Source organism: Pseudorca crassidens, chromosome X (assembly GCF_039906515.1).
Source record: "Pseudorca crassidens isolate mPseCra1 chromosome X, mPseCra1.hap1, whole genome shotgun sequence".
NCBI lineage: Eukaryota > Metazoa > Chordata > Mammalia > Artiodactyla > Delphinidae > Pseudorca > Pseudorca crassidens.
The window spans coordinates 64,481,965-64,770,322 of NC_090317.1; the positions used below are offsets into that span (position 1 = coordinate 64,481,965).

The following is a 288,358-nucleotide window of genomic DNA, read 5'->3' on the forward strand; positions in this document are numbered from 1 at the left end:
TACATACAAGCAAAAGCTGAGAGAGTTCAGCACCACCAAACCAGTTTTACAACAAATGCTAAAGGAAATTCTCTAGGCAAGAAACTCAAGAGAAGGAAAATACCTACAATAATGAACCCAAAACAATTAATAAAATGGGAATAGTAACATACAAATTGATGATTACCTTAAATGTAAATGGATTAAATGCTCCAACCAAAAGACACAAACTGGCTGAATGGATACAAAAACAAAACCCATACATATGCTGTCTACAAGAGACACACTTCAGACCTAGGGACAATTACAGACTGAAAGTGAGGAGATAGAACAAGATATTCCATGCAAATGGAAACCAAAAGAAAGCTGGAGTAGCAATTCTCATATCAGACAAAATAGACTTTAAAATAAAGACTATTGGAAGAGACAAAAAAGGACACTACATAATGATCAAGGGATCGATCCAAGAAGAAGATATAACAATTGTAAATATGTATGCACCCAACATAGGAGCACCTCAAAACATAAGGCAAATACTGACAGCCATATAAGGAGAAATCAACAGTAACACAATCATACTAGGGGACTTTAGCACCCAATTTTCACCAATGAACAGATCATCCAAAATGAAACTAAATAAGGAAACACAAGCTTTAAATGATACATCAAAAAAGATGGACTTAATTGATACTTATAGGACATTCCATTCAAAAACAACAAAATACACATTTTTCTAAAGTGCTCATGGAATATTCTCCAGGATAGATCATATCTTGGGTCACAAATGAAGCCTTGGTAAATTTAAGAAAATTGAAATCATCTCAACTGTCTTTTCTGACCACCACACTATGAGACTAGATATCAATTACAGGAAAACATTTGTAAAAAATACAAACACATGGAGGCTACACAATACACTTCTTAATAACCAAAAGATTACTGAAGAAATCAAAGAGGAAATTAAAAATACCTAGTAAAAAATGACAACTAAAATATGATGAACCAAAACAGAGGATGCAGGAAAAGCAGTTCTAACAGGGAAGTTTATAGCAATACAATCCTATGTTAAGAAACATGAAACATCTCAAATAAAAAACCTAATGTTGCCCTAAAGCAATTAGAGAAATAAGAACAACAAAAAAAAAAAAACCCAAAGTTAACAGAAGGAAAGAAATCATAAAAAATCAGATCAGAAATAAATGAAAAAGAAATGAAGGAAATGATAGCAAAGATCAGTAAAATTAAATGCTGGTTCTTTGAGAAGATAAACAAAATTGATAAATCATTAGCCAGACTCATCAAGAAAGTAAGGGAGAAGACTCAAATCAATAGAATTAGAAATGAAAAAGGAGAAGTAACAATTGACACTGAAGAAATACAAAGGATCCTGACAGATTACTACAAGCAACTCGATGTCAATAAAATTGACAACCAGGAAGAATTGGACAAATTCTTAGAAATATACAGCCTGTCGAAACTGAACTAGGAATAAATAGAAAATATGAACAGACCAATCACAAGCACTGATTTTGAAACTGTGATTAACAATCTTCCAACAAACAAAAGCCCAAGATCAGATGGCTTCACAGGCGAATTCTATCAAACATTTAGAGAAGAGCTAACACCTATCCTCAAACTCTTCCAAAATATAGCAGAGGGAGAACACTCCCAGACTCATTCTACGAGGCCGACTTCACACTGATACCAAAACCAGACAAAGATGTCACAGAGAAAGAAAACTACACTACAATATCACTGATGAACATACATGCAGAAATCCTCAAAAAAATACTAGGAAACAGAATCCAACAGCACATTGAAAGGATCATACACCATGATCAAGTGGGGTTTATTCCAGGAATAAAAGAATTCTTCAATATAGGCAAAACAATCAATATGATACTCCATATTAACAAACTGAAGTAGAAAAAACATGATCATCTCAACAGATGCAGAGAATGCTTTTGGCAAAATTCAACACCCATTTATGATAAAAATCCGGCAGAAAGTAGGCAGAGAGGGAACTTTCCTCAACATAATAAATGCCATATATGACAAACCCACAGCCAACATCGTCCTCAATGGTGAAAAACTGAAATCATTTCCACTAAAACCAGGAACAAGACAAGGTTGCCCACTCTCACCACTATTATTCAACACAGTTTTGGAAGTTTTAGCCACAGTAATCAGAGAAGAAAAAGAAATAAAAGGAATCTAAATCAGAAAACAAGAAGTAAAGCTTTCACTCTTTGCAGATGACATGATACTATACATCGAGAAGCCCAAAGATGCTACCAGAAAACTACTAGAACAATTCAATGAATTTGTTAAAGTAGCAGAATACCAAATTAATGCACAGAAATATCTGGCATTCCTATACACTAATGATGAAAAATCTGAAAGTGAAATTAAGAAAACACTCCCATTTACCATTGCAAAAAATAAATCTAGGAATAAACCTACCTCAGGAGACAAACGACCTGTATGCAGAAAATTATAAGACACTGATGAAAGAAATTAAAGATGATACAAATAGATGGAGAGATATACCAAATTCTTGGATTGGAAGAATCAACATTGTGAAAATGACTCTACTATCCAGAGCAATCTACAGATTCAATGCAATCTCTATCAAACTATCACTGGTATTTTTCACAGAACTAGAACAAAAAATTTCACAGTTTGTGTGGAAACACAAAAGACCCTGAATAGCCAAAGCAATCTTGAGAACGAAAAATGGAGCTGGAGGAATGAGGCTTCCTGACTTCAGACTATACTACAAAGCTACCATAATCAAGACAGTATGGTACTGGTACAAAAACAGAAATATAGATCAATGGAACAGGACAGAAAACCCAGAGATAAACCGACACACATATGGTCACATTATCTTTGATAAAGGAGGCAAGAATATACAGTGGAGAAAATAGAGCCTCTTCAATAAGTGGTGCTGGGAAAACTGGACAGGTACATGTAAAAGTATGAAATTAGAACACTTCCTAACACCATACACAAAAATAAACTCAAAATGGATTAAAGACCTAAATACAAGGTCAGAACCTATCAAACTCTTAGAGGAAAACATAGGCAGGACACTCTATGATATAAATCACAGAAGGATCCTTTTTGACCCACCTCCTAGAGAAATGGAAATACAAACAAAAAGAAACAAATGGGACTTAATGAAACTTCAAACCTTTTGCACAGCAAAGGAAACCATAAAGAAGACGAAAAGACAACCCTCATAATGGGAGAAAATATTTGCAAATGAAGCAACTGACAAAGGATTAATCTACAAAATTGACAAGCAGCCCCTGCAGCTCAATGACAAAAAAGCAAAAAACCCAATCCAAAAATGGGCAGAAGACCTAAATAGACATTTCTCCAAAGAAGATATACAGATTGCCAACAAACACATGAAAGAATGCTCAACATCTTTAATCATTAGAGAAATGCAGATCCAAATTACAATGAGATATCATCTCACACCGGTCAAAATGGCCATCATCAAAAAAGCTAGAAACAATAAATGCTGGAGTGGGTGTGGAGAAAAGGGAACACACTTGCACTGTTGTTGGGAATGTAAATTGATACTGCCACTATGGAGAACAGTATGGAGGTTCCTTAAAAAACTAAAAATAGAATTGCCATATGGCCCAGCAATCCCACTACTGGGCATATACCCTGAGAAAACCAAAATTCAAAAAAAATCATGTACCAAAATGTTCCTTGCAGTTCTATTTACAATAGCCAAGACACTGAAGCAACCTAAGTGTCCATCAACAGATGAATGGATAAAGAAGATGTGGCACATATATACAATGGAATATTACTCAGCCATAAAAAGAAACGAAATTGACTTATTTGTAGTGAGGTGGATGGACCTAGAGTCTGTCATACAGAATGAAGTAAGTCAGAAAGAGAAAATCAAATACCATATGCTAACACATATATATGGAATGTAAGAAAAAAAAAGTTCATGAAGAACCTAGGGGTAAGATGGGAGTAAAGACATAGACCTACTAGAGAATGGACTTGAGGATATGGGGAGGGGGAACGGTATGCTGTGACAAAGTGTGAGAGTGGCATTGACATATATACACTACCAAATATAAAATAGATAGCTAGTGGGAAGCAGCCACATAGCACAGGGAGATCAGCTTGGTGGTTTGTGACCACCTAGAGGGTTGGGATTGGGAGCATCGGAGGGAAGGAGACGCAAGAGGGAAGAGATATGGGGACATATCTATATGTAACACTGGTTCACTTTGTTATAAAGCAGAAATTAATACACCATTTTAAAGCAATTATACTCCAATAAAATGTTTTAAAAAATGATATAGAGACAAAGAAAACATTAGCAAAAATCAGTGAGACTAAAAGCTGGTTCTTTGAGAAGACAAAATTGATAAACCTTTAGCCAGACTCATCAAGAAAAAAGGGAGTGGTCTGAAATCAATAAAATGAAAAGAGAGAAGTTACAACAGACACTACAGAAATACAGAGAATTGTAAGACACTACACAAGCAACTATATGCTAACAAAATGGACAATCTAGAAAAAATGGACAAATTCTTAGAAAGGCACTAGCTTTCAAGACTGAGTCAGGAAGATCGAAAGTATGAACAGACCAATCACAGGTACTGAAATTGATACTGTGATTAAAAATCCTCCAACAAACAAATGTGCAGGAACAGATTGCTTCACAGGCATATTCTATCAAACATTTAGGGAAGAGTTAACACCTACCCTTCTGAAGCTCTTCCCCAAAATTGCAGAACACTCTCAAGCTTATTCTACAGGGCAACCATCACTCTGATACCAAGACCAGACAAAGATATCACAAAAAAAGTAAATTACAGGCCAACATCACTGAAAAATATAGATGCAAAACTCCTCAACAAAATACTAGCATACCGAATCCAACAACACATTAAAAGGATCAGGGACTTCCTTGGTGGTCCAGCGTTTAAGACTCTGTGCTCCCAATGCAGGGGCCCCATGGTTTTATCCCTGGTCAGGGAACTAGATCCCGCATGCTGCAACTAAAGATCCTGCATGCTGTGATCCTGTGTGCTGCGACTAAGACCTGGCACAGCCAAATAACTCAATAAATAAATATTAAAAGAAAAGGATCATATAGCATTATCAAGTGGGATTTATCCCAGGGTTGTAAGGATTTTTCAATATCCACAAATTAATCAGTGCAATACACCACATTAACTAACTGAAGAATAAAAAAATATATGATCCTCTCAATAGATGCAAAAAAAGATTTTGACCAAATTCAACACACATTTATGATAAAATCTCTCCAGAAAGTGGGCATAGAGGGAACCTACCTCAATATAATAAAGGCTATATATGATAACCCCACAGCAAACATCATTCTCAATGATGAAAAGCTGAAATAATTTCCTTTAAGATCGGGAACAAGACAAGGGTGTCCACTCTCATCAATTTTATTCAACATAGATTTGGAAGTCCTAGCCATGGCAATCAGAGAAAAAAAAGAAATAAAGGAATCCAAATTGGAAAAAAAGTAAAACTATCACTGTTTGCAGATGATGTGATACGACACATAGAAAACTTTAAAGATGCTACCAAAAAACTTCTAGAGCTCATCAATGAATTTGGTAAAGTTGCAGTATACAAAAGTAATACACAAAAATCACTTGCATTTCTATACATTAACAATGAAAGATGAGAAAGAGAAATCAAAGAAACATCCCACTCAACATTGCATCAAAAATAATAAAATACCTAGGAATAAACCTACCTAAGGAGGCAAAAGACCAGTACTCAGAAAACTATAAGATACTGATGAAAGAAATCAAAGATGGCACAAACGGACAGAGAGATATACCATGTTCCTGGATTTGAAAAATCAATATTGTGAAAATGACTATACTACCTAAAGCAATCTACAGAGTCATTGCAATCCCTATCAAACTACCAATGACATTTTTCACAGAATTAGAAAAAAAAACTTACAATTTGTATGGAAACACAAAAGACAACAGAGAGCCAAAGCAATCTTAGGAAAGAAAATGGAGTTGGAGGAAACAGGCTCCCTGACTTTACACTATACTACAAAGCTACAGTCATCAAAACAATATGGTACTGGCAAAGAAACAGAAATACAGATCAATGGAACAGGATAGAATTCCAGAGATAAACCCACACACCTATGGTCACCTAATCTATGACAAAGGAGGCAAGAATATACAATGGAGAAAAGACAGTCTCTTTAATAAGTGGTGCTGCAAAAATTGTACAGCTACATGTAAGAGAATAAAATTAGTACATTCCCTAACACCATACACAAAAATAAACTCAAAATGAATTAATGACTAAAATGTAGGGACTTCTCTGGCAGTCCATTGGTTAAGATTCTGCGCTTCCACTGCAGGGGGCATGGGTCAATCCCTGGTCAGGAAACTAAGAACCCACATGCCAGGTGGCATGGCCAAAAACAAAGGAGGGGGACACACGGTTTCTGGGGCAGTAGACCACTGTGTCCCCCTTTGCGTGGCAAAGTAAGAAAGCTAGTCTATTCTACTCAAAAAAAGACCTAAATGTAAAGCTGGATTCTATAAAACTCTTAGAGGAAAACATAGGCAGAACACACTCGGACATAAATCACAGCAAGATCTTTTTCAATGCACCTCCTTGAACAACAAAAATAAAAGCAAAAATAAATGAATGGGACCCAATTAAACCTAAAAGCTTTTGCACAGCAAAGAACACCATATACAAAACGAAAAGACAGCAATCAGAATGGGAGAAAATATTTGCAAATGAAGCGACCAACAGAGGATTAACCTCTAAAATATACAAATAGCTTATGCAGCTCAATATCAAAAAAGCAGACAACTCAATCAAAACATGGGCAGAAGATCTAAATAGAGATTTCTCCAAAGAAGACATATAGATGGCCAAAAAGCACATAAAAATGCTCAACATCACAATTATTAGAGAAATGCAAATTAAAACTACAGTGTGGTATCACCTCACACCAGTCAGAATGGCCATCATCAAAAAGTCTACAAACAGTAAATGCTGGAGAGGGTGTGGAGAAAAGGGAACCCTCCTACAATGTTGGTGAGAATGTAAATTGGTACAGTCACTATGGAGAACAATATGGAGGTTCCTTAAAAAACTGAAAATAGAGCTACCATATGATCCAGCAGTCCCACTCCTGGGCATATATCCAAAGAAAACCATAATTTGAAAACATACGTGCACCCCAGTGTTCATTGCAGCACTATTCCCAATACCCAGGAAATGGAAGCAACTTAAATGTCCATCTATACAGAAATGGATAAAGAAGTGGTGGCACATATATACAATGGAATATTACTCATCCATAAAAAAAGAATGAAATAATGCCATGTGCAGCAACATGGATGGACCTAGAGATTGTCATACTGAGGGAAGTAAGTCAGACAGAGGTAGACAAATATCATATGATATAGCTTATATGTGGAATCTAAAAAAAAAAAGGTACAAGTGAACTTATCTGCAAAACAGAGAGTTACATATGTAGAAAACAAACTTACGGTTACCAGGGTGTTAGGGGTTTAGGGATGAATCGGGAGATTGGGATTGACATGTACATGCTACTATATATAAAATAGACAACTAATAAGGACCTACTGTATAGCACAGGGAACTCTACTCAATACTCTGTAATGGCTTATATGGGAAAAGAATCTAAAAAAGTGTTGAGACGTATATGTGTAACTGACTCACTTTGCTGTACACCTGAAACTAACACAACATTGTAAATCAATTAAAATAAATGTTTAAAAAAAGTTACCTTTTTCCACTTGTGTTTAAAAACACATGTATCTGAAGGAAAATGTTTATGAAGATAGCATCTCAGTGTGTCGGATAATGGAGATTCAAAATTCATAGTATGAAATTTCAGATCTCAGATTCTGATACTCGGGCTTTTCAATGTCACGAATTAAATGCTTACTATATAGGAAAAAGAACAAAGGGGAAATTGCATTGCAGTGATAGAATATATTCTTGTTTACTCTAATCAAGTAACTGGTAGGCTCAATTAAATAGAGGGTGCCTACTTTACTATTTACATAAAAATAAAGATAACCAGTAAACAATATCATACCAGAACTATACGTTTCAGAATAATTCATTTTCCAAGTGATGCCATTTGGTTCCATAGAGAGAAAACTTCCAAATTTCTGTACTCTGTAATGATGTTGGGTGTTCACATATTCATTCTAAAGCACTAGAATAACCTCAGTCATGTTTATTAAGGTGTTTTAGTGTTGTGTTTTATTCTATTTAATTCTTGAAAATTTACATCAAACTCCACTCCAAAATTCTTGGCAACCAAAACAAGGAAAAAGGACAAAGAGAACGCTAATTTAATACTTTATTTTAATTTTACTTAACTTTATTGTTTTCTCTGAACATAGTTCTTTAAAAGCATTCCATTTAATTATATAACCCCTATAATAACTGCAATATAGTACTCTTTTGCCATTGCTACTTTATTGATAAGAATGCTAAGATGTTGAGATGTTTAGAGTTTCAGCAGCATGCCCAATGTCATACACGTAGTGTGTGGCAAAAATATCCACTATGTTATATGTTCACAAAGAATAAAAAATGAAGAAAAAGAATTTAAGAACCAGGTTTCTAATAATGTCATAAATTATTAGTTGTTCAGGCTCACACATTTTGTTGTCATAAACAGCCTTGTGTGAGTTTCCTTCTCAAAAAATCCTTCTAGTAAGTCAGAAAGAGAAAAACAAATACTATATGCTAACACATATATACGTGATCTAAAATAAAAATGGTTCTGAAGAGCTTAGGGGCAGGACAGGAATAAAGACGCAGATGTAGAGAATGGACTTGAGGACATGGGGAGGGGGAAGGGTAAATTGGGAGGAAGTGACAGAGTGGCATTGACATATATACACTACCAAATGTAAAAGAGATAGTTAGTGGGAAGCAGCCGCATAGCACAGGGAGATCAGCTCAGTGTTTTGTGACCACCTAGAGGGGTAGGATAGGGAGGGTGGAAGGGAGACGCAAGAGGGAGGGGATATAGGGATATATGTATACGTATAGCTGATTCACTTTCTTATACAGCAGAAACTAACACAATATTGTAAGGTAATTATACTCCAATAAAAGTGTTAAAAAGTACCAAAATAAATAAATTAATTAAAAAAACATTTATTATGTATTGATTTAATAGTGAATTATTGAGTGGAGACAACGTATTTCATGCTTTCCCTGCTCATAGACTAATGCATTTTTAAATTTGAAATATGGCTCTTGAGGAAACTCAGATAATCTTTTAACATATTGCCAAGAAAGCACAAGACACATGTAAATAATAGAAGCTCTAAACGTGGGACAAATAAAAATTAGGCGTAATATTGAAGGTCTGTTACTCAATGTGGAGTTGATGAGAATTCTCTAGAGTCTTACATTACAAAATAAGCCCAACTCATTTACATCTGAAGTACATAGAATCACTTTAAGTCAGTTTGTCCTTATACAAGTTTTCTAGCTGTGTGCAAAAGGGGAGGAGGGAAGGTGTTTAATTTTTTTATTGTGTGGTTGCCAAATAAAATGAGATCAACGTGTCACAAGTGAAAAAAAGCCTTTCTATTTAATTTTGAAGTTTATCTTTTTACTGTTCTAATCAGAAGTTGGTCCCAGTATATGAAGTCGTTGTTCTTAACTTTTAAATTTTTAAATAATTATAGATTCACAAGGAGTTACAAAATTAATACAGAGACATCCAATGCACCCTTCAACCAGTTTCCCCCAGGGTAACTACAGTACAGTCAAAACCAGGAAATTGACATTGGTGCAATTCACAAATCTTAATTAGATTCCACCAATTTTATATGTACTTATTTGTGTATGTGTGTGTGTGTACAATTTTATCATGTGTAGATGTATAAAGCCATCACCAGAATCAAGATACAGAACTATTCTTTCACTGCAAAGATATTTCATGCTATCCATTTATAGTCATACTAACCCCACTTTCTTCCTCCCCTCATCCCTAATCTTTGACAACCACTAATCTGTTCTTCACTTCTATAATTCTTCCAGTAGTTTTCTACTGCATACTCTTTTCCTTTCTTTCTGGGACCCCAATGCTACTAACAGTATATCTTTTGTGTTTGTCCCACAGGTCTCTAAGGCTCTTGTCATTTATTTTTTGTCATTTTCTCTCTGTTGTTCAGAATGGGTAAATTCTATTGTTCTACCTTCAAGTTGACTGATTACTTCCTCTGTCATATTCATTCTGTTATTGAAACCATTCAGTTTTTTTAGTTCAGTTATTGTATTTTCAGTTCTAAAATTTTCATTTGGTTCTTCTTTTTATTTTCTATTTCTTTGGTGAGACTTTCAATTTTTTATGTGTTTCAAGTGTGTTTGTAATTGATCACTGAAATATTTTTCAATAGCTTTAAAATCCTTGTCAGATAATTCCATGTGTGATCTTAGTGTCAGTGTCTGTTGATTGTCTTTTCTTACTCACGTATAGTTGTCTTGATTCTTCATTTTGAGATTATGTTGTGAGACTCTGGATTCTATTTATCTTATGGTTACCAGGGCATCGGGGTGTAGGGATAAATTGGAAGATTGGGATTGACATATATACACTAATGTAAATAAAATAGTTAACTAATAAGAACCTGCTGTATAGCACAGAGCACTCTACTCAATACTTTGTAATGACCTATATAGGAAAAGAATCTACAAAAAAAAAATAAGATATATGCATATGTATAAGTGATTCACTTTGCTATACACCTGAAACTAACACAACATTGTACATCAACTATATTCCATTAAAAATTTAAAAAAAGAAATTAATTACACTATATTTAAAATTCTCTAACAATCAATGAACACAAAATTAAAACATTCAACTTTGGAGTTCTCTCTGGGAAGGCGGAAGATGGCGGAAGAGTAAGACGCGGAGATCACCTTCCTCCCCACAGATACACCAGAAATACATCTACACGTGGAACAACTCCTACAGAACACCTACTGAAGGCTGGCAGAAGACCTCAGACCTCCCAAAAGGCAAGAAACTCCCCACGTACCTGGGTAGAGCAAAAGAAAAAAGAATAAATAGAGACAAAAGGATAGGGATGGGACCTGCACCAGTGGGAGGGAGCTGTGAAGGAGGAAAGGTTTCCACACACTAAGAAGCCCCTTCGCAGGTGGAGACTGCGGGTGGCGGAAGGGGAAAGCTTCGGAGCCGCGGAGGAGTGCGCAGCAACAAGGGTGCGGGAGCAAAGTGGAGAGATTCCAGCACAGAGGATTGGTGCGGAACAGCACTCACCAGCCCGAGAGGTTTGCCTGCTCACCCGCCAGGTTGGGCACGGTCTGGGAGCTGAGGCTCGGGCTTCAGTCGGAGCACAGAGAGAGGACTGGGGTTGGCGGCGTGAACACAGCCTGCAAGGGGTTAGTGCACCACGGCTAGCTGGGAGGGAGTCCGGGGAAAAGTCTGCACCTGACAAAGTGCCAAGAGACTTTTTCTTCCCCCTTTGTTTCCTGGTGCGCGAGGAGAAGGGATTAAGAGCACTGCTTAAAGGAACTCCAGAGACGGGTGCGAGCTGCGGCTAAAAGCACAGACGCCAGAGACGGGCATGAGACGCTAAGGCTGCTGCTACCGCCACCAAAAAGCCTGTGTACGAGCACAGGTCACTATCCACACACCCCTTCCAGGGAGCCTCTGCAGCCCGCCATTGCCAGGGTCCCGGAATACAGAGACAACTCCTCGGGGAGAACGCACGGTGTGCCTCAGGCTGTGCAAAGTAACGCCGGCCTCTGCCGCCACAGGCTCGCCCTGCATTCCGTACCCCTCCCTCCCCCCTGGCCAGAGTGAGCCAGAGTCCCCGAAGCAGCTGCTCCTTTAACCCCGTCCTGTCTGAGCAAAGAACAGACGCCCTCCTGCGACCTACTTGCAGAGGCAGGGCCAAATCCAAAGCTGAGCCCCTGGGAGCTGTGAGAACAAAGAAGAGAAAGGGAAATCCCTCCCAGCAGCATCAGATGCAGTGGATTAAATCTCCACAATCAACTTGATATACCCTGCATCTGTGGAATACATGAATACACAACGAATCATCCCAAATTGAGGAGGTGGACTTTGAGAGCAAGATTTATGATTTTTTCCCCTTTTCCTCTTTTTGTGAGTGTGTATGTGTATGCTTCTGTGTGAGATTTTGTCTGTATAGCTTTGCTTTCACCATTTGTCCTAGGGTTCTATCTGTCCGTTTTTTGTCTTTGTTTTAAAAAAGAATTTTTTCTTAATAATTATTTTTTTATTTTAATAACTTTATTTTATTTTATTTTATTTTATCTTCTTTCTTTCTTTCCTTCTTTCCTTCCTTCTTTCCTTCCTTCCTCCCTCCCTCCCTCCCTCCCTCTTTTCTTTCTTTCTTTCCTGCTTTCTTTCTTTCTACTTTTTCTCCCTTTTATTCTGAGCCATGTGGATGAAAGGCTCTTAGTGCTGCAGCCAGGAGTCAGTGCTGTGCCTCTGAGGTGGGAGAGCCAACTTCAGGACACTGGTCCACAAGAGAACTCCCAGCTCCACATAATATCAAATGGCAAAAATCTCCCAGAGATCTCCATCTCAACAAAAGCACCCAGCTTCACTCAACGAACAGCAAGCTACAGTGCTAGACACCCTATGCCAAACAACTAGCAAGATGGGAACACAAACCCACCCAATAGTAGAGAGGCTGCCTTAAATCATATTAAGTCCACAGACACCCCAAAACACACCACCAGACGTGGAGCTGCCCACCAGAAAGACAAGATCCAGCCTCATCCACAAGAACACAGGCACTAGTCCCCTCCACCACACAACCCACCGAACCAAGTTTAGCCACTGGGGATAGACACCAAAAATAACGGGAACTAAGAACCTACAGCCTGCAAAATAGGAGACACCAAACACAGTAAGATAAGCAAAATAAGAAGACAGAAATAACACAGCAGATGAAGGAGCAAGATAAAAACCCACCACACCTAACAAATGAAGAGGAAATAGGCAGTCTACCTGAAAAAGAATTCAGAACAATGATAGTAAAGATGATGGAAAATCTTGGAAATAGAATAGAGAAATGCAAGCAACATTTAACAAGGACCTAGAAGAACTGAAGATGAAACAAGCAACGATGAGCAACACAAGAAATGAAATTAAAAATACTCTAGATGGGATCAATAGCAGAATAACTGAGGCAGAAGAACGGATAAGTGACCTGGAAGATAAAAGAGTGGAAAAAAACTACTGCAGAGCAAAATAAAGAAAAAAGAATGTAAAGAACTGAGGACAGTCTCAGAGACCTCTGGGACAACATTAAATGCACCAACACTCGAATTATAGGGGTTCCAGAAGAAGAAGAGAAAAAGAAAGGGACTGAGAAAATATTTGAAGAGATTATAGTTGAAAACTTCCCTAATATGGGAAAGGAAATAGTTAATCAAGACCAGGAAGCACAGGGAGTCCCATACAGGATAAATCCAAGGAGAAAAAGACAGATATTAATTGAACTGTCAAAAATTAAATACAAAGAAAACATATTAAAAGCAGCAAGGGAAAAACAACAAATAACACTCAAGGGAATCCCCATAAGGTTAACAGCTGATCTTTCAGGAGAAACTCTGCAAGCCAGAAGGGACTGGTAGGACATATTTAAAGTAATGAAGGAGGAAAACCTGCAACCAAGATTACTCTACCCAGCAAGGAACTCATTCAGATTTGATGGAGAAATAAAAACAGTTACAGACAAGCAAAAGCTGAGAGAGTCAGCACCACCAAACCAGCTTTACAACTGCTAAAGGAACTTCTCTAGGCAAGAAACACAAGAGAAGGAAAAGACCTACAATAACGACCCAAAACAATTTAGAAAATGGGAATAAGAACATAGATATCGGTAATTACCTTAAATGTAAATGGACTAAATGCTGCCACCAAAAGACACAGATTGGCTGAATGGATACAAAAACAAGACCCATATATATGCTGTCTACAAGAGACCCACTTCAGACCAAGAGACACATACAGACTGAAAGTAACGGGATGGAAATAGATATTACATGCAAATGGAAATCAAAAGAAAGCTGGAGTAGCAATTCTCATATCAGACAAAATACACTTTAAAATAAAGTCTATTACAAGAGACAAAGAAGGACACTACATAGCGATAAAGAGATCGATCCAAGAAGAGGATATAACAATTGTAAATATTTGTGCACCCAACATAGGAGCCCCTCAATACATAAGGCAAATACTAACAGCCATAACAGGGGATATCGACAGTAACACATTCATAGTAGGGGACTTTAACACCCCACTTTCACCAATGGACAGATCATCCAAAATGAAACTAAATGAGGAAACACAAGCTTTGAATGATACATTAAACAAGATGGACTTAATTGATATTTATAGTACATTTCATCCAAAAAAAACAGAATACATATTCTTCTAAAGTGCTCATGGGACATTCTCCAGGATAGATCATACCTTGAGTCACAAATCAAGCCTTGGTAAATTTAAGAAAATGGAAACTGTATCAAGTATCTTTTCTGACCACAACGCTATGAGACTAGATATCAATTACAGGAAAAAATCTGTAAAAAATACAAACACATGGAGGCTAAACAATACACTACTTAATAACGAAGTGATCACTGAAGAAATCAAAGAGGAAATCAAAAAATACCTAGAAACAAATGACAATGGAGACACAATGACCCAAAAGCTATGGAATGCAGCAAAAGCAGTTCTAAGAGGGAAGCTTATAGCAATAAAATCCTACGTTAAGAAACAGGAAACATTTCGAATAAACAACCTAACCTTGCACCTAAATCAATTAGAGAAAGAAGAACAAAAAACTAAAGTTAGCAGAAGGAAAGAAATCATAAAAATCAGATCAGAAATAAATGAAAAAGAAATGAAGGAAACAATAGCAAAGATCAATAAAACTAAAAGCTGGTCCTTTCAGAAGATAAACAAAATTGATCAAACACTAGCTATACTCATCAAGAAAAAGAGGGAGAAGATTCAAATGAATAGAATTAGAAATGAAAAAGGAGAAGTAACAAATGACACTGCAGAAATACAAAAGATCATGAGAGATTACTACAAGCAACTCTAGGCCAAAAAAACGGACAACCTAGAAGAAATAGACAAACACTTCAAAATGCTCAACCTGCCAAGACTGAATCAGGAAGAAATAGAAAATATGAACAGACAAATCACAAGCACTGAAATTGAAACTGTGATTAAAAATCTTCCAACAAACAAAAGCTCAGAACCAGATGGCTTCACAGGCGAATTCTATCAAACATTTAGAGAAGAACTAACACCTATCCTGCTCAAACTCTTCCAAAATATAGCAGAGGGAGGAACACTCCCAAGCTCATTCTACGAAGCCACCATCACCTTTATACCAAAACCAGAAAAGGATGTAGCAAAGAAAGAAAACTACAGGCCAGTATCACTGATGAACATAGATGCAAATTTCCTCAACAAACTACTAGCAAACAGAATCCAACAGCACATTGAAAGGATCATACACCATGATCAAGTGGGGTTTATTCCAGGAATGCAAGGTTTCTTTGATATATGCAAATCAATCAACGTGATACACCATATTAACAAATTGAAGGAGAAAAACCATATGATCAACTCAATAGATGCAGAGAAAGCTTTTGACAAAATTCAACACCCATTTATGATAAAAACCCTGCAGAAAGTAGGCATAGAGGGAACTTTCCTCAACAAAATAAAGGCCATATATGACAAACCCACAGCCAACATCGTCCTCAATGGTGAAAACTGAAAGCATTTCCGCTAAGATAAGGAACAAGACAAGATTGCCCACTCTCACCACTCTTATTCAACATAGTTTTGGAAGTTTTAGCCATAGCAATCAGGGAAGAGAAGGAAATAAAAGGATTCCAAATTGGAAAAGAAGAAGTAAAGGTGTCACTGTTTGCAGATGACATGATACTATACATAGAGAATCCTAAAGATGCTACCAGAACACTACTAGAGCTAATCAATGAATTTGGTAAAGTAACAGGATACAAAATTAATGCACAGAAATCTATGGCATTCTTATACACCAATGATGAAAAATCTGAAAGTGAAATCAAGAAAACACCCCCACTTACCATTGCAAGAAAAACAATAAAATATCTAGGAATAAACCTACCTAAGGAGACAAAAGACCTGTATGCAGAAAATTATAAGACACTGATGAAAGAAATTAAAGATGATACAAATAGATGGAGAGATATACCATGTTCTTGGATTGGAAGAATCAACATTGTGAAAATGACTCTACTACCCAGAGCCATCTACAGATTCAATGCAATTCCTATCAAACTACCACTGGCATTTTTCACAGAACTAGAACAAAAAATGTCACAATTTGTATGGAAACACAAAAGACCTCGAATAGCCAAAGCAATCTTGAGAACAAAAATTGGAGCTGGAGGAATCAGGCTCCCTGACTTCAGACTATACTACAAAGCTACAGTAATGAAGACAGTATGGTACTGGCACAAAAACAGAAATATAGATCAATGGAACAGGATAGAAAGCCCAGAGATAAACCCACGCACATATGGTCACCTTATCTTTGATAAAGGAGGCAGGAATGTACAGTGGAGAAAGGACAACCTCTTCAATAAGTGGTGCTAGGTAAACTGGACAGGTACATATAAAAGTATGAGATTAGATCACTCCTTAACACCATACACAAAAATAAACTCAAAATGGATTAAAGCCCTAAATGTAAGGCCAGAAACTATGAAACCCATAGAGGAAAACATAGACAGAACACTCTATGGAATAAATCACAGCAAAATCCTTTTTGGCCCACGTCCTAGTGAAATGGAAATAAAAACTAAAATAAACAAATGGGACCTAATGAAACTTCAAAGCTTTTGCCCAGCAAAGGAAACCATAAACAAGACCAAAAGACAACCCTCAGTATGGGAGAAGATATTTGCTAATGAAGCAACTGACAAAGGATTAACCTCCAAAATTTATAAGCAGCTTTTGAAGCTTAATAACCTAAAAGCAAACAATCCAATCCAAAAATGGGCAGAAGACCTAAATAGACATTTCTCCAAAGAAGATATACAGACTGCCAACAAACACATGAAAGAAGGCTCAACATCATTAATCATTAGAGAAATGCAAATCAAAACTACAATGAGATATCATCTCACATCAGTCAGAATGGCCATCATCAAAAAATCTAGAAACAATAAATGCTGGAGAGGGTGTGGACAAAAGGAACACTCTTGCACTGCTGGTGGGAATATAAGTTCATACAGCCACTATGGAGAACAGTATGGAGGTTCCTTAAAAAACTACAAATAGAACTACCATATGACCCAGCAATCCCACTACTGAGCATATACCCTGAGAAAACCATATTTCAATAAGAGTCATGTACCAAAATGTTCATTGCTGCTCTATTTACAATAGGCTGGAGATGGAAACAACCTAAGTGCCCATCATTGGATGAATGGATAAAGATGTGGCACATATGTACAATGGAATATTACTCAGCCATTAAAGAAATGAAATTGAGCTATCTGTAATGAGGTGGATGGACCTAGAGTCTGTCATACGGAGTGAAGTAAGTCAGAAAGAGAAAGACAAATACCATATGCTAACACATATATATGGAATTTAAGAAAAAAAATGTCATGAAGAAACTAGGGATAAGACAGCAATAAAGACATAGGCCTACTACAGAATGGACTTGTGGAAACGGCGAGGGGGAAGGGTAAGCTGTGACAAAGCGAGAGAGTGGCATGGACATATACACACTACCATACGTAAAACTGATTGCTAGTGGGAAGAAGCCGCGTAGCACAGGGAGATCAGCTCCGTGGTTTTTTGGTTTTTTTTTTTTTGCGGTACGCGGGCCTCTCACTGTTGTGGCCTCTCCCGTTGCAGAGCACAGGCTCCGAACGCGCAGGCTCAGCGGCCATGGCTCACGGGCCCAGCCGCTCCGCGGCATGTGGGATCTTCCCGGACCGGGGCACGAATCCGTGTCCCCTGCATGGGCAGGCGGACTCTCAACCACTGCGCCACCAGGGAAGCCCAGCTCCGTGGTTTTTGACCACCTAGAGGGGTGGGATAGGGAGTGTTGTAGGGAGGGAGACGCAAGAGGGAAGAGATATGGGAACATATGTATATGTATAATTCACTTTGTTATAAAGCAGAGACTAACACACAATTGTAAAGCAATTATACTCCAATAAAAACGTAAAAAAAAAATTATTAACTGTAACAGTGAATGAAAATAAGAGACTATTAGCTAGTAAGAAGTAAAACCTTAAAAGAATGTAAGAATAGCAGAAACAAGGAATAGCTACCACTCCTAGGGCCGTGATAGAGCACCCAAAGTAAATCATCCCCACCCCACCCCCTGCCCAGGGCTGAGATCCAGACCTTATTGGAGTGGGCACTACCATGACAGAGAAGTCACTGTGGTGTTATGATTGTAGAACTTGCCGGAAATTTGCCTTCCAAGATTTACCAGAATCCACCCTCTGGAGTTCCTACGACTGCTGATCATGTGGAGGTATCAGCTAGAAAAATGCCCAAGGGGGAAGTGCTCAAGGGAAGCTATGGGAACTGAGCAATAGAGAAGCCATCTCTGCTGAAGGAGCTAAGTACTTGGGAGGCTACACATGCTACAGGAGCCAAACACTGGAGAAACTGCCCTTATGCTGCAGAAGCTGGGCACTGGCGAAGCCACATGCATTGGAGTTTGCAGGTGAAATCTCCAGTGAGGAAAACTGGAGAAGTTGATGTCCTCTTGTAAGAATGAGATTTTGTTAGGCTGACATAGAGGTTTTAGAAAAAAGTGGAATTTTCCTACAAGCGTCAGTGTCTCCACAAAGCACCCTAGAAGAGAGAAAAGGAAAAATGCAGGAGAATTGAGAGCACTATTGAGTAGGGTAGGGATATATTGGATGAGTATTTGTTATCTTAAAGGATGTAACAGAAATAAGAGACTTGCATCTTCACTGGATGGATATTGAAAACTGAAATGGCTAAATTAATGGAGTAGAAGTAAACATTATAGTCACAGGATTTTAGAGCTAGGAGGAATATGTTCATTATATAGTTTTTTTTAAAGTCTAAATAAGTTATATGATTTGCCTAAGTTCACAGAGTTAATGATGGAGCCAGAATTAGAATAACGTTTTTCTGACACTCACTCCATTCATTATTTGTGCTGCATCATGCTGGAAAGAGCTATTTTCAGAAAAATAAAACTACTAGCAAATTCATAAGAATTTCAAAGGACAAAGTGTACTTTGATGTTGTTAGCTCAGGTAGAAAGCAAGTTTACTCAGAATAAGAAATTCACATCAGCCACTTTTGTAGGGAGTTTTTGTTTGTGATGCACTTTTAAGAAAGAGGTGATATTTGGGGACTAGGTAATTTGACTTCAGCTATACTATTTAAAAATGTGAAACAATAAACTGAATGAGCAATATGGACTTTAATGTATATAAAATTAATCACAGTGAATTTTCATTTTAATCAGAGAGCTGGGGGAATTAGGAATTATGGCTTATAATGCCTGATTAATCAGAATTCCCCAAAACTTAAGGTGTAATTTTGTCTTACATTAGTAAATAAGAATGCTGAAATCAACAATATTTCTCTGAAGACTAAAAATTCTGTAGTAGGCTCTTAGATTATCACTATGTTTTGTGGGATGCCATTCTACAGATTCATTGCATATACAGAGATTGAACTATATATGTCCTACCCCTCAGATATTCCCTAAAATGTAAAACAAAATTACTTCTTTAAATTTTTTGCTGAAAGTAGAAAATTATATACTTTTTTTTTATAATGAAGGTTCTCAGTCAGATATGAATGCAACTTTAGTATGACTTGTTCTGTTCATATTTGTTGTTAACGTCTGACAGTTAAATAAGTGGACAATTTTTAAGGGAGAAATCCTTAAATTGTGACTATTAACCTTTTTTTTTTTTTTTTTTTTTTTTTTTTTTGCGGTATGTGGGCCTCTCACTGCCATGGCCTCTCCCGGAGCACAGGCTCCGGACGCGCAGGCTCAGCGGCCATGGCTCACGGGCCCAGCCGCTCCGCGGCATGTGAGATCTTCCCCGACTGGGGCACAAACCTGCGTCCCCTGCATTGGCAGGTGGACTTTCAACCACTGCGCCACCAGGGAAGCCCGACTACTAACTTTTTGAATGATGCTTTATAATTTGTCCCCAACTAAAGAAAAGAACTAGTCAAAATTCAAAAAATAAATCCTCTACAGTAAGTTCCCTACATATGAATGAGTTTCATTCCAACAGCGCATTTGTAAGTCCAATTTGTTCGTAAGTTCAACAAAGTTAGCCTAGGTATCTAACTAACACAATTGGCTATATAGTACTTATAGGTTTATAATACTTTTCACACAAATAATATATAAAAAATAAACACAAAATACAAAGAAAACATTTCTAATCTTACACTACAGTACCTTGAAAAGTACAGTAGTACAATACAACAGCTGGAATACAGGGGCTGGTATCAAGTGAATAAGCAAGAAGAGTTACTGACTGGAGGAGGGAGAGGAGGTGCGAGATGGAAGAGCAGAAGGATCATCAGCAATAGGAGACAGAGGGCAAGCTACAATTTCACTCACGCCTGAAGTTGATGGCACAGGTTCTGGTTCCTTGTTGGATTCAATTCCATCTACCCTCTTGAAAAAATGATCCAGTGATGTCTGGGTAGTAGCTCTTTCCTGGGCTTGAAATAAAGATACAGTACTACTGTACTCTATGCAGTAATGTATAGTAAAGTATACAAAAGCACAACCACTTGTAGAGGATGCACACACGTGACAATGTACGCCAGACACATGAACTAACTTACATGATTGGACATGCTAACGCACATTTGTATCTTTGAAAGTTCGCAACTTGAAGTTTCATATGCAGGGGACTTACTGTAGTTTAAGAGGAATGGATTAAAAAAAAAAAAGAGGAATGGAGACCATGGGCATTTGGATCACTTCTCCATGTCACTTACTTGTGCCTCCAAAGCCCGCTTCAGCCCAATCCTGTATATACCACTTCCACTTGATAATGGTGTATTGCTGTGCATGCCCAACTTTATGGCTTGGTGTGTCAGACAACACTCAGTTCATGATTGAAAGCTTAGGGCACATGGTAACTTGGTGGCCCACGGTGAAGCATTTAGTCTCTGTTAAGGCCCAGTAGCAGGCCAAAAACTCTCAAAAGGAAAGTAGCTATCTACAGATGATGGCAGGATCTTGTTCCAAAATCCTAAAGGTTTGTATTATAATTCACCCAGACAGGCCTCCCAAAGACTTTAAAGAGTATCCCTACCAGCTTTAAGCACCATTGAATATGCAGAATTATATGGTCCAAATGGCAGAGCAGTTTGCACAGCAGCCAGGACCTGTTGCAGAGACTTCTCTTGTTCTGGGCCCCACGAAAAGGTAACAGCTTCTTGGGTCACTCGGTAGATAGGCCAGAGAAATACACCCAAATAGGAATATGTTATCTCTATAATACAAAGAAGCCCACTAGGTGTTGTGACTCTTTCTTGGTTGTAGGAGGGACCAGATGCAACAACTTATCCTTCATCCTAGAAAGGAATTCTCAACATGCCCCACATCACAAGACCCCTAGAAATTTCACTGAGGTAGAAGTCACCTGAACTGTAATCAGATTTATTGTCCATTCTCTGAGATGCAACTCTCTTACCAACAAGCCAGAGTAGTTGCTACCTCTTGCTTGCTAGGTCCAATCAACATAATGTCATCAGTGTAATGGAATAGTGTAATATCTTGTGGAAGGGAAAGTTGATCAAGGTCACTGAGAACTAAATTATGACACATGGCTAGAGAGTCCATATACCTCTGAGGTAAGACAGTGAAAGTGTATTGTTGGCCTTCTCAGATGAAAGCAAAATGCTTCTGGTGGATTTTTATGTACAAGGATATAGAAAAAGGCATTTGATAGATCAATAGCTTCATATCAGGTACCAGGGGATATTTTAATTTGCTCAAGCAATGAAACTATGTTTGGCATAGCAGCTACAATTGGAGTCACCACCTGATTAAGTTTATCATAATCCATTGTCATTCTCCAAAATCCATCTGTCTTCTGCACAAGCCAAATAGGAGAGTTGAACAGGGATGGGGTGGAATTACCACCGCTATGTCTTTCAATTCCTTGATGGTGGCACAAATCTCTGCAATCCTTCCAGGAATGTGGTATTGCTTTAGATATACTGCTTTTCTAGGTAGAAGCAGTTTTAAGGGCTTCCATGTGGTCTTTCACATCATAATAACCCTCACTCCACAGATTAGATAACCAAAGTGGGGATTCTACCACTTGCTAAGTATGTCTATTCCAATTATACATTCTGGAACTGGGGAAATAACCACAAGATGTGTTTGGGGACCCATTGTGAGATAGATCTGAGCTAAAACTCTGTTGATCACCTGACCTCCATAAGTTCCTGATCTGACTAGAGGGCCACAGTGACATTTTGGTTCTCCTGGAATCAATGTCAGTTCGGAGCCAGAATCCAGTAGTCCCCAAAAGGTCTGATTATTTCCTTTTCCCCAGTATACAGTTACTTTGGTAAAAGGCCATAGGTCCTTTTGGGTAAAGCTGAGAGAAAGATTAACAGTATAATTTTCAGGAGTGTACCAGGTCCTTCCTTGAAGGAAGGTGCCCTCCCCTTTATTCAAGGGTTTCTGGATCTGTAAACTCTCTCATCTGGGAATTCAGTGATTGTGACTCTCTGTTTCTATGACTTAGCTTCGACTTTGACTTACTTGACTAAGAACTTTTCTGCTCATATAGATCACCTAAGGTTTTAGTAGGCTTCCTATCTCTTACACTTCTAAGAACACTATGATCAATTAACCAATGCTCTAGGTCTGGTCAAGTCATACTTTTGTAATTGCAGCTTTAACTTTGCTGTCCATTACAACAATCATGCCCACATTGACTTTAATGGTTGAGTGCAACCAATTGGCCTCTGTCACCTGGGGATCCAATTATTCCCACTGCACTTAGGTTTCCCAATTCAGTAACTGTAGTTCCCACTGTGAGGTCTGGCTTATAAAGAAGAGCGATCACAGAGCTCCTCAAGGATGCTGTGGCTCTCCTCACAAATATATGCCTCCCAGCATTGGTGAAATGTATGTCTTTTGGACCCTCCCAATTTGGGTGGGTTGGTCTTAAGTGCCAAATCCACTCCACCATTCCAGTCTCCCTAAGCCCTAAGCCTTTGTAGCCCCTCCTCTGTTAAACCAAGGCATTTCCAGCATTTTTAATTCACTCATGCTCGTTACATTTTAGCCCTACCAAAAAACAAAACAGAGTCTTTTCTAACTCCCCTGGCTGCAACATTAAACCCATAATTTCTGTTTAATGAGCCCATATCAATAAATTTGACCTGATTCATTATGTTCCTTCCACCATTAACCACACCCTTCATATCCATTCCCACACATGTTCCCAGGACTTCTGTTTGTATAAATTAGAAAACTCAAGTAGCTCTTTTGGAATACATACCTCCTCATGGGTCACACATTATACCTCATCTTTAGGAGCCTGCAGGGACTTGAGTCTAGTTATAGGTCTAGAAGCAGAGTGGTGGTGGTGGTGGGCCCTGAGGAGAATCACCATTGTCTTACATGGCAACTGCCTTAGGGAGGTCTTTAGAGTTTCCTTGGGCAATACATGGTTAATCCACTTAGGTGGAGGAAGAAAGCCTGATACTGTTATTGGTGGAAAAGCTGATACCAATCAAGGTAGAGATGCCCCGGGCACCTCGCTGCTTCTGCTGGAGGTGAAAGGCTGCTTCTGATGGGGGTTGGGAGGCCAATTCTGCTGGGATCGAGGAAGACACTTTCCATTGGTGGTGGGGAGCTCTCTTCGACTGGTAAATAAGATTAATCAGAATTTAGGGGCCCAATCTCCTCAGCCTCATCAGGATCTTCCCACAATTTATGGGATCTCATTCTTTCTCAATCCATGTCCTCACTTTAACAGTAGACACCCTGCAAGTCTGGGAGTTCAACTTGCATTGTAACTCAACCAGTCACAGGATGAGGTTCTACATTTGAATTTTAGCAATTTCATCTCTGCAGCTACAAGCGGTAAGTTCTCCTTCATGACACACATAGAAGTTCTTAGGTCATTTTTGTGCCTCTTGAATTTGTGAATTTGAATCCCTGATTTCCTTTTCTTTCACCATTAGTGACATTAGGAGCAATCAACCAACATCATTATACTTACTAGTTTTTCAAAAATAGTGGAAATTATCATATACAGAGTTACCTAGCTCCTTGCTCATTAGTATCTTTGAATCTAATCGGATTAGGGAGTAAATTCCTTGAACCACTTTAGAAAACACACCCATAAAATTCTGTTCCTCTAGGAATTGGCTCACATGATTATGAAGTCTTGAGAAGCCCAAGTTGTCTCCAGCTTGGAGACAGTGATGTAATTCACTCTAAGTCTGAAGCCCTGAGAATAAGGGGAGCCAATGGTGCCAATCCTAGTTAGAGGGCAGGAGAAGATGAGATGAGATGAGATGTCCCATCTCAAAGAGAGAAATGGGAAAAAAAGGGGCAATTTTCTCCTTCCCCTGACTTTTGTTCTTTTAAAGTCCTGAATGGATTGGATGATGCCTACCCACATTGGGAAGGGCAATCTACTTTACAGAGTCCACCAATTCGAATGTTAATCTCATCCAGAAACACCTTCAAAGACACACCCAGTAGTGTTTAATATGGACACCCATGACTAGTCAAGTTGACACATTAAATTAACTATGGCAATATTCATAGGAGATATTGTCTATAGTTTTCTTGTGATGTGTTTGTTTGCTTTTGACAGGGTAATACTTCATAGAATGATTTACAAAGTATTATTTTCTCTTCTATATTTTGGAGGAATTTGTGAAGAATTGCCATTAATTTTTTAAATGTTTGCTAGAATTCAGGAGTAAAGTTGACTGAGTCTGGGCTTTATTTGTTGGAAGTTGGAAGTTGATTACTTGTTGTTTCTGTGAGCTTGGCAATAATGTCTCATCTTTCATTCTTGATTTTAGTAATATGAGCCTATTTTGGTCATTTTTTCCTTGGTTAGCCTATCTAGTTTTCTCAGTTTTGTTGGTTTTTCACATTAACAACTTTTGCTTTCATTGATTTTTCTCTACCATTTTTCCATTCTCTATTTCATTAATTTTTTCTTTAATTTTCATTATTTCCTTTTGTGCAGTTTGCATTTCATTTGCTTTTCTTTTTCCAGTGTATTGATATTATGGTGGAAGTTTAGCTTATTGACGTTGGATCCTTCTTCTTTTGTAATATAAGCATTTACAACTTTAAATTTCCCTCTAAGCACTGCTTTAGCTGATTTCATAAGTTTTTGCTTCATTGCATTAATCTAAAATAATTTTTAATGCAATTGAAGAAGCCACAGGACTATGGCTATGCACTTACTCTGGTGAAACTGCCACTAGGACACATTCTAAATGTTTTTATAATGCTTTCCAAGCTTATGTTAAATAGTTTTGGACAGTCTCAGTGATAAGTGATACATTATCTTTTGAGGGTGAAACCACATTTGGAGATATTTCAAAAGTAATTCAGAACTAAGTCTAGTGAACAATGCGGGGGGTAACACTATTTTTGTTTGAAAATTATTTCATATAGAGTACACTGTGAAACAGAGTAATATAATTCTAAAGTCAATCAGTGGTTTAAGGTATATTTCTGTACTTCACAGATACCCTTAGAGGTCTACAAAATGAATTTGAATGAAAAGTTTTAAGAAATTCTGTACAAATATTACTACTGAAGTCAATGAAAAGAATCAATACTTTCTCTTCTTGTTCATCTAGTTAGCAATCATTTACTGAGACTATAACCACATGCAAGAAAATCTGAAGGTTCTACTGAAGGTTTTGCTGTTTTTGAAGTCGTACTATAAACATCTTATTTTATCATTAGGTACTGATTTCCTCAAAGACTAATTTCCTTAAAAGATCAGAATATCAGGCATTTCATGTATATACCTCTTGAAACATGGACCAGGACTGTCCTTAAAATTTGATTCATAATAAAAGAGAAATGTAGCTCATATTCCAATTTCTTTTTAAAAGAAATCCAATTTATTTAAATGTAACAATCATCAGATAAATACTCCTTTGGACAAATAAAATTTCAATGCTTTCATCAAAAATGTGAATAAATAAATTTAAAATTTCCTTTTGGGTTTCTTTTTTGGTAATTTAGGAGTATGCTGTTTAATTTCCACATATTTGTAACTTTTCCAATTTTCTTTGTTATTGACTTCTAATTTCATTCTATTTGGTCAGAGAACACAATTTGTATTACAGATCTTCCTTGACTTATGGTGGAGTTATGTCCTGATAAACCCATCATAAGTTGAAAATACTGTAAGTCAAAAATGCATTTAATATATCTAACATACTGAACATCATAGCTTAACCTAGCCTCCCTTAAACATGCTCAGAACACTTGCCTACTCTTGGACAAAATTATTTAACATGAAGCCTATTTTATAATAAAGTGTTGAGTATCTCATGTAATTTCTTGAATACTGTACTGGAGGTGAACAACAGAATGGTTTTGTGGGTACAGAACCATATGATGTTTACCCTTGTGATTGCATTGCTGACTGGGAGCTGTGGCTGATTGGGAGACGCAGCTCACTGCTGTTGCCCAGCATCACAAGACAGTATTATATTATATATATTCCTAGCCCAGGAAAAGATAAAAATTCAGAATTCAAAGTATGGTTTCTACTGAATGCATATTGCTTTTGCACCATCAGAAATTTGAAAAATCATAAGTAGTGCCATCTAAGTTGAGGACTGCCTGCATTTCTATCTTTTAAAAATTATTAAGGTCAGTCTTATGGCCTAGAATACATCTCTTCCTGATATATTGAAACTTCTATCATTAGAAAATGTTCCTCTTTATCTCTAGTAACATTTTTTGTTTTTAATTTTATTTCTTCTGATATTAGTATACCACTCCAGCTTTCTTGTGGTTGCTGTGTGCATGATATATATTTTTTCATCCATTTCATTTTAATCTATTAGTATCTTTGAATTAAAGTGTTTCACCTATAGACTACATACAGTTGGATAATTTTTTTAACATCTTTATTGTAGTATAATTGCTTTACAGTGGTGTGTTAGTTTCTGCTTTATAACAAACTGAATCAGTTATACATATACATATATCCCCATATCTCCTCCCTCTTGTGTCTCCCTCCCACCCTCCCTATCCCACCCCTCTAGGTGGACATAAAGCACTGAGCTGATCTCCCTTTGCTATGCAGCTGCTTCCCAGTAGCTATCTATTTTATTTTATTATTTTTAAAATTTTATTTATTAATTATTTTTGCTTTGTTGCTGCACGCGGTCTTTCTCTAGTTGCAGCGAGTAGGGGCTACTCTTCACTGCAGTGCGTGGGCTTCTCATTGTGGTGGCTTCTCTTTTTGAGGAGCATGGGCTCTAGGCACGTGGGCTTCAGTAGTTGTGGCTTGCGGGCTCTAGAGCACAGGCTCAGTAGTTGTGGCATTCGGGCTTAGTTGCTCTGCGGCATGTGGGATCTTCCCAGATGAGGGCTCGATCCGGTGTCCCCTGCATTGGCAGGTGGATTCTTAACCACTGCACCACAAGGGAAGTCCCTAGCTATCTATCTTACATATGGTAGTGTATATATGTCCATGCCACTCTCTCACTTCATCCCAGATTACCTTTCCCCCTCCCCATGTCCTCAAGTCCATTCTCTACGTCTGCGTCTTTATTCCTGTCCTGCCCCTAAGTTCTTCAGAACCATTTTTTTTAGATTCATATATATGTGTTAGCATATGGTATTTGTTTTTCTCTTTCCAACTTACTTCACTCTGTATGTCAGTCTCTAGGATAATGTTTTTAATCCAGTATGACAAAGTGCCTCTTTATTGGATTTTTTTAACACCTTTATTGGAGTATAATTGCTTTACAATGTTGTGTTAGTTTCTGCTTTATAACAAAGTGAATCAGTTATACATATACATATGTTCCCATATCTCTTCCCTCTTGCATCTCCCTCCCTCCCACCCTCCCTATCCCACCCCTCTAGGTGGTCACAAAGCACCGAGCTGATCTCCCTGTGCTATGTGGCTGCTTCCCACTAGCTATCTATTTTACGTCTGGTAGTGTATAATCCATTCATATTTAATGGCATTATTGATATATTTGGATTTATGTATCATTTTACTTTTTCCCAACTTTATTGAGATATAATTGACATATAACATTGGGTAACTTTAAGATGTACAAGGTGATGATTTGATATAAATTGTGAAATGATTATCATATAAGGTTAGTTAACACATCCTTCACTATTTTTGTTGTTGTTATGATAAGAACATTTCAGATTGACTCTGTTAGCAACTTTCAAGTATACAAAACAGTATTGTTAACTATAATCACCATGTTGTACATTAATGTTGAGAGTTTAGCTAAACTACTCCACAACATTGCTTCCTTGGTATCCATTTTGCATGACCAAGTGGCCTGAAGGACCCTTGAATTGACACTAGCTCCTCCTGGGAACACCTGACTTAGAAACAACCTGCAGAGTCACAAGCAAATATAAGTTCCTGATACGACTGTCCCAAAGGCCCTTGTGATAAACAGTCCCCACCATCTTCCAGAGCCTTCCCCTCGTGCACCCCTTAGATAAAACCCTTGCAAAACTTACCAAACACCTGCTCTTTTTGGTTTGAATTGATCAATCTGGCTTTAGCCTGGGAATGCCAAAGTGCTCCACCCTCAGACTCTGTTAAAGGCATGGATCTTATGTCCTGCTGCTCTCTCTCAGACTGCACTCTGCTTTGACCTCCCACATTGCCCCTTGAGGCATGCTGTGTACTTCTTCTAGGACCTGGAGTAATAAACTTCACTATTTTTGTTTTTATTTATTTACTTACTTATTTTTGGCCAAGCCTCATGGCTTGCGGGGATCTTAGTTCCTGACTTGGGATCGAACCCGTGCCCCCTGCAGTGGAAGGGTGCAGTCTTAACAACTCTACTGCCAGAGAACTTCCAAAAACTTCTCTGTTTTAATTCCTTTCGGTCTTTTGTTGAACTGAGGCTCACCATCCGACATCCTGGGGCTCTACTTAAAAGTAAATTAACACAAAAATTAGATTCCCAGAACTTCTTTATCTTATAACTAAAAGTTTGTACCATTTGACCAATATCTCCTTATTTCCCCTGCTCCTGGCAAACACCATTCCACTCTATGTTTTTATGTTTGGCTTTTTTAGATTCACATATAAATGAGATCATACAGTATTTGTCTTTCTCTGCCTGACTTCTTTCACTTAGCCAAATGCCCTCAAGTTTCATCCATGTTGTTGCAAATGGCAGGATTTATTTTCTTATGGATGAATAATGTTATATTGCATATATATACCAGATTTTCTTCATTCCTGTTTTTTTTTTGTTGTTGTTGTTGTTTGTTTGTTTTTAGTTCCCTGACCAGGGATCAAACCTGGGCCACCTGCAGTGGAAGCACAGAGTCCTAACCACTGGACCACCAGAAAATTCCCTATCCATTCATCTGTTGATTGCCACTTAGGATGTTTCCATGTCTTGGCTATTGAGGATAATGCTACGAACATGAGAGTGCAGGTATTTGTACAAGACAGTGATTTCATTTCCTTCAGATATATACCTAGAAGTGGGATTGCTGTATCATATGGTAGTTTTATTTTTAATTTTTTGAGGAAACATACTGTTTTCAATGCTGACTGCACTGATTTACTTTCCCACCAACAGTCGTATCATTTTACTTTTTGTTCCTTTTTGTTCCTCTATTCCTTCTTTACTGCTTTCTTTTCCATTAAAGTGAATATTTTCTGATGCTGCATTTAAATTTCTTTAATAACATTTTCACTATATTTCTGGGAGTTATTTCCATTGTGTTTGTTCTGGAGCTTACTATGTACATCATAACTCATCAGAATCATCTTAAAATTAATACTAACTTAATTCTGCTTAGATATAGAAATGTTACTTCTATATGACTCTACTCCATTTTCCCCCATTTTGTGGTGTTAAACATATTACATTTATAAATTTTCAATCCAAACAATATATTGTTATAATCATTACTTTATATAATTTAATATATTTTAAAGAAGCTAAGAGAAGAAAGAAGAGCTAGTATATATTTATAGCTTTTGTTATATTAGCCTGATTATTTGTCATTTCTTACACTCTGCATTTATTCCTACAGATTTGACGTACCACATGGTATCATGTTCTTAACCCAATACAGCTTTCTTCTCACTCACCTTCTTTTTGCTGTTATTGGCAAATATATTACATTTCTATATGTGATATGCCAAACTAGATTATCTACACATTATTTTATTTTATATAATTAAAAAATAATTTAAGAATGTAGGAGAAATATGTATTTTTACTGTCTTTTATAATTATATAGTAATCTTTACAATTGAACTTTGTTTTCCATGTGGATTTGAATAATTTGAGTTTTTGTCTGGATTCAGTTGCTTTCAGCCTGAATAACTTCCCTTTACAGTTCTTGTAATAAGGGTCTGCTAGCAACAAATTCTCACACTTTTTTTTTTTTTTTTTTTTTTTTTTTTGCAGTATGCGGGCCTCTCACTGTTGTGGCCTCTCCCGTTGCGGAGCACAGACGCGCAGGCTCAGCGTTCATGGCTCACGGGCCTAGCCGCTCCATGGCATGTGGGATCTTCCTGGACCGGGACATGAACCCGTGTCCCCTGCATTGGCAGGCGGACTCTCAACCACTGTGCCACCAGGGAAGCCTGTAATGTTGTTATTGATATAGTTGGATTTATGTCCACCATTTTAATTTTTGTTCTATATATCTCATGTCTTTTTGTCCTATTCTTCCTTTTTTACCCTTTCTTTTGAGTTAAGTAAATATTCCTTAGTGGAACTTTAACATTTTTTTGTTTCATTTTTTTAACTTTTTAAATTACTTTTTCACTCTTTTTAAAGTTATTTTCTTAGTGGCTCATCTAGGGTTGATTGTATACCTCTTAACAGAATGTAGTTTGCTTTTATACTAAATCAGTTCTTTTGAGATATACAGATGTTACTCCTATATAGTTCTATTCCCTCTTCCTTCTTTTTTCTCCTATTTTTGTTATGCATATCACACCTATACAATGTATTAAAATATGTTAACATATTATAATGTATGTGATATGTTTTTAATTCAAGAATACATTATTTTAATAATTACATTATATAATTTTGTTATTTTAAGAAACTGAGACAGGAAAAGAGAGCAACTATTTATTTACAGAGTTTGGTATATTAATCTTTTTTTTTAAACTGTTTTTTTGGCTTTTGGCCACTCTGAGTGGCTTGCAGGATCTTAGTTCCCTTGTGGGACTGAACCCGGGCCCATGGCAGTGAAAGCATGGAGTCCTAGCCAGGGAAGTCCCTTAATCTTCTTATTTACTACTTCTGTCCCCCCATCTCAGAATTTCCTATTTTCTTTCTTTTCTGGCCATCCTGGGGAGAACTGTTAAATTTTCAACTTTGATCTTCCCTTAAAATGTGATTTTTAAAGAGTCAGAATGAAATAAATGATTTAGTGGGTTTAGTTATATATCTTCCAAAAGATATGTCCATGCCTTAACCCCTAGTACCTGTACCTGTGAACATGATCTTATTTGAAAATAGAGTCATTGTAGATGTAACTAAGTTAAGGTTCTCAAGACGAGATCATTCTGGATTTGGGATGGGGCCAAAATCCAATGACTGTTGTCCTTGTAAGAAAAAGGAGAGGGAGATTTAACACAGGGACACACACGGAAGAAGGCCATGTTAAGCTGGAGGTAGAGATTTGAGTTAGGCTACCATAATTTCCAGGAATGCCAGGAGCCATCAAAAGCTGGGAGAAGAGTTCTCCACCAGAGATTTTGAAGGAATTCTGGCCTGGCGACAGTTTGATTTCAGACTTCTGGCCTCCAGAACTGTGACAAAAAAATTTCCCTTATTTTAAGCCACCCAGTTTGTGGTAATTTGTTATGGCAGTCCTAGGAAACTAATGCCTATCAGGTAAACATTCCTGATTTTTTCTATGTAAATCAATATTTGCTTTAGCTTATAAAAATTTCCTTCCCCTCCCAATTAAGCCTTTGGCCACAGGGTTAAGACTGGTGATTTTAATTGCAACAAAATAATTCAAAGCATTCGGCTTATCCTAAAGAACAAATGAACACTTTTATGTTAACACACACATTTTAATAACTTTCCTTTTATCAACCTAGTCCTTATAGTAAAGAAAACAGTAGGGAATTTGTGCCAGTTTATTGATTTGTTGCTCATCATCTCCAAACTCTCCATTATTGACTGCTCTATGAAAATGGATCTGGGCTATCTAAATATTTTTCCTTTGGTCAGCAAGAACTGAAGCTTTGTCAGTAGAGCAAACTGGAAATACAGTATAAGAAGAAAAGGTTTTGTGTCCCGCTTCTGGAGTGCTTATGGAGTAGGATGCTCCTGCAGCTTGTGCAGCTTTCTCTAGTGCCTAGCTCCTGTGGTGCATGCTTTTGGTAGCACCCAGCAGCCTCCCCTGGCACCTTGCCTCTAGTGGTTTTGTAGTAACGTGCCTCTGGTGAGACATTTCCCTGTGAACATTATTTCCCAGGTACCCTAGAGGGTTGATTCCAGAAGGTAGGCTTCTAGAAAGTTCCAGAAGTTGGAGTTTCAGCAAGGTACCACAGCATCTTTCCTGCCATTGAATGAGCCTTGGTTGGCTGTGTCCTCTCCAACAAGGTCTGGATCTTAGCCCTGGGTGGGCAATAGGGATTGAGAGTACTCTCAGCTCTAGGGTTAGTGGCTATTACTATCTGCTATTATATTATATACTATGTCTTCTATTCCTATATTCTTTAGAGTTCTCTTTACACCTTACTAGGTAATTCTTCATTACTCCAATCTCCTGTTATTGTTAATAATTCTGTACCTTAAACTTTCTCTATTCAAATTACTGTGTGCCTTTTCTCTCCTGATTGCACCCGACTGAAATTGAAGCGATCACTGAAATAACAATGCCCTATACAGTTTGAAATATGACACAAACATATTCACATGACTTTTACAGCAATTACTGTGAAGTGGGCATGGCAAGTACTATTACATTTTATAGATGAGGAATAAGGTTCACAGAATTTCAGTGAGTTGTCCAAAGTCATATAGACATTTTTATAACTTGTAAAATGTGGATAACAATAGAAACTACCTCCTAGGGTCATTATAAAGATTAAATGAGGTAAAATATGTAAAGTGCTTAGTACATTGTAATAGCTTAATGGTAACTGTTGTATATATTATACTTGATCTGTAAAATATATTTAGTCTGGTGTTTTGCTAAGCTACTTGCAATGAGTTATCTAGGGCTTATAGGTCTTTTCAATATCTAATATTTTTCAGTTAATGGCATTTGTCTTATCAAGTACTACAGCATAATGACCAAAGATAGACCTATTATATCACATTTTGTGTGGTTCTTTCTTTCTGAGGGGAAAATAATGACCAGAGTGAGAACTAACCAACCTAGGCTAAGTTTATGCCAGCATAATGCAATTCTAGGCACACTGTGGTCAATGGCTGAACTCTGAGTGAGGAAATCAAATTCCTAAGAATCCAGCCCTAACCTTAAAAGGTGAACCTTCAAATCTGAATATTTCAATGTAAACAGTACATGCAGTTTAAACAGCATTTCTGGTTTCATCAGGTTCAGCTTCTATTAATTACTTTTTGGTCAGGGCTTGAGGTGGGAATATATTACGCGAGGGAAAGTAGGGAAGTAGACTGTTCACTATATGTGTGTCAATTACTACTCTACAAATCCTTTGATCACTTAAGATTTCAGTAACCAACTACTGAAAGTCGGTACTGTACTAAGAGTTAGGGGTTATATATTAAATAACGAAAGTTGCCCCAAACCTGTAGAAAACTACCTTGCATACAGATATGCAATAATACATAAAAATCCATGGTTAACATAAAATATTTTGACAGTATTTGAAGACACAATTGAAAATTATCCTATAGGAATGGGACAGATATGGCATGTGTTACACATTCAGAAGGGGAAAAAATAAAATGCTTCATGTCTGACAGCAAATTCTTCCTGAAAATTTATCAGAATCAGGGGACGTTTAGAGAGCTGCTCTTTCTCTATAACAATATGAGCCCTGCCCTCCGGACTTCTAAGTTAACAGCATTTTCATCTGGTACAAAAATCATTTTAAAGAGAAACAAGTGACAACGAAGTAGGGACTCCTTTTCTTTCTCAGTCACGAGATCCTTTAGCGGCTAGCCTCCTTTCGGTGGAAGAGAGACAAAAAAATCAAAGCCTCCTCGGTGCCGGGAGGGAATCGAAGAAAGCAGCTGAATCAAGTCGGCTCCTCACATGTTCCTCACGACCACGCCAGAGGGAAAGGTCCTCAATAGGAAAGGGCCCGACTGTCCTCACAGGAAGGGTAACCACTCTGGAACTCGCTGAAGGGAGCGTCACCACTGAGTTCTACGGTAGCTGCCAGAGAGTCTGCCATCAGTTAGCACCTCCCCTTCCTTCCGGGAGCGGTAGCTAGGTAACTGTCGGCTGTATTGGAGAGCTGAGGACTGGAGGATGCGTTAGTGCCTCTGGCGGTGAACAACGAGCGCTGCAGGTCCCTCTCACAGTTTTTACCCTCCCCTCTCCCCACCCCCTTTGCCCCCGCCCACCCCTCCGCCACTTCGGCTCCTCCCTCCTCTTCTCTCTCTCCCTCTCCTTCCTCCTCCGCCTCCTCAGCTCTTGGGCTAGAATATCTATGGGTCGAAACGTGATGCGATGAATCCGAGAGAGACCGAAACTGGGACGAGGAGTGCGGCGGAAGCGGCGGGACTCCTGGGCATGGGGGCTTCACCACAATAGAGGCAGCATCCCCACCCGCCCCCGCCAGCCCCTCTGGAGCAAATCCCCCAAACCCCCTCGGGAAAAGGATGGCGGCGGCACCTACCCAGATCGAAGCCGGTGGGTAGCTGTGTCCTGGGGCTAAGAGGATGGGAGCTTAGCGCGACGGCTGTCAGTTTCTTTTGAAAAAGCTTCTGTTTTTTCTTCTTTGCCTCCCTCTCAACCTCTTTCCCCCCCTCTTCCTCAGAGCTGTATTACCTGATCGCTAGATTCTTGCAGTCCGGACCCTGCAACAAATCCGCTCAGGTGAGAAGGGGAAGGAGATCTGGGAGTCTTGGGGAATGGTCCCAGTGGGGAAACCGAGGCAGCTGGGTGTGCGGTTCCGCTGTGGGTGAGGAAAAGGCCGGCCTTGAGTAGCGCTGCCGTCAGCGGCTGGGTTCAGTTTGGGGAGGGAGGAATGGGTTGGTGGCCCGAGCTGCCCTCATATCCGTGTTTCCCTTTTGCTCAGGTGCTAGTGCAGGAGCTCGAGGAGCATCAGGTACGCAGCCCCTTCGGGAAGAGGTGGGGACGGTTGGGGTGAGACTGGAGGAAGGGCAAGTAAGGGGCGGAGGGCTAGGACCGGGAGGAAGGCTTGGAACTGGGCACTCATAGCTGTTGTCACAGTGGTGAACCGGCTTCTTCCCTCAAAAGGGGCGGATATCGCTGGGGTCTTAACTCGCCCCCTCTTTATGCCTGTGGGAGGTGTTTTTTCAGGATTTCCTCCTCCTCGGCCTCCTTTCCCCCACACTCGTCTAGCTCTGAGACAACAGCTATCAGGCCAACAGCAATAAAGACGCCAAAGGGTCGAGGACCCGGACCCAAACTGGGTCGGGTTGATGCGGAGCAGAGGCTTGGCCTTTATCGTTGCCCCCTCCCCCCTTTCTTTTCGCCGGCCCCCAGCTTATTCCGCGCCGCTTAGACTGGGAGGGGAGAGAGCACCGAAGAAGCTTCGAGGATCTGGTGAGTAAAGTTTTCATTTCAACTTAACCCAACTCTTTCTCCACTCCCTCCCCACCTTGTTCCCCCAACCCGCCCCCGACCCTTCAACCTACGCGGCTCTGGAGCTCAGTGCTGAGCCGAAGAACTGTCCCTTCCCCCCTCCCGGCGAGTCGGAGAAAGGGTACCTTGCCCTCCCCTTGGCCTCGTTTGTTTCCACCCGAAAACTTTGAAGAATGTGAACTGGTTATCAGAGATGCCGTACTGTAGATTATGAATATGTTACAAACATCGGGAAAGGCCCATTGTAGGGGTAAAAGGGAGAGAAACCAGGGGGTTATCTTGGGGCACGTACCAAGGACTGACGCTGGCCAATGACAGCGTTGGTAACAGCCTGGAGTTCCGGATTAGTGGAAGAAAACTGCTTTCTGGTTGGTCCTGGCTTGAAATACGGGAACTGAGACCAGGCTGTTTTTTTTTTTTTTTTGGTCTGGGGGCGGCGGGTCGCACGGCAGAGGGGGTTCAGGAGGGGAGTTGACGGACCAGGGACTAAGGAAAAACGACACAATTAAAAATAATAGCATCAAGCTAATTTCAAAATTTGTCGGGGGTTAGATAATCGACTACGGAATAAAAGCATAATCGTTGTATATCTCAGATTGTAGAAAATAGCTCATCAAATCATTATTAAATCGCATTTATGCAGTTAACAATTTCACTAAATAAGAACTGTGGATTATGAGCTTTTTGAGAATTGACGAAACACGATTTTGGATTTACAAGGAAACAACAATGGTCATATTTTAAAATAGAATATACTTTAGTAAAGGACCAAAAGCATTGGATTGACTGTTGTTTGTTCAGCAAATATAATTCATAGTGTAAATGCACCTTCTGTTCGGCATTGACACACACAAAAAGGTGATCCTTTTTATTTTTGGGAGGATGTTCCCTTGTGTTAGCCACTGGCACAGTCAATTGGAAGGAAATGAAAGGAGAAAGGGGTGATGTTACTAAAATCTAAGTTCAGCTATCTTTCCTTCCAGTAAGATCCAAACAGAGGAAAATTAGACAAAGTTAAAGAAAGTTGGAGGGGTATGGTAGACTCTAAATATAAATAGAATGATTTAAAATTTGCTTTCAACAGGACAATATTTAAATTACTTTGGTGTTCATTTGATAATTTTCTTTGTATTAAATTACAAGAATGAGGCCATGCTAATTATCACCAAATCTACTGACTAATTTTTTTTAGTTTTGCAAAGCACAGAAAATGATATAATAATTGTGATAAGGATAAACTCCACCATCTGTAATATTAATGGTAAAAAATTCTCCGATGGATAAAAAATATTTTTGAAAAACTGCATGTATTACCAATTTAATTTGTAGTCAGACTTTTTGTTGGACTGAAGTTCTTTCAAAAAAAGGGCAAAAACAACAGTGCTTACCAATATGTTTTAATACTTTATGACTAATGTGGTTTTGTATACTGAGGTGTATTGACAATATTTTTGTTTATTTGTTTCTAAGTAGACCATTTTAAGCAAGTAACATTTTTTAAAAGGAAAAAGCTTTTTAAAAATTAACTTGACAGTTCCAAAAAGTAAATGAGCACCAAAATGATTAAAAATAGTCTCCTAACCACACACACACACACACACACACACAGAAAAACAAAAAAAACAAAGTCCAGTTTACTAGACTTCCTTTCCTTATATTGTAAAGGCATATTTTCATGTAATTGTAATCAATGTCCACTTTATGCTTTATATTTTCTTATGTAACACTTTTACGTATACTTATCTATATTTGAGTAGTCATTGTTATTTTAATGGCAAGGAAAGATTCGGTTGTTTTTAAGTTGCTGTGATTAGAACTCAATTGCCAGTTGAACATTTGGGTTACTTCCAGTTTTTCACTAATATCTGCATAGTTAAGTAGTCTTTCTGCTTTTTTCCTTTTTTTTTCTTTTCTTTTCTTTTTCAGTTGTTTTTCTGGGCTATATTTCTGAAGTGGAGTTATCAGGTCAAGGGACTCATCCATTTTATAGCTTTTGTTATATATTATAAAATTGCTCTCCAGAAGATTGTCCTAATTTATAATGTAACCATCTAGATACTTAGAATGAATTTTTAAAATATTTAAAAATCTTTTGGTGGTTTTAATAGGTGAAAATAGTCCTCAATTGACTTAATTGGTTCTTTTCCCCATTATTAGTGAGGCTTAAACTTTAACAAATTATTTTTTAATTGTCATTAATCCATTTGTATATCCCTACATACACTTGATTTTCACCTTTATCTTTTTAATTTATTGTTTTTGTAATTACTTATACATTTTTAATTTTTATATACACAGAATTTCTTCTATTGTTTGACTGTTATCTATGGTTTAGTGTTACCTTTTTTGTTTTTAATTTACTTTTTGTATTGTACACATAGGTTTTTATTTTTCCACACCAGGGTCCAATTTTTGTAGGGATATTACATTTTGATAATATGGTCTTATTTTTAGTCATATGTCTGTTCTCTACCTATAGATTTCTTTGTAAGGGAAGATGAGGCAGGGCTGAGAATTGAACAGAAGGAAAAGAAGTGGCTGAGAACTGAGTGTGCAGTGTTTGATTGCTAGATTCATCAGTCGTACTGTTGATAAAAATTATTTCAAATCTGGCTTGAGATTTTGAGTGGCTTCATTGTAGGAGAGATGTAGGTTCATTTTGTTTTGTTTTGTTGTGTTGGCCACACCAAGGGACATGCAGGGTCTTAGTTCCCCACCAGGGATTGAACCTGTGCCCCTGCAGTGGAAGCACAGAGTCCTAACCACTGGACCACCAGGGAAGTCCCGGGGTAGTATTTTTTAAAGTGCTGTTAGAACAATGGATTTATACAGTGTGATCTTTGATTTAGCTACATGTTTTGGATTTAAATTTAGGGCAAAGTATTAATTAGTATAATTTTATAGCAGCACTTCAAACTGAAGATGTACTGGGATATAAAAAGGAAAGAAGACAAATGCATAATGAAGAGGTGAAGGACTATAAACAAGGATATCAAAATACTGAATTGAAGTTGCATAGTCATGTATACTACATACTTGAAACAAAAATCCTGCCTTTCTGTCCATATGTATATTTTCATTTGAATTGTCTATACTGCTTAACTTGATTTATCCAGAAGAATATTAAGATAATAAGTTAGATTTCTTCAACACTTCATTACTACTGTTACTATTGCATAGCCTAGGAATCCCTATTTTTTCTTTCTTAAATCTGATTTAGTGTTTTACTTATAATTTGGAACACATGGGAAGGTGCTTTTTTGTTAAAGCTGCTTGCAGTCAAGTATTGACATGTCAAGATCTGAAATGCCTTTAAAAAATGAGTCTGAACATGAAATGTTTGTCAGTTTATGTTGAACTGTAACGTTTTTGATTATGACATTCAAAAAAAATCTAAATTAATTTTCAGAATTTTGTAATGATACAGGGAGAGAATTGAAGTCAGGGTGATTGTTTTTGAAGTTTGATCTGAGTATTTTTCTTTATTTCTGCTTGACTGTTATTTACAGCATAATAGAATTAGATTTGCTTCTTACATCTTAAGGTAGATAATATAAATAAATACAGATGTCCTTTCATTTGTGGTGACCCTGTTGAATTGTTGACTATTTTATTGCTTCCTCCTTGGAGCTTTATTGGGGATGACAGAGCAGTGAGGGGCGTGTGTGTGTGTGTGTGTGTGTAAACAAATGAACAGTTTTTGTAAATATACAAATTTTATATATTGGAATGGTGAGTTGGAAACATTTTTTAAAGGCATGCTTTAAGATTTTTGAATCACTGTATGGGTACTCCTATCATAAGACTGAATCAAAGACATAATTATCTTTAGGTGTGGTATATATTTTTACATTTATTCAGCATTTTTCATCTGTAGAATTGAAAGTACCAATTAGTGCTTACATTTGGAGTGACATAGATTTTATTACCTTCATTTTATATTCAAAAGACTTGAAGTAGTTTTCTGCTATTTAAAAAACTTTTATCAAGATCGTATGTTCACTGCTGTCTTTAGAAATAGTACATCTATGGTGATATATGTCATTATAAGAATTTACATCTGCATTTAACATATTTGAGTTTAAAAATGTTTTCACATTATCTCATTTGATCCTCACCAACTGCTTTAAAACACTGTATTTGAATTCCAGACATACCTGCATTTTTTTCTTACCTTACCCAGCTCTTGTTCTCTAGTTACTAGTAATAGCTTAAATTGTCTATTAGAACTGTAGAATGATTTTGAGTGCTGGTAGCATGGTATTGCATCTCTAAGTGTGGAAGCAATTTAAGCATGTGTGATTTATTAACTGTTATGTGGACACACAGCCATAGTTAGGAGGAACGGAATGCATCATGGGAAACCAAAAAGCATGTGCTGCTTGACTCCCGTGTGGATATAATGCTAACTGATAGGTATTATGGCAGGCAGCAGTCAATGTCTGTAAACTGGTATTCCTCACTACTGATTGGCTTGAGCCACATGTACGCTCTTGCTTTCTATAACATGTTTGTTTTACCTATTCATCTGGATTGATCACTGGCTTTTTTTTTCCACACTTGGGCTCTAGAAACATACTTTCAATGATTAAAATCCTTTTGGAGATATAGCATCAGTCCTAGGAAAACTGGTATCTCAGTACAAATAAGATGGTATTAAGGAAACGAAGAGAGCTGCTGTTAAAGAGTAAGAATTTGGATTGGGTGAATGTTTCTTATAAAATTTTGTCCAGAAAGCACCTTTATGACATTTGAATATTAGTTTAGTTTGTGTGTTTCTGTTGAAGTTCTACTGATGTTGGTTATTGACTGATTAATAATTTTTTTATAGGGAGCAAAATAGTAATTTAAAGTCAACTTAGTGTTTGTGTCATATTTTAGAGATGCCTTTGTTTGACATTTCTCAAATAGGATTTTGTGGGTAGTAGAAAAGGCCATAAGATTTAGTCCAGGAGATAGTCATTACTCGTTGAACTACCCTGGGCAAGTTACTTAACCTCTCAGAGATTCAGTTTCCTCATTTATAAAATAAAAACCCCTACCTGTTTTGCAAGGTTGTTGTGTGGACCAAATGAGTTAAATATGAAAGAATGCAAATGAGTGCAAATGAGTTGGTTACTACATTTTAAATATAGGACAGAGAGTTTGAATGGTTAGCATTAAAATCTGAAGAACTATGACCCCAGAATTTATGTTTTCTTGGGTAATTGGCTAATTATCACCGCCCAATTTTCCTAATATTTTTTATAAGGTAAGGGACATATAAAATAGTACCATTAAAGCATTTAAGGCTTCCCTGGTGGCACAGTGGTTGAGAGTCCGCCTGCCGATGCAGGGGATCCAGGTTCGTGCCCCGGTCCAGGAAGATCCCACATGCCGTGGAGCAGCTAGGCCCGTGAGCCATGGCCGCTGAGCCTGCATGTCTGGAGCCTGTGCTCCGCAGCGGGAGAGGCCACAACAGTGAGAGGCCCGCGTACCACAAAAAAAAAAAAAAAAAGAAAGAAAGAAAAAAAAAGCACTTAAAAAATGTCAGAATTGAGCCCAAAATGAGTGTCTTTGAAGTGCATCTGTGTTAAGCAAGGAATGATCACTAGGTGAAAAGATATTTAGTGTTATTTGCATTTTTATGTATTACAGAAAAGTAATTCAATATGATACTGGTATAGTATTAACTCATTTTTAAGAAGTGGGAGGTATGTTTTTCCCATGTCTTGTTGCAGGGATCCTCAACCCTTCTGACTGATCTCTTCTTATCCTAATCTTATTTTCTATACATTATTGACAATTTATTTCTTGTATTTTAAATTACCTTGTTGAAGATGTTTTCTTATGCCTTTTAGTATCTACCATGGTGCTTTATAATTAACTGGTTCTTAGTTATTACTTGTTCAATTTTCTTAACTTTTTTAGAAGTGTTTTCTTTTTTTCTTTTTTTTTTATAAGTCATGGTTGTTTGTAGCTTTTTAAAATTAATTAATTAATTATTTTTTTGGCTGTGTTGGGTCTTTGTTTCTGTGCGAGGGCTTTCTATAGTTGCGGTAAGTGGGGGCCACTCTTCATCGCCGTACACGGGTCTCTTACTATCGTAGCCTCTCTTGTTGCGGAGCCCACGCTCCAGACGTGCAGGCTCAGTAGTTGTGGCTCCCGGGCCTACTTGCCCCGCGGCATGTGGGATCTTCCCAGACCAGGTCTGGAACCCGTGTCCCCTGCATTGGCAGGCAGATTCTCAACCACTGTGCTACCAGGGAAGCCCTTAGAAGTGTTTTCATGATATATATTTTTTAGGCTTACTAATCTGCTAGCTAGTATGGAGTTCTTTTTATTGGGCCTTTCTCTACTGAGAAACTTCTAGACTGTGGGTGGGTCCCTTGTTCTTGTCTTGATATCATCTGACCTCAGGGTTATAGTACTTTTAGTGCTTTCTTGAGGCAGTATTAACCAGAGAATACTTGAGCCCTAGGTGGATTGCTCTGCCTGTCTCATTCCTGAGGAAATCTTAAAACTAATAAAAATAAAAATAAATGCTATGAACAATGATTAATTTTTTCAAAAGAAAATGATAGGAAGTCTTAACACTTTGTGGTCCACCCTGTTAACCAGTGGTATTACTACAATGGAAAGGCCTGTTTTCTTTCCTTTGCTTCCCAGTTTTTCATTTCTCCTCCTTCAAATTCAGCAAACATTAAAACTCAAATTTTAAATTATAAAGATAATATTGGATTATTGCAGGCATTTATATTTTACTGAACAGTATCAAGCAGAAAATAAACTATTAGATTTTTATGTTTTCTTTCATCTTTTTTGTACAAGTATGGGCATTTTTTTCTTTCAAAATCAGATACTCTGGATAGAGTTTTTTATTTTTATTTTTTTTAACTTAATGTTGTGTAGGAGCATCTTAAACATTGAGGAGATATATGTACTAGTCACTGTGCAAAGTGTGTTTACTGGATGGGGGTTCCTTTCTCTTTGCCTGGAATGCCTTCCCTTCCTTTTGTCTGCCTTGTTAACTTTCACTTAGAATTCAGGTGTGAAATTGGACAAGAACCCCTACCCCCAGGCTAAATTAGGTACTATACTTTGCTTCATTAGCTCTCTGTACTAAACCTCTGGGCGCTTGTAGATTTGATTTGTTTCTAGCTACTAGTTTGTTTCCCCCACTGGGATTATGGATTTTTTTAGGGCAGCAGTTTAATCTTTCCATTATATCCCTATACTTCAAATGTCTGAATGAATGAATGCATGAGTGAATGATTTTGTTTTTGTTTTACAAATAATATGAGGTGGTTATCATTACTCCCTGTTTTGCAGTTGAGGAAGCTCAGGCTCAGAGAGACTGAATAACTTTGCAGGTCATATAAGTAGGATCCTGGGGATGCTGGAAAAATTCAAATCTAAGTCTTTTCTACAGTATCATACTGCCAGAAGGAGTAACAGCTAGTAAATTTTAGAGCCTGAGTAATCCAGGCTCTTAGACTTCAAAGTACTGTGCTTATCTCTACTATACTTATATTGATATATTTAAAGCTTGCTGTATTTTTCAAAATCTGTTTTGTTTCCTGTCCCTAAATATCAAAAAGTCATGTGACTAACTTTATGGATGTTCATTTTCTATCCCCCCCAAAAAAACCCATTTCAAATCTCAGAGAAAATGTTGCATTTTACTTCTTCAGCATATGGTCTCAGTTTCATTCTTCATTTTACCTGTGTAGTGATTTTAGTTATAAAACAAAACACACGATTCTATTTTCTTTGTTTTTTAGTTACTTGTCTGATCTTATTATTTCGAAAAGCCAAAGTAAGAATGCTATCATGGCTATCTGAAAATAGTATTTCAAATGTAGCTCTTGGTACAGGTCTGGCCCCCTGAGATTAGGTACCTTTTGTATGTTATTCAGTGCCCAGCTGGATTCCTTCTGGTCTTCTCAGTTGTCATAATGATTCTCAAGTGTGGTGATTTCAGTTGTTAGATTTGCTCTTTAGGTCAGCCAGTGTTCCTATCAAGAAGGTTTATAATCTAGGCTTCATTTAATTTCTTTCAGTTTATCAAATTTATAGTTTTAATTTTTTCCAGTCTTTGTGTTACTTTCATGATTTTTCAGCTGCCTTAATGGGACAGTAATAGAAATAACAGTGGGCACAGAGACCCAGATTCTGGTCCATTCATTGTGACCATTGAACTTCACTCCTCTGGATCTGTTTTTCCTACTGTAAGATGTGGAATTAAGTTGATTGTATATAAGGATCCTTCCAGTTCAAAGGTTCTATAATTTAACTCCTTGGAGCTATTTTACAGAATAATACAAAAGTTTGTATTATGCTCTTGAACTTTGTTTTTAGAGAGTGCCTTTCTTCTTCAGATCTCAAAGTGCTTGTTGTGTTACTTCTTGGCCATTATATTCCAGAAAGAAATTTGGCTAAATAACTGCAATTAGAATATTTTGAGTTTTAATCAAAAAGAGTGGCTTTTAATAAGCCACAAATTTCATAGAATATTTTAATACATATCTTCAATATTACATTTTATGATATATTACATTATATTCACATGTAATTCTAATACAGAATTTTTTTAAAACTTAGAAATGTAATTACTGAGAGTGGATAAGAGTTCTTATGCCTAAAAAGATCACCTTTAAGAAATTCCAGCTTTGGGGACTTCCCTGGTGGTCCAGTGGCTAAGACTCTGCACTCCCAATGCAAGGGGCCCGGTTTGATCCCCAGTCAGGGAAGTAGATCCCACATGCCCCAACTAAGAGTTCGAATGCCACAACTAAAGATCCCACATGCCACAACTAAGACCAGGCACAGCCAAATAAATAAATAAATAAATACCTATTTTTAAAAAAAATTTAAAAAAAAGGAATTCCAGCTTTAGGCAAAGCAAATGGATTGAAGTAAATGTTTAATACCACTTATAAGTCCTGAAGTTTGATTTAGAAGAAACTATCATTGCAAGAACTGTGCTGATATGGTCTGGAAGCCTGTAAATATTGTTTAAAGGAAAAGAGCACGTTCAAACTCAAAAGTATTGTTATTGCCATTGTGTTGATAGAATCTCTGTTTCTCTTGTGCTGTTTTACAATCAAATTTTTATTGATTTTAGAGGAATGGATTTTTGAATGGGACTGCCTAGAAATTGAGCAATTTTCTGTTGCATAGGGTGAAAAGCAAACTTGTAAACTTTAATAGTTTATAATACAAATTTTCAAGGGGGAGAATGTGAGAGTAGATGAGCCTTGTTTTAATTGCTTAATTAATGATTCTGTGTTTTTAAATGATTACTGAGGAATAGATAAAACATTTATATAACTAGCTGAAAATGAAGCATCATTGTTTTTATAAAATGAAGTAGCCAGGAGGCCTAAGGTTTCAGTTTAAGGTATAATTCTGACAGGTTTCTTTAAGAGGGTAATACTAAAAATTCATATCAGAGAACTCCCGTTTTCTGGATTATATGTTACTGTATATATATTGCAAGTTGGTGGGTAGATTTGTGTAACAAGTGAATAACTCTTGAGATGGTAATAAAATGAGGAAAAGAAAATTGATAAAAAAGAAAATGCCACTAAAGACAACAACTACCATTGTGTGTAAAGCCTTATAACATTTACTTGGTGAAAAGGTAATGACTGATATCAGAAGCCCAGTTTATACAAGACAGTGTTGCGGGAAAAAAGGCATAAAATATTATAGATGTTAATATGCAGTATGTTAAGGCTTTTTTCTTTGAGATATATGTTTTTAGGAGTACTAACTATATTTGCACGTAGGCCTATTTAGGAATGCCCTATTGTGGAGAGAATGAATTACAAACTAGGATTTTAGGACATCAGTGTCTCTAAGTAACAAAAAAAAAAGTTTTTAGATTGAATCATCATGTACTTTGACTTTAATATTACCTGTATATTTTAGTTCTATGTAGTTACTTGCTTGGAAAACAAAACTAGACATGTGTGAAATAACTGAAAGAATTTGCTTGATCCTTTGTCCCAATCCAGAAGCTAAACCTTGTAGATGCAAATAATCAGGTTAAGTTGCCATTCTTCTTCTTCTTTTTTTTATCTTAGTTCCCTGACCAGAGGTCGAACCCGTGCCCCCTGCAGTGGAAGCATGGAGTCTTAATCACTGTGCCAGGGAAGTCCCATAAGTTGCCATTCTTCCTGACCATCATGACAGTTGCCAGGCCCCAGTGATTTTGGTAGATTAAAATTTGTTTCTTCAGGGACTTACAAAAGATAATTGGCAGGAAATAATTTTTAAAAATCACAATAGAATCATTTATTCCCAGATTCCTAAATACATGTTGGATTGTAGTTCTTTGACCTGTGTTTCCTAAGAAAACAAAAAAGGCACCCTGATAGGAGAAAGATTTTTCCTCTGTGAGTTCATATGATATTACTTATAGGTAGACTTTGGTTTTTATTCATTCATTGATTCAGTGAACCAGTATTTATCAAGAACACACATAATCTCTTCTGGTGATCATTAGGGATGATTTACAAAATTATTCCTTTGAGTTATATTGTTTTTGACTTGGAAGTAATATATTGATATGTGTCCTATGTGATGGTAGGTATATATATGTATATATATATATATATTTATCTCTGTAGCACTTATAAAAATTGGCATTGTAACTGTAAGTAGATTTTAGGGCCTTTTGTCAAGATGAGAATGTAGATGTTCTTTTTATCTAAGGATTTTTAATGTTCTAGTTTACTCTTTACTGTTTTAATAATTAGGTATTTATGAAACACATCAGTAACTTTAACATTAGCTTAGATAAAAAATGAAAACCAGTTTTGTTGTTTTATTGTCTCATTCCTATCTACATTAGTTAATCATCTTCAGAAATTTACTTGTGTTTTAAAGATGAGTTAATGTTAAAATAAATAAATAAAGCACTTGGAGGAAAAAAATGAGTTAATGTTGCAATGAATTTTGAGTACATAGCTTGTTTAGAACATGGTATTTAAAATAATCATTAATTTGATACTCTTTTGAAAACCAATTAACTTTTTTAGGAGAAAGAGTTCTGCTTTAATTAAGCAAATGTGTCCTGTTAATCCTAAAGGGACTTAAGTGAGAGTTTGGTGCAAGTATTACCTTTTGTTTGCATTCTTATCATTTATATAGAATCTAGGTTCTCTGATTCTTGATCACTGCTGATCAAGTACTAGTAGAGTTTACCCATCATCTTTGTACTTTGATTTTTAGGCATGATCCTTTTTGCTGTTTTGTAATGCTTATTGCATTAGATTAACAGCTAAGCAAATGATTTAATCAAGGCACGAAAAAGTAAGTTAAACTGCCATGTCATTTATGTGTTATCACTTGTTTAAATGATGCTTAATTTTTGTAGCTGTTTCTTAAATTTGGTTGAAGTATTAAATATTTAAAATGTTATTTTCCTTGTGTGTTTTAAAATTGTACTTTTTTCCATGATGGAACAGTTTGGTAATGGACTAGATTAATGTTTTTAAACCAAATTTGTTTTCCTGTATTTTACTTATGCTTTTTAGGTGGCAGCCAATGCACACATTCCTCCAGACTACCTCCTTAAAATTTGTGAGCGGATTGGTCCCTTACTAGATAAGGAGATCCCTCAGAGTGTTCCTGGGGTACAGACATTACTAGGTGTTGGTCGGCAGTCTCTGTTACGGGATGCCAAAGGTAAGATTTTTACAGTTTTTAGAGGAAGGAGTCGAGAGTAGTGTGTTTTTATGTTAATTAAATGTTCCCATGCTTTTCTAAATACTAATTTTCTTTTAGTTTTTCTTATCTTGCCAATCTTGTTTTTATTTTCCTAGTGTACAAGTAAATTTTTAGAGGCCTAAATGGAGCCCTTTTCTGTAAAACAGTGAATACTATAGAGGTAAAGACTATAAAATCTCTTTGTAATCCTGTGGAATAGAAATCTCAAAAGATCGCTGCTCTGATTAGTACAGTATAAATACATAAAATATTCTTTCATTACATTTTGATGTTCTTAATCTTTGAGTCTTGATATCATCCTAATCACATTGGGTATTTCATAACAGGTAAATGAAAATTATGATATATAACTATGTTTATAATTAAAAATATTTAAAAAAATCAATCCATCAGCGTTCAGTAACAGTTTCTCTACTCCACTATTTTTCAGTCTTTTACAGATTTCTCCCAAAGTTTTACACGGAACCCCCATATGTAAATTATATAGATAGAATTTTCTGAATGTAAAAATGTGAAATTAGGCATTTAGGATGCCTTAGTGAATTAAATACTTCAGATCTAGCAACCAATTTATTTCTATGTTTTGTTTTTTTAGCATAATGTTTTAAAAATCCTAATTTACAAATATAAATAGTTACATAAATGATGTCAGTTTTTAAATATCTTAATTTAAGGAAATTCTTTAATTCAGTTAATTTGAAACCTTTCAAGAGAGTAGTAGAATATTTTTGTTTCAAAGTTGAATTATTAGGAATATTTTGTATTTGCTTGAATTTTTTGACATAAACATTAAAGATAAAAAACACAACTATTTTTACTCAATTATCATCTGATATGCAGTGTTACCTGTTATGGCACAGCTGGCAGGCGCTCCATAACATTAGCATACACGAAGTATAAATGTTTCTGAATTTTACCTGGCATACTTGTGCTGTATTCATTTCCTTGCTTATACAGTTTTATATGAGCAGATGTGTATAAGCCTAAAGATCAAGAAGGGGACCAATGTAAACTTAAAACCTTATTAATCCATGACATATTTACATAAGATTCAAATATATGTATAATAAAAGCTTTGGTTCTATATCAGCATGGAAATAAAATATCCTGATGATAATATTAAGGCATTGGTGTTCACCTATCATAATATAGATTATAACACTTTTAAACATATGCATGTTATTTCTTATTGTGGTTTTAATAGTTAAAAATGTATTTCAATAAATAAAATTGAAAACAGATATTTGCCTCTAGGGTACAGTTAAAAAAAAACTGTTCTATGCCTTGACTAACTTTTGAATCTTTCTGTATAGACTGTAAGAGTACGCTATGGAATGGCTCTGCTTTTGCAGCTCTACATAGAGGCAGACCTCCAGAACTGCCTGTAAATTATGTGAAACCTCCAAATGTGGGTGAGTAATGTCCATGTGAGTTATAAACATATTCTTAATTTGTTCCTTCCTGAACTCATTATACAGCCAAAAATACGTACCAGAATTAAATTTGAAGTATAAACAAACTGCTTACATTCTTGAAGAGTTTCATGGTTGGTCCAGATTTTTTAAAGCTTTTTTTTTTTTTTTTTGCGGTACGGGGGCCTCTCACTGTTGTGGCCTCTTCCGTTGCAGAGCCTGTGCTCCGGACGCACAGGCTCAGCGGCCATGGCTCATGGGCCCAGCAGCTCCACGGCATGTGGGATCTTCCCGGACTGGGGCACGAACCCGTGTCCCCTGCATCGGCAGGCGGACTCTCAACCACTGTGCCACCAGGGAAGCCCTAAAGCATTTTTATGTAAAGCAAATATAATCATGGTTTTGTAAAAGGTAACCTTTTTTTAAAATTCATTTTCTTTCTTTCTCTTCCCCTGGACTCTCCTCCTCCCCTTCCCCTCCTCCCCCTCCCCCTCCCTTCCTCCTCCCCTCCTCCTCCTCTCCCTTCCCCTTCCCCTCCCTCTCCTCCACTCTCCTCCTCTCCTGTCTTCCCTCCCTTTCTTTTTTTTCCTTCCTTCCTTCCTTTCTTTCTTTCTATTTTTCTCTCTTTCTTCCTTCCTTCCTTTCTTCCTTTCTTTATTCCTTTCTTCCTTTCTCTCCTTCTCTCCTTCTCTCTCTCTTTCTCTCCTTCTCTCTTTCTCTCTCTTTCTTTCTTTCTCCCTTTCTCCCTTTCTCCCTCTCTCTCTTTCTCTTTCCTTCCTTCCTTCCTTCCTTCCTTCCTTCCTTCCTTCCTTTCTTTCTTTCTTTCTTTCTTTCTTTCTTTCTTTCTTTCTTTCTTTCTTTCTTTCTTTCTTTCTTTCTTTCTTTCCTCTTAGCAGAAGCATTTCCTTTTTTATATATTTCAGGTGTTTTTTACCATATGGATGTCTATTTACATATTTCTGTGCTGAGCTCAAAGATTTTACAGGAACTATGTAAAGATAGATTTCAGAAGGAAGCAAAAGTACATTCTGCTTATAGCTGCTTGCCAAACTTATAATGATGTAATAAATTTTATGTCTTTATTAAAAGGAAAAAATCACCCTTCCCACTTGTAGTTTACTGAAATTCACATGTCCCATTCATATTATTCCTGGGTCATCTCTGGCCAGACCATTATGAAGAAATAATAGTAGTGGTTCCTGAGGAGATCTAGCTAACAAATCCATTTATACTAAAGTTAATTCTTGCAAAGAATGTACAGAACCAAGCAGCAAGATGAGTAACTGCCACTCTTTTCCTATTTTCTCACTCTTCTGAAAAATTACATTATTTTATATAGTGCCTAGTGCCTAGAGAATATGCCTTAAATTCAAATTGAAAAATAAGATTACTTTTTTTAAGGAATACTATTTTATGTAATTAGCTTATAGAACTTATTTACCCAAAGAGGTTAAATAAATTTAGACTAGAAATAATTTTTAAAAATATTTAGATGAAGTCATTGATAAAGATTCATAAGTGTTATTAAGATAAATTGGATTCTTTGATATATATTGCTAACACTACTCTTCCATAGCCTGGATATTACTGGAAAAAGTAGACTACTGGGTTGGGTCTAGTTGGACATGGTGTTTTTAACTTTTTTATTTTTTTTTCATTTTCAGGGGCAGTTTGTTTATCATCCAGAATTTTCTGGTGTTCACTTTTCCCTTAAGCTTTACTCATAATTAATTTATTGAATTGAATTGAGATAGCTTTTATTTTTCATGCATTTATTTATGTTCAAAAGATATAATAGTCTTAGTCGTACTATCAACATTGTTTATATGCTTTATACTTCCTTCAGTGGTCATATGTGAAGCACTGAAGAGCAACCTGTAGAGTATTAGGTTTTCAATATTTCTTTATTCTTTCTTTCCTTCTCTTTCTCTTTTTTTCTTTCTTTCTTTTTTTCTTTTTTGCGGTACGCAGGCCTCTCACTGTTGTGGCCTCTCCCGTTGTGGAGCATAGGCTCCGGACGTGCAGGCTCAGCAGCCATGGCTAACAGGCCTAGCTGCTCTGTGGCATGTGGGATCTTCCCGGACTGGGGCACGAACCCGTGTCCCCTGCATCGGCAGGCGGACTCTCAATCACTGCGCCACCAGGGAAGCCCTCTTTCTCTTTTTTAAAAATATTTATTTATTTGGCTGCGCCCGGTCTTAGTTGTGGCACATGAGATCTTCATTGCCGCTTGTGGGATCTTTAGTTGTGGCATGTGGGATCTAGTTCCCTGACTAGGGATCGAACCCAGGCCCCCTGCATTGGGAGCATGGAGTCTTGACCACTGGACCACCAGGGAAGTCCCTCTTTCCTTCTCTTTTAAAAAATTCTTTCTACTGTGCATATACATTCAAACTTCTGTTGGTTTTGTACAGTAAATGCTTTACATTCTGACAATCATTTTGTTATTCATAATGGTAATTGCTTAGGAATTTTAGTGTCCCTGTCACTGATGCTTTCACATTCTTAAATCTGCCATGTTATTTGGGGATGAGCTATTGAAATAGAGATAACTCAATCATGATGTATTTTCATGTAGTATATACTAGTCAAGATACTTAAGTTCAACATATTTAAAATTCAGAACCTGATAAAAACTCAGAGGAGTTGACTACGAAAGTAAACAAGATAAGTAGAAAATCTTTTAAAATTTGTTATTTGAGACAGTTTTCTCCTTGTGGGGTACAGCTTTCCATAGCTACTTTAAAATCAGTTTTATAGTTTCCCTGTATAAATAAAACTTAATCATGAAGGTAAGTCTTGAAGGTTTTATCACAGAATCTTAGCACTAGAAAGAACTTTTAGCAAAACTATTTCTTGATAAAAGGGTTCCTTGGTCAATTAAATGTGGGAAACACTGAGTTTAAAAAAATACAGAAAGAAATGAATGCACGTAGGACTGCTCAGATCCTCTCATATGCTGAAATGCATTGTGAATCATCTTAAGGGGAGCATTATCTAAGTAATTTGGCAGTGGAAATCCTTTTCCCAGAACACCTGTAACATTCTGAAAGTTTCCTGGGAGCAGATTTAGGAAACTGGGTTGCAAACCCCTGTTTAGAGCAGAAAAATCCAAAGCCCAGAGAAGTATGTGACTGGCATACGTTACACTGCTTGCCTTCCAGTCTATTTCTAAACCATTTAATGGGGAATTCCCTGGCGGTCCAGTGGTTAGGAGTCCACATTCTCACTGCCGAGAGCCCAGGTTCAGTCCCTGGTTGGGGAACTAAAATCCCACAAGCTGTGTGGGGCGGCCAAAGGAAAAAAAAAAACATTTCATGGTCAGATGTTACCGATACTTCCTTTTATAACAGATCTACACTTAGAACTCAAAAGATAAAGGATTAGCCACATCATTTTTTATTTTTTAAGTCATATATTATGGTGTATGTATGATTTACATAAAAAGGTTCTCCCCCCATTTCTTTTGGCCACGCCGCATGACTTGTGGGATCTTAGTTCCCCAAACAGGGATCGAACCTGTCCTGGCAGTGAAAGCCCTGAGTCGTAACCACTGGACCGCCAGGAAATTCCCAAGTTCTGCCTTTTTAAGTGTGCAGTTCAATGAGTTTTGACAAATGAATACATTTGTATAACCACCACCAACACAATAAAATATGGAACATTTTTATCACCCCTTAAATTTCTTTCATGCCTCATTGCAGTCAATGCCCTATTCCTCAATCCCTGGAAACCACTAATCTATCACTGTACTTTTGCCTTATTTAGAATGTCATCTAAATGAAATTATATAGTATGTAGCCTTTTGTGTCTGTTTGATTTCACTTAGACCTAATTCTTTTTTGATTCATGCATATCATTTCAGCAAGTTGTATTCTGTTGTATAGGTACACTGGATTCTGTATGTTCATTCATCTATTGATGGACATTTGGGTTGTTTCAGAGTTTGGCTATTATAAATAAAGGCCTATAAATATTCTTGTACAGGTTGTTGCATGAACATCTGTTTTCCTTTCTCTGGGTAAATAGCTAGGTAGTGGATTGTTGGATCATATGGTAAGTGCAGGTTTAACTTTAAGACACTATCAAATTATATCAAAAGTAGCTATCCCATTTTGTATTCCTACTAGCAATGTATAATTTTAGAATTAGTGTCTCAATTTCTATAAAAAGAAGCAACTGAGATTTTGTTTGGGATTACATTGAATCTGTAGGTCAATTTGGGGAAAATTAATATCTTAACATTGAGCCTTTCATTCCAGGAACATAGTATAATTCTCCATTTATTTAGGTCTTTTTACATTTCTCACAGCAATGTTTTGTGAGATATTTCCCTAAGGGTTTCTGATGCTATTTTAAATTGTATATTTTAAAATTTCAGTTTCCAGTTGTTGTTAGTAAACACAGTTGTTGTTTTTTTTTTGTATATTGCTAATCCAAAATTCACTAACTAGATCTAATAGCCTTTTTTTCTTTTTTGAGATTCTTTGGGATTCTCTACATGGATGATCATGTTGTCCACAAATAAAGACAGGTTCACTTTATCCTTTGTAATCTTTTATGCCTTATAGTGCTTTTTTTTTTTTTTTGCCTTGAACTGCTTGTACCTCAAGTACAATGGTGAATTGAAGTGGTAAGACTGGATGTTCTTGCCTTATTCCTGATCTTAGAGGGAAAGCAGGCAATCTTTCACCATTAAGTATGATTGTAGATGCTCTTTATCAGGTTGAGGATGTTCCCTTCTATTTCTACTTCCTTTTTTTAAAAAAAACTTATTTTATTTTTGGTTGTGTCGGGTCTTATTTGTGGCACACGGGATCTTTCATTGCATTGCATGGGCTCTCTCTAGTTGTGGTGCGTGGGTGCACGGGCTCCAAAGCATGTGGGCTCTGTAATTGTGGTGCGTGGGCTCAGTAGTTGCGGCACATGGGCTTAGTTGCCCTGCAGCATGTGGGATCTTAGTTCCCCGACCAGGGATCGAACCTGCATCCCCTGCATTGGAAGGTGGATTCTTAACCACTGGACCACCAGGGAAGTCCCTATTCCTACTTTCTGTAGAATTTTTATCGTAAAGAGATATGTCCCACGTTTAAAATTTTATTCAGTATAGTTGGAATTGTACCAGTTATTTCTTGGCACTCACTTTAACTGGTATTTTATATAGTATAGTGCTACCCAATATAACTTTCAGTGATAATGGAAATGTTCTATCCTGCGATACCCAAAACAGTAGCCACTAGTCACATGTGGCTATTGTATCTGAGGTCTAAGTTTTTAATTTTATGGAACTTTAAGTAATTTGACATTCAGTAACCGCATATAGCCAATGGACAGTGCAGATCTAGACCAGTGTGGGAATCCGTAAGCAGCCCTCTGGATAGGTGCATAATTTGGTAATAATATATTGCCTAATGATTCACTTTATATACTTAACCTGGAATATTTCCAATTTTTGTACTTAGAAACTGCCTTTAGCATTTCCTATTATGATTTTAGTAACTCACTTTAAAGATCATATTGTGCCACTTCTTTCCAATTAAAGTTTTACAATTGTCTTTGGCCAAAACCAATAAAATTCTGACCTTCTGTACTCTCTACTATATTGGATTATTTATTCAAATGTTCCCATCTTTTGTGCAGTTAATCAGCAATGTTATTTAGTAATTTAATGAAGTGGAGGAGAGGGAGCATGGGAATGGAACTTGGGAGTTAATTCCCAGATTACATTCTCCAGATTAACAGCTGTAATACTTTAAATATATGTGTACTTAAATTTACCAGGAAAAATAAATAAATAAATTTACCAGGAATGAATTTCCAAATTCCTATAGGGCAAGACCAACAATGCCTATATTTACATTATTACAGGTCTAAGCTCCAGTCATGCCACCTCATTAGCTGTATGCTTGACTAATCAAGTTGGTTTTGCATTGTGTCAAATTAAATCAGAGGAAAAAAATTGAACTAAATTCAAAACAGTACTTTTCATATTAAGTCCCTGTCTTATTCTTTTTTTAACTTTTTAAAATTGAAGTATAGTTAATTTTCAATGTTGTGTTAGTTTCAGGTGTACAGCACAGTGATTCAGTAACATATATGTATATCTATCAATTCTTTTTCAGATTCTTTTCCATTATAGTTTATTACAAGATACTGAATATAGTTCCCTGTGCTATACAGTAGGTCTTTGTTGTTTTTCTGTTTTATAAATAGTAGTGTGTATGTGTTAATCCCAAACTCCTGATTTTTCTTCCCTCGCCCACCACCATTCCCTTTGGTAACCATAAGTTTTCTATGCCTGTGAGTCTTTTTCTTTCAAAACAGTATTAATACCTAATGCCACTGAAAGAAATCCTGGGGCATATGTAATTAATATTTGTAGTATTGTTTGAGATCTTGCACTATAATCACTATGTATTGTTATTTCTTCATCCCTTTAAAAATTAGTAGTTGTTTTGGAAACTTTGTAGTGGTCATATTAAAACTTGAAAATATAATTTCATACAAGTACAGCTCTGCTTTGAGAGTTTGTCAGTACAGAAATAATTTTGAAAATCTGTTTCATGTCTGTTTGAAATGAATATTTGGAAGAACTAGTATTATAGTTATTACCCATCATGGTAAGAGTTTCAGAAATTGTCCTAATTATCACATTCTAAACAATTTTCATAAAATTATCCATAGAAATGGCAGCAAGATGCCTTGTTCATTTTAGTTTGAGACTTAACATTATACCCAAGGAACAAATGTACATGCTTGTATTTCTAAACTGGGTCAAGGGCATGATGCTGTAAGACTCTAAACCTTTTTTTACCTCTTTTATCTTTAGTACAATTGACATATAGCAATGTCCTGTAATTTATGTAGTAGGCCTGTAATTTACAACTTATACAACTCAGGAGGCTTGTATTAACTCTGTAGCCAAATTCATATTTATCTGTTGCCATAAGCTTCCATTTAACATTGATTGGCTCTTGACTTATTGGCCGTTGTATGGTTATATGTCAACTTAAAGCCAGAATTCACTTGGAGGTGGGAAATCTACCTCTTGTTAATATGTAAATGTAAATTGAAAGAAAGTACTCTAAGGTAAACTTTATTTGGTTGAGGTTGGCTGGGTTTCTGCCAGGAATATTTGTCATTCTCCCTCTGATTTTATGTAGTTCTCGTCTCTTGCCCGAGCATCACACTTTGGCCAAGCCTTGCTTTTTGTTGCCTGCTTCCCTCCACTTCACCTTCCTCCTTTTTGTACTTGATAATTATGCATGAAGCAAGTTGCTTCTAAAGTTATTACTTTCTTGTATCTGGAGAGGAGCAAGGGATTCTTGTCACACCTGCAAGTAATTAGAACTGGAATATAAACTCAGAGTCTTTTGTAAGTGCTACATTGTGAGTGCTCACTAAATATTAAATGAATGGAAGTGCTATGATTGCTGCCACATGGAAACGGAAGCATCCCTTTTAAAGGCATTTTTATGGTTTTATATAGCTTATATGAGTTTTTAGCCCCTTGTGTCCATTTCTGGAATCAATATTATATTAATATTAGGATAATAATTTTAGTTCCTTTATTTGAAAGAAAGTAGATTTTGTTGTGTCTTAGTATGATCATGTAAAATATAATGAAAAAATAATTTCTGTTTAATCCTATTAAGAACACTTTTTTCCTTTCCTCATTATTCTTTGTCATTTCTTTAGCTTTTTCTTTCAACACACACCAGAGTATTCTAAAAGGATCTTTTAGTATTTGTTCTATACATTTTACCCAGTACCTTATAGAAATAGAACTTTATAGTTCACAAAGGGAAGCTGTAAAACAGTTTAGATTTGTTTATTTGGAGGAAAAGGCAGTCTAAAATTAAAATGTCTGTGTATGATAACCAAATCAAATTAAATGGTTTAGAAGAAGATAGTAAAATAAAGATTTAGGATATTTATTCCCAAATTATATTAAGTGAACTTTGCAGAAAGCCTGAATGGAATTAGAAATATTGTTTCTTTGCCATATCTTATATGATATTATCCTAGCAATAAGACATTCAATGACCATGAATACCAATAGCCTGTAGGACTTACTAGGTTTACTTAAATTGTACTGTGGATGGGTGTTAAGGGGTGGGAATGGCATCAGCCTTAAAGACTGTGAAGCTGTTACTCTGTGTGGTTAAGGTTTCAGAGATATAATTTGATTCATAGTAGCATCAAATCCATGAAGGAAATAATTCTGTTGTGCTTCTACTACAGTTTTCAGGTTTTATTAAAATTCATTTTTGCCCTTTTTTCTGGCTTCTTTTAAGACTTTATATTAATTTGTTGTTAGAGCTATTTTGGGAAATCCCAAACCAAGTTTCACACAGAAAACACTAGTCATTTTAAATCTGGAATTAACACTGAATTTCATGAGTCAATTTCCAATATTCTTGGCAGAGTATTTTCTTGGTCTCTTATTGTCCTCTCTACCTATAGGAGTTGATTGATATGTTCAACTGCATTTTAACCAATCATAAGGTCGTATATATGCTATTATTTTATTTTTTAATAAAAATTAAAAAATAAAACTACAAATGTTAATCAATTGACTTTTTTGTAAAAGAGAAAAGACTAATCCAAGAATATTTTAGCCCTCTTTAAATACAGCTTGTTTCCTGAAAAACTGTTTTTGAAGATGATGTTGATAGTGATGGGTGTGGTGTAAGAAGTCTGATCTGTGAACAATAATCCTTTCTGCCTTGTGTGTATAAAGCCTTAAGTCTTTTATTTGGTTAGCAATTATCGGTTGAGCCTGGTACTGTTTTGATTGTCTTAAGCTTTTGCTGAAAGCACCCCTCTCCCTCCTTCATCCTCTACCCTACCCCCACATTCTTGAGGTTTGTCTTTGAGGTAGGTATATAACTACTATTTCTTAGAAGGTCACAACTTTGCTTTATTGTTATGAAGTTGTTTTAGTGGATTTTAAAACATTTCTTGATGCTATAGGCATCATATTAGAACATGCTTTTGGTAATAATGTCCTTTGTCCTTCATTCCTCTCATAGGGCTGGCCTAGCAAAGGGGTTGAGATTATTCTTTAAAATAGCTAGACCTGCTATTTCCAAAGCATTACTGGTAAAGAGGCACCTTTAAACTCTCTGGGTTGTTTATGGCTTCTATGGAAGTTAGCTTGACCTATTTTTTAAACAATTAATTCAGTTTATCTTTCAATGCCAGTTGCAGAAGAATTGGAAATATTCTACTTTTTATATAATCTGTATTAAAGTTTAAAAATTAGCAAATTACACAAGGATTTCATGAACACTTTGTATAGCATGTTATTAGATTGTAGGTGACAGATAAAATTGCTCAAGAGTTATGTGACTCATTTGTGTTAAAAATCGAATAATATCACCCATTTGCACACATCTGGTTTTTATCTGGAGCTTGATGCCAAGTTGATGATATACTCTTTTTTTTTTTTTTAAATATGGAACGCTTCACGAATTTGTGTGTCATCCTTGTGCAGGGGCCATGCTAATCTTCTCTGTATCCTTCCCATTTTAGTATATGTGCTGCTGAAGCAAGCACGATGATATACTCTTTTTCCCAGCAGATATGGTAGTTTCCTGGCTTTGGCAGGCAAAGATATGGTAGATGTCATTATCTCTTAGCATCATTGATCAGATATTTCCTGTGATATAAGCCGTAGAATTCAGTGAGTTATTCATCCTTATCGGCAGTGAAATTTTCTTGTGGTTAGTGATTTTCTGGTTGAGGTTCAAGTGTTTTTAATTAATTAATTAATTTATTTATTTTTGGCTGTGTTGGCTGTTCATTGCCGAGCACGGGCTTTCTCTAGTTGTGGCAAGCAGGGGCTACTCTTTGTTGCGGTACACGGGCTTCTCATTTCAGTGGCTTCTCTTGTAGTGGAGCACGGGGTCTAGGCGCGTGGGCTTCAGTAGTTGTGGTTCACGGGCTTAGTTGCTCCAGAGCATGTGGGATTTTCCTGGACCAGGGCTCAAACTCGTGTCCCCTGCATTGGCAGGCTGACTCTTAACCACTGCACCACCAGGGAAGTCCAGTTCAAGTGTGTTTTGTTTTTGTTTTTGTTTGTTTTGTAGCGAGGAGGGCTTTTATCAGTACTAAACTGCTGAATGTGTAGGGTAATTCAAAATAACTTACCTTGTGCAAGTCTCATCAAACAAAGACCACCAGGAACAAGCCTGTAGTTTGAAAAAATCAAATTTATTTACTCTTAGTGAGGGAGTGTACTGCTGAGGCACCGTGGAAGGCCTCTGGGCAAGAGGGAGGAGGGAAGTGTCTTTAGTAAATTTTGGCTTACCACTGAAGAATTTTGAGGAGTGTCTGAAGGAAGCCAGGATTAGTTCTGGATTGGTGGCTGATTCTGAGGTAAATTGAGAGAAGTGGGTATTAACTACGGGTTGGGTGTGGTCATGAAGCTGGGTGGTTTAGGACTTGGGTATCTCGCTTCAGTAATAAATGAAAATACCAAAGTGAGGATGGGGGCATCATTGGTAAGAAAGCTGTAATCACCCAAAGAAGGGGTCGCTATGATATTTTACAATTGCTGCATGACCTTGGGAAAAACAGTGTTTCCTGTTAACTTTTCAGCTGGCTTTATCTGTGTCTGTCCTCCCAGCCTGATTAATTGCAGGGCTGCTTTTTTCTTTTTCAGTCCTAACTGACATTTACTCTTTCAGTCCCAGATAGGTTTTGATTCTTTCAACATGTGTTCTTATAAATCTTTTAAAAACACATGGTCAAGCTACAACAATTTGTTATTGTCTTTAAGGGCTTTTCTGGATATTCTTAGTCTGTTGAATTGAAAATCTTTTGTTTTGGTCTACAGACATTTTCTAACACCAGTTCAAAATTCCATGCCAGTGTACAATAATTTTAAAACAAACAGATTTTTCTCCACTGTAAATAATGAGTGGAGTAGAATAGTGGTCTAACAACTCTGATGTGGCCATCTCAAACCAACACTTCGGTTCTTGGTGAACTTTCCAGTAAAACCCAATTTAGTAGATACCAGAGTCCCTGCCGATTTTGTTCACTGTCTTTTGCAGGTAGAGGGAAGATTGAGGAATATAATGTAGAATTTTTGATGTTATAGTTATTTCCTATTTCAGGCTCATTATATATTTTCTACAATGTCATTAAATAGACAGCACTTAAAAGTAAGAAGACTGTTGAACTAGAATCAAGAGACCTGGATTGAACCAAGGGTCTGCTATGTATTGATGTTAGGCAAGACAGTTTCTTTGGGCTTTAATTTCCTCATTTACAAATTGAAGAAAATGCTTGCCTTCGGATCTCACAGGATTACTGTGAACTCAAATGAGATGTCTTTGGAATTACTTTATAAGCTTTAAAATGTTATGCAAATGTAACTTGTAATTATGATATTGGATCACACGCTGATAATAATGTTGATAGTGATAATAATGACTCATAGGTTAAACATCTGGTATTTGAGTTATCATCACAAAAAGATTATCTAGCTCACATGCAACTGTAGTGGGGTGCTTTTTTAGTATCTAAACTTAAGTTTCAGGACCTGTTCTTTGTCTCCAAATCCAGTGCCCTTTCCACAAAAGTCTCAGCAAAGTAAGTAATATATATTTCCTAGTTGCCATAATAGAACCCCTTGTAAGAGCCTAGAGTTTGTGGTGGGAGATGAAACTGGAAAGGGAGGTTGGGGCCCAATTATTCGGAACTGTCCGTGCCAGGAGTCAGCAAAATTTTTGGATAAAGGGCCAGATAGTCAATTTTTTTTTGGCCTTCTGGATCATTTGGTCTCTGTTGCAATTACTCAACTCTGTGGTAGTGTAAAAACAGCTCTAGATAATATGTAAATGAATGAGCATGGTTGTTTTCTAATAAAATTGTATTTGTAAAAATAGGTGGTAAGCTGAATTTGGCCTATGGACCCAAGTTTGCCAACCTCTGTTCTACACTAATGAATTTAGATTTTATACTACAGGTACTGAAGAACCATTGGGTACTTTTGAATGGGAAAAGTATATGATTGGATTTTTATTTTGAAAAGACAGCTCAGGTGGCAGAATATAGGATAAATTGGAGAGGAGAGAGAATGGAGGAGGCAGGCAGGGAAATCAGAGGGAAGGCTCTTACTGTAGGTATAGACAGGAGATGATGAGTGTGGGGGTAGTAGCAACAGAAATGGACATAACTGGATTGATTCAAGCAAAATTTTGGAGGTGAGATGAATAATACAGTTTGGTTGGATGTGGGGTATAAAAGAGGAAGAGTAAAACTATTAGTAACAAAATTGAGGAGAGGGAGAATGTAGAAAACTTGTGATGGAAGGATAATGAATGTGATCTGGGAACTCTCCATCTGTGGTACATCTAGGTAGAGGGGAAGGATGTCCATTAGGTAGTTGAAAATGTGGTCCAGGAGCTCAGGTGAAAGATGTAAGTTAGAGATAAAGATTTGGCAGTAATTAGTATATGGGTAGGTAAGATTGCAGGGACAGCATGAAAACAGAGAAGAAATCCCAGGATAGAATTTGAGTGAACTGTTAGCATTTCATCAAGGGTGAGTCAGGGTAGAAAAACAATATAAGAAACTAAGAAGGCAAGGTTTAGAGAGGCAGTAATGATATCTTGAAATGAGAATCAGAAATGATATCTTGTAAGTCATAAGAAGAAAATTGCAGATTTGATCAATATTCCCTATCAAACTTACTATGGAATTTATATTCTCAATGGTTTTGGAAGGTTGAATACTAGAAATAATTTTTATTCAATTCAGCAAATACTTGAACAGCAAATATATGCAAAACCTTTTCTAATGTTCAGGGCAGTCCTTGCTGTCAAGAATTTTACTCTTTGGGGAGGTTTAGACAGATGCTGGACTATGATTATAGTACAAGGCATTGTCTCAGTCCTTTTGGACTGATATAACAAAATAGTATAGACGAGGTGGCTTATGAACAAGATTTATTTCTCACTGTTCTGGAGTTTGAGAAGTCGAAGATTAGGTACCAGCAGATTTGGTGTCAGGTTAGAATTGGCTTTCTGGTTCATAGATACCTCACATGGAGGAAGGGGCAAGGGAACTTTCTCAGGCCTCTTATATAAGGTCACTAATTTACTTCCCCAAAGGTACCACATCCTAATACCATCACATTGGACATTAGGTTTTCAATATATGAATTTGGGGGAGGAAGCACAAATGTTCTGTCTAAAGCAGACATAGACTAAGTGATTTAAGGGAAATACAGTAATGGGCAGTAAGGAAGGAAGGAGAGGTGAAACTGATTAAGAGAAACACGGAAAGATTTTAAGGAATAAGTGACCTTTGAGATGAACTTTGAAGGATTAATTATAACTTGAAGGGTGGAACATTACAGATGAGAGGATATCTGCATAGGACAGAAAAGAAGGCTTCTATGATTTTAAGTGGAAAATTTATGCCCTGGAGGAGTATGAATTATGGTTGGATATTTTGGGAAAGGTGGGACCAGATTAATTAAGCAAATACTTGAGGGTCTTTTGCTTCCAAGGTACTAGAAGTACATTAATCAGTACATGGTTAATCTATCATGTACTGACTGAACTAGGTCAGTACATGATACATTAATCTCTATCCTTAAAGTGCTTGTAATCTTAGATCAGAGATATGCACAGATAACTAATACAAGGACCACGATAAGAAGTGAAACAGGAGGGTTTAGTTTTGGCTGAAGTGATTGAGAAAGATTTCATGAAAAAGAATGGTTTTAGGCTATGCCTCCAAGGATAAGAAGGATATTGACAAGATGAAATGGCAGAGGTTAGGCATAAGGCTAAAGGAATAGCATAAGCAAAGGTGCTGGGTTGGTAAACTGGGAGAAGTTTAGGTTTGAAGTTTAGGTGGGAGTTCATTATTTTTTATCAATGGATATCTAGTTGCTCCAGCACCATTCGTTTAAAATGATATCCTTCCTCCATTGAATTTGATTTGTACTTTTTTCAAACATCAGTTACTATTTGTGTGGATCTGCTTGGTCCTCTATTCTGTTCTATTGATATATGTGTTTATCTCTTTACCAGGACCGCATTGTTTTGATTATTGTAGTTACATAGTAAGGCTTAACGTTGGAAAGAGTAGTCCCTCTCACTTTATTATTTGTCGAGATTGTTTTCAACATTCTAGGGCCAGTGCCATTCCATATAAATTTTAGGACAGGGTTATTAATGTCTGTAAAAGCCTTTTGAAAGGAATTGCATTAAGCCTATAAATCAATTTGGGAGAATTGACGTGTTTACTATGTCGAGACTTCAATCCATGGACATGCTATGTCTCTATTTATTGAGGTCTCCTTTGATTTCTTTCATCAGCATTTTATAATTACAGCATACAGATATTGTACATGTTTTGTTAAGTATATATCCAAGTATTTAATTTTTGGAGTGATTGTAAATGTGTGTGGTTTTTTTACACTTTATTTTTTATCGAGGTATAGTCGATTTACAATATTACGTAAGTTTCAGGTGTAGAACATAGTGATTCACAACGTTTAAAGATTATGCTTCATCTGTGGTTATTATAAAATAGAGGCTATATTCCCTGTGCTGCACTATATATATATATATATATATATATATTTTTTTTTTTTTTTTTTTGCTGTACGCGGGCCTCTCACTGTTATGGCCTCTCCTGTTGCGGAGCACAGGCTCTGGACGCGCAGGCTCAGCAGCCATGGCTCACGGGCCCAGCCGCTCCACGTCATGTGGGATCTTACCGGACCGGGGCACGAACCTGTGTCCCCTGCATCGGCAGGTGGACTCTCAACCACTGCGCCACCAGGGAAACCCTGCACAATATATTCTTGTAGCTTATTTATTTTATACCAAGTAGTTTGTACCTCTTAACCCCCTACTCCTATTGATGATATTGTGTTTTTAATTTTGGTTTCTGCATATTCAGTATTAGTGTATAGAAATGCATTTGATTTATGTGTGTTGATCTTATTTCCTGTGACCTTGCTCAGCCCACCTATTATTTCTAGGAGTTTTCAATCTCTTTTAAAACATATTCTATCTTGCTTTTTTATACTATAGTTTTGGGATTATATGATTTGGCAGATGTAATTATGATATGGGTTGGTTTGGGCTAGAAGGTTTGGGACACAGTTTACCTATTGGTGCAAATGATAATTTTTAAAATTTTTTCTCTCATTTTCAGAAAAACTGTTATACAATATTGGTTAAGAGATCAGCCTCTGAAGTCATATTGCCTAGATTTGAATCCTGGCTCTGTCACTTACTAGCTTGGGATCTTGGAGAAATTATTTAACCCCTTTATGCCTCAGTTTCCATGTCTTTAAAAAGGGGATGTTAATAGTACTCACTTTGTAGGGTTAACTAAGTTAAACATATAAAGTGCTTAGCGTAGTGCCTGGCACATAAAAAGTATTAAATAAATATTAAGTTTTATTATATAACAAGGGATTTTTTTAGTCTACTCTGGTTGGCAATGTATGGATAATATATTTTTGTATGTATTTTATTATTTTCTTTAGCATAGAGATTACTATCATTAGAGTAACCGATCTAATACCAAACGTTTCCCTCTTCCCTCCACCCTACCCATTTTGGAATGTGAGAACATTGAAATTCTAGAGAGGAAAGGAAAGGGAAGAAGAATAGGAACTAAGCTTCACAGAAAGTAAACCTTACTGTGCTAGATGTTCTACAAAATTCATGTCACTTAGGTGGTATTATGCCTGTTTTATAGATTTTATAGATAAGGAAGAAGCTAGGCCTCTTGTTCTTTTCTCAATACTATGTTGTCTTTTTACTCCATTATTCTGCCAAAATAGGGGGAATTGGTAGAACCCACTCTGCCAACACCTGTTGAGCTACTTGCCTGGCTCTTTGATTTTCCCACAGGATTACTATTGTATATATCCTTTGCCCTGCTCTCCTTGTCTGTCAAACACATGTCCTCATTTATATTGAATAGTGACTTGGTACCCAGAAAAACAAGGAGTGAGTTCACTGCTTTGACCCATCAGTATCCTTTATTTGGTGGGGGGTAAACATTGCTGATATGTTTAAACATAAAGCACTAACTGACAGGTAGCTGTGGTATAAGAAAAAAGAACATTGGACATAAGTTCAAGCACCCTCCTTCTCTGTTAATTATCACCTGTATGACTTTGGAAAATTTGCTTCACCAACCTGGATCATAGTTTATTTATATGTAAAATGAGTTATTAGAGTAAAAATTAATCTTTAAAGTCCCTTCAAGCTCTAGCACAATTCTATAACATACACTAGTTCAAAGAGAGAAAGGTAAATCATGGTTGTGTGTAGATTACTTTCTAGGGCCTCAGAAATGCTGATTAGCCTCTCAGAATCTTCACTAGTGTTGGCTTGCATTTTTCCTTTCTATTTATTTATTTTTGACAAAAACATATTGTATACATTTAAGTTGTACAACTTGGTGTTTTGATATATGTCTACCATGTGAAATGATTACCACAATAAAAAATAAACCTGTTAGTTACCTATCATGTTACCATTTTTGTGTGTGTTATGAGAACACTTAAGATTTACTTTCTTACCAAATTTCAAGTATACAGTAGATTATTATTGACTGTAGTCACTAAGCTGTATATTAGATCTCCAGAATTTTTTTATCTTAAAACCGAATGTTTGTACTCCTTAAACAGTATCTCCTCCTCTGTCTCCCCCCTGCCTCTGGCAACTACCATTCTACTTATTGTTACTATGAATTCAACTTTTTAAAAAAGATTCTACATATGAGTGAAATCATGTAATATTTGTCCTTCTCCGTCTGGTTTATTTCACTTAGCATAATGTCCACCAGGTTCATCCATGTTGTCATAGACAGCAGGTTTGCATTTTCTGATTGCCAAAGGCAGCTGTTTTTCCTGTCTCCTGCATTTCCTGTGTCTAGAATTAAAGAGCACAAAGCTCAGTTACATTTTAAATGTAAATCTCAATGAAAAATTTCATAAGACAGAAAATGATTACAAATATTAAATTTCTAATTGTACCTGTGGGCAAATGTCTCTTCCTGTGGTTGAATCAAATGCTTATTTGAGCCTATGCTTTTTACAAAAATGGGCATTTTTAATGCACATTTTTAAATTGAAATATATTTGTTACACATATAACATTGTGTAAATTTAAGGGTGTACAACATGTTGGTACATTTACATATTTTAGTATGATTGCCATTGTAATGATAGTTAGCACCTCTATCACGTCACATAATCATCATTTCATTTTAATGATTGGAATAATTAAGTTCTAATGTCAGCAAGTTTGATAATTATACAACAGTATTGTTGTCTATATTCACTATACTGTGCATTAGATCCAAAGGACTTATTTACTGTTTACTAAGTTTGTACCCTCAACCATCTGTCCTATTCCCCTACTCCCCAGCCCCTGATAACCACCATCTTACTGTCTTTATATAGTACTTGTCTTTCTCTGTCTGACTTATTGCACTTAACATAAAGTCTTCAAGGTCCATACATGTCAGAAATGGCAAGATGCCCTTCTTTATCATGGCTGAATAATATTCCATTGTATACCACAACTGCTTTATCCATTCGTCTGTTATGGGTACGTAGGTTGTTTCCATCTCATGGCTATTGTGAATAATACCAGAATAAAAGTGAGAGTGAATCTCTTCAATATTTTGTTTTCATTTCCTCTGGGAATATAGTGAAAAGTGGAATTGCTGGGTAATATGGTAGTTTTTTTTTTCTTTTCTTTTTTTTTTTTTTGGCTGTGCTGTGTAGCATGTGGGATCTTAGTTCCCCAACCAGGGATTGAACCCATGACCCCTGCAGTGGAAGTGTGGCATCCTAACCACTGGACTGCCAGGGAATTCCCTGGTAGTTCTATTTTTAATTTATTGAGGAACCTCCGTATTGTTTTCCATAGGGGCTGAACCAACTTACATTCCCACCAACAGTTCCCTTTTCTCCTCATCCTTGCCAGTGTGTGTTATCTCTTGTCTTCTTGATGATAGCCATTCTAAAAGATGTGAGGTGATATCTCGTTGTGGCTTTGCTTTGCATTTCCCTGACAATTAGTGATGTTGAGTATCTTTTCATTTATCTGGTGGGCATTTGGATGTCTTCTTTGGAGAAATGTCTGTTTAGTTCCTCTGCCCACTTTTTAATCAGATTTTTTGTTATTGAGTTTTATGAGTTCTTTATATATGTTGGATATTAACCCCTTATCAGATACATGGTTTGCAAAAATTTTCTCACATTCTGTAGGTTGTCTTTTCATCATTTTAATTCTTTTGCTGAGCAGGAGCTTTTAAGTTTGATGTCCCACTTGTTGATTTTTGCTTTTGTTGTTTATGTTTCTGGTGTCATATGTGAATAATCATTGCCATGACCAGTGTCAAGGAGCTTCTTCCCTACATTTTCTTTTAGAAGTTTTGTGGTATCAGATCTCTGGTACATTTTGAGTTAATTTTTGTGAGTGGTGTAAGACAAGGGTCCAATTTCATTTTTTTGCCTGTGTTTATCTAGTTTTCTCAGCACCATTTGTTGAAGAGACTATCCTTTCCCCATTGAGTGTTCTCGGTTCCCTTGACTCTGTTTTTGAATATTAGTTGACCATACATGTAAGGTTATTTCTGGACTCTCAATATGTTCCATTGGTCTGTGGGTCTGTGTTTATACCAATACCATACTGCTTTAATTACTATAGCTTTGTAGTATAGTTTGAAATCAGAAAGTGTGGTATATCTGGCTTTGTTCTTTCTCAGGATTGCTTTGGCTATTCTGGGTTTTTTTTTGTGCTTCCATACAAATTTTAGGATTGCTTTTTCTATTTCTTTGAATTATGCCATTGGAATTGTTTTTTCTGAATTTTGAATTTTATTTTGAATTATGCCATTGGAATTTTCATAGGGATTGTGTTGAATCTACAGATAGATATGGGTGGCATGGACATTTTAACAATCTTTGCATCCATGAACATGGGATTTCTTTCCATTTGTTTATATCTTCAATTTCTTTCAACAAAGTCTTGTAGTTATTTATTTATTTATTTTTGTACAAATCTTTTACTTCCTTGGTTAAATTTACTCCTAGGTATTTTATTGTTTTTGATGCTATTGTGAATGGATAGTTTTGTTTTCAGATGTTTTATTATTAGTGTATAGAAATGCAACTCATATCTTTATGTTGATTTTATATCCTGCAACTTTACTCAATGTGTTGATTCCTTATAACATATTTTACTTGAGTCTTTGGGATTTTCTCTATATAAAATCATATCATCTGCTAATAACAACAATTATACTTCTTCCTTCTCGATTTGGATGTCTTGTAGTTTTTTGTCTTACCTAATTGCTCTATCTAGGACTTTTAGTACTAAACTGAATGAGAGTGGTGAGAGTGGGCATCCTTGTCTTGTTCCTGGTCTTAGAGGAAAAGCTTTCAATTTTTCACCATTGAATATAATGTTAGCTATGGGTTTGTTGCATATGGCCTTTATTATGTTGGTATGCTCTTTCTGTACCCAATATGTTGAAAGTTTTTATCATGAAAGGATGTTGTATTTTGTCAAATGTTTTTTCTTCATCTATTGAAATGATTATGTGATTTCTATGCTTCATTCTTTTAATGTTATATATTATATTTATTGATTTGCGTATGTTGAACCATCCTTGCATCCTAGGGATAAATTCCACTTAGTCACTTTCTTTTTTTAATTAATTTGTTTTATTTTTGGCTGTGTTGGGTCTTTGTTGCTGCATGTGGGCTTTCCTTTCTTTAGTTGTGGGGAGCGGGGGCTGCTCTTTGTTGCCGTGCATGGGCTTCTCATTGTGGTGGCTTCTCTTGTTTTGGAGCACAGACCCTAGGCACTCAGGCTTCAGTAGTTGCGGCATGCAGGCTCAGTAGCTGTGGCTTGCAGGCTCTAGAGTGTAGGCTCAGTAGTTGTGGTGCACAGGCTTAGCTGCTCCGCAGCATGTGGGATCTTCCTGGACCAGGGCTCAAACCCGTGTCCCCTTTCTTGGCAGGTGGATTCTTAACCACTGCGCCACCAGGGAAGCCCTGGTCATTTTCTATGATTCTTTGAGTGTGTTCTTGAATTCCGCTTGCTAATATTTTGTTGAGAATTTTTTACATCTATGTTCATCAGGGATATTGATCTGTAGTTTTCTTTTCCTGTAGTGCTCTTATCTGCCTTTGGTATCAGAGTAATCCTGGCCTCATAGAATGAGTTTGGAAGTGTTCCCTCCTCTATAGTTTGAAAGAATTTGTTAAGGACTGGCATTAATTCTTGAAATTTTTGGTGGAATTTCCCTGTGAAACCACCTGTCCTGGGGTTTTCTGTGTTGGGAGGTGTTTGATTACTGATTTAGTCTCTTTACTTGTTATTGATCTGTTCAGATTTTCTATTTATTCCCGCATCAGTGTTCGTAGTTTATGTGTTTCTGGGAATTTATCCATTTCTTCTAGGTTATCTATTTGTTGGCATATAATAGTTCATAGTAGTTTCCTATGAACCTATGTATTTCTGCAGTATCAGTTATAATGTCTCTCATTTCTAATATTATTTTCTTCACTTGTTTTTTCTTAGCCTAGCTAAAGTTGTCAGTTTTGTTTATCTTTTTGAAGAACCAGCTCCTAGTTTTGTTGAACCTTTCTATTGTTTTTCTGGTCTCTATTTCATTTATTTTCACTATGATCTCTATTATTTCCTTCCTTCTGCTAACTTGGGGCTTACTTTGTTCTTCTCTCTAGTTTCTTGAAGTGATGTTGTTTATTTCCAGTCTTTCTAATACATGAATTTATCACTATAAACTTTCCTTAGAACTGCTTTTGCAGCATCTCGTAGGATTTGATATGTTGTGTTTCCATTTTCATTTGTTTACAGATAGTTTTTTTGTGTCCTTTTTGATTTTATCTTTTACCATTGGCTGTTCAGAAGCGTGTTGGTTAGTTTCCACATATTTGTAGACTTTCCAGGTTTCCTCTTGTTGTTGATTTGTAGTTTCATACAATTATGGTCAGAAAAGATAGTTAGAATGATTTCAGTCTTAAATTTGCTAAGACTTGTTTTGTGTCCTATCATATGATCTATTTAGGAAAATGTTTCATGTTCACTTGAGAAGAACGTTTCTTCTGCTGCTATTGGATGGAATGTTCTATATATCTGTTAAGTCTATTTGATCTAAAGTATGTTCAATTCCAACCTTTCCTTATTGATTTTCTGTCTGGGTGATCTATCCATTGCTGACAGGGGGCTATTAAAGTCCTCTAGTATTGTTGTTTTGTTGTCTGTTTCTCCCTTCAGACCTGTTAGTATTTGCTTAATATATTTAGGTGCTCCTATGTTGGCTGCACATATATTTACAATTGTTATACCTTCTTGATGTAATGACTCCTTTTATCATTATATAATGACAGTCTTTGTCTTTGTTATCATTTTTGGCTTGAAGGTCTTACTTTGCCTGATAAATATGTCTATCCCCACTTTCTTTTGGTTTCCACTTGCCAGTAGCATCTTCTTCCATCCCTTTAATTTGAGCCTATATGTCTTTAGAGCTGAACCAAGTTTCCTGTAAATGGCATGTAGCTGGGTCTTGTTTTTTTACCCATCCAACCACTCTATGCCATTTGATTGGTGAATTCAACCATTTACATTTAGAGTGATTATTGATATGTAAGGCCTTACAACTGCCATTTTATTGTTTGCCTTGTGGTTGTTTTATGTCTCCATTGTTTCTTTTTCCCATTGTTTCTGCCTGCCTTGTAAATTGTTGGTTTTCCATGGTGGAATGCTCTGTCTCTCCTATTTTTAGTTTCATGAATCTATTCCAGATTTTTGCTTTGTGGTTACCATGAGGTTTACATAAAACATCTTATAGATAAAAAAAAAACAGTCCATTTTATGCTGATAGCAACTTATCTTCATTCACCTTTAAAGATTTCCACCCCTTTTCTCCTCCACTTTTCTTTCTTTCTTTTTCTTTTTTTTTTTTTTTGGTCGTGCCATGCAGCATGTGGAATCTTAGTTCCCCAACCAGAGATTGAACCCATGGCCCCTCCAATGGAAGCACAGAGTCTTAACCACTGGACCACCAGGGAAGTCCTTTTCCTCCACTTTTCTATTTTCAATTTCACTATTTGCCTCTTTTTATGCTGTGTATTCATTATCAAATTATAGTGGTTATAGTTATTTTTAATAGTCTTTCCCTTTAACCTGTATCTAAAGTTAAGTGATTAACATACCATTCTAATATGGAATTACAGTTTTCTAATTCTGTCCATTTTTCTCCTTTACCAGAGTATTTCATATGTCATCATCTCGCTTTTTGGTTCTTTCATTTCAGTTGGAGAACTCCTTTTAGTGTTTCTTTACAAAGCAAGTCTAGTGGCACTGAACTCCCGCAGCTTTCGTTTGGCTGAGAAAACCTTTATTTCTCCTTCACTTTTGAAGGATAACTTTGCCGGATAAAGTATTCTTGGCTGGCAACTTTTATCTTTCAATAATTGGAATATGTCAGTCCACACTCTCCTGGCCTGTAGAATTTCTGCTATGAAATCTGCTGATAGGCTAATGGGGTTTCCTTTGTAGGTTACTTTCTCTTTTCCTGTTGCTGGCTTTAATATTCTTTATCATTGATTTCTGAAATTTTCATTATAATGTGTCTTACAGAACATCTTTTTGCATTGTGGTAATAAGGTTTTCTATTAGCTTCATGTACTTGTATGTCCAAGTCCTTTCCCATCATTCGGATGTTCTCAGCTATTATTGTCCAATTAGTTGTTCATCAGAGGGGAGAGAAGAAAAGAAAAACTCAACTATTATGATGCTGACATCATTCCCCTAATGCACTTTAAATTTGGATTCTGCTACTGATAGCTGTGTCTTAGCAAGAAATCATGTGGAGTATGAAATTCTATAATACTCATTTTAATTCAACATTTTCTTTATTAAGTATATAAAATATAAAACCTTATATTTAGTATAAAATAACAAATATTTTATACTTTATTACAACTTTCCCCAATTTTAAACTTATTTACTACTTTACAGTTTTTGTCCTCTGCCTGTTATATAATTGTTTCAGTATGTTTTAGCTTAGGCTTTCTAATCATTTTTTGGTCTAATAATGTTCTATCTTTCATGTATGAAGATAATAGAAGGAAATGTGCTTTGAGGTATTTTTTCACAGAATTTATGCACTTACAATGATGCTTCTATTTATTTTTGCTTACTAACCTAGGTGTGTTGATGTGATTGACTGAATTTAGGAGAACAAACTGTGTGGTCTTGAACTATTGTAGGAATAAGCTGATGTACTAATACAGTTTTTTTGGTACAACAACCCTGTAATAAGTCCTCAGTTTGGATTTACTGTTGTTAAGTGTCCTTGTTATTCTTCTATTTTTTTTAAGTTTTTTATATCACCATTTAATATTTGAGGGTCTAGTACTAACCTTTGAAGTCAAGAGAATAAATAGTATATCTTGTGCCACACTCAACAAATGTTCTAAAATAGACACACTTTTTTCTAACACTAGAATTTTATAGGTTATTGGTAGATTTTACTTTTTTCCTATAAAATGGTGGGATGGATAACTAATGGAGAGGACAGTGAAAAAACGAGTAACGTAAGAAAAGAAGCACATCCTTATAATTCAGGATGCCAAAAAGTGAGGAAGGCAAAGCTATTATTGAAGACTAGATGAAAAAGTCAGTCTGGTTCTAACCTTATTAATTTGGGACACAGTGTTGCATATTGTAATTTTGAAACAAATAGAATTTGATTACATAAAATGGTGCATTAATATCCAACATACACTAGAATATTATACACTTCAAATTATGCTATTTTTCTGTTCCTTTTTTCAAAGACAATTCAGTATTATTAATTTCTAAAGGTAATTAAATAGCATTTAAAATATTAATAGAAAAAATAGATTTCAGGAGAATATGTGCATTTTATTCAGTTTTAATTAATCCTTTAATATGTTCTTCATAAAATTTGAGTCTTCTTGTGGGATAACTGTGACCTTGTATTCTCTCCCTTTTACTGTTCATTACCACTTCTAATTTATGTGGAGAAAGCACAGGAAATTAAGCCAAAATAAGTTAATTTTACTGTTTGTTACTCGCACTAGTAAAATTACCCATAAGAAAAAAAAAATATGATGAAGTATAGCAGGTATAACATAGGGAAAAGATCCATAAAGGAGGAAGTGACCAGTAATTCATGATAGAAAACATACAGGTTAGGCAGAATATTTACAAATATTAGATATAATGCAACAAAGTGAACTAGAAAATTTAACATAAAGACATTCAAAACTTGTAATGGTATTAGTACTTAAAGTGTGATGAGTGGTGATATTTGGTTCTAAACAAACATATCTAATAGGAAGGTAAGGAGTAGCAGTGCATGTTAAATGTATTTACAAATCCATAGGCCAAAATGTGGCTGTGCTATGAAAAACAGTGTGTAGAGATTGAGTGAGAAATTTATATTGGATTATATTACAGACTGGACAGTATGGATGATGCTTTCCTAATGGAGAGGTAAAACAGGATATCTATATCAAACTAATAATGAATGTCCTTTTATTTCTCCCCACTCCAATTTAGTTATTATGTTGAGCCATTTAAAATTACTACTTCTATTTGTAGAAAATGGTTGAATATCAACAATTTCATATGGTTCAATCCATATAAGAATACCCCCAAAACACCTTTAATGTTCCAATTAGCATATGGGGAAGGAACCTATAGATTTATTAAAAAGGAATAGATGGAATAAATTTATAACTAAAATGTAAGTGCTGGGGATAATTATATTTTGCTTTAGTCTTCTCTATCAAAGAGGAAGATCTCTAAACTGTATAAAGGATAGAGCTAGCATGGTTAAAAGAAAAGAAAACCCAAGATGCATGAGTACCTAGCTGCTTTAAGAGTCCCAAATGAATTAAGTCACAGTATACTAAACCAATTTTCACTGGCAGGTATTCTTTGTGAAATCAGAGGAGACAAGAGAAATGGAAATGACCAATGGACAAGTGTACAATAAGGGAACAAAGAACAGATCTTTAAATTATTGATCGGTGAACTTAGCTTTAACCCCAGGAAAATTTTAGACAGGCTTATTTAATAAGTGGTTTGTGTACTTTTAGAAAAGAAGGAGGTGATCACTAGAACCTTAAATACATTTACTAGAAAAGAATGTTAAACTAACTTTAATCTGACTATTAGATAGCATAAGGCAGCTGTTTTAGAAAACTAATGTAGTCTTTGCAATCTTAAATTGCATTTATAGAGGCATAGCTGGAAATAATCCCCTGTACTCTGTGCTGATCAGACCACTGGGGATATTTTGCTCAGTTGTTTTTTTTTTTTTTTGGCCGTACCACGCGGCATGTGGGATCTTAGTTCCCTGACCAGGGATTGAACCCGCACCCCCTGCATTGTATGTGTGGAATCTTAACCACTGGACCATCAGGGAAGTCCTTGTATTGTTTTAAGAGGCTCAGACATTGATGAACTAGAGACTTACCTTACCAGAAAAAAGCAACCACAGTAGTGTTTATGGTGAAAGAATGCTTTTTTCTATAGGGAATGATAGGAAAGAAAGGTGTTTGTAAATTATGGCTGTGAGTAATATAGAGGAGACCTCACATGTTGAGAGAAGACTTAAGGCACAAATGATAGCTATCTTTAAATATTTCATGGGTTACCATATAACAAAGGGATTTGACTTTTTTTTTAAGTGTAGCTCTCAAGGGCTAAACCTGTGATTCTCTGGAACTTGGAGGGAAAGAAATTGAGCTCAGTGAAAGGTAGAGTCTCTGCAAAATTAGAGCAGCTCAACATATAAATCATTCATTTTTGAGAAATAATCTTCTCTTTACTAGAAGTGTATAGGCAGAGGCTGAATGGTTATCTACCAGATACATTATAGAAAGGATAATTTTGTGGGGCGGGAAGTTGGACTAGAATTGGTAGTTCCCAAATTTGGCACAGCATCAGCATCACTTGCAGAACTTATTAGAAAAACACATTTTGAGAGATATATATTTCTGCAGATCACTTCATTAAAGTATCTTATTCATTCCTGCAATTGAGTAAACGATGAAAGCTTTTGCCCAGTGGAATAATGTAAATTCCACAAGGATGGGAATCTTATTTGACTCGTTTATAAGTTGTATTCTAGTATCTGTCACAGTGCTTTAGCTCATAGTAGGTTGTCAACAAATACCTTTTAAAGAGAGAAAGCAATTATTCCATTTGTAGCTGTTTATTAATCTCTGTGACTTAAAAAGTTTATAAAATACACTGAATAAGTCTTATCTTGTTATTACTTGAATCTTTAAGCATTTTGGTCTCTTGTTGGGTTAGTTCATATATCATGTTTTAGAGAACAGTTTGGAAACTTATCCTACAAAGATTTAAAGAGAAGCACTTAGGAGACATAGTGGATTCTGAATGTAATATTTCGTATTTAAATACATTTTATATGTATGTATATTTGACTAGTTTATCTACTAATTGAATTTGTCAGCATTGCTAAATACAAAGAAATTATTGTGACATCAAAGATGTTTTTCTCAAAAGTTCTTAATGTATTTCAAGACAAGGTTGGCATGTTCACATCAGTACTCAAGAGAAAATGCTCTGTAGCTGATTGTTCGAAACTATTACCGTATCAGCTCCCCAGATAGAAAGGTGTCATAATTAAGGTGTACTATTTTTCAAGGTTGCCAGGTCCTTAACAACAGTGGATGGAGAAGCAGGCATTTTGTTCTGACTAAAATTATGTTGATTGATTGCCCCGTTCTAACCAGTGTTTTGAGGGTTGTATTGTCATTTCACTTTTGTAACTTTGAGAGCTACATTCCTTAGTAAATTGAAGCTGAGATAACGTTTACTCTTTATAGTGTTTTTGAAATACTTAAATAAGTAATCAAGGTAATTAATTATATATACTAAAACTTATTACATACCTTTGAAATACAGTAGATTTTAGAAAGCTTAATATTGAGATTGCAATAATGAATAGTGGATATATTGGCATAGGATTGTGGGATTTTTTTAAAAATTTATTTGTAGTTGTTTCTCATTAATACTTCCTTCTACTTTGTTAGGGTGAAAGTTTAAATTGCTCATCTCTAATCTTGCATTCTGCTTATAATAGAAGAAGAAACAATGCATTCAAATAGTACATTTGATAGATATTTATTTTTTATTTTTTTTAAAAAAGGGTATATATTTTATTTTATTTATTTATTTATTTGCTGTGTTGGGTCTTTGTTGCTGCATGCAGGCTTTCTCTAGTTGTGGCGAGCAGGGGCTACTCTTCGTTGTGGTGCACGGGCTCAGTAGTTGTGGCTCGCAGGCTCTAGAGCACAGGCTCAGTAGTTGTGGTGCATGGGCTTAGTTGCTCCGTGGCATGTGGGATCTTCCCCGACCAGGGATCAAACCCATGTTCCCTGCATTGGCAGGTGGATTCTTAACCACTGCACCACCAGGGAAGTCCCTTATTTTATTTTTGACTGTTTTATTTTTATTTATTTATTTTTTAATTGACGTATAGTTGATTTACAATATTAGTTTCAGGTGTATAACTGATTCATAAATTTTTTATAGATTATACTCCATTTATAGTTATTATAAAATATTGGCTGTGTTTCCCTTTGCTGTACAATATATCCTCATAGCTTATTTATTTTATACATTTTAGTTTGTACCTCTTAATCCCCTATCCCTAACTTGCCCCTTCCCCCTTTCCTTTCCCCATTGGTAACCACTAGATTGGTTACCAATGGTCTATTCATATTTTCTATTTCTTCTTGGTTTAGTTTGAGGAGATTGTACATTTCTAGGAATTTGTCAATTTCTTCTACATTGTCCACTTTATTGGCATATAGCTTTTCATAGTAATCTTGATAGAGACATTTAAATACAACACAGTCATAATTGTGTGTGTGTGTCCCTTTATTTTATTACTACTTTTGAGGAAAGGAATTACTACTTTTGAGAAAAGGACTCTAAGCATCTAGAAGAATGAGATCTACTTTCTAGTAAAATACTCAAGGATTGGTCAAAAGTGAACTCTTTTTAATTGTATTTTTAAAGTCAGTTATCAGCCATTACAAATTTCAGAAAATGTTCTTGATAAAGGATTCTTTAGAGATGTAAGAAAAGCAAAAAGCATCAGTACTGAAAAAGAGTGGCTAAATGGAGAATACATGCAAAAGAGTGTTGACAGAACTCCTTATTGTATATAGAGCCTAAGACCTGTTGACATTACCAAATGACTGAGAAAAATGTATAAATATTATCATCTCAGGTGCTATATGAATAAACAAAAATCGCTGAGATAGGAAAGAAGGAATATTTGATGATCCTGCTGTCGAATATGCGATATACCATATATAGGAAGTTTTTGAATAGCTGTTAGTGGACTAGAGAACCTAATAGAAAACTTGTGTTTAAGATAAAAATGTATTATTAGAAGAGTGTTAAGTGAAACTTAAAAAAATCTATACTTTTATCACAAAGCAGTTGGTTTCATTTTTCTTTCTAGTCTTTATACATATATGTATGTGTTTTTTGTATAATTTAAATCATAATCTACTTATAAGTTCATATTTTATATTTTTTGCTTTGTAGCTCCTAAATTGTCCCACATTGATGGAGTTTTCATATTTTAATTATTAATTTTTACAGAATAGTCCATCATATATTCTGTAATTCTGATTCTTTCTCTATCTCTGCTTTTCTGATATTTTTCTTCATATTGATGGTGTTTTTTGTTTTTAAACTTCAAACTGGTTTTCAACCAGGGGCAGTTTTTCCCCAGGAGATGTTTGGCAATGTCTGGGGATATTTTTGCTTGTCACAAGTTGTTGTTGGTGGGGTGTTAATAGCATCTGGTGGGTAGAGGCCAGGTATGCTGCTAAACATTCTACAATAGACAGACAGACCCCCACAACAAAGAATCCTCAGTCCCAAATTTCCAAAGGCCAATAGTTCCAAGGTTGAGAAATCCTTCCTTAAAAGTAACACACCTTTTCCTCTATATATTTACAGAATATGAATGTAAAAAAAGCAAAGCAGAAGTAATGGTTGATTGTTTCAAGGAACTCAGAGCAGTAAGAAATGTTTGACTGGAGAGGGAAGATTGCTAAAGTCCAAAAGTTACGGTGCCTGCTCTTCCCATCTTAGAGTTGTGGCCATTTCTAGAGGTTGACATGGGAAGCAACTGCCAAAAAGGAAACCTCTTACCTAGTACTGATACTTATGGATTTTCCACCATTATTTATTCAGCATCTCGACATAAATATTAAGATTTCTAATGTGTTCTTATGATTTGCATTCAAAGTTGGATTTTTCTATTCATCATTCAATTTTTGTCATTTTATCAGTTTGAGATGGCCAGTGGATTGACTGTTACCTGAAAAAGACTTCATTGCTCTTAAGATTGAGATGTTGAAAGGTTTCTTATTTTTGATTGTGGCATGCTTCTAATCGTACTAATCTAGCTACAACTCAATTCTTGCCTTAATTTTGCCTTGTTTCAACATAAAGCTATTATTATTTATACTATATTATTATGAAGTATGGTAAAATTTTGCCTTGCCTCAAGGTCACTCTAACTTTTAAGGCTTCTATGTTTTGATTAAAATATAATATGTTGGATGCTGAATACTTTCAGTGTATAAGGGAAGACTGGTGGAATGTCACAGAGCAAGTAGGTGCTTGTATATCCTTATAGGGAACAAGATCTTCGTTTTAGGGAAATGAGTAGAATCCAGGTGGTATTTGGAGGAGAATTTTGCAGATTTATGCTTTATTCTGGCTGCTTTTTAAGAAAATTAGAACACAAAACAAACAAAAAAGGAGACAGGATCTAAGATGACCTTATAAGAGATGAATTCTCAAAAGTTCATTGATTAGAGGAAGAGTCTATAGTTTCTGAAACCAAAAAGGGGGAGAACCTATAGACAAGTCTAGAAAGGATTGTTTGTTACTGAAAATCTATGTGGTGTTATAGTTTCCTTCCTCTTTTTACTGTATAAATCTCTTGTATTACTCTTGAATTTTTAGGCGCAGCTGTTTACAGGGTGGATGGGTGTGAGAAGGTAGGACAGGAGTTCATAAAATTTCCTATATACATTTTAAGATGTATTATACTTAACCAAATACCGTTTTTATTCTAAAATTCTTTCATGTTATGGTAAGATTTACCTATATATATTTAAAGTTACAGTGTCTTTGACTGAAGTATACCAAGAAAGGCAAAATGGGATTGTACTTGGGGAACCATAGTAAGGTAAACAGAAAATCAGACTTCTGGGATTTGAAAGAAGAGTACTCTTAGTGCTTTGTGGTAGTGAACTTGAGTTCATAAAATCATGAAATGTGTGATGGAATTTAGACTTCTCACAGCGTAGAATTGCCATGGTGTGTGTACCCTGTTTTGTTTCATCATAATACTGATGATTTAACTTCATGTTAAATGTAGTTTTCACTTTTAGGTTTTAAGAAGTGAATCCCCTGTTTTCTGTTTTTCAGTGAATATCACCTCTGCCAGGCAATTAACCGGATGTAGTCGCTTCAGCCATATTTTCCCTTCATCTGCTTACCAGCACATTAAGATGCATAAGAGAATTCTGGGGCACTTGTCATCTGTCTACTGTGTAGCATTTGACCGAAGTGGGAGAAGAATTTTTACAGTGAGTTTAAAATTAATGATACTATAGCATATTAGAGATTTACAACAATGGAAGCTAGGCTTCATGGCATTGAATTATGCTTTGTAAGCAGTTCTTCCTTTTTAGACACATGCATGCAAGAAAAGATGAGTGGAAATTGAAAATCTTTTCTCTTTCTATATAAGTAAATGGATGAACTATAATGACCTATATTTGGGAAATCTAATTTTAAAAAAATAAATCTTCAGGAGGCCTTATATTCTAGAGGTGGTTAATTTATGTGAAACAAGTTTATCTACTCAATTGGTTTCATTCCCTTTTAGCAAACATTTATTAAAATGCATTTTCTATTGGTGCCAGTTCTGCTTAATTAATGATTACATCATCCTTATAGTTGAATAGTTGAACTACATGTTTAGTAATGAAGATTACAGTTATTGTATATATCTCTCTTTGAATTCAATAGTAATTATTTTTAAAATTGGATTGTTAATAACCAGATCATATTGTGTGCTTTAGAGTACAAAATTGTAGCACACTAATATTTCCAAGTAAAGGCTTAGTCTCATTGTTTCAGTACTAAGTTAATGTAGAAGTGTAGGTACTGGCATAATTTTCTTTTTAAATTCCTAGGCTACAACAAAGGAAGTGGTTTGTATTTTGAGAAGTTCGACTTCTTGGAGTTCATTACAGACTCTTCCATTGATGTTTTCATGACTCCAAAATGCATCACCTAAGTATATGGGTGTTGATGATGATGATGATTTTCATCTTTTTATAAACAGATAATTATTAAATAGGCTTATCTACCACAGTAGAATTGCTTGTAGATTTTAGGTTAAAGTTTTAAGTATTTATAGAGAAAAAAATATTCAAGCAATTAAGAAAAAAGGCTGTCAGGTGTAAGGAAAGAAATAATGACAGAGATAGTTAATGCCAAATCACTTAAAAGTAAAAAATATTTTGAGTTGTCAGGATTGGTAGTAGTTTTGAGGAGTTATTCACATATGCCATTATCAGTTTGGACAGTGCTTTGTCAGTGCTGTCATTTGGACATATTTTATATTTTCTACTCGCTCCATGTTATATGAAGAAAAGAGACTAAAAAGTAAAGGCTTAGAAGTAACTTAATAAAATTCTCCTTTGTTTTTGCTTTTTCTGTGGGGGGAGGGGGCAAATTTCTGCTTTATTGTAAATCTTCTGTCCTTTTGTGTTGCTGTAGGGTTCAGATGACTGTTTGGTGAAAATTTGGGCAACAGATGATGGGCGCCTTCTTGCTACACTTCGAGGGCACTCTGCTGAAATTTCTGACATGGCTGTTAACTATGAAAACACTCTCATTGCCGCAGGCAGCTGTGATAAAGTTGTAAGAGTGTGGTGTCTTCGAACTTGTGCACCAGTTGCAGTCCTTCAGGGACATTCAGCTTCTATTACTTCCATACAGGTAAGAAAAATAAAAAGATACCTCTAGTAGATGTAATAAGAATGAGAATTCTCTTGTTTTTTGTTACATCGTGTGGATTATACAAAGAATGGCAACAGAAAAATATTGATTTCTTAAGGGCTTTGTCCTTACCTTGCAGACAGGTATTTTTTAAAGTTCCCTTTTCATATAAATCTGTTCCCTTTAGAAATAAGTAAAAAGGTCATTGAAAAGTTTTTTCAAATGTAGTGTAAGACATCTTCTTTATCTCATTTGTATTTGTGAAGAAGGGAAAAGACGGAATTGCCTTAAGGAACAACACCAGTACCTTTTAGGCAGGATATAAGTAGCTTCTAATTTGAATATTGGCATACTTTGTGTTAATATTTAATGCAAAATGTTTATCAGGTCAGATTTTGTGTGTGTGTGTGTGTGTGTGTGTGTGTGTGTGTGTATGCGTAGTTTAATATTAGGGAAATTTTTATTCTTAGTTTCAGTCATTTCTTATTTCAACTAGATGTTTGACATACAGTACATTGAGTTTTTAAATATTTGTCCATATAGTGTTTTTACCAGATGTTGGTAGTGAAAGTCCTGGATACTCCCCAAAGAACTTTGTTCTCTTCTTTGTGTTGACAGCAAAACAGAGGAATCCTTCTGACACTGTCTTTTATTTTGGTCAAGCAGGTTACTTTTGTGGATGAGATAATTACTCCCATTCACTTTTCTTTGTTCTTTAATCACTAATAAATATGCCAATCAGTTTTTTGTGTGTTATTTAAATAATATATAACCTGTTTATGAGGCCCTAGCAAGAATTAGATTCAACATATATTGGATTTGAACATTTTTATGTCAAATTTTTGATTAGTTGAAATTATTTTTTGGATTTTGTTTTGGAATATTACTAGTTACTTGTGTTCCCACCATCCTATCTGACAGACTGTTTCTGGAATTTGGAGATAGTCTCATACAACATAAAAAATATGAATATTTGTTTATACTGGAAATGTTTATGGAACTGTTTGGCTCCTTCATAGTTTCATTTGCTAGTTTCTGTCTCATTTGATTTATGTATGTAAGTGCCCTAGAGATCCATGGACCTCTTTGTTGTTGTTTTTTTGTTCTACAAATGAATTTTTTTTTTTTTTTTGCGGTACGTGGGCCTCTCACTGTTGTGGCCTCTCCCGTTGCAGAGCACAGGCTCTGGACACACAGGCTCAGCGGCCATGGCTCACGGGCCCAGCCGCTCCGTGACATGTGGGATCTTCCCAGACCGGGGCACGAACCCATGTCCCCTGCATCAGCAGGCGGACTCTCAACCACTGTGCCACCAGGGAAACCCTATTTTTAAAATTTTTAATTTAATTTTTATTTATTTATTTGGCCATGCTGAGCGGCTTGCAGGATCTTAGTTCCCCGACCAAGAATTGAACCTGGGCCATGGCAGTGAAAGCTCCGATTCCTAACCATTGGACTGCCAGGGAATTCCCTATTTGGGATTTTTAAAGCTCATGAGCATGCTAGAGACCCTGGTTTGATTTTCAACCTTTTCCTGTGTCCCAGGTATCAGGAGCCTAGTGGCTTTTCCCTTCTCTGATTCTCTTCTGAGGACCTGTAAAATACTGAGAGTTAGAGCCTGAGAATCCTACATGATAAAGACCATCAGATAGTAGTCATACTTTAAATTGGCAACTCAAGTATATTTTTTAATCTCTTTTTTCCACAATGATACATACAGACGACCTATTTTATGTTATCCATTAAAACACATGAAGATGATTTAAATTTAAGAATGGCGAAATTTCTATCATACTTCATTGAAATTAAAGTAAAATGTTAAAACCCAATACTTAGACATTAACTTCCTTATCACTGTTTTGGACTTACTTCTGATGCATGCCTTTTTCATGTGAACTATAAAAAATTTATATGGTTGCTATATAAGCGTGTATTCAGCAGATTTGTAATGGTTTAACTAGTAATGACTTTGTTTTTCTCCATTAAAAGTAGTAAAATAATAATATTAAAGTGTGATGTTGAATAATTTTAAAACAATTATCTTTAGGGCTAAAATATTTTATCCTAAATTCAATGAATGACTTTTCTAGTTTTTTGATATTTTCAAATTTTATAAGGTATTCATTAATCTAGGAAATTTAAATAACTAATTTCTTGAAACTGAAATTAAGCTTGAACATGAAAGGTTTCTATTTTAATTAATTTTTTTTTCCAGTTTTGTCCATCAACTAAAGGCACAACCAGATACCTCACTTCTACTGGTGCTGACGGAACTATCTGTTTCTGGCAATGGCATGTAAAAACAATGAAGTTTAAGTAAGTTTAAAATTGGGTTAGAAATTTTTCTTTATCACTTTGAGAGATTCTTGATAGTCCATGTATGTAAGTATATAAATTTATATATGTATGAGTGTGTATGTACATATCCATACCTACTTCAATTAGATGTTAGAGATTTTAGAATAAATTTTTTATGAAACCAATGTTGAAGAGACTATTTAATTTATACACAAAATTTTGATAAGGAGTATTTGTTTCATTTCTTACTCTGGTAAGAACACTTTGAACCTTTCTTCATGATGGTAGTAAGTAACATGGTAATTTCTTTGTAAAGCTAACATAATTATACTGATAGCATAAAGTATATTTGTAAGTTTAAATGTATTTTTAACTTCAATAATGGGAATAGTACTTACTACTTCAGTTTTGTGGTTTCTATAATATTGATGATAAATCTGTCAATATCTAGCAGTGTGCTAAAATTCTTGCACATTAAATGAACATGATGAAAAATAAAAACATTTTACTTTTCTCTTAGAGATCGCCCAGTGAAATTTACTGAGAGATCTAGACCTGGAGTTCAGATATCTTGTTCATCTTTCAGCTCTGGTATGTGTAAAAATTGAATGTTTTGAGTATCTAAAATATTGAATAATCCAGTTATAAAAGATTTTTCAACTGTAAAATATTTTTTAATTTTGTGGAGAAAAAATGCATATGTTTGAGAATTAATGGAAACATGCTAAAAATGCGAACCATATGTTATAATAGACAGACCTTTGTAGACTCTAATTAACATGTAATAGATTTTGAGTTGTTTTCTTATTTACAATTAATATGTTTTTATATAATACAGAATTTAGTTGGTAAAAAGTACAGCCTTCCCCCAATACTCATACACAATTCAACACTAAAATCCTGCCCTGACTTTTCAGAAAACATGTACAGTGGCTCCATGTAGAAGACATGTTCACAGTATGTAAACAGTGCTTTTCTACTGCTAAGGATTATGTGCTGGTTAACCTTTTCTTTTTTGTTGTGGTAAAATATAACACGAAATTTACCATTTTAAGAACTTTTTTTAAGTGTACAGTTCTGTGGCATTAAGTATATTCACATTGTTCTACATACATTACCACCATCCATCTCTAGAATTTTTTTCATCATCCCAAAAGCTGCTGAGTTTTCACACTCAACTACTGTAGCCACTATACAGAGAATTGTAGATATAGGTTATTTTATAAATAATTTTGGAACATTATGTTTTTACATAAAATATGAAGAAACGAATTCCTCAACGCTTTTAATGTTTATGATCCAAAGGCCTGTATTTAGTGTATAGTTGGTGGATTTTTGTTGGGTGAATGGTATAGTTGTTCTTTAAATATTCCTCTTGTTTTTGTTGAATTTTACTTATTTTTCCTCAGAAATGTTAATATGTCTTTAATGGTTAGAAAATAACCTTGTGTTTCTTGAAGGCTTTTTAATTAGCAAGGTAATGTATAACTAAGGAAGCCATCAGAGGGTTTTTAAAATTCTTTGGTACAATGTTTGTTTGTTTTTTAATCCTCTAGGTGGTATGTTCATTACAACAGGTAGCACCGACCATGTGATTAGAATATATTATTTGGGTTCTGAGATCCCTGAGAAAATTGCTGAATTAGAGTCACATACGGTAAGAACAAAATGAGAAACTTAAATATGTTGCTTTCTTTTTAAACACCCCTGGAAAATTGGTTTTATTTCTTTTTTTCCGATCTCTACCCTAATTTAATATAGATTGGTACTGAAACCTATATGGTAAGATGTCTCTTTAGTAATGAAGATCAGTGTGAAATTCTGGATTTAGTATGGTTGTAGTATTTAAGACAATTTCTATCTGACTGTATGGGAAGGGAAAAATATATATTACAGTAATAATTTACAAAAATCCTCTTCTAGCTTGCTTTATTTTATTAATTATATAAGTGTTACTTCGAAGCCTATACACTTATTAAAAGACACATTACAGTATGTCTTAGGAAAAAATTCTTTTTACTGAATTTAGCTCATTGATCTTAGTTTGATTATTTTGAGAATGCCATCAGACTCCTGAAATCTAATCCCATTTAGTTATCAAAAACATCCTTCCATACAGGGGACAATTTTATGCTGGGGTGACAGCCATTGGTGCCTGGCATTTTTCCTCCCAAGCTCTTTCCACTCTCCTGTGACATTTTCAGGAATCTTGGAGCCACTACTGTTTATTCATATCCCTGTGTACCTTTCACTTCTTCCTTCTGTTTATTTCCTTACCTTCTCCAGGTAATTATTTACTGTTGAATATGGGAGTATTTCTGTTTCATCTCACTGTATATCTCATGTTCCTCATTGTCAAAGCTGCATAGTCAGCATTTGAAAGTACTCAGCTTTACAAGTCTTACTGTTACTGTTCCTACTACTATTGACCCTTTATTTGGAATAGTACTAGTACATATCAATAAAACACACATAATTTCCCTGAAAGATGACTTTTAAAAAAAGGTATTTTGTGAGTTCCAGAATCAATCATGTTCCTGAAATTTGTAGTAAAAGAGACCCCTGTTAGAAACCTTTTCCTTGAGCTTTTGGAAACAGCCTCCTGCTTTTGTCTTACCATATAAACATAATTGGATATTCTCCTTATGAAAAGTTACTGAACCTAGCTGAGCTCTCACCTTGCTGTTACTTATTCCTAGATACTAAAATCCTGGAATATTATGTAAATTGTGAAAGAGAAAAACTTAGGAAATATATAAAGATCTCAATCTGAGACTATCCAGTGGGAAAAATCCACTTGTGCTAGAGCACACAAAGGAGGCATCTTTACAGTTACCACCCAAGCAAGGTGTGTATACAGTGCAGTCAAATTTATTGAGAGCTGAGAGAGGAGGAGGTAATAAATGAATGGGAAATAATTGAGGGGGGGAAAGATGAAGAAAAACTGATTGGTAGGGTTTTTTTGGCAAGGGCCCAGCTAAGAAAAAATCAGAAAACTTAAACATTCCCTGTTGAAATCAGTGGCGGCTGTTAGTCATTGAAAGTAAGATGTCCTTCCAGAACATCTAAAATCAGTTATTGCAACTGGCAGTGAGAATCCCGAATCTGTCAGATAAATACAGTGAAATCATGGAACAGTGTGAATCACAGATACGTCTGAACGTATGAAGACAGTTTAATACGTTTTTAAAATGAAAAAATAAATACGAAGACATTTAATATCTGAGCTTTTTATTAAAAATTAAGTTCAAATAAAAAAAAATTAAAAAATTAAGTTCAAATGTAGTTCAATAATTGTGGTTTGTCAAAATGTTTACATTTGAAGGTATATTACTATAATATAATCACTACAATGCACATCATATTTGTAAAAGTATAGTTTAGTCATTGTAAAGGAAGGTTCAAACAACAGTATCTAAATTATAGAACCTAAAGACGTTCAAATGAATTCATTGTAAAATAATTAAATAAACCATGTAAGAAACAGGACATTATTGATTTGTTTTCTAAAATTAAAAAAAAACGTTAAGTGAGGAATTTAATTCAACTACTATTAAATGAATTTTTTTTAAGTTGGCGTTTTAGATTAGTGTGCTGTCTTATTATGGGGAATATAATAAACTATCATCTATTCAGAACTATCTGTCTCTTGAGATTATGGTTTAGAAACAGGTTTGCTTATGTCTGGTTTGTCTCAAATTACTGCTGATAAGTATTCCTCCTTAGTTAATGTATTGTTTCAGCCTCCATTAATTTTTTAAAGAAAATTAGAGGGTTTTTTTAAAGAAAATTATAGCATTAAAAAATCTACTCCATGATACATTCATATGTGAACATGACGGAAAGAGTACTTTATTCATTTTAAAAATAAATTAATTCTAACCAAAAATCTGTTGTTTTATGTTTTAGGACAAGGTTGTTGCTGTTCAGTTCTGTAACAATGGAGACAGGTAACTATGTAGTACATATCTATATAAACAGATGTTTCACATATTTTACCTGTATTTCTTCAGAAAACACTACTTCTACTACATTTTTTTTTCTGTCCAGTCACTTAGGCTGAAAGCCCTTGTCTGTCTTTGATGACATGCTTACCCCAGCTCTTCTAAGCTCCCATCTAAGTAGTAGCCATAGTCTATCAGTTCTTCCTTTATTAGTGATTTTCCTTTTTCCATTTCTGTTATCACCCATCTTAGTCAGGAATTCCATTATTTGACCCATTACCTTCAGTTTTCTTTTCCCTTCTAAATGTATCTTGTCCATCTCTGTCAGATGAACATTGCCCTGTTCAGAAATCTTTAGTGTTTTCTCTTTGTTTATAGAACTCAAATGTTTTAGCCTGGCATTCAGAATTCTCTTCAACTTGACTTAGACCTACATTCTTTTCTTATCTACTATTACCCATTTAAATACTTAGATCCAGCCCAATTGATTTAGTCATCATTATTATTACATCCCATATACATTCTGTTATCCATTCTTTCACTTATACTTTACCTCACACCAGAAATAATCATACCCTACTTCCTTTCACTCCTTTTCTATCCCACCTATGTCCTCCCTCTCCCTTCTGCTCTCCTTCCTTTTTATTTTCCTTCTCCCTCCTGTCTCTTTTTCTTCTCTAAGTTCTATCTTCCTTTTAAGGTTCATACCCTACCTGAAGCCTTTCCTGACTGCTTGAGATTTTAGCTGTCTTTTCTTCCTTTGAGCATCTGTATCGCTTACTGTCTTTACTACTCATATGATACACAATTTCCTATGTCTGTAAACTCAGAAATTATATACAGGTATTCATGTACCCTCTCAAATGTCTGGTCCCCAGAAGGTGATAATCTTCTGCCCTGGCCTAGAAATTGACCTAGAATAGATTTAAAAATTCAACCACTTAGCATAAATTTGTATCCTTATCTGTCTATAAAGACTTTATATGGGTGACCATGTTTTATTATTAAATATTTTTCAAACACTGGGTGATTACTATGATGAATGTGTTCATCTTTGTTAAATGCGAGAGTAAATAATGATGGTCCACAAAGAGTGTTTTTATTAGGAATGAAAAATCCTTAAAATAATTTTTAAGTTGGTTTATTGCACCCTACTGAGCTATACACTGGAAGGTTTGTACAGCTACTATTCTTTCATTCTAGGAGTATATGAATTTTTTAATTCTTTGCCTTTTTCCTTAAATGAGAAGCATTATTTTATCTTAATTAGTTATGTGGCCAGTAAATACATCAAAAGATGTCCAATTTTACTAATAATCAGAGAAATACAATTTAGAATAACAGTAACAATTTTTTTCTTTCAGAATGACAAGATATTGAAGAATGATAACACCCGATATTGACAAGGGTTTAGGGAAAATAGACACTCCCCCACAGCCTTGATGATACTGTAAATTGTTTTTAAAAAAACTTTTCAGGGAAATAATTTGGCAGTATGTCAAAAGCTTTCAAAATGTGCCTACCCTGAAGGGGGAATATAAGGGAGAAAAGATTCAGGAAGAGAGTATAAATTCTTCATGAAAGAGTCCTTTATACTGTTATACTAGGAAAATGTCATTGATTTGACAGCTCCCAGTGTGTGCCTCTGTGGCCAAACCTGAAGTTGAGACAGAATAAAGCTTTTCTTTCTTTAAAAAAAAAAATGTGCCTACCCTTTGACTCAGCAAAGATATATATATAAGGTTTTACAAAGATGTGTATAGAGATATTCATCACAACATTATTTATAATGGCAAAGACTGGAAACAGTAAAAATATTCATCATTAGGAGGTTGATTAAGTAAATTTTGATACATCCGTATTGTTGAACATTTATTGAAAGTGATGGTAGTTTTTATATTTGTAAACATAGAAATATATCTACAAAATACAGTTGACCCTTGAAAAGCATAGGTTTGAACTGTGCAGGTCCACTTATGCAGATTGTTTTTCAATAAATACATTAGAGAAAGTTTTGGAGATTTGTGACAATTTGAAAAAACTCAGACAAACCATGTAGCCTAGAAATATCAAAAAAATTAAGAGAAAGGTATGTCATGATTGTATAAAATATATGTAGATACACATATAACACACAAAATAAGTGTTAGTCAAGTGTTTATGTTATTGGTAATTCTGGTCAACAGTAGGCTAATAGTATTTAACTTTGGGGGAGTCAAAATATACACGCAAAGTTTTGATTGTGTGGCAGTGTGGGGGTCGGTGCCTCTAATCCCTACATTGTTCAGGGGTCAAACTGTACACTTAAAGAAAAACATTATAAAACATTATATGTAGTGTAATTCTATTTTCCATAGGGGGAATATCTAAGTATATATATATGTCTTTAATAAAGTCTGAAAGAATGGAAACTAAATTATGAACAGTGATAGATTTATAGGTTAATGAATGTATTTTTATAACAGTTTTATTGAGATATATTCCACATAAAATTCAATGTTTTTAGTATATTCACAGGGTTGTGCAACCTTCACTACGATCAATTTTATTTTATTATTTTTTAATTGAAGTATATTTAATTTATAATACTGTATTAGTTTCAGGTGTACAACATAGTGATTCAATATTTTTATAGATTATACTCCATTTAAGGTTATTACAAAATAATGGCTATATTTCTTCATGCTGTACACTATATCCTTGTTGCTTATCTGTTTTATACATAGTAGTTTGTATCTCTTAATCCATATCCCTAGAACATTGTCATCACCCTAAAAAGAATTCCCATATTATACCCTTTAGCTTTCAATCCCCAATCTTTTTACACCTCCACCCTCAGCTCTGAACAACCATTAATCCACTTTTTTGTTTTTATAGATTTGCCTATTCTGGATGTTTCATATTAATGGACTCATACAATATTTGGTCTTTTGTGACTTTTTCCACTTAGCATAATGTTTTCAAGATTCATCCATGTTGGAGCATGTATAAGAATTGGAGTCCTTTTTGTGGCTGTCCAGTATTCAATTGTATGGATATACGACAATTTGTTTATCCATTTATCAGTTGATCGACATTTGGGTTGTCACCACTTTTTGGCATATAATGAATAATGTCATGAATATTCGTGTACAAGTTTTTGTGTGGATTTATGTTTTCATTGCTCTTGTATATTTATGGGGGAGTAGAATTGCTGAGTCATATGGTACTGTTTATCATTTTGAGGAACTGCCAAACTGTTTTACAAAGTGTACCATTTTTATTCTCCGCAGAAGTATATGAGGATGAATGTATTACTTTTATAATTAGAAAAATAGTGATTTCCATTTTAGAGGGAGGTAATAAGGATATTTTAACTGTTTCTTTGCAGTTTAAGATTTGTTAGTGGAAGTAGAGATGGAACGGCAAGAATTTGGCAATATCAGCAACAAGAGTGGAAGAGTATAGTGCTAGATATGGCTACTAAAATGACTGGGTAAGATTGGATGTTAGATATTTTAGTGGTTCTCATATGGTATAGTATGTTTTACATTATTGAATTCTATTTAATTATGAAAATAAATATCTTTTTAATTTGGAGTTAATTGGTAGATGTGAAGTTTGCATCTGTATATAGTCTCTAAGCACTATTACCTTTTGCTGTTGGTGGACAGATTGGATGATAGGAACATAGCTGACTCATTGAAAATTCTGGTCTCTTGTGATCCAAAGGTCTCTGTGCTTTACTAATGCCCATATAATCATTCTCTGCCCTGATTTTGTATGAGTCATTTTTTATATCTATTTATACTATTTTCTACTTTGAGGATTGCCCCTATTAAATGTCATCGTATGTTTAGACATTTCTCTGACTTACTGAGGATACCTTTATGTTTCATATTGCTAACATTCCTACTTGACATTATAAATACAATTAATCAGAATTCTGTTTCATCATCTTCACTGTTCATTGGAAGATATATAATTCCTCTTTAGGATACTGCAATTCCTTTAGGGTATGACCGGGAAATTAATTATCTTCCCATTAATAACAATATAGAACCAACTTTGTGGTCATAGTCAGTTACTGATAATGTCATTCAATTAAAGCAAAAGTTACTGAATTTCTTACTGCTTTTTTATAAGACCTTTTAGTTTCAAAAATGAATATTTAAGAATAAAATGTCCATTATATGGTTTCTTCATATTTTCTGGTAGCCAATCTAACCTTGTACTTTATTTTTCAAGGTATCTGCAGATTCCTTTCTAATTTCACTTTTTTGTTCTCATTCTCATGTAACTAACTACAAAATTTTTGTCATTTTGTGGGTTTTTTTCTCCCTAAAATAAGCTTATGGGTATTACCCTATGTGTTACTCTTATTATTTTATTTCATTAATAGTTAAAAGTATAGTTTAGGAGTTTTTAATTTAAAAAGTTGCATGCTTCTGGAGAGATTTTTGCCATAATTTGCTCTGTTAGATGCACCTTTGTTCAAAATTTATGAACCTGATATCATTTTGTTTAGGAATAATTTGCCATCTGGAGAAGACAAGGTCACTAAACTTAAGGTGACTATGGTGGCCTGGGATCGCTATGATACCACAGTTATTACTGCAGTGAACAATTTCCTTTTGAAAGTATGGAATTCTATCACAGGCCAACTTCTTCATACTTTATCCGTAAGTACTCTATTTTTGGAATAATTAAAATGGTCAAAAAGGGCATTATTCTAGAAGACAGGAAATTTAAGTGTTCTAGTTTACTTTCTATGGCTTACTGTCCTTTGGAGAATTAATTATTCAAGGTACCTCTGTTGACATATCAACAAAATAGGGATGGCACATGGTGTAGCTGCTAAAAGCAAGTATGAAAACTTCTTAAGATCCTTTCCAAGTCTGATATTTATTTACGCATTATGTTATCATATGTGGTCAAGGGTATGTAAGTTATTTTGTTTTTAGCGTGAGTTGGGATTTTTTGTTGTTAGTGTTTTAAGGGTAGAGCTGACTTTATTTTAACAAGGGTAACCTGTATTCTACCTTTGGGGATTAGTTTATGCAAGAAGTAGGAGAAAATGGTGTCTTTCCTTCTTTCTTTTAAAAAAAGGAATTTGTCATAGTTGAACTCTACTTAAAAGCCTATTTCCTATCTGCTTCAATTATCGATTCATAAGTACTTTCAGAAGGGCCAAGTGATTGCCATATGGTTTACACAGTAGTAAATGATAGGGACTAGATACCAATTCTCATGACTCATTTCTTTGTTGTATGCCATAGTATCATCCTTATTTGATGCCTATGTGAGATAATATTTTCTAAGACCTCTGAGGTTTCTAAAGATTAGTTTAATTTTGGGAGGATTTGCAGTTGATCTTTCATATACCTCCCAAGTCCTCCTTCCTAAGTAAAACCCTAACACTGTGTTAGGGGAGTTTTAGATTCTTCCTTTTATCTGTTAAATCAATACTTATCTCATTCTGGCTCTCCCTGTTCCCTGATACAAGTTTCTATTAATATGTGTGGAAAAACCTATACTGTTTGCTTTATTACTTACTAGGAAATGTTTGTCTATGTCAGCACAGTCCAATAAAAATATAATATGAGCCATGTATATAATATTAATTTTCCTAGTAGCCACAATAAAAAAGTAAAATGTAACAGGTAAAATTAATTTTAATATATTTTATTTAACCTAGTATATCAAAAATAGTAACATTTGAACATGTAATTAATATGACATATTAATGAAATTGTTCACATTTTTTCATACTAAATCTTTGAAATCTAGTGTATATTTTACAATTATAGAACATCTCAATTTGCACTAGCCACATTTCAGATGCTTAGTAGCCACATGTGGCCAGTGGCTGCAGGTCTTTATCTCTAAAAATCACAGCTTCAAAGGCCATGATGTAGCCATTGGTTTTATAAAATTCTGTCTTAATAAATATCTTAATTTAGAGTTCTCTTTAGTGGTACACTTCCCATGGGCTGACTCATGGGTCATCTGTTTCCAGTGAATTTTAATGAAGAAATTTTAGAACAGACTATTTTTAGTCCTTGTAACAGTCAAATCTGCTTAGTTTTGGTATAGAATTTATGTTTTATGTGTTAACAATTTGTATGTCAGGGTCTTAACTAGGACGTAAAGTTCTTCCATTCAGCAAATACTTACTGAGTATCCACTGTGCCAACTGTTGAGTTAGGAGTAAATGTTAAATTAAAGGGTCCCCATCCTCCTGGAGTTTACAGCTTATAAATAATTTTTTAAAAAAGAAACAAGTATTTAATAAATAAATGCTAAGAAAGAAAAGTGCAAAGCAAGTTTCTAATAGGATGACCAAACCTGGTCTGGCAGGTTCAGAAAAAGCTTCCTGAGGAAGTGAAGTTTGGGTTAAGATTTGTAGCTCTCAACCTAGATGTCACCTCCTTGACAAGGCCTTCCCTGATCAAACAATCTAGAGTAGCCTCCCAGTCATTGTCTTGCTTTATTTTCATCATAGTGTTTATCACTACCTGATATTTTCTTATTGTGTTTATTTGTTTGTTTATTTTCTGTCTCAGTGTGGTCAATAAATATTTGGTAAATTACACATGTGAGAAGGTTGAAAGGTCCCTCTAAGAAGAGGAAAACGCATGTACAAAGGTCTTGAGGTAGAAAGGAGGAGAAAGAAAGCCAATTTTTGGCTACAGCACAGAGAGCAGAAAGAGTGTCACCCCATAGGACTGGAGAAATGGACAGGGGCCAGGCCATACAAGGTCTTGCAGGATCTATCCTGAGACCAACAGGATACCATGAAAAGGTTTAAAAGCAAAGGAATAGCATGCCTTTGCTATTGCTTTTGAAAAATACCCTGTAATTCTAGCAATAGAGTAGACAGAATAGATTGGAATGAGATAAGAATGACTCTGGGTACACTGTAGGATTCTGTGATAGGATGGGCCATGATGATAATTTGGATTGTGTGGTAGTGGTGGAAATAGAGGTGTGCTTGATAAATAAAAATAGGGCAGGTGATAAATCTTAAGACATTACTGAAGCTGACTAGGTTTTGTTTCCCATGACCCAGTGACTATGTCATTTTGGCCAAAAATGCAACCCCCTATTTAAAAGCCTCTCTTTCCTAATGTACACTAATGTAGTTGTATTACTATCATTTGAGTTTAACAGTGTAATTTTATTATTTACTGGTTAGGAAACTGAGAAAGTATTTACTATATCAAATTGGATATTCAGCAAGAGATTTTGTTATGATAAATAAATAAGATCTTTGGTAGTCATTGGGAAAAAGTTTTGTGATGATATTTATTGTAATGGATTTTACCTCCTCATCTTCCACTTTTCATTTTGAGCCATTCTGAAGTTACTTTTATATTTTTGTCCATAATGGTAATATGGTAGGATATTCTATTTTTGTATACAATGATTTGGGATAAAATGCACTTTTTAGGTTCACAATATATGATCATTTCTAGAAGCCCCTGATGTGTAATATGCTGACGTGTTCCTAAGTAAAATCCAATTTCAGGATGTCCTGCATGTTTTTCTAAGACTTTGAGCCTATTGTTAAAGATGTACTCTCCAGTCAGGAGTTTAGGAAAATCAACAATGATCTAAATCAGGTTTTGGCAAACTTTTTCTTTAAGAGGCCATATAGTAAATATTTTAGGCTTTGCAGGCCACATATGGTCTCTGTTGCATATTCTTTCATTTTTTACAACCTGTTAAAAAATGTAAAAACCATTTTTAGCTCTCAGACTGTATGTCCAGAAACATCCCGGGGCTAGATTTGGCTTGAAGTTTATAGTTTGCAGACTCCTGTTCTTAGGTCTATAGAGATACTGATATTACTTGATTTATTGTCAGGGGAACATATGAGCATTGGTTTTCAAACTTATTTTTTTTTAGCAGCAAACCCATTTTTCAGATAGCATATTAGATGAAACCTTCAACTATAAAATAGATAAAGGTAAAAAGGACAAACTATAGCTTGTTTGAATATATCATGGGGCCTCCCACGATACAATATGAATACCAGTGATAGAGAGTGCTGGATGAAGAATAATGAAGGTTTGTCTGTTATCACTATGTTAGAATTGGGTGTTAATAAAAGATTCTGTTTGTCACATATTTTGTAACCTTTTAATAGCAGAGTCCTAGAAATAAGAATTCCACTTCAGGGACCTGGTTAATGAACTGTAACTGATTTTGACTGTCTTTATTTTAAACACCTTTTCAGGTCTTCTCTCTATTGAATATTTTATGAAATCAGCATTTAAATATATAAGGAACTGTAAACTGTTTCTTATAGAATGCATGTAGTAAATGCTGTTAAATTTGCATACATGAATTCATCTGAATCAGATTGATAGCATACTCCCGAGATCTTTTAACCAAATAAACCAGATACTCAGTGTTGCTTTTCATTTTTAACATTGATTTTGTCACAGGGACATGATGATGAAGTATTTGTTTTGGAAGCACATCCATTTGATCAAAAGATCATACTTTCGGCAGGTCATGATGGGAACATTTTTATTTGGGACCTTGACCGGGGGACCAAAATTCGGAATTATTTTAACATGGTAAGGTAAATCTATGCTTAGTTGATATTAAAACAGACTTCTCTTATGTGACAACTTGGTAATTAAAGTATACTTAGTGCCAAGGAACCTCTTGTCATCTGTTTAAATCCATGTAGTAACTTAGAGAATGACTCAAGACCCAAGAGTAAGGCCAGTTGAGAATTATGCCTTTCAGGGTGTCTCTGTTATTGTGGTGTTAGCACCTTCCAAATTCTTGTTCCAAGCTCTTAATTCTAGAAACTCAAATTTAATAAGCATTTGGAGCTAACACTAACCAAAATCACAAAAAATGTTAATGTTTAAACTATAATCCTAATTAATGAATCACAACAGTAACTGTATTGTATCTGTCTCTGGTAAGCCCCATATAGCTTAGTTAGTAATCAGAAAGCTGTTTGGCACACATGGAATTGGAGATATGGATACTTCTAAGATATATTTCATACAAACTATGGAAAAATATGGTGAGCCATTCTCTTCTTCCAGTAGAACACCCTCCTGTGGTGATGGGAATACTCATATTCACCATATTTAGTGTTCCTTTCTGAAGAATAGTTCTGACTAAACGTTTCTAAATTGTTGGCCTTTGAGCTCCCTTTTATAGGCTTTATACAGATTCAGAGTGTTAATAATAATCCTCTGCCTTGTGTCAGTGAGATTGATTTGTGTACTTTAATTTTAGGATGGTTCTTTTAAAACTTGCATTACAATTTAAATATGAAGATAATATCTTGACTTTGCTGAGATAGTGCCTTTGTCAATTTGGTTGTGTTTAGGTCTTTTTTATTCTCCTCACTCATTCATGCAGTTCTTCTTCAGAAATGACATTGCTAGTAATGTTTGTTGCGAAATTCTCCCTAATTTCTTTTAGAGCTTTACTATTACAGTAGGGTTCTGGCTACAGAAGTCAGAGAGTACATTGGCATGTTGATGCATCACAGAATCCAAGATATTAGCAAGCAGAAGCTATTGACCACTTATTATTTTAAAATTACCTCTTAAGATGACTTAAAGTGAGTTTTTTAAATTTCAGATTGAAGGTCAAGGCCATGGTGCAGTGTTTGACTGTAAATTTTCACCAGATGGAAACCATTTTGCCTGCACTGATTCTCATGGGCATTTGCTGCTTTTTGGATTTGGATGCAGTAAATACTATGAAAAGGTTAATATATTTAATTTTTGTTGTAGATTGCAATTTTTTATTGTATCATTCATAAATTTTATTTGAAGTATTCCAGTTAATAAGGTCACTCTGTGTCAATGGATATAAAATAACAAAGTCACCTTTTTTGGTAAAATTTTTCATCACTGACAGAACATAAAGCTTGGCAGTTCAAATTACTATTAAGATATAGGATGATGTAGATATAAAAATTCATTAGGAGGGACTTCCCTGGTGGTGCAGTGGTTAAGAATCCGCCTGCCAATGCAGGGGACATGGGTTCGAACCCTGGTCTGGGAAGATCCCACATGCCACGGAGCAACTATGCCCATGCGCCACAACTACTGAAGCCTGTGCTCTAGAGCCCATGAGCCACAACTACTGAGCCTGCGTGCCACAACTACTGAAGTCCACGCACCTAGAGCCCATGCTCTGCAACGAGAGAAGCCACCGCAATGAGAAGCCCGCACACAGCAATGAAGACCCAATGCAGCCAAAAATAAATAAATAAAATTTAAAAATAAATTAAAAAAAATTCATTAGGAAATCCTTTTGCTTAGAACATATTCTCTGTACTGCCTTTTAGGTGTAATAAGAGAACAATTTTACCAGATTACATCCTCTACTTATCCTAAGTTGGGAATAAACAGCTGGTGACTGAATGCTTATTTTCTTGCTTGGCTAGTTTACCTATTATTGATCTTGTTAAAATACTTTGGAAGCTAACTTAATTGGTTTCTTATATTTTAGTAGCTGTGACTTTAGGATAGATTATAGAATCTTGGAGTTGGAAAAGAGCTTAGAATCTTTGAGTTCAGCTCAATACTTGTATCACCTTTGAGTGTCTTTCATGCAATTGATATTTACCTGCCTCACCATTTATATTATACTCCATCTATTCTTATTTGAATACAAATAAGCAAGAAAAATAGTTATAAAAGTTTGTATTTTTTTGCAACTTAAAAAGTAACTAACTTTATCTACTGTGTTGTTGCTTTGCTTCTTCTTATCCTAATTGGAAAAATACAATATTGGAGGGCCAGAAAGTAATATAGATTGTAGAGTTTTGTGGAGAAAAGATAGGATTATGATCTAGGTGATTCACTTCTACTTAGAGGGAACATATGACTATAGAGGACTATAAAGATAATGCAGAAATTATCTGATTTGAAAAACACATGTGCTCTAGGAATGAAAATAAATGCTTATTTATAAATTTCCTGTGCATATTAAATACTAAAAATCTGTCATAAAGATTCCAGATCAGATGTTCTTCCATACGGATTATCGACCTCTTATCCGTGATGCCAACAACTATGTATTGGATGAACAAACCCAACAAGCTCCTCATCTCATGCCTCCCCCATTCTTGGTGGATGTTGATGGAAATCCTCATCCCACAAAATTCCAAAGGCTAGTACCAGGACGGGAAAATTGTAAAGATGAACAGCTTATACCACAGCTGGGATATGTGGCTAATGGTACGTTCTCTACAAAATTAAATTTAAAACATTTTGTAAAATGTTATACTTGCTCCTGTTCTCTCTATAATATATGCCCATGCTAAACTCTAATATATATAATATATCCCCATGTAGTAGGTTATACTATATTTTACCTAATACTTTATTAATTTTCAGTTGCATAGAACTTTTTATCTTACCAGAGTACTTTTGCACTGTTTATCTCACCTGGACACAGATAAATGGACTAGGACAAACAAGAGTACACTCAAACAGAGAATGTGTTGACCTGCTTTCTTAGAACCCTGAACATATGTATGATCCTGTTGTTTGTAGTATTGGCTTCTAGTGATGATTAAATGTACTAACTTTAATGTGTCAAGCTTTTATAATTGGTGAAATTCCACTGCTCATAATATTAGTATTCTAATTTGACAGTACATAGTTAATGGACTGAAGAAGAGGAAATTTCAAGAACTACAAACTGGGTAGTGGCTGTTTACCCATCCTCATGTTTGAAATGTAAAGAATTATTGAGTTTTGGGGTGGGGGATGCTGAGTGTTTAAATAACACTCAACCTTGGAGGATACTGAAGCAGTGATGAGTGTGATGCATGATGGCAACGTAGCAGAAAAAGACATTGAAATAAGATATTCTCTATTAAAGCAACTCTTCTGGTTGGCATATTTCCCTTAGGTATGCTGCCTCCACACCACCCCCCACACCAGAATGCCTTCATACCTTAGTTTGTTACTTGTAGGTTTTCTTCCAAGTATGAGGTAATGAGTTATTTATTTGCAAATGGAATTTTTTTTCCTTTTTTTTTTTTTTAATATATTTTGGCTGTGCCATGCGGCATGCAAGACGTTTCCCCGACCAGGAATTGAACCCAGGTCTCCACAGTGAAAGCACTGAATCCTAACCACTAGGCCACCAGGGAACTCCTGCAAATGGAATTTTATATCCTTACTAGGGAATTAAGACTTGACCTTTCTAGAATGAAATGTTGCATATCCTTTTTTATTGTCTCTCTCATAAAGATTTGTAGAGCAATGAAATGGTGTTACACATGTGCCAATAGTTACTTCTTTGATGTCATATTTATTAAATAAGGGGGAAAAGCATGAATATTAATAGGAGGTAAAACTGAAAGCATTTGAATAAAAAAATCTGTAATTCATATTTTACTTCCAATAAGACCTGATCACTTGGCTACTCTACTAGATGCCATTTAATCTGACTAGAGGACAAGATGAAAAATAGGTCTAAGATGTATTTAAGAAAGAAAAAGATCATAGAAGTAAATAAGTTTTTATTCAGATGTAATCATTGAATTTCATTATAAGAAATAATTCTATACTCATCCATATACTGAGGTATTATCAAAAGAGACAATATTTGGGGCTTCCCTGGTGGCGCAGTGGTTGAGAGTCCGCCTGCCGGTTCAGGGGACATGGGTTCGTGCCCCGGTCCGGGAAGATCCCACATGCCGCGGAGTGGCTGGGCCCGTGAGCCATGGCCGCCGGGCCTGTTCATCCGGAGCCTGTGCTCCGCAACGGGAGAGGCCACAACAGTGAGAGGCCCGCGTACCGCAAAAGAAAATTAAAAAAAAAATTAAAAAAAAAAAGAGACAATATTTGGAAGACCATAATTGATTTCTCTCAGAAAGGAAATTCTCACGAAAGATGCAAAGCATTTTTGGTATTTTCAGTTAAACTTATTAAAACCTTACTCAAATCTCTACTCCCAACTTTTAGCTTGGAATATTCTATAGAGAAAATTAATTTTTAAGTTAATAATTTAATAATTTTTCTTTAAGGTGAGAAGGCTCTCATAATAATGTCTAGTTTGGGGACATTGGTTAAGTTAAACACACAAGCTGACATATTTAAAAGTTCTTTAAAAAATACTTTGTTTGCTATACATTTTATTTTCATTTTAATCCCTTTAAAAATATTTGTCTAGAAACTTATAGATTAAGCTTGATTTTATTATATTTATGGTACACTGAAATGTAAATAATTTTGTGGCTTTATATCTTTGGTCCAATTAAGGTGATGGTGAAGTAGTAGAACAGGTAATTGGGCAACAAACCAATGACCAAGATGAGAGCATTCTTGATGGAATAATCAGGGAGTTACAAAGAGAACAAGATCTGAGGCTAATTAATGAAGGAGATGTTCCACATTTTCCACTTAATAGATCATATTCTTCTAATGGTGGTAAGTATGTGTATATTTGTAAAAGGTATGATGAATGTACTTTAATTATTTTACTTGTACCAAGTAATTACATGTGAGGAACATTTTAGGTTTTTAAATAAAAGCAACATTTTTGTTAATTTACAGTTGTGATATGATACACTAAAGTGCCATACTCTATCATTTGGGGCTAAAGTGATTTAGCATCTCCTAAGGAATACAGATGGTGTATTTTATTTTATTTTGTTTTTTTTTTTCGGTACCAATAAGTCTTTATTCATTGTATTTTCCCAAGGAAAAGAAGGGGAAGGGGAAAGGGTCAGCATGTGTGTTACAAAATGATAGCAAATGGGAAAGGAAGTACCTGGCACAGCAAAATCAACCAACAAATAAACACTGCCCAGATGGGGTCGCCAAAGCCCAAGGGGGCTCAGTCTCCTGCAGTTCAGTAATGAGGGGAAGGGATGAAGAACAGGTACATGCTTTTCTACCCTCACTCCCTCCCCATAAATTCAAGATTTCACACAAAGTTTTGGTTTCTAGCAGTAAACATGGAGTTACATTCGTCCGTTTCCTATTAAACAATTTTGTGGCCACTTTGACATAAGTTTCTTGCACCTGCATAAAAGTTCCTGAGTGACTTGGCTATACATTCATCTTTCCTTTTGTGGTCTCCCAACACCACTTTCTACATGGAAGGCCCCCTCGTTGCTCCTCTCTACCCCAGGATTAGAGATTAAAGTAGGTTTTAATCCATCCAAGGACAGCAGTCTGTTTGGCATGAATCAAATCAAGGAATGGTCATGACTCAGGAGATTGAGAACAAGGGATGGATGGTGAGTTCTTAGCTTCTTCAGGATTTTTGCAGAAATCATTTAATCACAGACACCCCACAAATTAAACGTATAGGTGTATGGACTATTTTTGGGGAGGGCACGAAGGGGGAAAGAAGAGGGGGTAGGAATACAGTTTTTAGGACAGAAGATCTTGTTCGAAATAGGAAACAGGGAAGGGGAACACAAAAGAAAGTGTAGTTCAAGATCTCCCACTTCAAGAAGAGGGGCCGCCAAGTTTATGTTTCAGATCTTTTGGCTGGTGCAGACCTTTTGTCAAAGATGCTTTGGCTATTTTTCTCAATATAAAAAGTTTGTAAACAATAAAACCCCAAAAGAACATGGAGAAGACCAACACATTATATTTACACAAACTAGGCCACCTAGCAATCACCAAATCAGCTACTTGTGAAGTCCTACAAAGTCCAGACAAATACAATAACTAGAGGGGATCAGACACACATCACCCAATGCATTCTATTGCATTTGCCCCGTTACAACACAGTGAGGTAGGTTTGCAGTGATCTCACAGCATGTAAACGAAACCCCCTTTTCTCCTTTAGCTACCATGATACTAATTACTGCTGCAGCAGGGCAGGACACTGGCTCTGGGAACCACAAAGAAGCCATCACTGATGGTATCTCTGGAAACCAAGGAGGAAAAGTCCAGAATTGTTAAAGATTAAGGATCTTGTCCTTGCTTCATATATCCATCCCTGGGCAGCTCAAGATGGGTACAGAGGCATCATTCTTAAAACCTGTCCTTACCAACTCACAGTTTTCACAAAAACACATACAATATACCCTGTTGTGTATGTTAGGCCTAGCCCAATCCACTGAAGGATGGACCTGGTATGTAAAACGAGTCCTATGCCCTGGGATTAGAGGTCTGGAACAGGAATCCTTTATCACACATACAGATGACCTCTGCCTAATCTTGGCTTCCTCTCTCTGCACCTTTTACCTGGCCCAGCCTCTCCTAACCTCTCTGTACCACCTTTTTTCTGTTCAGACCAATTTCTAATCTTTCAGTAGAAGGAGACCAAGCCATGGGGCAACCCAGTTAAAACCTAGTCTCCCATGAAACATTGAAGATGGAGGGGTTTCAAGAGGACACTGTGGCAGAAAAGCCAGCTTTAATTGGCAAAAATGAGGTAGTTCAATAGGCTATACGCTCCAAATAGTTGTTCTCTCTGGTGATAGAGCAACAAAAAGTATTCCTGCTGTGCAGACCCGGAGCTGCTGCCGACTTATCTCTGAGATTGCTCACGTACCTGAGAACACAGTGCAGGAATGAGGGCCTTAGATTAAAATACACAAAAATACAAAACCAGAATATTTATATTATGAAAAAAAAGTTAAAATGCACAAGATACGTCATTCGCACACAGCTAGTGCAGTTGGCATCCTGAAGAAAGTGGGACCCAAGGTACAGTAATCCAAGGGAGCAAATAAATAAAATTGTATTGGCCCAGAATGGGGTGGGAGTGAGCTTAGAAGCAGCAGGTCTGCAGCTGTTCCCTCAACTCCCCTTTTGCCCATCATCACAACCCACTGCTTGGGACAGTTCTCTCAGCACTCTCTCCCAGGAGGAGGTTGTGAGCAGACAAGATGTGGAAAACCCTGCCTTACCCCTGAGATATTTCCTCCCACAGAATGTAGTGGCTTGTGGGTTGGGTCCATCAATCTGGTCTCATGCTTAATCTTTTCACTCTGGCACGGGAAATATTATTCCATATCCTTCTTGAAGAGTAAAACAACTTCCCTATCCAGGCCACTTTCAAAAGCTGGAGATTCTGGGGGTGGAGACTCAGATAAAGAATGCAGGAAGGGTTACCCCCCAAAGCCCTCACGTGCATTTGGATAGACCATGATTGGAGTTTCTTTGCCTCACCCCTTCCCCCCACCAAGAGGGAAGAGGGGGTGACACTTTGGCCCCCGGCCTGAGATATATGGCAGTGCCAGCTGCCTCCTACCCACCCTGTCCCCACTTTCTCCACTCTGCCGATTGATGCCTGTTCCTCAAAACTTTCTGATCACAAACGGATAGCCCCCACCCACTGTGGCTCAATTCTGGGCCTCTGGGAGCATGGCAGGGCTATGGATCTCTTCTTCCTCCTCCCGAAAGTAGGCTGGCTTTCCCTGGGAGCTTGCTGGGCCTTCAGTGGACACAAGGCTACCATATGGTTGATGCTCTGGCAGAAGTGCCACTTCTTGGGCTGGGGTGGCAGTTTGCATTCCTTGGCATGATGGTCTAGACCTCCACAGTTGTAGCACCTGTCTCCCTTTGATCTGCGTTTCTGCATGTTCTTCCCTTTGGGCCGCCTCTCACTCCCAATACAGAACACCCCACTAGGGCCGGTGACTCGGATAGATTCCAGGCCCTTGGCAGACTTCTTAAAGGTGAACTCTACGGCCTCACCCTCCTTCAGGCTCCGGAAGCCCTCCATGTGCAGCTTACTCTGGTGCACAAAGACATCCACTGGGGGGTCGAGTGCGACCCCGGCGCGGGCAGTCATAGACAGGAAGCCAAATCCCATGCGCACGTTGAACCCCTTACAGATGCCGACTCCGTGCAGCAGCTGCGGCTCCTCGCCGCCCAGGCCGTGTCCTCCTGCGCCTCCTCCGGCCGCCACCTGCAAACTGCTGGTTTGACACAGAGCCCATGGTAGTCGGCTGAGCCCGCGGCCCCGGGCCCCAGGTCGGCCGGCTGCTGGCCCCAGAGAAGTCCGGAGGCAAAGGGGTGGCTCGGAGAAGAGGCTGCTACATCTTCCCCAGCACAATAGCGGTGGGAGGGCCCCTATTTTGTTTTTATAAATTTATTTCATTTATTTATTTTTGGCTGTGCTGGGTCTTCATTGCCACGTGCAGGTTTTCTCTAGTTGCAGTGAGCTGGGGCTACTCTTCATTGCAGTGCGCGGGCTTCTCATTACGGTGGCTTCTTGTGTTCCGGAGCACGGGGCCTAGGCGTGCGGGCCTCAGTAGTTGTGGCATGTGGCCTCAGCAGCTGTGGTTCACAGGCTCTAGAGCGCAGGCTCAGCAGTTGTAGGCTTAGTTGCTCCGTGGCATGTGGGATCCTCCTGGACCAGGGCTCGAACACGCATCCCCTGCATTGGCAGGCGGATTCCTAACCACTGTGCCACCAGGGAAGCCCACAGATGGTGTATTTTAATATACTGTTTTCTGTTAACTCAGTTAAGTATTTGCAGTCTTTACTTTTGTTCTAATAAGCAAGGTGCTACAATAAGTCCAGCCCCTTCTAGGGGAACCAACCTAAAAGTTTTCAAAATTAAAGCCACTTTAAATTTAAAAATTAATACCAAAATAATTTGCCCTCCTTTGTTGAAAAGGAAGCAACATATCATCTGTCTCTCGAGTTTACAAAAATACACTGGAAGACAAGAAGCCCTCTTCTTAGGGAATACAGATACAACTTCTTCTTTTTTTTTTTTCTTTTTTGTGGTACGTGGGCCTCTCACTATTGTGGCCTCTCCCGTTGCGGAGCACAGGCTCCGGACACGCAGGCTCAGCGGCCATGGCTCACGGGCCCAGCCGCCCTGCGTCATGTGGGATCTTCCCGGACCGGGGCACGAACCCTCGTCCCCTGCATCGGCAGACGGACTCTCAACCACTGCACCACTAGGGAAGCCCCAGATACAACTTCTTAATTGACTTTGACAAGTTTGATTCTAATTACCAGTATTATTCCAATCTATTGTATGTCTTCCTTCACTTTACATGAAGTGTGTCTATGCATCTGAGTTTTATATAATCTTAGCCTATGTCAGTTTTACTTTTATCAAGAACTATTAGTTCTGTTTAAAATGCAGTCTTCATAAGGGATTTTGGCAAATGTGTTTCTTTTTATATTTACATAAGTGAGGTCATTTATTTGGGTATTGTGACATTTTGGAGTCCACAGAAATGAATAAGGTGATTTAAATTTGAGGTGATTCACAGGATCTTTTACTCATTTCCTGATTTCTTTAGTATCCCATAAAATTAAAATAAAAACATTCTTTGTTCATGTCATTTGGAGCACCTAGCTCAGATAAGCTTTCCTTAACCTGGAACAAGATAAGAAGTGGGCTGATAATCTTATATATCCAGGCCTTTTGTTCCTAAGACATAAAAATTGCTTAGAACCCTGATTTAGAGGTCAGTAATTTCAATGCTAGGTTTCTGTGGTTAGATTTGAAATGCTGTTAGTCAAAGGGACCCCAATGACTTCTCTTTGCAATGTTCATTTGTTTTTTTTTTTTTTCCTGGTGCTTATTTTAACAGTTCAATGTTTCAGTTTCCACTTTTGTTTTATTTGCAATTACAACAAAAATAAACAGGGACCTTACTGGAGGATTAAAAACAAAAGTAAAATTTCTATTGCTTATTTCCCCTTTCTTTCACTCCTTATCAATTTTGAAAATGAAATTTTGATAGTTTAAAATATTTTTAATATTTTTTTCGTACTATTTTTGAAAGCTTTATTGGAGTTCTATTCAAAAACCTTTTAATGGGCTAAATAAAGGTAGAATTTAGATTAAAAAACTGCTTTCTGAACTAGTACTAATAACATTTATGAATCTACCAAATATGTTAAATACACCTTTTGTATTTACTGAGCATTTAGTAGATGACAGATGTGAAAGTCCTCTGGAAAAAATTAAAAGAGCTATAGAGACAGTAAACATTTATTGAGTGCCTGCTTTATCTATAAGACTGTAAAAACCATAAAGGGGGTACAGAAAATGTATAAAAAAGGGATAGCAATATTGTCCAGCAGTACTGTCTTTGAATCTCCTATTTTATTTAGAGCTCTAATCTGGAAAAGTTTGGTGCCTTTGCTGAGAGAGTGGTGCCTTCCTTTGTTTTTGTTTTAGCTCTGAGAAATCCAAATATGGACATATCTTCTTCCCCAAACATTGGACTCCGACGTAGTGGTCAAATTGAAGGTGTCCGACAAATGCATAACAATGCTCCTAGAAGCCAGATGGCCACTGAAAGAGATCTCATGGCATGGAGCAGAAGAGTGGTGGTCAATGAACTAAATAATGGAGTTAGTAGGTGAGTCAGTATGGTAACATTCTTTTTGAGTAAGTAAATTAAAATGTACTCTTTTTGACCCACCTCCTAGAGAAATGGAAATAAAAACAAAAATAAACAAATGGGACCTAATGAAACTTAAAAGCTTTTGCACAGCAAAGGAAACCATAAACAAGTTGAAAAGACAACCCTCAGAATGGGAGAAAATATTTGCAAATGATGGAACTGACAAAGGATTAATCTCCAAAATTTACAAGCAGCTCATGCAGCTAAATATCAAAAAAACAAACAACCCAATCCAAAAATGGTCAGAAGACCTAAATAGACATTTGCCCAAAGAAGATATACAGATTGCCAAGAAACACATGAAAGAATGCTCAACATCACTAATCATTAGAGAAATGCAAATCAAAACTTCAGTGAGGTAGAGAAATGCAAATCAAAACTTCAGTGAGGTATCATCTCCCACCAGTTAGAATGGCCATCATCAAAAAATCTACAAACAATAAATGCTGGAGAGAGTGTGGAGAAAAGGGAACCCTCTTGCACTGTTGGTGGGAATGTAAATTGATACAGCCACTATTGAGAACAGTATGGAGTTTCCTTAAAAAACTAAAAATAAAGCTACCATACGACCCAGCAATCCCACTACTGGGCATATACCCTGAGAAAACCATAATTCAAAAAGAGTCATGTACCACAATGTTCATTGCAACACTATTTACAGTAGCCAGGACATGGAAGCAACCTAAGTGTCCATCGACAGATGAATGGATGAAGAAGATGTGGCACATATATACAATGGAATATTACTCAGCCATAAAAAGAAACAAAATTGAGTTATTTGTAGTGAGGTGGATGGACCTAGAGTCTGTCATACAGAGTGAAGTAAGTCAGAAAGAGAAAAACAAATACCATATGTTAACACATATATATGGAATCTAAAAAAAAAACAAAAATGGTTCTGAAGAACCTAGGGCCAAGACAGGAGTAAAGACACAGATGTGGAGAATGGACTTGACATGGGGAGGGAGAAGGGTAAGCTGGGACGAAGTGAGAGAGTGGCATCAACTTATATACAGTACCAAATGTAAAATAGATAGCTAGTGGGAAGCAGCCGCATAGCACAGGGAGATCAGCTTGTGCTTTGTGACCACCTAGAGGGGTGGGATAGGGAGGGTGGGAGGGAGACACCAGAGGGAGGAGATATGGTGATATATGTATACATATAGCTGATTCACTTTGTTATAAAGCAGAAACCAACACACCGTTGTAAAGCAATTATACTCCAATAAAGATGTTAAAAAATAAAATGTACTAAAAAAATAAAATAAAATAAAATAAAATAAAATAAAATGTACTATGTTAGGCTAATAACTAAAGTGTTTTTCTTTAATTTAGCTGAGCCATGCATTAGTTTTTCCACATTATTTCATTAGTTCGTTCCATAACAACTATTTAAAGATTATCTTAAATTTGCTTAGCTTTGTGGTAAATGTTTTGGGGAATACTGAAAAATGAAAAAACATAATCTCTGTCTTCTTTGAATTTATAGTCTAGGTTAGAAGATATGAAAAAATACTATTAAGTAAGAACATGAGGCCATATGTGATTAAATATGTCAGTGATACATGGACCCAATATTCAACAGTTGTTCTGAGGAAACTCAGAATTGGAGCAGTTTGGGAGTGCAGTATAGGTATGTAGTAGACCCAGTGCTTAGCATATATTTAGAAATATCATTTAAGTAGACTTCTTTGGATGAAAGGATTTCATTAGGATGAATTTCAAACTTAGAATCCCTATCCTTATTTGTAAACCTTAACATTTACTGTAATATTGACTCCAGATAATGCACAGCAACTAGAAATAGATTTGGAAAACAGAAAGGACATTGACAGAGAACATAGAAAATCCATTCAAATCATGATATCTTCCTAGCAAAACCTTTTTACCAGCTGAGCCAACAAGTAGCAAAATTAATTTGGTTTCACCTTTTCTTTCTTTAGCAGTAATAAGAAAAGGGAGACATAGCTAATATATGAACTGAATGCTACCCCCTGGCAGTAGAACAATATGAAATAATTCTCTGTTCAAAACGTTAGAAGTAGAATTGAAAACAGGGACTCAGATACTTGTATGCCAATGTTTATTGTAGCATTATTTCATAATAGCTGAATTGTAGAAACAATCCAAGTGTCTGTCAACAGATGAATGGATAAGTAAAGTGTGATATATACATACACTGGAATATAATTCAGCCATAAAAACTTCTGATACTTGCTATAACATGGATAAACATGGAAAACATAATGCTTAGTGAAATCAGCCAGACACAAAAGGGCAAATAGTGTATAATTCCACTTACATGAAATATCTAGAGTAGGCAAATTCATAGAGACATAAAGTAGATTAGAGGTTAGCAGGGGCTGGTGAAAGGAGAAATAAAGAGTTATTGCTTAATGGTTACAAAGTTTATGTTTGGAGTGATGAAAAAGTTTTAGAAATAGTGATGATGGTTACACAACATTGTAAATGTTATTAATACCACTGAGTTACATACCTAAAATGGTTTAAATGTCCAATTTTATATTTAGAAGTGTTTTTGTTATCTATTTATTTTGAATTTTTGAATTTTATTTTATTTTTTTTATACAGGAAGTTCTTATTAGTCATCAATTTTATACACATCACTGTATACATGTCAATCCCAATCTCCCAATTCATCACACCCCCACCCCCACCACCCCCGCCGCTTTCCCCCTTTGGTGTCCATACGTTTGTTCTCTACATCTGTGTCTCAATTTCTGCCCTGCAAACCAGTTCATCTGTACCATTTTTCTAGGTTCCACATATATGCGTTAATATACGATATTTGTTTTTCTCTTTCTGACTTATTTCACTCTGTATGACAGTCTCTAGATCCATCCATGTCTCAACAAATGACCCAATTTCATTCCTTTTTATAGCTGAATAATATTCCATTGTATATACGTACCACATCTTCTTTATCCATTTGTCTGTCGATGGGCATTTAGGTTGCTTCCATGACCTGGATATTGTAAATAGTGCTGCAATGAACATTGGAGTGCATGTGTCTTTTTGAATTATGGTTTTCTCTGGGTATATGCCCAGTAGTGGGATTGCTGGATCATATGGTAATTCTATTTTTATTTTATTAAGGAACCTCCATAGTGTTCTCCATAGTGACTGTATCAATTTACATTCCCACCAACAGTGCAAGAGGGTTCCCTTTTCTCCACACCCTCTCCAGCATTTGTTGTTTGTAGATTTTCTGACGATGCCCATTCTAACTGGTGTGAGGTGATACCTCATTGTAGTTTTGATTTGCATTTCTCTAATAATAAATAAACCATTGGTTTGCTCTTTGATGATTTTCTGTTACTTTGACCTTTGATATGTTATTAGGGTTCAGGAAGAATGTCGAACTGCTAAAGGTGACATAGAAATCAGTCTTTATACAGTCGAAAAGAAGAAAAAGCCATCTTATGCTACCCAAAGGGTAAGTTTAGCTTTACAGTACTTTGCAATACACTATTTGTAAATATTTGCAGGTACCAGGTTTTTGAAAGGTGGAAGTTATGTATTAAGGGATTATTTTGATAGGTGTCTGTATATAGGGAAACTATTTTTTTAAAACCCCAAATGGAGATATATGGTTATTATTAATAAGGATAAAATTACACAAAGTTAGAACTATCCCCCCAAATCTAGGATATGTGGTCATTGTAGGTATAAGATATTTGTATTAAAATACCATTTTCATATGGTTAAAGTAGAACTTTAAAATTAATGCTGTATCACTAATCACAATGTAAAACAAATGTTCAGATACCCTAGGCCAGAGGTTGGCAAACTGCCCATGGACTAAATCTGGTCTACTGCCTATTCCTATTAATAAAGTTTTATTGGAGCACAGCCATACCTATTCATTTATATATTGTCTATGATTGCTTTCATGCTATATGGAGTTGAGTAGTTGCCACAGAGATCATATGACCTGCAAAGCCAAAATATTTGTACTCTGTCCCTTTACAGAAAAAGTTTGCTGACCCCTGCCCTAGGCTTACTCCTGGCCTACCTAATTAGACAGGAGCAAAATCTGTTCTATATACATTAGGAAGATTCATATTCCCAGTAGAAACTGCTAATCAGGAAATAAGATCCCTGTACTCCATTAGGTGCATGTTAAGCCCCTTACTAGTACTCTGAGGTTGAACAAACTAGTGACATAAGAATATAGTTTTGTTCTCGGAACTAACAACTATAACTCCTGAAGAGTATGGTAAATTGGAAAGTCTAGGTTGATTTTAATCTTATTAAGGAAATATAAGCAATGGGTACTGAATTTTAAGTGTCTTTTCAGTATTGATAAATACAATTTCAGGTAATTATTATATGAATATCTCTAAATATTCTTACATCATTTTGATACCCACTTTCTTAATTTCTATTCAGATTTTATTAGCTTATATGATGTTCTCTGATAAGATTATTTTCTTAGAGATTTTGATTGACTCACATCCATGATTTATATTCTTTTTTCCTGCTAAGCTGATTTGTCAAACATCAGACTTGTCTGAGACTAATAAACAGGGTAGTTGGATCTGTAAACATTTTTATTTATATTGAAAATGAGAAACATTTACATGTAAGATAAGAAACTGGCCCTTGATACTGATTTAGAAGACCTTTAAGCTTGTTTACTCCTGATGACATATTAGGGTTATAGTTTTGACATATGGTATATCAGTAATAATATTTTATACTTGTAAAGGGTAGAATAAAACAGTTTTTACTTTACATTTTTGTTATTAAAAATTAAATTTTTATTTTGACTCGTTTACTAAATGTAGTTTTTTATAGAACTAAAGAAATACATGTTATATTAAGAATTATATATACACATACATATGATATAGATATCTTGCTTCATCCTGTAATAAATTAGATAATATGGTATATGTAAATTCTGAGTGGGCAGATTCTTGCAGCTTAGAATTTCAGCACTGTCTTTAATTTGATCACAAAGTTTTCAAAATACAGAAAGTAATCAGTATTAATGGAAGTGGGTTAAATATATAAAAATGAAGTATATTTTGGGGCTTCCCTGGTGGCGCAGTGGTTGAGAGTCCACCTGCCGATGCAGGGGACACAGGTTCGTGCCCCGGTCTGGGAAGACCCCACATGCCGCGGAGCGGCTGGGCCCGTGAGCCATGGCCACTGAGCCTGCACGTCCAGAGCCTGTGCTCCACAATGGGAGAGACCACAACAGTGAGAGGCCCATGTACCACAAAAAAAAAAAAAAAAAAAGAAGTATTTTTTTTATGTAAAAACATAGTATAAAAATATATCTTGGGTTTTCTTTTAGGAAATTTATTCCTATCTCTTACCTCCACCCTCACTCCAAATCAAGCCCAATTGATTCTCTTTATATGTGTTCTTTTGTGTATATTCACTGAGGCTTTCATTTTTTAAAATTTATTTTCCTTCTGTTTTATAGAATGATTATCCGCCTAGCTGTGGGCGGTCTTTACGAAGGACACAACGCAAACGTCAGCATACTTACCAAACACGATCCAACATAGAGCATAATTCACAAGCATCATGTCAAAATTCAGGTGTACAGGAAGACTCAGATAGCTCCTCAGAGGTTAGATATCTGCTATTATTTACTCAATGTAATTTTTTGTTTCCCAGTTAGTGTCATCACTTTGGGTTTACTTTTTTTAAAATTTTTCAACTAGGTTTAATAACATGAGACTATCAATGAGGTCAATATTCGAGACCTTGTAAAATCACAAAGAAGTTAAGGCATATCTGATACCTAGATTCCTTTTCAAAGTTCTTTTTTTCTATGAAAGGCTGAAAATCGACATATCACGAAAGAAGTAACAATTTGATAAACTTTGGGTTTACTTTTAAGGGTCAATTTAATAGAAAATTATTTTAATGATGATCTTATGAGTATTATTTATTAATAAGGCATTTAATAGGCAAATTTGAGCATTATATTGAACTCCTTTAGATATCTTCTCTTATTTGTACCCAAGATATTATCTTGGTTGAGGGTATCAAACATGCCAGGAAAAGTTTGGCTTTGGGACAGTAAGAAAAGAGAGTGAGAGCAAATCTGCCTAGAAATGGAAAGAAGTGGAATATTAACTGTGATAACTAGTTATACAGTTCCAGAACTTGTTGACTGTGTAATCATAATATACATGTTTTCTGTTATTGTTGACTTTACCAGTCATGGAGATTACTGAGTGATGATTTTTTTCAGACCTACCTTTTTCATGGTAATGAAATAAAAACTATAGCAGTTCTTTTCCTCATGTTCCTCTCTTCTCCAGTCCTTTCCTTTTGTTCTCTTAATAACTATAGTATTTAAGTGAATAATGAGGGTTTAATTATGCATTGATAATGTATGGTACCCTCATTCTTCTCCCACCATTCACAATTCTTTAACTCTTATCAATGATATCCCTCCTTCTCTCCCCCCACCCATGAAAATCTTGATCTGAAAAGAATGATCACATATTCAAGACTATCATACAGAGTGAAGTAAGTCAGAAAGAGAAAAACAAATATTGTATATTAACACATATATGTGGAATCCGAAAAAATTGGTATAGACAGTCTTATTTACAAAGCAGAAATAGAGACAGACGTAGTGAACAAACGTATGGATAACAAGGAGGAAGGGGGGGTGGGATGAATTGGGAGATTGGGATTGACATATAAACACTATTGATATGTATGGAATAGATGGCTAATGAGGACCTACTGTATAGCATGGGGAACTCTACTCAGTGCTCTGTGGTGACCTGGATGGGAAGGAAATCCAGAGGAGAGGGGATGTGTGTGTGTGTATGGCTGGTTCACTTTGCTGTACAGTAGAGGCTAGCACAACATTGTAAAGCAACTATACTCCAATAAAATTTTTTTTAAAAAACTATTGCCTCTGAGCCATGGACTTAAAAGAATTAAAACAAAAATACATTGAATGTAGATGGATTATAGAGTCCTGTTGCATGAGTGTCACTAAGACAGATAGGCAAGGAGAAATTCAGGGCAACGTAGCAATTTAAGATGGTTAAGAAAATTAAAAATACATGAAAAAGAAGACGAGAGAAGAAAAACGAAGATTACTTGGTACAGATTTTGTTGTTCAAAGGATGTGGTACTTTGACAAGAGTACCAAGACCAAAAGTAGATTGGTGGCTGCCAGGGGCTTGAGGTAGTGGGGAGTGAGGGGTCCTTGCTAATGGGTTTAGGGATTCTTTTGGGGTGATGAAAGTGTTCTAATATTAGTGGTGATGGTTGAACAGCTCTGAATATACTAAAAACCATTGAACTGTATACTCTGAAGTGGTGAAGTTTATGGTATGTGAGTTCTATCTCAATAGGCTGTTATTAAAAAAGAAAAAGAAAAGAATTGTTATCTTTTTAATGTAATGATTGTGTTGTGGTTATGTTTTTAAAAAGAATCCTTATCTTAATAAATATTTATAGTGGAAATGCTTTTTTTTCACAATAATTCCTGAGGTATGAGGCAGTTGGTAAGGGTATATATACAAGATAGGCAGTGAGTTATTGTCTAAACTGGAGATTGTGTACACAAGGATGTTATCTATTTCCTCTACTTTGATACGTTTGAGATCTTATGTAATAAAAAGATGATTAACTTTTTTATGGAGAGTAATTATATTAACTTGGTAGAGGCATATAGGTATTTTTATCTTTTTTTGTGTAGGTATTTTTTAAAACAATGGCTTTCTATAAGGGAAAAGAATCTGAAAAAGAATATATATATTCATATAAATTCATATATTTTTTTTATGTATATATATACATATAAAACTGAATCAAGAGGGAGGGGTTATATGTATACATACAGTTGATTCACTTTGTTGTACAGCAGAAACTAACACAACATTGTAAAGCAACTGTACCCCAATGAAAAACAAAAACCAAATCACTGTGCTGTATATATGAAACTAACACAGCATTGTAAATCAACTATACTTCAATTAAAAAAAGAAAACAGTGGTTTTAACAAAATTTAAGAGGGTTATATTTGCATTTCTTAAGGAGTCTATTGCGTCTTTGAAATAAGAAAAGGTGTGTCATATCAGTAAGATAGTAGATGCTAGAAATTTTTAAATACTTGGTAGGCTTAGTTATGAGTTACAAGTATATATAGAAAAATGATTACATACATTTTAACTAGAACTTTTCTTTGGAGGGGGGACTACAAAAAGTGTTATAAAACAGGTAATATATGCTAATTAATAATATGCTAGTTAATAATAACAATATATCTCAATTGCTGGCTCTTTGTTGCAGGAAGATGAAACAGTTGGCACAAGTGATGCTTCTATAGAGGATCCTGTTATTGAATGGCAAAGTGAAAGTTCCTCCAGGTAGTTTTAATGGTTTGGATTTGGTCAAAATCATTTGACAGTTTTAATGTGAAATTATGTTCTTGTAGGAATTTGGTAAAGCCAGAGTTAAAATAGTATTTTATAGTAGAAAGAGTACTGGGTTGGAAGCCCAGAGACCTGTTGTTTTATCCTAGCTCTACCAATATCTTTTTGCGCATGTCATCATGGACTTTAGTTCCCTAAAATAGTTCCATCTGTAAAATAAGATTCTTTGTAAATCCAAGATTCTACACCTTGGCAGGCTATGTGTATTTATTTCAGGTTTAAAACAACTATATTTAACCATTTCCAGGGATAAGGAACATCTTTATTTAAAGAAGCTTTTGTGATTTGGACAGGAATTTTGAATTTTAAATCCTGTTATGGGAAACTAAGCATTATACTTTATCCAAGAAGCATTTCACTAAAATCACTTAGGTAATGATCAAAATTCTATATTTGATATTTTTTTATCTTTGGTTAGAACAAAATCAAACCATGTCATTTATAATGCTGTTTGATTACAAAATGATCATCTTTCAATCATGAGGCAAAACTATTCCTTTTCTGAACTTATGTATTATTTACAGTGATTCATCAAGTGAATATTCTGATTGGACAGCAGATGCTGGAATAAATTTGCAACCTCCAAAAAGGCAAACGAGACAGGCAACACGGAAAATATGCAGCAGCTCTGAGGAGGAGAATTTGAAGTCACTTGAAGAACGGCAAAAGAAACCTAAACAGACTAGAAAGAAGGTTTGTAAGTTTACAGGTTGTTTTTCTTTTTTGGGGGAGGTTTTGGTTTTTTCCTTTGATACTTGAATATTTAACAGTAACACTTCACTTTTATCTAAAAATAATATTCCATCTGAGAAACTAAGTAAAATTGTATAAAAGATGTAAAGATACTTTGAAATTTTTCTGTTGTCAAAAGTAGAGGCTAGAATATTTTCATTATTATGTTAACATTAAATAAAACATTTTGACAGTTGTTCGTTAAAATGTAGTAGAGTTTTTAAATAAGCCACTGTAGTATAAAAGGATTATTCTTGTCATATCACCAGTCATAAATTTCTATATATTTTTGACTTGTAAAATGGAAGGATATGATAAATCATGTAGGGCTTCTTCTGTTTCTTTATGTTTTTATTTCATCCCAATGATGGGGTTTTATTTCCCACTCTAATTTCATTTGAATGATGTAAAAACCTAATCCACGGAGTTCCTTGAATATTAATTTAAAAATGGGTTCTGTATTCATTCTGTAACCTCTTGCTTTAGTAGACAGAATTATCTTCTTGATGGTCATCATTTAATTGGCAAAAAGTTATTGTGTTACTTGTATTTGAATTCCTTTGATATACTAGGGACATGAAGAGTAAAATTTGTGGGTTTTAGATAGTATATAGTGTCATATTATCTGTCAGCCAAAATTGAACATGTTACTCACTTGATTGTTTTATTGGTACAAAAGTTATGCATAATTAATTGGTAAAAGAAAATGTGTAAAGTTTGTATATTTTGTGTTTTATTATAACCTGATGTTTTTAACATTTTCTACCTGCTATTTTTTCTACAATTGTTCATATATTTACAGTTTATATGTTTGTGAACTATATTTTAGAAAGGAGGACTGGTTTCTATGGCAGGTGAGCCCAGTGAAGAATGGTTTGCCCCTCAGTGGATCTTGGATACCATACCACGACGTTCCCCGTTTGTCCCACAGATGGGAGACGAGGTAATTGTTTTCTGTTAAATAACGTTTTTCTCTTGGAACCTCAAGAGTACTCACTTTAATATCAGTCTTAGGCCATTCATATTCTCAATTCTGTTATAGTTATATGTCCACCATCTTAACTGTGCTGCTCAATTATATATTTATTGTGGACAGTGACTGAATCTTACTAATTTTTGTGTCCTTTGTAGGGCTTGACACAGAGTCTTTAGTATAGTAGATGCTCAATGAACATTGAGATAAATTGATTGGCTTGTGAAGCCATGAAAATAATTGTCTTTATTTTTACCTTAATTGCCACATAGTAGAATTGAGTGGTATTTTGAATCCTAATCAAGTCCTAATACTGTTTTTTGTGTTTTTGTTTTTTTAAAAGAAGCCCATGCTCAACCTGATAGAAAATATTCTAGAGGATGATCACCCCTTTCAATGCTTACGGGAAAGTCATTTCACAAACAAGGCCTTCCTACTGAACCTATGATTGAATAACAGCCATATTTATGATTGGTCAGTCAAAAATTGATTTAAATTCTATACAGTGAAAAATTTTTATTTGATTTTCTTATGAAAATTATGGTAGCATTGTTATATTTTGAGCCCTAGTTGGCTTGTATAGTCTCTGACATGTTGACTAATCATTCATTTTTGAATGATTAAATGCTTACCCACAGTTTTCAACTTAAGACCCATAGTAGGAATGTAATATTATCATCATAATAAAGAAGGAGCAGAACCTTGGAAATGGTTCTAAAAGTCTTGGAACCAATAAAAATTTTACCAAACTTTTCTATAATTGTCTTCTATAGATATTTTGTACCAGAGATAGCTACCAAGTAGCCTTACAATTAAGCTATTACTTATTATTATAATATCTTTTGATATTATTAAAATGTTTCCTTTCCTAAGTGTGTCTTCTTGTAAGTGTCGGACTTTTGAGCAATGCTCGTTTGTTTGGTTATTTTAGTAAAACGTGCTCTGGATGAATGCTGTATGAAAAAACTTAGAAGAGCTTTCTTAGGGGTATATCCAAAAATCACTATTTCTTGTATTTATTGCCTTTTTTTATGGAGGCTTAAGAGAAATAATTTTGAATTAATCTTAGAACAGGGGGACTTCCTGGTGGTCCAGTGGTTAAGAATCCGCCTTCCAGTGCAGGGAGCGCAGGTTCAATCCCTGGTCAGGGAACTAAGATCCTGCATGCTAAGGGGCAACTAAGCCTGCTTGCCACAACTACGGAGCCTGCATGCCAAAACTAGAGAGCCCGTGTGCCGCAACTACAGAGCTCATGTGCTCTGGAGCCTGTGCACCACAACTAGAGAGCCCATGCACTGCAACTAGAGAGAAGCCCACATGCCACAGCAAAAGATCCCATGTGCTGCAACTAAGACCCAATGCAGCCAAAAATAAATAAATAAATAAGCAAATAAATATTAAAAAAAAATCTTAGAACAGAATAAGGATCTGTATACTCTATGATCTGAGACTCCTCTATATTTTATAGGACCATATTTACCTTTCCCTTTATTTTGTTAAACTTAGTGCATGATTATATGCTTCAAGACTAATGTGTATTAGGTAATGACAGTTGTTCAGGTAATGGAAAAGGTGTATAAGTGAATCAGACAGTGAAATACGTGAATTAAAGAATGTTGTTAAAGAACCCATAAAGGCAGAAACATACTTTTATATAATCAATCTGTTAATGACAGCATTACTTTTTACTTTTAAGTGTTAAGGCTTCATTATTTTGCCTGGAATACCCCTACCCACAGGTCATTGCCTCTCAAAATGCTCATTTTTCAAGGTTTAACTTAAATGCCAACTTCTTTTGCATGTTATCCCTACTTACCATTTGCTTGCCACTCCTTCTTCATATGCTTTCCCATCTAAATTATTTCTCTCTTATGATACATTCTACATTCTGCCTTGTATCATACTCATACATCTACATGTCTGTCCATATCCTTGAGGGAAAGGATTTTATTTTGATGTCTTACCATAGAACCCAGTGCCTTGTACATATATATTTGATCAATATTTGCTGAGTACAGGAATAAATATATAATAAAGGATATCTGAATAACATGCTTATCATGTTATTGGTAAGCATGGTAATGACATTTTTTTACCACTACAGTTGTGTTTATATACTAATATTTAAAAGTTTAAAAAATTTTTACTTGTATTTTTAACTATTAGAAATTCTGACTTAGTGTTGATTGGTAGAATATGTCAGTGTATTTTTAAAATCTCCATAGTATGGTATTTTTTACATTACTTTCTTCTATTTATCTCTACCACCCCTTTAAAAATATTATAGGAAACATAAATTTTTTTTTCTTTTTTTAAAAATTTTTATTGGAGTATAGTTGATTTACAATGTTGTGTTAGTTTCAGGTGTACAGCAAAGTGAGTCAGTTATACATATACATATATCCACTCTTTTTTTTTTCTTTTTTTTTGTGGTACGCGGGCCTCTCACTGCTGTGGCCTCTCCCGTCGCAGAGCACAGGCTCTGGACGCGCAGGCCCAGTGGCCATGGCTCACGGGCCCAGCCGCTCCGCGGCATGTGGGATCCTCCCGGACCGGGGCACGAACCCGTGTCCCCTGCATCAGCAGGCGGACTCTCAACCACTGCGCCACCAGGGAAGCCCTTTTTTTCTTTTTTGATTCTTTTCCCATATATGCCATTACAGAGTACTGAGTAGAGTTACCTGTGCTATACAGAAGGTTCTTATTAGTTATCTATTTTATGTATAGTAGTGGGTATATGTCAATCCCAGTCTCCTAATTTATTCCTTTCCCCCTTATTCCCTGATAACCATAAGTTTGTTTTCTACATCCGTGACTCTACTTCTATTTTGTAAATAAGTTCATTTGTACCCTTTTTTATTCGATTCCACATATAAGTGGTATCATAATGATATTTGTTTTTCCCTTTCTGACTTCATTCAGTATGACAAATCTAGGTCCATCCATGTTGCTGCAAATGGCATTACTTTGTTCTTTTTTATTGACTCTAGGTCCATCCACTTCACTACAAATAACTCAATTTCATTTTTTTTTATGGCTGAGTAATATTCCATTATATATATGTACCACACCTTCTTCATCCATTCCTCTGTTGAACATTTAGGTTGCTTCAGTGTTGCTTCTGGCTATTGTAAATAGTGCTGCAATGGACATTGGAGTGCATGAAACCTAATAAGATTTTGACAAATTACTTCTCTGTGCCCTAGTTTCATCAACTGTACAGTGGGGATAAAGGTATCTACCTTATAGGGCTCTGGGAAGGATTAAATTAAAGGATATTTGTAGGGCACTTAGGATAGTACCTGAGGCATGCTAGTCTGTCTGTCTTTTGTTATTGTTATTAATCTTTCAAACACCTCTGCCAGCAGAGTGTCCTCTTCATTTGACAGGTGAGCATGTCGAAGGCCAGAGTCACATGGCCTGTAAGGGTAGCACCAACAGCAGTCAGGTCTCCTGACTTCTTCCCTGTCCCTATGGTTGCCTTTGTGTAATGATTGTGGGGTGTTTGGATTAATAATAAATAAAGGAAGCAGAGTGGGAAAAACGCCTACAAAGTAGGCCTGCTGTTTGGAAGAAGCTACGTGTACAAGAAGGGTGGCATTACTTACATATTCTACTTGTAACCTGATCTTAAGCTTCTCAGGTACAGAGTGCACCCAGGGATATTTAGGGAACATTACTGCAAGGCCATTTGCACTGGCATTGTTCTACCCTGGTGGGCACAGACTTGGGACAATAAGCTGTATCCAGGGTTGGCATTCACTTTGGAAATGTTTGCTGATTGTTTAATCAGATTCAGTATTCTGAGCCTTAAAGGAGGCTAAGATTTTTGTGGTTGCGAGGTGATTTGAGCCTGTCAGTATGGTATGAGGACAAAAAAAAATTATTGTGGGAAAGAAACTTTTTTTAATGAATCAGAATATGGTAGTGAATGCTGTCTTAAAGAGGTGAACAGTTTTATCAAGCACTTGGATTCATTTTCCTTCCATACCATGCTAGTTCTGATATTATTTCTTACAAAAGAAAAATTTTAATCTGTCTAGAAATTACTGTATTTAGTAGCCTGTGGTTAGAAATATATATATATATATATATATATATATATAATGTGTAGGCTATTAAAATGTTGATGCTTTAGAATGTCAATTACAGATTGAAATATATTACTTTAAAATGTGACCACTTTTGTGTACATTTGTCATTAGTCTGTTTCTTCAGAAATTTATGAAGGTGCTAGGGAGAAGAAGGACTGTGTGTGTTTTTATTTTGCAATATTTAGCACAGGGCTACATAGGCATGAGTACTGAATGAACATTATTTGATTATAAGTACCTTTATTGTATAAATTTTTTCAAAATTATGATTATTTATATTCTTTGTAAACAGAAGAGGACATTTGTAGGAATATATTGGGAAGTATAGTGGTGTTAAATGGGATGCTGCTGTTTAATACCTCATGTTTTTTTTTAGCTTATATATTTTAGGCAAGGACATGAAGCTTATATACGGGCTGTAAGAAAATCAAAAATATACAGCGTTAACCTACAAAAACAGCCATGGAATAAAATGGATCTCAGGGTAAGTTCACCAAATTAATAATCTATGCAATTGAAGTATCTTGGGAATTAAGTTATTAGCCTGTAGGCTTATTCTCAGTTTCTGGATATTTCACTGTTGATTGTGCATCCAGGATAAAGTGATGTACCATACTCTTGTACAGCTGAGTGTTATGGGTCACATTTTATGGTTCCCGAAATTTGTATGCCACCTGTTGTCTTGATTATTTGACCTAATTTCCTTCAAGCTTCAGGTCCTGTAGTGTATACCATTCTATTGATATAATTGGAGCAAAGCAGTAGTTCCATGGTGTGGATATTTTCCTCAGCATCTTTGAACGTTCTAGAAGCTCTATAAACTGTGACTGCATGTGTGGACACACAAACACCCTTGAGATTCTGGCAAATTTAGGATATAGTAAATATCATAAATCCTAAGAAACTCATGACTTTGTGGTGCTTTATTTATTATTTCTTTTGATATAGTACCTATGTAGCTACATGTCACTGAATAAAACAGATATGTTTATTTTTTAGAGAAGGATTTTCTCACTGTAAATACATATCCATTCATTCATTCATACTTATATAAATACAGACAAAGAAACACAGAGATACATACACCATCATTTCTACTTAGGTTTACATTTGTTTTTGTCATTTTGTTTTTTCGACTCTGAGAGCAAGAGAGTAAAGGGCAATTTTACGATAGTTTTCCAGGTAAATGAAGAGTTGTTGTGTAATGATGCTTAAAAGGAAGGATGCAAGAGAGAATGTATATATTTATTTAAATAAAGAATTGAAACATAAAAATTGTATTAAGGTTGTAAGGTGCTAAAATTTCTTATCAAGTGAGCTTTACATAATCATCTCCTGGGAAACAGGAATGCTACCATCTGTTCTGAATCAGGTGAAAATTGAGGTTTTTATTCTTGTTTTTTTTTTTTAGGATCAAAGGAATAAATAAACCATATGATTTCCTACTTTAAATTCTAACCCTGTGGTTATAGGAAATTTTAGGAGGCAGCATATATGTGGTATAAGAGCCTGGGCTTTGGAATAAGACCTGAATTTCAATCCCAGCTCTGCTATATACTAGTGTATAACTTGAAACAAGTCACTGTACCCATGAGGCTCAGTTTTGTCATCTGTTAAGTGTGACTAATAACAATGTATAAGGATGGTATTATAAAATAATATTGTAGGCACTCATAAATGTAAGTCCTTTTCCCAAACATATACATAACATGTCCACCTGCCTACTTACAAACTGTATTTCTGCTAGAGGAGTGATTATTTTCTTTTTTTAAATCGAAATATCACTTTTATTGACAAGATAGGGCCACAATGGGCAGCTCCACAGAACACAAATAAGACAGTCTCAAGACAAGGGTGTAAAATTGCAGCAGACAGGTTAATACTCTTTACCCTCATCCTCTCCCTCAGCACTATCCGCTCCAGCCTCCTCATACTCCTTCTCAAGGGCAGCCATGTCCTCACAGGCCTCAGAAAACTCTCTTTCCTCCATGCCCTCACCCACGTACCAGTGAACAAAGGCACTCTTGACATACATCAGGTCAAACTTGTGGTCCAGGTGAGCCTTCTTGCCATAGTCGACAGAGAGACGTTCCATCAGCAGGGAGGTGAACCCAGAACCAGTTCCCCAACAAAGCTGTGGAAAACCAGGAAGCCCTGAAGGCCTGTGCACTGGTCAGCCAGTTTCCGAATCTGGTCCAAGACAAGGTCAATGATCTCCTTGCCAATGGTGTAATGACCATGGAAATAGTTATTGGCAGCATCTTCCTTGCCTGTGACGATCTTCTCAGGGTGGAAGAGCTGGTGGTAGGTGCCAGTGTGAACTTCATCAGTGATTGTGGGTTCCAGGTCTACAAACGCTGTCCTGGGCACATGCTTGCCAGCACCTGTCTCACTGAAGAAGGTGTTGAAGGAGTCATCTCCTCCCCCAATGGGCTTGTCACTTGGCATCTGGTCATCAGGCTGGATGCCATGTTCCAGGCAGTAGAGCTCCCAGCAGAAATTGCTGATCTGGACACCAGCCTGGCCAACATGGATGGAGATGCACTCACGCATGACTGAGACTTGTAGGGTTCTGTGGGGTTGGAGGAGGCGAGAAGACGGCCACAAAGATCTCCCACTGACAGACTATCAAGGAGTTCAGGAGAGAAGTAGTGACAAGAGGAGTGATTCTTAACCAGCAGAGCAATTCTTAACTCCCCAGAGAAAAACCTGGGGAGTTTTTTCAAAATATATATGACTGAGCTCTACCCCAGACATAGTGAACTCAATTCCATAGTAGTAGGGTTTAGGAACATGAATTTTAAAAATGTTCCCAAGGGGATTCTGCTGTTTATCATTGGTTTATAGCCCTGCACTAAACTACAAATTGCTATTAAGGGGTCAAGAGCCATGTCTTCTTACCTTTAACACTTAGTGGAGTGCCTAGTATCTGGTGGGTATTAGGATAATTTTTATTTTTTTTATTTTTAAAGTTTTATTGGAGTATAGTTGATTTACAAAGTTGTTTCAGATAATTTTTAAATTGTTCAAATAATAATGAAATAATATGCAAATGTTAGGCAATTATTTATATTGAAAGTAATAATTTATTGTTATTCTCATGAATAGGAACAAGAATTTGTTAAGATTGTAGGAATCAAATATGAGGTTGGACCACCTACACTGTGCTGCTTGAAGCTTGCATTTCTGGACCCCATTTCAGGCAAAATGACTGGAGAATCTTTTTCCATTAAGTGAGTATCTATCTTGGATCATGTGTGTGTGTGTGTGTGTGTGTGTGTGTGTGTGTGTGTATTTTAATCCCTATGATGTATTCTGCAGAGTACAAGTCTTAATGGGAAAGAAAACATGACAGCACTACAGGCTTTAGAGTTTAAGGACCAAGGTTAATGTTTTTTAATAATATATGTTGCATGTTTTATTAAAAGTATACACAAAAATGATCAATATTAAAGATTTTCATATTCAGAAATACGAAACCATATTTAACAAATCATTAAGTATCTAAATGCAGACTTAGTTATAAAACCATAACTAGTAAAATATTAGTATTTAAACAATATTAGAATCTTAACTATATAAAATAAAACCCATATTAATACTTTGAAAGGATTACTTACTATTGAACAATAGATATTGCAGAAGAGACTTTTCTGACATAACTTTCTAATAGTTCTTTTTTTTTTTAACTTCTTTATTGGGGTATAATTGCTTTACAATGGTGTGTTAGTTTCTGCTTTATAACAAAGTGAATCACTTATACATATACATATGTTCCCATATGTCTTCCCTCTTGCGTCTCCCTCCCTCCCACCCTCCCTATCCCACCCCTCCAGGCTGTCACAAAGCACCGAGCCAATATCCCTGTGCCATGCGGCTGCTTCCCACTAGCTATCTACCTTACTACGTTTGTTAGTGTGTATATGTCCATGACTCTCTCTCGCCCTGTCACAGCTCACCCTTCCCCCTCCCCATAACCTCAAGTCCGTTCTCTAGGAGGTCTGTGTCTTAATTCCTGCCTTACCCCTAGGTTCTTCATGACATTTTTTTTCTTAAATTCCATATATATGTGTTAGCATACGGTATTTGTCTCTCTCTTTCTGACTTACTTCACTCTGTATGACAGACTCTAGATCTATCCACCTCATTACAAATAGCTCAATTTCGTTTCCTTTTATTGCTGAGTAATATTCCATTGTATATATGTGCCACATCTTCTTTATCCATTCATCCGATGATGGGCACTTAGGTTGTTTCCATCTCTGGGCTATTGTAAATAGAGCTGCAATGAACATTTTGGTACATGACTCTTTTTGAATTTTGGTTTTCTCAGGGTATATGCCCAGTAGTGAGATTGCTGGGTCATAGGGTAGTTCTATTTGTAGATTTTTAAGAAACCTCCATACTGTTCTCCATAGTGGCTGCACCAATTCACATTCCCACCAGCAGTGCAAGAGTGTTCCCTTTTCTCCACACCCTCTCCAGCATTTATTGTTTCTAGATTTTTTGATGATGGCCATTCTGACTGGTGTGAGATGATATCTCATTGTAGTTTTGATTTGCATTTCTCTAATGATTAATGATGTTGAGCATTCTTTCATGTGTTTGTTGGCAGTCTGTATATCTTCTTTGGAGAAATGTCTATTTAGGTCTTCTGCCCATTTTTGGATTGGGTTGTTTGTTTTTTTGTTATTGAGCTGCATGAGCTGCTTGTAAATTTTGGAGATTAATCCTTTGTCAGTTGCTTCATTTGCATATATTTTCTCCCATTCTGAGGGTTGTCTTTTGGTCTTGTTTATGGTTTCCTTTGCTGTGCAAAAGCTTTGAAGTTTCATTAGGTCCCATTTGTTTATTTTTGTTTTTATTTCCATTACTGTAGGAGGTGGGTCAGAAAGGATCTTGCTGTGATTTATGTCATAGAGTGTTCTGCCTATGTTTTCCTCTAAGAGTTTGATAGTTTCTGGCCTTACATTTAGGTCTTTAATCCATTTTGAGATTATTTTTGTGTATGGTGTTAGGGAGTGATCTAATCTCGTAATTTTACATGTATCTGTCCAGTTTTCCCAGCACTACTTATTGAAGAGGCTGTCCTTTCTCCACTGTACATTCCTGCCACCTTTATCAAAGATAAGGTGTCCATATGTGCATGGGTTTATCTCTGGGCTTTCTATCCTGTTCCATTGATCTATCTTTCTGTTTTTGTGCCAGTACCAAGGTTTAATATTTAATTCTTGCTTTGTATAATTCTTGCTTTGTTTCTCCACTTAATAGCGCTCTCTCTCTCTCTCTCTCTCTCTCCCCCTCTCTCTCTGTCTCTCTCTCTCTCTCTCTCTCTCTCTCTCTCTCTATATATATATATATATATATATATATATATATATATATCTCAACTGAAAAATGTACAGTGTTAGAGTTGTGGGTTTCAGTTTTATTTGGGGACTCACTGAGGACTACAGTCTAGGAGACAGCCTCTAAGATAGCTCTGACAAACTGCTCTCAAGAGTTAGGAGGGAATGAGCCAGCGTATATATGATTTTTGGGGGGCTGGGAAATACCTGTTGTCAAGCATACATCCTGCTAGTTATTGCTAGTCACAAGGATCCGATATCTCAGTTAATGGTTTTAGTGCTTTTCTATATATGGGAAGATGCAAGAATCTGGGGTCACTGAAGTTCTTCATTACATATGCATCTTAACTATCTAGGGGCCCATATATCCAAAACACAGAATGTTTCATCTTGAATTCCTTTCAGGGTGTGCTGTAGGTCAGCAACTACAGTGGCTAATGACTTGATCCTTGTAGAACTGGAATCACAGGCAACATATTTCTGTTTACAGTAACCCCCGTTGGTCATAAATTCATCTAAGGTTTGGGAAGAATGTCATGACCCATTTGTCCCATGGCATTATGAAGGCTTATTCTTAGGTCAAGCAAGGACTTTGTTGGTAGGCCACTCAATGTGCTATTTCTGGATTAGGCTCAGCATCATTTGTTTTACTAGACTCTTATAATCCAGGAAATATCCTCCCTTGTTGCTTCTTCCCATATCTAGAGTTGCGCTATTACAATTAATTTATATGGAACTATGTATGTGATCAATTGCCTCAAGACATTGAAGCATCATTAGTTTTGTCGAAGACCTGGTTACACAACTGGGTAATGTAAGAAACAACAATCTTATAAAATAGACAGGATAAAAATAATATAGCTAGTGATATAGGGCTTCCCTGATGGCACAGTGGTTAAGAATCCACCTGCCAATGCAGGGGACATGGGTTCCAGCCCTGGCCCAGGAAGATCCCACATGCCGTGGAGCAACTAAGCCCGTGCACCACAACTACTGACCCTGCACTGTAGAGCCCGTGAGCCACAACTACTGAACGTGCATGCCACAACTACTGAAGCCCACGGGCCTAGAGCCTGTGCTCCCCAACAAGAAAGGCCACAACAATGAGAAACCCGCACACCACATTGAGGAGTAGCCCCTGCTCACCGCAACTAGAGAAAGCCCACACGCAGCAACAAAGACCCAAGGCAGTCAAAAATAAATACATAATAAATAAATAAATAAATAAATAAATAAATAAATAAATAATATAGTTAGTGATATAAATAATGTCATAAGGGAAAGTTGAGGAAGATGGCGGAAGAGTAAGATGCGGAGATCACCTTGCTCCACACAGATACACCAGAAATACATCTACACGTGGAACTGCTCCTATAGAACACCCACTGAACGATGGCATAAGACTTCAGACCTCCCAAAAGGCAAGAAACTCCCCACGTACATGGGTAGGGCAAAAGAAAAAAGAATAAACAGAGACAAAAGAATACGGACGGGACCTGCACCAGTGGGAGGGAGCTGTGAAGGAGGAAAGGTTTCCACACACTAGGAAGCCCCCTCGTGGGCGGAGACTGCAGGTGGCAGAGGGGGGGAGCTTTGGAGCCACAGAAGAGAGTACAGCCACAGGGGTGCGGAGGACAAAGCGGAGAGATTCCCGCACAGAGGATTGGTGCCGACCAGCACTCACCAGCCCAAGAGGCTTGTCTGCTCACCCGCCGGGGCGGGCAGGGCTGGGAGCTGAGGCTCGGGCTTCGGTGGGAGCGCAGGGAGAGGACTGGGGTTGGCGGCGTGTACACAGCCTGAAGGGATTAGTGCACCACAGGTAGCCGGGAGGGTTCCGGCAAAATGTCTGGACCTGCCGAAGAGGCAAGAGACTTTTTCCTCCCTCTTTGTTTCCTGGTGCACGAGGAGAGGGGATTAAGAGTGCTGCTTAAAGGAGCTCCAGAGATGGGCGCAAGCTGCGGCTGTCAGTGCGGACCCCAGAGACGGGCATGAGACGCTAAGGCTGCTGCTGCCGCCACCAAGAAACCTGTGTGCAAGCACAGGTCACTATCCACACCTCCCCTCCCAGGAGGATGTGCAGCCCGCTACTGCCAGGGTCCCGTGATCCAGGGACAACTTCCCTGGGAGAACACAGGGCGCACCTCAGGATGCTGCAACGTCATGCCACCCTCTCCTTCTGCAGGTTCGCCCCACATCCATACCCCTCCCTCCCCCTGGCCTGAGTGAGCCAGAGCCCCCGAATCAGCTGCTCCTTTAACCCCATCCTGTCTGAGCGAAGAACAGACGCCCTCAGGCGACCGACATGCAGAGGCAAGTCCACATCCAAAGCTGAACCCCAGGAGCTGTGCGAACAAAGAAGAGAAAGGGAAATCCCTCCCAGCAGCCTCAGGAACAGTGGATTAAATCTCCACAATCAACTTGATGTACCCTGCATCTGTGGAATACCTGAATAGACAACGAGTCATCCCAAATTAAGGAGGTGGACTCTGGGAGCAAGATATATAATTTTTCCCCCTTTTCCTCTTTTTGTGAGTGTGTATGTGTATGCTTCTCTGTGATACTTTGTCTGTATAGCTTTGCTTTCACCATTTGCCCTAGGGTTCTGTCCATCCGTTTTTCTGTTTTTTTTTTTTTTTACTTAAAAATTTTTTTTCTTAATAATTTTTATTTTAATAACTTTTAAAATTTTTATCTTACTTTATTTTATTTTATTTTATCCTCTTTCTATTTTTTATCCCTTTTATTCTGAGCCATGTGGATGAAGGCTCTTAGTGCTCCAGCCAGGATTCAGTGCTGTGCCTCTGAGGTGGGAGAGCCAACTTCAGAACACTGGTCCACAAGAGACCTCTCAACTCCATGTAACATCAAATGGCGAAAATTTCCCAGAGATCTAAATCTCAACCAACACCAAGACCCAGCTTCACTCAACGACCAGCAAGCTACAGTCTGGACACCCTATGCCAAACAACTAGCAAGACAGGAACACAACACCACCCATTAGCAGAGGGGCTGCCTAAAATCATAATAAGGCCACAGACACCCCAAAACACACCACCGGACGTGGACCAGCCCACCAGAAAGACTAGATACAGCCACATCCATGAGAGCATAGGCACTAGTCCCCTCCACTAGGAAGCCTACACAACCCACTGAACCAAACTTAGCCACTGGGGACAGACACCAAAAACAACGGGAACTACGAACCTACAGCCTGCAAAAAGGAGACCCCAAACACAGTAAGATAAGCAAAATGAGAAGACAGAAAAACACAGCAGATGAAGGAGCAAGGTAAAAAAAAACCCAGACCTAACAAATGAAGAGGAAATAGGCAGTCTACCTGAAAAAGAATTCAGAATAATGATAGTAAAGATATCCAAAATCTTGGAAGTAGAATAGAGAAAATGCAAGAAACATTTAACAAGGACCTAGAAGAACTAAAGATGAAACAAGCAATGATGAACAACAAAATAAATGAAATTAAAAATACTCTAGAAGGAATCAATAGCAGAATAACTGAGACAGAAGAACGGATAAGTGACCTGGAAGACAAAATAGTGGAAATAACTACTGCAGAGCAGAATAAAGAAAAAAACAGTGAAAAGAACTGAGGACAGTTTCAGAGAGCTGTGGGACAACATTAAATGCACCAATATTCGAATTATAGGGGTCCCAAAAGAAGAAAAGAAAACGAAAGAGACTGAGAAAATATTTGAAGAGATTACAGTTGAAAACTTCCCTAATATGGGAAAGGAAATAGTCAATCAAGTCCAAGAAGCACAGAGAGTCCCATACAGGATAAATCCAAGGAGAAACATGCCAAGACACATATTAATCAAAGTATCAAAAATTAAATACAAAGAAAACATATTAAAAGCAGCAAAGGAAAAACAACAAATAACACACAAGGGAATCCCCGTAAGGATAACAGCTGATCTTTCAGCAGAAACTCTGCAAGCCAGAAGGGAGTGGCAGGACATAGAATTAGCAATGAAAAAGGAGAAGTAACAATTGACACTGCACAAATACAAAGGATCATGTGAGATTACTACAAACAACTCTATGCCAATATAATGGACAACCTGGAAGAAATGGACAAATTCTTAGAAATGCACAACCTGCCAAGACGGAACCAGGAAGAAATAGAAAATATGAACAGACCAATCACAAGCACTAAAATTGAAACTGTGATTAAAAATCTTCCAACAAACCCAAGCCCAGGACCAGATGGCTTCACAGGCAAATTCTATCAAACATTTAGAGAAGAGCTAACACCTATCCTTCTCAAACTCTTCCAAAATATAGCAGAGGGAGGAACACTCCCAAACTCATTCTATGAGGCCACCATCACCCTGATACCAAAACCAGACAAAGATGTCACAAAGAAAGAAAAGTACAGGCCAATATCACTGATGAACATAGATGCAAAAATCCTCAACAAAATGCTAGCAAACAGAATCCAACAGCACATTAAAAGGATCATACACCATGATCAAGTCAGATTTATTCCAGGAGTGCAAGAATTCTCAATATACACAAATCAATCAATGTGATACACCATATTAACAAATTGAAGGAGAAAATCCATATGATCTTCTCAATAGATGCAGAGAAAGCTTTCGACAAAATTCACCACCAAATTTATGATAAAAACCCTGGAGAAAGTAGGCATAGAGGAAACTTTCCTCACCATAATGAAGGCCATATATGAAAAACCCACAGCCAACATCGTCCACAATGGTAAAAAACTGAAACCTTTTCCACTAAGATCAGGAACAAGACAAGGTTGGCAACTCTCACCACTATTATTCAACATAGTTTTGGAAGTTTTAGCCACAGCAATCAGAGAAGAAAAAGAAATAAAAGAATCCAAATTGGAAAAGAAGAAGTAAAGCTGTCACTGTTAGCAGATGACATAATACCCTACATAGAGAATCCTAAACAGGCTACTGGAAAACTACTAGAACTAATCAATGAATTTGGTAAAGTAGCAGTATACAAAATTAATGCACAGAAATCTATGGCATTCCTATACCCTAATGATGAAAAATATGAAAATGAAATTAAGAAAACACTCCCATTTACCATAGCAACAAAAAGAATAAAATATCTAGGAATAAACCTACCTAAGGAGACAATAGCCCTGTATGTAGAAAATTATAAGACACTGATGAAAGAAATGAAAGATGATACAAATAGATGGAGAGATATACCATGTTCTTTAATTGGAAAAATCAACATTGTGAAAATGACTCTACTACCCAAAGCAATCTACGGATTCAATGCAATCCCTATTAAAGTACCACTGGCATTTTTCACAGAACTAGAACAAAAAGTTTCACAATTTGTATGGAAGCACAAACAACCCCGAATAGCAAAAGCAATCTTGAGAACGAAAAACGGAGCTGGAGGAATCAGGCTACCTGACTTCAGACTATACTTCAAAGCTACTGTAATCAAGACCGTATGGTACTGGCACAAAAACAGAAATATAGATCAATGGAACAGGATAGAAAGCCCAGAGATAAACCCATGCACATATGGTCACCTTATCTTTGATAAAGGAGGCAAGAATATACTAGTGGAGAAAAGACAGCCTCTTCAATAAGTGATACTGAGAAAACTGTACAGTTACATGTAAAAGTATGAAAGTAGAACACTCACTACACCATACACAAAAATAAACTCAAAATGGATTAAAGACTCAAATGTAAGGCCAGACACTCTCTAACTCTTAGAGGAAAACATAAGCAGAACACTCTATGACATAACTCACAGCAAGATCCTTTTTGACCCACCTCCTAGAGAAATGGAAATAAAAACAAAAGTAAACAAATGGGACCTAATGAAACTTCAAAGCTTTTACACAGCAAAGGAAACCATAAACAAGACCAAAAGACAACCCTCAGAATGGGAGAAAATATTTGCAGATGATGCAACTGACAAAGGATTAATCTTCAAGATTTATAAGCAGCTCATGCAGCTCAATAACAGAAAAACAATGCAATCCAAAAATGGGCAGAAAGCTTCAACAGACATTTCTCCACAGAAGATATACAGATTGCCGACAAACCCATGAAAGAATGCTCAACATCATTAATCATTAGGGCAATACAAAACTACAATGAGATATCATCTCTCACCAGTCAGAATGGCCATCATCAAAAAATCTAGAAACAATAAATGCTGGAGAGGGTGTGGAGAAAAGGAACACGCTTGCACTGCGGTGAGAATGTAAATTGATACAGACACTATGGATAACAGTATGGAGGTTCCTTAAAATACTAAAAATTGTACTACCATATGACCCCGTAATCCCACTACTGGGCATATACCCTGAGAAAACCATAATTCAAAAAGAGTCATGTACCAAAATGTTCATTGTGCCTCTATTTACAATAGCCAGGACATGGAAGCAACCTAAGTGTCCATCATTGGATGAATGGATAAAGAAGATGTGGCACATATATGCAATGGAATATTACTCAGCCATAAACATAAACGAAATTGAGTTATTCGTAGTGAGGTGGATGGACCTAGAGTCTGTCATACAGAGTGAAGTAAGTCAGAAAGAGAAAAATAAATACCATATGCTAACACATATATATGGAATCTAAGAAAAAAAAGAAAAAAAAAGATCATGAAGAACCTAGGGGTAAGCCGGGAATAAAGACACAGACCTACTAGAGAATGGACTTGAGGATATGCGGACGGGGAAGGGTAAGCTGAGATTGAGTGAGAGAGTGGCATGGACATATATACACTACCAAACGTAAAATAGATTGCTATTCGGAAGCAGCTGCATAGCACAGGGAGATCAGCTTTGTGGTTTGTGACCACCTAGAGGGGTGGCATAGGGAGGGTGAGAGTTAGGGAGACGCAAGAGGGAAGAGATATGGGAACATATGTGTATGTATAACTGATTTACTTTGTTATAAAGCAGAAACTAACATACCATTGTAAAGCAATTTTACTTCAATAATGATGTTAAAAAAAGGAGAATAAAAACAAGTGAAATAAACCCCAATAAACATACACTGTAATAAAGAAAATAAATTACTTTATGCAAATATTAAAAAAATAATGTCATAAGTAAATATTTAAGCCAAACAGATCAAACAGATGGGGTTTAATTTAAGTAAATGCATTCACAGGGACGTTGAGTTTTGCAACATTTTGCTCAATACTTCCACATTAAGCATATATTCCTGGATGTTTAGAAAGTAACATATACTGTTATATCTGTATACTGAATCATATGTACTTTACTTTCTCCTCAGGTATCATGACATGCCAGATGTCATTGACTTCCTTGTGCTACATCAGTTTTATAATGAAGCCAAAGAAAGGAACTGGCAGATTGGTAAGTATAGAATTCTCACTGAATAATTATTGTTTGAAGTAGAGTAAGTAACTTTTAAACCAATTTAACAGAAAGAAATTAGTAGACTGAAAAAGCTGTTAGCCAAATTAGAAAAATTAAATTTTTCTTTTCAGTTACGTTTCGGTGATTTTATGAACATTGTAAGTGGCATAAAACCTTTTCTGTGAATACCTACTCTATTAGGATACAAATCTGTATTAAAAAGAAAATCTTGAAATGTCAATGGCCATGAAATAGAGTACTTAACACTTGGGCTCTTAAAAGACCTTTACTGATTGTGGGTTTCTCTCTCCTTTCTCTCTCTCTCTCTTTCTCTCTGCCCCCCCACCCCCTCTTCCTCTCCCTCTTCCTCCTCTTCTACCTCTTTCCATCTACCCCTCTGCCCTCCTCCTCTCTCCGTCTCCCCCTCTCCCTTTTTCTCCCTTTCTCTCTTTCCCCTTCTTATTCTCTCCCCCTCTATTCCTCCCCCTTCACTAGCTGTTTAATCTTGGGCAAGATTTTAACCTCTGTTTGCCTCAATTCCATTATCTGTAAAATGGGAATCACATCAGAACATACCTATAAGGTCGATATGAATAAAATGGTACCTGACACAGAGCAACCACTATGTTATTATCTGCTATTAGTACTTTTAAATTCTCCTTGCTTATGTAGGAGAAACATTTTTGTCCACATGGTTGGTTTTGTATTCCTTAGCCATTTAAAGGTACAAAACTAGTATGAAGAGATTTTTAAAAACAAAATGGTGAAACAAAAAATAGAAGAAACAACTGTAGTATCATATGTGCAATACAAAAAGCAGTATGTCTAATGAGCCCAAGTAATTGATAAAAGTTAAATTATATGCGGTAATATGTGATTTATTTCAGAATAATTATTAGCATTTGGAAATCAAAATCCTTGAAGAGGGTAAAATGTAAAATTCACATATATGGAAAACTCAGATTGAAACTTCTAATAATGCTGGATACAATGCTGCTTCTGTATTCAACAAAAACTAGCAATTTAGAGTGGGAACAGAGTGATTATTCTCAAGAGCACTCTTAAGAATTTCTAAAAACATTGTAGGTGATAGATTCCGCAGTATAATAGATGACGCCTGGTGGTTTGGGACCGTGGAGAGTCAGCAGCCTTTTCAACCAGAGTATCCTGATAGTTCTTTCCAGTGTTACAGTGTTCAGTAAGTATATTTATGGTCGTTTACACCTGATATAATACTGTAGTACTATATGGACTTTCTATAAACCCTACCTTACCTAGTCTTATAAGACTTGTACCTGTAAGGAAGTAATCATAGTACCTTTAAGGAAGAAATTTGTTGATAAACCTTTTGGTCCAATATGCATGCTAACACAAAGCAGGAACTGAAGACTTATTTCTGCCTCCCTTATTCCTGTATTTTCTCGTAAGTATTTCTATTTTAGACAAGAATTACAATTATTATTTCATGAAGAGTACTGAAATTAATTCAGTGTTTAAATTAATTGTTACACCTGGAATATAATACTGAATATTTACATAGTCTTTTATTTAATGGTATGAATTCTAGACAGGAGTGACTGCATTATGTTTGGATGTACTGTTTGTCTACAATTTACTTTTGCTCTTCATGAAATACCAGAGTTGTAAGATTCCTAATAAATAAAGCTTTCTTCTCAAGAATGATAGAACAAATGTTTATTCTGTGAAGATTGACTTTTAGTCTCCATATTGTAGATCAAAAGGGAATAATAAACTTTTGGAGAAGCTATAATACTCAACCTGTTAGAATAAATTAGGTTATCTCATAGAAAGAAGTGATCTATTAAATCGACTTTTTTAACCTGAAAGGAATTTTCCAAAGAGATCTTTTTATTCTGTACCCTGGCTTAACATTGAATGTATGCTTGGTTGGAATTAAAAAAAAAAAAGCCCAGCAGAACTAAGAGTAAGCTTACAACTCTCTTTCATATTGATGGGCCATGTTTTCTCTATTAGAGGCTTATTATTATCTTTGTGTAAGCAAAGTTGTACTTCAAGGAAACTGTATTGTCCCTTTACAAATTTCACCCCCAAGAAGTAATGCAAATTATGCTAGTATATAAAATGTCATCTGAATTTGATTTGTATCTTGTTATTTTTTAATAGCTGGGACAATAACGAGAGAGAAAAGATGAGTCCCTGGGATATGGAGCCAATTCCAGAAGGAAGTAAATATGCTTTTAAAAAATGAATTATAATTTTTCTAAAAGAAAAATGGCAATAGCATGATTCTAGAAACTAATTATTTCTGATTTTTCACTTTATGCATAGCTGCCTTTCCAGATGAAGTTGGTGCTGGTGTTCCTGTGTCCCAGGAGGAATTGACTGCTTTGCTATACAAACCTCAGGAAGGAGAGTGGGGGGCTCATTCCAGAGATGAGGAATGTGAACGAGTTATTCAGGGCATCAACCACCTTCTTTCCCTGGGTATGGTGAATGTGAAAGAATGTTAGGAAGATGAGAAGGAAAACCAGCAGAATTATAAGTTCTGTAAAAGGAAATGCATTTTCTCACTGTATACTTTTTTTTTTTTTTTGCGGTATGCGGGCCTCTCACTGTTGTGGCCTCTCCCGTTGCGGAGCACAGGCTCCGGACGCGCAGGCTCAGCAGCCATGGCTCACGGGCCCAGCCGCTCCGCGGCATGTGGGATACTCCCAGACCGGGGCACGAACCCGTGTCCCCTGCATCGGCAGGCGGACTCTCAACCACTGCGCCACCAGGGAAGCCCTCTCACTGTATACTTTTAACCCAAGAGGCATGGTGATTCTAGTTTTAATAATAACATTTTTATTTGCTTGGCCAAAGTAATGACTGGCAAACTTTTTCAGTTCTTGGGCTATAATAGTGAAGGCAGCCATATAGGTGTCTTTTACTTTCTTGAGTCATTTTGGCTCTCTAGCTATTCCCTGAGCCTAACTTTGGATCAATATTTTGGTAAAGACAGTGGGTGCAATAATATATTTTACTCCATGACTATTTATATTTTCTGAAGTATATCACGAGACATTTGACATTTATCCAGAAAAGACATAAATTTGAAGCTAAACACAGTTCTCCTTTAATTTTGTCTTGTTTTTACCGATTTGAACCAGTGTATCATGCATTATTGATTCTTAGATAGAATGTCCAAATAAAAAGAATAACATTATAATAGTATTGGTCTAGTTTTTGCATAATTGAATCATCAGCATTTTAGAAATGTAGTATTATATCACCCACCCTTCTTGTTTATATGTGTTTTTGTTTGTTAACATGAAATGTTAGTGTTCTTTATAATTGTCTTTTTTTATTTTGTAAATGTTGTAGATTTTGCCAGCCCTTTTGCTGTTCCAGTGGATCTCAGTGCCTATCCCTTGTATTGTACTGTAGTTGCTTATCCAACTGACCTCAACACCATCAGGCGGAGACTTGAAAATCGCTTTTACAGGTCTGTTTAATATTTATCATTTCCTAAAAGCTTGTATAGTTTTATATCTTTTGCTTTCCTTTTTGCATAATGATACACTGAGATCTTTGTTTTCATAGTGTAAAATAACTGTTCAGAAGACCCACTCCAAAATTTCTCTTGAAAATTTGGAACACTGATTTCCCTTTATTCAGTAGATTTTCACTCTTCCAGGCTAAGAAGGGGTATGGACAGCGAGGAAATTATGACTAGCAGAAGTCACATATGAAACAAAAACTACAGTTAATTTTAACTTATTAAAAGCAGATTAAGTAGTTTGTGGATTCATCTTGATTATGGTGCTCCAGGGACTTGGAGCATGTTTTAAATCCCCTGTTGGGGAATTAGGCAGCAGTTAATTAGATTTAATTACCAGTCCCAAAATGTGTATAGAAAAAGCCAAGTTATTTTTTCCTTGGTTTTGGTTGGGAGTGGGGTGATTATGGGAAGGCAGTGGAGCGCAGCTTTTGGTACCTCTCTCACCCTAGAGTCTACTGTGTCCTAACCACAATTATTCCATGAAATGGTTATAAATATAACCAGTTGGGTGTATTTTATATCTTTACCTATAATTTCATTCAATAATATATATCATAAAAGCAATGAGGTAAAAATCTGTCCTTTTTGTTTTTTGCTTTTCTCTGAAAACGAAACATTCTTCTGTTGATTTATCAAAGCAGTATTTGTTTGTTTTTGTTACTTTGACCTTGGTCAAATCGCTATTTACCCACAATGTCGTGGGTCAGTTCTTTTCCAAGTTTTCATATCCAAGTTTATAGTCCAGTGGTTCTGAACTCTTGCCTGTGCTTCAAATACTCTAACTATATACCTTTATTAGTGCACATTAGTCACACACATATATTGAGTCACATACATATATCTGAACACCTTTGACATATCATGATTAAATGCCTAGTTGTTCTATGTTGTCTAATCCTAGAATAGACTTTAAATGTATCAACCAAGAGTAACAGGGTATTTTTTCTTTCATAGGAGAATATCAGCATTAATGTGGGAAGTACGCTACATTGAGCATAATGCTAGGACTTTCAATGAGCCAGACAGTCCTATAGTTAAAGCAGCCAAAATTGTAACTGATGTCTTACTTCGCTTTATTGGGTAAGAAGAAGTTTTATCTCCCATAGAGGCTGACTTCTGACTTCTAAAATTTATTGAAATGTATTTTAACTTATCTGTCTTATCAGGGATCAGAGCTGTACTGATATACTGGATACTTATAATAAAATTAAAGCAGAAGAACTAAACAGTACTGATGCAGAGGAGGTAAGAATCACAGCATGATTAGTAGGCATAAATTCCTTTTCTGTCATTTAAAGTACAATAAGTATTATATGTAAGTGTTAAAACTAACTATAGGGGCTTCCCTGGTGGCGCAGTGGTTGAGAGTCCGCCTGCCGATGCAGGGGACACGGGTTTGTGCCCCGGTCTGGGAGGATCCCACATGCCGTGGAGCGGCTGGGCCCATGAGCCATGGCCACTGAGCCTGCGTGTCCGGAGCCTGTGCTCTGCAATGGGAGAGGCCACAACAGTGAGAGGCCCGTGTACAGAAAAAAAAAAAAAAAAAAAACACTAACTATAAGCAGTGAAGCTGATTTCTGAAAGCTGGCTGAACACCTGCATCTTTTTGTATTAAACTCTTTAACCTATATGTAGATAATATATACCAAAAATGTAGTGTGCTACAGCCAGAGAGAGGTGGTCAGTCATCCTTTTTGACACAGTGGGTTTCTGTGATGAGAAATCAATACTTTATTTTCCAGCCCTTGAAAACAGGACAAAGCACTAATCAGTGTTTTAAAAGAATGGTTAGTTGATGGTAGTTTCAGTAGGGATTAATTTTCTACACAGTATATATAAAATTTTAAAGTATTTTATAATTTTAAACTTGAAAGTCTACATTTTTAGTACTTTAGTACTTTCATGGAATTGCTATTTGATTTCCTTTACGAAAATTTGCAAACATAAACCAGTTTTTCTTAATGAAATGGAATTAATATTGTCAGTAGACCCTCACATATCTTATTTCCCCACCCAGTCATATCCCTAATTTACATTAAGCTATTTGTGACTAGAGGCTATGATAGAAGCAAAAACCAAGATAAAAGGCTTAAACAGTAATGAAAAGTGATAATTCAAAAATATTTAATGGAAAACAATTCATCCCAGGGATGAGTGACTCAGATATGCTGGATTTTATTGCAGTGGCTATTATTGTACAGAGGTATTTTACATGTTTATATTTTCTGTACTGTTAATTCCCAGAATGGTAAATCTCCAGTGTTTTTATTTTTTTTTTTATTTATTTTTTCCCCCGTGTTTTTAAATTTTACAAAAATGTATTTGACTATAAAATGTTGTAAGTATTATTGAAGTTAAATGTTATTTACATATTAAGGAAAACTCAGATATGCCAATTAGATATTATCCTCCTGAAACTAATGAAAAATTTATCATTCTTATTCCTAATATTTTCTCTGACCTTTCATATAAATGCATTTTGATTCAGAATTTGATGTAGCAAGAATACCTCCTCAAAGTAGCATTACTTGGATTAGAATAGGAAATTAAAGTAAAATGTAATTCAGCAACCTTACTTTTCCTTTCTTCCTCCCTCCCTCCCTCTCTCCCTTCCTCCCTCCCTCCCTCCTTCCCTTCCTTCCTTTCTTTCAACATTTAGGTTCTACTCTTTAAGTAAATTGCAGTTGTACAATACAGTGTTATCAATTATAGTCACCATGGTTTACATTAGATCCTTATATCCTCAGACCTTATTCATCTTCTAGCTGGAAGTTTGTATCCTTTTACCACCCTCTCCATATTCCCCCCCACCATCTGGTCCACCACCCAACCGCTTTTCTGTACTCTGTTTCTATGAGTTTGACTTTCCCTTTTTTTAAAGATTCTACATATGAGTGATACCATGCAGTATTTGTCTTTCTTTGTCTGACTTATTTCACTTAGCATAATGCCCTCAAGGTCCATCTGCATTGTCACAAATGGCAGAATTACCTTCTTTCTTAAGGCTGAATAATATTCCATTGTGTATATATATATATACCATATCTTCTCTGTCCATTCATCTGTTGACAGACAGATTGTTTCCATATCTTAGCTATTGTGAATAATACTGCAATGAACATGGGAGTACAACTTTATATCTTTGATATCTTGTTTTTATTTCCTTTAGATATATACCCATAAGTGACATTGCTGGATCATATGGTAGTTCTGTTTTTAATTTTTTGAGGAACCTCCATACTGTTTTCCATAGTGGCTGTACCGATTTACATTACTACCAACAGTGCACAAGGACTCTCTTTTCTCCACATCCTCGCCAGCACTTGTTATTTCTTTGTCTATTTGATAATAACCATTCTAACAGGTGTGAGGTGATATTTCACTGTGGTTTTCCTTTGCTTTTCCCTGATGATTAGTGATGTTGAGTGCCTTTTCATGTACCCGTTTGTCGTTTGGATGTCTCCTTTGAAAAATGTCTATTCAGTTTCTCTGCCCATTTTTTAATTGGATTATTTGTTCTTTTGCTATCAAGTTGTTTATATCTTTTGGATATTAACCCCTATCAAATATATGATTTGCAAATATTTTCTCCCATTTGGTGTATTGCCTTTCATTTTGTTGATGGTTTTCTTTACTGTGCAGAAGCTTTCTAGTCTGATGTAGTTCCACCTGTTTATTTTTGCTTTTGTTGCCTTTTATTACTTTTGCATTTTGTCACATCCAAAAACATCATTGTCAAGACCAATGTCAAGCAGCTTACACCCCTGTGTTTTCTCTTAGGAGTTGTTTTTTTTTTTTTTTTTTTTTGCGGTACGCGGGCTTCTCACTGTTGCGGCCTCTCCTGTTGTGGAGCACAGGCTCCAGATGCACAGGCTCAGCGGCCATGGCTCACGGGCCCAGCCACTCCGCGGCATGTGGGATCTTCCTGGACCGGGACACGAACCCGTGTCCCCTGCCTCGGCAGGCGGACTCTCAACCACTGCACCACCAGGGAAGCCCTCTCTTAGGAGCTTTATGGTTTCATGTCTTACATCCAAGTCCTTAATCCATTTTGAGTTGTGTTTAATGTATGGTGTAAGATAGGTGTCCAGTTCCATTCTTTTGCAGGTGGATATCCACTTTTCCCAGCACAATTTATTGAAGAAACTATCCTTTCCCTATTTTATATTCTTGGCTCCTCTGTTGTAAATTAATTGACCAATATGCATGGGTTTATTTCTGTGCTCTATTCTGTTCCATTGATCTGTGTGTTTTATGTCAGTACCATACTCTTGTGATTACTATATCTTTGTAATATAGTTTGGTATCAGGAGGTGTGATGCCTCCAGCTCTGTTCTTCTTTCTCAAGATTGCTATTCTTTTATATGCTTCCATATGAATTTTAAGATTATTTTCTATTTCTGCAAAAAATGCTGTTGGAAATTGTGTTGAATCTGTATATTGCTTTGAGTAGTACAGACATTTTAACGATATTAATTTTTCCAATCCATGAGCATGGAAAAAAATTTCCATTTATTTGTGTATTCTTCTGTTTCATCAATGTATTATAGTTTTCAGTGTCCAGATCTTTCAACTCCTTGGTTAAATTTATTCCTAGGTATTTTATTCTTTTTGATGCAATTATAAATGGCATTATTTTCTTAATTTCTCTTTCTGATAGCCCATTATTAGTGTATAGAAACACAACTTATTTTTGTATATTGATTTTGTATCCTGCAACTTTACTGAATTTGTTGATTAGTTCTAGCAGTTTTTTGGTGGAGTATTTAGAGTTTTCTATATGTAATATTATGTCATCTGCTAACAGAGACAGTATTACTTCTTCCTTTTTAATTTGGATGTCTTTTGTTTTTCTTGACTAATTGTTCTAGCTAGGGCTTCCAATACTATGTTAAATAAAATAAAAGAGTAGACATCCTTGTCTCGTTCCTGATCTTAGAGGAAAAGCTTTTGGGTTTTTTTCCATTGACCATGAAGTTAGCTGTGAGTTTGTCATATATGGCCTTTATTATGTTGAAATAAAATCTATACCTATTTTGTTATATCTTTTGGATATTAACCCCCCCAGGGAGTTTTTATCATGGATGGATGTTGCTCACCTCAGAATGGCACTCTGGGTTAGAATAGAAAATTAAAGTAAAATGTAATTCAGCAATTTTAGAAAGGGAAACCAATGGCTCATGAGCTACTTTGCTTTCTTTTTTTAAAAAAAATTTATTGGGGTATAGTTGATTTGCAATGTTGTGTTAGTTTCAGGTGTACAGCAAAGTGAATCTGTTATACATATACCTATATCCACTCTTTTTTAGATTATTTTCCCATATAGGCCATTACAGAGTACTGAGTACAGTTCCCTGTGCTAGGCAGTAGGTCCTTATTAGTTATCTATTTTATATATAGTAGTGTGTATATGTCAATCCCAATCTTCCAATTTATCCCTCCCCCACCCTTACCCTCCTGGTAACCATAAGTTTATTTTCTACATCTGTAACTCTATTTCTGTTTTGTAGATAAGTTCACTTGTAGCCATTTTCTAGATTCTCTGAGGCATTACCAGTGTGCTTCACCATCACCAAGTTAATAGTGGTGTGTGGGCCTTGCCTCTTTGTATTAAAAAACTAACCCTCAGAGGGATACTTAACTGAATCTTATGTTTTAATACACATTCATATTTTCCCTATAGAAAAGAGATATATTTCTTGAAGTAGCAAAAGATTAATCATGAGTAATTCATGATTATAGTATATTAAATTATCATGTCATATAAAATAAGTTTCTTTAAAAAATACTAACATTTAGGTACAACTTTAGATACCAATCATTGTACTTTCCCCCTCATTTCCTATTCTGATTTAAAGAGAAACCTCATTTACTCTTCTTTTCCCAGTATATTTTCCAACTTGTATATAGCATGTAGGTGAAGTTTGGAGTGAGTCTCCCTCTCACCTTTGTTCTGTTGCCTGCTCCAATGAGGGAGTTAATTGTGATTATATTTGCCATTTCTTTGTAAATTTGTAAAAGACTGAATATAACTTAATATCTTCTCCCACTCTTCCTTTTTAATTTTAGGATACAGAAATGGTTGATTTAGATTCAGATGGTCCTGGTACTTCATCTGGAAGAAGGGTAAGTGGATAAATGAACTGCTGATAAGAAAAAAATTCAGGCTTCCTGTGTCAGGGATCCCTAAGACCAACTCCACATATTTGGAGACTTGCTAGAAAGACTTATGGAACTCAGTATATATACTTGTTAACTCATCGCTAAGGTTTATGACAGTGACACAGTAAGGATACACAGCTGGATCACAAGGAAAAAGATACAGGCAGAGTCTGGAGGAATCCATGTGCAGGTTTCTTTATGTTCTCTCTCTCCTCTGAAGGGCCACACAGAGTACATTCTTTTCCCACAGTGAAAATGTAGCAACATGTGTGTGATTAGAGACTGATCTCCCAAAGAATTTATTGGGAGTTTGTTATGTAGACCCCATCTAGCTAGCACATGCCAAGATTCCAGACTCACAGAAAGCAGGAAAGCATAGGAAATGTACAGGAAAGTGAATGTTCAGCACAAGTGACATTCTTTGTACAAACAGTGTGGGCACAGTAAACCACCTTTATTATTTAGAAAAGAGTTCAAGTACCAGGTTCCTAGATGCCAGTCAAGGGCCAACCTTATAAGCAAGCCCTGCTAAAGATAGCCTCAGGTCTGTTATGTTAACTCTGTTCTGCACACTTCTCCTCTATGATAATTAGACAAACATTTGTTGTATATAAGGAAAATGTTCCCTTTCAAATACTGAAACAGATTGTATAAAAAAGGCATCAAATAGTAAAGGCAAGAATATATTATGACCACAAAGGATTTACTTAAGAATATATATATTGTTCAATTGTTATTTTGAGAAAATTACAGTGTCATTGTCAAATATTCTTAACTAGCAGCAAAGACTAAGGTATTAAAATTATTGACCTTGTAGATTTTCTTAAAATGAGAATTCAGAATGCTAGAATTATTGCTGTTTCTAAGAATATAATATCCAGTTTTTACTTGTTTATATTTTCGCCAGGGAGAATGATGTTTAATCTAAACTAAGAAATTTTTAAATAGCAGCTGCTCTATCTTATATAGATATATATTAACAGAGGAAGACAGGAAAAAATCAATGAAGACTTAAGGAAAGAGCTTTTAGATATAATTCTTTTAAAATCTACAGGTCAAATGCCGAGGCAGAAGACTGTCTTTAAAGTGTAATCCTGATGCTTGGAGAAAACAATGCACAGAACTGTTGGGCCTCATTTATGAACGTGAAGACTCAGAGCCATTTCGACAGCCATCTGATCCTCTTTCCTACCCAGTAAGTATAGTTATTTAACTAATTACCAATATGTAATTTCCCATAAATGTCCATGCTAAGTTCTAGTTAAGAGCCCTTTCCCCCCTTTCTTCCTTCCTTCCTTCTTCCTTCTTTGTTTGTGTATCTTTGAATTGTGAAAGTGTGTAGTGTGATTAGTCATGACTTTTTAAAATGCCTGACATGTACTTTGTAAATTACACAGTTGTAAACCAAATTTTAATCTAAACATCTTTGCATTTCCTTGCTGCTTTTATTTTGCCTATTTGTTTAATGCATTTTATTAACTTCTAATAAACTTCTACACACTGGAGACCCTTGATAACATATGTCAGCCCTATTTAATTTACAATAAATAAGTTATTAAATATGATCACTTAGAGTAATCAATATACCATATTACTTTTCATCAAAGATAAAAGCATGAGAACTTAAATTACAGGATACCTTTTCTAGGAGTATATCTATTTACATGTTGAATAACCTTTTAGTATAGATAGCAAATCTGTTTTAGCTTTTTCAGAAAAAAGGTACAGCAATATTTCAGAAATACATCAAACTATCCTCTGAAATTAGTAAACATCAATATTCTCTGCATAAACAGGTTTCAGTTGGGACAAAATATTATTCCAATAAGGAACAAAATTACATTCAACAAAACGATTTGTTTTTGTAGGGGGTTTAGGTAGAATAAATTAGTTTTGTATTTTTCATGGTAGAGGAGAATGGTGAATGTAGAATTCCTTCATCTTAAATTATAGTTAGTAAAAACATAATTCCTATTTATGGATCTTTGAGCTTTAAATCATAATTGCATTGCAAGTCTTGATATTTTGTTATGGTGGTCTGGAAATACAATATATCTTCTTTACCCTAATAGGGCCATCAAGAGCAAGAGGGCGAATCCTCTGAGTCAGTTATTCCAGAACGACAACAAGATCCATCTCTTTGTGAGGTAGGCCTAGTAGTCTCTTAAAAGGCATATATGTTCTAGTTGTTTGTGTGTTGTTTTACTTTTTTAAATCCCCATACTGTAAACAAATCTTTTATAATTTATAAAGCTATTTTTCAACTTTGCTTACTATCTTTTTACCTTTGTTTGAGATTTTGGTTGTTTATTTTTTGTCTTTTAAACAACACATGCTCTGGAGAGTTCTTTGTAGCATCTGGGTAGATGTTTGTTTCTATAGTTCTAAAGCTACTGTAGCAGAGTAGAAAACATCAATTACACAACATAATTGTGTCTGTAACTGCAGCTGATTGTTCCCAGTGGGACTTTATTCAGCAGGCTGACTGGGTCTTTTGAGTTTTGGTCACTGTATTGCATGAAGTTCCAATATTTTTTCTCTATGAAAATCTTTGTTTCATAAGCCATATTATGTTGGAATACACTTTGGTTTTTATGATTTAAGCAAAAAAATTTAAGAAGATACATTAAGATCAACTGTGATTTCTCATACTTTGAAAAATACTTTCTCTTTTTATAATACCTTTCTTCTGCCCCTTCATCTGGCCCTTTGGCTTCTCTTTTGAGAGAAATGTTGTGCTTTTATTTCTTAATGATTCTAAGTAGGATGAAGGATCTAATATTGACTATGGTTTTCACTCCAGAACATGTTTATTATTGGTGGTTGTGGTATACATAAGTATAAATTTCAGATGTAATTCCATATGATAACCCTAGGAATATCTTAACTAGACTTGAAAGATTTAGATTAAAATAGAAAGAATCTTCTCCTACCCCTAACTAATAAAGATCAAACTAATCATGAATCTGAGACTGAAGACTTTAGATGAAGCACAAGTGTCACATTTATTTAAAAACAAAAAGATAGGAGAAAGGCACAAACATGGCCAATTTGATTTTGACCTTCAACTAATGACAGTTTAGGTAGAATGCCCTCATGCCAACTCCCTGGCACATTGCTCAATGAAAGTAGAAGATGGGATTATTCACACAGAATTAAATAGTTCCATGTCACAAATTAGCTACCTATTTCCAAGATATTCCCATCTATGTAGAGATGAAGCCAGTGGCTGTGGATTTTCTGTTCTGTCCCTTGAGAGAGTCATATGGTTTTCTATTGAAGGGTGAGGGCTAAGACCCTCCCACAGACCCCTGCTGTTTCCCTGAGCCACCAAAAACCTCTATTAAATGGATGGTTTGGGACTACAAAGAGGTAACTGGCAGATTGAAGAGCAGTGTGTTTGTTTCATGATGATGCAAATCTCAGTCCCATTGTATTATGTAGTGTTGTTACTCAGCCTGTGTGTTTAATAACACATTCTTCTTTGTAGGATTGTCATGTTATAGACACTCCTATGGACTTCAGCACTGTGAAAGAAACTTTGGAAGCAGGAAACTATGGTAGTCCTCTGGAATTTTATAAGGATGTTCGCCAAATATTCAGCAACTCCAAAGCTTATACCTCTAATAAAAAGTCAAGGGTATGAAAAAAACAATATTAGGTGGATTAATTACCTAAGTGTTTAGTTATATATATCAGGCAATTTTCTTTCACCAGTTTTAAAATTGCTAAACAAGTATGTACTACCATTCTGACACAGTTTCTAAAGTTTGATTCTCAGTACTTTCTCTGAAACAGTTTATTAAGCATGCATTAAAGATACATTTAGCATAGTCATTCTGAAATTAAGCCCTACTTCCTTTCTCCTACCTGCCTCTTCTTTACTCTTAAGTAATACCTGTATTTGCCAGAGAGAAGTCAAGGAAAGGAGTGGTAGAAATTTGAGTACTCTTTAATATGTCCAATAAATAATTTGATAAATAAAAGTGGTTGACAGGATTAATTTATATGAAATATTTAGATTAGCTCTGAATATTTATGTTCCCTTTATTATAACAAATTAGTGAACTATATTGGGAAATTATAACTGTTTATTCATACTCACATTTAATACTTTCTCTGTGTTTTGTCAGCACTTAAACATCTTGAGAACAAAAAAGTAATAATTTTTGTGTTTTCTAATCACTAGTAACTGATTAACTTTTAAATCAATTGCGCAGTAGGTATATACATGCTCACTTCCACTTCATATGAAATGAATTTTCACTGATTTCTGTACACATAATTTTTCACACTTGATTTATTTTCTACGTTTACATGTGTACTGATAAATGTTTGTATAATCTTTAAACAGTAGGTTTTATATTTTGAAGCCTTTTTAAAAATATATATTATGAACATTTTTCCATCTTATTATTACTCTTTGAAAACAGAAGAGTAGGTGGTTTTGTGTAGGTGGTTTTGTGTTGTTTAACCAGCGTCCTGGTGCTAGAGATTTAGGTTGTTTTTAGTTTTTCACTTTAAATGGATAATGCTGTGGTTAACATCTTTAACATCCTTGAACGTAATTATTTTGTGTGTGTAATTCTCTGATATTTCCTTAGGATAAATTCCTAAAGATGAAATTATTAGCCAAAGGATGTATATATTTTAAGGTTTTTGGCAAATATTGCAGATTGTCCTTAGAATGTTGTTCAGGTTAAAATACCCACTGGCAATGTATAAGAATGTTTTTTCCTCCCCTTTCCAACATTGTATATTATCTTTTAAAAATCTTTATTAATTTGTAGGTAAAAATGGTATTTTGTTTTAGTTCTTCAGGAAGAATTTTTCAAGTGTAAGAAGCACATATATTATGTCTGAAAGGATGATGTTGATATTGTTCAGGCATGTTTATAACCTGTTATTTTTATATAATTAAAGTAGTTGGTAAAACAAGACTAATTTCTACCTTTTCAGATCTATAGCATGACATTGCGATTATCTGCCTTATTTGAAAGTCATATTAAAAATATCATCTCTGAATATAAGTCAGCAATCCAGAGTCAGAAGAGGAGAAGGCCACGGTACAGAAAACGTCTAAGAAGCAGCAGCAGTTCATTATCTAGTAGCAGAGCTCCTAGGTATATTACATTGACATAACAGTTTAGTTTTCAAAGCATCTTGTATGTATTACCTCACTTCTTAAAGTTTATTGACTACTTTGAGGGAATCCAAGAGATTTTTTTGTTGTTGTTAGAACTCTTATGCCTGTGTAAAGGTGGAGCTGGTAACCCAAAGCTTTTTTAAATGGATTTTACTATACCAAAACCTTTTTTTTTTAATTTTAATGATTGAAATTTAACTTTGTCCTATTACCAATTTGAATTATTTCACTTAAATTATATTGCATTTCTTCTTTGCTTAGCTTAAGCATTTTGTATCATACTATCATAATATATTGCTAATAGAAAAATTTGTTCATTATTATATATTTTTACTTATAGTCCAAAAGGGAAACAGAAACAAATGAAGTTACAGCCTAAAAATGACCAGAATACCTCAGTGTCTTATGCCAGGACTAGCTCTCCTTTCTCATCTCCTGGTAAATATGTCTTTTGTTTTTGGTGTTCTGTATTTTAGTTTAACTAAAGAATATAGAAGAGGCAGCATGGTTTATAAAGCAAGGAGCAGTGGATTTGGATGTATCAATAGAAAAATTGCATTTTATCCCCAGTTCTCTGTGGCCCTGGGTAAGACATTAGGTCATAGGACTTAGTTTCTTCATTTTTAAAGTAAGGGTGTTAAGACTAGATGAATTTTAAAGTCACTTAGTTTTAAAATTATGTGACTTTATGATTTTTAACATCTGTAATATCTCATACCACTCATCTATAATATACTTGCCAACCTAAGAGTTGAAGATTCATAATGTGGGGAGGTGGTTTTCTTGGACAAGTTTTTCTGACAAACTGCTTGAAAGCTTAATGATGTAATAAAACATTTGTTCTCAAAATATTCATATTTTCTTTAAACAATTTGTAATTTTCATGTTAGAGTGAAATAACTGAGATATAGTTTTAAAAACAGCCTGTTAAATTTTTCTGAAAACATAATTATGTTAACATTACAATCTTTTTAAATGTAAGTTTCAGATGCTGCTGAAGGGCTGTCACTGTATTTACTTGATGATGAACTGGATGGGCCATTTTCTTCATCGAGCTTCAGTGGATATAGCCGAAGTGGAAATAGCCATGACCCAGGGAAAGCCAAATCATTTCGAAATAAAGTTTTGCCGATTAAACAAGGTAAGAAATAAATATGGACAGGGCATTTATTCTTTGTTCCTTTATGATGGCAGACAAATCATTTAAAAGCTGATATATTTAGGTAGTAAAAATTAGCATGTTCTTATAGTTAATGAGGATTTCAATATTGTCAGACTTGAGTCAGATAGGATTTCATATGCAGATTTCCAAACATATCTTAGTCTTTTAAAATAAAATTTAAAATGAGTAGGGAGAAAAAACTAAATGAAGAGATCTTTCCCCAAGCACGTAAAACTAGACTGTTTGACACATTTAGGGCTTTTCATATTATTAAACCATATTAATAAGAGAGGAAAAAAATCCAAAATCACCTTTAAATAGGCCTCATATTTTTGGGGGCTACCCCAATTTTACAAAAGGGTTTGTGTTGAAAAGTGAGCCTTCTTTCAGTCAACATCCACTTCTAAAACCTTCCTTTGGTTTCCCAGTTATGTTACTCAGATATTCTCTTCCTTCAGGGGCCTGCTGTCTCAATAATTCAGGGGTTTTCAGACTGTTCTACCTATTTCTGGGTAATCCAAAGAGGTACTTCAAAAATACTCAGAAGAGCTTTCTCCTTTCAACCAGAGCAACTCTGTTTTTTATTTCATGTGATGAGCTTTCATATAACTTTTATTTGAAGAAAAATTTTCACTGCTTAAAAAGAAATCCCTGACCTAATAATTCATTATCAGGTACATCCATTTTGGACTATGTCTGAGGGCATCAGTTATAAATACTGGAAGGTTATTGTTGTTATGCAGACTTTCTTCTTATACTTAGTCCTATGTTATGGACCCTGAGCATGTTCACAGAAAGTTCTAATATGTTCATCTATTTAAAGTTTGTGAAGAATGATTAATATGCTTTTATAAATATCTTTATTGGAATATATATTTCTATTTTATATAAATTTTTAATGAAAGATTAAGTAGCTTATCCATTGTTATTGAAGTATCAAATAACTTAAAAATAGATGTTCTAAAGATATATTTTATATCAGTTATGTGAGAAATATTGAAACTTCAGATTACTTTAAAATAATTAGTGCCTTTATTTTTCCAATTTATATCTTTACCCTCTCCTCTGATCCTGCTGCACATTGCATACTCATGGCACTTCTCTTTTTGCCCTTTCCTTCACTGTCAAGCTTTTAGAAAGAATAGCTTATACTTCCTACCTCTATTTTCTTTCCATCTAAACATTCCTTTATGCTTTGTAGTCTGGCCTCTGCCCATACCACTCTCCAAAAGCTTTTCTCCCCCGAATCACCAGTAATCTTCAGTGACCAACCAGTCCTTTTCTTAGTCCCCATCTCCTTGATCTCTCTGTATCATTGCATGCTATTGACTACCCCCTCTAGGAACTCCACTGCCTGGCTTCTATACTCTACTGATCCTATATCTCTGTTTCTCCTATATTTCTATATTTTGTCTTTTCTTTGGCCTTTCATGCCTCCTATTTGCAGTTTCTCACTTTTTTTGTCCTCTACAAATAAAGGAATTTAATAACTACATCTATCATCTTTATGCTGATGACTCCAAATTCATATATCTAGCCCTAATATCTCTTTATTCTACCAGTCTCATTTCCAGTACTTCTTAAAAAAATTTCCCTTGAGTGCTTATCATCCATTTTTATGTTTCAAGCTTGCTTCTTTTTTTTGCACTCACTATTTTCGTTAATGGCACCATCATCTTCTGAGTCATCCAACTTAAAATCTTACAGTGTTCTTTGACTCACCTTTTATCCCTCATAAGTGTCAGTTGCTAAGTTTTGTGAATTCTACAACTTTTAGTATCACTCAAATCTCTTGCTACAGTTTGTATTGCTATCCCCATAGTCTCTAGCCTAGTATAGTAGTCAACATGGGCTGTCACAGCAAGACACCACAGATTGGCTTAAACAACAGATATTCATTTTTAGCAGCTATATTGAGATACCATTTGACATATAAAAATTGTATATATTTAAAGCGTACAATTTGATATTTTGATATACATACACACCATGAAATGGTCACGACAATCAAACTAATTAACATATCCATCACCTCTACATAGTTACCGAGTGTGTTGAGAAGATTTAAGGTCTATCCTCATAGCAAATTTCAGGTATACAATACAGTATTGTTAACTGTAGTCACCATGCTGTACATTTGATATCCAGAATAACTGAATCTTTGTACCCTTTAACCAACACCTCCCCATTTTTCTTCCCTCCATCCCCTGGCAACCTCCATCCTACTTTCTCCCTCTATGAGTATGACTGTTTTAGATTATAGATATAAGTGATATCATGCAATATTTCTCTTTCTGTATCTTGCATATTTTGCTTAGCATAATGTCCTCCAGCTCCATGCATGTTGTCGTAAATGGCAATATTTCCTTCTTTTATCCATTCATCTGTGGAAAGACATACAGGTTGTTTCCATGTCTTGACTGTTGTGAATAATGCTACACTGAACATGGGAATACAGATATCTCTTCAAGATGCTGATTTCAATTTCTTTGGGTATATATCCAGAAGTGGGTTTGCTGGATCAAATGGTAGTTCTATTTTTAGTTTTTTTTAGGGAACCTCCGTACTGATTTCCATAATGGCTGTACTAATTTACTTTTTCGCCAACAGTGTACAAGGGTTCCCTTTTCTCCACATCCTCGCCAACACTAGTTATCTTTTATCATTTTGATATTAGCAACCCTAACAGGTGTGAGGTGATATCTGATTGTGTTTTTGATTTACATTCCCTGATGGTTAGAGATGTTGAGCACCTTTTCATATACCTACAACAGACATTTATTTTCTCACAGTTCTGGAGGCTCAAAATCCAAGATCAAGGTGCCAGCAGGGTTGGTGTCTGGTAAGGGCTTTCTTCCTGGCTTGCTCATGGCTACCTTCTCCCTGTGTCCTCGTGTGAGTTTTTTCTTTGCATACACAGACAGGGAGAACAAGTGAGCACTGGTGTGTCTTTCTCTTATAAGGACATAGGCGAGTCCTGGTGCATTAGGGCCCACCTACCCTTATGATTTCATTTAATTTTAATTACTTCCTTAAAGGCTCTACATACAGTCATATTGGGGGTTAGGGCTTCAGCATATGTATTTGGCGGAGTGGAGTGGGCACACAAAATTCAGTCCATAACACCTAGACTATTAGACTAATCTTGTAATTGTGGTTACCATACAACCCTACTCTTTGCTCTCTCCAATTTTTCCAGTCCACTCTCCTGTTTTCCTCCTACCTCGCTTATCTTTGCCAATTGTTCTTTATCTTTAAATGTTGGAATATACCAAGTCTCAGTCCTCAGCCACCTTCTCTCTCTTTACTTGCTCTCTCAGTGAGCTTTCTTATTTCTCTTTACACTAAATGTTATCTCTTTACTGAAAATTTCCAAAATTATATCTCCAACTCTATCCAAGTCTCCCCTGAGTTCTGGACTGGTATATCCACTTGCTTTTTTTCTTTTTCAAATGTCTTGACTTGGATTTCTAGTAGTATTTCTATCTGGAATCTTGATTTTTTCTTTCCACCAGATTGCCCAAACCTATTCTCCTTCATTGTTCTCTAACCTAGCAATATATCTCTACCATTCACCAAGTTACTCAGGCATAAAACCTAGGAGTTGATCTTCATTTTGTGCTTAACACTTGACATCCAATCCATCAGCAATTTCTGTCAGTTTGAACTATGAAGCTTGGTTCTGGTAGCTCCCCCAGAAGGAAATATTCTAAATCTAATCACTTATCATCACCTCTATTGATACATCTCTCATCATCTCTTACCTAGACCATTGCAATGTACTCCCAACTGATCTCTGTTTTCAGTCTTGCCCTCCTATATTCCATTCTCTATACAGCAACCATAGCACTCTTAAAAATGTAAATCAGATCCTGTCATTCTCTAGCTTTAAAACTCTCCACTGGCAGTCATCTCCTACTACTTCTTATTTTTCTCTTCTACTCTAATTATATGGGGTTCTTGTTTCCTTCAGTGGAATGTTCTTTCCCCAGATCTCACTTCATTCAGTTCTTTTCTCAAATACTGCCTCAGCAGAAAAGTCTTCCCTATTTAATATACCCCCCATACATATATTCATACTCTTTTTTTTTACCCACTTTTCTTTTTCTTTATAACCCATATTAGTACTTGAAGTTATATTATCTATTTGTTTACTTCATTGTCTATCAGGGTTTCCACACTAAAATATAAATTCAAAGATCAAGGACTTTGTCTCATCATTGCCATATTCCAAAGTCCATACAATGCCTGGCAGATAGTAGGTAATCAATAATATTTGTTGAATGAATGAATAAAATTATTCTGATACATGTTCCCAGATTATTCCTTCTAGAGTTCAAGCCCTTAAAATTTCTACCTAGCTATCTCACCACCCATCATCCCTCTACACTCCCCCCATCCCCTGCAAAAAGCAATCAGATAAAAATTAAAACCTTAGTATCTTTCGTTTCAAACAGGTTTAAATTCATACTCCAGCACTCTCCATGATTTTACCCCATCTATCTTTGGGCACCAAATGTATTTTGATAGACTTTTAATTTTACTTTTGAACCTAAATAACCATCTTATCAATGTCAAAGCTTAACTTTAAAAATTATTCATCTTGATTTAGATCACTCCCTTGATGGACCCCTTACAAATGGTGATGGCAGAGAGCCCCGGGCAGGAATCAAGAGAAAACTACTTAGTGCATCAGAAGAAGATGAGAGCATGGGAAGAGAAGAGAAAGAGAAAAAAGAAACAAATGAGAAATCACATTTATCTTCCTCAGAGAGTGGAGAGTTAGGATCCAGTTTAAGTTCTGAAAGTACCTGTGGTTCTGATTCTGACTCTGAATCAACTTCCAGAACAGATCAAGATTACGTAGATGGAGACCATGACTATAGCAAATTCATACAAACTAGGCCTAAAAGAAAACTCAGAAAGCAATATGCCAATGGAAAAAGAAACTGGAAGACGAGAGGCACGGGAGGAAGAGGCAGATGGGGCAGATGGGGTAGATGGAGTAGAGGAGGCAGAGGAAGAGGAGGCAGGGGACGAGGCAGTCGAGGAAGAGGTGGAGGTGGCACGAGAGGGAGAGGGAGAGGGAGAGGAGGAAGAGGTGCCTCTAGAGGAGCCACCAGAGCCAAACGTGCACGTATTGCAGATGATGAATTTGATACTATGTTTTCAGGACGTTTCAGTAGACTGCCTCGAATTAAAACAAGAAACCAAGGCAGGAGGACTGTTTTATATAATGATGATTCTGATAATGACAATTTTGTGTCCACTGAAGATCCTCTAAATCTTGGTACATCCAGATCAGGCAGAGTCCGTAAAATGACAGAAAAAGCCAGGGTTAGCCATCTCATGGGATGGAATTATTAACAGTTAATAAATTTAGAATAATTTTAAAAATTTAATGGCCTTCTACTGCAGGGAATTTACCAGGAAATCTACAAAGCAAGTTGTGTGGGGACTTCTGCTTCCTTTCACATTGGTGCTTTTCCATTATGCCAGTATACATTTGTTTCAAGACTTTTGATCTCCACACTTCATTTGTTCAAACAAGCCTTACTCATTAGGCCTTAAATTAAAAAAAAATCTACACACACACACACACACACACACACACACACACACACACACCACAGACACACTACAGATTTACTACATGAAGGGAGCATTCAGCTTCTTAAGAGTAGCATGACATTTTTATCTCAATGGAATATCCCTCTTTTGCTTTTGTATCACAGAAGTATAGCACCTTCTTACAGAGTTTTATATAGTTTGTTTTTGCCATTTTGATTCCTGTACCAGTAATAATAACTTTTGCACAATACACCAATCCTAAAGGCAGCTATTAAATGTTTACAGTTTCTATATTGTAAGAACGATCTGGATTATTTTACTCTTCCCAGGCCAAACTTTCATGAATTGTACTGAACTGAAGTATATATTTATACTACAGTTTTTTTGGGGGGTGGGGGATTCTTAATATGCTTTTCATTGATTTGCTTAATTCATGTTAAAGGTGAGAAAGGGTTGGTGCCTTGTAAATATGTAGCAAATCTTTGTGGTGTGTCCTGATGTGTGCATTAACTTTATTAAAAAAGGAATACTTGAGGTATCAATCTAGACAAGGTGCCAAATGCAAAAGTTTCTTGCATCCATTTTCTTTTTCCTATTATATTTTATTGCATTAATAGAACTTGTGTAGCTTAAAAAATAACTTAAACATTTGAAAAATCCTCATCCACAAATAATAACTTAATAGTAGCTCAGCTACCTCTATTAACTACAACTACTGGAAACATTAAGAAAAATAGACGCTGTTATTCATTACTAAGGAGAAATAGAACAAGCTTGGTAGGAATGAATACTCATAAGTTATAAGCTGAGAGGTTAATAATTGTATTGGCTCTCAAATTAATAGTTGTAATTAACAAACTTTCTTTAGTATGCTCTACCTTATTAGGCTTTTCTTAGAACATATTTGTATAAGTAGACTTGATCTACTATTTATGTATCTCTGCTACCACTTACTATTTAACAGCTGTGAGTGACTAGTTTTGAATTTTAAAATGTAACACAGCACCTAGTTTGAGTTGGAATGTTTTGGCTAGCTAATATTTTGAATCAACTTTAATAGGGTTCTGCTCATACCATTCCAAAGGGTTCTTCTGTGATAATCTTTCAGAATAGAACCTGGTTGTACTGCACACTGACATTTTGAGTCATTATTTTATAGATTAAAAAACTTTAAACCGTATGGTCTTGTTTACAGCAGTAGAGTGCACATGGTTCCGTAAGTGAGCTTGAGTTCCAAGATCAATTTTACTCCTCAAATTCGAGAGATTGCAAATTCGCTAATTCATTAGATTCTTAGATTTTTTTGAGGTGAGAAGGATAATATTGATCTCTGTTTTTGTAGCAACCGATTTGTTGCGCATAGATCAGACTTGTGGGATAAAAGAAACGTTTTAATGTATGCTTAGTAATCCCAGGATATTTCCTAAGCTAATGTATTTGTCTCATGCTTTCAATCATTTCATGCATCTGAAAATCCTTAAGTGCAGAGGAAGGAGTACACACAAAACTTTGCTTTTTTGGTTGGGTTGGGTGGGGGTTATTCTCGGACTAACATCTTTAAGCAATTTTCACTTGCAGTAGAAATGATGTTCAGGCTGTAAGAAAGTATTGTGAATTAGTATTGTGAATTATTAATGGAACTAACTTCTGTTACTGGACAGTAGATCAAGCTGATTTTTTTTTGTTGTTGTAGTCTACTTTTCACTAAACCAAAATTACTTCTGGTTGTAACTCAGCTGCCACTTTTAACCATAATATAGATTCAAAAACATTCATGTTTAAAACTCTACATTTGATTTTTGCTAAAATGTACTATTTTAGTTATTCATATCTTATACATTTAGACTAAATTTGTGCCTGTGTTTTCCTGGAATCAATAACACTTTGGCCTACCCTATTCAAAGTAACATAGTTACTTAAATTCATGGATATACTCAAATGTGTATCATGTGTATCGTTTTAGTGTGAAAAATTTTTTTTGACATTCTTCTATGAAGAGCCGACCTCTTGAAGTGTAGAAGAATTTCCATTTGTGTGATTTAGCTATCTCAAGCTTTATTTATAATTTATTTTGAAAAATAAAAATGGCACATTTATTTCCCAAACGTCAAGATTTTCTAGGTTTAGATAATTAGAATAATAAGGCTGAAGACATTTTTAAGCATATTTTATATGTAGTGAGATACTGTGAAAATACTAGTGAACAGCATTTTGCTGTGATATTGATTTCAGTTATTAGGATTTAAAGTTAGTCACCAGGGTATGTTAGATGAGCATAGTTATCATTTATTACAAAACAAACAGATTGTTTTCTGTTTGCATGCAAATTATTTTAATAAGTGTGAAAATAAAAGTTTGGAAGACAGTATTTTTACTTTTATATCTGGACTCCCCCCCCATTTATACTTTGCTTTTTTTTGTAATACCACCTCCTGTGAATGTGTTGTAATTTATATCGCATTGATATTTTATCACTTTAATTTTTTAGAGGTCCTTAAAACCTAAATAAGATCTGGGTTTAGCCATAGCAAAGAAAGTAGGAAATGAGCTAAGAATTCTGAAGAAAAGTCTAAATCTTAAATGAATTGCTAAGAAAAAAACAGTTACATTTAGGCCCATGAGACCATATACATGTACAAGCCTATTCCTATGCTAGATATTAACAGTCAATGAATTGTAATATTTCTCATGAATGCTAATAATGTTTTAATTTCCAGCTTTAAGATCCTAGCATGTGTATCTGTTTATGAAAACAGAATTGTGTGTTTCTTCTATGGCTTGCTGCGTGTATCTCTTCCAGCAATAGGATGCTCTCCAAAACATTCACTAGCCTATTAATGTAATGACTAGATATGTTTGTGTGTGTGCACATGGGCGTTCGCGCCTGCGCACACACACACACACATGCATAGGTCTATATGTAGATTTTTTTCCCCAACTTGACACGCTTTATCTCAGACATTAAAAAAATGTTTATATGGAAGACAGCTGTTTTCACTGTCTACCAATTTATTGCCTCTGTTGTAAAGCGCTTAGCCTGTATATATACTGCTTGATCATCCATATCATTATGCCTTCTAGATAAACAATCTAGGTTTTGTCGTGTACATGTGTCCTATTTTTTTAAATCTAATTTGCCCTTCTTTCATGTGTTTCTTTGTCTGTTTCCCTTCCCAGAGATCAGGCTTGTGCTGGAATTCTACTATACAGCACTTTGTTTACCCAGAGGCTAAGAAACTGAGTAAAATTAATAAATCTTATTCTGCACAACTGTGTGCGCAGATACCTAACTCAGCCTTCCAGTACTTTGAAGTAAATTTGAGTCATTTATCTTTGTTGTTGTTTTTCTTGTAATCCTAGGTTGTCATCAGACAATAACAGAATGATTAAAAGAGAAAGATGTGAATGCTACTTCTAGCTTTTTGATAAAAACATTTTTGAGCATTTTTCAAAATCTGTATGTTGTGGTAGTGATAAAATTAAACACCCTTATTACTTGCTCATATATCTCGGGAATTATTTTATGCACATTTACCAACTGGTACTTATCTTTAAAGTTAGAATTTTCTTTTTTTTAAGCTGGAATTTTCACATCCACAAAAAGACTTATATCCTGTATAATTTTCAGTATACTTTGATATCCAGCCTTTTAAAAACTTACCAACATTTCGAGTTCTGAAATAACTAGTTTATTTCTGGGGGAAGGAATGGAACTTTCAACATTTAAAGTTCATTGTTTTAAATGTTAACTCCATCCCCAACATCTTTGTGTTACATGAGGGTTTATGAAAGTTATATTGAAAATAGAATATTCTAACATGGTTTTTAAGGCTTGTTTTAAAAAACAGTGTGAAAATATTTTCATGCTTTTTTGCTTTTCACCTCTCAGTAAAGTTTCTCTACCAAGTTTAATTTACCAAATTTAACAAGTTTTGATTAAATTCTAATTATGAGGTTAAATTATTTTCATGGTGCTATATTTTGTATAATATGGATTGCGCTCAAATTTTTTGACATTTATTTCTTATATAGTCTTATCCTTGATTATTTCCTTTTCCATCATTTCTCTCCTGCTTGCTTTTATCCTCATTTCTCTTTCTGCAATGAAGAGTGCACCTAATTTAGCAAACTTCAACAAGACTGGCAATTTATGATTCATTGATGGAAGAAGTACAGTAGAAAGGCCCTGCAGTTTAGAGTTAAGGTGTGTTTGTTTATTTATATGTATGCCCATTTGTTATTCTTATACCTATCTTAATTAAATTTAGAATATGAGACTTTGACATAAAAGCATTGTAAGTATTTTCTAAAAAATAAAACTATTGATACGTATTAAAATCGCCATTGGTAATTGACTTTTAAAATCACATACAAAAATATTTAGAAACACAGTTGGGAAATGTGTTTTTACATATACCACCAGATACACATTAGGCAGTACTACAAATGTTAATTCTTTAAACAATACTGTGGTGATGGCAATCAATAATTTATTTCTTTGTCCTGTAACTTATCATCCTTGTCTTTTGTAATCCCTTGCAAAGTATTAACAAAACTGTACTTTATGTTTGTTCTTAGTATCCATAAATTTTAAGGTAGAAAATCATTCAGTTAATAGTTGATGTGATATTGTATATGGACAAAATGTCCATTAAACTAAAATTCAGTAAAGAAAGGTAAACTAAACTGGCTTGGTTTATAAAAGATGTTTTGTTTGGCAGTTATTAGTCATTATAAGCAATTATCTTCAAAGAAAAAAAACTGAACTAATTTGTTGCCATTCTTTATGGGATGTTTACAATAAAATTCCAAGTTGTTTGGAATCAATTGCACTCTTGCTGCTTTGTGCCTCAACTCAGGTACTGGAGATAAATTAACAAATAGAAAGAAATATGGAGTTACCTTTCTATTATCCAGCTTCAGAGACTGTAACATGTAACTCTTAGGCCTTTCTTGTCTTTTGTCATATAATATTCTATTATTGTTATTATTTTAATTAGAGAAACTAGGGCTCTTCTTCCTATCAAAGAAAATTAAGGTGTTTGTTTTTTTTTTCCTTAGTTGTTGCAGATATTCTTTGGGTCACTTTTAGGTAAAAATATGTTAGCATTTTAAATGTGGGCTGCTTGGTGCATTAAAAAACAGCCTGCAAATCTTTATTCAACGTTTTGTAGAGAGAGCTCTTTGAAATGAATAGATTTCTAATGTGTTTATAGCTTATAAGTTTTAACAGCTGAGCTATGAATCTCTGGCATTCTTATTTATAGTAAAATTGCCCACAGAGGCTTAACTATATTATAAATGGTGCTTTAATTCAATGTAAATGAAGAAGGGAGAGAACTAAGGTGAGAGGTAACTTTTAAGCCAGGAACTGAAGGCCGTAACAAGAACATCCCACTTATGCAACTAAATGGTTGCTGAGAATTTTCTTCCCAGTGGTCAGAACTCCATTTGGTTCAAGGTAAGTAAGCTGGCTAAAGACCCAACTGTATGTTTCATACATATACTGTCTGTTTTGTGTATTTAGAATTAAGAAATAAGGTATTTAGCAAAAATATCACCTTTGCCTTCTGCCATCATATCCTATGGCTATGAAAGTAGTCCACATTTTTGCAATATTTGGAGATTTAAGTGGAGATGCATTGTTTGGTATTTGTGTATAGTTGCTTGATTGGTTAAAGATAGCCCTCTTTAAAGATATAAAAGTGTACATTAAAAATTATTAATTAGCAGGCTCTGATGTTTTCTGACTTCACCTGATAGGTTTTTTTAAGATAGAAAAAGTAAAGAATTTTTATAACAAAATATTACAGCAGTATTCAGAAGAAGATCCATTTTTCTTTCTAGTTGGGAAGGTCAAGGACAGAGTGCTCTCTACCCTCCTCCTCAGTTATATGCCCCTGACAATTTAAAGCTACTTTCCAAAAATGTACAAAATAAATTGAAACCAATATATTGAGCCTGTGAGTTGGTTTTCTTTGGATATTTAAGCCCGTACACCTAAGTTGCTTTCTTAGGTCTTTTATATAAATAAAGGACTTTTTAATGCTACAGATTGCTGGTAAACCAAATGCAACATTAAATAAAATGAACATTTTATGGTGTCAGTGTTTTCTTGAAGTGTTGAAGAAACATTTTTTCTTTCTTCTTTCCTTTCTTGGTAACTTTAGTATGTTTTTCCTTTGCCAGCTGTGGCAATTGCCTTAATAAAGTTACCTCTTATCTGTCGATTACAAACATCTAATAGATAATTCTGTTATTAATTATTAACAAATTAAATCTTAATTTGACATTAGAGAACTTTTAAAAACAACTTTCTGAAGTTAGTATCCTTTCATTAATTTGTAAATTTTGTATAGTCAGATTACCTGCTCAGCATCTTTATTATTCTCTTAGAGAATAAGTTTTATAGTAAATATATGAAGAAATCAAAACATTTTAAATTGCTTGATTTAGATTACTAATATTACTTGGTGGGACTTATTCATTTTAGGAATTTTTTTGTGATTGATTTTTGTCATGCTACTGTTCTAAGTAGTGTTTTTATAGCAACATGTTAACTTATATTTGAAGGTTTGTTTATTCTGTCAAGTAATTTAAGGCAGTAAAACTGTCTGAAGGTGATTCTTCCTTTTTTCTTTTTAAAAAGCTTAGAATATCATGTTAAAATGAAATTTTCAGCCCAAATTATAAATAGCTCATTTTTTAGGGGATTTTTTGTTATGATGGGTATTGTTCATCTGAAACATTAATAATGAAATACTGGTGGTTCTGAATTGTTTCTATTTGTTAAACTTTAATTTACAAATTATAGCAAACCTTGTATACAAGAACATAAGTGTTAATTTTGTCTAGTGTGGTCCTATGGAGCAGAAAATATCATTTGATTGATCATAGTCACATTGCCTTTCAGTTTCGAAGGTTGCTGTTCATTTTTGTTGTAATTGTGTTGAGTAGTTATCATGATACAGAAAAATAGTTATTAAGGCAAAATAATAGTTCAAGTTTATGGTAGATATATTTTTACTCTCCAGTTGCCTCAAAAATATGACCGGTGAATACAATAAGTTTTCAATACCGTCAAAATATTAATCTTTTATTGCTTTGCTTATAATTATTCAAGCAGAAATTTCCAGAGAACAATCTGAGATAATGAGTTACATTCTTTTTCCAGATACATATGGGGATCACCTTCATAGAAGAAGATATTTACCACCAGGAATTTGTAGCCTACATTCTTTATATCAATGATAAGAGGTGGCTAAAGGAAGACTAGTCTATTCCTTCTCAGATTTGTTTATTTGTTAATTTTATTAATTCAGTCAACATTTATTAATTAATTTCAACATTTACTGAGTACTTGTTATGTGCCAAGCACTGTGATTTTTTTAAAGAGCTTTGCAGTTTACAAATTTCATCTTCAAATATATTCTCAAGCACCAGAATGATACTATCAGTCAATTCCATTTTTCAGATCAGAAAAAATGAGTTTCAGTGAAATCTAGTAATTTGCCGAGTATTACATGGCTAGTAAATAGAAAAGCCTTGATTCATCCAGAATATCTGCTTCCAGGTTTCTAGTCTTAGCTTTTATATCTTATTAATGGGGTGATATTTGGTTTCATTTTCCTTTTTCCCATTGTCCATGAAAAGAAGACTCCAAAATCATGCAATAAGTACTTTGAAGATCACATTTCTTTTTGCTTATATCTAAGATCATTTAATAAAGAGGACATTATGATGTGGGTCTTTATGCCTCTTAGTACTTTTTGGAGGTGTTTAATTAGGAACTAAAAGTTTTAAAGATATCAGATTTGTAAGTATAAAAATGAATGGAACTCAAAGTACATATCTTATGCATAATTACACAAAGGTAAATATCCAAGAAAAATGTAGCGAATTTACTTATATCTTATTTTGAGGATTAATTCTGCTAATAATGTACACAAGTGTCCTTTACAGTGCATGATACAAAATTTATCAGTTACTGCTACCTTACACACTCTGTGCTCTCTTGCCAGCTGCAAAACCTAGAACTTTTTTCCCTTCTGAATGTAAATGGTTTCTAAGTACAGTTCTCAGAGAATATAGCAAGGTTCCTGGTCTAAGCCATGGTTTTAATTTAGTTTAGGGTTTTGTTTTGGGCTTTTTTTTTTAATAGTCCTTGAATTACTTCTGAGTTTTACTCATTTAATTTGCCACTCTTCCCTTGCACCCTCATTTTAAAAAATTTCCCTAAATCCAAAATATCTAGGGAGAATAGAGTGTTTCAAAAAGAAAGCATTTACTAACCTATCTTTCATATACCAATCCTTCTTTGGTATCATTTTAATGATTTGGATTTTTTTCCTAGGTAAGACTTTGGGGCAGGAATGGCATTTGGTAGGTTTCAAGTAGCCATATAAATATAGTAAAACGGAATTTGAACCCCTGCTAACTTGAAGTTTATAACAATTTTTATTCATTTATTTTTTTATTTTTTAATTTATTTTTGCGGTACGAGGGCCTCTCACTGTTGTGGCCTCTCCCGTGTGGAGCACAGGCTCTGGACGCGCAGGCTCAGCGGCCATGGCTCACGGGCTCAGCCGCTCCGCGGCATGTGAGATCTTCCCGGACCGGGGCACGAACCCGTGTCCCCTGCATCTGCAGGCGGACTCTCAACCACTGCGCCACCAGGGAAGCCCTTTATTTATTTTTATAACAATTCTGTTACAGTTTATGTGGTTATTAGGGGAAAAACTTCAAGTAATTTAACTCAGAACTAATGTCCTTTGTTACATGGTAAAGCTCCCCTCTTTATTCTTAAGCAATGGGATTTTGCAATGGGTTTTGAAAAGCCATTAGGACTGCCCAAGTTGCATTTGGTTCATGGCATTTACATTGGTCTCATTCATATTTCACAATGCCACATTTTCTCTTCTAACCACTTTCCACTCATTGTCATCCAAGGAAGAGAAATGTTGGTTTTTAACAGATTGACTGTTGAGTTCTTCTTTCAACAAAGATTGCTGTAAAAATCAAACAGAAAGGGAGTTGAAAATAGAGGATTAATTTTCTCTGGGGTTGTTGCCTAATTTCTAGTAAGTCAATTCTGCTTTATTTTTGGCTTCAAAATAGGAGAGTTTATTTTTCTAGCTAGGTAGAGAAAGTCAGGTTTGGCTCACTGATTATATCTACATTAATCTTTGCTTATATTAGGAGAATATAACCTAGAAATCTGGCTTGGGGCCTTGTGCTGTGGTTGTACACCATTCTGTGGCCTGGCCTGTATGCTTGACATGTGTTTTGATGGAAGGAGTCTGACTTTAGAGTCAGGTACTATGGTTATGGTGGAGGGTAAAGGGAGAAAGGAAAGCTAAGGGGAAACTGATACCTCTCTAAGATCCATTTTAACTAGAGGAGAGAGAGGAATGGGGTTTGGAGGGTTAATGAGGAATGAAATCCTCTAGTGTTCAGGATTTGGGTGTTGATGCCTTCAAGCACAGCAGTCTCAGAAACAGGTTAGGGGAAGCCTCACGTGATTTTTTTTTTTTTGAGGGGATGGGCTGTAAAGGGATTGCTTGTGATGGTGGGATTTTAATGTCAGAATTGATGGTATTAGCAATAATAGTTAATTTCTTGAGATCTCAGTGCTATTAAGAAGGTATTATTAGCCCTATTTTGCAGATGAGGAAACTGGTGTGTAGAAAAGCAAATAACTTGCCCAAGATCACGCTGCTAATAAATGGCAGGATTTACCCTCTGATCATTTTCCAAAGTCTGTATACTTAACTATTATTACACATGCCACTTCCCACTGGTCTAGTTTTAGCCTTAGATCTGTCAGAGACTTACTGAGTGGCTTTGGCCAATTCCCTTTTCTTCCTTGGTTTCTGTTGTCTTTAGCTATACAAGGCTGAAGTTGATCACTAAATGATTTCTAAAGTCCCTATGATTTTATTCTCTTAATTTTTTTGCATATCCTTTATGCATCTTCCTTATCTCCAAAACATACTTTCATTGGAGTCTTGATTTTCTTAGAATCTTGATAAGCCTTATACTCTACGGATTAAAGTTATTCATTTAAAGACAAATATCCTATCTGAACTGCTTTCGGATGTTTCAATTTTCATAAAGGAAGGCTTGCAGAATGCAATTTAAGTGTAAAAAAGGAATTAGAAAGATTAACTTCTAGCCTGACAATGGAAGGAGCTCTTCTGACTCACTTCTCAGTGGAACTGGTGAAGACCTCTGGAAATGTAAAGACAAACGGCAAATAGAAAAAAAAAAAAGTCTGTTCAAGAAAATCTATGAAAATTCTGCAAGAAAGGTGAGAATCTATGGTATTTGAACCAAGACCAAGGCTGTTCTCTCCTTACCCCATCCCAGGTCAGCAAGGCAGAGACTATTCTAGACTGCTACAGCCAAAAACAAAGGCTCTCTATCCCTCCAGATCCCAGGCTAAAGGCTTTCTTCCAGGTAGGAGCAGGATATCAACATTTCTTATCCTTCCCCCAGCTGTGTGTTACTGAGACTAAGTCTCAATGAAGTTGACAGGTGGGGGCTCCCTTTTTCTTCCCAACTGCCTCTCATGGTATGGAGGTTCTGCTTTGGTAGTGTGGGCTGAGAAGACTGAGGCCCTGATCACTCTTGCCCCAGCTCATGATGTGATTCTATGCCAGGAGAAGATCTCAGGCTGCTGTCCCTGCCCCCAACTGAGTGCTCAACTCCTAGAGTAGGGATCACTCAGAGGGAAGCTTGCCTTTGTCCCCACTACCAGCTCCAATGACCTGACTCAAGAGATTTTGCCTTGCAGGGAGAAGCAGGCATAAAACAGTTTCCAGTAATAGCAGAATACACCTTATTCTCAAGAGCACGTGGGACATTCTTCAGAATATACTATATTCAAAGCCATAAGACAGGTTTTGATAAATTTAAAAGGATTAAATCATGCAAAGTATGTCCTCTCACTATAGTAGAATGAAATTGGAAGCAAACAACAGGAGGGAATTGGGAAATTTATGTGGAAGTCAGACAATACTTAAATAACCAATAGATCAAAGAGGAAATCATAAGGGAAATTAGAAAATACATTGATATAAGTAAAACTGAAACACAACATACCAAAACTTATGAGACCAGCGGAAGGAGTACTCAAAGGAAAACTTATAGTTGTAAATACCTATATAAAATGGAAGGGGGACTTCCCTGGTGGGAACCCGTGCAGGGGGCAAGGGTTCAATCCCTGGTCAGGGAACTAAGATCCCACAAGCCACATGGTGTGCCCCAAAAAATAATAATAATAAAAGAATGTAAGAAAGCTCTCAAATCAATAACCTAAACTTTCACCTTAGGAAATTAGAAAAAGAAGAGCAACTAAACCCAAAGCAAAGAGGAGGAAGGACATGATAAATATTAGAGTTGAAATAGAGAATAGAAAAACAATAGAGAATATTAAACAAAAATTCGACTCTATGAAGGGATCAACAAAAGTGACAATCCTTTAGCTATGCTAAGAAAAAATAAGACTCAGATTACTAAAATCAAGAGTGTAAGAGAAGAAATCACCTCCTACCTTAAAGAAATCAAAAAGATTATTAGGGAATACTATGAACAATGGTGTATTAGTCTGCTATGTCTGCCATAACAAAATACCACAGACCATGTGGTTTAAACAACAGAAATTTCACAGCTGCAGAGACTAGAAGACCAAAGTGCTGGAAGAGATGGTGTATTCTGAGGCCTCCCTCTTTGGCTTACAGACGGAAACTTTCTTGCTCTTTCCTCACACAGAAGAGCGTGCATCCCTGGTGTCTCTTCCTCTTCTTAGGAGGACACCAATCATATTGGATTAAAGCCCCACCCTTATGATCTCATTTAACATTAATTGCCTCCTTAAAGACCCTATCCAAATACAATCATATTAGGGGTTAGAGCCTCAACATATGGGGCAGGGTACACAATTCAGTCCATGACAAACTGCATGCCAACAAATCAGATAACATACATGAAATGGACAAATTCCTAGAAAGACACAAACTACCAAAACTAAGAATAAATAGAAAATCCAGATAGACCTATAACAAGTGTTATGGACTTAATGTTTCTGTCTCCCAGAAATTCAAGTGTTGAAACCACAACCCCCAGTGGGATGATATTAGGAGGTGGGGTGTTTAGGAGGTAATTAGGTTTAGGTGAGGTGTTGAGGGTGGGGCCCCCATGGTGAGATTAGTGTCCTTATAAGAAGAGAGACTAGAGCCTTGATCTATACGCCATGTGAGGATAAAATGAGAAGTTGGCTGCTGCAAGCCAGGAAGAGAGCCCACACCAGATATTGGATTTCCCAGAACATTGATATTAGACTTTCCAGCCTCCAAGACTGTGAGAAATAAATTTTTGCTGTTTAAGCTATCCACTCTATAGTATTTTTGTTATAGCAGCCTGAACTAAGACAAGTAAATTGAATTCATAATTTAAAAACATCCCACAAAGAAAACCCCAGTCCTAGAGGGTTCACTGGTGAATTCTACCAAACATAATTAACACTAATCCTTCAAAAACTATTACAGCAAATAAAAGTGAAAAGGACACTTTCCAACTTATTTTATGAGCCCAGGGTTACACAGATACTAAGATCTGACAAAGACAACACAAGAAAACTACAGACCTATATTCCTTGTGGGTATCAACAGGTACAAAAATACTAGCAAACCAAGTCCAGTAATATATATATATATAAAGGTATATACACCATGATCAAGTGGGCTTTATCCCAGGAAAGCAGTATGGTTTAAAATTTGAAAAATCAATTAATGTAATGCACCATACTAATAAAATAAAATGAAAACTATATTATCTTGTCATTAGAATTAGAAAAATCATTTGATAAAATTCAACACCAGGGCTTCCCTGATGGTGCAGTGGTTGAGAGTCCACCTGCCGATGCAGGGGATGCGGGTTCATGCCCTGGTCTGGGAAGATCCCACATTCCGCAGAGCGGCTGGGCCCATGAGCCATGACCGCTGAACCTGTGCATCTAGAGCCTGTGCTCCGCAACGGGAGAGGCCACAACAGTGACAGGCCCGCGTACAGAAAAAAAAAAAAAAATTCAAAACCAATTTTTGATAAAAATTTGCAGCAAACAGAAGAGAACTTCCTTAACCTGATAAGGGGCATCTATGAAAAACCCACAGTTAATATCATACTTAAGAGAGAAATACTAAATACTCTCCACTTAAGATCAGGAACAAGACAAGATTTCTGCTTCCTCCACTTCTATTCAACCTTGTTCTCGAGGTCCTAACATGGGTGTTTAGGCAAGAAAAATAAATAAAGGACATCCAGAGTGGAAAAAAAGAAGTAAAATTATCTCCATTTGCAAATTACATCATTCTGTATGTTGAAAATTTTAAAGAATGAATGTAAAAAGTATTAGAACAAATGAATGAGTACAGCAAGTTTGCATGATACATGATCAATATGCAAAACAGTTATATTTCTATAGACTATCAGTGAAGAATCCAAAAATAAAATTGAGAAAGCAATTCTATTTACAGCAGCATCAAAAATAATAACATACCTAGGAATAAGTTTAACAAAATAAGTATAGGACCTGTACGTTGAAAACTACAAAATACTTTTGAATGAAATTAAAGATCTAAAAAAGTGGAAAAGTATCCTGTATTCATGATTTAGAAGACATAATATTAAAATGGCAATACACCCAAGTTGATCTATAGATTCAATGCAATCTCTAGCAAAATCCCAACTGACTTTTGTGCAGAAACTTCAGAAATTCATATGAAAATGCAAGGGACTCAGAATAGCCAAAACAATCCTGAAAAGAGCAAAGTTGGAGGACTCACGATCCCCAATTTCAAGCCTTACTAAAAACAACTGCAAGACTGTGGTACTGATATAAAGATAGACATATAAATCAGTGCAATAGAATTCAGTGTCCAGAAATAAATCATACATCTATGATCTATTGATTTTTGACAGTGGTGCCAAGACAATTCAATCAGAGTAAGAATAGTCCTTTCAACAAGTAGTGCTGGGACAACTTGATATCCACATGCAAGAGAGTGAAGCTAGACCACTCTATCATATCATATGCAAAAATTAACTCAAAACAGATCAAAGACCTAACTAAAATTATAAAACTCTTTGAAGAAAACCTGAGTGTAAATATCTGTCAACTTAGATTAGGCAATAATTTCATAGATATAACAACTAAAGCACAAGCAACCAAAGGGAGGACAATAAATTGGACTTCTTTAAAATTAACCATTTTTGTGCTTCAAAGAACATTATCAAGAAAGGGAAAAGATAAACCACAGAAAGGGAGAAAATAGTTGCAAATCATATATCTGGTAAGGATCTAGTATCCAGAATATACATAAAGAACTCTTACACCTCAACAACAAAAAGATAAGCAGCCCCATTAAAAAATGTGCAAAGGATTTGAATAAATATTTCTCCAAAGAACATAAACAAATGACCAATAAGCACATGAAAATTTGGTCAACGTCATTAGTCATGGGGAAATGCAAATCAAAACCCTGAGATACTACTTTCCATCTACTAAGAGGGCAATAATAATAATAATGATAGTAACAAATATTAGTGAGTATGTGGAGTGATTAGAACCCTCATACATGTTCAAATCCAAAACAAAAATACTTGAGTGGGAAATTAGCCCAAGGCTATCATCATTCAGTTGCAAGATGGAGGCCTAGTCTCATGTCTATGAGGCTACCCTGAGCTGTGTGAGCCATTTCCATCTCTAGCTTCCTGGGGAATACAGCAGTGTCATTACCTAAAACAACAGCAAGGCTTTCTTAGATGGGTCACTACGGTATCCCACCCTCTTGAAATATTGGAGGAGGGGTCCTCATTCATCATGTAATATGGTGATGAGATGCTAATAGGCCTCATCAACCAGATGAAGTAGCATTTCTTTAAGGCCTACACACTTCCATCATTCCTCTGGTTACTAGGAATTCTGGCCCTTTTCTAAGGTCACATTTTGACCTACCAACACTTATTGTTCCATCTTTTCTCCTGAAGCAGTATAGAAAGCAGACTTGGGTGGAAAGGTAGGAAAGTGGCCATAAAAAGAGCAAGACCCCAGTGACTGTCCAGATTTCCTCTTGCTAACTCCAAACCTCATTTGTTCCAAAGAATAAGGATTAGCTGGAAATGGCTAAATTCAAAAATGGTTTACTACCTGCCCCCTGGCCCAAAGTGTCTCAGGCTTGAACCCTAAAACCATAAAGCCAAGTATTTGTTAAATTCTTTGAAATCAAATTCCCTGTTTTCTCCTATTGCAACACACTTAACTTGAAAGCATCACAAAAATGCAGTAATACCACTGACCTATTTTCCCTCCTGTTCATCAGCAATGTCCAGCCATAAATTTGTAGTATAAAAGGTACAGAGATAAGATCACTTATTGGACTTATAATAGGATCTACTTCCAATGACTTGTCCTCCAACACAGGAATGAAGGAACTGTCAATTCTCCTATAAAATTCTGAATCAAAATTTAAAACCTTTCGGGCTTCCCTGGTGGCGCAGTGGTTGAGAATCTGCCTGCCGATGCAGGGGACACGGGTTCGTGCCCCGGTCTGGGAGGATCCCACATGCCGCGGAGCGGCTGGGCCCGTGAGCCATGGCCGCTGAGCCTGCGCGTCCAGAGCCTGTGCTCCGCAATGGGAGAGGCCACAGCAGTGAGAGGCCCGCGTACAGCACACACACAAAAAAAATTAAAACCTTTCATAGTAGATTATACATGGTGATTTAACTGTATTGATATAAGTTGAACTGAGATTAAAATCTAAACTCCTTATCATGACTTTCAAGACTCTACATGATGTGGTATATATGTACCTTTCCTCTCCTACCTCATGGCCTTTGCACTTGCTATTCTCTCTGCCTGGATCATATTTTGCATGGCTGTCTCCTACTTGCCATTCAGGTGTCAGCTCAAATATCTCTTCAGAAAAGTTTTCCCTGGCCATCTTAACTAAAGAATAACACTTTCCATCTAGTACTTGTCACTATTTGAAATTATTTTTGCTTATTAGTGCTTTGTCTGTCTTGTGGCACTAGAGTGGAACCTCTATGAAAACAGGGATATTCTCTCTTGTTAACTCAGAAGCTTAGTAGGTCTGCAGGTAAACATTTAGTTAATTAAATGCTTGAACCTGTCAATATGTTGGTAGAATTGTCTTTTAGAAATCAGTGTATCTAAGAATACTTCTTTCAAGCATTTTTATTTTTGTCATACTCACTGATATTAGCAATAACGATAGAATAATCCTGGTCAAATTGATTTCATATTATGCATCTGCTGGAAGATTTTCACATTCTGTGCTGGGGGTAAAAATAAAAAGGACATTTTATTTGTACCACAGAGTTACTTCAGGTAAAAAAGACATTGTGACATAATACTGTAAGTTGATCATTCAGTTCATTAATTAACTGATCAATTGAAACATTTTTAATTTTGAAAATTATGCTTTAGGAAATCTGAGGACTTAACACTGAGAAGAAGGCATTTAATTGATCTGGAGCAACTTCAAAAAAGGGCATGATAAATTAGTCTTATTCTTCCATCTTTTGGAGGCAAATGTGCTTAAATAAATGTCAGAATTTCTATTAGATTAAAGCCTTGCCAAAATAAGTTAGGGAAGGTAGACAAAAAGGAAGATATTCTAAAGAAAAGTGTCTTCATAAACAACACAGGACTTCTAAATCTCAGCATTAACTATCAGCAAAACTTCAACTCATTGTAACTATATGGAGAGCAGGAGAATCTTTAGCATGAGCAGTGATAAAAACCACATAAGGTGTTCTTGATTATAGACAACAATGTTCTATAAAAAAACAATCTAACATAAAAGGAAAATCTTTATTGGTAGTGGTAAATATATTATTTGGAAAACATATTGTCTGAATTTATAATCCATTGCTTTTAAAAATACTTCAGTGTGTATATGTTAATCCCAAACTCCTAATTTATTACTTCTCCCCACGTTTCCCTTTAGTAACCATACGTTTGATTTGGAGATTGGTTATACTCTGTTTCTGTTTTGTAAATAAGTATACAAATTATATTCTGTTTTGTAAATAAGTTCATTTGTACCATTTTTATTAGATTCCACATATAAGTGACATCATATAAAATAGATAACTAATAAGGACAGGGAATTCTACTCAATATTTTATAATAACCTATATGGGAAAATAATCTGAAAAACAATGGAGATATATATATATATATATATATATATCTGATTCACTTTGCTATATATGTGAAACTAGCACAACATTGTAAATCAGCTATACTCATAAAAATTAAAAGAAAAAGAATAAAAGAAAAAAATATTCTTCAAAGTGGAAAGTAATTTGGTGGTTTTGCAAAAAGGTAAATATAGACATACCATATGACTTAGCAATTTTTATTCTCAGGTATATACCAAAGTAAATTAAATCAGGGACTCACATATATTTGTACACAAATAATTATAGCAGCACTATGGACAACAGTCAACAGTAGAGAACAACCCAATGTCCATTGATGGATGAATGAATAAACAAAATGTGGTATATACATACAATGTAATATTAGCCTCAAAAAGTAGAGAATGGACTTGAGGACATGGGGAGGGGGAAGGGTAAGCTGGCACGAAGTGTGAGAGTGACACTGACACATATACAGTATCAAATGTAAAATAGATCGCTAGTGGAAAGCAGCCACATAGCACAGGGAGATCAGCTTGGTGCTTTGTGACCACCTAGAAGGGTGGGATAAGGAGGGTGGGAGGGAGACGCAAGAGGGAGGAGATATGGAGATATATGTGTACATATAACTGATTCACCTTGTTATACAGCAGAAACTAACACAACATTGTAAAGCAATTATACTCCAATAAAGATGTTAAAAAAAAAGTAAGGGAATTCTGACACATGCTACAACATGGATGAACCTTGAAGACATTCTGCTAAGTGAAATCAGCCAGTCACAGGAGGACAAATATTGTATGATTCCATTTATATGAGGTTCCTAGAGCAGTCAAATTCATAGACACAGAGAATAAATGTTGGTTTCCAGGGACTGGGTAGAGGGGAGAATGGGGAGTTATTGTTTAATGGATACAGAGTTTCTGTTTGAGATGGCAAAAACTTATTGAAATACATAGTGGTGGATACAATGTGGATACACATTGTAAATATACTTAATGCCATTGAATTATAAACTTAAAAATGGTTAAAAGGGTACATTTTATGTTATGTATATTTTACCACAGTTTTTAAGAAAAACATCTGTTTTTGCTTTTTTGTCTGATCTTTCATTTTTTTTTTAACTATCTGGATTAGTATAAGCAACTCCATAATCTGGGAAGCCAATGTGGACCTTAGAATCAGGCAGATCTTGCTCTGCTATTTATTAGCTGCATGATCTTTCACTTATGACTGAAACTCTCCGAGCTTCAGTTTTCTCATCTGTATGGATTTTCAACTCTTACTTTTTAGTAGTAGAATCCTGGCTGTGGGCAAAATCTCATACAGAAAAATAAAATCTTATTAGTACCCAAATAGATAAAACATATAAAATCAATGGAACAATGCTATATATAAAGGAGGTGTGTTTTGTGGTGATAGGGGTGAGAGGAGGAAGTCCCATTACCTCTACCCCTACCCCCAAGTCACTTCCCTGGAACCTTAGGACAGAGAATACCATGGTTTGAAAACCATTGGTCTAGCTATACTCTAATATCATTTTCAGTTCTGGCATTCTATGATTATTTGCCTTAAAGAATTTGTAGTCTCTGGATCATTGAAATGCTGCTATTAGGAGCAATCTAAGATGACAAGTGTGTGAAAGTACTTTGTAAACTGCAGAGACCATCACAAATGAGAGCTACAGTTGTTATGATTATGTTCTACTTTATCCCAAATGTGGTAAAGTGAAAATAACATTGGACAGGGAAGTCAGAATACCCAGATCCTTTCTTGCAGTGGCATTTAGAGATACAGAGGGATATCGGTTAATACTAAAAAGTAAATGCAAACAGTATAGACAGAACACTAGATGGCAGCAGCAGAAAGGTTGAAAAGCAGAAAAAAAGAGAGCTACATTCCCCTGACCACTCATCCCCTCCCTCATGGTATTTGCTTTAATAACAAAACAATATTCATTAGGCTAATTTTTAGGTTTTAAAAATTTCATATTTAAGCAACTCTAATTTAATAAACTCTCTTCATTTTACAATCAGAAGAAACAAAGTAGAAACTAAAAGACAGCACCATACCCCCTTAAGTAAACAGTTGCCAAGATTCTGCTACTTTTTATTTCAGATGAAAGCTGAGTAAAGTCTATAGTACCATACCTTTAGTATACTTTGCAGTCCAGGATGATGTTAATTGAACTCTGTAGCTGATTGGAGAGCAGCAATGGACTGATATTAATATATACCACCTAATACCACATTTTCAATCTTTCTGCTTGTGGACAACTGGTTGAAGCCACAGGACATTATCTTGACAGTTTGGGGTGATAAATCAAGGCATTAGTTTAAGCTAACAATCATGGAAGAGATTATGTTGGGCTTGCTTTTCCTTTGTTTCTGCATTCCCTCACTTTCCTAGTAAGTAACTGAATCTGCTCTTTGGAAGTCAAGGAAAGTCTAGAAGATGAAAGCCTTTTTATAAACAAGAGTCAGACAAAAGACATGGGGGAAGGAGTCTGTCTCAGGAAGGTCCCGTAGGGTCCTGCTCGGCTACAAAATTCTAGCCTTTAAAACCAATCAGGCTAGTGTCCATGAGAGACAAAATGCTATAGGGATATGAGAAATGGCACTTAAAGGTCTTGAACACACAGACTCGCCTGCCCCAGGGCCCAGCAAAGAAGTGGCCAATCAAGCATGCCCGGATGTTGTACGGGAGAGCCTCATTTGCTGATCTTTGAATGTAGACCTGAGGGGCAGACATATGATTTGACACACTTTTGGAGGACTGCTGAGGTGCTATCTGGGATAGAGACTGGTGGATGCCACCTTTGTACTTTCCTTCTGCCTTGCTCCAGCTGCAGGCATTATCCCTAAGCCTCTAGGTCCATTTCTTTCTTTCTTTCTTTCTTTCTTTCTTTCTTTCTTTCTTTCTTTCTTTCTTTCTTTCTTTCTTTCTTTCTTTCTTTCTTTCTTTCTTTCTTTCTTTCTCTTTCTTTCTTTCTTTCTTTCTTTCTTTCTTTCTTTCTTTCTTTCTTTCTTTCTTTCTTTCTTTTTCTTTCTTTCTTTCTTTCTTTCTTTCATTCTTCCTTCCCTCCCTCCTTCCCTCCCTCCCTCCCTTCCTTCCTTCCTCTCTTCCTTCCTCCCTTCTTTCCTGCTTATTTCCTTCCTTCTGCCTTGCTCCAGCCAGTGGCTGCAACATTAAAAAAAATTTTTTTACCTCTAGGAGGTTATTTCCTTTCTTTGTCTTTCCTTTTTCCTGGCAGGTGCAATCTTGACAATTTTCCTTTGCCTTGTTCCAGCCAGTGGGTGCCATTTTTTCACTCTTCCTCTACTATGCTCCAGAGTGTCAGTAACTCACAGAGGGGAAATTTTACATGCATCTGGTGCCTAGGTTTTATATCTGCAATCCCAATTTTTGTGGTTTCTGTCAGGGGACACTTCAGTATCACCTGGCTCCAGTGGCCAGTGGAGCTTTCACTCATGGGTCCCACAGCACTGTGATCAACAGGAAAAGAGTTTATAAATTGCTACTACCTCCAGTGCACAGCAAAAAAGCAATAGACCCCAGATCCCAGTCTTTCTATGATGTAGCCTGTTGACTTATCATCATAGTTGCAGCCTGAGGGGCAGGATTCTAACTAAACATGCATCTAAGGGCTGAATGTATTCTTTTCCAGAGGCCTTGTATTGTGGGCCCTATCTTTGCACTCTCCCTATGCCTTAATCCAAAACACCAGTATCTCTTGAGGGGAGATTTTACATGCATCTGGTGCTCCAGTTTTTACTTCTTGTTCTCTGATCTTTGAGGCTGCAGTCTAGGGGATGACCCTTGATTTTCTGGCTCTGGTAGACAAAGAGACTTGCAATCTTGGGTCCCATGGGGCTATAACAATCAGAGAGATAGTTCTTGGCATGATACCACTCACAGGGCTCTGCATAGACAGCATACTGAAACACACTCCAAGTCTTTTTGTGAAGGAGGTCTATTTGCTTGTCCTAGAACATTGACCTGAGGGTAGGCGTCAGGTTTGGCACACATCTAGAGATCTATGGACGTGTTCTCAGAGAAACATAAGCCAGTGCACACTAGCTTTGTGCTCTCCATCTGCCTCACTACAGCTTGCTTGTATCTCCCAGACAGAAGCTTATACATTTGTTTGGAGACCTGAGTTTTGCAGCTGCTTCCCAGGGGACACTTTTAGATCACCTGGCACTGGTGGTCAGTGGGGCTGACGCTTGCAGTCCATAGGACTGTATACATTTGCATACTCTAGAAGCTGCTACTGGAGGGTCTGGCTTCCAATCAGCCTAAATATAGGTGCTGATTGAGGTCCTCCCCTTTGGAGCACTGAGGTCTCATCATACTCTCAACTACTGGAAACCATTAAAAATAAAATAAGCTGCTTGAACAATCACAAAGGTTTGAGAGACCGCCAAGAGTTAGGGCAGGGTTGAACAATAAGGGTCATTTCCTACATGAAGTCACTCACTGAAGACTGGGAGAGGTGGTTGTTTTATCTGATGAGTAGATACTAACACAGGGAATCAAGCAAAATTAAGAAACAGAGGAATATGTTCCAAACAAAAGAACAAGGTAATATTCAAGAAAAAAAAAACTTAATGAAATGGAGATAAGTGATTTACCTGACAAAGAGTTAAAAGTAATGTTCATGGAGGTCACTGAACTTAGGAAAAGAATGGATGAACACAGTGAGAACTTCAATGAAGTGGTAGAAAATATGAGAAAGAACCAAATAGAAATCACAGAGTTGTAGGATACAATAATTGAATTGAAAAATACAATAGAGGGTTTCAACAACAGACTAGATGGAGAAGGAGAAAGGATCAGTGAACTCAAAGTCAGGGCAGTAAAACTCACCCAGTCAGAACAGCATAAAAAAAAATGAAGATAGCTTAAGGGACTTATGGGACAACATTAAGCAGACAAACATTTGCATGATAAGGGCTCCAAAGGGAGAAGAGAGCAAGAAAAGGGCAGAAAATTTATTTGAAGTTATAATGTCTGAAAAATTCCCTAACCTGGGGAAGGAAACAGACATCCAGATCTGGGAAGCAAAGAGATTTCCAAACACAAAGAACCCCAAAACACCCATATCAAAACACATTATAATCAACATGTCAAAATTAAAGACAAGGAAAAAAATCTTAAAACAGCAAGAGAAAAATAACTTGTTACACACAAGGAACCCTCATAAGACTGTCAACAGATTTTTCAGCAGAAACTTTTCAGGCCAGAAAGGAGCAGCACAATATAGTCAAAGTGCTGAATGAAAAGCTACCAACAAAGAATACTATACACAGAAAAGTTATCATTCAGAACTGAGAGTTAAAGAGTTTTCCAAACAAGCAAAAGCTAAAGGATTCATCATTCCTAAACTGGCTATACAAGAAATGCTAAAAGAACTTCTTTAAGCTAAAAAGAAAGGGTGTTAATTAGTAACAAGAAAACGTATGAAAGTGTAAATCTTACTGGTAGTTATATAGTAAAGGTAGCGGAGTAATCACATAAAGCTAGTATAAACATTAAAACACAGAAGTAGTTAAAATAATTATAACTACAATAAATAGTAAAGGGATACAAAGATAAAAGATGTAAAATGTAACATCAAAAACATAACATGGGGGGCAAATAGAAATACAGAACTTCAGAATGTGTTCAAACTTAGTTTAATATCAACTCATAATAGAGTATTATAACTAAAGAAAGTCATCAAGCTACAAAGGAAGAGAGCAAGAGAAGAAAGAAACAGAAACTACAAAAGAGCCAGAATAACTAACAAAATGCAAAAATACATACCTATCAATAATTACTTTAAATATAAATGGATGAAATTCTCCAATCAAAAGATATAGTGTGGTTGAATGGATAAAAATACAAGACCCATGTATATGTTGCCAACAAGAGACTCACTTCAGATGTAAGGACACACACAGGCTGAAAGTGAAGGGATAGAAAACAATATCACATCCACATGGAAACCAAAGGAAAGCTGGAGTAGCTATACTTATATCAGACAAAATAGTCTCAGACCAAATAGTCTTTAAAACAAAGACTATAATATGAGATACAGAAGGTCATTACAAAATGATAAAGGGGACAACCGAACAAAAGAATATACCATTTGTAAATGTTTATGCACCCAATATAAAGCACTTAAATATATAATGCAAATATTAACATACCTACAGGAAGAAATAGACAGCAATACAATGATACTAGGGGATTGTAATATCCCACTTACATCAATGGATAGATAATCCAGAAAAATGATAAGGAAGCATCAGCCTTACATGTTACACCAAATGGACTTAACAGAAATATAAAGATCATTCTATCCACAAGCAATAGAATACACATTCTTTTCAAGTGCGGATAGAACATTCTCTGAGATAGATCACATGAGTGGCCGCAAAACAAGTCTTAATAGATTTGAGAGGGTTGAAATTATATCAAGCAACTTTTCCGACCACAATGGTATAAAACTAGAAATCAGTTACAAGAAGAAAACTGGAAAATTAACAAATATGTGTTGATTGAACACCATGCTACTAGACAAACAATGGGTCAATGAATAGATGAAAAAAGAAATTTAAAAAATACCTTGAGACAATGGAAAATAGAAATGGAACATACTAAAACTTATGGGATGGAGCAAAAGCAGTTCTGAGAGGGAAATTTATAGAAATAAATGCCTATAGCAAGAAAAAAGAAAATCTCAAATAAACAAGCTAATTTTATACATCAAACATGAGAGAAAAATAAGAACAAATGAAACCCAAAGTTAGAAGGAAGGAAATAATGATGATCAAAGTGGAAATAAATAATAGAGATCTAAAAAGACAATAGAAAAGATCAATGAAACCAAGAGCTGGTTCTTTGAAAAGATAGACAAAATTGACAAACCTTTAGGTAGACTCACCAAGAAAAAAAGAGAGCAGACCCAAATAAAATCAGAAATTAAAAAGATGTTTTAACTGATACTGCAAAAACACAAAGGATCATAAGAGACTAATATGAACAATCCTATGCCAACAAATTTGCTAACAAAGAAGAATTGTATAAATTTCTAGAAACATATGACTTACCAAGAGTAAATAATGAAGAAATAAGAAAATCTGAACATACTGATTACCAGTAGGGAGTTGACTCAGTAATTGAAAACCTCCGAACAAACAGAAGTCCAAAACCAGTGAGCTTCACTGATGAATTCTACCAAACATTCAAAGAAGACTTACAACCATTACTTCTCAAATTTTCCAAAAAAAAGAAGAGGAGGGAACACTTCCAAACTCACTTTTTGAGGCCAGAATTACCCCGATACCAAAACCAGAAAAGGACTCTACAAAAAAAAAAAAAAAATTACATGCCACTGTCACTGATGTACATAGATACAAAAATTCTCAAAAAAAATATTAGCAATCCAAATTCAACAATATATTAAAAAGAGTATATACCATGATCAAGTGGGATTTATTCCAGGGATGCAACGATGGCTCAATATCCATAAATCAATCAATATGACACACCACATTAACAAAGTAAAGGATAAAATCATATGAGCATCTTAATAGATGCATTAAAAATATTTGACATAATACAGCATCCATTGATGATAAAAACTCAACAATGTGGATATAGAGGGAATGTACGACAACATGATAAATACCATGTATGACAAGCCCAGAGGTAACATATTCAATGGTGAAAAACTGAAACTTCTCCTCTAAAATTAGGAACAAGAAAAGGATTCCATTTCTGGCCACTTTTATTCAGCATAGAATTGGATATATTAATGAGAGCAATTAGGCAATAAAAAGAAATAAAAGATATCCCAATTTTAAAGAAAGAAGTAAAACTGTGCTATTTGCAGATGACATAGAATTATATGTTGAAAACCATAAAGACTCCACCAAAGAACTGTTAGAACTAATAAACAAATTTAGTAAAGTTTTAAAATTATTATATAAGAATCAGTTGGTTTTTTATACCCTAATATGAAACTCTCAGAAAGTGAAATTAAGAAAACATCCCAGGGCTTCCCTGGTGGTGCAGTGGTTGAGAATCCGCCTGCCGATGCAGGGGACATGGGTTCGTGCCCCAGTCTGGGAAGATCCCACATACTGTGGAGTGGCTGGGACTGTGAGCCATGGCTGCTGAGCCTACGCATCTGGAGCCTGTGCTCCGTAATGGGAGAGGCCACAACAGTGAGAGGCCGGCGTACTGCAAAACAAACAAACAAACAAACAAAAAAACCCATCCCATTTACAATTGTATCAAAAAGAATTAAATATCTGGAAATACATTTAGCCAAGGAGGTTAATGACATATTATTCATAGAAAATTATAAGACATTGAAAAATAAATTGAATGTGACAGAAATAAATGGAAAGATATTTTGTGTTCATGGATTGGAAGAATTAATATTGTTAAAATGTCCATACTACTCAAGGTAATCTACAGATTCAATGTAATCCTTATCAAATTCCAACAGCATTTTTCACAGAACTAGATAAAACAATCCTAAAATTTGTGTGGAACAACAAAAGACCCTGAATACCTAAAACAATTCTAAGAAAGAAGAACAAACTGGTGGCATCGCTCCCTGCTTTCAAACTACATTACAAAGCTATAGTAATCAAAACAGTATGGTATTGGCATTAAGACAGAAACATAGATCAATGGAACAGGAGAGAGAGCCCAGAAATGAACCCAAACATGTATAGTCAATTTATGACAAAGGAGCCAAGAATGTACAATTGGGAAAAAGAGTGTCTTCAATAAATGATGTTGGGAAAACTGGACAGTCACATGCAAAAGAATGAAACTGGACCACTGTCTTGCTCTACCACAAAATCAACTCAAAATAGGTTAAAGACTTGAATGTAATACCTGAAACCATAAAACTCTTAGAAGAAAACATAAGGCATATGCTCCTTGACATCAGTCTTGGCAATAAATTTTTGGATTTGACACCAAAAACAAAGGCAACAATAGTAAAAATAAACAAGTGGGACTACATCGAACTAAAAAATGTCTGCACAGCAGAGGAAACCATCAACGGAATGAATGGGAGAAAATATGTGAAAATTATATATCTCACAAGGGGTTAATATCTAATATATATAAAAGACTCATAGAACTTAATATCAAAATATCAAACAACTCAAAAAATTGGCAGAGGATAGCAATAGATTATTTTTCCAAAGAAGACATATAGATGGCCAACAGGTACAAGAAAAGATGCTCAACATCACTAATTATCAGGGAAATGCAAATCAAAACCACAATGAGATTACCTCACACTTGTTAGGATGGCTATTATCAAAAAGATAAGAGATAACAAGCATTGGGTGAGGATGTGGAGAAAAGGGAAACCTTGTGCACTGTAGGAGGGAATGTAAATCGGTGCAGACACTATGGAAAATAGAATAGGGGTTTTAAAAATATTTTAAAATAGAACTGACATATGATCCAGCAATCCCACTTCTTAGTATAAATCTGCAGGAAATGAAATCAGTATCTCAAAGAGATATTTGAACTCCCATGTTCATTGCAACATGATTTAAATGGCCTAGATATGGAAACAACCTAAATGTCCTAAATGTTGTTTGACGAATGGATAAAGAAAATGTTATAATTCATTTTCACATTCAGCCATAAAAAGAAGGAAATGCTGCTATTTGTAAGAACATGGATGAACGTGGAGGGCATTATGCTAAGTGAAATAGAACAGAGAAAGACAAATACTGTATGGTATCACATATATATGAAATCTAAAAATTAAAGCTGATTTCATAGAAACAGGTAATAGAATGGTGGTTGCCAGGGACTGTGGGAAGGAGGAAATGGGAAGATGTAGGTTAAAGGGTACATACTTTCAGTTATAAGATAAGTAAGTTCTGAGGATCTAATATATAGCATCGTAACTATGCTTAGTAATATGGTATTGTGCACTCGAATGTTTGTGAGGGTACATCTTAAGAATTCTCACCACACACAAAAGGGTTACCTATTTGAGATGATTGATGTGTTAATTGTCTTGATCTTGGTACTAATTCTACATTGTATAGGTGTATCAAATTATCATGTTGTACATTATAAATATACACTATTACATTTGTCACTTATTTCTCAATAAAGTTGAAAAATAAAGATATTTCATTGTGAGGCTTGTTGCCATTTTGAAAGTTAATTACTTTCTCTCTCTTTTTTTTCTTACTGCTTTAAAAGTGTTTCTCTTTGTCTTTCATTTCATTTTGATCAGTTTTACTATGATGTGTCCAGTGTGACTTTTGAATTTATCCTGCTTGGTGTTCTTAGAGTTTCATGATTCTAGAGCTTCCTGACTTTCATCAGTTCTGTAAAAATTTAACCAGGTCTCTCCAAATAATTTTTTTGCCCTATTCTCTCTTTTCTCCTTACAGGATGTCAATTACACATATTCTAGATATTTTTTTGCTGTACCATACATCCCATGTTCTTTTCTATATTTTCCATCCTATTTTCCCTTCAGACTCTCCATTCAAATGACCTGTCTTTCAACCTACTAATCTTCCTTTCTGTTTTGTTTAATATGTTGTTAAGTCCACATATTAAGATATTGATTTTAAATATTTCATTATTTGGTTCTATAATCTTCATTATATTTTTAATATAAATTCCAGTTTTCTAGTGAGATTTTCCATGTTTTCCTCTATATTCTTGATCATAATAATCATAGTTATTTTATTTGCTTTACTTCTTTATTGAGGTTTAGCATTCATATATTAAATACATAAAGTGCACATACAGTTTATGTGATTGACATACAGTTCATTTCTATTTTGTGTTATGATGAATGACTGCTATGAACATTATTGTGCATGTCTTTTGTTAGATGTATACACTTAAATCTCTCTGTATATCCACAGGAGTTGGATTAGGTTCATGGGGTATGCATAGTCAAAGTTATTTTAAAGTGTCTGTCAGTAACTCCAATATTTAGATCACTTGTTTATGTGTTTCTATTGTGTTTTTTTTAACATCTTTACTGGAGTATAATTGCTTTACAATGTTGTGTTAGTTTCTGCTGTATAACAATGTGAATCAGCTATATATATATATCACCCCATATCCCCTCCCTCTTGAGGCTCCCTCCCTATCCCACCCCTCCAGATGGTCACAAAGCACCGAGCTGATCTCCCCATGTGATGTAGCTGCTTCCCACTTGCTATCTGTTTTATACTTGGTAGTGTATATATGTCAATGGTACTTTCTCACTTTGCCCTACCTTACCCTTCCTCCTCCCCGTGTCATCAAGTCCATTCTCTACGTCTGCGTCTTTATTCCTGTCTTGCCCCTAGATTTATCAGAACCAATTTTTTTTTAGATTCCATATATGTGTGTTAGCATATGGTATTTGTTTTTCTCTTTCTGACTTATTTCACTCTGTATGACAGACTCTAGGTCCATCCACCTCACTACAAATAACTCAATTTCATTTCTTTTTATGGCTGAGTAATATTCCACTGCATATATGTGCCATATTTTTTTTACCTTAGATTTTTTAATAACATCTTTATTGGGGTATAATTGCTTTACAATGGTGTGTTAGTTTCTGTTTTACAACAGAGTGAATCAGTTATACATGTACATATGTTCCCATATCTCTCCCCTCTTGCATCTCCCTCCTTCCCACCCTCCCTATCCCACATCCCCAGGCGGTCACAAAGCACCGAGCTGATCTCCCTGTGCTATGCGGCTGCTTCCCACTAGCTATCTACCTTACGTTTGTTGGTGTATATATGTCCATGTCTCTCTCTCGCTTTGTAACAGCTCACCCCTCCCCCTCGCCATATCCTCAAGTCCGTTCTCCAGTAGGTCTGTGTCTTTATTCCTGTCTTAACCCTAGGTTCTTCATGACATTTCTTTTCTTATATTCCATATATATGTGTTAGCACATGGTATTTGTCTTTCTCTTTCTGACTTACTTCACTCTGTATGACTGACTCTAGGTCCATCCACCTCACTACAAATAACTCAATTTCATTTCTTTTTATGGCTGAGTAATATTCCACTGTATATATGTGCCACATTTTCTTTATCCATTCATCTGTTGATGGACACTTAGGTTGCTTCCATATCCTATCTATTGTAAATAGTGTTTCAATGAACATTGTGGTACATGATTCTTTTTGAATTATGGTGTTCTCAAGGTATATGCCCAGTAGTGGTATTGCTGAGTCATATGGTAGTTCTATTTTTAGTGTTTTAAGGAACCTCCATACTGTTCTCCATAGTGGCTGTATCAACTTACATTCCCACAAACAGTGCAAGGTGGTTCCCTTTTCTCCACACCCTCTCCAGCATTTATTGTTTCTAGATTTTTTGATGATGGCCATTCTGACTGGTGTGAGGTGATACCTCATTGTAGTTTTGATTTGCATTTCTCTATTGATTAGTGATGTTGTGCATCTTTTCATGTGTTTGTTAGCAATCTGTATATCTTCTTTGTAGAAATGTCTATTTAGATATTCTGCCCATTTTGGGATCGGGTTGAGTCCTATTGTGTGCTTTTACCTTTGTTTTTCTCTCATTTGGTCCTAAGTTTTTGAAATATGAATGATTTTAAGTTATATGTTGGGCATTGTGTATAAAAAACTTGCTAGGGATCTGGATGTTATCTCATTCTAAGCAGAATTTAGTTTTCTTGTCACCTGCAGTTAGGGTGAGGACAGAACACCTTGGTTAGATAAGAGATTGAGATGGTTCTAGGCTTGTTATCAGACATTTTAAAGGCTGTTTTATTTCTGATTTGTTCTTACTCATGGTCCAGCACTTCAAGGGTTTCAACTGCAATCCTAGGGGTTTTCCAAGGTCTCTCCCCTATTGGCAATCCTTGAATGTTAATTTCAGCCTCTTCTGCTTTATGAAAATGCTGAAAGTTCTGTATAATTTCTTAGCATATGCTTTTTGCTTGATTTCTCAGACTCCTGCCAATTCCCATTCCCATTTCACTGGCAACACAACTAACTTATCTATAGTTTTCTGAAGTTTTTAACTCTGATTTTTGACCCCCTAACCTCTGGAGACTACAGAGAACTTTGTGCTTGCTAATTTCTGTTCAACCTTCATGCCCCATACCAGGTATAAGCAAATGTCCACAAAGAAAATAGTATCAGTTATTGTTTGCCTCAATTCATTTGTTTCTCTCTCTCTGGGATTTTGGCCTCTCAAGTCCTGAATGCTTGATTGCTCTAAGATGCTTTCAAACAAACAAGTTTTAAAATAAAATATTAATCCAACATTTATAATTGTTCCTAGCAGAAGGGTTGATCTGATGCAAATTGTGTCATCATAGCCAGAAGTGGCAGTCCTTAGCTTATATTTAATTTTTCCTTCTGCTATTTTAATTTGACTCTCCCTCTATGTTACATTTAATTATCCAGGTGATGAAAAGTCCAAGATGTGACCATGGTAATGAATAAAATTGAGAGGTTTACATCTGGACATGTAACATTAACAAAGAGCCATTGCACCTTCCCATTTTGCACTCCAGAGTTCTAGCACCATGCAAGGGTATGAGTAATATCACTTAACCATTATTTGGACCAAATATTAGCTGAGTCTGTTTTTAAAACGTATTTACCCAAGGGATTCCATTGTTTTTCTTTCCCAAGTTTTACTAGCTTGGCTAAAGAAGTAGGGATTAAAAGAAACTCTTGATAGGGTGAGTAGGACTCTGGTTTCTCACATCATATTGCAGTAATTGAGAGCACAGCCTCTTGCTTCAGATTGCCAAGGTTAGAATCTAAGCTTTTAAAAAATCTAAGCTTTTCAACTTACTGGTTGTACGACCTTGGCAAAGATATTTAACAGCACAGTGTCTCATTTTCCTTACTCTGCACCTATAAAATGGGGATAATAATCGTACCAACCTCTTTGAAGATTACTTGAGTTAGTGTATTTAAATTACTTTGACTGTACCCAGCACATTGAAAAAGGTCAATAAATGTTAGCTATTATTATTTTGTGTCCTGTAGCCCCCCTGGAATGGAATAATTTATAGACTACTAATCTCTTTCCATTTTTACTCTTCAACTTGTTTTTCCTTCTCAGTTTTTGATGTCTTCTTATGTTTATTTCCATTATTTTACTCAAATATAATTTTCTTTTCTTCCACAACAATTTTTGGCAATTTTCATTTTCGTATATTCTTTTACCATCTTAGTTATATGCACAGATGTTCAAGCTGTGATTAATTTGTGCTTATAGCTCTTGCTACAAAAAGAAAAAAATCCTGCCACTAGATTAAAAATATTACAGACACAGATATTTCAAATAATTCTTCAGATTGATAAATCACAAGCTCTTGTTCTTTTTAAAATGTGTGTTTTGATCAAATCATGTACATTTATTCTTTTATATGAATGAAGAAAATTTATCCAAACTCCACCCTCCCACTATGCTTGCAATGTAATTAAATAAAAATAAAGTACAAATAAGACTGATTCTGACCTGCCAATCCCAAGGGACAAGATAAGTTCCATACAAACAAGTGGTTAACATGTTTTCCCTCCAGCCCAAGAACAATATAATTCCTTGTTCATTTAGTTATTCCCAGAAAGCAGGAGGGAATTTAAAATCCTGTCCTCCTCCCCAAACATGTATATGGACTCAGCAGCAGAGAACAGGAACAATGGCTGGAACATCTTTGCTGTTGTGAGAACCATCAGTAACTATTATCTTTTACTTTCTTTTCATCATTCTCCTCTAACATTCCATTCTGTAGAATAAACACATATCTCTACTCTCAAGTGAAAAAAGTCAAATTCACAGCTCAAATTATATACAGGTAGAAAAGATAATACCTCCAGGTAGGTGAGGGGCTCTCAGATAAATTTTGTACCCAAATAGCTTCCTTGTGTCCCCTAATAAGATGTCTGGAATTGCTCCTTTCTGGATTCATTCTTTTGAGTTTATATTCTCTGTAATTGAAATTCCCCTGTTAAACTACAACTCCCTCTTCTCTCTCTAGGAAGCTAGCTAAGCTATTTTCAGCCAATAACACTCTCTGTTGTGACTCAGTACTGAAGATTAGTAAATTTTTTGTTGGAATTGAGGGAGTGGGATAACAGATGAGAGAGTGACAATTTCAGACAGAAGAAGCTATGAAAGCAAGGGCAGCCTGGCTGCATAATGGAGCCTTGGGTCCTTAGGAAGGAGGTGGAAGGAGATATAGGCAATTTTACAGTATTTTCAAAGGCTAGGGCTGGGGATTGAAACCCCTTCCTGCTCCACCACCAAATTCTGATTTAATTGGTCTGGAGAAGGGTCCAGCCACCTACAGTGTTTAATCACTCTACATGTGATTCAAAATGCAGTCATGCTTGAGAATTATTCCTCTAAATAGGACTTCAGAGGAGCTTTAGTGCATTAATGTGAAGTTTGTCTGCAGAATTCTGTGATATTGTTCAACATGCAGCTTAAAACTCTGTGCAGGAAACAGTGGTCCAAAGCATTCTATTCTTATTCATCCAGCTCTAAGAGGTTGTAGAAAACCAGCATCAGGACATTGATGGTTATCCAGATGTTTGAAAGCAGTCATCACCTCGTAGAATTGTAGTTAGTTAAGTAATTTTTGTGTCTATTAAAGAATCATAAAAAGACAATGGTACTTTACCATTTATAGACTAGAAAGTCTTTCAGTCCAAAAAGCTACATTGACCTGGAAGAGTCCACCAAAGTTCAGCTTTCAAACACTCTGGATTCTGATAATTTAATTTTTCTATCACCTGTTTTAAAATTTATACATTCTATTTTTATTATACACCCTTGAAATTTTACTATGTGTACCTAAATTAAAATATCTAAAAGTAGTATGTTAATTCACTTTGCAAAAAATTTTACACACTTTTACTTAAAACAATTTTACTACAATTGCACACTTCCCAAATTATTGATTTACTGTCATTTTAAAATCCCACAAATTAGACATTATATTTAATTTTACAAACTGCTTATTTACATTTATCTACATATTTGCCAGATTCCTTGATCCTCATTCCTTCTTGCACTACTAATCCAATTCTGGGATTACTTTTTTCCTCTCTGGGCTATATTCTTCAGAAGTTATTTTAGTAAAGGCGTATTAGGGTAAATTATTCAGAGGTGGAGTGCACAGCAACAGGGGTGTGGAGGGCAAAGTGGGGAGATTCCCGCACAGAGGATCGGTGCTGACCGGCACTCACCAGCCCGAGAGGCTTGTCTGCTCACCCGCCGGGGCGGGCAGGGCTGCGAGCTGAGGCTCAGGGTTCAGTTTCAGTCGGAGCGCAGGGAGAGGACTGGGGTTGGCAGCTTGAACATAGCCTGAAGGGGTTAGTGCACCACGGCTAGCCGGGAGGGAGTCCGGGGAAAAGTCTGCACCTACCGAAGAGGCAAGATACTTTTTCTTCCCTCTTTGTTTCCTGGTGCGCGAGGAGAGGGGTTTAAGAGCGCTGCTTAAAGGAACTCCAAAGTTGGGCATCGAGCCGCGGCTAAAAGCGCGAACCCCAGAGACAGGCGCGAGCCGTGGCTAAAAGCACGGACCCCAGGGATGGGCGGGAGACACTAAGGCTACTGCTGCCACCACCAAGGGGCCTGTGTGTGAGCACAGGTCACTATCCACACCCCACTTCCACGGAGGCTGTGCAGCCCACAACTGCCAGGTTCCCGGGATCCAGGGACAACTTCCCCGGGAGAACGCACGGCGGGCCGCAGGCTGGTGCAACATCACGCTGGCCTCTGCCGCCGCAGGCCTGCCCCGCACGCAGTGCCCCTCCCTCCCCCCCCGGCCTGAGTGCTCCAGAGCCCCTGAATCAGCGGCTCCTTTAACCCCGTCCTGTCTGAGCAAAAAACAGACGCCCCGCAGCGACCTACACGCAGAGGCAGGGCCAAATCCAAAGATGAGCCCCTGTGAGGTGTGAGAACAAAGAAGAGAAAGGGAAATCTCTCCCAGCAGCCTCAGAAACAGCGGATTAAAGCTCCACAATCAACTTGATGTACCCTGCATCTGTGGAATACATGAATAGACAACGAATCATCCCAAATTGAGGAGGTGTGCTTTCAGAGCAAGATTTATGATTTTTTCCCCTTTTCCTCTTTTTGTGAATGTGTATGTATATGCTTCTGTGTGAGATCTTGTCTGTATAGTTTTGCTTCCACCATTTGTCCTAGGGTTCTATCCGTCCATGTTTTTTTTTTTAAATTTTTTTCTTAATAATTAATTTTAATAACTTTATTATACTTTTCTTTCTTTCTTCCTTTCTTTCTTCCTTCCTTTCTTTCTTTCTTTCTTTCTTTCTTTCTTTCTTTCTTTCTTTCTTTCTTTCTTTCTTTCTTTCTTTCTTTCTTTCTTTCTTTCTTTCTTCCTTTCTTTCTTTCTTTCTTCCTTCCTTTCTTTCTTTCCTTCCTTCCCTCCTTTAGACAACGAATCATCCCAAATTGAGGAGGTGGTCTCTGAGAGCAAGATTTATGATTTTTTCCCCTTTACCTCTTTTTGTGAGGGTGTATGTGTATGCTTCTGTGTAAGATTTTGTCTGTACAGCTTTGCCTCCAACATTTGTCCTAAGGTTCTAGCTCTCCTTTTTTTTTTCCTAAATAAGTATTTTTTAATTCAATAACTTTATTATACTTTATTTTACTGTATCTCCTTTCTTTCTGTCTTTTTTCCTTCTTTCCCTCCTTCCTTCCTTCCTCCCTCCCTCCCTCCTTTCTTTCCTTCTTGCCTTCTTTCCTTCTTTGCTTCTTTCTTTCTTTCTTTATTCCTTCCTTCCTTCCTTCCTTCCCTCCTTTCTTTCTTTCTTTCTTCATACTTCTACTAAATCTCTCTACTTTTTCTCCCTTTTATACTGAGCCGTGTGGATGAAAGGTTCTTGGTGCTCCAGCCAGGAGTCAGGGCTCTGCCTCTGAGGTAGGAGAGCCAACTTCAGGACACTGGTCAACAAGAGACCTCCCAGCTCCACATAATATCAAACGGCGAAATCTCCCAGAGACCTCCATCTTAACACCAGCACCCAGCTTCACTCAACGACCAGCAAGCTACAGTGCTAGACAACCTATGCCAAAAAACTAGCAAAACAGGAACACAACCCCACCCATTAGCAGAGAGGCTGCCTAAAATCATAATAAAGCCACAGACACCCCAAAACACACCACCAGACGTGAAACTGCCCACTACAGAGACAAGATCCAATCTCATCCACCACAACACAGGCACTAGTCTCCTTCACCAGGAAGCCTACACAACCCACTGAACCAACCTTAACCACTGGAGACAGACATCAAAAACAGTGGGAACTACAAACCTGCAGCCTGCAAAAAGGAGACAGCAAACACAGTAAGATAAGCAAAATGAGAAGACAGAAAAACACACAGCAGATAAAGGAGCAAGATAAAAATGCACCAGACCTAACAAATGAAGAGGAAATAAGCAGTCTACCTGAAAAAGAATTCAGAATAATGATAGTAAGGATGATCCGAAATCTTGGAAATAGAATGGACAAAATGCAAGAAACAGTTAACAAGGACCTAGAAGAGATAAAGATGAAACAAGCAATGATGAACAACACAATAAATGAAATTAAAAGTACTCTAGATGGGATCAACAGCAGAATAACTGAGGCAGAAGAATGGATAAGTTACCTGGAAGATAAAATAGTGGAAATAACTACTGCAGAGCAGAATAAAGAAAAAATAATGAAAAGAACTGAGGACAGTCTCAGAGACCTCTGGGACAACATTAAACGCACCAACATTCAAATTATAGGGGTTCCAGAAGAAGAAGAGAAAAGGAAAGGGCCTGAGAAAATATTTGAAGAGATTATAGTTGAAAACTTCCCTAATATGGGAAAGGAAATAGTTAATCAAGTCCAGGAAGCACAGAGAGTCCCATACAGGATAAATCCAAGGAGAAATACGACAAGACACATATTAATCAAACTGTCAAAAATTAAATACAAAGGAAGCATATTAAAAGCAGCAAGGGAAAAACAACAAATAACACACAAGGGAATCCCCATAAGGTTAACAGCTGATCTCTCAGCAGAAACCCTACAAGGCAGAAAGGAGTGGCAGGACATACTGAAAGTGATGAAGGAGAAAAACCTGCAACCAAGACCACTCTACCCAGCAAGGATCTCATTCAGATTTGATGGAGAAATTAAAACCTTTACAGACAAGCAAAAGCTGAGAGAGTTCAGCACCACCAAACCAGCTTTACAACAAAGGCTAAAGGAACTTCTCTAGGCAAGAAACTCAAGAGAAGGAAAAGAACTATAATAACGAACCCAAAACAGTTTAGAAAATGGGAATAGGAACATACATATCGATAATTACCTTAAATGTAAATGGACTAAATGCCCCCAGCAAAAGATACAGAATGACTGAATGGATACAAAAACAAGACCCTTATATATGCTGTATACAAGAGACCCACTTCAGACCTAGAGAAACATACAGACAGAAAGTAAGGGGATGGAAAAAGATATTCCATGCAAATGGAAACCAAAAGAAAGCTGGAGTAGCAGTTCTCATATCAGACAAAATAGACTTTAAAATAAGGACTATTAGAAGAGACAAAGAAGGACACTACATAATGATCAAGTGATCAATCCAAGAAGAAGATATAACAATTGTAAATATCTATGCATCCAACATAGGAGCACCTCAATACATAAGGCAAATTCTAACAGCCATAAAAGGGGAAATCGACAGTAACACATTCATAGTAGGGAACTTTAACACCCCACTTTCACCCATAGACAGATCATCCAAAATGAAAATAAATAAGGAAACACAAGCCTTAAATGATACATTAAACAAGATGGACTTAATTGATATTTATAGGACAGTCCATCTAAAAACAACAGGATACACGTTTTTCTCAAGTGCTCATGGAACATTCTCCAGGATAGATCATATCGTGGGTCACAAATCAAGCCTTGGTAAATTTAAGAAAATTGAAATTGTATGAAGTATCTTTTCCGACCACAACACCATGAGACTAGATATCAATTACAGGAAAAGATCTGTAAAAAATACAAACACATGGAGGCTAAACAAAGCACTACTTAATAATAAAGTGATCACTGAAGAAATCAAAGAGGTAATAAAAAAATACCTAGAAACAAATGACAATGGAGACAATACGACCCAAAACCTATGGGACGCAGCAAAAGCAGTTCTAAGGGGGAAGTTTATAGCAATACAAGCTCACCTTAAGAAGCAGGAAACATCTCGAATAAACAACCTAACCTTGCACCTAAAACAATCAGAGAAAGAAGAACAAAAAAACCCCAAAGCCAGCAGAAGGAAAGAAATCATAAAAATCAGATCAGAAATAAATGAAAAAGAAATGAAGGAAACAATAGCAAAGATCAATAAAACTAAAACCTGGTTCTTTGAGAAGATAAACAAAATAGATAAACCATTAGCCAGACTCATCAAGAGAAAAAGGGAGAAGACGCAAATCAATAGAATTAGAAATGAAAAAGGAGAAGTAACAACTGACACTGCAGAAATAAAAAAGATCATGAGAGATTACTACAAGCAACTCTATGCCAATAAAATGGACAATCTGGAAGAAATGGACAAATTCTTAGAAATGCACAACCTGCCAAGACTGAATCAGGAAGAAATAGAAAATATGAACAGACCAATCACAAGCACTGAAATTGAAACTGTGATTAAAAATCTTCCAACAAACAAAAGCCCAGGACCAGATGGCTTCACAGGCGAATTCGATCAAACATTTAGAGAAGAGCTAACACCTATCCTTCTCAAACTCTTCCAAAATATAGCAGAGGGAGAAACACTCCCAAATTCATTCTACGAGACCACCATCACCTTGATACCAAAACCAGACAAGGATGTCACAAAGAAAGAAAACTACAGGCCAATATCAATGATGAAGGTAGATGCAAAAATCCTCAACAAAATACTAGCAAACAGAATCCAACAGCAAATTAAAAGGATCATACAACATGATCAAGTGGGGTTTGTTCCAGGAATGCAAGGATTCTTCAATATACGCAAATCTATCAATGTGATAAACCATATTAAAAAATTGAAGGAGAAAAACCATATGATCATCTCAATAGATGCAGAGAAAGTTTTCGACAAAATTCAACACCGAGTTATGATAAAAACCCTGCAGAAAGTAGGCATAGAGGGAACTTTCCTCAAATAATAAAGGCCATATATGACAAGCCAACAGCCAACATCATCCTCAATGGTGAAAAACTGAAAGCATTTCCACTAAGATCAGGAAAAAGACAAGGTTGCCCACTCTCACCATTGTTATTCAACATAGTTTTGGAAGTTTTAGCCACAGCAATCAGAGAAGAAAAGGAAATAAAAGGAATCCAAATCAGAAAAGAAGAAGTAAGGCTGTCGCTGTTTGCAGATACTATACATAGAGAATCCTAAAGATGCCACCAGAAAACCACTAGAGCTAATCAATGAATTTGGTAAAGTAGTAGGATGCAATATTAATGCACAGAAATCTCTGGCATACCTATATATTAATGATGAAAAATCTGAAAGTGAAATCAAGAAAACACTCCCATTTACCATTGCAACAAAAAGAATAAAATATCTAGGAATAAACCTACCTAGGGATACAAAAGACCTGTATGCAGAAAATTATAAGACACTGATGAAAGAAATTAAAGATGATACAAATAGATGGAGAGATATACCATGTTTTTGGATTGGAAGAATCAACATTGTGAAAATGACTCTACTACCAAAAGCAATCTATAGATTCAATGCAATCCCTACCAAACTACCACTGGCATTTTTCGCAGAACTAGAACAAAAACTTTCACAATTTGTATGGAAACACAAAAGACCCCGAATAGCCAAAGCAATCTTGAGAACGAAAAAAGGAGCTGGAGGAATCAGGCTCCCTGACCTCAGACTATACTACAAAGCTACAGTAATCAAGACAGTATGGTAGTGGCACAAAAACAGAAAGATATATCAGTGGAACAGGATACAAAACCCAGAGATAAACCCACGCACATATGGACACCTTATCTTTGATAAAGGTGGCAGGAATGTACAGTGGAGAAAGGACAGCCTCTTCAATAAGTGGTGCTGGGAAAACTGGACAGATACATGTAAAAGTATGAGATTAGATCACTCCCTAACACCATACACAAAAATAAGCTCAAAATGGATTAAAGACCTAAATGTAAAGTCAGAAACTATCAAACTCTTAGAGGAAAACATAGGCAGAACACTCTATGACATCAATCACAGCAAGATCCTTTCTGACCCACCTCCTCGAGTAATTGAAATAAAAACAAAAATAAACAGATGGGACCTAATGAAACTTCAAAGCTTTTGCACAGCAAAGGAAACCATAAACAAGACCAAAAGACAGCCCTCAGAATGGGAGAAAATATTTGCAAATGAAGCAACTGACAAAGGATTAATCTCCAAAATTTACAAGCAGCTCATGCAGCTCAATAACAACAACAACAACAAAAAAACCCAATCCAAAAATGGGCAGAAGACCTAAATAGACATTTCTCCAAAGAAGATATACAGACTGGCAACAAAGACATGAAAGAATGCTCAACATCATTAATCATTAGAGAAATGCAAATCAAAACTACCATGAGATATCATCTCACACCAGTCAGAATGGCCATCATCAAAAAATCTAGGAACAATAAATGCTGGAGAGGGTGTGGAGAAAAGGGAACACTCTTGCACTGCTGGTGAGAATGTGAATTGGTTCAACCACTATGGAGAACAGTATGGAGGTTCCTTTAGAAACTACAAATAGAAGTATCATATGACCCAGCAATCCCACTACTGGACATATACCCTGTGAAAACCAAAATTCAAAAAGAGTCATGTACCAAAATGTTCATTGCAGCTCTATTTACAATAGCCCGGAGATGGAAACAACCTAAGTGCCCATCATCGGATGAATGGATAAAGATGTGGCACATATATGCAATGGAATATTACCCAGCCATAAAAAGAAATGAAATTGAGCTATTTGTAATGAGGTGGATAGACCTAGAGTCTGTCATATAGAGTGAAGTAAGTCAGAAAGAAAAAGACAAATACCGTATGCTAACACATATATATGGAATTTAAGAAGAGAAAAAAATGTCATGAAGAATCTAGGTTTAAGAGAGGAATAAAGACACAGACCTACTGGAGAACGGACTTGAGGATATGGGGAGGGGGAAGGGTGAGCTGTGACAGGGTGAGAGAGAGTCATGGACATATACACACTAACAAACGTAAGGTAGATAGCTAGTGGGAAGCAGCCGCATGGCAGAGGGACATCTGCCCGGTGCTTTGTGACCGCCTGGAGGGGTGGGATAGGGAGGGTGGGAGGGAGGAAGACGCAAGAGGGAAGCGATATGGGAACATATGTGTATGTATAACTGATTCACTTTGTTATAAAGCAGAAACTAACACACCATTGTAAAGCAATTATACTCCAATAAAGATGTTAAAAAAATTATTCAGAGGTCTTTATTTCACACTTGTGATAGAAAGATAATTTCGTTAGCTACACAATACTATGTGGAAAGTCATCTTTTCTCAGCACTTTGAATATATAATTTTTTTCAGTTTTCACTTGTTGCTTTAAGAGGTTGTCTGTTAGTTTAATTGCTTTCCATTGTACATAATCTATCCTTTCTCTCTGATTCTTTCTTTTTTTCTAAAAAGAGATTTTCTTTATTTTTTGGAGTATGGTCAGGCCCGCTTGATCCATAAACCAACCCCTATTTTAAAAATATTTTTATTGGAATATAGTTGATGTACAATGCTGTGTTCGTTTCTGCTACACAGAAAAAATGAATCAGTTATACACATACATATGTCCACTCTTTTTTAGATTCTTTTCCCATATAGGCCATTAGAGAGTATCGAGTAGAGTTTCCTGTGCTATACAAAGGTCCTTATTAGTTATCAATTTTATATATAGTCGTGTATATGTCAATCCCAATCTCCCAATTTATCCCTCTGTTGCTTTCCCCATGTTAACCATAAATTTGTTTCCTACATCTGTGACTCTATTTCTGTGTTGTAAATAAGTTGATTTGCAGCCTTTTTTTAGATCCACATAAAACTGATATCATGTGATATTTGATATCTGTCTGACTTTCTCTATCTGGCTTACTTCACTCATTATGACAATCAATACGTCCGTCCATGTTGCTACAAATGGCATTATTTTGTTCTTTTTTATAGCTGAGTAATATTTCACTGTACATGTATAACATATCTTCTTTATCCACTCTTCTGTTGATGGGCATTTAGGTTGTTTCCATATCTTGGCTATTGTAAATAGTGCTGCAATGAATATTGGGGTGCATGTATCTTTTTGAATTATGATTTTCTCTGGATATATGCCCAGGAGTGTTACTGCTGGAAAACATGGTAGTTCTATATTAATTAATTTATTTTAACATCTTTATTGGAGTATAATTGCTTTACAGTGGTGTGTTAGTTTCTGCTTTACAACAAAATGAATCGGCTATACATATACATATATCCCCATATCTCTTCCATCTTGTGGCTCCCTCCCACACTCCCTATCCCACCCCTCTAGGTGGTCACAAAACACTGAGCTGATCTCCCTGTGCTACTTGGCTGCTTCCCGCTAGCTATCTATTTTATATTTGGTAGTATATATAAGTCCATGCCACTCTCTCACTTCATCCCAGCTTACCCTTCCCACTCCCTGTGTCCTCAAGTCTATTCTCTATATCTACATCTTTTATTCCTGTCCTGACCCTAGGTGCTGCAGAACAGTTTTGGTTTTTATTGTTTTTTGTTTTTTTTAGATTCCACATATATGTGTTAGCATACGGTATTTGTTTTTCTCTTTCTGAGTTACTTCACTCTGTATGACAGACTCTAGGTCCATCCACCTCACTACGAATAATTCAATTTCATTTAATTTTATGGCTGAGTAATATTCCATTGTATATATGTGCCACATCTTCTTTATCCATTCATCTGTCAGTGGACACTTAGGTTGCTTCCATGTCCTGGCTATTGTAAATAGAGCTGCAATGAATATTGTGGTACATGACTCTTTATTTTTTTATTTATTTTTTATCATCTTGGAGTATAATTACTTTACAATGGTGTGTTAGTTTCTGCTTTATAACAAAATGAGTCAGCTATACATATACATATATCCCCATATCTCTTCTCTCTTGCATATCCCTCTCTCCCACTCTCCCTATCCCACCCCTTTAGGTGGTCACAAAGCACTGGGATGATCTCCTTGTGCTATGCGGCTGCTTCCCACTAGCTAACGGTTTTACATTTGGTAGTGTATGTATGTCCACGCCACTCTCTCATGTCATCCCAGCTTACACTTCCTCCTCCCTGTGTCATCAAGTTCATACTCTACATCTGCATCTTTATTCTTGTCTTGCCCCTAGGTTCTTCAGAAAGATTTTTTTCTTTAGATTCCATATATATGTGTTAACATATGGTAATTGTTTTTCTCTTTCTGACTTACTTCAATCTATGACAGACTCTAGGTCCATCCTCCTCACTAAAAATGACTCAGTTTCATTTCTTTTTATGGCTGAGTAATATTCCATTGTATATATGCACCACATCTTCTTCATCCATTTATCTGTCAATGGACACTTAGGTTGCTTCCATGTCCTGGCTACTGTAAATAGAGCTGCAATGAACATTGTGGTACATGACTCTTTTTGAATTATGGTTTTCTCAGGGTATATGCCCAGTAGTGGTATTGCTGTGTTGTATGGTAGTTCTATTTTTAGTCTTTTAAGGAACCTCCATACTGTTTTCCATAGTGGCTGTATCAGTTTACATTCTCATGAACAGTGCAAGAATGTTCCCTCTTCTCCACACCCTCTCCAGCATTTATTGTTTGTACATTTTTTGATGATGACCATTCTGACTAGTGTGAGGTGATACCTCATTGTAGTTTTGATTTGCATTTCTCTAATGATTAGTGATGTTGAGCATCCTTTCATGTATTTCTTGGCAATCTGTATATATTCTCTGGAGAAAAGTCTCTTTAGTTCTTCCATCTGTTTTTTTTTTTTTTTTTTTTTTTTTTGATATTGAGCTGCATGAGCTGCTTGTACATTTTGGAGATTGGTCCTATGTCAGTTGCGTCATTGGCAAATATTTTCTCCCATTCTGAGTGTTTTCTTTTCATCTTCTTTATGGTTTCCTGTGCTGTGCAAAAGCTTTTAAGTTTCATTAGGTCCCATTTTTATTTGTGTTTTAATTTCCAGTTCTCTAACAGGTGGGTCACAAAGGATCTTGCTGTGATTTATGTCAAAGAGTGTTTTTCCTATGTTTTCCTCTTAGAGTTGTATAGTGTCTGCCCTTACGTTTAGGTCTTTAATCCATTTTGAGTTTATCCTTTTGTATGGTTTTAGGAAGTGTTCTAATTTCATTATTTTACATGTAGCTTTCCAGTTTTCCCAGTACCACTTATTGAAGAGGCTGTCTTTTCTACGTTGTATATTCTTGCCTCCTTTATCAAAGATAAGGTGACTGCATGTGCATGGGTTGTCTCTGGGCTTTCTATCCTGTTCCACTGATCTATATTTCTGTTTTTGTGCCAGTACCATACTGTCTTGATTACTGTAGCTTTGTAGTATAGCTTGAAGTCAGAGAGCCTGATTCCTCCAGCTCCATTTTTCTTTCTCAAGATTTCTCTTGCTATTCGGGGTCTTTTGTGTTTCCATTCAAATTGTGAAAATTTTGTTCTAATTCTGTGGAAAATGCCATTGGTTGTTTGATAGGGATGATTGCATTGAATTGTAGATTTCTTTGGGTAGTGTAGTCATTTTCACAATATTGATTCTTACAATCCAAGAACGTGGCATATCTCTCCATCTGTGTGTGTTTTCTTTGATTTCTTTCATCAGTGTCTTATAGTTTTATGCATACAGGACTTTTTTTCTCCTTAGATAGCTGTATTCCTAGGTATTTTATTCTTTTTGATGCAGTGGTAAATGGGATAGTTTCCTTAATTTATGGTTCTGATTTTTCATTGTTAGTGTGTAGGAATGCAAGAGAATTCTGTGTATTAATTTTGTATCCTGCAACTTTACCAAATTCATTGATTAGCTCTAGTAGTTTTCTGGTAGCATCTTCAGGATTTTGTATGTATCGAATCATGTTGTCTGCAGTGATAGTTTTACTTGTTCTTTGCCAATTTAGATTCCTTTTATTTATTTTTCTTCTCTGATTCTGTGGCTAAAACTTCCAAAGTTATGTTGAATAAAAGTGGCAAGAGTGGACATCCTTGTCTTATTCCTGATCTTAGAGAAAATGCTTTCAGTTTTTCAGATGAGAATGATGTTAGCTGTGGGTTTGTCATTTATGGTCTTTATTATGTTGAGGTAGGTTCCCTCTATGGCTAGTTTCTGGAGAGTTTTTTTTTTTTTAATCATAAATGGGTGTTGAATTTTGTGAAAAGTTTTCTGGGCATCTATTCAGATGATTATATGGTTTTTATCCTTCAATTCGTTAAATAGAGATGATGAAGACAGTAAAAAAGATCAATGCAACCAAAAGCTGGTTCTTTCAAAAGATTAAAAAAAAAAAAAGATAAACCTTTAGCTAGACTCATCAAGAGAAAACGAGACAGGGCTCAAATCAATAAAATTAGAAATGAAAAATGAGAAGTTACAATGGACACCACAGAAATACAAAGGATCCTAAGAGAATGCTACAAATAACAATGCTCCAATAAAATGGACAATCTACAAGAAATGGTAAATTCTTAGAAAGGTACAACCTTCCTATACTGAACCAGGAAGAAATAGAAAATATGAACAGACCAGTCACAAGCACTGAAATTAAAACTGTGATCAAAAAATTCCACGTTGATTGATTTGTGTATATTGAAGAATCCTTCCATCCCTGGGATAAGTGCCACTTCATCATGGTGTATGATCCTTTTAATGTGCTGTCGGATTCGGTTTGCTAGTATTTTGTAGGGGATTTCTGTGTCTATGTTCATCAGTGATATTGGGCTGTAAATTTTTTTGTGGTGTTTTTGTCTGGTTTTCATATTAGAATACTACGGGCCTCATAGAATGAGCTTGAGAGTATTTATTCCTTTGAAATTTTTTAGAATAGTTTGAGAAAGATAAGTGTTAACTTTTCTCTAAATGTTTGATAGAATTAGCCTGTGAAGTCATCTGGTCCTGGACTTCTGCTTGTTGGAATTTTTTTTATTACATTTTCAATTTCGGTACTTGTGTTGGTCTGTTCATATTTTCAATTTCTTCCTGGTTCAGTCTTGGTAGGTTGTAACTTTCTAAGAATTTATCCATTTCTTCTAGATTGTCCATTTTATTGGCATATTGTTACATGTAGTAGTCTCTTATGATCCTTTGTATTTCTGTGGTGTCCATTTTAACTTCTCTTTTTTCATTTCTAATTTTATTGATTTGAATCCTCTCCTTTTTTTCTTCATGGGTCTGGCTATAGATTTTGTTTATCTTCTTGTTTGTTTTATCAATTTTGTTTATCTTCTCAAAGAACCAGCCTTTAGTTTCATTGATCTTTGCTATTGTTTTCTTCATCTCTATTTCAGTTATTTTTGCTCTGATTGTTATGATTTCTTTCCTTCTACTAACTTTGGATTTTGATCTTCTTTCTCTAGTTGCTGTAGATATAAGGTTAGGTTGTTTATTTGAGATTTTTCTTGTTTTCTGATGTAAGATTATATTGCTATAAACTTCACTCTTAGGACTGCTTTTGCTGTGTCCAATAGGTTTTGGATCATCATGTTTTCATTTTCATTTTTCTCTAGTTATTTCTTTTAAATTTCATCTTTGATTTCTTCCGTGATCCATTGGTTGTTTAATAGCATATTGTTTAGCTTCCATGTGTTTTGTGTTTTTGCAATTTTTTTCTGTAACTTATTTCTAATAACATAGTGTTGAGGTCAGAAAAGATGCTTATATGATTTCAATTTTCTTAAATTTAATGTGACTTGATTTGTGACCCAAGATGTGATCTATCCTGGAGAATGTTCCATTTGCACTTAAGAAGAAAATGTATTCTGCTACTTTCAGATGGAATACCCTATAAATATCAATTCAGTCCTTCTGATCTAATGTGTCATTTATGGCTTGTGTTTCTTATTGATTTTCTGTCTGGATGATTTGTCTGCTGGTGTAAGTGAGGTGATAAAGTTCCCCACTATTATTGTGTCACTGTCGATTTCCCATTTTATGGCTGTTTGCATTTGCCTTATATATTGAGGTGCTATTATATTGGGTGCATACATAGTTATAATTGTTATATCTTCTTCTTGGATTGATCCCTTGTTCATTATGTAGTGTCCTTCCTTGTCCTTTGTAATAGTCTTTATATTAAAGTCTATTTGTCTCATATGATTATTGTTACTCCAGCTTTCTTTAGATTTCCATTTTCATGGAATATCTTTTTCCAAACCCTCACTTTCAGTCTGCATGTGTCCCTAGGTCTGAATAGGGTGTCTTGTAGACAGCATATATACAGGACTTGTTTTTGTATCCATTCATTCAGTCTGTCTTTTGGTTGGAGCATTTAATCCGTTTACACTTAAAGTAGTTATCAGTATGTATGTTCTTACTGCCATTTTTTAAATTGTTTAGGATTTCTTTTTGTTGGTCTTTCTTCCCTACTTTTGTACTCTTCTCTTGTGGTTTGATGACTATCTTTAGTTTTGTGTTTGGGTTGCTTTTTCTCTTTTTTTGTGTGTATCTATTGTCAATTATTTGATTTGCAGTTCCCATGAGATTTTGATATAGCAGTCTATATATGTATGTGATTGTTTTAGTTGCTGGTCTCAATTTCAAATGCAATTCTCATTTCCTGCATTTGTACTCTCCTCTTCTCATGGTTGCTTGTCTTGATATCATATTTTTGTGTGGATGATTTCCTACTTTTACCATATGTTTACCTTTACCAGTGAGCTTTCTCATTTGTAATTTTCTTGTTTCTAGTTGTGGCTTCTTCCTCCCACCCCCCACTCGTGAGACATTTCTTTAGCCTTTGTTGTAAGCCTAGTTTGATTGTGCTGAATTCTCTTAGCTTTTGTTTGTCTGTAAAGCTTTTTTTTTTTTTTGGCTGAGCTATGCAGCTTGTGGGATCTTAGTTCCCTGACCAGGGATTCAACATGGGCCCTTGGCAGTGAGTGTATGGAGTCCTAACCACTGGAACCCCAGGGAATTCCCATGGTTGTCTGTAGAACTTTTTATTTCCCAACTGATTCTGAATGAGAGCCTAGCTGGGTACAGTATACTTGGTTGTAGGTTTTTCCCTTTCATCAATTAAATATATCCTGCCATTTCCTTTTGGCCTGCAGAGTTTCTGCTGAAAAGTCAGCTGATAACCTTATGGGAATTCCCTTGTATATAATTTGTTGCTTTTCCCTTGTTGCTTTTAATATTTTTCATTTGTATTTAATTTTTGTTAGTTTGATTGCTATATGTCTTGGTGTGTTGCTCCTTGAGTTTATCCTATATGGGGGGACTCTCTGTGCTTCCTGGAATTGGTTGACTGTTTCCTTTCCCATGTTAGGGAAGTTTGTGGCTACAGTCTCTTCAAATATTTCCTCAAGCCCATTCCCTTTCTCTTCTTCTTCTGGGACCCCTATAATGTGAATGTTGGCATGTGTATTTATTTATTTATTTATATTTTGGTCACATTGCACAGCTTGCAGGATCTCTGTTCCCTGACCAGGAACTGAACCCAGGCCACAGCAGTTGAAGTACTGACACCTAACCACTATCCCACAATGGAATTCCCAGGTCGGTGTGTTTAATATTTAAGTCTCAGAAGTCTCTGAGACTGTCCTCATTTCTTTTCATTCTTTTTTCTTTATTCTGTTCTATGGCAGTGATTTCCACCGCCCTGTCTTCCAGCTCACTTATTTGTTCTTCTGCCATAGTTATTCTGCTATTGATTCCTTCTAGGTTATTTGTTAATTCAGTTATTGTGTTGTTCATCTCTGTTTGTTTGTTCTTTAGCTCTTCTAGGTCTTTTTAAAACATTCCTTGTATCTCCTTGATCTATGCCTCTACTCTTTTTCTGAGATCTTGGATCATCTTTACTAACATTGCTCTGAATTGTTTTTCAGGTAGATTGCCTATCTCCACTTCACTTAGTTATTTTTTCTGGGGTTTTACCTTGTTCCTTCATCTGGAACATATTCCTCTGCTTTCTCATTTTGTCTAACGTTCTTTGATTCCAATTTCCATTTCACAGGCTGCAGGCTTGTAGTTCTTCTTGCTTCTGCTGTCTGCCCCCTGGTGAATGATGCTGTCTAAGAGGCTAGTGTAGGCTTCCTGGTGGGAGAGACTGGTCCAGCCCACTGGTGGCTGGAGCTGGGTCTGGTCCATCTGGTGGGCAGGGCCATGTCATGGGGCATGTTTAGCAGATAACTGTGCTCTCAGTATGACTTTAAGCAGCTAGTATGCTGATGTGTGGTGCTTTGTTCCTGCCCTGTTGGTTGTTTGACTGAGGCATCCCAGGACTGGAGCCTGCAGGCTGTTGGGTGGGGCTGGTCCTGATGCTGAAATGGGGTCCTCTGGGAGAGCTCACACTGATCAACATTCCCTGTGGCTTCTGCTACCAGTGTCCTTGCTCCCACAGTGAGCTACTATTGACCCTCACCTCCCCATGAGACCCTCCAAGACCCCTAGGTAGGTATAGCCTAGGTTCTATGGAAGTACTGCTTTGTGCTAGGTCCCAGTGCATGTGAGATCTTGTGTGCACCTTCCAAGTGTGGAGTCTCTGTTTCCCCAGTCTGTGGATTTCCTACACTAAACCCCTGCTGGCCTTCAAAGCTAAATGTTTTGAGTTTTCTTCCTTCTGATGCCAGACCCTCACACTGTCTTGGAGGGTTATCTTTATGTGGGAACATTCCTGTGTAGCCTGCATAGGTTTAATCATTTTTGATGAGAGGGCTGTTTTTAGTATGGATGTCTGCCATCTCTTTCCTTAGTGTATGCTGGCCATTATCCCCTTGATAGGAGGTGTGACTTATGTTTTGGCAACTAGACCCTGCACTGGATGTTAAGCAGAGCCTCCCCTCTGCTCTGTGGTTGTCAATGCCCTGTCAGGGGCAAGGTCTTCTCCCTAGATGTTGGAATAGAGGCTTTGAGATCTGTCTCTTCATTGTGTTTCTGATCTGTGATGTGAGGTAGGCAGGATTGGAACACTCCCACTGGAGAGAAGGTACTGAGTATTCCATCTCTGGAGCTGTTCATCTGTGGGTGTGCTCTGTTGTGTCACCTTTCACACATTGTGTGAGCTCTCAGATTACACTGTTGTTGGCACTGCTCTAAGCCCCACCTTAATCGTGGTTATGCCAGCAATTGGTCCTGGTGTCTCTCATGCATTGTTTTCACAAGGCCACAGCATAGGTCCACTGAAGTCAGGTCCCATGATTGCAGTAATCATGGATCTGGACCTGCTGTGGGTGTTATGGAGGCAGCTCAGACTCTGGCTGGGCCCAACTCCCACATGTACATGCCCACAAATTCCACAGCTTCTAAAGCTAGACCCATCTTGGTTGTGGGAGCACTTGTCCATTCAGATGTTCTGCAGGTGCTGAGTTTACAAATCCAGTTGCAGGGGTATAAATCCATGGTTCTCCCAGCAATGAGGAGAGATTTTAGCCCTTCTCCTCAGTTGCATGGGCCCTGGGCTTCAGCTGTGGTTTCAGCCCCACCTCTGCTTGTGGGACACCCACAGACATCTGCTCCCAAGGCTGCCTCAACACACATGAGCCTGCCCAGGTGTGGGGGTGTGGGGGAGGCAGCAGCAGCCAGGGGCACAGGACCTTGTCCCAGTGGGGAGGGGATTGAGGAGGTGGTGGCAGCTGGGGGCACATGAGCCTGCTCCAGTTGGAGCCTTTCCTAGTACCCATGGAGGCAGGGGCCTGCACATGGGGAGAAAGGTTTTAATGGTGGTCCCACACTTTGTGTGTCATTCAACAATGGTGCTTCACTTCTATGGTGGTTGGATCTTCCTCCATGAGAATTCCTGGTTGTGGAGCTCCTCACTCCTATCCCCTCAAGCTGTTTCTTCACAGCCAACCATAGTCCTCTCCCCATGTCTGCTCTCCAAACCTCACATTCCAACACTCAGCCCCCATCTGCACTGGTGGATACACATTTCAGGCTGGGGTATAGAAGGTTGTGTCACAGACCACCTGTGTAGGTCTCACTTTGTCTTGCCTGCCACAGACCAGGTGCTGCACTCTCCTCCTGGCCCCTGAATCTCCCCTTCTGTCCCACCTGATCTCCCCACCAGTGAGATACTATTACTATTCTTCAATACTATTTATTGAAGAGACTATATTTCTCCATTGTGTGGTCTTGTCATCCTTTTCAAAAATTGTTGACTGTATGTGCTTTCATTTATATCTGGACTATTTATTTTGTTTCACTTTTCTGTGTGCCTATTTTTATGCCAGTACTGTTTTGATCACTATAACTTTGTTATACAGTTTGAAATCAGGATGGGTAATGCCTCCTACCTTGTTGTCCTTTAAGAGGATTGCTTTGACAATTCAGGTGTTTTCATGGTTCCATACAAATTTCAGTATAGTTTTTCTTTTTTCTGTTCCTTTGAAAAATGCCTTTGGAATTTTAATAGGGATTGCATTGATACTGCAGATCACTTTGGTTTGTATGGACATTTTAACACATTAATTCTTCCAATCCATAAGCATAGAATATTTTTTCCATTTATTTGAGTTTTCTTGAATTTCTTTCAATAATGTCCTATGGTTTTTAGTGTACAGATGTTTTATCACCTTAGTTAAATTATGGATGACAGTTTTAAAGTGCTTTAAAAACGCAGCTAATTTGGAAATCTATACTCTTCAAAACATTATTTAAAAAACGAATGTAAGTGAAACTTCTGCTTCTATGCATGAAGGAGTAAGGAAGTCTGGAATAACCCTTTTGCAGTTAAAAATTTAAAAAAGTGAACCAAATATAGGAAAAAGCTATTTTTCAGACAAAAGGGAGAACAAGACAATAATCACTTGGAAAACACAAACAAATGTAATGAACCTAAAATCACCAAAGATTTCTGCTTTGAGATAATCCCTAGACTATCTCATATGTAGAGACAAACTAAAGAGAATTTGAGAATCACATTGAGTTGAGGAGAAATAGAAAAGATGAGGGAAGTGAGAAATTACAGGATCCAGTGTCTGAGGGAAGGAAGCTACATAGACTACAGGCTCTACAATTAGCATGGGGAATCCCTTAGGTCTTTGGCTGAATTCCAATCTTTGCATGCAGAGGATAAAGCCCCACAGATCAGGCAAAAACAACTTATGAGGAAAATTAATTACCAAGGATCTGTCAAAAAATTTCCTTAGCTCACAGAGGGCTGAAAATAATTTATCTTACTTCCAACTAAAGGAGAAAGATCTTGTTGAATACATGCAACATCAGTAGAGACCCCAGAAAGGCTATTCCTAAGAAGCAGAGACAAATTAGAACTAGAATAAAGCTAATTCTAAGCCTTCCATAGAGAGCTAACAAGTACTAAAATTATCAAATTAAGTCCCAAGTTATTTAACTGCCTGCCAGAAAAAGTTCAATAGTATTAGAAAGATGACAACAAAATCCAGCACTCAGCAACATAAAATTCACAATGACTGGCATTGAATCAGTATTTCCTAGCTATTTAAAGAAGCCATAAAGTATAATCAATAAGGAGTTAAATCAGTCAATTGAATCAGAAATTGCAGGGAAGATAAAATTACAAGACAAGAACACTAAAACAGCTATTATAACTATACTTTATATTCTCATACTTGTAAAAGAAAACATGAACATAATGAGAAAAGAAAGAATAGATATAAAAAAACAAAATGCATCTTCTAGAGAATACAATCTCAGAAATGAAAAAAAATGGGATTAACAACATGTCTAGAGTTTAGCTAAACTCTTCCATGATATTGCTGTCTTGGCATCCATTTTGTATGCCCAAGCAGCCTATAGTGATGTTAAACTGATGCTAGCCCCCTCACAAAAGTGCATGCTCTAAATGGCAGCACACAGAGTCACAAGCAAATGCAAGTTCCTGATGTGATTTCTCCAAAAGCTCTTGTAATCAAACAGTCTCTCCTGCCTCCTAGTGTCTTTTATTTTGTGCCCCTTAGAAAGAACCTGTAGAACTTATTAAACACTGCTCTTTTGGTTTGAATTGACCAATCTGGTCTTAGGCCAAGAACCCCAAAACATTTTACCCACACACCCTAATAAAGGCATGTGTCCCGGGTCCTGTTTCTCTGTGCACTTTGCCTTGACTTCTCTATGTAACCTCTTGATGCATGACAGACACTTCCTCCAGGACCTGTGAATAATGAAATTCTCAATTTCAATTTCTCTTGTCTATTTTTGAACCATGTCTCACCATCCAGACCCTGTGCTCCAATTTAGAATTGATAATTTGACAAATTCATAAGAGAAGATTAGACATTTCAAAAGAAAAGATTAGTGAACTTGAAGATATAGCAAAAGAAATAATCCAAAATGAGGCACAGAAGTAAAAAAGAAGAAAAAAATGAACAGAAATTTAGTGAGCTGTGGGACAATATCAAGCTGTCTAAATATGTGTAATTGGAGTCCCAAAAGGAAGATGTGATGTATAGACAATTAATTTGAAAAAATAATGGCCAAATGTTTCCAAATTTGAAACAAATTATAATCCAGGAGAATTAAGAATTTATACAAACCAGAGACAGAAGAAATATTGGAAATGCATTGCTACACACAGCACACACGATAAATGGAAAATAACAGTAAAAAAGAGAAAATCTTAAATGCCACCAAAGGGAATTCCCTGGCAGTCCAGAGGTTAAGACTCAGTGCTTTCAATGCCATGGGCCCAGGTTTTATACACAGTTGGGGAGCTAAGATCCCACAAGCCATGCAGTGTGGCCAAAAATGAAAAAAAAATAAGGCAGCCAGAGAAAAAAGTCATATTAAGGGAACAAAATGAGAATGACAACTGCCTTTATTTTGACACGGTGAAAGCCAGAAGACAATGGAGTAACATCTTTAAACGTACTGAAAGAAAAAAATCAAACTGGAGCATAATACCCAGTAAAATTCTTTTTAAAAATAAAAGTAAAATAGTGGCATTTTCATACAATGGCTGAATTAATTACCAGATGATTTGAACTACAAGAAATGTTAAAACAAGTTCTTCAGGGAGAAGGAAAAGGATTCTAGATGGAAATTTGGATCTCCACAGAGAAATGAAGAGGGTCAGAAATGGTAAATATGTAAGTAAATAATAAATAATAAAAAAATTAGTAAAAATGTTTGAATATCTGTATTGTTTGTTTACTGAGTAAACTGTTAAAATTTGATTTTCAGAAAGTTTAGCTCACTATTTTTATACAAATATAAAAGGAACAGGTGTCAAAGATTGTATTTAATTCATCAATTAATGAGGGAACCAGAAAGATTGTAAAACCAGTTAATTTGAGAAGCTAATTATGTATAGACAATCAAAAAAACTTTTAGGAAAAAATTGCTATTTTATTTATTTATTTATTTTAACTTTTTATTTTATATTGGAGTATAGCCAATTAACAATGTTGTGATATTTTCAGGTGCACAGCAAAGTGACTCAGCCATACACATTCATGCATCCATTCTCCCCCAGACTCCCATCCCATCCAGGCTGCCACATAACATTGAGCAGTGTTCCCTGTGCTATATAGCAGTTCCTTGTTGGTTATCCTATTTAAATAAGGCAGTGTGTACTTGTCAATCCCAAACTCCTTAACTGTGCCTTCCCTCCATCCTGCCCAACCAGGTGACCATAAGTTCATTCTCTAAGTCTGTGAGTCCATTTCTCTTTTGTAAATATGTTCATTTGTATCATTTCATTTTAGATTCTGCATACAAGCAATACCATATCATATTTCTCTTTCTCTGTCTGACTTACTTCACTGAGTATGACAATCTCTAGGTCCATCCATGTTGCTGCAAATGGCATTATTTCATTCCTTTTATGGCTGAGTAATATTCCACTGTATGTATACACCACATCTTCTTTATTCATTCCTCTGTCAATAGACATTTAGGTTGCTTCCATGTCTTGGCTATTATAAACAGTGCTGCAATGAACATTAGGGTGCATGTATCCTTTCGGACCATGTTTTTCTCCAGATATACGCCTAGGAGTGGAATTGCAAGGTCATATGGTAGCTCTATTTTTAGTTTTTTAAGGAACATCCATACTGTTCTCCACAGTGGCTGTACCAATTTACATTCCCACCAACAGTGTAGGAGGGTTCCCTTCTCTCCACACCCTCTACAGAATTTATTGTTTGTGGATTTTTTGATGATAGCCACTTTGACTGGTATGAGGTAATATCTCATAGTTTTGATTTGTATTTCTGTAATTGTTGGCAATGTTGAACATCTTTTCATGAGCCTCTTGGCCATTCATATGTCTTTCTTGGAAAAATGTCTATTTAGGTCTTCTGTCCAGTTTTTGATTGGGTTGTTTGTTTTGATGATATTAGGCCTCATGAGTTGTTTGTAAATTTTTGAGATTAATCCCTTGTCAGTCACATCACTTGCAAATATTTTCTCCCAATCTGTAGGTTGTCTTTTTGTTTTGTTTATGGTTTCCTTTGCTGTGCAAAAGCTTTTGAGTATAATTAGGTCACATTTGTTTTTATTTCCATTTCTCTGGGATATGGATCAGAAAAGATATTACTGTGATTTATGTCACAGAGTGCTCTGCCTATGTTTCATTTGAGGAGTTTTATAGTGTCTGGTTTCAAATTTAGATCTTTAATATATTTGGAGCTTATTTTTGTGTATGGTGTTAATGAATGATCTAATTTCACTTTTTTTACATGTAGCTGTCAGTTTTCCCAGCACCATTTGTTGAAGAGACTGTCTTTCTACCATTGTTTAGTCTTGCCTCCTTTGTCATACATTAATTGACCAGAGGTGCTTGGGTTAATTTCTGGGTTTTCTATCCTGTTCCCTTGATCTATACTTCTATTTTTGTGCCAGTACCATACTGTTTTGATGACTCAAGCTTTGTAGTATAGTCTGAAGTCAGGGAGCCTGATTCCTCCAGCTCCAGTTTTCTTTCTCAAGATTGCTTTGGCTATTCGGGGTCTTTTGTGTCTCCATACAAATTTTAAGATTTTTTTTGTTCCAGTTCTCTGAAAAATGCCATTGGTAATTTGATTGGGAATGTATTGAATCTGTAGATTACCTTGGGTAGTATAGTCATTTTGAGAATATTTGTTCTTCCAATCCAAGAACATGGTATATCTTTCCATCTGTTGTGTCTTCGATTTCTTTCATCAGCATCTTATATTTTTCAGAATACAGGTCTTTTGTCTCCTTAGGTAAGTTTATTCCTAGGTATTTTATTCTTTTTGATGCAATGGTAAATGGGATTGGTTCTTGAATTTCTCTTTCTGATCTTTCATTGTTAGTGTATAGAAATGCAACAGATTTCTGTGTATTAATTTTGTATCCTGCAACTTTGTGAAAATTCATTGATGAGCTCAAGTAGTTTTCTGGTAGCATCTTTAGGATGTTCTATGTATAGTATCATGTCTTCCGAAACAGTGACAGTTTAGCTTCTTCTTTTCCTATTTGGATTCCTTTTATTTCTTTTTCTTCTCTGATTTCCATAACTAGGACTTCCAAAACTATGTTGAATAAAAGTGATGAGAGTTGGCATCCCTTTCTTCTTCCTGATCTTAGAGGAAATGTTTTCATGTTTTCACCATTGAATATGATGTTAGCTGTAGGTTTGTCATATATGGCTTTATTATGTTGAGATAGGTTCCCTCTATGCCCACTTTCTGGAGAGTTTTTATTATAAATCAGTGTTTAATTTTGTCAAGAGCTTTTTATGCATCTCTTGAGATGATCATAAGGTTTTTATTCTTCAATTTGTTGACGTGGTGCATCACATTGATTGATTTGCAGATATTGAAAATTTCCTTGCATCCCTGGGATAAATCCCACTTGATCATGGTGTATGAACCTTTTAATGTATTGTTGGATTCAAATTGCTAGTATCTTTTGAGGATTTTTGTGTCTGTTTTCATCAATGATATTGGCCTGTAATTTTCTTTTTTAGTGGTATCTTTGCCTGGTTTTGGTATCAGGGTGATGGTGGCCTCATAGAATGAGTTTGGGAGTTTTCCTTCCTCTGCACAAAATTTCTGTTTTAGATACAAAACATGTTAATTCTTACAAGGCCATACAATGTAACCTTTGGAATTATCTGTTTCAACAGACAGAAATTATTTGCACCTCCACTACACCAAATCTGTATGTTACAATGTAACTTTACTAATTTTGGGACTTTTAACCAATATCAGTGACTTAAACTAGGTTAATTTTTCTAAATAATCTTTGAGTGGAATTTGCCCTGTATAACATTAAAAGACATAATGCCCATAGGTTTATTTTACTTTCAAGTTTTGGATAATATTTCATAGTAAATGAATGGATAAATATAATTTTCTTCTAGGATAAAAGTAGACTTTTTAACATCTATCTGAATGAGACTTGGATTGATGAGCTAATAAAAAAGGCCAATATTGAAAACCAGAGGAATCATGGGGTATCTCACCAAACAAAGGAAAATATAGAATTACTATAAGATTTGAGAGAATGGTAGATTTTAGGTGAAATTCAAATGAAGCAGTGCTTCATGGGCAAAGCAGGACAGCATGTAAAGGGACCAACATCTGATCTGGATTTCAAAGTGGACCCAAGATCCTGTGTCCTTGGGAAGAGATAGTTAGTATAGATGTGGGATGTTATACCCAGAAATCTTTTATCAATCAGAGTACATTAGATGGAAATCAAGGTCTCTTATCTGGGTCAAAGTAATTTAGATCCTCCAGGTAAAATTAGGTTATTTTATTCTTCCTGATAGTGTCTCAAACAGTGATGTTTCTGATAGTCTATGATTTTAGAGAGAGCCGTAGTCACTCAAAGAAAGGGATTGTTATGATACTTTACAGCTGCAATGGGACTTGGGAAAGCATATTGTTTCCTGTTAACTTTTGACTGGCTTTATCTTTGTCTCTTATTTCAGTCAGATAAATAGCAACAGCAGACTTCTACAGTCCAAATTGATTTTAAATTCCTCAAGTCAATTTGGACAGTCTCATTTCAGAATCTAGGTATTAGTATTAAAATAGTGCTTGAATTTCCACAGCTCCTTTAGTCAACTGAATATCCCAATTATGACCTAAGTTGCTACCCCTTTTCCCTCTGCCAAGAATGATGAACTCTTGTGATTTTATGTCTGGATTGGTATCTAGAACATGGTGCTTTCAGACATCTCTATGTAGATATATGCTTCCCTCTTAAGAGGATACCAGTATGCTGAGGAAGAGTGAGTGAGAGTCAGAGACTTGTTTATAAATAGGGTGGGGCCCCAGGTAGCAATAGTTGATAAGTGGTAAGCAAGTACAGAGGGTACCCTTGCCTACCTGGCGTGAGGTTTGAAATAGATAAGGTTGTTTACTAGGAAGCTGTTTTAGGGGGCCATGTTTGCATATATTCTGAGACATGGTGCAAATTTATACCAGAAAACAAAGGTTTGCAATAGTGATTGAGCGAGGACTTGTGCATCAGTATCACCTGGAGAACTTTTTCTCACTTGCCTGCCACTGACCATTACTCATTTATCTTGTCCTTAGGTAAGCCCCTAGTTGAGAAAAATTGATTGAGAGAAAATGATGAATAATTTCAGAATTGCAAATATGACTAATATATAAATAAGCTTTTAATTTGTATTTGATTGCAAATATTAGAATGCTGGAATATTGAACTTATGAGCCCATTGAACTGTTGTGGAAGAAAAATTCTTCTTCTACCCTCTTATGTATGTAGCTGGAACATGCAAGTTAAATTGACAAAAGACAGATTAACAGGAGAAAAGATATATTAATGTCTTTAATTTTCACGTAGGGGAGGGGGCTTCACACACACAAAAATAGTAAAAACCAAAGAGGCAGTTATACCAGGGAGATTATATATCATTTTAACAAAGAATGATAAACTGTGAAGAAGGGACTAGACAAAGGAAAAGTGGGTTTGGGATCCTAAGTGTGGTAAATAGTGAGACGTTAACTAGGAAAATATAGTAGATAGGGTTGTTTAGTAAGATTTGTTATGAAGATTCAAGCCATTCTCTTTTTTATTTTATTTTATTTTTTTTTTTTGCAGTATGCGGGCCTCTCACTGCTGTGGCCTCTCCCGTTGTGGAGCACAGGCTCTGGATGCGCAGGCTCAGTGGCCATGGCTCACGGGCCCATCCGCTCCGTGGCATGTGGGATCTTCCTGGACTGGGGCACGAACCCGTGTCCCCTGCATCGGCAGGCAGACTCTCAACCACTGCACCACCAGGGAAGCCCAAGCCATTTTCTTTTGATAAGAGTTGTTCACTTCCTGGAAAGGGAGAGGGGAACACTTTTACAAATGGAAATGTATGCCCTGCTTTTTGGTAGATAAGGGCAGGGCAGAGATCTCCTCCTGTGTTTGCTCTTTCTTAATTGCCTTTAACTCAAAATAATCCTCATGTCAAAGTGGTATATTTTGAGGTGGCATATTCTGACCCACGTCAGTAACTTCCAAATAGTTCACTTTCAAATAGCTCTTTAAATATTTTTGGAATGCATTCCCTTATAGAAAAAATGTCTTAAATGATGGTGATGTTTCTTGTAGCTCATGAAGTTGAGTTATCACATTAAGTGCCTGAAATAATGTGTATTTGTAGCATAAAATAATATAAACCCAAACTCCAAGAATATACAGATGAAATGAAACAGAAAAAAACTCTCTCGCTCCTCAGAAAACAATGGTAAATCCTTTATTTTGAACTCTTGTCCTTGTGCTTGAGGAAAAGAAGATTTAGAGGAGTATGAGGCCTGAGATACTATATTACTGTTGAGCTTCTATAATATAAATTGTTAAATTTATATTATAAATTTTGGTCACTTTTAAGTGCCTTACAGTAGAACATGATGTTGTCAATGAAAAAATAATCAGTCAATCTAAGATAAATGGAAAATTTTATTTGAGCCAAATTAAGGATTATAACCCGGGAACAACATCTCAGAAAACTCTGAGAACTGTTCTGCCCATTAGAAGTCAAGGCACAGTTATATAAGTTTTTTGAGACAAAGGTCTGGACATTAAATGATGTATTATTGACCGTGTACACAAGCCAGACATAAGCATCATTGTGGCCCCTTACAAGAGCAAGAAGGAATGTTATCTTTTAAGGAGTTGTCTTTTTGGTGCTAGGAGAATGTTGCTCTTTATGGTGGAGCAAGTATTTCTGCCAGTGGTGTTGGGGGTCTGCTTGATGCATAATGCAGATCCACAGTGCAGAGTAGGGGGGAAAGAGGAGGCCAAAGGGCAGAGAAAAATGTTTATGTTTAAATTTTTCTGGCCTTGCCATAAGATATGAATTTTATTTCACAATTTCCCCCTTTTGATCATTAATCTTTCAATAGAAAGCATTAGATGATCAAATATTTGGCCCCTTAATGCTCGGGTGGATGCTTGCCTGTCCGGGTCAATCATGTTCCTCAATGCCAAGTCCTAATAACACAGTTCTACCTTTTGGGGGGCAATGCTAGCAGAATGTTCAGCAAGGTCCTACAGTAAATTCCCAGTAGAATAGAAAATATGAACAGACCAATCACAAGTACTGAAATTTAAACAGTGATAAAAATCTTCCAGCAAACAAAAGTACAGGACCAGGTAGCTTTATAGGTGAACTCTATCAAACATTTAGAGAAGAATTAACACCTATACTTCTCAAAATATTCCAAAAAATTGCAGAGGAATCAACGCTCCCAAGCTCATTCTATGAAGCCACCATCACCTGATATCAAAACCAGACAAAGACATCACCAATAAAAGAAAACTACAAGTTAATATCACTGATGAACACAGACTCAGAAATTCTCAACAAAATAAGAGCAAGTCAAAACCAACAACAAATTTAAAAGAACATACACCATGATCAAGTGAGATTTATGCCAGGGATGCAAGTCTTCAATATACATAAATAAATCAATGAGATACACCACATTAACAAACTGAAGAATAAAAACCATATGATCATCTCAATAGAGGCAGAAAAAGCTTTTGACAAAATTCAACACACATTTATGATAAGAACTCCAGAATGTCAGCATAGAGGGAACCTACCTCAACATAAAAAAGACCATATATGAAAAAGTCACAGGTAACATCATTTTCAACAGTGAAAAGCTGAAAGTATTTCCTCTAAGATCAGGAAAAAGACAAGGATGTCCTCTCACTACTTTTATTCAACATAGTTTTGGAAGTTTTAGCCACAGCAATCAGAGAAGAAAAAGAAATAAAAGGAATCCAAATCAGAAAAGAAAAAGTAAAGCTGTCACTGTTTCCAGATGACATGATACTATACATAGAGCATCCTAAAGATGCTACTAGAAAACTACTAGAGCTCATCAATGAATTTGGTAAACTTGCAGGATAAAAATTAATGCACAAAAATATTTTGCATTTCTATACATTAAAATGAAAGATCACAAAGGGAAATCAAGGAAAAAGTCCCATTTACCATCACATCAAAAAGAATAAAATACCAAGGAATAAACCTACCTAAGGAGGTAAAAGACCTGTACACAGAAAATTATAAGACACTGATGAAAAAATCAAAGATGACACAAACAGATGGAAAGATATGACATGTTCATGGATTGGAAGAATCAATATTTTCAATATAACTATACTACCCAAATCAATCTACACATTCAATGCAATCCTTATGAAATTACCAATAGCATTTTTCACAGAAGTAGAACAAAAAATTTTACAATTTGTATAGAAACACACAAAAAATCCCAAAGAGCCACAGCAGTATTGAGAAAGAAAAATGGAGCAGAAGGAATCAGTCTCCCTGACTTCAGACTATACTACAAATCTACAGTAATCAAGACAGTATGGTATTGGCACAAAAACAGACATATAGATCAATGGAACAGAATAGAAAGCCCAGAGATAAACCCACGCACATATGGTCACCTAATCTATGAAAAACGAGGCAAGAATATGCAGTGGAGAAAAGACAGCCTCTTCAATAACTGGTGATGTGAAAACTGGTTATCTACATGTAAAAGAATAAAATTAGAACATTCCCTAACACCATACATAAAAATAAACTCAAAATGGATTAAGGACCTAAATGTAAGGTCAGATAATATAAAACCCTTAGAGGAAAAAATTGGCAGAGCACTCTTTGACATAAATCACAGCAAGACTGTTTTTGACCCACCTCCTAAAGCAATGAAAATAAAAACAAAAATAAACAAATGGGACCTAATTAAACTTAAAAGCTTTTGCAAAACAAAGGAAACCATAAATAAGATGAAAAGACAACCCTCAGAATGGGAGAAAATATTTTCCAACTAAGCACCTGACAAGGGATTAATCTCCAAAATATACAAACCGCTCATGTAGCTCATATCAAAAACAAACAAACAAACAAACAACCCAATTAAAAAATGGGCAGAAGACTTAAATAGACATTCCTCCAAAGAAGACATACAGATGGCCAAGAAACACATGACAGGATGCTCCACATCACTAGTTATTAGAGAAACACAAACCAAAACTACAAGGAGGTACCACCTTACACCAGTCAGAATGGCCATCATTAAAAAATGTACAAACAATAAATGCTGGAGAGGGTTTGTAGAAAAGGGAACCCTCTTACACTCTTGGAGGGCTTGTAAATTGATATAGCCAGTATGGAGAACAGTATGGAGGTTCCTTAGAAAGCTAAAAATAAAACTACCATGTAACCCAGCAATCCCAGTCCTGGGTATATACCCAGAGAAAACCATAATTCAAAGAGGTACATGCACCCTATTGTTCATTGCAGCAATATTTACAATAGCCAGGACATGGAAGCAACCTAAATGTCCATCAACAGAAGAATAACGTAGATGTACATATATACAATGGAATGTTACTCAGCCATAAAAAGGAACTAAACTGTGCAATTTGCAGAGCCGTGAATGGACCTAGAGACTGTCATACAGAGTGAAGTAAGTGAGAAGGAGAAAAACAAATTTTGTATAATATCGCTTATATGTGGAATCTAGAAAAATGATACAGATAAACTTTTTTGCAAAGCAGAAATAGAGACACAGACAAAGAGAACGGATGTGTGGATACCAGGGGTGGATGGGGGATGGGATGAATTGGGAGATTGGGTTTGACATATATGCACTACTATGCATAAAATAAATAACCTGTAAGAACCTACTGTATAACACAGGGAACTCAACTCAGTTCTCTGTGGTGACGTAAATGGGAAGGAAATCCAAAAAAGAGGGGATATATGTATATGTATATCTGATTCACTTTGCTGTACAGCAGAAACTAACACAACATTGTAAAGCAACTATACTCCAATAAATATTAATAAAAAAATAAACACATGGGACCTAATTAAACTTAAAAGCTTTTGCACCACAAAGGAAACCATACACAAAATGAAAAGACAACCATCAGAATGGGAGAAAATATTTGCTAATGAAGTGACCAACAGGGATTAATCTCCAAAATATGCTAACAGCATATGTGGTTCAATATAAAAAAAAAACCCAATCAAAAAATGGGCCCAATATCTAAATAGACATTTCTCCAAAGAAGACATATAGATGGCCAAAAAGCCCATGAAAGGATGCTCAACATCACTAATTACTTGAGAAATGTAAATCAAAACTACAATGAGTTATCACATCACACTGCTTAGAATGGCAATCATCAAAAAAATCTACAAAAAGTAAATGCTGGAGAGGGTGTGGAGAAAAGGGAACCCTCCTACACTGTTGGTGGATTGTAAATTTGTACAACCACTATGGAGAACAGTATGAGGTTCCTTAAAAAACTAAAAATAGAACTATCATACAATCCAGCAATCCCTCTCCTGCACATATATCTGGAGGAAACCATAATTCAGAAGGATACATGCACCCCAATATTCACTGCAGCACTATTTACAATAGTCAGGACATGGAAGCAACCTAAATGTCCATCAATGGATAAATGGATAAAGAAGATGAGGTACATATATACAATGGAATATTACTCAACCGTAAAAAGAATGAAAGAATGTCATTTGCAATGACACTGATGGACCTAGAAATTGCCATACTGAGTGAATTCAGTTAGAAAGAGAAAGACAGTATCATATGTTTTCACTTATATGTACAATCTAAAAAGGTTGTGCAAGTGAACTTATTTACAAAACAAATCGAGTCACAGATGTAGAACACAAAACTTATGGTCATGAAGGGAGAAAGGCAGCGAGGGATAAATTGGGAGATTGGGATTGACATATACATATTACTATATATAAAATAGTTTATAAGGACATACTGTATAGCACAGGTAACTCTACTCAATACTCTGTAATGGCCTATATGGGAAAAGATTCTAAAAAAGAGTGGATATATGTATAACTGGTTCACTTTCCTGTACAGCAGAAACTAAGACAGCATTGTAAATCAACTATCCTACAATAACAATTAATTTCAAGAAAAACAAAAAAAAATATTGTCTTGCTATAAAATGTGAATTTTATTTCGCCATTTCCCCCTTTTGATCATTAATCTTTCAATAGGAAGCATTAGGTGATCAGATATTTGGTCTCTCAATGCCAGGGTGGTTGCTTTCCTGCCCTGAGTTCATCATGGTCTTCAGTGCCCAGTCCTACTCGCCCAGTTTTCATTTTTTGGTGGATTATACTAGTAGAATCTTCAGCAAGGTCCTACAGTCAATTCCAAGTGGTCCAATAAGATTTAAGCCAATTTTCCTAATATGTAAATTGTGTATGTCCATTATGGTAGACACTCTAAATGTGATCAAAATTTCAAGTGTTTTAGAAATCATTATCTTAGTACCAGTAGGTGACACAAAGCAAAAAGCAAGAAACTATCACCTTATAAGCTCCACAAACTAATTAAAATTGCCAGTAGGACCAACAATATAATTAGCAAAGATTTAAGCCAGGATCCTCCTGACACGAACCAGGAGGAAAGAGGAGTGTTCAGAGCTGAAGTCTGACTCTTTATATGGGTCATAAGTTGGTTACATTTGAAGACTCAACGGGTATAAAGTTGCAGCATTCAGTATGTATTATAGCACAAATTCTCCCTTGAAAAGCAGTTAAAATATTAAGGCCCAGGCGATTCTGTAAGACTACATTTCTTATCATGGAGACTTCCGAATTAAGCAAGTTAATGGCTTGATTACCATCTTTCAAAGCTTGCTGAGTAAATTTAGTTAAATTATGTATGTGACTAATGATACCATCTATTCCAAGTGAAGGAACAAAGATTGAGATCAAATGATCATACCATTGGAAAACTGATTGAGACCAGTGTGCCCATATTAAAGACAGATTGACAGGGGTTGTTTCCAAGACGATCTTGGTGACCTTGAGCCTAAGGGAAACCAATTATGTATCTTCCTATCCAAGCTGGGGGGAGAGCCAAGGTCATAAACTTGTTCCATAAATCTATTGTGCCCTGTTAGGAGCTACCCAATACTCCACATCTAATGAAAAGGAGTATTTATGGTCACATTCAGAACTGGCATTATCAGTTGGCCAGGTAAGGGGGTCTCACTTAGTGATATTAGTGGTAACATTAGCTTGCATGCTACTAGAGTTTCTTTCTTTTAAAATAAAATTTCTAAGGGCTATCTAATTAGAGCCTTGGAGAGGAGAATTCCAACAAGGCAACCTGGGAACACTGGACATAGGTAATTGGCCACAAATCCAGCAATTTGATGGATTTTTGAAACTTATATGCAATTGAGCCAAGAAATACATTTATTCATAAGCAAAAGGGTGAGCAATTGTCAAAGTAATCAGTATACAGTCCTGGTCCAGCATCTTGGGTCAGCTGTCTACTTCAGATGTCATCTTCTTCTCCTGGTTTGGTAGTGTTGGTCTTAGTTGAAGTCAGGTGTCAGAAACAGGAATTGCAGTTCATTCAGGAGAGGTCTGATGTGGTCCTTTCCAATGTGGCTGTAAATAGTCCTTTATCTGATGTCTTTTCCAGTATGCATGATCACCTGGTTGTAGGTCACAGAGAATCCAACCTTAATCAAAAGTTAGATTACTGTGATAACTTGAGAAAGAGGCTTAGACTGTCCTTCTAACAACTAAGTTTTAAAAGGAGCTATCTGGGAAGTGAGTTTTAGCCAGTAAATACAGACCTTAATTAACAAAATTAAAATTCAACATCTACTGAAACATAATCCTTTTCTTTCTATAATTATCTTCATTTCTACAAAATATAGCTAAATTAAGACTAATTTGGTTGCAAAAAAGTTCTGGTTAATTGATCACATAGGCTCTTTTAAATTGGCTTTGCTGGAACTTTTCATAATAAATCTCAGATTGAAATTTAAAAAACCTTAATGCCAGGAAAGACACACCAAGAGTATGTCACAGATTCCAACTGTAATATCTATAGATTTAGGTGATAGATTTTGATGAATTCCTCTCTTCTCAAGGCCCCCCAAATAGAGATTCCTGTACCTGTTAGGAGGTGGCCTTCCATATATATCTGAGAAAGCTGATGGGAACTTAAGAGTTTCCAAATTCTGGAGGGATCAGGTAGAAAGAAAAGATAAATATTTAACTTCTACTTACAGAGGTGTAATTTAAAGATTTCCTTATACCTGGAAAACACAGGTTACAAACCAGTAATATTTCAGACAAAAACCAAAAATTATAACCATACCTATAGTTTTGCTCATTCTGATGAGAGTAATCCTTGATCTTAATCTTCTGTTAACAGTTTATGAAGCCATCATGTTTTCCATTAGAATATTTAATTTTACCCAGTTCAGTGGTATGATCTGAAAGTTATTAGAAACCTGTACTATGAATCTTCTTGAAGATGAAACATACTTTTGTAAAAGCATCAGAGTAAAATAACTGTTTATAATAAACTCAGTTACTTCTTTTTTTTTTTTTTTTTTTTTTTGTGGAATGCGGGCCTCTTTCTGTTGTGGCCTCTCCCGTTGCGGAGCACAGACTCCAGATGTGCAGGCCCAGCGGTCATGGCTCACAGGCCCAGCTGCTCCGCGGCATGTGGGATCTTCCCACAATGGGGCACGAACCCGTGTCCCCTGCATCGGCAGGCGGACTCTCAACCACTGCGCCACCAGGGAAGCCCCTCAGTTACTTCTGTGACACACAATTTAAGATAATAAGTAGAATTGTGGCTGATATCATTTACCAGAACATACCAAAATTTTAGGAGTTCCATATAATTTCTAGAATATCTATATTCATAACATTTACCCATATGATACAGCCTAAGAAGTTCTATCACCAATCATTTGACAATGCTTCCCATGCCTAATTAGTTTAATATTCCTCTCTCTGAGGATGGAGAGAAATCAAATATTTTGAGGTGTTCCAGAAACCCTTTAGAAAACTCAATAGTTAGCTAGAAGTCAAATGAACTTCATTTAGAATTTGATGTTTGGGAAGTTTGTCAAAAATATCAAAAAGTTTCAAAACACCTGGTCAAATAGGATCATAGTTCACTGTGAAACAATATCCATTCATTTAACCAAAGGGACAATAAAAGATCTCAAAGGTTGTAATGAATCAATTAACTGCACAGAAACTCACACAATCTATTACCAAAAGCAGTTAAACATTTTAAGAAAATTTGTCCTCCTAGAGAGAAAACTAAATTCAGGTTTTGGACCACTTTAACTTTAAAATTCATCTTCTTAATTAAATTCAATCTTATCTTAGCCAGTCTGAACATGCACAAAACTCTCTCAGTGTTCTTCCTCCACAACTTTCTGTATCCATACCAATCTGTTCCTTATTTTCTTTTCCATTCAAAAACACCCAACTCTAGGACAAAAGTACCCTTTTTCCCTTTAACAGAATGCATCTACATTCCTCACACCTTCTTTTACTGAAAACATGCATCTTACAGTCCTGGCATACTGAAATGTTTCCCATTTTATTTTAGTAGCTTTAATTACATATATTATAATTTTAACACTTAAAAGCCTTAATTGCTAGCAAAAACCAAGAAGCACGTAATTGGGAACTGTTTGCCATATCACCATTTCCTGACTGGAAAACTTATGCTTTAGTCTTCCTCTCCTAAGAAGGCAAAGGTAGGTAAACTTAGATTCGCCAGCAATTGATGTTCCAATATTTTATCCTATTTGAGACGATCTACGATAGTCAATAAATTCCGATCATTTAACTTAATGTAGCAAGTTATGAAAGTCATGAGAGACTATTCCTAAGTAGATATTCCCAAGAAATAATTATTCCTAAAAGAGTTTACCTAAAAGCTCTTATCTCATTTACCTCTATTTCATTTACACAAAAGTATTATCATATTAAGCTATTTTTTTCTGACACATATTGTCACAGGAATAATAAGATCTTATTTGATTTATAGTAAACCTAGGTACAATAAAAGTATTATAATTGATGTGGATGACTCTAACGATGTCTGTATTAATTAAACCAACAAGCTTAAGCTAACATTAATACCAGATATTAATTATTTTTTTAACATCTTTATTGGAGTATAATTGCTTTACATTGGTGTTAGTTTCTGCTTTATAACAAAGTGAATAAGCTATACATATACAAATATCCCTATATCTCCTCCCTCTTGCGTCTCCCTCCCAACCTCCCTATCCTACCCCTCTAGGTGGTCACAAAGCACTGAGCTGATCTTCCTATGCTATGCAGCTGCTTCCCAGTAGCTATCTATTTTACATTTGGTAGTGTATATATGTCCATGCCATTCTCTCACTGCGTCCCAGCTTACCCTTCCCCCTCCCTGTGTCCTCAGGTCCATTCTCTATGTCTGTGTCTTTATTCCTGTCCTGCCCCTAGGTTCTTCAAAACCAGTTTTTTTTTTTTAGATCCCATACATATGTGTTAGCACATGGTATTTGTTTTTCTCTTTCTGACTTACTTCACTCTGTATGACAGACTCTAGGTCCATCCACCTCACTGCAAATAACTCAATTTCATTCCTTTAATGGCTGAGTAATATTCCATTGTGTATATGTGCCACATCTTCTTTATCCATTCATCTGTTGATGGACACTTAGGTTGCTTCCATGTCCTGGCTATTGTAAATAGAGCTGCAATGAACATTGTGATACATGACTCTATTTGAATTATGGTTTTCTAAGGGTATATGCCCAGTAGTGGGATTGCTGTGTTGTATGGTAGTTCTATTTTTAGTTTTTTAAGGAACCTCCATACTGCTCTCCATAGTGGCTGTATTAATTTACATTCCCACCAACAGTGCAAGAGGGTTCCCTTTTTTCCACACTCACTCCAGCATTTATTGTTTGTAGATTTTTTGATGATGGCCATTCTGACCAGTGTGAGGTGATACCTCATTGTAGTTTTTTTTTTTTTTTATTTTTTTGCGGTATACGGGCGTCTCACTGTTGTGGCCTCTCCCATTACGGAGCACAGGCTCTGGACGCGCAGGCTCAGTGGCCATGGCTCACGGGCCTAGCTGCTCCACAGCATGTGGGATCTTCCCGGACTGGGGCACGAACCCATGTCCCCTGCATCGTCAGGCAGACTCTCAACCACTGCGCCACCAGGGAAGCCCCCTCATTGTAGTTGTGATTTACATTTCTCTAATGATTAGTGATGTTGAGCATCCTTTCATGTGTTTGTTGGCAGCCAGATATTTATTCTTTTTAAAAGTATTTATTTATTTGGTTGTGCCAAGTCTTAGTTTTGGCACATGTGGTCTTAGTTTTGGCATGGAGGATCTTCATTGCAGCATGTGGGATCTTTTTCTTTTCAGTTGTGGCATGTGGGATTTTTAGTTGTGGTATGTGGGATCTTTAGATGCAGCATGTTGGATCTTTAGTTGCAGCATGTGAACTCCTAGTTGTGGCATGTGGGATCTAGTTCCCTGACCAGGGATCAAACCTGGGCCTCCTGCATGGGGAGTGCAGAGTCTTAGCCACTGGGTCACCAGGGAAGTCTCCAGATATTAATTCAATAATAGTATTTTCCAGATCATGTGAACCAAAAATCCATTCTGGCCAGTTTCTTTTATATTTGTGAGGGTTTATTTAAGTACTTAATTTCCTTTAAGCCAATTAAATAAAGCTCTTTTACAAATTAACTTTGGCAATACTGCACGTCTACAGCACACATATATAGACTCACAAAAACACATAAAGACAGAGACCGTATAGTACCGTTCCAAAATTTCAGCCATGAGTCAGGTACAGTAAGTCCCCTATATACAAATGAGTTCTGTTCTGAGAGTGCGTTTGTAAGTTCAGTTTGTTTGTAAGTCCAACAAAGTTAGCCTAGGTACCCAACACAGTTGGTTATATAGTACTATACTGTAATAGGTTTATAATACTTTTCACACAAACAATACATAAAAAGCAAACACAAGAAATAAAGAAAACATTTTTAATCCTTAACAGTACAGTATCTTAAACTAACTTACATGATTGGACATGTGAACGCATGTTTGCCTCTTTAAAAGTTCACAGCTTTAATGTTTGTATGTAGAGGACTTACTATAAAGTAACATAAAACCCATCAGTTACAAAAGAGGTTGGATTCAAATTGGGTTTCTGGCAGATGGAACAAATCAAGGTCACCTGTCTAGGTGGCTAAACAATTTTTACTAATACTTATAGAGAAGACATTTAAGATTTCTATTTGTCCTTGACAAGACAAGTTCCAAATTACCTATACTCTTTCCTGAAATTTGCATTTTAAAAAGATAGCAGAGATAAGGTTCCTGGAGAAGACCAGGTAGAACATTTGCATCTCAAAGACATAGGAGGAAAAAGAAAAGTTCATTCAAGGGAGCCTTTGTTCCCTTAAGGCCAAAATTTTTTTCTCAAAATTACAAACCTCTTAAGACAAATGGGGGGGAAGAAACAGAAAAGATGGTGGAGTAGAAGCACATGAGCTCACCTCTTCTTACAAAAACAACAAAATTACAAATAACTGCTGAACAACCATCACCAAAGCACCCTGGAACCTACCAAAAAAGATACCCTACATCTGAAGACAAAGAGGAAGCCACAATAAAATGGTACGAGGGGTGCAGCCACAATAAAATCAAATTCCATACCCACTGGATGGGCAACCTAAGAACTGGAAAATAATTATATCCTAGAGGTTCTCCCACAGGAGTGAAAGTTCTGAGCCCCAAGTAAAGCTCACCTCTGGGGATCTGGCAATGGGAGGAGAAGACCCCAGAGAATCTGGCTTTGAAGGCCAGCGGAGTCTGATCACAAGAATTCCACAGCACTGCGGGACACAGAAACTCCACTCTTGGAGGGTGCACACAAGGTCTTGTGTGCACCAAGACCCAGGGAAAAAAACAGTGACCTCATAAAAGCCTGTTCCAGATCTGCCTGCTAGTATTGGAGGGTCTCCTGCAGAGGTGGGGGGTGGTTGTGGTTTACTGCAGGGGCAAAGACACTGGTAGCAGTAGCTCTGGGTAATACTCATTGGTGTGAACCCTCCTGGAGGCTGCCTTTTCTCACCAAACCCTGCCCCACCAAGTAGCCAGTAGGCTCCAGTGCTGGGAAGCCTCAGGGCAAACAACCAACATGGGGGAACAAAGCCCCACCCATCAGCAGACAGGCTGCTTAAAGTCTTATTGAGAACATAGCTACCGGCTAAACACACCTCTTGACACAGTGCAGCCCAGCAGGGGGCAAGACCCAACTCCACCCACCGGTGGGCAGGACCAGTCCCTCTCACCAGAAAGCCTGCATAGGCCTCTTAGCCTCATCCACCAGGGGTCAGACAGCAGGAGCAAGAACTACAAGCTTGCAGCCTGTGGAACAGAAACTGCAATCAAAAAACGTAGACAAAATGGGATGGCAGAGGAATATGTCCCAGAGGAAAGAACAAGATAAAACCTCAGGAAAAACAACTAAGTGAAGTGGGGATAGGCAATCTACCTGAAAAAGAATTCAGAATAATGATAGTAAAGATGATCTAAGATCTCAGAAAAAGAATGGAGTCACAGATTGAAAAGATAGAAGAAATGTTTATCAAAGAACTGGAAGAATTAAAGAACAAAAAGAGATAAACAATAAGATAACTGAAATGAAAAATACACTAGAAGGAATCAATAGCAGAATAACAGAGGCTGTAGAACTGATAAGTGAGCTGGAAAACAGAATGGTGGAAATCACTGCTGCAGAACAGAATAAAGAAAAAAGAATGAAAAGAAATGAAGGCAGTATAAGAGACCTCTGGGACAACATTAAATGCACCAACATTTGCATTACAGGGGTCCAAGAAGGAGAAGAGAGAAAGGACCTGAGAAAATATATGAACAGATAATAGCTGAAAAATTCCCTAACATGGGAAAGGAAACAGTAACCCAAGTCCAGGAAGTGTAGAGAGTCCCAGGCAGGATAAACCCAAGGAGGAACATGCTGAGACACATAGTAATCAAATTGACAAAAATTAAAGGCAAAGAAAAAATATTAAAAGCAACAAGGGTAAAGCAGCCAATAATGTACAAGGAAACTCTCATGAGGTTATCAGCTAATTTCTCAGCTGAAACTCTGCAGGCCAGAAGGGAATGGCATGATATATTTAAAGTAATTAAAGGGAAGAACCTATAACCAATAATACTCTACCCAGCAAGGCTCTCATTCAGATTTGATGGAGAAATCAAAAGCTTTACAAACAAGCAAAAGCTAAGAGAATTCAGCACCATGAGACCAGCTTTGCAACTAATGCTAAAGGATCTTCTCTAGGAGGAAAAGATAAGACCACAACTAGAAACAAGAAAATTACAAATGGGAAAGTTCACCAGTAAAGGCAAACATATAGTAAAGGTAGGAAATCATCCACACACAAATATAATATAAAACCCAGCAAATGTGAGAAGAAGAGAACACAAATGCAGGATATTGGAAAGGCATTTGGATTTAAAAGGCCAGCAACTTGAAACAATCTTGTTTATATATACACTGCTATATCAAAACCTCATGGTAACTGCAAACCGAAAATCTACAATAGATACACACACAAAAATAAAAAGGATTCCAAGCACAACACTAAAATTAGTCATCAGACCACAAGAGAAGAGAAAAAAAGAGGAAGGGAAGAAAAAAAGACCTACAAAATCAAATCTAAAACAATTAACAAAATGGGAATTAGAAAGTACATATCAATAATTACCTTAAACTTAAATGGATTAAATGTCCCAACCAAAAGACACAGACTGCCTGAATGGATACAAAAACAAGACCTGCATATATACTGCCTACAAGAGACTCACTTCAGATCTAGGGACACATACAGACAGAAAGTGAGGGGATAGAAAAAGGTTTTCCATGCAAATAGAAATCAAAGGAAAGTTGGAGTAGCAACATTTATATCAGACAAAATAGACTTTAAAGCAATGACTGTTACAAGAGACAAAGAAGGACAGTATCATAAGGATCAAGAGATCAATCCAAGAAGATATAACAATTGTACATATATATGCAGCTAACATACAAGCACCTCGATGTATAAGGCAAACACTAACAAGCATAAAAGGGGAAATTGACAGTAACACAATAATGGGGGGAACTTTAACACCCCACTTTCATCAATAGACAGATCATCAAGACAGAAAATCCATAAGGAAACACAGGCCTTAAATGACACATTAGACCAGATGGACTTAATTGAAATTTATAGAGCATTCCACCCAAAAGCAGCAGAAAACATATTCTTCTCAAGTACACATGGAACATTCTCCAGGATTTATCACATGCTGGGCAAAAAGAAAGCCTCAGTAAATATAAAAAACATTGAAATCACATTAAGCATCTTTTCCCACCACAACGCTATGAGGTTAGAAATCAACTACAAGAAAAAAACTGTAAAAAAACACAAGCATGTGGAGGCTAAACAATATGTTACTAAACAACCAGTGGATCACTGAAGAAATCGAAGAGGAAGTCAAAAAATACCTAGAGAAAAATGAAAATGAAAGTATGACAATCCAAAACCTAAGGGATGAAGCAAAAGCAATCCTAAGGGGAAAGTTTAGAGCAAAGCAATCTTACCTCCGGAAACAAGAAAAATCTCAAATAACCAACCTAACCTTCCATCTAAAGCAACTAGAGAAAGTAGAACAAACAAAACCCAAAGTTAGTAGAAGGAAAGAAATCATAAATATCTAAGCAGAAATAAATGAAATAGAGATGAAGAAACTAAAAGCTGGTTCTTTGAAAAGATAAACAAAAATGATACAATTTTAGAGTCATCAAGAAAAAGAGAGAGAGTGCTCAAATAAAATTAGAAATGAAAAAGGAGAAGTTAAAACAGATACCACAGAAATGTAAAGGATCATAAGGGACTACGAAAAGCAACTATATGCCAATAAAATGGACAACTTAGAAGAAGTGGACAAATTTTTAGAAAGGCACAATCTCCCAAGACTGAACCAGGAAGAAATTGAAAACATGAACAGACAGATCACAAGTAATGAAATTGAAACTGTGATTAAAAAATTTCCCAACAAACAAAAGTCCAGGACCAGATGACTTCACAGGTGAATTCTATCACACATTTAGAGACGAGCTAACACCGATCCTTCTTAAACTATTCCAAAAATGTGCAGAGGAATGAACATTCCTGAGCTCATTCTATGAGGCCACCATCACCCTGATACCAAAACCAGACAAAGATACCAAAAAACAAAAAATTACAGGCCAATATCACTGATAAACACAGACAAAAAATCCCTCAATAAAATAGTAGTAAACAGAATCTAACAGTACATTAAAAGGATCATACACCATGATCAAGTGAGATTTATTCCAGGGATGCAAGGATTTTTCAATATCTGCAAGTCAATCAGTTTGATACACCACATCAACAAATTGAAGAACAAAATCTGCATGATGATCTCAATAGATGCAGGAAAACTTGAAAAAATAGGCCATCATCTGTTCTAGTACATACCAATGCAAATATTTTGAAGTGTTTAAATCAAATGCTAAAAGAAAATAAAGCTCTTTGGAGTTTTTTTTTTCCTTTATGAAAACTAACTTCTCCCATTCTCCTAGTATGAAGTGATACATACCCATAGCAGAAAACCAAAATGAGTATGAAGAAAAACAAAAATCACAGATAAGTCTGTCATCCAGACATACTCACAGTGAAGATGTTGATGCCTTTCTATGTACCTATCTCTAGCTGTATTTGCATATTGGAAAGTGTTTACTTGCAACAAATTAGCATCCTACTATACATATGATTTTTTTTTTTTTTTTGCGGTACGCGGGCCTCTCACCGCCGTGGCCCCTCCCGTTGCGGAGCCTGCAGGCTCTGTGGCCATGGCTCACGGGCGCAGCCGCTCCGCAGCATGTGGGATCCTCCCAGACCAGGGCACGAACCCGTGTCCCCTACATCGGCAGGCGGACTCTCAACCACTGCGCCACCAGGGAAGCCCTACATATGATTTTTAATCTACTTGCATGATATATAGATATATCTGGGAACACATTTTCTTGCCTAAAATTCAAATATATTTACTACTTCTTGTGTTTGGTGTTATTGAATAAGTGATTTAATTATTACTCCATTTTTGTGACATTTGGAAGTTTCCTTTTTTTTTTTTTTTTTTGCGGTACGCGGGTGTCTCACTGTTATGGCCTCTCCCCTTGTGGAGAGCAGGCTCAGCGGCCATGGCTAATGGGCCTAGCTGCTCCACGGCATGTGGGATCTTCCCAGACTGGGGCAAGAACCCGTGTCCCCTGCATTGGCAGGTGGACTCTCAACCACTGCGCCACCAGGGAAGCCCAGAAGTTTCCATTTTTGATACAAAAACACTGCTGTGGTGATCGTCCTGTTAGCTAGTATCTGTTTACATTTAGGGCTGTTTATTTTAGGTTTTCTTTCTTATATTTTAAAATAAATACATACGCACTGTTTAAAAAAAGATAAATAGGGGAGGTTTTGGGAGTGGTAAAAGGATTGGTAGGCTTTGGATTATTTTTGGAACCACACCTCTGGTCCTATAAAGACTAGGACAGTTGCTTTTAATTCCTTAAGAGCTAGCCCTACAAATATTTTTCCATGCTAATTTAATTTTAGGAAAGAGAAAAGCACTTACCACTGTTGTTTCCAGTACCCTGCCGGCAGAGATCCAGAAGACTGCTGGCTGTAATTGTGCACTAAAAATTCATCTTTGGAATGCCAAAAGAACCCCATTTTGTCCATTTCAGGGCCCAATTTCCTTTCATTCTCAATTAAGTACTTGCAAGTATATATAAACCCAGCTGGTATTCCCATAGGTGGCTATTTTTCCATGGACCGGGGGGTGGGGGGATGGTTTCAGGGTGATTCAAGCATATTACATCTATTGTGCACTTTATTTCTATTATTATTAAATTGTACTATATAATGAAGTAATTATACAACTCACAATAATGCAGAATCAGTGGGACCCCTGAGCTTGTTTTCCTGCAACTAGATGGTCCCATCTGGGGGTGATGGGAGACAGTGACATGCGAAGTGTGTTGCTTATGTCCAGTCTACTCTGTAATCTCGTTTTGGTTGCTTTCACTGCAGAAAACGCTGCTTCAAAAAGATAGGGTGTTGGAAATGGAAGCAGGCTTTTTAGTGCTTTTGTGGCAATCTCTGGGTGTTCTGCCTTGACTTTAATCCAGAAAGTATGGAGATTTGAAGTTGTCTCAAACATACTTTTAAGGCCACCGTCATTTGTGATCTCAAGCAATTGACCCTCTTCTAGCACGGACAAAGTTGATTCACCTGGCTTATTCACAAATGGGTCACGGATCCATTCCTTCCCAGTTTGGGGGTCTTTTGTGGTTGGAAAGTAATGCTCAAATTCTTTTGAAAGCTGAGATAGGTGATCAAGCACCAGCTGGGAGAAAGAAGGCCCTGGCTCAGTCTCTTTCAAAATCTCTGCTAGTGTTTGAAACATGTCAAAAATCCCAATGTTCACCTTTCTCCCCCATAATTCCACTTTGGCTTTGAATGCAGCCACTTTTTCTGCCAACTTTAACACAGTTGTCATTCTCTCCTGAAGTGACAGATTGAGTTTGTTGAGCAGGTTGAGTGTGTCACACAAGTAAGCAAGTTTTGCGACCCATTCTGTGTCACTGAAATGTGCTGCCAGTGGTGACTGTTTTTCTAAAAGAAATCTCTGGAGTGGCTCTTGTAACTCAAAATCTCTGGCCAGTGATCTACCTCTAGAAAGCCATCTCACTTCCGTGTATAAGAGAAGACATGTGTGCTCTACGTCCATCTCCTTACAGAGCCGCACAAACAGACGTGAGTTAAGGACATGTACTTTAATGCGGTTGATAATTTAAATCACATCCTGCAAAATATTGTTAAGTTCTGGTGACATTTTTCAGCTAGCCATCAATTCTCTATGGATGACACAGTGTGGAAACTCACATTCAGAAGCAACCTCTTTGACCTGAGTAGTGAAACCAGAAAGCCATCCAATCATGACAGTAGCTCTGTCCGTGCATATACCAACACAAAATGACCAATTCCGTTTTCCTGATATGTAATTATTCAAAGACTTGAATAGTTCTGCAGCTGTGGTGTTCGTTGATCACAAAAGTGCACATAACTTATCCTCATGCACAGCTTCCTGAAAAATATATGACACAAGAACAAGCTTTGTTGTCTTGTCAACATCAGTAGACTAGTCAACCTGGATTGTGTACCAAAGTGTCTCATTAATCCTCTCTAACAATTGTGCCTCAATATCCTCTGCTATTTCATCAATTGATCTAGTTATGGTGCTAGCCAAAAGAGGAACACGTGCCACCTTTTGAACTGCAGCCTCTCCTAAAGGTTCACGACTAATGTCCTTAGCAGCAGGCAGAATCAACTCTTCACCAGTAGTAAAGCACTTCTTAGCTTTAGCAATGCAGTTAGCCACTAAGAATGATGCTCTCAGTGCAGATACATTTGGTGAAGTGGTGACCTTCAATAATTGCTTCTGTTCTTTGTGTTCATGTGTTTTCCTTTTGAAAAACTCCAAAGGCTTGTCTTTTAATGAAGGGTGCTTGGTCTCCATGTGGTGAAGCGGTTTTGAAAGTTTCAGGGCTTCGTTAGGTACCTATATATAATAATGTCTGAAGGAATTTTTAAATATTAAGATTTTTATGAATACAACACAAGAATTCAGAGAATCCCTTAAAATTCCCTCTTTAGTGAAAATTAGATATAATTTATTCTAACTACACTAAATAGATATAATCACTATAAAGATATGGAGTGGAGTTTTGAGATGGGTTTCCAGTTCCTCCTCACTAAGGATCTGGTGGGAATCTAATCCTGTATAATTAATAGAAGAAGGCCTGTTTGATCCAGTCTGGATTCCTTTTCACCCTGTTTCTCCTGAACAATTTTATGTCCCTGAATTTCACGTTACTCAAAATTTGTGCTAGAATTGCTCAGATAATTTGCAAATTATTCTCAGAATTTACTTAGGTTATTCCTCAAAGTTCCCTTTAAGGACATCTTTAAAATATAAGTAGGTATTCACAAGAGATTTGTTTATTTCCTTATCTTTTGCAAAACCCTTGTTACCTCCTTTCCTTGTTAACCAGGGAAACAGCTCAGGTCTTTGTGGTTCTGCAACTCTCTAACCTGAGTAACTCTTCCTGCCTAAGTTACTCTCAAACAATGTTCTTTTGTCTCTGCTGTTAAAATACTGCAGGAATGGGGTGGTCTAGAGTCAAGTGGGATTGCTATACATTTTGTTTATTCTAATCCTTTGCGTGGGAGGTATCACTACTTGGTTGGAATCCTCACTAGATATGAATTACCTCCTCCTCCTATATTTTTCAGAGTGTATAATGTCCAGGGCTTACCATGAACTTCTTTTCTAATCACTTGGCTTCTGTCAACAAATATACTTTATGAAAAAAAATAGGATTCCTCTGTTATGCCTAAGTTTTTTGAGTGTAAACTTAGCTCAGAGCATGTGGGTGACTAGTCATGGAGCTGGTAAGGATAGGGAAACTTTTATCAGAACTGGGTTAGAATTTCTGGAACTGAGATTCTAGGCTCTGGTGTCCTTCTGAAGTCTGTGTGGAACTACCTTGTCTAAGAAAGGTCACTCTGGTAGAAGATAATGTCACCCCTGGGAAAAAGACAAGTCAGGTACATAACAGTATTTTTATTGTTCTAGCAACTGTACAAGGTAGAAATTTTAATAAACTTAGAGTTTGATATGCCTCAAAGACAACATATGGCTTTTGTTTATAGGATGTTATTTTTTATGAAAGCACTCTGTTCCTTTCGTCTGTTTTGTCGTTTCCTGAAACCACAAAATCTTTCAAGACACGCAACTATATGAGCTAATGTTTTCCATTCTTTCAGGATCTGTTTTACTAATGTTTCAAATCTGAGATGAAAATAAATTTTTTTAAAAAAAGCATTTTAAGCCAGGGTGATGATTATGTCTGTTTAGTTTCTTGTATGTTTACAATCTCCTGTCATATTTTCTGGGAATTCTTCCAGCCAGGAGAAAGTGTTTAAGTTTTTATACATTTTATTTCAACAAACTTAATTACCCTATGGATATTTGAACAATGTAAGGGTTCCAGTTTTCACAATATTTGACAGTAGGACACCATGAACATATGCACAGATCTGAGAAATGTGATTGATAATTCACCACTAAGTGAAAATGTCTTCACTTTTCTTTGGGGCTAATCACATTCTTCAAGGTTATATGAGGTACTGGCTGTTTGAGAGAACATAGTTTGTTAGGTTTAACTGAGGGAAATATAATAAAGCTTATGTGCTTGCTTGGAGGATATAGAGTTGCTAGTGGTTTCCCTAGAAAATGAAGAGGCAAGAGTGAGTAAATGATTGTCAACTGTCACTTTTTTAATTAAATTTACATTCACTCAAGATTATGAGGTAATTCTGGAAGTTGTTGAGAAAAATATTAACAACACATTAAAAAAATTGAAATAGGTTTGTCTCTGTCTAGGCCATTGCTAGGTGTATAAATAATAAATAATTTATATTTGAATGTATCTTTTTTAATGTATTGTAAAATTGAGCTCCCCTTCCCTTCTCACCATAAAAAGGAGAAAGATGTTGTGTCATGTGGCAATGATGAACTTTATCTAAGCCCTGTGCTTCCAGAAAGCAGGGACAGTTGAAAAATCCCCCCATCCCTTTGTGTTCCAAACAACTAACAACAAAGGACCACCCTGTTCTGGTGTATTCTGAGAACTAACTGCCTCTACCATTCAGATAGCCTCACTGTTTGCCCTCTTCATGACCCCTTTTTCTACCAACTCTATAAAGTCTCATACTTCCTTCCTTTTCTTTGAGTGTTCCTCATTAATGACTGTTCTCTCTATTGCAATAACCTGAATAAACTCATGTCCTTATTTTTCCAGTGCATTGTGTCTTTGACAGTTTCGTGCCATGACTCAGATGGGATTCCACCTTGCTTTGGATCCCTGTTTATTCCACCCAAGTAACCAGGGATCTCAGAGCCTTTTTGCACTCTGTTCTTGACTGGTGATCCACATATCAAATGGTGAGTCTGATTCTTGGTCCTGTGTTCCAGACTCTTGTCCACTGATCGTTCAGTAAGGATTTGATTGTTTCTGAATAATCACTTGATTTTTCATGCCAGGTTCTTTTGCTTTGTCTGACCATTTAGTGATTTCTGTAAATGGGGATTAATGACTTATAGAGATCTTGTCTCTGTTGAGTGCAAGATGGCAAGGGAATCTGGCTTGTTAGCCTTTTCTGTTTGTTTGTCTAACTGTTTTAAGCTCAAATCAGTTAAAGACTCCTACCCAATGACAAGAGAATGGTTCTTTGATAAGAATTGGTGTGTTTTGTAATTTTGTGTTTCCTTTTGACTCAGGGCTGAAATAGAATTGAAGCTATATGATTTTTATCTCTCCGTGTGTCTGTGAATGTGTCTGTAATTCAGAAAGGCTTTTTACCTCTCATTATGTAAGTGTGTAATGCTTTCTGACCTCCAGATGGTATTACCAAATTAGTCTGTAAAAAATCTTAAAGATCTACTCTGATTGGTTTAGAGATAAATAAGTGCTTATATAAAAGGAATGTTCTTAAAATTCATAAAAAATAAGGACATTGAACTTCCAGTATTTTCAGTGTGTTAAAAAGTAAAAAGTAAACTTACAGAAACAAACTCAAAAATGTTTTAAGAATTCAGGTTCACATAATTTAGGTAAACCTTTGGCAAGTGAGATTGGTGTAATATTTTTTGTTTAATAAAAACACCTATGTCTTCTCTGATAATCAATGTTAAGCACAACACTTGTAGATTTTTATTCTACTTGAGTTGTGTTCTTCCTAAACGATACAGGTTTACTGATTGAATCAGCTATCATTAATTCTACTAAATGCTTAAGATTATGAAAAATGTAAATATATGCTTAACCAAATTGAATCATTATTCTGACAAAATTTATTTCAATAATAATTTTTTTTATTGTATGTCAGCTGAAAGATAATTTCCAAAATCTTTAGGTAACAAAAGATCCTTTACTAACTTAATTGTCATTGGATGTTTAGATCATTTGCAAGTAAGAAGAATACAGAAACATTATAAAGCATAATTTAAGTTTATATACTTTGGTTCTTATTTTTATATACTACAGAGAAGCGACATCTTTGTGTCTGTTAATGAATGTGTTCATTTTTGCCACTTTGAGAAGTTGTATAAAGGATATGTGTCACCACATAATACTATATTGTATGTATTCATGGGCTCTGCTATTCTGCTGAAAAATGCTTGTGTGTGACAGTTCACACACAAGTTATCTACCTTCTAGTTTTATCTGAAGAATAGACATTAATTTCAAGTTATAATCATTATACATAAATAAGACTCGGAGCAATGGTGTCAGAGAAGTTCGAATTTGTATGCAAAGCATGCAGGATATGTTTTTGTTAAGGGAAAAAGAGAGCAGTTTTGGGCTTCCCTGGTGGTGCAGTGGTTGGGATTCCGCCTGCCGGTGCAGGGGACGCGGGTTCGTGCCCTGGTCCGGGAGGATCCCATGTGCCGCGGAGCGGCTGGGCCCGTGAGCCATGGCCGCTGGGCCTGCGCGTCCGGAGATTGGGCTCTGCAACAGGAGAGGCCACGGCAGTGAGAGGCCTGCGAACTGCAAAAAAAAAAAAAGAGTAGTTTTCCTAAAGTAATTTTTTTTTCCAGAATGAAAAAGAGCAAAGTATACTGCAAAATCTGAATGGAAATAGAAAGTCATAGAAGTTTCATGAAAGAGGAATTTTATTTACCATGAACAAAGCTGGCTAAGATTTAATTGGTCTCTTCATAAAATTTTCAAAAAGAGCTGTGTTTCCTTTAGTATCAAGTATTATATAGATGCAAAACTAGAGTTTGCTTTTTTCTCTCTCTTAAATTGACAAAATTTTCTTGGACTATCAGGTTGCTCTTAATAAAAATTCTATAAGGTTATTTTTTATTCTGTGTAATCTGCCTATATAGCAAATATTCTATGGCTTATGTTGACTTTATTATGCCCTTGATGATTGAAGAGAACAAATACTTCTCACTTAGGAAAGATGTAAAATGTTTTACAATCATGTTATCTACTATGTTTACTTTAAAAATCTTTTATTGTCATTGTGGTTAAATAGGTATCCAAGTACTGTTTCTCAGCAACCTAAAATCCTACCTTAATCAAGTTTTCAAATATGACAACTTCTGACATTGAATTGAATCTTACTATCTCTTGTACCTAAAACTGTCTGAGATATCCTGGAGGGCCCTTGGAAAATCATGAAAGATTTGTTCTTTGACCTTGTAAAAAGAGAGGTTCTAATAATAATTGTTTATGTGAAGTAACAACAAGTGATGTGTTGCATGGCAATAGTTGTCAGATCGGAAGACATGCTTAGATTTTCTAGGCTAAATTGGTACAGATAAATGTTATTAGTATAAATATTTTAGAAATTGTATGCTGTATGGAGAGATCCTAGAGATTTGTCAATGACTTCACTGTCAATATGCTTGTATTTATCAGAGTCCTTGTGCTGCTTTGCTCTTTATCAGAAAATAATAATATAGTGTTATCAGTCCTAACTTCAGATTTTTAAAAAATGTTAACTTTGTCACAGCTTCAATTCTTCAGTTTTGAATGTAGCTACTTTTATATTAGTAGTTCCAACTGAAGATTCACATCACATCATAACCTACAGTTTTATTAATACACACACTTTAAAAAAATGAAGTATAGATAATTTACAATGTTGTATTAGTTTCTGGTGTACAGGAAAGTGATTCAGTTATACATACATACATACATATATATATATATTCTTTTTCAGATTATTTTCCATTATAGTTTATTATAAGATATTGAATATTAGTCCCAGTAGGACTTTGTTGTTTATCTATTTTACATGTAATAGTTTGTATCTGTTAATCGCAAACTCCTAATTTAACTCTGCTCCTTCTTCCCCTTCGGTAACCATAAATTTGTTTTCTATGTCAGTGAGTTTGTTTCTGTTTTGTAAATAAGTTCACTTCTATGATATTTCAGACTTCACATATGAGTGATGCCATATGACATTTGTCTTTCTGTTTCTGACTTACTGCACTTAATATGATAATCTCTATGTCCATCCATGTTGCTGCAAATGGCAATATTTCATTCTTTTTTATGGCTGAGTAACATTCCATTGTATATATATACACATCTTCTTTATCCATTCATCCATCAATGGACATTTAGGTTGCTTTCATATCTTGGCTATTGTAAATAGTGCTGCTATGAACATTGGAGCGCATGTATCTCTCTGAAATATAGCTTTCTCTGAATATATGTCTAGGAATGGTATTAGAGAATCATATGGTAACTCTATCTTTAGTTTCATTATTTTTAAGGAACCTCCATACTGCTTTCCATATGGATGCATCAATTTACATTCCCACCAGGAATATAGGAGGGTTTGCTTTTCTCCACCTCTTGTCCAACATTTATTATTTGTAGACTTCCTGATGATAGCCATCAGTTGTTAACCTTATGAGAATTCCCTTGTATGTTATTTGTTGTTTTTCCCTTGCTGCTTTTAATATTTTTTCTTTGTATTTAATTTTTGCTAGTTTGATTAATATGTGTCTTGGCATATTTCTCCTTGGATTTATCTTGTATGGAACTATCTGTGCTTCCTGGACTTGATTGACTATTTCCTTTCCCATATTAGCAAAGTTTTCAATTATAATCTCTTCAAATATTTTCTCAGTCCCTTTCTTTTTCTATTCTTTTTCTGGGACTCCTATAATTTGAATGTTGGTGTGTTTAATGTTGTCCTAGAGGTCTCTGAGACTGTCCTCAGTTCTTTTCATTCTTTTTTCTTTATTCTGCTCTGTGGTAGTTATTTCCACTATTTTATCTTCCAGGTCACTTATCCTTTCTTCTGTCTCAGTTATTCTGCTATTGATTCCTTCTAGAGAATTTTTAATTTCATTTATTGTGCTGTTCATCTTTGTTTGTTTGCTCTTTAGTTCTTCTAGGTCCTTGTTAAATGTTTCTTGCATTTTCTCCATTCTATTTCCAAGATTTTGGATCATCTTTATCATTACTTTGAATACATTTTCAGGTAGACTGCCTATTTCTTCTTCATTTGTTTGGTCTGGTGGTTTTTTACCTTGATCCTTCATCTGCTGTGTGTTTTTCTATATTTTCATTTTGCTTAACTTACTGTGTTTGGAGTCTCCTTTTCACAGGTTGCAGGTTCGTAGTTCCCTTTGTTTTTGGTGTCTGCCCCCAGTGGCTAAGGTTGGTTCAGTGGGTTGTGTAGGCTTCCTGGTGGAGGGGACTAGTGCCTGCCTGTGTTCTGGTGGATGAGGCTGGATCTTGTCTTTCTGGTGGGCAGGACCAGGTCCAGTGGTCTATTTTGGGGTGTCTGTGACCTTATTATGATTTTAGGCAGCTTCTCTGCTAACGGGTGGGGTTGCGTTCCTCTCTTGCTAGTTGTTTGGCGTAGGGTGTCCAGCACCCTAGCTTGCTGTTCGTTGAGTGGAGCTGGGTCTTGGTGTTGAGATGGAGATCTCTGGGAGAGCTTTCAACATTTGGTATTACATGGAGCCAGGAGGTCTCTGGTGGACGAATGTCCTGAACTTGGCTCTCCGACCTTAGAGGCACAGGCCTGACACCTGGCTGGAGCACCAAGACCCTGGAAAGAAAACATAAATAAAATAAAATAAAAGTTATTTAAAAATTCTTAAAAATTAAAAAAATAAAAAGTAATAAAAAAGAAATAAAAAAGAAAGAAAGAAGAGAGCAGCCAAAGCAAAAAACAAATCCACCAATGACAGCAATCGCTAAAAAATATACTAAAAAAAAAAAAAAAAAGGAAAGACTGAGCCCTAGGACAAATGATAACAGCAAAGCTATACAGACAAAATCACACAAAGAAGAGTACACATACACACTCACAAAAAGAGAAAAAGGTAAAAAAATTATGTATATATATATATATATATATATATATATATAAAAGGAACAGAGCAAACAAATCAATAAACAAATCTACCAATGATAATAAACTCTAAATACTAAACAAAGATAAACATAAAACCAGGAATAAATTAGATGCAGGAAGCAAACCCCAAGTCTACAGTTGCTCCCAAAGTCCACCACCTCAATTTTGAGATGATTCATTGTGTATTCAGATATTCCAGAGGTGCTGGGTATATGAAGTTGATTGTGGAGATTTAATCCACTGCTCCTGAGGCTGCATGGAGAGATTTCCCTTTCTCTTCTTTGTTTGCACACTTCCTGGGGTTCAGCTTTGGATTCAGCCCCACCTCTGCATGTTGGTCCCCTGAGGGTATCAGTTCTTCTCTCAGATGTGATGGGGTTAAAGTAGCAGCTGATTAGTGGGCTCTGGCTCACTCAGGCTGGGGTGAGGGAAGGGTATGGAATGAGGGGCGACCCTGCGGCAGCAGAGGCCAGCATGATGTTGCAACACCTCGAGGCACACTGTGTGTTCTCCAGGGGAGGTTTTCCCTGGATCACGGGACCTTGCAGTGGTGGGCTGCACAGGCTCCCGGGAGGGGAGATGTGGATAGTGACCTGTGCTAGCATACAGGCTTTTTGGTGGCTGCAGCAACAGCCTTAGTGTTTCATGCCCATCTCTGGTGTCCATGCTGATAGCCACGGCTTGTGCATGTCTCTGGAGCTCCTTTAGGAGGTGCTTTGAATCCCCTCTCCTCGTGCACCCTGAAACAATGGTCTCTTGCCTCTTAGGCAGGTCAAGACTTTTTTCCAGACTCCTTCCTAGCTAGCTGTGGTGCACTAGCCCCCTTCAGGCTGTGTTCATGCAGCCAACCCCACTCCTCTCCCTGGGATCTGACCCCCGAAGACATAGCTTCAGCTCCCAGCACCCACCTGCCCCAGTGGGTGAGCAGACAAGCATCTCAGGCTGGCAAGAGATGGTCAGCACCGATCCTCTGTGTAGGAATCTCTCTGCTTTGCCCTCTGCACCCCTATTGCTGCACTCTCCTCTGTGGCTCTGAAGCTTCCCCCCCCACCGCCCCCCATCTCTGCCAGTGAAGGAGCTGCCTAGTGTGTGGAAACATTTACTCCCTCACAGCTCCCTCTCAGACGTGCAGGTCCTGCCCCTATTCTTTTGTCTCTGTTTTTCCTTTTTTTATTTTGCCCTACCCAGGTAACTAGGGAGTTTCTTGCCTTTTGGGAAGTCTGAGTTCTGTCAGCGTTCAGTAGGTGTTCTGTAGGAGCTGTTCCAAATGTAGATGTATTTCTGTTTTATTTGTGGGGAGGGAGGTGATCTCTACGTCTTAGTCCTCTGCCATTTTGAAAGTCTCTCTGCATCTTTGATTTTTTTCATCAGGGTCTTATAGTTGTCTGAGTACAGATCTTTTACCTTAGGTAGGTTTATTCCTAGGTATTTTATTATTTTTGTTGCAACGGTGAATGGGATTGTTTCCTTAATTTCTCTTTCTGATCTTTCATTGTTAGTATATAGGAATGCAAGTGATTTATGTACATTAATTTTGTATCCTGCTGCTTTACCAAATTCATTTATTAGCTCTAGTAATTTTCTGGTGACATCCTTAGGATTATCTATGTATAGTATCATGTCATCTGCAAACAGTGACAGTTTTACTTCTTCTTTTCCAATTTGTATTCCTTTTATTTCTTTTTCTTCTTTGATTGCCTTGCTAGGACTTCCAGAACTATGTTGAAATAATAGTGGTAAGAGTGGGCATCCTTATTTTGTTTCTGATCTTAGAGGAAATGCTTTCAGTTTTTCACCATTGAGAGTGATGTTTGCTGTGCGTTTGTCATATATGGCCTTTATTATTTTGAGGTAGGTTTCCTCTATGCCCACTTTCTGGAGAGTTTTGATCATAAATGGGTGTTGAATTTTGTCCAAAGCTTTTTCTGTATCTATTGAGATGATCATATGATTTGTATTCTTCATTTTGTTTGTATGGTGTATCACATTGATTGATTTGCATATATTGAAGAATCCTTGCTCCCTGAGATAAATCCTACTTGATCATGGTATATGATCTTGTTAATGTGTTGTTGGATTCTGGTTGCTAGTACTTTGCTGAGGACTTTTTTTTTTCTTTCTTTTTTTTTCTTTTGCAGTACTCAGGCCTCTCACTGTTGTGGCCTCTCCCATTGAGGAGCACAGGCTCTGGACGCGCAGGTTCAGCGTCCATGGCTCAGGGGCCTAGCCGCTCCACAGCACGTGGGATCTTCCCAGACTGGGGCACGAACCCATGTCCCCTGCATTGGCAGGAGGACTCTCAACCACTGCGCCACCAGGGAAGCCCCCATTGGCTGAGGATTTTTGCATGTATACTCATCAGTGATATTGGTCTGTAATTTTCTTTTTATGTAGTATCTTTGTATGGTTTTAGTATCAGGGTGATGCTGGTCTCATAGAATGAGTTTGAGAGTCTTCCTTCCTCTGCAATTTTTTTGGAAGAGTTTGAGAAGGATGGGCATTAGCTCTTCTCTAAATGTTTCATAGAATTTACCTGTGAAGCCATCTGGTCCTGCACTTCTGTTTGTTGGAAGATTTTTAATCACAGTTTCAATTACATTACTTGTGATTTGTCTGTTCATATTTTCTATTTCTTCCTGGTTCAGTCTTGGAAGGTTATACTTTTCTAAGAATTTGTCCATTTCTTCCAGGTTGACAATTTTCTTGGCATAGAGTTGCTTGTAGTAGTCTCTTATGATATTTTTGTATTGCTATGATGTCCATTGTAACTTCTCCTTTTTCATTTCTTATTTTATTGATTTGAGTCCTCCTCCTGTTTTTCTTGATGAGTCTGGCTAAAGGCTTATCAATTTTGTTTATCTTCTCAAAAAAACAGTTTTTAGTTTTATTGTTCTTTGTTATTGTTTTCTTTGTTTCTATTTCATTCATTTATCTTCTGATCTTTATGATTTCTTTCTTTCTACTGTGGGGTTTGTTTGTTCTTCTTTCTCTAGTTCCTTTAGCTGTAAGTTTAGATTGTTTATTTGACATTTTTCTTGTTTCTTGAGGTAGGATTGTATTGCTGTAAACTTCTTTCTTAGAATTGCTTTTGCTGCATCCCATAGGTTTTGGATCATCGTGTTTTTGTTGTCAATTATCTCTAGGTATTTTTTGATTTCCTCTTTGATTTCTTCAGTGATCTCTTTGTTGTTTAGTAGTGTATTGTTTAGCCTCCATTCATTTGTGCTTTTTATGATGTTTTTTTTTTCCTTTTTGCTGTAATTTATTTCTAATCTATAGCATTGTGGTCGGAAAATATGCATGATATGATTTCAATTTTCTTAAATTTACCAAAGCTTGATTTGTGATGCATGATGTGATCTATCCTGGAGAATGTTCCATGTGCACTTGAGAAGAAAGTGTAATCTGCTGTTTTCGGATGGAATGTCCTATAAATATCAATTCAAGCTATCTGGTCTATTGTGTCACTTAAAGCTTGTGTTTCCTTATTATTTTTTTGTCTGGACGATCTTTCCATTGGTGTAAGTGAGGTGTTAAAGACCACCACTATTATTATTATTGTTATTATTATTATTTTTTTTTTTTGTGGTACGTGGGCCTCTCACTGTTGTGGCCTTTCCCGTTGCAGAGCACAGGCTCCGGACACGCAGGCTCAGCAGCCATGGCTCACGGGCCCAGCTGCTCCGCGGCATGTGGGATCTTCCCAGACCGGAGCACGAACCTGTGTCCCCTGCATCGGCAGGTGAACTCCCAACCACTGTGCCACCAAGGAAGCCCCCACCACTATTATTGTGTTTCTGTCAATTTCCTCTTTTATAGGTGTTAGCATTTGCCTTAGGTAGTGAGGTGCTCCTATGTTGGGTGCATTTATATTTATAATTGTTATATCTTCTTTTTGGATTGATCCTTTTATCATTACGTAGTGTCCTTCCTTGTCTCTTGTAATATTCTTTATTTTAAAGTCTCTTTTATGTGAATGAGTATTGCCACTCCACCTTTCTTTTGATTTCCATTTGCATGGAATATCGTTTTCCAACCCCTGGCTTTCAGCCTGCATGTCTCCCTAGTTCTGAAGTTGGTCTCTTGTAGGCTGCATATATATGGGTCTTGCTTTTGTTTCCATTCAGTGAGCCTGTGTCTTTTGGTTGGAGCATTTAATCCATTCTCATTTAAGGTAATTATTGATATGCCTGTTCCTATTCCCATTTTGTTAAGTGTTTTGGGTTTGTTTTTGTAGGTCCCTTTCTTCTCTTGTGTTTTCCACTTAGAGAAATTCCTTTAGCATTTGTTGTAGAGCTGGTTTTCTCTTAGCTTTTGCTTATCTGTAAAGCTTTTGATTTCTCTGTGGAATCTGAATGAGATCCTAGCTGGGTAGAATAATCTTGGTTGTAGGTTTTTTCCTTTCGTCACTTTAACTATATCAGGCCACTCACTTGTGGCTTGTAGAGTTTCTGTTGAGAAATCATCTGTTAACCTTATGGGAGTTCCCTTGTATGTTATTTGTCATTTTTCACTTGTTGCTTTTAATAATTTTTCTTTGCCTTTAATTTTTTCAATTTGATTACTATGTGTCTTGGCGTGTTTCTCCTTGGGTTTATCCTGCATGGGACTCTCTGAACTTCCTGGACTTAGGTGAATATTTCCTTTCACATATTAGGGAAGTTTCCAACTATAATCTCTTCAATTATTTTCTTGGGTCCTTTCTCTCTCTCTTCTCCTTCTGGGACCCCTATAATGTGCATTTTAGTTGCTTTTAATGTTGTCCCAGAGAACTTTTAGGCTGTCTTCATTTCCTTTCAGTCATTTTCCTTTATTTTGTTCCATGGTAGCGAATTCCACCATTCTGTCTTTCAGGCCACTTATTCGTTCTTCTGCCTCATTTATTCTGCTATTGATTCCTTCTAGTGTACTTTTCATTTCAGTTATTTTGTTGTTCATCTCTGTTTGTTTGTTCTTTAATTTTTCTAGCTCTTTGTTAAACATTTCTTGCATCTTCTCAATGTTTGCCTCCATTCTTTTTCCAAGGTCCTGGATCATCTTCACTATCATTATTCTGAATTCTTTTTCTGGAAGTTTGCCTATTTCTGCTTCATTTAGTTGTTTATCTGGGCGTTTATCTTGTTCCTTCATCTGGTACATAGTCCTCTGCCTTTTCATTTTGTCTATCTTTCTGTGAATGTGGTATTTGTTCCACAGGCTGCAGGACTGTAGTTCTTCTTGCTTTTGCTGTCTGCCCTCCAGTGGATGAGGCTATCTAAGAGATTTGTGCAAGCTTCCTGATGGGAGGGAGTGGTGGTGGGTAGAGCTGGGTGCTGTTCTGCTGTGCAGAGGTCAGTAAAACTTTAATCCACTTGTCTGCTGATGTGTGGGGCTGTGTTACCTCCCTATTGGTTGTTTGGCCTGAGGTGACTCAGCACTGGAGGTTACAGGCTGTTTGATGGGGCTAATGGCAGGCTCTGGGAGGGCTCATGCCAAGGAGTACTTCCCACAATTTCTGCTGCCAGTGTCCCTGTCCCCACGGTGAGCCACAGCCTTCCCCACCCCCAGCTCTGCAGGAGACCCTCCAACACTAGTTCGTAGGTCTGGTTCTGTCTCCTATGGGGTCACTGCTCCTTCCCCCGGATCCTGATGTGCACACTACTTTGTGTGTGCCCTCCAAGAGTGGAGCCTCTGTTTCCCCCAGTCCTGTCAAAGTCCTGCAATCAAATCCTGCTAGCCTTCAAACTCTGATTTCTGGGAATTCCTCCTCCCATTGCTGGACCCCCAGGTTGGGAAGCCTGATGTGGGGCTCAGAACCTTCACTCCAGTGTGTGGACTTTTGTGGTATAATTGTTCTCCAGTTTGTGAGTCACCCACCCAGTGTTTATGCAATTTGATTTTATTGTGATTGTGACCCTCCAACCCTCTCACTGTGGCTTCTCCTTTGTCTTTGGATGTGAGGTATACTTTTTGTGAGTTCTACTGTCTTTCTGATGATGACTGTTCAGCAGTTAGTTGTGAGTCCAGTGCTCTTGAAAGAGGGATTGGGTGCACATCCTTCTACTCCACTATCTTCCATGCTGTTTTGATTACTGTCACTTTGTAGTATTGTCTGATGTCTGGAAGGTTTATACCTCTAGCTTTGTTCTTTTTCCTCAGGATTGTTTTCATAATTCCTGGTCTTTTATGGTTCCACATAAATTTTAGGATTATTTTTCTAGTTCTGTGAAAAATGTCTTGGGTAATTTAATAGGGGTCACATTAAATCTGTAGATTGCTTTGGGTAGTGTTGTCATTTTAACAATATTAATTCTTCCATTCCAAGAGCATGGGGTATCTTTCCATTTCTTTGAATCATCTTTAATTTCCTTTATCAGTGTTTTATACTTCTCTGCATTTAAGTCTTTCATCTTCTTTGTCACGTTTATTCCTATTTTAGTTTTCTGATGCAATTTTAAAAGAGATTGCTTTTTAAATTTCCCTTTCTGATATTTCATTATTAGTGTAAAGAAATGCAACTGATTTCTGTAGGTTAATTTTGTATCCTGTTAACTTGCTGAATTCGTTTATCAGTTCTAGTAGTTTTTGTATGGAGTCTTTAGGGTTTTCTGTATAGAGTATCATGTCAGCTGCATATAATGATATTTTACCTGTTCCCTCCAATTTGGACAACTTTTATTTCTTTTCTTGTCTAATTCCTGTGGCTAGGACTCCTAATACTATGTTGAATACAAGTCGTGAGAGTGGGCATCCTTGTCTCATTCCAGATTTTAGCAGGAAGGCTTTCAGCTTTTCACCATTGAGTGTTATGTTGGCTGTGGGTTTTTCATAAATAGCCCTTATTATGTTGACAGTTTTTATCCTGAATTGATGTTGAATTTTATCAAATGCTTTTTCTTCATCTATTGAGATGATCATGTGTTTTTTGTCTTCTCTTTTTTGATATGGTGTATCACATTGCTTGATTTGCATATGCTGAACCGTGCTCATGACCCTGGGATGAATCTAACTTGATTGTGGTGTATGATCATTTTTTATGTGTTGTTGGGTTCGGGTTGCTAATTTTCTGAGAATTTTGCATCTATATTCATCAAATATATTGGCCTGTAATTTTCTTTTTTGGTTGTGTCTTTGTATGGTTTTGGTATCAGAGTGCTGGTGGCTTCATAGAATGACTATGATAGTGTTCCCTCTGCTTCAATTTTTAGAATAGTTTGGGAAGGATAGGTATAATTTCTTCTTTGTATGTCTCGTAGGATTCCCCAGTAAAGCTGTATGGTCCTGGGTTTTTGTTTGCAGGGAGTTTTTTTGTTTGTTTGTTATTTTGTTTTGTTTTTATAACATATTCTATTTCACTTCTAGTGATTAGTCTGTTTAGATTACATGTTTCCTCTTGACTCAGTTTTGACAGGCTGTATGTTTCTAGAAACTTGTCCATTTTTTCTAGGTTGTCCAATTTCTTGCCAAATAATGGTTTGTAGTATTCTCTTTAAAAAAAAAATTAACTAGTACCCAGAATTTTAAGGCCTACTCCAGACTTATAGAATCTCTTGATATGCTCAGTATAGTTTTGGTATAGTCTAACTATATTCTTGGAATATTTATGGTAAATTATGTTTTAGGATTAGTATGTTACATCTGAAAATTGTTTTCCTGAAGACTGTTCATCCATTTAAGGAGTAAGAGCTTTATTGAGATATAATTATTATTTCAGCCTTTTAAACATATTAGTTGATATATAATTCACATACCATATGATCCCACCATTTAGAACATTGTCATAATTTCTCAAATAAAGTCAGTACCTATTGGCAGTCAACCCCCAGCCTACTTTGCCAAACCCCTACCAGCCCTGATAAACTGCTGTATCTATAGATTTGCCTATTCTGGACATTTAACATAATGGAATCATACAAAATATTACTTTTTGTGTCTAACTTCTTCATTAGCATAATGTTTTCAAGGTGCATCTATGCAGTAAACATCTAGTAGTACTTCATTTCTTTTTTTGCCTAATAATATCCTATTGTATGTACATGACCACTTTTATTTATTCATTAATCAGTTAATTGACATTTGGGTTCTTTCCACTTTTGAGTTATAATAAGTAATGCTGTTATGATCATTCATGTACAAGTTTTGTTAGAACACCTGTTTTTAATTCTCTTGGGTATATTTCTAGGAGTTGAATCACTGGATCATATGGTAACTCTGTGTTTAACATTTTGGGGGAACTGCCAGACTTTTCTTCACAGTATCTGTATTATTTTACATTCCCATCAGGGATGTAAGAGGGTTCCAGTTTCTCCATATCTCCACCAACACATGTTATTACCAGTCTTTTAAAATTGTAGCCATGCTAGTGGATGTGAAGTGGTATCTTCAGATATAACAATCTTCAGATATAACACAATAATCCTGAGAAAAAATACAGCTGATTATACCAAAAATATATTTCAATGATACCAAGAATATATTGAGAACATTAGCATATTATTGTCACTATATTTACCATTTCCCTGATGGCTGAAAATGTTAAATGTTCTTTCATGTACTTATTTGCCATATATATATATATATATATGTATATATATATATATATATATATATATATATATATCTTATCTGAAGAAATGTCCATTGAGATCCTTTGCCCTGGAGGGTGTGATGCTTAGACAAGTAAGTCTGACAGAGGAAGTCAAATGCTATATGGTGTCACTAATATGTGGACTCTAAAAAAACTAAAATAAAATATAAAAGAAAGAAACAGACTCACAGACACAGAGAACACAAGTGGTTACCAGTGGGGAGAGGAAAGGGGGAGGGGCAAGATGGGGTAGGGGGTTAAGAGGTACAACTCCTATGTATAAAATTAAGAAGCTACAAGGATATATTGTACAGCACAGGGAATATAGCCAATATTTTATAATAACTCTAAATGGAGCATAATCTATAAAAATTTTGCACCACAATGTTGTATACCTGAAACTAATTTAACATTGTAAATCAACTATACTCCAAAATAAAAAAAAAATCCTTTGCCCAGTTTTTAATTGGCTATTTGTATTGTTATACTTAAGTTTAGGAGTTCTTTTTATGTTCTAGATAATACCCTTATCAGATACATAATTTGCAAAATTTTCCCCCAATCTGTGAGCTGTCTTTTAATACTATTCATAGTATCATTTGAGGCACAAAAGTTTTTAATTTTGATGCTGTCCAATTTATTTATTTTTTCTTTGTTACTTGTGATTTTGGTATCAGATCTAAGACACAATTACTCAATCCAAGTTCATGAAGATTTACACCTAGGTTTTATTCTAAGAGTTTACTAGTTTTAGCTCTTCATTTAGGTCTTTGTTCCATTTTGAGTTCATTTTTGTATATGGTGGTGTGAGGCAGGAGTTCAAATTTATTCTTTTGCATATGGGTATCTAGTTGGCCTAGCACCAATTTAAAACAAAACAAAACAATTCTTTCTCCATTCAATTGCCTTAGCACCCTTGTTGAAAATCAATTGAGTATAAATGTAAACATTTATTTCTAGATTCTGAGTTCAATATAAGTTATCTATATGTTTACCCTTATGCCAATACCACATTGCCTTGGTCACTGTTCTTTTGTAGTAAGTACATTTCCTTTCTGGAAATGTTAGTCTTCTAACTTTCTTATTTACTATCTTATTTACTATCATCTTGGTTATTCTGAAGACATTGACCCCCTTTATAAATTTTAGGACTAGCTTGGAAATTAAAGAGCCACTGGATATTTTGATAGGAATTGTGAAGAACCTGTAATGAATTTATGAAGTATTGCCACCTTAATGATATTGTATTTTCCAGTACCTTAACATATCACACCTTTCTACTTAGTTCTTATATAATTTTTTGGACAATGTTTTATTGCTTGAAGAGTATCAGTTTTGCACCTCTTAATTTTTTTTTTTTTTTTTTTTTTTTTTTTTTTTTGCGGTACGCAGGCCTCTCACTGTTGTGGCCTCTCCCGTTGCGGAGCACAAGCTCTGGAGGTGCAGGCTCAGTGGCCATGGCTCACGGGCCTAGACTCTCCGCAACATGTGGGATCTTCCTGGACCGGGGCATAAACCTGTGTACCCTTCATTGACAGGCAGACTCTCAACCACTGAGCCACCAGGCAAGCCCCTGCACCTCTTAAATTTATTCCTAAGTATTTTATTCTTTCTAGTGATATTGTAAATTGATTTGTATCCTTACTTTTCATTTTGGTTTATTCATTGTTATTATATAGAAATACAAGTGATTTTTGTATATTGACCTTACATCCTGCAACATTGAGGAATTCATTTTTAATCTAATATTGATACTTTTTTTAGTGAATTGTAGAGGATTTTCTACATACAAAATTATGTCAGGGACTTCCCTGGTGGTCCAGTGGTTAAGAATCCACGCTTCCAATGCAGGGAGCACGGGTTTGATCTCCGGTTGGGGAACTAAGATCTCACATGCCACACAGTATGGCCAAAAACAAACAACAAACAAACAAACACAATTATTTCATTTCCCAATAGAGATAGTTTTACTTCTTTCTTTCCATTCTGGATTTTTAAATTTCAGTTTCTTGCCTAATTTCCCTGTCTAGAACCTCCAATATATGGTTTAATAGAAGTGATCAGAGTGGACATCCTTACTTTATTCCTGATCTAAGGGGGAAATTATTTAGTCTTTCATCATTAAATATGATTTAAATTGTAGATTTTTCATAGAGGTCCTTTTAATCACGTTGAGGAAACACTTTTTCACTCTGGCTTTTGAAAATCATGATAGGGTATTGAATCTTCTGAAGTGATTTTTCTACATCTGTTGAGATGATAATACAGTTTTCTTCTTTACGCTGTTGACATGGTGTATTATATTAGTTGATATACAGATGAAAAACCAACTTTGCTTCCTGGATAAAACCCACTTGATTAGGATGTATAATCCTTTTATATAGTGCAAGTTTTTGTCTGTTAATATTTAGTTGAGGATATTGCATGTATATTTAAAAGAGATGTTGGTTTCTCATTTTCTTTTCTGTGACACCCTTTTTCTGATTTTAGTATCAGGGTAGTAGTGACCTCACAAAATGAGTTGAAAAGTGTTTCCTGCATTCTATTTCTTGAAAGAGCTTGTGAAAAATTAGTATTAGTTAATCTTTAAACTTTATATTTTTTTAAATTTACCAGTGAAGCATCTGGGTCAGTGCTTTACATTGTGGATAGGTTTTATATTTCTAGTTCAGTCTCTTTACCTGTTATAGATTTATTCATATGTTCTATGTGTCCTTGTAGAAATTTATCCACATTATTGAAGTTATCTAATTTGTTGACATACAGTTGTGTACAGTATTCCCTTATAATTCATTCCTATTTCTGTAAGCTTAGTACTAATGTCCCCTCTTTCATTCCTGATTTTAGTAATTAGTGTCTTCTCTCATTTTGTTCTTGGTAAGTCTAGAAAGAGATTTGTCAATTTTGTTGAACTTCTTAAGAACAACCTTTTCATTTTGTTGATTTATCCCCCTTTACTATGTTCTATTTTATTCATTTCTTCTCTCATCCTTATTATTTTCTCCAAATCCTAATTTGGATTTAATTTGTTCTATTTTCTTATCAATGATTTCAGGTGGAAGTTTAGGTTATGACTTTTAAGTTATTTAACTTTTTTTAATGATACAAAATTCACATAACATAAAACTTACAATTTAATATATTTTAAAGTTTATGATTCAGGGGTTTCTTGACAGACACAACCATCTCCACTAATCTATAACATTTTTGTCATCCCCAAAATAAAACCTGTAAAAATAAATTAGTAACATTCTACTCATTTTCCTCTCCCTTCAGCACTTGGCAACCACCACACTGCTTTCTCTCTCTATGGATTTAGCTATTCTGTACACTTCATATAAATGGAATTGTTTGGCTTTGTGTGTCTGGCTTATTTTACTAAATAATAATGTTTTCAAAGTTCACCCATTTTATAGGACAAGCAGTACTTAAATTATTTTTATTGCCAAAAATGTTACATTGTATGTATGTAACTACATTTTATTTATCCATTCATCAGTTGTTGGATATTTGTGTTGTTCCACTTTTTGGCTATGGTGAATGATGCTTCAATAAAAAATCATGTCCAAAATTTGTTCTGAACATGATTTTTATTCTCCTTAGTAATTGCTGGGTCATATGGTAACATGTTTAAATTTTTGAAATGTTTTTCACAGTGGCAGAACCATTTTACATTTGAAAGAGCAATATATAAATGTATCAACTTTACCATGTCCTTGTCAACCCTTATTTTCTTATTTTATTTTAATTTTTGATTTTTATTCCATCTATTATGATTTTCAGTCTTTTTCTTTTTAATACTTATCAGTCATTTATATTCATTTATGAATTGCCTGGTCAGGTTCCTTGTTAAATTTTGATAAGTATTTACCCAATTTTATTGATAAGATGCAATACGTATTCAGGTATTTTTGACTTATTTGACATACAAGATTTTTTAATTGAAGTTTAGTTGATTTACAATATTATATTAGTTTCAACTGTACATAATATTCATTAAATTTTTATAGACTATATTCTATCTTAAATTATTATAAACTATATTCTCTGTATGGTTATATTCTCTGTGCTAAACAATATATCCTTGTAGCTTTTTGTTTTATACATAGTTCTTTTTTTTTAAACATCTTTATTGGAGTATAATTGCTCTACAATGGTGTGTTAGCTCTGCTTTATAAAAAAGTGAATTGGCCATATATATACATATATCCCCATATCTCCTCTTTCTTGCATTTCCCCCCCACCCTCCCTATCCCACCCCTCTAGGTGGTCACAAATCACCGAGCTGATCTCCCTGTTTTATGTGGCTGCTTTCCACTAGCTATCTATTTTACATTTGGTATTGTAAATATGTGCATGCCACTCTCTCACTTTGTCCCAGCTTACCAAACCCCTCCCCATGTCCTCAAGTCCATTCTCTATGTCTGCATCTTTATTCATGTCCTGCACCTAGCTCTTCAGAAACATTTTTTAAAATGCCATATATAGGTGTTAGCATATGGTATTTGTTTTTCTCTCTCTGACTTACTTCACTCTGTATGACAGACTCTAGGTCCATCCACCTCACTACATATAACTCAATTTCGTTTCCATTTATGGCTGAGTAATATTCCATTGTATACATGTGCCACATCTTTATCCATTCATGTGTTGATGGACACTTAGGTTGCTTCCATGTTTTGGTTATTGTAAATAGAGCTGCAATAGACAATGTCATACATGTCTATTTTTGAATTATGGTTTTCCCAGGGTATATGCCTAGTAGTGGCATTGCTCTGTAATATGATAGTTCTATTTCTAGATTTTTAAGGAACCTCTATTCTGTTCTCTGTAGTGGCTGTATCAATTTCCATTCCCACCAACAGTGCAGGAGGGTTCCCTTTTCACCACACCCTCTCTAGCATTTATTGTTTGCAGATTTTTTGAAGATGGCCATTCAGACCGGTGCGAGGTGATACCATACTGTAGTTTTGATTTGAATTTCTCTAATAATTAGTGATGTTGAGCATCCTTTCATGTGTTCATTGGCAATCTGTATATCTTCTTTGGAGAAATGTCTATTTAAGTCTTCTGCCCATTTTTGGATTGGGTTGTTTGTTTTTATGATATTGAGCTGAATGAGCTGCTTGTAAATTTTGGAGATAATCCTTTGTCAGTTGCTTCATTTGCAAATATTTTCTCCCATTCTGAGGGTTGTCTTTCCATCTTACTTATGGTTTCCTTTGCTGTGCAAAAGCTTTTAAGTTTCATTAGGTCCCTTATGTTTATTTTTGTTTTTATTTCCACCTCTCTAGGAGGTGGGTCAAAAAGATCTTGCTGTGATTTATGTCATAGAGTGTTCTGCCTATGTTTTACTCTAAGAGTTTTATACAGTCTGGCCTTACATTTAGGTCTTTAATGCATTTTGAGTTTGTTTTTGTGTATGGTGTTAGGGAGTGTTCTAATTTCATTCTTTTAAATGTAGCTGTCCAGTTTTCCAAGCAGCACATATTAAAGAGGCTGTCTTATCTCCATTGTATAGTCTTGCCTCCTTTATCAAAAATAAGGTGACCATATGTGTGTGGGTTTATCTCTGGGCTTTCTATCCTGTTCCATTTATCTATATTTCTGTTTCTGTGCCAGTACCATACTGTCTTGATTACTGTAGTTTTGTAGTATAGTCTGAAGTCTGGGAGCCTGATTCCTCCAGCTCCATTTTTCTTTCTCAAGATTGCTTTGGTTATTTGGGGTCTTTTGTGTTTCCATACAAATTGTGAATTTTTTGTTGTAGTTCTCTGAAAAATTCCATTGCTAGTTTGATAGGGATTGCATTGAATCTGTAGATTTCTTCAGTTAGTATAGTCATTTTCACAATGTTGATTCTTCCAGCCCAAGAACATGGTATTTCTCTCCATCTGTTTGTACCATCTTTCATTTCTTTCATCAGTGTCTTATAGTATTTTGGCATTATATTTTGGCATATTTTAGTATTACAGGTCTTTTTCATCAGTGTCTTATAGTATTTTGGCATATATTTTGGCATATTTTAGTATTACAGGTCTTTTGTCTCCTTTGTAGGTTTATTCCTAGGTATTTTATTCTTTTTGTTGCAATGGTAAATGGGAGAGTTTCCTTAATTTCTCTTTCAGATTTTTCATCATTAGTGTATAGGAATGCCCAAGATTTCTGTGCATTAATTTTGTATCCTGCTACTTTACCAAATTCACTGATTAGCTCTAGTAGTTTTATGGTAGCATCTTTAGGATTCTGTATGTATAATATCATGTCATCTTCAAAGAGTGACAACTTTAATTCACTGTTAAAGTGAAAGTGACAGCTTTACTTTAATGAGAGTTTTAATTTAATTCTTCTTTTCTGATTTGGATTCCTTTTATTTATTTTTTGTCTCTGATTCCTGTGGCTAAAACTTCCGAAACTCTGTTTAAATGACAAAGCGAGAGAGAGGCATGGACATATATACACTACCAAACGTAAGGTAGATAGCTAGTGGGAAGCAGCCGCATAGAACAGGCATATCAGCTCAGTGCTTTGTGACCGCCTGGAGGGGTGGGATAGGGAGGGTGGGAGGGAGGAAGACTCAAGAGGGAAGAGATATGGGAACATATGTATATGTACAACTGATTCACTTTGTTATAAAGCAGAAACTAACACACCATTGTAAAGCAATTATATCCCAATAAAGATGTTAAAAAAAATAATAGTGGTGAGAGTGGACAGTCTTTTCTTGTTGCTGATCTTAGAGGAAATGCTTTCAGTTTTTCACAGTTGAGAAGGATATTGGCTGTGGGTTTGTCATATATGGCCTTTATTATGTTGAGGTAGATTCCCTCCCTCTATGACTACTTCCTGGAGAGTTATTATCATAATTAGGTGTTGAATTTTGTCAAAAATCTTTTTATGCATCTATTGAGGTAATCATGTAGTTTTCTGACTTCAATATAGTAATATGGTGTATCACATTTGTAGATTTGCATATACTGAAGAATCCTTGTATTTCTTCGATAAACCCCACTTGGTCATGGTGTATGATCATTTTAACGTGCTGTTGGATTGTTTTTCCTAGTATTTTGTTGAGGATTTTTGCATCTATGTTCATCAGTGATATTGGCCTGTAGTTTTTATTTTTTGTGACATCTTGGTCTGCTTTTGGTATCAGGGTGTTGGTGCATTGCACAATGATTTTGAGAGTGTTCCTCCCTATGCTCTATTTCAGAGGAGTTTGAGAAGGATAGATGTTAGCTCTTTACTAATTGTTAGATAGAATTCACTTGTGAAGCCATTTGTTCTTGGGCTTTTGTTCCTTCCAAGATTTTTAATCACAGTTTCAATTTCAGGGCTTGTGATAGGTCTGTTTATGTTTTCTACTTCCTGTTTCAGGCATGGAAGTTGTGCTTTTCTAAGAATGGGTCCAATTCTTCTAGGTTGTCCATTTTATTGGCATATAGTTGCTTGTATTAATCTCTCAGGATCCTTTGCATTTCTGCAGTGTCAGTTGTTACTTCTCCTTTTTCATTTCAAATTCTGTTGATTTGAGTCTTCTCCCTTTTATTTTTGCTGAGTCTGGCTAACGATTTATCAATTTTATTTATCTTCTCAAAGAACCAGCTTTGAGTTTTATTCATCTTTGCTATTGTTTCCTTCATCTCTTTTTTTTTTTTAACATCTTTATTGGGATATAATTGCTTTACAATGGTGTGTTAGTTTCTGCTTTATAACAAAGTGAATCAGTTATACATATACATATGTTCCCATATCTCTTCCCTCTTGCGTCTCCCTCCCTCACACCCTCCCTATCCCACCCCTCCAGGCGGTCACAAAGCACCGAGCCGATATCCCTGTGCCATGCGGCTGCTTCCCACTAGCTATCTACCTTACTACGTTTGTTAGTGTGTATATGTCCATGACTCTCTGTCGCCCTGTCACAGCTCACCCTTCCCCCTCCCCATAACCTCAAGTCCGTTCTCTAGGAGGCCTGCGTCTTTATTCCTGCCTTACCGCTAGGTTCTTCATGACATTTTTTTTCTTAAATTCCACATATATGTGTTAGCATACGGGATTTGTCTTTTTCTTTCTGACTTACTTCACTCTGTATGACAGTCTCTAGGTCCATCCACCTCATTACAAATAGTTCAATTTCGTTTCCTTTTATGGCTGAGTAATATTCCATTGTAGATATGTGCCACATCTTCTTTATCCATTCATCCGATGATGGGCACTTAGGTTGTTTCCATCTCCTGGCTATTGTAAATAGAGCTGCAATGAACATTTTGGTACATGACTCTTTTTGAATTTCGGTTTTCTCAGGGTATATGCCCAGTAGTGGGATTGCTGGGTCATATGGTAGTTCTATTTGTAGTTTTTTAAGGAACCTCCATACTGTTCTCCATAGTGGCTGTACCAATTCACATTCCCACCAGCAGTGCAAGAGTGTTCCCTTTTCTCCACACCCTCTCCAGCATTTATTGTTTCTAGATTTTTTGATGATGGCCATTCTGACTGGTGTGAGATGATATCTCATTGTAGTTTTGATTTGCATTTCTCTAATGATTAATGATGTTGAGCATTCTTTCATGTGTTTGTTGACAGTCTGTATATCTTCTTTGGAGAAATGTCTATTTAGGTCTTCTGCCCATTTTTGGATTGCGTTGTTTGTTTTTTTGTTATTGAGCTGAATGAGCTGCTTGTAAATTTTGGAAATTAATCCTTTGTCAGTTGCCTCATTTGCAAATATTTTCTCCCATTCTGAGGTTGTCTTTTGGTCTTGTTTATGGTTTCCTTTGCTGTGCAAAAGCTTTGAAGTTTCATTAGGTCCCATTTGTCTATTTTTGTTTTTATTTCCATTACTCTAGGAGGTGGGTCAGAAAGGATCTTGCTGTGATTTATGTCATAGAGTGTTCTGCCTATGTTTTCCTCTAATCGTTTGATAGTTTCTGGCCTTATATTTAGGTCTTTAATCCATTTTGAGCTTATTTTTGTGTATGGTGTTAGGGAGTGATCTAATCTCATACTTTTACATGTAGCTGTCCAGTTTTCCCAGCATCACTTATTGAAGAGGCTGTCCTTTCTCCACTGTACATTCCTGCCACCTTTATCAAAGATAAGGTGTCCATATGTGCATGGGTTTATCTCTGGGCTTTCTATCCTGTTCCATTGATCTATCTTTCTGTTTTTGTGCCAGTACCATACCGTCTTGATAACTGTAGCTTTGTAGTATAGTCTGAAGTCAGGGAGCCTGATTCCTCCAGTTCCTTTATTCGTTCTCAAGATTGCTTTGGCGATTCAGGGTCTTTTGTGTTTCCATACAAATTGCAAAATTTTTTGTTCTAGTTCTGTGAAAAATGCCAGTGGTAGTTTGATAGGGATTGCATTGAATCTATAGATTGCTTTGGGTAGTAGAGTCATTTTCACAATGTTGATTGTTCCAATCCAAGAACATGGTATATCTCTCCATCTATTTGTATCATCTTTAATTTCTTTCATCAGTGTCTTATAATTTTCTGCATACATGTCTTTTGTCTCCTTAGGTAGGTTTATTCCTAGATATTTTATTCTTTTTGTTGCAGTGGTAAATGGGAGTGTTTTCTTGATTTCACTTTCAGATTTTTCATCATTAGTATATAGGAATGCCAGATTTTTCTGTGCATTAATTTTGTATCCTGCCACTTTACCAAATTCATTGATTAGCTCTAGTAGTTTTCTGGTAGCATCTTTAGGATTCTCTATGTATAGGATCATGTCATCTGCAACCAGTGACAGCTTTATTTCTTCTTTTCTGATTTGGATTCCTTTTATTTCCTTTTCTTCTCTGATTGCTGTGGCTAAAACTTCCAAAACTATGTTGAATAAGAGTGGTGAGAGTGGGCAACCTTGTCTTGTTCCTTATCTCAGTGGAAATGCTTTCAGTTTTTCACCATTGAGGATGATGTTGGCTGTTGGCTTGTCATATATGGCCTTTATTATGTTGAGGAAAGTTCCCTCTATGCCTACTTTCTGCAGAGTTTTTATCATAAATGGGTGTTGAATGTTGTCAAAAGCTTTCTCTGCATCTATTGAGATGATCATATGGTTTTTCTCCTTCAATTTGTTAATATGGTTTATCACATTGATAGATTTGCGTATATTGAGGAATCCTTGCATTCCTGGAATAAACCCCACTTGATCATGGTGTATGATCCTTTTAACGTGCTGTTGGATTCTGTTTGCAAGTATTTTGTTGAGGATTTTTGCATTCCTTCATTTCTTTTTCATTTAATTCTTTCTTTTATTATTGTAGTATAATTGCTTTACAATGGTGTGTTAGTTTCTGCTTTATAACAAAGTGAATCAGTTATACATGTACATATATTCCCATATCTCTTCCCTCTTGCATCTCCCTCCTTCCCACCCTCCCTATCTCACCCTTCCAGGTGGTCACAAAGCACGGAGCTGATCTCCCTGTGCTATGCAGCTGCTTCCCACTAGTTATCTTCCTTACATTTGGTAGTGTATATACGTCCATGCCTCTCTCTCACTTTGTCACAGCATACCCTTCCGCCTCCCCATATCCTCAAGTCCATTCTCTAGTAGGTCTGTGTCTTTATTCCTGTCTTACAGCTAGGTTCTTCATGACATTTTTTTTCTTAAATTCCATATATATATATATATATGTATCTGTTAGCATACACTATTTATCTATCTCTTTCTGACTTACTTCACTCTGTATAACAGACTCTAGATCTATCCACCTCATTATAAATAGCTCAATTTCGTTTCTTTTTATGGCTGAGTAATATTCCATTGCATATATGTGCCACATTTTCTTTATCCATTCATCCAATGTTGGACACTTAGGTTGTTTCCATTTCTGGTCTATTGTACATAGAGCTGCAATGAACATTTTGGTACATGACACTTTTTGAATTATGGTTTTCTCAAGGTATATGCTGAGTAGTGGGATTGCAGGGTCATATGGTAGTTCTATTTGTAGTTTTGTAAGGAACCACCATACTGTTCTCCATACTGGCTGTACCAATTCACAATCCCACCAGCACTGCAAGAGTGTTCCCTTTTCTCCACACCCTCTCCAGCATTTATTGTTTCTAGATTTTTTTGACGATAGCCATTCTGACCAGTGTGAGATGATATCTCATTGTAGTTTTGATTTGCATTTCTCTAACGATTAATGATGTTGAGCATTCTTTCATGTTTGTTGCCAGTCTGTATACCTTCCTTGGAGAAATGTCTGTTTAGGTCTTCTGCCCATTTTTGGATTGCGTTGTTTGTTTTTTTGTTATTGAGCTGCATGAGATGCTTATAAATTTTGGAGATTAATCCTTTGTCAGTTGCTTCATTAGCAAATATTTTCTCCCATTCTGAGGGTTGTCTTTTGGTCTTGTTTATGGTTTCCTTTGCTGTGCAAAAGCTTTGAAGTTTCATTAGGTCCCATTTGTTTATCTTTGTTTTTATTTACATTTCTCTAGGAGGTGGGTCAAAAAGGATCGTGCTGTGATTTATGTCATAGAATATTCTGCCTATGTTTTCCGCTAATAGTTTGATAATTTCTGGCCTTACATTTAGGTCTTCAATCCATTTTGAGGTTATTTTTGTGTACGGTGTTAGGGAGTGATCTAATCTCATACTTTTCCATGTACCTGTCCAGTTTTCCTAGCACCACTTTTTGAAGAGGCTGTCCTTTCTCCACTGTACATTCCTGCCTCCTTTATCAAAGATAAGGTGACCATATGTGCATGGGTTTATCTCTGGTCTTTCTATCCTGTTTCATTGATCTATCCTTCTGTTTTTGTGCCAGTACCATACTGTCTTGATTACTGTAGCTTTGTAGTATAGTCTGACGTCAGGGAGCCTGATCCCTCCAGCTCCGTTTTTCGTTCTCAAGATTGCTTTGGTATTCGGGGTCTTTTGTGTTTCATACAAACTGTGAAATTTTTGTTCTAGTTCTGTGAAAAATGCCAGTGGTAGTTTGATAGGGATTGCATTGAATCTGTAGATTGCTTTGGGTAGTCATTTTCACAATGTTGATTCTTCCAATCCAAGAACATGGTATATCTCTCTATCTATTTTTATCATCTTTAATTTCTTTCATCAGTGTCTTTTAATTTTCTGCATACATGTCTTTTGTCTCCTTAGGTATGTTTATTCCTAGATATTTTATTCTGTTTGTTGCAATGGTAAATGTGAGTGTTTTCATGATTTCACTTTCAGATTTTTCATCATTAGTGTATAGGAATGCCAGAGATTTCTGTGCATTAATTTTGTATCCTGCTACTTTACCAGATTCATTGATTAGATCTAGTAGTTTTCTGGTAGCATCTTTAGGATTATCTATGTATAGTATCATGTCATCTGCAAACAGGGACACCTTTACTTCTTCTTTTCTGATTTGGATTCCTTTTAGTTCCTATTCTTGCCTGATTGCTGTGACTAAAACTTCCAAAACTATGTTGAATAAGAGTGGTGAGAGTGGGCAACCTTGTCTTTTTCCTGATCTTAGTGGAAATGTTTTCAGTTTTTCACCTTTGAGGATGATGCTGGCTTTGGGTTTGTCATATATGGCCTTTATTATGTGGAGGAAAGTTCCTTTTATGCCTACTTTCTGCAGGGTTTTGTCATAAATGGGTGTTGAATTTTGTTGAAAGCTTTCTCTGCATCTATTGACATGATCATATGGTTTTTCTCCTTCAACTTGTTAATATGGTGTGTCACGTTGTTTGATTTGCATATATTGAAGAATCCTTGCATTCCTCTAATAAACCCCACGTGATCATGGTGTATGATCCTTTCAGTGTGCTGTTGGATTCTGTTTGCTAGTATTTTTTGAGGATTTTTTGCATCTATGTTCATCAGTGATATTGGCCTATAAATTTCTTTCTTTGTGACATCCTTGCCTGGTTTTGGTATCAAGGTGATGGTGGCCTCGTAGAAGGAATTTGAGAGTGTTCCTCCCTCTGCTTTATTTTGGAAGAGTTTGAGAAGGATAGCTCTTAGCTCTTCTCTAAATGTTTGATAGAATTCACCTGTGAAGCCATCTGGTCCTGGGCATTTGTTTCTTGGAAGATTTTTAATCACAGTTTCAATTTCAGTGCCTGTGATTGGTATGTTCATATTTTGTGTTTCTTCCAGATTCAGTCTTGGCACGTTGTGCATTTCTAAGAATTTGTCCATTTCTTCCAGGTTGTCCATTTTATTGGCATAGAGTTGCTTGTAGTAATCTCTCATGATCTTTTGTATTTCTGCTGTGTCAGTTGTTACTTCTCCTTTTTCATTTCTAATTCTATTGATTTGAGTTTTCTCCCTTTTTTCTAGGTGAATCTGGTAAATGGTTTATTAATTTTGTTTATCTTCTCAAAGAACCAGCTTTTAGTTTTATTGATCTTTGCTATCATTTCCTTCATTTCTTTTTCTTTTATTTCTAATCTGATTTTTATGATTTCTTTCCTTCTGCTAACTTTGGCTATTTTTTGTTCTTCTTTCTCTAATTGCTTTAGGTGCAAGGTTAGGTTGTTTATTTGAGATGTTTCCTGTTCCTTAAGGTAGGATTGTATTGCTATTAACTTCCCTCTTAGAACTGCTTTTGCTGCATCCCATAGGTTTTGGGTTTTTGTGTCTCCATTGTTATTTGTTTCTAGGTATATTTTTATTACCTCTTTGATTTCTTCAGTGATCACTTCATTATTATGTGGTGTATTGTTTAGCCTCCATGTGTTTTTATGTTTTCAGATATTTTCCTGTAATTGATATCTAGTCTCATAGTGTTGTGTTTGGAAAAGTTATTTGATACAATTTCAATTTTATTAAATTTACCAAAGCTTGATTTGTGGCCCAAAATATAATCTATCCTGGAGAATGTTCCATGAGCACTTGAGAAAAAAGTGTATTGTGTTGTTTTTGGATGGAATGTCCTATAAATATCAATTAAGTGCATCTTGTTTAATGTATCATTTAAAGCTGTGTTTCCTTATTTATTTTCATTTTGGATGATCTGTCCATTGGTGAAACTAGGGTGTTAAAGTCCCCTACTATGAATATGTTACTGTCTATTTCCCTTTTATGGCTGTTAGTATTTGCCTTATGTATTGAGCTGCTCCTGTGTTGGGTGCATAAATCTTTACAATTGTTATATCTTCTTCCTGGATCGATCTATTGATCATTATGTAGTCCTTCTTTGTCTCTTTTAACAATCTTTATTTTAAAGTGTATTTTGTTTGATGTGAGAATTGCTACTCCAGCTTTCTGTTGGTTTCCATTTGCATGGAATATCTTTTTCCATCCCCTTTCTTACAGTCTGTATGTGTCTCTAGGTCCGAAGTGGGTCTCTTGTAGACAGCATATATAAGGGTCTTGTTTTTGTATCCATTCAGCCAATCTGTGTCTTTTGATGGGAGCATTTAGTACATTTACATTTAAGGTAATTATCGGTATGTATGTTCTTATTCCCATTTTCTTAATTGTTTTTGGTTCGTTATTGTAGGTCTTTTCCTCCTCTTGTGTTTCTTGCTTAGAGAAGTTCCTTTAGCATGTGTTGTAAAGCTGGTTTGGTTGTGCTGACTCTCTCAGCTTTTGCTTGTCTGTAAAGGTTTTAATTTCTCCCTCAAATCTGAATGAGATCCTTGCTGGGTAGAGTGGTCTTGGTTGCAGGTTTTTCTCCTTCATCACTTTCAGTATGTCCTGCCAGTCCCTTCTGGCTTGCAGAATTTCTGCTGAGAGATCAGCTGTTAACCTTATGGGGATTCCCTTGTGTGTTATTTGTTGTTTTTCCCTTGCTGCTTTTAATATGCTTTCTTTGTATTTAATTTTTGACAGTTTGATTAATATGTGTCTTGGCATATTTCTCCTTAGATTTATCCTGTATGGGACACTCTGTGCTTCCTGGACTTGATTAACTATTTCCTTTCCCATATTAGGGAAGTTTTCAACTATAATCTCTTCAAATATTTTCTCAGTCCCTTTCTTCTTCTCTTCTTCTCTGGAACCCCTATAATTTGAATGTTAGTGCGTTTAATGTTGTCCCAAAGGACTCTGAGACTATCCTCAGTTCTTTACATTCTTTTTTCTTTATTCTGCTCTGCAGTAGGTATTTCCCCTAATTTATCTTCCAGGTCACTTATCCGTTCTTCTGCCTCAGTTATTCTGCCATTGATCCAGTCTAGAGTATTTTTCATTTCATTTATTGTTTTGTTCATCGTTGTTTGTTTCATCTTTCGTTCTTCTAGGTCCTTGTTAAATGTTTCTTGCATTTTCTCTCTTCTATTTCCAAGATTTTCGATCATCTTTACTATCATTATTCTGAATTATTTTTCAGGTAGACTGCCTATTTCCTCTTCATTTGTTAGGTCTGCTCGGATTTTATCTTGCTCCTTCATTTGCTGTGTGTTTTTCTGTCTTCTCATTTTGCTTATCTTACTGTGTTTGGGGTTTCCTTTTTGCAGGCTGCAGGTTCATAGTTCCCGTTGTTTTTGGTGTCTGTCCCCAGTGGCTAATGTTGGTTTAGTGTGTTGTGTAGACTTCCTGGTGGAGGGGACTAATGCCTGTGTTCTAGTGGATCAGGCTTTATCTTGTCTTTCTGGTGGGCAGGTCCACGTCTGGTGGTGTGTTTTGGGGTATCTGTGGACTTATTATGATTTTAATCAACTTCTCTGCTAATTGGTGGGGTTGTGTTCCTCTCTTGTTAGTTGTTTGGCATAGGTTGTCAAGCACTGTAGCTTGCTGGTCGTTGAGTGATGCTGGGTGCTGGTGTTGAGATGGAGGTCTCTGGGAGATTTTCACCATTTTATAACATGTGGATCTGGGAGGTCTCTTGTGGACCAGTTTCCTGGAGTTGGCTCTCCCACCTCAGAGGCACAGCACTGACTCCTGGCTGTAGTACCAAGAGCCTTTCATCCACACGGATCAGAATAAAAGGGAGAAAATGTAGAAAGAAAGAATTCATAGAAGAAGAAAGAAAGGAAGAGGGAATGAAGGAAAGAAGGAAAGAAAGAAAGGAGGGAAGCAGGGAGGGAGGGAGCAAGGAAGGAAGTTGGGAAGGAAGGAAAAAAAGAACAAAAGAAAAGATAAAGTAAAATAAAATAAAGTAAGATAAAGTATAATAAGGTTATTAAAATAAAAATAATTATTAAGAAAAAAAATGGATGGAGTGATCCCTAGGACAAATGGTGGAAGCAAAGCTATACAGACAAAATCTCACACAGAAGCATACACATACACACTCACAAAAAGAGGAAAAGGGGAAAAAATCATAAATCTTGCTCTCAAAGTCCACTTCCTCAATTTGGGATGATTCGTTGTCTAAAGGAGGGAAGGAAGGAAAGATAGAAAGAAAGATAGAAACAAGACAAAGTAAAATAAAATAAAGTTATTAAGATAAAAAATAATTTTTAAGAAAAAAATTAAAAAAAAACCAGACGGATAGAACCCTAGGATAAATGGTGGAAGCAAAGCTATACAGAAAAAATCTCACACAGAAGCATACACATTCACACTCTCAAAAAGAGGAAAAGGGGAAAAAAATCATAAATCTTGCTCTCAAAGTCTACGCTCCTCAATTTGGGATGATTCGTTGTGTATTCATGTATTCCACAGATGCAGGTTACATCAAGTTGGTTGCGGAGCTTTAATTCCCTGCTTCTGAAGCTGTTGAGAGACATTTCCCTTTCTCTTCTTTGTTCTCTCAGTTCCCAGGGGCTCAGCTTTGGATTTGGTCCTGCCTCTGCGTGTAGGTCGCCGGAGGGCGTCTGTTCTTCATTCAGACAGGATGGGGTTAAAGGAGCAGCAGATTCGGGGACTCTGGCTCACTCAGGCAGGGGGGAGGGAGGGGTATGGAGTGCGGGGGGAGCCTGTGGCGGCAGAGGCCCGTGTGACATTTCACCAGCCTGAGGCATGCCGTGCGTTCTCCCGTGGAGGTTGTCCCTGGATCCCGGGACCCTGGCAGTTGTAGGCTGCACAGGCTTCCCGGAGGGGAGGTGTGGAGAGTGACCTGTGCTCACACACAGGTTTCTCAGTGGTGGCAGCAGCAGCCTTAGCGTCTCATGCCCATCTCTGGGGTCCACCCTCTTATCCGTGGCTTGCACCCGTCTCTGGAGCTCCTTTAAGCAGTGCTCTTAATCCTCTCTCCTCGCACAGCAGGAAACAAAGAGGGAAGAAAAAGTCTCTTGCCTCTTCGGCAGGTCCAGACTTTTCTCGGACTCCCACCCTGCTAGCCGTGGTGCAGTAACCCCCCTACAGGCTGTGTTCACGCCGCCAACCCTAGTCCTCTCCCTGCGCTCCGACCGAAGCCCGAGCCTCAGCTCCCAGCTCCGCCCACCCTGGTGGGTGAACAGACAAGCCTCTCGGGCTGGTGAGTGCTGGTCGGCACTGATCCTCTGTGCGAGACTCTCTCCACTTTGCCCTCCGCACCCCTGTTGCTGTGCTCTCTTCCGTGGCTCCAAAGCCTCCCACCTCCACCACCCACAGTCTCCGCCCGCGAAGGGGCTTCCTACTGTGTGGAAACCTTTCCTCCTTCACAGCTCCCTCCCACTGTTGCAGGACCCTTCCCTATTCTTTTGTCTCTGTTTATTCTTTTTTCTTTTGCCCTACCCAGGAACGTGGAGAGTTTCTTGCCTTTTGGGAGGTCTTAGGTCTTCTGCCAGCCTTCAGTAGGTGTTCTGTAGGAGTTGTTCCACGTGTAGATGTGTTTCTGGTGTATCTGTGGGGAGGAGGGTGACCTCCGCATCTTACTCTTCAGCCATCTTCTCCTCCTCTCCCTTCATTTATTTCTTATCTGATCTTTATGATTTCTTTCCTTCTGCTAACTCTAGTATTTTTTTTTTTGGTGGTGTTCTTTTTTTCTAATTGCTTTACGTGTAAGGTTAGGTTATTTACTTGACATTTTTCTTGTTTCTTGTGGTAGGATTGTATTACTAGAAACTTCCCTGTTAGAACTGCCTTTGCTGCCCTCCATAGGATTTGGGTCATCGTGTTTTCATTGTCATTTCTTTCTAGGTATTTTTTGATTTCCTCTTTGATTTCTTCAGTGATCTCTTATTTAGTGCCATATTGTTTACCCTCCATGTGTTTGTGCTTTTTACAATGTTTTTCATGTAATTGACATGAGGTCTCATAGCGTTGTGGGTGGAAAGATACTTGATATTATGTCAATTTTCTAAAATTTACTAATGCTTGATTTATGTCCCAAGATATGATCTATCCTGGAGTATGTTCCATGAGCATTTGAGAAGAAAATGTATTCTGTTGTTTTTGGATGGAACGTCCTATAAATATCAATTAAGTCCGTCTTGTCTAATTTTTCATTTAAAGCTTGTGTCTCCGCATTTATTTCCATTTTGGATGATCTGTCCATTGGTGAAAGTGGGGTGTTAAAGTCCCGTACTATTATTGTGTTACTGTCTATTTCCTCTTTTGTGGCTGTCAGCATTTGCCTTATGTTTTGAGGTGCTCCTGTATTGGGTGTATAAATATTTACAATTGTTATATCTTCTTCTTAGGTTGAACCCTTGATCATTATGTAGTGTCCTTCTTTGTCTCTTGTAATAGTCTTTATTTTAAAGTCTATTTTGTCTGATATGAGAATTGCTACTCCAGATTTCTTTTGATTTCCTTTTGCATGGAATACCTTTTTCCATCCCCTCACTTTCAGTCTGTACGTGTCCCTAGGTCTGAAGTTGGTCTCTTGTAGACAGCATATATACAGGTCTTGTTTTTGTCTCCATTCAGCCAGTCTATGTCTTTTGGTTGGAGCATTTAATCCATTTACATTTAAGGTAATTACTGATATATATGTTCTTATTACCATTTTCTTAATTGTTTGTGTTTGTCTTTGTATGTGTTTTCTTTCTCTTTTGTTTTGGGCATAGAGAAGTTCCTTTATCATTTGTTGTAAATGTGGTTTGGTGGTGCTGTATTCTCTTTACTTTTGCTTGTTTGTGAAGCTTTTTATTTCTACATCGAATCTGAATGAGACCATTGCTGGGTAGAGTAATCTTGGTTGTATATTTTCCCCTTTCTTCACTTTAAATATGTCTTTCTACTCCCTTCTGGATCAGCTGCTAACCTTAAGGACATTTCCTTGTATGTTATTTGTTGTTTTTTCACTTGCTACTTTTAATATTTTTTCTTTATATTTAATTTTTGATGGTTTGATTAATATGTGTCTTGGCCTGTTTTTCCTTGAATTTATCCTGTATGGTACTCTCTGCACTTCCTGTACTTGACTGACTATTTCCTTTCCCGTGTTACTGAAGTTTTCATCTATAATCTCTTCAAATATTTCCTCAGTCCTTTTTTTTTTTCCTCTTCTTCCTCTGAGACCCCTATATTCAGAATGTTGGTGCATTTAATGTTGTCCCAGAGGTCTGTGAGACTGTCCTCGATTCTTTTTTCTGCATTCTGCTCTGTGGTTGTTTTTCCACTCTTTTATCTTCCTGGTCACTTATCTGTCCTTCTGCCTCAGTTATTCTGCTATTGATTCCTTCTAGAGATTTTTTTGTTTTTGTTTTTGTGGTATGCAAGCCTCTCGCTGTTGTGGCCTCTCCTGTTGTGGAGCACAGGCTCTGGACGCGCAGGCTCAGCGGCCATGGCTCACAGGCCCAGCCGCTCCGCGGCATGTGGGATCTTCCCAGACCAGGGCATGAACCCATGTCCCCTGCATTGGCAGGCGGACTGTCAACCACTGCGCCACCAGGGAAGCCCTAGAGATTTTTTTATTTCATTTATTTTGTTGTTCATCATTGTTTGTGATCTCCTTAATTCTTCTAGGTCCTTGTTAAATGTTTCTTGTGTTTTCTCCTTTCTATTTTCAAGATTTTGGATCATCTTTACTATTATTACTCTCAATTCTTTTTCAGGTAGACTGCCTATTTCCTCTTCATGTGTTTGATCTGGTGGGTTTTTACCTTGCTCCTTCATCTGCTACATATTTCTGTCTTCTCATTTTGTTTAACTTACTGTGCTTGAGGTCTCCTTTTTAAAGGCTGTATGTTCATAGTTCCCATTGTTTTTGGTGTCTGCACCCAGTGGTTAAGTTGGTTCAGTGGCTTTTGTAGACTTCCTTGTGGAAGGGCCTAGTGCCTGTGTTCTGGTGGATGAGGCTGTATCTTCTATTTCTGGTGGGCAGGGCCGCATCCAGTGGTGTATTTTGGGGTGTCTGTGAACTTAGTATGATTTTAGGTAGCCTCTTTGCTAATAGGTGGGGTTGTGTTCCTGTCTTGCTAGTTGTGTGGCATGGGGCACCCAGGACTGGGGTTTGCTGGCCTTTGGGTGGAGTTGGGTCTTAGCATTGAGATGGAGATCTCTGGGAGAGCTCTCACCGATTGATGTTATGAGGGCTGGGAGGTCTCTTGTGGTCCAATGTCCTGAACATGGCTTTCCCACATCAGAGGCCCATGCCTGTCCCCAGGCCAGAGCACCAAGATTCTGTCAGTCACACAGATCAGGAGAAAAGTGAGAAAAAATAAAAAAAATAAATAAGTAAAAAAATATTATTATAATAATAATAAAAAAAGAAGGAAGAGAGCATTCAAACCAATAAACAAATATACTAATGATAACAATCACTAAACACTAAGCTAAAATAAACATAAAAAATCAGAAACAAATAAGTCACAGACAGAAAACCCCAAGGCTACAGTTGCTCCCAAAATCTACCGCCATAATTTTGGGATGATTCTTTGTCTATTCAGGTGTTCCCCAGATGAAGGGTACATCAAGTTGTTTGTGGGTATTTAATCTGCTGCTTCTCAGTTTGCAGGGAGACATTTTCCTTTCTCTTCCTTGTTCACACAACCCCTGGGGATCAGCTTTGATTTTGGTCCCACCTCTTCATGTAAGTTGTCCTCAGGCATCTGTTCTTCATCCAGAGAGGTGGGGGTTAAAAATTTGGCTGATTAAGTGGCTCTGCTCATTCAGGCCTGGGGAAAAGAGGGGTACTGTAGTTATAACTGGAATGTAGGGTGAGCTTTCAGCAGCAGAGGCGAGACTTTGCAACAGCCTGGGGTGTGCTGTGTGTTCTCCTGGGGAAGGTGTCCCTGGATCACCGGACCCTGGCAGTGGCAGGTGGCACAGACTCTCAGGGAGTGGTGTGTAGATAGTGACCTGTGGTTGCACACAGGCTTCTTGGTGGCTGCAGCAGCAGCCTTGGCGTTTCATGCCATCTCTGGGCTCCGAGCTAATAGCCGTGGCTCACGACCATCACTGAAGCTCGTTTAGGCGGTGCTCTGAATCCCCTCTCCTCATGCAGCCCAAAACAATGGTCTCTTGCCTCTTAGGCAGGTCCAGAATTTTTCCTGGACTCCCTCCTGGCTAGCTATGGTACACTAACCCCTTCAGGCTGTGTTCACACAGCAAACACCAGTTCTCTCCTTGCAATCTGACCTCCAAAGCCCGAGCCCCAGCTCCCAGCCCCATCCACTCTGGCGGGTGAGCAGGCAAGCCTCTCAGGCTGGTGAGTGCTGGTCAGCACCAATCATCTGCGTGGGAATCTCTCTGCTTTGCCCTCTGCACCCCTATTGCTGCACTCTCCTCCATGGCTCTGAAGCTTCCCACCCCCCATCTCCACCAGTGAAGGGGCATCCTAGTGTGTGGAAACTTTTCGTCCTACAGAGCCCCCTCCCAGAGGTTCACTTCCTGTCCCTATTCTTTTTTCTCTTGCCCTACCCAGGTACATGGGGATTTTCTTGCCTTTTGGGAAGTCTGAGGTCTTCTACCAGCTTTCAGTTGGTGTTCTGTAGGAGTTGTTCCACATGTAGATGTAATTTTGATGTATTTGTGGAGAAGGTGATCTCCACATCTTACTCCTCCACCATCTTGAAGGTCTCCCCGTGTTTAGTATATTTTTATATTTTCTATTTCTTTGTTGAAATTCTCACTGTGTTCCTCTATTCTTCTCCCACATTTGGTCAGCCTTTTTATGACCATTATTTTTTTCTAATTGAAATATAGTTGACTTACCTCTCAGGTGTACAGCAAAGTGATTCATATATACATATATATATTTCAAATATACATATATATATTTCAGATTCTTTTCCATTGTAGGTTATTACAAGGTATTGAATACAGTTCATTCTCTGTGTTATGCAGTAGGTCCTTGTTGTTTATTTTATATATAGTGGTGTGTATCTGTTAGTTCCAAATTCCTAATTTATCCCTCCCCCACCCCTTTTCCCCTTTGGTAACCAGAGGTTTGTTTTCTATGCCTTTGAGGCTATTTTTGTTTTGCAAATAAGTTCATTTTCATCATATTTTTAGATCCCACATGTAAGTTATATTGTATGATGCCTGTCTTTTTCTGTCTGACTCACTTAGTATGATAATATCTAGGTCCATCCATGTTGCTGCAAATGGCAGTATTTCATTCTTTTTAATGGCTGAGTTATATATATATATATATATATATATATATATATATATATATATATATATATCACATCTTCTTTATCCATTCTATTTTTGATTGACATTTGGATTGTTTCCATGTATTGGCTATTGTAAAGAGTGTTGCAATGTTCATTCAAGGTGCATGTAAACTTTCAAACCATCTTTTTCTCCAGATATATGCCCAAGAATCAGACTGCTGGATTATATCGTAGCTCTATTTTTAGTCTTTTTAAGGAATATCTGTACTTTTTTTCCATAGTGCCTGTACCAATTTACATTCCCACCAACATTGGGAGGGATTCCTTCTCTCCACACGCTTTCCAGCATTTATTATTTGTAGACATTTTGATGATGGCTATTCATACTGGTGTGAGGTGATATCTTATTGTGGCTTTGATTTGCATTTCTGTAATAATTAACAATGTTGAGCATCTTTTCTTTTCATGTGCCTGTTAACCATGTGGATGTCTTCTTTGGAGGAATGTATTTTAATTATTTTCTTTCCATTACTTTTAATTCTTTATCAAGTAGATTGTTTATCTCCATTTTGTTTAGTTCTTTTTCTGATTTTTTTCTTGTTTTTTTCTCAATCAAAACATATTCCTATGCCTCCTTATTTTGCCTACTTCTCTGTTTTTGTTTCTATGTACTAGGTAAATTAGTAACCTCTCTTGGTCTTGAACGTGTGGCCTTATGTAGATGTTTTGTGAACCCAAAGACACATACCAAGACACATTATAATTGTGTTCAGAAGCACAATTATTCCTGACCACTAGAGCCAGACACTCAAAGTGTATTCCTTATGTGTGCTGCATGCCCCCTCCTGTTATTTCAGGGCTTTGACTGCTGGTGGGTGGAACTCTCCTCCGGCCCAGCTGTGGAATCTGGCTGCAACTACTGCAGCATGCTGGTGAGTTGGTTTATTGGCTAGCCAGCTGTCAGGACTGGCTGAGGTGTAGGGGTGGGCTTTCAGTGAGGCATGCCCACTGGTGCTAAACGGTTAGAGGGAGAGTTATAAAATAGCACACACCAACACTGGCATTAATAAAGTAGCCTGAGGTTTCAAAAATGGCTTCCACCAGTGTTTCAGTCCCTGGGGAGCATTCCATCTCATTCCTGCCTCTCTGGCAGACACTTCAAGTTTGGTAAATGGATCCCCTTCACCTGTAGTCTATGCACTTTTGAAACTAGTGTTTTTGCACTGTTTTCTGGGTTGAGTCAGTGTGCAAGCCCTTTAAGAGTGTGTTTTCTGTTCCCTGCAGTTCTATAATTTTGCTCATTGTATTTCTTGTTGATTTTCAAAGCCAGGTGTTTTGAGGGTTCGTCTCTTTTGTGCAGAATCTAAGGTTTGTGGTGCATGATGTGGTGCTCAAATCTTTAGTTCCTCAGGGTAAAAATCTCTACCTTTGTGATCCCTCTTGACTGTTGATCACTGTGACTGGGATTTTTTTTTTCCCCTTGACAAGACCATATCTCTTCCTCTCCTCTCTGTATCAATACTGTCTTTTTACCCTTTGTTGTGGATGTTCTGTTGCTCTGTTCATCCAGTTTTCAGGTCCCTTTCAGTGGGACTTATCCCATATGTAGTTGCAGATTTGTTGTGTCTGTGGAAAGAGGTGAGTTCAGGATCGTCGTATGCTATCATCTTGATTCCTCCTCCTTATCGGCTTTTAATCATTCATCTGTTCAACAATTAATTTTTTTTTTTTTTGCAATATGGGGCCTCGCACTGTTGTGGCCTCTCTCGTTGCGGAGCACAGGCTCCGGACTCGCAGGCTCAGTGGCCATGGCTCATGGGCCCAGCAGCTCCGCAGCATGTGAGATCTTCCCGGACCGGGGCACGAACCCGTGTCCCCTGCATCGGCAGGCAGACTCTCAACCACTGCGCCACCAGGGAAGCCCAACAATTAATTTTTGAGTAGTTTACTATGCTCTTGGCCCTTTATTGAACGCTGGAGATATGACCTAGATGTGAATCTAAGTAAGCATGACCACTGCCTCATAAAGGTTATATGTAGAATCTCATATTGCTGTATTTGAGGGGAGCAATGTAGGGTAGAAAACAGGCATTGATATAAAACCCTTTACTACTCGAATTATCACTTACTTTGCATTCCCTGGGATAGCAGAAACATTCAATTTAGTTGTTTATAATGCAAGCATCATCTTTTAAAAAAGTACTTTATCTAGACCTGAAATAGGCTTAAGATGAGTTGTTGAATACAATAACCAATATTCAGTTTCCCATAATTGAAGAGCAAAAGTCTAAAATAACATCTCCTTATGTCTGTGTCATTTTTAGTGTTTCCATACTGTGGAAATGACCTGAGACTCAGTGATTATTCATAATAGAACAAATGTCACATCAGCTTTGAACATTTAATAAAACAAGGCAGTTTCAATCTCTCTCAAAATGTTGTTTTCATTGATTCCATTTGCAGTAAACATTACCCTACTCTCAGCAGGGAGCTCTCATTAAATCCTGAGACTGCATTGTTCTGAGAAAAACTTGTCAGCAATCATTAACCCAACCCTCTGTGTTCTGTGCAGCCTCAAATGGTGACCTTCCCTGTCTTGTCAAAACATTTCAAAGACTCTAGCTCTTTGTTCACTAACATTCCAGTCATCCAGGTGCACAGAATCATGAGTGGTAAAATTACTTTCATTTAGCCTTTTTATCCCCACACATTTTAGAATCTAGTGGATGATCTTCGCCACCTCCCAAATCAATATATTTTCTATAGAATAGTCATGGATGTTCTGGTTGGAGTGGTGGCTAGGAGCATTTCTTGACTTACTTGTAATTTTAAAATTGCTCACTTTATGATTAGATCATGACAAAACCCTAGTTTTCTTTGATTTCTTGAGATTTTGGGAAATGAGTAGATTTTTTTTTGTTATTTTACAAGGTGCTGGCATGGAGGAATTGCTTTCAGAGGAAATAAAAAATAAACTTAGTTAATTTTTTCCTGTTATGTTCATATGAAACAGCAATTATCCTGGAAAGAAAATTACCTTTAGCATTTGTAAAACATCTGGATGACTCACTGTGTAATTGAAGCATTTCTCCCTCCCACTCACACACGTGCTAGCATATTCATACAAACAAACATGAGTACAGAAACTTAATATTGGAGAAAATCAGAAATTGACTATAGAGCTCTCCATTCACCAAGAATTGACTTTGCTTTCCCTCAGAAATGGCACATTCTTGAAGAAAAGAGCACAAAGTCCATTAAATCTAATAGAATATACTATATCCAAACTGTTGAAAATTGTTTGGGAAGCTGGAAGTCAGATTGCTACTAGGAAGCATGATAGTTGCTCAAGAGGTTTTTGATTAATGTGTCAGTTATAAAGATAAAATATTTGGTTGAAATAGAACAAAATGATATCAGCCACATGGTCTTTCAGAATGGCCATAGGCTGCGAATAAAAAGGCTTGGTTTCTCATCTCAGTTTTTCCATTTATTAACTAGGTGACATTTTACAAGACACAGTACTTTGTACATCATAGGTACTGAAGTATGACACAGAAGGAAAAAAGGTGGTCTATGGTTATGTTGTCTCATTTCGCTTAAAACCTTACAGAAGATTCACGTCCAAACACCATCAGCTGTAATATAATTGCTGTAAACAAAGGTAATAATAAAGTGTTCAAAATGTCCAAAAGCAAAGAGAGATTTATTTATCCTTAAGAGATAAGGAAAGACTTTAAAGTAGACATAACACTAAAGTGGACCTTGCAGGAAATGTAGAATTTTGCCAGGGGGAAAAATAGTGAAAAATGTGCAAAAACACGGTAATTTGAAAAAGCATGGGATATTTGGGCAACACGAACAGTTTCTCCATCATTTTTTTCTGACTAACTATTTGCTTGAGAGCAATAAAGACAGTTTTTAGTTAAGGTTCCTTTTTGGAAATAATTCCTTAAGCCCAGCTAAGGTAACCCCAGCTCCATTGTAAAAAAAATGCTGTGTGTGGCAACGCATGCATTGTAAAAAATTTAAAAAAAAACAAAAACAAAAGACAACTGATGATTGCAGTTGTGATTATTAGGGATTCAGTAGAAGCAGGTTCTCTCAAGTGAAGGAACCCCTTCCCTGGACTGGCCATGTGACATCAATTTGGATTCTTATCTGAAGTTTCATAAGCACATTTTTTTTTGCTGTGTCAAACATCATTATCTACTCTCTACTTCTCTACATTTTGCTTCAGAATCCCATCCACAGGTACCTGACATATCTTTTAGCCAATGCAAGATGTGCTGCATATAGCATGATGAAGGCAACATAACACCTACATTCTGAGACAACACAGTTTTTTTTTAAATAAAAGGTTTTATTGGGAACAAATAAGGTAATTTTAATTACTTTGTGAACAGCCGTAATTATTCAAGCAGCTCCTCTCCTGACCATACCTTCCACACATAGTTTTGACAATACTAGAGCTCAGTATCACTCACATTTTATTTCTAAACACAACTAAAGACCATAAAGTGAAGCATCAGTGGTATTTCATAGTCCTAATGATATATTGGCACAGACTCCAAAATCAAGGACTGCTTGAATTTCTCCTTTATGTTGGAGAATTCCACATTATAGAAGTCTATTTCTAGATAATGAGACCTGTAGCCTCAAAGAGCATTATATAAGGTGTTGGAACTACTTGTGGTCCTTTATTTTTTTTCTTAAACTGGAACGGTCATAAGTATTTGAATTGTAGGAAATAGGATGATTGTTATAATGCATTTTAATGTATCCTCAAATTAACCTTATAAACACTGGATCTATTCAAGATGCAAGATGTCAGCACTTAACAGTATTAGTTGTGAACTTAATTCACAGGCCATTATTTAACTTCCTCTTTGGTCTCCAGGAGTTATTGTATTCTATAACTGAACTATTGTGAAAAACCACTTAATCTCCCTGAGACTCAGTTTCTTCATCAAAAACATGGAGAAAATAATTCCCACCTTTCAAACCTGTTTAAGGAAAAATAAGATCACATAAATGAAGTGTCCAGCATAGAGACTGGCACATAATTACATGGTTAATTAATGATAGTTATCTAAAAGAGATGAACGGGACTTTCAACAGCTATGTGTTATTTGGGTAAAAAGTATGCCTGGCTAACCCTACTCCTATTTCAGTAACTTATAACCATGGAAACTCATCAAAAACAGAACACTGACTCATAGGGCCTCCTAGCTTATGTAACAGGGCCTTCTACTATAGAAGATAAGTCAAAGTTGCTGGTTACATAGAGCTCTCAAGAAGGATTTTAATGTTTTTCTGTATCTTTGCATATGACATTTCCATTTATATCTATCCTGGAAATGTTAGAAAGGCAAATAAGAACTAAATTGAAAGAAATACTCAAAGTGTTTACTGATAGATTTCACTTACCTGCTGTGCAACATAACCAGCTATAATACAAAGGTTCTATGTAATTCTTTTTATGACACTTCTTCACATGACCTTATTTTAACTTTTCAAAAGGTTGTAAGTGAAAATGGCATCAGGTCATATTTTTAATCACCAGCACTTTACCTCAATTACAGCCTAATCATACTGTTTTGACTGATAAGGAAGAACCAGCTTTAATTGTTGAAAAGTCTGAATTATTAACTATTATATCTATTTAGTCAACAAATACTTATTAAGCATCTATTATTTATTACGTAAAGGACAAAGGTGAAAAGGTGACAATCCTTGTCCTCCAGGATATACATTATCTTAGGACAATTCAGGAAAGCTCCCAAGTACAGATAATATAAAGATTATAGCTATAAAGGCATGGCCATTCAAATAATTACAGAAGGTCCAGAAGAGGGAGACGTCATAGCAGGTACAAGAAGAGACAACCAAGACAAATGATTGACCTAATGTGCCAGTGTAAAGCTTGAACTCATGCTAAAATCAAATATATTTCTACCACCACCCAACTTCAACATACATAATTTTTGCTCTTCTACTAACTAGAAATGGTTAGAATAGGTATGGAAACTCTTCTTTTTTGACATAAAGTAGAATTTCATCATGAGTGTAGCTCCTTCCTAAAAAACCTTCATACTATTTTTCTTTCAATACCAATGGTTCTCAACCTAACTGTACATTTGATTAACCCAGGAAACTTTAAAAAAAATACCAATCCCTAGAGCCCAATTCCAGATCAATTAAATTAGAATCTACTTGATAATGACTTATCCCAGCATATTATAAGTATATTCTTTTATTCAGCATGTAAGAGTTGTCACAGACCTCCATAAAGTGACAATTATTTTGATAGATATTGAATTGTTCATTATGGCAACATTTATGATTTTGAACCTGATTTTAATTCGATACATGATTGATAAATGTGCCAGGTTTTGCATCATACAAGTTTGGTTTGCTGTATAAGATAATTCGTCTGCTCAGCTTCGGCCATGATCTTCATTCACAGAGTCAGGTAGACATCTGGTCATGTCCTTATGCAAGTATCAGTATCCCTTTGTTATTAAACCCTTGAGATTACATAAATTGGCTTTATAGGAAGGGAGACATGGACTTCCTGGTTTCTCTATCAGTTAAAATCTTTGTGTGTGTCCCACATCATCAGGGTGTTCGCAAATTTTCCTCATTCTTGCAAATAAGTACAGTAAATTTCAGGCATCACATATTCATACATAAAGTGGAACAATAGAAAACGGACCATCTCTTCCTTCTAAGAAATCATTCTCCTTCTAAGAAATCTCCTATCCCAGACAGTGTCTTAGTTCTTATTAGCTAGAATAGTCTGATATGATACTCCCTAAGCAAATCACTGTAGAGAGAATGAAATTACCAGGATTGGCTTATATTAATCAAAATTCAGTTATTGAGTCTGGGCACTGGACCACTCATAAAAATTCAGAACCACACATGGTTCAAAACTAAAATTCTCTTAACAAGTAATAAGAGAGTAATTGTTGTTGGATAGGCAGACGAAAGTGTCTGCCACAGAATTATAGTATCTAAATTAACCAAGTGGTAAATCCAAGAGAGAACCAATAGCTAGTAATATCTCAAAAAAGTCCAAGCCCCAGAGCCTGCAGATAAAAGCAAGTAACATAAGGGCCTCATTTTACTGGACTGAGATTTTTGTCTGGGCTTTAGTACTCGAAATAAAGATCAGTAAGTAATCTAGGGCAGTCATGTGAGGATGAAGTTGATGTCCAAGAATATTGTTCAGAGAAGTCATGATAAACTTCAGGCATGTACATTGAAGATTATTTCACATCCCTCTCACTAGAAAGAGAAATATAGCTCTTGAGCACCTCCAGAACTCACAAAGAAAAGATGCACAACAAGCCTTCTTTCCCAGCAGACAGGAAGGCAACTAATTGCACCTTTGCATTTCTGTAAGTCAGTCAGTAGTATTTATGGGTTCCTCGACATTGTGTTGATTAGCCCACTCTTTCCTGCTATCAGCTCTCTCCTGGTGCCCCCCACCCCACTCAACTGATTCTACTTCTTTCTCCTCTTTTGGCCTCCTTGTATGGGCTGAAGAAAGCAAATGGTATAATACTATCCTTTCCTCAATGGGAAAATCTGCTTTCAGGAATTTTTAGTAGTCATTTAATATGGAAGTTGGAGGTTTTCTGCAAGTCAAAATTAGATGATGAAAGTCTTCATATAAAAAGTTTAAAACAGCTGTCATGTCTCATATGAATAACTAAGAATTGAGAAATTAAAAACCTAGATGATTTCACCTACCTGATAATTAAATATCATATAGAAATTATCCGAATAATTAAAAGTGATAAATATGTATCCTAGAGTTAAGATTATTATCTAGATTTTCTTCCTACCTAATTGAGGCCCTTTTATGAAATATTTCTAATACAAGGACTCTACATGTAAGAACACTCTAGTTGTTATGAGAATTTCCCTTATTCTGAACCAACTTACTTTGTATATTTTTGCTCTTTGTCAAAGTTTTGCTGTCTGCAACAACATATCTAAAGTAATCTCTGTTTCCCAGAACAAAAACTTCAAATACTGAATAATCTTTCCTGGCAAAAATAATTAAATATGTAGATAAACAAATAAATAAAAAACTGTCTTTGCACATGATTTCTTAGGTTCAGATCTCAAGCTAATGAAAAACTTTTTTCTTCTAAATTCTAATAACACTTACTTTGAAAAAAAGATATCTTTGGCAGCTTTAGGATTGGATGCTTTGTCTCCTCATCCACAGTGTAAGCCAGTTGAAGAACCTGAGATAATTTGACCGCTTATGGTATCTCCTATAAGTTGAAGGGGGCTTCAACCTTGTTTCTAAGGTGAGTTAATATGTGAAAAAAGTGAATTCCACAGAACCTCTGTAAAAACAAAGGACAAGCTGCAAGAATTCACATTTTATTCCAAGACAATTTATGTTTCATAATAAAAAGTAAATATCAGAATTTTAAAATAACATCTACCTCAGTATATCTCAGTATCCATCTCTTAACTGAACGGACTGTCTTTTACTTAATGGTAACAGTGGGATGGAGAAACCAAAATTCATAACTTAAGAAGCACTTTGAGAATTTATTGTGTCACATCAGACCATGTAATGTATTAGTACATATTATGATTCTTAAAATTCATTCAGAATTTACTAAAATCAACAATTATAGATAGTATCAAAGCATTCTAGTTTGTGAACCATGTTCTGGTTCCCATTCTATCACTAACTTCCTGTAGTACTCTAACCAACTCAACATTTCTCCCTTCAGTGTTCTCATCTGGGAACTGGAGATGTGCTGACTGTAAGACAGTGAGCCATGTTCCCTCCCACTTCTACCTCAGAGTTTGATGTTGCATATATATTAATACACATAGTGGGTCCAACATGCTCGCTGTTAAAAATAGACTTGGGTAAGTATATTTTCTTTGAATAAAAATTCCATATAACAAAAACTTTCTGCTTTCTCTGCATCACTTTCTCAATTAAGGCTAAAATAAGAAAGGAGAAAAATATAAAATGAAAAACAGACCAAATAAAATGTATGCATTTTCCCCCATATCTACTAGAATGTTCTGGTAAGCAGTGCTTCTGATATATCACAAGGAATATCAGGGAAAAGAGGGAATGGGAGAGATAGTATGCAAACTACAGAATGTCCTCATCCTTAGAGAAGGATAGATATAACAGAAACAAAAAATATTGTTTAGTTCAGTCTCCTCATTTCACATGAGAAGATTCTGAAGGTCAGAGAGATAAAGTATTTTCCCCAAGACAACACAATTAGTTAATGTGAGAGCTGGAACTAAAACCCCAAATCGCCCTATGGCCAGTCCACTAACCTTCACACTAGTGTTTCTACACCTCAGTGACACACATGTGTGTTGTGATCAGCTAGCCGTAAGCTGTGTCACCAGGAATTTTCTAACAATTATAAAGTCCAAATGCTACCAATAATTTACTTATTTTATACATATATAGCAATGATTCAGCGTTTTCCAAATCATATCACTCTTAAACCCCTTTTATGTACTATACATTCTTGAGTGAGAGAAAAATGGCTGAGATTAGAGAAAGCAAAAAAGAAATTACATGCAGCTCTGGCCATTTCTGGAAGCATGTCACAACTGTGGAGGTTATATTTCATGTTTATTGAGGTAGAAAAATTTTGAGGGTCATAGCCCTAAAATAGTATGACATTGTTTGGGAGGGAAAATGTTGAGAAACTTGTGATTTTTGTAAACAGTGGTAAATAAAAGTCTCCTTATTCATTTATAAGTCAGAGCCAAATAAGGTTAGAGCAGAAAGAAAGAGATAGAAATTATCTAATATAATCCAAATATCCCCATTTATTGATTGGGAAAGTTGGGGCATTATGGGACAAAATGAATTTACCAAGATACCAGAGCTCATTAGTGATTGATCTGGAAATAGAGCCCAGTATAAAATAACTGATGATAGCCAAGAGGGAGACAAATTGAGGTATAGTATGAAGCTAATCTATATTTTCTAACTAATTGGGCTTCCATAAATGATAACTTTTACCATTTTGTCATGTTTTAGCCTTACTCTTCCTACAAACAATCCAGGGATACTTACCTGGTGGAGGAAAGATAAAGGTGAATTTCAGGCTAAGGGTGCCAGAACAAAACAAACTCATAGTTGCTTTGTAGACATTTAATTTTCCAGCAAGAATAACAGTAGAATAGCAGTGGAATATAGATAATGGACAAAATTTGGAGCCTCAAACACCTGGGGGTTACTCCCAAGCCTGGAATGGAAGATGCTGAGTTTTTTCCTCTTACACTATGGGCTGAGAGGGTGAGCCATCCAGTGTGAAGAACTGTCTGCACACCAGCACACAGGATGTGATGTTGGTCACAAATATTCAATGTCTTCTGCACTGTCACAGGGAAAACAAAGTTAAGAAATTCAGGGCATGCTAGCCCAGAATTTCTTAAAACAACAGTTGATCTATTATAAGGATTAAGAATATATAAAGAAAAATATTAGAGTACAGACTGAAAAATAATCTCAAGATCTGACTGGGTTTTGGAAGTCCCAGTCACAGCAATCAGAGAAGAAAAAAAATAAAGAAATGCAAATTGGAAAAGAAGTAAAACTGTCACTGATATCATGCATAAAAAATTGTAAAGATGCTACCAGAAAACTACTAGATCTCATCAGTGAATTTGGTTGCAGGATACAAAATTAATACACAGAGCTCTGCTGCATTTCTATACATGAACAACAAAAGATCAGAAAGAAAAATTGAGGAAACAATCCCATTAACCATTATATCAAAAAGAATAAAACACGTAGGAATAAACTTACCTAAGGAAGAATAAAACCTGTACTATGGAAACTATAAGACGTTGATGAAAGAAATCAAAGATGGCACAAACAAGTGGAGAGAAATACCATGTTCTTGGATTGGAAGAATCTATAATATCAAAATGACTATGCTACCCAAAGCAATCTACAGACACAATGCAATCCCTATCAAATTACCAATGGCAGTTTTCACAGAACTAGGACAAAAAATCTTAAAATTTGTATGGAGACACCAAAGACCATGAATACCCAAAGCAATCTTGAAAAAGAAAAATGGAGCTGGAGGAATCAGACTCCCTGACTTCAGACTATACTACAAAGCTATAGTCATCAAAACAGTGTGATACGGGTACAAAAACAGAAATAGAAATATAGATCAACGGAACAGGATAGAAAGCCCAGAAATAAACTCACACACCTATGGTCAATTAATCTATGAAAAAGGAGGCAACACAATACAATGGAGGAAAAACAGTCTCTTCAATAAATGGTGCTACATGTAAAAAATGAAATTAGAATATTATTTAATACCATACACAAATATAAACTCAAAATGGATTAAAGACGTAAATGTAAGAATGGATACAATAAATCTCTTAGAGAAAAACATAGGTAGAACACACTTTGACATAAATAGTAGCAAGATCTTTTGCAATCCATCTCCTACAGCAATGTAAATAAAAATAAACAAATGGGACCTAATTAAATTCAAAAGCGTTTGCACAGCAAAGTAAGACTAAATGAAAGACATACACTAAAAGGAAAGACAACCCACAGAATGGGAGAAAATATTTCTAAATGATGAGACTGACAGCAGATTAGTCTCAAAAATATACAAACAGTTCATGTGCCTCAATATCAAAATAACAAACAACCCAATAAAAAAATGAGCCAAAGACTTAAATAGACATTTCTACAAAGAAGACATACAGATGGTCAAGAGGCACATGAATATATGCTCAACATCACTAATTATTAGAGAAATGCAAATCAAAACTACAATAAGATGCCACCTCACACTGTCAGAATGGCTGTCATCAAAAAACCTACAAAAAATAAATGCTGGAAAGGGTGTGGAGAAAAGGGAACCCTCTTGCACTGTTGGTGGGAAAGTAAATTGATACAGATGCTATGGAGAACAGTATGGAGGTTCCTTAAAAAACTAAAATAGAATTACCATATAACCCAGAAATATACTGGGCATATACCCTACTGGGTATATACCCTAAGAAAACCATAATTAAAAAAGACACATGCACCCAATGTTCATTGCAGCACTACTAACAATAGCCAGGTCATGGACACAACCTAAATGTCCATCAAAAGATGAATGGATAAGGAAGATGTGTTACATATATACAATGGAATATTACTCAGCCATAAAAAGGAACAAAATTGGGTCATTTGTAGAGACGTGGATGGACCTAGAGACTGTCATAAGAGTGAAGTAGTCAGAAAGAGAAAAACAAAAATATTGTATATTAACATGTATACATGGAATCTAGAAAAATGGTACAGATACACCTGTTTGCAAGGCAGAAATACAGATACAGACATAGAGAACAAATGTATGGACACCAAGGAGGGAAAGAGGGTGTGGGATGAATTGAGAGATTGGGATTGACATATATACACTAATATGTATGAAATAGATAACTAATGAGAACCTGCTGTATAGCACAGGGAACTCTACTGAATGCTCTGTGGTGACCTAAATGGGAAGAAAATCAAAAAAGAGAGGGATATATGTATACATATAGCTGATTTACTTCACTGTACAGGAGAAACTAACACAACATTGTAAAGCAACTCTACCCCAATTTTAAAAATCCAAATAGGAAGATACCATAAAAACAAGCCTACAAATAATAAATACTGTAGAGGGTGTGGAGAAACGGGAGCCCTTCTACACTGTTAGTGGAAATGTAAATTGGTACAGCCACTGTGGAGAACAGTACAGTATGGAAGTTCCTTAAAACCTAATAATAGAGTTACCATATGATCCAGCAATCCCACTTCTGGGCATATATTTGGAGAAAAATATGGGTTCAAAGGATACATGCACCCCAGTGTTCGTTGCAGCACTGTTTACAATAGCCAAGATATGAGAGTAACCTAAATGTCCATTGGCAGATGAATGGATAAAGAAGATGTGATATATATGTACAATGGAATAGTACTCAACCTTTAAAAAGAATGAAATAATGCCATTTACAGCAACATGGTTGGACTTGAAGATTATCATACTAAGTGAAGTAAGTCAGACAGAGAAAGACAAATATCATATGATATTACTTATATGAACCTAAAAATAATGATACAAACAAACTTATTTTTAAAAACAGAAACAGACTCACAGACTTAGAGAACAAACTTACAGTTACCAGGGAGGATGCGTGGGGAGGGATAGATTGGGAGTTTGGGATTAACACATACACACTGCCTTATTTATTTATTTATTTACTGGAGTATTACTTTACAATGTTGTGTTAGTTTCTGCTGTACAATGAAATAAATCAGCTATATGTACACCTATGTCCCCACTCTTTTAGACCTCCCTCCCACACCCCCATCCCACTCATCTAGGTCATCACAGAGCACCGAGCTAAGCTCCCTGTGCTATACAGCATGTTCCCACTAGCTATATATTTTACACATAGTAGTGTATTTTTGTCAAACCTAATCTCCCAATCCGTCCCACCCTCCCCTTCCCCTCTGTGTCCACATGTCCGTTATCTATGTCTACATCTCTATTCCTGACCTACAAATAGGTTCATCTGTAGAATTTTTCTAGATTCCACAAACATGCATTAATATACTGTATTTGTTTTTCTCTTTCTGGCTTACTTCACTCTGTATGACAGACTCTAGTTCCATCCACATCACTACAAGTGACCCAATTTCATTCCTTTTTATGGCTGAGTAATATTCCATTGTATATATGCACCACATCTTCTTTAACCATTCATCTATTGTTGGACTTCTAGGTTGTTTCCATGTCTTGGATAGTGCTGCAATGAATATTGTGGTTCATGTGTCCTTTTGAATTATGGTTTTCTCAGGGTATATGCCCAGGAGTGGGATTGCTGGGTCATATGGTAGTTCTATTTTTAGTTTCTTAAGGAACCTCCATACTTTTCTCCATAGTGGCTGTATCAATTTACATTCCCACCAACAGTGCAAAAGTCTTCCTTTTTCTCCACACCCTCTCCAGCATTTACCATTTGTAGATTTTTTGATGATGGCCATTATGACTGGTGTGAGGTGATACCTCATTGTAGTTTTGAGTTGCATCTCTCTAATAATTAGTGATGTTGAGCATCTTTTCATGTGCCTCTTGGCCATCTCTATGTCTTCTTTTGTGAAATTTCTATTTAGGTCTTCTGCCCATTTTTTACTTGGGTTGGTTGGGTTTTTTTGTTTTATTTTTGTTGTTGTTTTGTTTTTTTATTGAGCTCCATGTGCTGTTTGTATAACTTGGAGATTAATCCTTTGTCCGTTGCTTTTCTCATTCTGAGGGTTGTCTTTGTTTATGGTTTCCTTTGCTGTGCAGAAGCTTTTAAGTTTAATTAGGTTCCACTTGTTTATTTTTTGTGATTTTTTCATTGCTCTAGGAGGTGGGTCAAAAAAGATATTGCTGTGGTTTATGTAAAAGTGTGTTTTTCCTATGTTTTCCTCTAAGGGTTTTATAGTGTCCAGTCTTACATTTAGGTCTTTAATCCATTTGGAGTATATTTTTTTGTATGGTGTTGGCTAGTGTTCTAATTTCATTATGTTACATGGGGCTGTCCAGTTTTCCCAGCACCACTTTTTGAAGAGGCTGTCTTTTCTCCATTGTATGTTCTTGTCTTACTTGTCATAAATTAGGTGACCATATGTGTGTGGGTTCATTTCTGGGCTTTCTATCCTATACTATTGCTCTATATTTCTGTTTTTGTACCAGTACCATGCTGTCTTGATTACTGTAGCTTTATACTATAGGTGGAAGTCAGGAGCCTGATTCTTCCAGCTCAATTTTTCTTTCTCAAGATTGCTTTAGGTTATTAGGACTCTTCTGTGTTTCCATACAAATTGTAAATATTCTTTTCTAATTCTGTGAAGGATGCCATTGGTAGTTTGATAGGGATTGCATTGAATCTGTAGACTGCTTTGCGTAGTATAGTCATTTTCACATTATTGATTCTTTCAATCCAAGAGCATGATATATTTCTCCATCTGTTTGTGGCATTTTTGATTTCTATCATCAGTGTTTTATAGTTTTCTGAGTACAAGTCTTTTGCCCCCCTAGGTAGGTTTATTCCTAGATATTTTATTCTTTTTGTTGTGATGGTAAAAGGAATTGTTTCCTTAATTTGGCTTTATGATTTTTCATGTTTAATGTATAGTAATGCCAGAGATTTCTGTGCATTAATTTTGTAACCTGCAACCTTACCAAATTAATTGATTAGTTATAGTAGTTTTCGAGTGGCATCTTTAGGATTTTCTATGTATAGTATCTTGTCATCTGCAAACAGTGAGAGTTTTACTTCTTTTCCAATTTGTATTTCTTTTATTTCTTTTTCTTCTCGGATTACCTTGGCTAGGACTTCTAAAACTATGTTGAATAAGGGTGGCAAGACAGGATATCCTTGTCTTGTTCCTGATCTTAGTGGAGATGCTTTTAGTTTCTCACCATTGAGTATGATATTTGCTGTGGGTTTGTCATATATGACCTTTATTATGTTGAGGTAGGTTCCCTCTATGCCCATTTTCTGGAGAGTTTTTATCATAAATCAGTGTTAAATTTTGTCAGAAGTTTTTTCTGTATCTATTGAGATGATCATGTAGCATTTGTTCCTTAATTTGTTAATATGGTATATCACATTTTTTGATTTGTGTATATTGAAGAATCCTTTCATTCCTGGAGCAAATCCCACTTGATCATGGTTTATGATCCTTTTAATATGTTGTTGGATTCTGTTTGCTTGTATTTTGTTCACGATTTTTGCATCCATATTAATCAATGATATTTGTCTGTAGTTTTCTGTTTTTGTGATATCTTTGATTTTGGTATCAGGGTGATGGTTGCCTTGTAGAATGAATTTGGGAGTGTTCCTCTCTCTGCAATTTTTTGGAAGAGATTGAGAAAGATTGGTGTTAACTCTTCTTGAAATGTTTAATGGAATTCACCTATGAAGCCATCTGGTCCTGGACTTTTGTTTGTTGGAAGATTTTATTCAGAGTTTCAATATCATTACTTGTGATAGGTCAGTTTATATTTTCTAATTCTTCCTGGTTCAGTCTTGTAAAATTGCACTTTTCCAAGAATTTGTTCATTCTTCTTGGTTGTCCATTTTATTGTCATATAGTTTTTAGTAGTCTCTTACAATCCTTTGTATTTCTACAGTGTCAGTTGTCATTTCTCCTTTTTCATTTCTAATTGTATTGATTTGTGTCCTCTCCTTTATTTTCTTAATGAATATGGCTAAAGGATTATCATTTTGTTTATCATTTCAAAGAGCCAGCTTTTAGTTTCATTGATCTTTGCTATTGTTTTCATCATTTCTCTTTCATTTATTTCTGCTCTGATCTTTGTGATTTCTTTCATTCTCCTGACTTTGGGTCTTATTTGTTCTTTCTCTTGTTGCTTGAGGTGTAAGTTTTAAATTTTTTATTTGAGATTTTTCTTGTTTCTTGAGGTAAGATTGAATTGCTATAAACTTCCTTCCTAGAGCTTTTTTGCTGCATCCCAAACAGAGGTGAACTACACCATAACTGAAATGAAAAATACACTAATTAATTAATTATAATTAATCAATAACTGAGGCAGAAGAACGAATAAGTGAGCTGGAATACAGAATGGTAGAAATAACTGACGAGGAGCAGAATAAAGAAAAAAGAGTAAAAAGAACTGAAGACAATCTCAGAGACCTCTGAGACAACACTAAATGCACCAACATTTGTATTATAAGGGTCCCAGAAGAAGAAGAGAAAACAAAAGTGTCTCAGAAAATATTTGAAGAGATTTTAGTGGAAATCTCCCATAACAATGGAAAGGAAATGGTCACCTAATTTCAGGAATTACAGAGAATCCCATACAGGATAAACCCTAGGAGAAACACACCAAGACACATATTATTCAAATTAACAAAAATTAAATTCAAAGAAAAAATATTAAAAGCAGCAAGGGAAAAGCAAAAATTACATTCAAAGGGATCCCCATAAAGTTATCAGCTGATTTTTCAGCAGAAATCCTGCAGACCAG

General features: G+C 36.3%; 2 protein-coding genes, 1 non-coding gene and 1 pseudogene across 5 annotated transcripts; 1 reads left to right on the top strand and 3 right to left on the bottom strand.

Moving 5' to 3' along the window:
- Positions 1-34,919: 34,919 nt before the first annotated feature.
- Positions 34,920-160,303, top strand: BRWD3 (bromodomain and WD repeat domain containing 3). 3 transcript variants are annotated; one of them, XM_067724231.1, is made up of 41 exons: positions 34,920-35,180; positions 35,308-35,366; positions 35,569-35,598; positions 36,000-36,059; positions 47,624-47,774; positions 49,130-49,228; positions 79,801-79,961; positions 81,163-81,384; positions 83,600-83,700; positions 84,203-84,273; positions 85,239-85,339; positions 87,592-87,632; positions 90,997-91,101; positions 92,134-92,287; positions 96,059-96,193; positions 97,227-97,355; positions 98,611-98,836; positions 100,874-101,041; positions 106,731-106,914; positions 110,323-110,416; positions 112,418-112,567; positions 115,264-115,340; positions 115,931-116,099; positions 116,968-117,081; positions 121,582-121,689; positions 124,314-124,438; positions 133,831-133,913; positions 135,003-135,114; positions 136,062-136,123; positions 136,227-136,382; positions 137,262-137,382; positions 138,394-138,519; positions 138,606-138,684; positions 143,509-143,565; positions 144,656-144,796; positions 145,674-145,748; positions 147,092-147,241; positions 148,561-148,724; positions 149,088-149,185; positions 149,730-149,888; positions 154,522-160,303. In XM_067724231.1, the coding sequence occupies exons 1-41, from the start codon at positions 35,150-35,152 to the stop codon at positions 155,274-155,276; spliced, it is 5,403 nt and encodes a 1,800-aa protein (XP_067580332.1). In that variant the 5' UTR covers positions 34,920-35,149; the 3' UTR covers positions 155,277-160,303. The 3 variants fall into 3 exon arrangements, with proteins under 3 accessions (XP_067580332.1, XP_067580333.1, XP_067580334.1); XM_067724232.1 differs by lacking the exon at positions 147,092-147,241; XM_067724233.1 differs by lacking the exon at positions 112,418-112,567.
- Positions 58,683-58,789, bottom strand: LOC137217715 (U6 spliceosomal RNA). Its single transcript, XR_010940217.1, has one exon. It is a non-coding gene; the product is annotated as a U6 spliceosomal RNA (small nuclear RNA).
- Positions 103,921-104,520, bottom strand: LOC137217428 (protein lin-28 homolog A pseudogene; annotated as a pseudogene).
- Positions 122,996-123,836, bottom strand: LOC137216961 (tubulin alpha-3 chain-like). Its single transcript, XM_067723087.1, has 2 exons — positions 123,408-123,836; positions 122,996-123,270 (listed from the first exon to the last, which is right to left on the bottom strand). Exons 1-2 carry the CDS (start codon positions 123,756-123,758, stop codon positions 123,082-123,084), a joined length of 540 nt encoding a protein of 179 aa, XP_067579188.1. The 5' UTR covers positions 123,759-123,836; the 3' UTR covers positions 122,996-123,081.
- Positions 160,304-288,358: the final 128,055 nt, after the last annotated feature.

What these genes read in the sequence shown, in the direction of transcription:
- BRWD3 (XM_067724231.1), top strand. Translation starts at nt 35,150, where the DNA reads ATGGCGGCGGCACCTACCCAGATCGAAGCCG. An exon ending in CTAAATAATGGAGTTAGTAG is followed by an intron (nt 106,915 to 110,322) that starts GTGAGTCAGTAT and finishes ATATGTTATTAG; the next exon opens with GGTTCAGGAAGAATGTCGAA. An exon ending in CAACCACCTTCTTTCCCTGG is followed by an intron (nt 136,383 to 137,261) that starts GTATGGTGAATG and finishes TAAATGTTGTAG; the next exon opens with ATTTTGCCAGCCCTTTTGCT.
- LOC137216961 (XM_067723087.1), bottom strand. Translation starts at nt 123,758, where the DNA reads ATGCGTGAGTGCATCTCCATCCATGTTGGCCAGGCTGGTGTCCAGATC. An exon ending in GCAAGGAGATCATTGACCTT is followed by an intron (nt 123,271 to 123,407) that starts GTCTTGGACCAG and finishes GACTATGGCAAG; the next exon opens with AAGGCTCACCTGGACCACAA.